This window comes from Balaenoptera physalus (assembly GCF_965194825.1).
Source record: "Balaenoptera physalus genome assembly, chromosome: 2".
In the NCBI taxonomy this organism is placed as follows: Eukaryota; Metazoa; Chordata; class Mammalia; order Artiodactyla; family Balaenopteridae; genus Balaenoptera; species Balaenoptera physalus.
Window position 1 is genome coordinate 162,607,286 of NC_138883.1, and position 288,358 is coordinate 162,895,643.

Genomic DNA, 288,358 nt, shown 5'->3' on the forward strand with positions numbered 1-288,358 from the left:
ATTTCACCCAACATAGAAAAGGAAACTTTGACCCTCATTACATTTAAAATGAGCTTTTCACTAAATCAGGAAGAAGGGTTTTTTTTTCCTTCTGAATGAATCATAATGGGAAGGCTGTAAAAGGTGTGAGTGTGAACATGGGAAAGAGGAAATAAGGATTCCATTCGTTATTCCGAATAGTTCAAATATTTAAAGCCATACTTTGTCACTCCAAGTTGGGGTTTCAACTGGACTGTTATTCATGTTTGTCTAATATTGTGTTCTTAAATTCAAGATGCTTTTGGTGCTGGCAGGGATTTTTAAAATCTAGTTCTCCATCTGGATGAGAATTTTAGATCCTAGCCCAAGGAGATGTGATTTGTTCAAGATCTCATAGCAGGAGGTCCATGATTTGAACTTATAACTTTGGTTCTTAGTCCAAAATTCATTTCATTCTACTCTCTTTTTTTTTCTGGGAATGACTCTAAAAATGGAGAGTTGAGTCGGCAATCAAGTCAATGGAAAGTCTGTTGTTCTTTCGCATCCATAAGATGTATGTAGATAAAGAGACCAGTGAGGTTGCCTGCAGTCTACAGAGTTTCTCCTCTTCCTCAGTTCAGGGAAATTTCTTTTAGATAAGCAAAGAAGATGTGTTAAGTGTCTTGCCTTCTGTATTTTGAAAAAGCAGGGAGAATAAGAATGCTGCTTGTATAATCAGATTGTGCAACATTTTGCAAAGTGCCATTCTGTAACGTCAAACTGAAATACTTTGCCTAATATATACTTATGAATAATAGCAAGATTTATGCTTAAAATGGAGTGCTTTGCTGTTTTTATAAGAGTAAGCCTCAACATTGACAGAGAAACATGGAAGACCATTAAGGGTGCTGCTTGGAGCAATTCTGGACCAAAAAGTCCTTCTTTGGCTGGCCACGAGGGCCCGAAATCTCAAATTTAGCTTCACCTTTTTCAGGAATGTTAAAAATTCCTATTAGTGCACAAATATCCCTGGAGGAGGTAATACTGAATGTTTTGCTGCATTTGCTATAAACACCTTAGTCAGTATGGGTCTAGATTTCCCCACGAGGGGAAATTTCTACCAAAGTGGAAGGCACCAAAGATAAGTTTTGCCTATTTAACAATTTTGCCTAGAGCTGAACCTGAGTATTACTATGAATAATAAGTGAAAATAACTTAAATTCCATTACTAATATGATTCTAGCCAATAGATTCTACACTAGGAGAGGATGCTATTATTATAAATCATTATTATTTTATGTTCAGAAAATGAATACACCGATGTTTCCAGCAAGGGAAAAATGCAAGCCAGCTTTCACTTTTCCTCCTGAGGAAAGTGATGCACTAGTATGCATTTAGAAAATGCTGAATGTCTTCTGAGTCTAACCAACTCCGTCCCTCCTAAAATGTCCATATGTGAATGAGGCACTTTGCAGATTTTTTTTAACTCAGCATTTACTGATCTTAAAAAGAATTGCTAGTGTAAAAATATACCTTACCTTTGAAAGAAACCTGTTATAAGAAAAGGTGTGAACAAAATGCATTATGTTTGTCTGACATATTGGAAGTGGCTTATTTCATTTAAAGGTATTTTTTTTCTCTTCCTTTTAAATTTTATTTTATTATTATTATTTTTTTGGTAAAGTTCAGGGTAGCAATGCAATTTAACAGGTAGGTGGTCAATAGCCTTCCTGGCAGGGACCGTTTTCTGTGACTTCTTTCTCAACATTTCCTTTCCTAAAAGGACCCAGCATTAACTAGTCAGATAATGGAAAAGAGAAGGGTTAGTCCTTAGCCATTTGTAGTATGGGAATTTTGTGGAACAAAGACCATAGTTTTTCTTCTTTTCTTCTTACTTTTTGGTGTCTAGTAGGTGGTAGGTCCTTAATATTTTCTAAACAAATAATTAATCTGATAATCGAGTTCTCAATAATCTAATATATGATAAATTCCCAAGGTTTTTTTTTTTTTATAAAGGTATATCTATTAAAACCAGGAAGGGCAAAATTAGTATTGTTTTGCTATTCAATACATTTTATAAAACAACACATCAATCTCCATTGGATATAGAAAACTTATGAGATATCTGTGAAATGGCATGATTAAGGTTTTTCTGTGATCCATTTGCCAAAATACACAAAACTTGAAAAACAGAAAATAATTGTCTCTAGGCTGGTGTACCATTGTTGGGGAGGAAAGCAGTGAGCTGCTTTGTCCTTTACTCAATAAATCAACTTTACCTGGTAAAATTAGGACAGAAATCATAACACAAAGCAACATTTTGTAAAGTATTTTCTATGTCCCAAATACTTAGATAGCATATCACTTTTTTTCTTCTAAGTAACACTAACCAATTTGTCTTTGTGTCATGTAGACCCTTCCCCAGTTGTGTATAATAGATGATTAATGTATGGTTTTATGTCTCAGTGATTCACATAGAAACTCTTGTAAACACTGGATGCAAAGATTTGATTTTTTTAAAAAATTTAATAGGGTCTAAGTGTGGGGGGGTAGATTCTCTAGATGGTCCTTTTGGGAGACATTTTTAGCAAAGACATAAGTGCACGGATTGCCTTAGAGCAGTGAGAATTAGACTAGACACTTGTCTCATCTTATGTGTCGAAGGCAAGATGTTAACAAGGGGATGTCAATTCTGCGAGTGTTTGTAAATCAACGGCCAAAGAGCCAAACTGGGGAGGGACCAACCTGGAGAGCTGTTGATTCTAGATGCAAGTAGCTAATAAAATCAACTAATTTTGTATGTGCTACTTGCACCTGAGGGCCAGCTTCTGTTCTCTTTATAAATCTTCATTATAATCTATCAGCTGTCAGAACATTTCATGACCCAAAAACATGAGTGGAGAAGGATAACATACTCTTTTTTTAAACTTTTTATTTTATATTGGAGTATAGTTGATTAACAGTGTTGGGTTAGTTTCAGGTGTACAGCAAAGTGATTCAGTTATACATCTACATGTATCTATTCTTTTTCAAATTCTTTTCCCATTTAGGTTGTTACATAATATTCAGCAGAGTTCCCTGTGTTATACGGTAGGTCCTTGTTGGTTATCCATTTTAAATATTTATTAACATTTGTCTATTATGTCAAAATAGATGGAGCCAAGAAGAGACAATGTCCTCCTTAAAAGAGATTACATTCTAAAGGGAACACGACTCCTGGTCTAGAGCGGGAAGGCACAAATTTCTTATCAGAGAAATAGTTATTCAGCTGACGTCAGCTGAGATGGTCAGAAACCGTCTGCCACTTGAAGCCAGTTTGTAGGAAATGGGCATGTTTGGTGTTCCACCAAAGCTCAGCCCAAGAGTAAGGAGAAGTAAACCATGGTAGCCTGAGGGCGACTTTGAAAACAAAGACCAGCTATTGACCCAGTTGAAATGTGGCCGCCCTTTTTCCCTAGAGAAGCTTCTCCGGGTCACAGATTAGGTGCTGTGGCTTTCCTTCCCTCTGCAGGCTCAGCTGTCCTTTGGAGGCACTGCTGGGCTGTCGCCTCCAGGGCTGGTCATCTGTCACTCTCCAGGATAACTCTATTTCAGAGGGGTTGTCGAGTGGCCAGGGAGGCAGCAGGGCTGCCTGCTGTGGCCCGATGTCTGGGCCTGACAAGACCCCTCCCTCCTGGCCAGGCATTGACCTGAAGTCCTGGGCTTACGGCCATGACCCAGAGCCAGAATGATCTGCATCTTGTTCTGTCCTATTTCATATTGAAGCTGTACTCCGCTAAGCAGGAGGAGATTGTGTGAGACGCAGGCAAAGAACAGAACGGGGTATCACGCAGGTCGAGTAGCACTTAATGTTGAAAAAGCAAAGGACAGAAATCTGTGCACCTTTTCTAGTCCAGTAATTTCCGATTGTTTTTGTTGTTTCTAATATTGTTTGGCTTCATGTGGCTCTTCAAGTCCCTCTTTTCTTCTGCAGGGGCTTTTTGAGACTTATATGTGTGTGTGTGTGCACACACACACACACAAATTTAAATTAATTTTGTCCAGAGAAATTAGAGATAATTACAAAATTAGAGTAGAGCCAGTGATGTTTTCATTTAGTTCATGCATCTTCAAGAAGTTTCTTTGTTGTCGTTTGATTGATTGATTTAAAGGAATATTTTCTACCGCAAAGTAAATATCAATAGATAGGTTTTTCTCTTTCAAGGGGATTTTAAGGCCAAATCCACTGTGATTGGTTTCCTTCAGTTCAAGTACTTGCATTCTATAAGGAATGAAATGTTAATCTGTGGGATCTCCCTAGTCTCCATGAGTTTTGTTGGCAATGAATTTTGTTGACAATCAGTGGGGGGCAGTGGGTCAAGTGAAGAGATGCCGGCAACCACTGTCAGTGGATTGGATGGACGTAAAGATTTGGGTTGAGAAATGCAAGTGCCGACATCAACTTCTCAATAAAAATACCATCCAGTGAAGTGAAGAAAATGGGATAGTTTTTCAGAGTGGAATCAAATTAAAAGGTCCGGGGGAAAGAGTGTCTGGCTTAAAAAGATAAAAAGGACATTTATTTTACCACAAATTTCATTCCATTTTTGAGCTCATGACAGGCTCTCCCCTTTATCAGAATGGACTTAACTGCAACATTACAGCAAAGCAAGCTGCATTTCCGTCACTGGTGTGGTAAAGATGGCCCAGATAATACACTGCAGACTAGCAGAGGGCTAAACACTCCGTAGCACAATTTAAATGGGTTGACTTCATTGCTCTTAATCAGATATCAGGAAACAGAAATAAACATAAAAATAAAATTTCTGGGAAAAAGTAATCTGCCAGTTAAACTCCAAGAGATGAAAAGGGTCATTATGGAAAGCCATCTTCATTCAGGCACATATCAGATTTCCCAAATGGTCCGTGGATTATCACTTCAGACTACTCTGAACGATATTTTAATCACCTGTTCTGACCCCCAGTCTTCTTCGTTTGCTTAAACTGCCTTCTGGAACTGGTTAAGCTATTACATGTTTACTTGTTCTGGTCCCCACTGGATCCTAGATACCATCTCCGAAAAGTGCTTCCCTTCTATATTTCATACATATCTTTCCCAGCTGGTCTCACATGCACTCAGCTAGCCAGTGCATCTTAAGGTGTCTTTAGGACACTTCTTGTGCATTCAAGAGGTGGGACAGGACTGTGCCCTTTAACTGTGTCTAACAACCTCCATGGTTGGTGAGGGGGGATGCATTGCTGAAGGGTAGAGGGGTGGGGAGAAAGTTCTAGAACCATCAGCAACAGCACTGGGATTCCAGGATGTGAGGGGAGGGGAGAAGGAGGTAGAGTGTGGAGAGAAAATGGATGGGTTAGTACATATTTAATTAGGCATTTTCTATTTTAAGCAACGGTCACTCCAGATAGATGTTGGCTAGTATGGAAGCCATGGAAATAGAGATAGGTCAGGTGCTCTCTTAAGACCTGCACAGTCTTCTATCATGATGTGTCTCTTTCCCTTTGTTCCATTCTACTGTGATACCTACTGACCATTCCCTGCACGTTCAGCCCGAATCCCCAAAACCAGTCTGGTTAACTCTTTACCGCTGACACTGCTGGCCAGAGCTATTTGTGACACAAAGCTGGGCGTTGGTGCTTGTGGGAGGTCTCTGCTTGTCCTGCCACTGGCCACCTCCAAAGAGCAGCCTGAGGGCTATGCTACTGGGCAGTCCCGGAGGGCAGGGCAGTTAGCTGCAGGTGAAGCATAGCTGTGACTGGCTCCGTTGACACCTAAACACTGTCCAGTTCAGTGTGGATATGCAACATTTTACACCAAACACAGAATGGAGAGGACACAGGTGTTATGCTACTTTTGTCAAAGGAGCAAGTGAAAATCTTGGAATGAAAGAAGTGAGGGATTCTCTTGAGGCATATTCTGGAAGAAGTAAAGATGGAGGGATGGAATGGTTGAGTCGCTTTCTAGATTATGCTGAGGAAGGTATTTGAGGTGTGTATTAGAGGTCAAGAAAAGAGAGGCACTTAGAGCAAGAAAGACTTGGAGATGAGGAAAGAAGGATGAACGATTTTTCAGCATCCTCTTTGGAGAATCCGATCAGCATTGAATTCTCTGCCATGAGTTCCTACAAGGGCAGGTGATTTCTTATAACAATCTTCCACAGAAATACTGGGGAGAGAATAGTTTCCCTTCTAAGTACTTTGAGGGAGTGGGCTGCATTCTATAAAGGAGGTTGGAAAAGGGTAAGGAGAAATATTCCTGGGTGGACCATTTTGACCATTTTCCTTTATATGGCAGACTGAGTCATTCCCACGGCCTTTCACCTGTGAGGCCCTTCTCTGGGTTGGGGCCTTGACTCACAGCAACTGCCCTGACTTGCGCTCAAATGATGAAAAAAAACTCTTTGACGAGGAAGAAGCGCGAGAGCTTTAAGCAACACATCATAAGTAACTAGAGGTATTATTGCACTCAGAGTCATTTTATTAATATAAAGCCTTATGATCTTAATATAAAAATGTAAGTTGAACTGGAAAAAAATGAATGAATCTGAATAACTATATGCCTTTTTTGCCTCTTAAGAATTTTCTGGGAATGATATTTTGGTGGAGAAAAGTAAAATATTTCATTAAAAATTTAGTCTGCACATGAAAACTGAATGTTGAGGACAAAATAGGATCTTTCATGGTGTGTGATTTGCAGGAAGACATTTAAGCTTCCTCAGACACAGGTGAGCTCTGCTGAGTACTCAATAGAGCCGTACCTGCAGGTGGATTCTTAATAGATGTTCCCTGGTGAGGAACTCTTGCTAAATGTGCAACTACATGCATTGGTTTTCCTTATATTAAAGGGGGGAGGGAGATAAATTAGGAGTTAAGGATAAGCATATAGATAACTAACAAGGACCATCTGTATAGTACAGGGAACTATACTCAATATCTTGTAATACTTATAATGGAAGAGAATGTAAAAAAAGAATATATATATTTATATATATGTATGTATAACCGAATTACTTTGCTGTACACCTGAGATTAACACATTGTAAATCAACTATATTTCAATAAAAATAAAATGCAGAACTGTAATGTTGGTAAAATTACTCCCTCCAAGCCAAATGATAAGTTGCTTAATACAGTCACATGTATTATCATTTTCTGGGCACCTTAAAGTGAAAGATGTACAGCCTGGATTGAACCACACATGTGTGGGATGGAATGTGGGATGGAATGTGGGCTGGAACTGGCGCACTTGAATCAATGTGCTTGCATCATTTTATTTTTCTATTTTGCATTTTAAAAATTCAGTACAACTGTTATGAGACCTATTTTTATCTTCTCTGAAGCCAATTACATTTTAAGCTGGACCAATTCAATAAAAATGAATTTGAAAAATATAATCAACACACAAAGAGGAAGCTAAATGTGCATTCAGTTCCCAAAATTACACATTTCCTTGCTCTGCAGAGAGAGGCTATTGGGTGGGATATTCTTGGCATTTGTTCATTTAAAGATAAGGATAACTCCCTCCACACCAGCCCTGCGAGCAGGATGCAATGAGACTTTCATCAAAGCCTGTGTGATTCTGCAAACACGTTCTTGGGAGTTATAGAAATTCTTACCCTCCTCACATCCTTTTGCATGCACCCTCCACGGATGAGTCTCCTCATTTGTCTTGGACGAATGATGTCTTTTTCTAATTAGGCAGATGCTTCCGTTTTAGAGCAGGACCAGAAGACAATATCTAATTGAGCTTTTTTTTTTTTTTCTTGGTTTTTGTTTTGGACAGTGCTAGAATTAGCCTTGGAATTTAGTCTCCTGATTGACTCGTGTCCTAATTAAAGCCCAATTTGATTGACTCTGCTTGTGCCTTTCTGTAGGGAGCACAGAACAGCTTCCCCCATTGACAGCATGTTGGATTTGGTGACGGCTCCTGATTCCCTGATCCATTCTGACGTTCACAAGCCCCCCACAGAAGCCCAGGCTGCTGCGGACTGTGTGTCTCTTCAGCTCCGACACTAACAGAGCAGCGTCTCACCTTACTTTTCAGTATTCCTTTTGCTGTAATATATATTCAAATACAATTACAAAACAGGATCTTATGAAGTAAATATAGTGATGTCCATAGTGTCCATCATCTTAATAGTTTACATAAGAGAGAAAAATCACTTCCGGAATCCAAGCAAGTCTACGTTGGTTTCCTCCCTTCTTTGCCTGTAGCTTTGAAGGCTTGGAAAGTCCTAAAAATTAAATTGGCTTCTTCTAATGCATACAGATGGCAATGCCTTGTGCTGGGTCCAGCTGTCATTTTCTTACTCGAAAGAGAGGAGGGGAAGGTACATATCATCAGAGCACCTGCAGCCCTGAACTTACAGCAGAAAGGTGAGCACTTGGCAGAGAGTAAGGACGTGTGTCTGACGTCATACTTCTCCGTAAAAGAAGATCTCCGTTTCTTTTCGGGGAAAAAACAGTCTTCAGTGTAACTCATCACCCGGGTTCTTCCAAAGAGACTTTCAATTTTAGTAAAACAAAAACAAAAACAACAACAGGTTTGTATCCCTGCTAGGCAGACCGTCATTTGAAAGCTTTCATATTTGCGTAAGGAAGGCACGATGTTTATAGAATCAGCTGGGTAGATTATCTCCCCAACATTTTCTATTAAATATAGGAAGTGTCCAGCCATCGTCTGGCCCAAGATAGACTCAACTTCTCTCCGGAGGGCCCATCGATTTCTCTTAGACTGTGTCATGTCCAGCCCGCCATTCTACCTCGAGTTTATTTCTTTCTACCTTTGGTAAGGTTCTTACCTAGTCTTCTTAGTGTTTGTTAAATGTTTATTAAATAAATGCATGGACTTTTACACATAGATAAAGCATGTCATCCACATCTTCATATAATTTGTATGCTGTCCTGTGTTATTGAACATGTGTTCAGGGAAGACATCTGTACCGGGTCTGGCTCCTTACTGTCAAGGTCTAATAAATTCATAGCTTCAAATATGGTCCCAGGTTGTGCATTTTTCACGAGATAATGCAAATGAGGTGAACAGAGAAATGATCACACTTCAGCTAACGGAGGGGAGAGCTGCTCACTTAGCAAGCACCTCCGCCAGCAGATTGCTGAACATTTTCCGAGTTTATTTTGCAGTGTGCGTAGGCCCACTTTGCTGGAGCAAGGCGGCTGAGATGCACTTTGCCAGAAATCTGGAGTAAGGCTTATGTTGGTGCCATAGAGGAAAACTTTCTTTTAGGGCATCATGTAAATCTGTTTTGGCTATTCTTCTTTTCTTTTTTTTAACATCTTTATTGGAGTATAATTGCTTTACAATGTTGTGTTAGTTTCTGCTGTATAACAAAGTGAATCAGCTATATGCATATGTATATCCCCATATCCCCTCCCTCTTGCGCCTCCCTCACACCCTCCTTATCCCACCCCTCTAGGTGGTCACAAAGCACCGAGCTGATCTCCCTGTGCTATGCGGCTGCTTCCCACTAGCTATCTATTTTACATTTGGTAGTGTATATATGTCCATGCCACTCTCTCACTTCGTCCCAGCTTACCCTTCCCCCTCCCCGTGTCCTCAAGTCCATTCTCTATGTCTGCATCTTTATTCCTGTCCTGCCCCTAGGTTCTTCAGAACCATTTTTTTTTTTTTTAGATTCCATATATATGTGTTAGCATACGGTATTTATTTTTCTCTTTCTGACTTACTTGGCTATTTTTCAAGCCTGCATTTAAGCCTGGGTCAATAACAGGAAACAAATCTGTTATTAATTACTATAATTTGAAAGGAAGTTACAGTTGACTTCCAGCAATCTGGCTTGGCCGCATGAAGACTTTTACCACTTAGATTTTTGGAACTTGCCTGAGCACAAACATTATCTGCTGACCACAGTGGGAAGGTTTTTGCAGAGATATACCAGCTCCATGTAGGTACTGCGTTCCAGGAAAGGGAGTGAAAAAGTATTTTTAACTTTTTGTCAATGAAGTCCTATTTTAGAGTGTTTAAGAAATGTCCCTCTGTAAAGGAGTTGGTCCTATGGTATAGTAACAATTCACCTGAGTATAAACTTGGATTTCCAAATATCAGTTTTACCTGAAATGACGTGTGCTTCTGTACATGAAGATAAATAACCGTTTGGTTACAGACACCAGAATTAAGCAATTTCAGGAAATGAATTACCATATTGACCGTGTATAGACCTGGGAGGACAGCTTGCCAAGATGGGGTCCTTGCCAAGTTCCTGTCTCGTGTATGTGATTTGGACTGCACCTATTCTTCTGATTTATGATCAATCTGCTTTGATAAAACAGATTGTTTGAGTTATATATTTTTTGAATGTTCATTTCTTCAACTTTTCCTTTAAATGTAGGTAACTTAAAAAAATCCAAGGGTCTCCTGGAAGGTGGAGTCGAAAGACACTCATCCTTGAGTGTGGACATAGACTCAGAGATAGAAAAAACAAACAAATAATGAGGCGTCAAGTGGGAGGTTCGACTAGATGGTCCCCAGCTTCCCTTCCTGCCCTGTGGTGCTTATCTCCCATATTCCAGAAGAAAAGGAAAACCCACCACACTCAGGCCTTGTCTTGCACATTCACGGGAGCCCAGCGTTCGGTGATGACTCCTGGGGCCGCCATCTGTCCATCATTGTGGGGGGTGAGGTTACCACACAGATGCTCCAATCTCTTTGTAAAGCTGTCCCAGTCTAAGTTGCCCAACAGGCAGGCATGAGCAGAAACCTCCCTAAGATAACATGATGTTCTCTTTGTAATCCTGCCCTACCCTGAACTATCTTGGCATTTTGTTCAAACCTCTCTTCCAGCATTCCTCACACCCGCCTTGGGTTAGAGTCATCTGTGTTTGTGTCTGCCTACCCCTCTCTCCACTAGCCTTTGCACTTTCCTAGGGCAGGAGGCAGGTCTCAGACATGCATTTATTCCTCACAGATGCTAGGGCAATTCACCTAGAGTAGGTACTCTATAAATGCCTAAGAGATTTTGGGTTTGCTAATATTTCCTTAGTTTTTCTTCACCTTTCTTAAAAATTGTTTGAAATATATTACATGGGTATCATAATTGAATTTTTGAAAAGACAGAATGTCAAGAACACCAGCAGATTTAATTTTGTTCAATATAAAACTATTCTCTGTTTCAACTGCACAGTAGGTCAGATGGCAGATGCTTATAGTCTCTGGCATGTGGTAGCTACTCAGGACATATTAGTTGAATATGCAAAAGAATTTGAATGTGCTCTATGCCAGGCATGGTGTGAGGTGCTGGAGATACACATGAAATGGTCCTTCCCTAAAGGAATTCAGAGTTTACGAGATGATGACAAGGACATCAACATCTGAGGTTTGTTTAGAGTTTTATCTTGCGTTTGTAAAGTGCTTTGAATAAAACTTACTTTCAATTACATGGCTTCATTTGATCTCACAATCTAGTGAGGTTATCAGCGCAGTAACTTATTTTTCTTGTTTGTCAGAATGATAGCTCTTTTCCCTCTTCCCCTTAAATACAGATGTTTTCCTATTATTTCCATGTATCTTTACTACAAAAAATACAAGAAAAAAAGGCAAGATCTATATCTATATATCCGTGTGTATGCACACACATACGTAAACACACACACATACACACATAAACACGCACACATACACACATTCTATATTTTACTTTCAGGCCTTTTTCCTGATGCCATCTTTGTTTTTTACATAAACATGGATTAATACCCACAGAGTTCCAGGCTTTGTCAGAGGTTTTGGTGAAATAAAGTCAAATACGAAGTTTCTGCTCTCAAACGTAGAGTCAAGTAAGGCAGTCAAAATTGAATCAATAATGACAATGGAGACCTGTAGAAAAGAAAACAACACATTTTATAGAAACAAAAGGAACGTGATGTGAGATTGGGTGAAAACTGGAGGGAAGCCAGCGTTGAAGGCCAAGAGGAGAGAGAATTTCAAGCATTGAGAGTATCAAGATCGACCCCTATCTCACACCATATACAAAAATTAACTCAAAATGGACCAAAGCCCTGATTGTAAGGATGGAGGATCATTGGAATTCCAGAAAGGGAAGAACTGTAGACCAGGTTAGTGGATGTATGTTATACCAGGACAATCATGCCATCAGGAAGGCTGAGTAGAACTAGGCTGGAGGGAAATGTTGTAAAACAGGTGCCAGAATGCTCTTTGAATGTGTGTGGGAGTATCTGAAAAATCAGCAGATAACAGTGACTAGGAAGGACAGAATGGCCTTGTTGTTTACCCCATCTGTGTATTTCATTTTCCTAATACTACAAAAGTTTCCCTTGTTATTATCTACTTTATATACAGTTATACTTTTATAACTGATGGTTATGTCTATGGTTATAACATAATTTATGAATCTCTTGCTACATTCAAGTTGTTTCCAATTTTTCAATATTAAAACTAATGCTATGGTAAACATAAGTTAGCCCCTTTTTAATTTCGTATACATTTGCAAGCAAAATCGAAGCCATTTTTGAATTCAAACAATGGTTTTGCTTTTTAATTTAACAACTGTTCAAATTTGGTCAAATCACTTTGTTGACTGTTTAAATTAATTTCATTCCCACCATTCAAGAAGTTGGCCATGCCCTGGTTATTGTTTCAGATTCCCAGCCCACTGAGAGAACATAGTAGATAGATAGGTAGAGCATCTCCAGTACTTCAGATGGGGCAGTTTGGTATTCTTCTGGTTTCCAAATTGAGAATAATGTTTTCTGACTTTCTTCTGACCAACGAATTTTCCAGATCTGATCTGTAAGGTAGTTTAAGCTGTAAATTAGAACTTCAGGCACAAATATGTCTGAGTGTGTGATAGTTATTTGGAACTATTTGGAGTGATTAATGATTATGTCTTGATGAGAAATATAAAGTAAATTTCTGTGTTAATTGTTGGAAAATCAGAAATGGTTCTGAATTCCTAAGAGAGGAATATGAGTCCAGAAATCCCAGTTAATCAGTGGAAACTTAGTCTTCAAGGGGGGAAGCAGAAAATGGTGAAAGAAAGAGAAATTTATATCAGCAGATAGACTGCTGAGATTACCAGGAAGAAATGTTCCACTGGAAGCTGGAGGAGAAGGTCCTTTTGTGGTTTCATATTGGGAGGGAAAAGGGGAAAAGGGGAGAGTGTCAGCAGAAGGTTAGCATGTTCTTGGAATAAAAACTGGATACAGTTAGAACAGCAAAGGACTGAACCTTTACTGAGAGCCTGCTGTATGCCAGGAATGTTAATAAATTACTCTATTTTATCCTTACAATGATTACATAATAGAGGTATTCTCATCAACTAGAATTAGGTTTGGCTGCTGATAAGAGAAAATTCGGAACAAGGCTGGCTTAACCAAACAGTGTTTCTTCTCTCAGTTAGAAGAGTGTGAATGAGTCAGTCCAGGGCAGATGTGGCAGCTCCATGGTATCACAAGGGACTTGGGCACCAGCTTTTCTTTTCCAACATTCTTAGAGAGTGGCTTCATTAAGATCCCAAGATGACTGCTAGAGCTCCAGCCATCACATCTGAGTTCCAAGCATCAGAAAGGAGGGAATGTGAAAGGGTTTTTCCTCAACTATTCCTGCTTTTAAGAAGTCTTCCCCGAACGTAAATTGGTCCAGCCACTATGGAAGACAGTATGGAGGTTCCTTAAAATATTAAAAGTAGAACTACCATATGATCCAACAATCTCACTTCTGGATATATATCTGAAGGAAATAAAATCATCTTCTCAAAGAGATATCTGGTGGTGGCGAGTGGGCAAAATGGGTGAAGGAAGTAAAAATGTGCAAAGTTCCAGTTATGAAATAAACCAATCTTGGGAATCTAATTTTCATCATGGCAACTATAGTTAATGATCCTATATTGCATATTTGCAAGTTGCTAAGAAAGTAAGTCTTATAAGTTCTCACCACAAGAAAAACATGCTATAACTATATATGGTGACAGATGTTAACTAGACTTACTGTGATGATCATTTCACAGTGTATATGAATATTGAATCACTATGTTGTATACCTGAAACTAATATAATATTGTATGTCAATTATACCTTAATAAAAGAAGAAAGAAAGAAAAAAGTGATCTCAGTACTCCCATGTTCATTGCAGCAGTATTCATAACATCCAAGACATGGAAACAGCTTGTGTACATCCATGGATGAATGGATAAAGAAAATGACATTTATATTATATTTTTATATTGCACATTATACAAATGCTATACACACACATGCAGAAATATTATTTAGCCATTAATAAAAAGGAAATCCTGCTATTTGCAACAACACGGATGGACCTTGAGGGCATTATGCTAAGTGAAATAAGTCAGACAGAGGATGACAAATACGGCATGATATCACTTATATGTGGAATCTAAACAAGAAAAATTCGTAGAAACAGAGAACAGATTGGTGGTTTCCACGGGTGGGGGAAATGGATGTTGGTCGAAAGTACTAACTTGAGTTAGAAGATGAATTTGTCCTGGAAAAACGGATACAGCATGTTGACTATAGTTAATAATATTGAATCTTATACTTGAAAGTTTCTAAGAGAGTAGATCTTAAATGTTCTCACCACACATACAAAAAAAGGTAAGTACATGAGGTTACGGGTGTGTTAACTAATCTTATTGAGGTGACCTTTTTGCAATATATATGTGTATCACATCAACACGTTGTACACCTTTAACTTACATAATGTTGTATGACAATTATATCTCAATAAAGCTAGGAAATAAAGAAGTTTTCTCAGGAGTCCCACAATTTTCCCCTACATCTTACGATTAAGTTCTAATACCTAAGACCACCTCTAGCCACATCTAGCTGCCAAGGGAGACTGACTTTGTCATAAGTTCACTCGGTATAGTATTTCCCCAAATGAAAAACAAGGTTCCAACGGTAAGGAGGAGGGGAGAACAAATATTGGATGGTTAACTAGCATTCTTGGATGCTTCCTTCTTTTATCTTCACTATGTCTTTGGAGAAAGCAGGGCTCAGGGCATTAGCCAAGGTCATGTGGCTGACAAGTGAAGGTGTCAGGATTAGAACACAGGCTTGTCTGGCTTCAAAGCCTCTTTTCATTACGTGGCACCGACTCTCAAAAGAAGAGTCTTCGCATAGAGTGGAAGGTATCAGATCCATGAACCAAAAAAGTCAGGGTTGTGCTTTGAGGCTGAGAGATGGTTACCTGGTCTTCATCTCCCTAAATGAATGACGTTAGACTCCGGTCTGCGTATCATTTTTCACCTTCACAATACTCTTGCTTTTTAGTCTTTGAGCCATTTCACACATGGAAATAATTACAATGGGTGCAAAGATTTATGTGCTAAGATGTTCACTGAAGCTTTATTTATAACAGTGGAAAATTAAAATCAACCAAAATACCCAACAAAGGAAATTGGTTAAATTACAGAATGCTGGGACATCCATATGGTAGAACACATTGCAACCATTAGAAATCATGTTCTTCAAAAATACTTAAGGACATGCATGATAGAGCCCATAAGTTATGGTAAAAAGATTAAAACTAGTAATAACTATGATTCCAGTTTTGTAATAAATGTGAATAGAGACATAGGAAGAAACCTGGACTAATAAGTATGTTCACAGTGGTTCTTTTGTAAATGATGGGAGTATTAATTATTTTACTTTTTATTTATGCTTTTCTGAATTTTCCAAATTTCTACCATGAATATGTATTACTTTTGTGGTCAGAAAAAGCTCACACGTGTCATTTGGAAATATGCTTCCTCCTTAGAAAAACAGTTTTGTTATTCTCAAGTTGACTGGCTTAGATGTTTAGCATCGTCAAGGTGCTAGCATGAAGAATGTTCCAGCAGATTGACCCCAATACATATTTATTGAGCGCCGGTGGTGTGGGAACTGCTGTTCTGGGAACTGTGAGAGAGGCAGGGTACAGGGTACAAGCTACAGAGATGCACAAGCCAGGCTCCCTGCCCCCAGATGGGTCTCTCTCTGAGGACTCTGCTTGAGAGGTGATGGTCATAGAGAAGGGCCTCAGGCCATTGTGAGGTGACAGCCGAGGCAGAAAGGCATGACCTGAGACTGTGTTTTAAGAATGCAGTAAACATGTCATCTCGTTATTAAATGCACAGTTCCCCTTTCTCCACGTCAGGCGTAGCACATAGAGACTGAAGTCAGCTTAGGCTGCTCGTCAGCAGAACTACCCACATGGTCTCCCCACAGGGGCCCAGGACCCTTGATGGAGAGAATCAACCAGTCAACCGTCCTAAGGAAGGCGCCATCTTCCTCAAAAACAACAGCAATATGACAAGAACAACAATAATCAATGAGCGAGGGAACCCACGGATGGGATGAGCATTCTGTGTGGTTTCTATGTAGTTAATAAGGCATCTTTATGCAACAAATGAGCTGGTCTGTGCTCCAGTCCTGGTCCCACGATTTATCAGGATTTTGGAAAAAAAAAAAAAAAAAAAATCCAATCTCTTCTTAGTTTGAATTGGTGAGAATGCTGAGCCTCGTTTGGGTATGAGAAGGCTCTGTTGGAATCCAGGCAGTATTTCTCCTGCTTTGTTTCTCACCAGATTTGCTTCTCCATGGGCCTCTCTCAATTTTGCCTTTGGCCCTGGAAGGCGAGCTTCAAGTGGCACGGTCCCCAAAACCAGCCGCAGGAGAAACTCATCCTCTGTCTGTGCCCCAGGTTCACCATAACGACCAAATCTCAACAAACTCACTCTCCAGGGGCTTTACTTCTCCCACTCTCTCATCACTCCCATGCCACCAGTGATGGCTGGGGAACGACCTCTTCTCTACCTGTGTGGTCCTATAGCTTTCTCGTTCTGAGTATTTTCCAGGTTTTTGCCCACGGCTGTGGTGTTTTTATGTTGTGCTTTGGTAATGGGAGGGGTTGGAAAGCTCATTCCTTTGGGTGGATGATTAAATTCCCAACTAGGTCAGAGTGGAAAGGGTTCTTTCTACCCAGGGGGAGCGGTGTTAGTCATCTCGTAGACCTCCGGCCTCCATCCTGCTTGGTTGTGCCGCTGGGGATCAAGGCCGCTGGTGACAAGGAGGTAGTGGGGTGAATGGATAACCTTATCACTTCCAATGTCAGAGGAATGACACACTGACCCTCATTTCCTTTTTAAGTATTTTTTAAAAATGTGATCTGGTTTCAGGAAACATCAAACCTGGTCCGCACACCTGTCTTTTAAAATTATTGTTGAAAACAATTTAGCCAACTCACTACTCTGTTCAATGCCTTTTTCCTCTAAAAATAGAGCTCTTTTAGAACCCTTTCCTTCCATTCTTTCTTTCAGGAAGTTAGACTGTATGTTTTCTTGGCTCGGAGTAGCTCTCCCTGAGTTCTCTTTCACAACAGATGAGCAGCTTCTAACTTGCCTTGAAGTGCAGGAAAAATCCAGGCACTCACAGGAGGCCAAGGGGCAGGGGGGCAAGATGGCGACCGTGTAGGTGCAAATGCCCAGCGTGCTTCTGCGAGGGTGTTCAGTGGATGGGCCTGGCTTAGTACAGCTGTGCATCTGCGATGCTTTGGAATCTGCCCCCCCGAGCTGCAGGGGAGGGCACCATCTTTACAGGATGCCCATTTGCAGCGGATATTGGCAAGCCACAGGGCATTCAAATGGGTGTTGTGGTTATCCTGAGATAGTTCTTCCATCGGTTACATGGGAAAATACCCTACAGGGCTGCCGTGATGGTCCACATAGTGACATTTAGGAGATGCTGCCGTCATGAAAGAGACGTGGATTCTTTGTTCAAGTCAAGGAAAAAGCAAAGTTTTTTGTTTTTTTTTTCAGCAAAACTCTGCTTTTAAACAGTACTAAATATTGCAAATTAAACATTCAGTGAAATAAATGTCTGACTGTTTCGTGATTGAAATATGCTATTTTCTTAGGCTAAAGGGAAACCTTGCTGTAGGTGGCCTTAGGAGTCCAAACAGCGGGGCAGACCCAGTTTGGGCTTTGGCATCTGTTACCCTCAATCTCTGTCTTTCTTCCATCTCTTAGGAGTTTTGGGATCTTGGATAAGCGAAAGAAGCCTCACATCTCCTTTTTTTCCTCGGTAAAGTGTGTTTTCCGCATCTCACCTTTTTTTTTCCCCCAGGGGCCAGGGCTGTGCTGTAACCAGGCAGTGTCTCTACTGAGGACGCAGCCCCGAGCATTCACACCACGGGCTACACTTCGGCTGGGCAAATAATCCTCCTGAAAATGACCTGTATCCTGATTATGGCTGGTAGTTGAGTGGGTCTTTCTTGGAACAGGTAAAAGGTAGTCTTGGTAGCTCAGGGATTAAAAATAAACAGCTCTCTCTATTTGATCATAATCAATTTGTGTTGTCCTCCCTCCTTGGGTAAAGGATAAAGAGCATTCAAGTTTCATGTAATGTGTTCTAAATTGGTGGGGAGGGAATGGGAGAGGGGGTCCTCAGGAGGGAATGTTCCCGGTGAATTCGGGTGGAAAAAAGCAGCGCATGGCAGCCCAGAGTCCCATGTGGCTCCAATCACAGCACGGTGGCTATTAGCTCTTTGTTTTTTTTTGTTTTTAAATTTATTTATTTATTTATTTGTATTTTTGGCTGTGTTGGGTCTTCGTTTCTGTGCGAGGGCTTTCTCTAGTTGTGGCGAGTGGGGGCCACTCTTCATCGCGGTGCGCGGGCCTCTCACTGTCGCGGCCTCTCTTGTTGCGGAGCACAGGTTCAGTAGTTGTGGCTCACGGGCTTAGTTGCTCCGCGGCATGTGGGATCTTCCCAGACCAGGTCTCGAACCCGTGTCCCCTGCATTGGCAGGCAGATTCTCAACCACTGCACCACCAGGGAAGCCCCCGCCCTTTGTTTTTTTTAAGCTGAGTTGCCTTTCTGTTTGTGTGGGGAGTTTGGCACAATGCTGTTCCAAAGCATTTGTTTGAGACATTTCAAACATAGCAATTTAATGAGTGGCAATAAAAATATCTTTATTCAAGCGATGTCTTTGGTTGTGCGTATAGTATTTCTATGCATTCATATTTTGGGGCTTTCTGGGCGTGAAACAATCTGAGCTCTGAGTGCAACTGCAGGAACATGCACCGTGGGGGAATCGCTAGGCAAGAGGACGGCCGCTGCTGTAACATTGCTGCAGATGGCTAAGGTGTTTGTGCAGAAAGCTTGCATCTTTGAGGCACCGCGGTGCCAGTCCAGACAACTCACCTGTAGGTTTCCTCATCAGGCAGCAGCAGAGGTGTATTTTTCCTCTAACACATCCATTCGATTTGTGTTATAGTTTGTACTGTGAATGGAATGCTTTGATATGAGATTAAAAAAAAAAAAACTCAATGTTAAGTGAAGGGCGATAGAGTGTGTTTGTTTAATTCTAAAAGAGTAGGTTGAATTTTGGGAAACTCTCATGTGTGGGCAAGGACCACACTGGAATTGTGCCATCACTAAAAAGACTAATATTTATTATTCCCACTTATGCAATCTTTACGCAGCCCTAGACATGTATCAAGTAGTTAGATGATGCCAGTGCCATAGATCACTGGATAAAATGGAGGGTAAATTACTGAATCCTTAGTTTTTAAGTGAGTCTAATGGTTTGGCACCAACCCGGGATGCATCAGGAAATCCACAGGGCATTTTTCTTGAGTAACCCTCCCACGATGGGAGGACACAGATGATTTGCTGGGTGGCCTGACTTCACAGAATGTGGAGAATTGAGAATCGTCTCTTATCTTGGAGTGGCCCCAGGGGACATGGGTGTAGGACTTGTCCCAGGCCTGGAGGTGAAGTGAATCCCTGACCTTAGCTGGGGGTCAATAGAGTCCCCATCCAAGGAATTTGGGACTGATACTGGGAAAACTAGTTATTTCGAGTAATCCTTGCCTACAACCAAGGTGATCTAGAGAAAAACAATGGTGAAATAGTTGGGCAGCATTTTCCAAGTTTGTGTCCCATGAAGCCTAAAAGAAGCCGAAGAGAAGAGAAAAGGAAAGGGGTATATATGTTCATGTAAATATGGGAAATGCTCTATACCAGGTTCTTTTTTTGACATTCAAAATGAACGTTAACATATAAAAACTTCTGAGAATCAAATGCAATCAAGAAATCAGTTTTCCTTTTCTCAAGATGGTGTTTCCAAACTTATTTGACCCTGAAATCCCTTATTTGTGTAACCACATATCAGAATCCTAAGGAATGTTCTTTAAAATGTACTGTACTTTGTATTTCCCTTAAAGCCAGGAGTAATAAAAATATTTGCTATCATCTCTAGAACTTTTTGGCTATGCAGTAAGTTGGAGAAGGAGTTTGGCAGAGAGAGGTGTAGCCATTGGAAAGGAGAAATTAAGTAATCATAACCTACAGAAACCCCAAGATAATCAATTGAAAAATAATTAGATGTAATGGTGAATACTATTATAAAGTAATGAGTCACAAAATCATTACCAAAGCCAGAAGCTTTCTTGTGTACCAAAGTGGCAATCAGATAAAAAATACATTTGGAAAAAAGATTCTAATTCATAACAGCAACAAGAAAACACAGCTCCTAAAAGCTGGCCTCACAAGAAGTATATGTGATTTACACGAAGGAGACAAGCAAATATTGCCGAGGGGGGTAAAAGAGGGTGCGAATAAACGGGAAGAGCAAACCATGTTCCTGGTGAGAGGATAAATATGGTACAAAACATCAACTGTCCACAAATCCACTCATAGACTGAACTCCATTTTAATCAAATCACAATGGGTTTTGGATTCTGAACTTATCTGGGCATATCCCATAAATTATGAGATCCAATTGATTTCCCCCCTAAATATTTCCCCTGTTTCTCCACATCACATCATCTCTCCTACCATCCAGGCAACTATCATTTTTTGGGTTGCCTCCTAAGTAGCCTCCCTTTTCAACCATTGCCCATGGCAGCCTCCATTCTTTATTTTTTCTTAAACAATAATAAGAAGGGGATATCTGATCTTGTAACTGCACTGCTTCCAATCCTTCCAGAGCTTCTTATTGTTGTACAAATACAAGCTCCGTCCTCCTGTGGTCCATAGGGTCCTGTATCGCACAGCTCCCACTGACCTTGCCCGCTGCATCTTGGCTCCCTTGCCTGACACATGCCGTGCTCCAGGCACGGTAGCTTTAGTCTACAAATGGCTAGTATGTTTGCACCCCAAAGCCTTTACTGTTCCTTCTGTTTGACTCTCTCTTTCTCTTCCTCTTACCCTGGTTATGTCTTCCTTGTCCTCTAAGAACCAGTTCAACATCATGTATCTCAAGGCAGACTTCAGTACATCCCCTCTTGTTGCATTGAATGGCCCCATACTTCATAGCACGCATGAACATTCTAATGAATAGTTTGTGTAATTAACTGTTTAATGGTTGCATATCCTGCTAGAATATAGGCCTCATGTCTGCAGACATTCTTGTATATTATTCATCTGTGTGTTCTTTTGCCTGTCACAATCCCTTGCATTAGCGGTTTTGTGGAAAACTGAATGGAAATAAGGAAGAAAAATACTGAAGAGTAGCAGAGGACCTGGGGTAACAGATAAATGAACACAATAAAGCCATAGTGATTAAAACAAGTATGGTTTTATCAGAACTAAAAGAAAGATCATTGAAACAGAATATAGTCGTCCCTAGGTATCCATGGGAGATTGGTTCCAGGACCCACGAGGATACCAAAATCTGCAGGATTACTAGATAAAGTAAAATCTATTTAACGTATGGTGCTAGAACAATTCACTAACTCTTTGGATTACAGATATAGAACTCTAGGTCCTGGATAACAGCATAAATCCCAAACAAGAGAGAAAATAACAATTCCTAAATGTGTTCAAAGGAACTCTTACTTGTAAGCTGTTAATAGGGTTAATATGAAAAACTAGTTCGATGGATGCATAAGTTTGGGAGGTGCCAAATTAAAATAAATTAAGCTGTTTTTTTTAATTGCAAAAACTCTAAAAATGAAGTTAATGTGCATTGTGAATTCACGAGCTGCATTAGAGTGCAGCGTTTGGCATAATTATGTAGAACTATTTTTATTTTCAAAGTATAATACCAATTTGGGAAATTTGGATTTAAAAACTAGAGGACAATTCCAAGAAACATTTTTATAATTTTGGTATTTGGAAGGCCTTTCTAGACATATTGAAGGTAGATCTCCAAAAGGAAAATTGTGTTATTAAAGGTTCTTTGGTTCTAAGCAACGGGAAACCTCTCCGATCAAGTGAGTAGAGTCGACGCTAATATTGTTTCCAAATATTCACACTCTCTCATTGGGTAAGGTTTATACTTTTCTGCCTCTGTAACATCTGGCTTGGTCATGGGACTTGCTCCGATCAATGAAAAGTAAGCAGAAGCGATGGATGTTATGCCAATTCTGGGCAGAAAATTTCAGAGAGGTTTAACTTGCTATTTCCCTTGGCCCTAGAGCCACGGAAGTATGTATTAGTATGAAAATTCCGCCAGTTCAGAGAGGAGCAGAACTTTCTTGGCAGCACAGAACTTGAGTGAGAGATGAACTTGGGTGAGGTTTGTCGGGTTCTTTGTTAAGTTGGCACAGCATTGCTTACAAGGACTGATTCATTAAGGAAAAAGGTAGTCATCGGATTAATATCAGGAGCTCCCAGAGTGGATGCTTGGAAATAGGCAGGCTTGGCAAATGGTAGTTATCCTAAGAGCTTTGGAGACAAGGAAATCAAAATGATAAGAATGATTTTGTAGCAGGAAAAAGGGCCCTTCAGCTGGAGTTGGAGGAACTCTAACCTTTTTCAGTTTCTTTGTCCCCCAGCGAAAATTTTAAATTTCAAAGAGAGCATGTGCTAAAGGCCTAATTTTTATCACGTATCCACCCTCTGGCTAAGGGAGGGGAGGCTTCTAATTGAGGTCCCTCTAGAGGATACCCAGTGGGAGTGGAGGAAGGAATTGCAGTGCTGTTAAGGACAGGACATAGATGATGGGAAGCCGACATGCAAATATTCACTACCTAAAACCCAACAGATTTCACCACTAAAATAACTCAGTATACCAAACACACCTTTTAATACAATTAAAGAAAAAAATGAACAAAAAATATTTGTAACATGTGAGAGCAAAAGGCTGATATCCCAAATATATACAAACACAAATGAAAAGTAAAAGAAGGTGACATCAATAGAAGAGGACCATCCCAGTGCAAAAGACATAAACAGAAGTTTCCAATATATGAACTCTAAAAAGCCAGAAAATATGCAAAAAAGTTCATCACCAGCATTCAACGAAATGCAAATTAAAACAGAGAGATTTTTCATCTGTCAAAATTTGCCAAATGGATACTACTCTTTTTTTTAAAGGAGGAGGAACTTTCCCCAGCCTAATATCAGATTACAGAGAAAACAGTATTTTTCTCATACTCTATGGTGAGTGTAAACTACTCAGTCTCTCTATAGAACCATTTGGCAGTATACATTCAAAGTGTTAATAATGAAATATTCTGTAATAACCTAAAAGGGAAAAGAATCTGAAAAAGAATATCTATCTATCTACCTGTCTATCTATCTACAACTGAATCACTTTGCTGTATACCTGAAACTAGCACAACATTGTAAATCAACTATACTCCAATATAAAATGATGATAATCAAAAATAAAGATAATTATAACCTTTTTAGATTAATAAAAAAAATAATACTTACAACATTTGACTAAATAATTCCACTCTGATGAATTTAACCTAAGGAAACAGCCTCAGATTTGGGAAATTTATTCATAGGAATGTTTATTTCAGCATCATTTATAATAAAGAAAAATGAGAAATAACATTAATGACCAATGATAGAGAATCTGTAAAATAAATTATGGTGTACCTGTATACTGTTGCAGCCAACAGAAATGATGTTTTAAAAAACTATTAATGACATGGAAGATCATTTATGTTATATTATTAATTATGTCAAAAAACCATGTTACAGAACAGGTACTATAAAATGCCAACTGGCTAGAAAAATATTTATTGGGAGGATATAATAAAATGTTAGTGAATTTATTTGGGACATGGTCTTGGGATGATGATATAAAATTTCTTCTTTGTGTTTTTCTTTTTCCTTGTGTTTTTCCATAGTTCTTAATGGTTCTATAATGAGTTGTAATGTTTGCCAACAAAGCCTAATTAATAAATGTTAACAAAATGTATCACTTTTAGCACATTTTAGGAAGCTATTGATTAACATAATAATTTGCACTTTATAGTTTATTAATACAAATAACACGTGCCAGAATTTTGCTTTAACATGCACTATCCAGTAACTAGAAACTGCAGTCTACAGAAATATTTGTTATCACTGGAAGATTTTAATGTGAAAATTAAATTTAACAAGTATATGTCAAGTGTTTTTATGTGCCTGATACCATGGTATAGGATGGTTTAAGATGTTCCCTTGAGAAACCTACAGCAGGTAGATAAGACCTGCCATGCAGAAGAGGGTCAACCTCAGATAGGAAAGAAGAGGCATACAACTTTCACTTGACATGGTATACTGATGTCCTTTAGGATGCCAACTCCCAATGTGGGATTGCATTTAAACTTCCATTGTTTGTATATATGGGTAGCCAAGTTCTCTATGTGAGGTTTATATGAAAGATCTATAGTTCTAGCAATTTTATTTTCAGGTACTCTCTTCCTTGGGAAAATTTTTTTTGCCCAATTTTCTAAAAAAAAGATACTGTTTTTAAAAATGATATGATATTTGTCTTGGGAAGTTGCCTTCTTCTTTGAAGAATGCATATAGGCTTGCCATTTATTTCTGGTAGTCCAAGAGACTTATTTCTCCATGGACTCATGTATATTTATTTTCTACCTCTGTTTTTATGGCCGTATGACAATGGATATTTCTCCAGAAATTTCCTGGTTTTGCCTGTTTTTAGGTCACTGCTTTGGTCATCATCAGTAATGCAGAAATACAAGCAAATGTGGCCCATATTCTCCAATTAGTTATAATATTATGTTTATTGACAGGTGCGCACACACAGGTATCACACTTATGTGAAATGAACAGTACAACATTCCAGTTGGTAAAGTGTTGAATGAATGACATATATGATAGGGGCTATTAGCATTCTGAGAAGATGGAGAGTAATCAAAAGGGACTCTAAAGACTATTGCTTCATAATGTAGAACAATAATTCAGATATGAAATATTATTACAGATTTGCTGTTATCCTGAGATAATAAGCTGTGTAATAAATCTAAATTTAAATGTCTATTCTGAAAAATCACTGTTCCATGGCTGGTTCCAGAAATGAGCTATATGGTCTAGGAGTAATTGGCTTCAGGCAATAGATGCATTCCTGAAAAGTCAGGTGAAACTGTGACTTGCTGAATTAAAATTATTTCCATAAAATCTGCAATTTGGAATAATAACTCCAGGGCTGTTCTAGTAACCACATGTGAATTTAAGAAAGAAGCCTATCTATTTTCATCATTAGAAAAGAATGAATATAAAGAACCACATGATTAAACTTGCCCATTTCTCCTTCATCTTCATTGCTGAGGATTATGGAGGAACCATCCTTGATCTTTAGCTAAAGCCAACTGTTCCCTTTGTCCACTAGATCTTATCCTCTCTCAAACTAGGGCGTTGTTCTAACAATTTTCCTCTCTCCTACATCATCATTCTCCCTTTCCAGTCGATTATTCCCATGAGCACACAAATATGTGATTATTTCTCTCATCTTAGAAAAAACAAAGCAGACAAAAAATCCTTCTCTAGAGACTACTTACCCTATTGCTACTACTCTGTTTCTCTCTTTATTTTTTTAATAAAAACAGAGTTTCCCATATACACTCTCTCTAATTTCTCTCCAGTCATTCTCTCTTGCATCCTCTCCATCAACTTTTGTGTCACCACTTCCCCAAACCTCCATCTTCAAGGTCATGGATGATCTCCATGTTGCTAATCCCAATGGTCAGTTCTTGGTCATCGTTTTACCTGACCTACAAGCAGCATTTGAGATATATATATATATACCATATCTTCTTTATCCATTCATCTGTCGATGGACATTTAGGTTGTTTCCCTGTCTTAGCTACTAGGAACAGTGCCGCTATAAACATTGGGGTGCATGTATCTTTTTGGATTAGTTTTCATCTTTTCCAGATATATGTCCAGGAGTATGATTGTTGGTAACTCTATTTTCAGTTTTTTTAAGGAACCTCCAAACTGTTTTCCATACTGGTGGCACCAATTTATACTCCGACCAACAGTGTAGGAGGGTTCCCTTTCCTCCATACCCTCTCCAGCATTTATTATTTGTAGACTTTTTTTTTTTTTTTTTAACATCTTTATTGAAGTATAATTGCCTTACAATGGTGTGTTAGCTTCTGCTTTATAACAAAGTGAATCAGTTATACATATACAATATGTTCCCATTTCTCTTCCCTCTTGCATCTCCCTCCCTCCCACCCTCCCCATCCCATCCCTCTAGGTGGTCACAAAGCACCGAGCTGATCTCCCTGTGCTATGCGGCTGCTTCCCACTAGTTATCTATTTTACATTTGGTAGTGTATATATGTCCATGACACTCTCTTACCCTGTCACATCTCACCCCACCCCCTCCCCATATCCTCAAGTTCATTCTCTATTATTTGTAGACTTTTTGATGGTGGCCATTCTGACCAGTGTGAGGTGATACCTCATTGTAGTTCTGATTTGCATTTCTCTAGTAATTAGCAATGTTGAGCACACTTTTTTTTTTTTTTTTAATAATGTGAGTTGTTTTGTTTTGTTTTTTTTAATTTTTATTTATTTATTTATTTATTTATTTTTGGCTGTGTTGGGTCTTCGTTTCTGTGCGAGGGCTTTCTCCATTTGCGGCAAGTGGGGGCCACTCTTCATCGCGGTGTGCGGGCCTCTCACTGTCACGGCCTCTCTTGTTGCGGAGCACAGGCTCCAGACGCGCAGGCTCAGTAGTTGTGGCTCACAGGCCTAGTTGCTCCGCGGCATGTGGGATCTTCCCAGACCAGGGCTCGAACCCGTGTCCCCTGCATCGGCAGGCAGATTCTCAACCACTGCGCCACCAAGGAAGCCCACTTTTTTTTTTTTTTTTTAACGTTGTCTCACTTGACTATATTCTCCACAAAGGCAGAGATTTTCGGCTGCTTGTTTCCATCATTAAGTCATTCATTCACTTATATATTTGTTTTAAATCACTGAATGAGTTGAACACTGGGATTCCAAAGATAAATAAGATATAATCTCTGCCTCCAAAAATTTTACAGTCTACTGGGAAAGATAAATAAACAGAGAAACATGATCTTAATTCCCACACACTATCCTTAGTATCAGATCTTTACCTCATATAAGATTTCTATAATAGAGGTTCATATTTCTGTGAATGAATTGACATGTTATTTTTGTGATTTGAATTTTTTTGTGAGGAATTCTTTTGTAAAGTGTAATCATCATCTAGTTCAATCATAGACTATTATAGCTGGATGAACCCTCAGATATGGACTCACACAGTTATGTTATAGGGCTGAAGAATTTGCTGGCTAGAAATAATATCTTAGGAGAAATAATGATACCCATTATTTATTGGGTGTTATTATCTACTAGATGCTGTGCTAAACGCTTCCCATGCATTATTGCATGTAATATTTACAACGACCTCATGAGTTGGTTACTATTATGGTCTCACTTTTATAGATGAAGAAAACTGAGGCTCAGGGAGCAACTTGGTGAAGGTCATACAGATATATGTGGTAGAGCTTCCATTCAAACCAGGGTCTGTCTCATTTATTAATCCCAGGCTCTTGTCCAATGAACGTGCTTAAGTAAGTGAACGATTGGCATCTGAAACCCTATTTCTGATTTCCAGTCCAATGGTTTTTCTACAAAAAATTACTATTTTTGTTTCCAAAGTGTTTTTTATGATGGTTTTATCTTTTTTTTTTTGTAATTGACATGTGCAGATATACTAAACCTTAAGCAAACAACTAGGCTAGTAGTTCAACGGCCATTGCTTCTCAATCCATTTTCCAATGATGTAGGAATAAGAGAGAAAATTGAGATGAATCACATCTTTATAACAATGTCAATAGGCTCTTTTGTTTATGTGCCATTAGACCAACATTCCGCAGGGGAGCCAGACATCTTCAACAGATCAACAGTACAAGGGCAACGAAGTAGCTCCATCACATCAATGTATATGGCACATGACTGTTTACACACAGACACACAGTTTGCTATAGTCAGAGAAAATGATCATAAAAGTCTTTCCTTTCCTTGCATCACTCAAAAAATCATTTACTCCTCCTAATGACAGAACAATCTGTGTATTTTTGCAATTGCAGTGAGTAGCTGTAAAAAGCACTGTGATAACATCAATAGAAGCACAGGATGGTAATGTAAAATTAGTGAGCGAGATGGCAATCTCCTTTATAGGCAAATCGTACTTTATAACACAGCACACGCTCTCACCTAGTCTGTTCTCAGGAACCAGAGACTATGGGTATTGTGGTGAAGTAAGTATCTAAGGAAGAGGGTTGTGAGTGATGGATACTGTACAGTGGTTGAGTACAGACATAAAGAACCATGCATACTATGTATGCATTGACTCTTTTTTAAAAAAAAATTAATTAATTAATTAATTTATGGCTGTGTTGGGTCTTCGTTTCTGTGCGAGGGCTCTCTCTAGTTGTGGCAAGCGGGAGCCACTCTTCATCACAGTGCGCGGGCCTCTCACTTTCGTGGCCTCTCTTGTTACGGAGCACGGGCTCCAGACACGCAGGCTCAGTAATTGTGGCTCACGGGCCCAGTTGCTCCGCGGCATGTGGGATCTTCCCAGACCAGGGCTCGAACCCGTGTCCCCTGCATTGGCAGGCAGATTCTCAACCACTGCGCCACCAGGGAAGCCCCCTGCATTTACTCTTTTTGAATTTATTTTTTGATTCTCTCATAATGGCCAACATCATGATGGAAACTTAACTGACTTGTATTTAGTAGAAATAAATAATGAAATAAAGTAAGTAAACAAATAGGCATGTGCCACCCCAAGTTTTTCTGCTTTCCAAGATGGTATAAGTTCAATGATTAGCAAGACTAGCAAAATGCATAGAGATCTAGCTTTGCTCACCCAGTAATTAACCAATTTCATCATTGAGGCTGAGACGCAGATTTCCCTGACTCTTGTCGAGGTCCAAATCTCTTAATAAATACTGAACTGGAGTTTGAACGAGAAGGGCTGTAGTGTGCTTTCAGACTCACTGTTCAGAGGGGTTGAATTGCAGAAAATCAAAAGAGATCAAGAGGAATGTTTAGAAAGTAAACGTTTGATAAACACTGTAAGAATTGTGTCGCCTCAAAATAATTGAGGAGGTATGATCTGATTGAGGTTTCAAACAAAGAAAACATGGCTCTGTAGGGTTTGTTTTAATTGCCACTTAATTTTCTTCTCTAAATTATGGTTTCTCTTAATATGCTTGTGGGCTGTGGAATAGAAACATGAGAGGAATTTCTGTGTTCCTGACAATGTTTTGTTTCTTGATCTAGATGTGAGATATACTGTTCATTTTATGAATTTGCAGTGAGTTGTACACCTATGCTAACTTCTCTGTTCTATATTATTTGTCATTAAAAAGCTAAAGAAATGGAAAAATAAAAATAAAAAATAAAAAAAAAATAGAGAAAACTGTAAGCAATGGGGAAGGAGTATGTTTCCTTTTCTTGTCTTATTAGCTAGGATTTCTAGTATGAATAAGAGTGGTGAGAGAGGACATCCTTATCTTGTTCCCAATTTTGGGGGTGGGGGGAGGAAGGGTTTAGTTTCTCACTATTAAGTATGATATTAGCTGAAAGGTTTCTTTTTTTTTTTTTAAACATCTTTATTGAAGTATAATTGCTTTACAATGGTGTGTTAGTTTCTGCTTTATAACAAAGTGAATCAGTTATACATATACATATGTTCCCATATCTCTTCCCTCTTGCATCTCCCTCCCTCCCACCCTCCCCATCCCACCCCTCTAGGTGGTCACAAAGCACCGAGCTGATCTCCCTGTGCTATGCGGCTGCTTCCCACTAGCTATCTATTTTACATTTGGTAGTGTATATATGTCCATGACACTCTCTAACCCTGTCACATCTCACCCCTCTCCCTCCCCATATCCTCAAGTGCATTCTCTAGTAGGTCTGTGTCTTTTTTCCCGTCTTGCCACTAGGTTCTTCATGGCCTTTTTTTTTTTTTCCTTAGATTTCATATATATGTGTTAGCATACTGTATTTGTTTTTCTCTTTCTGACTTACTTCACTCTGTATGATAGACTCTAACTCCATCCACCTCATTACAAATACCTCCATTTCATTTCTTTTTATGGCTGAGTAATATTCCATTGTATATATGTGCCACATCTTCTTTATCCATTCATCTGATGATGGACACTTAGGTTGTTTCCATGTCCTGGCTATTGTAAATAGAGCTGCAATGAACATTTTGGTAGATGACTCTTTTTTTTTTTTTTTTTTTTTTAACATCTTTATTGAAGTATAATTGCCTTACAATGGTGTGTTAGCTTCTGCTTTATAACAAAGTGAATCAGTTATACATATACAATATGTTCCCATTTCTCTTCCCTCTTGCATCTCCCTCCCTCCCACCCTCCCCATCCCACCCCTCTAGGTGGTCACAAAGCACCGAGCTGATCTCCCTGTGCTATGCGGCTGCTTCCCACTAGTTATCTATTTTACATTTGGTAGTGTATATATGTCCATGACACTCTCCTACCCTGTCACATCTCACCCCACCCCCTCCCCATATCCTCAAGTCCATTCTCTAGTAGGTCTGTGTCTTTATTCCCGTCTTGCCACTAGGTTCTTCGTGGCCTTTTTTTTTTTTTTTTCCCCTTAGATTCCGTATATATGTGTTAGCATACTGTATTTGTTTTTCTCTTTCTGACTTACTTCACTCTGTATGACAGACTCTAACTCCATCCACCTCATTACAAATACCTCCATTTCATTTCTTTTAATGGCTGAGTAATATTCCATTGTATATATGTGCCACATCTTCTTTATCCATTCATCTGTCGATGGACATTTAGGTTGCTTCCATGTCCTGGCTATTGTAAATAGAGCTGCAATGAACATTTTGGTACATGACTCTTTTTGACTTATGGTTTTCTCAGGGTATATGCCCAGTATTGGGATTGCTGGGTCGTATGGTAGTTCTATTTGTAGTTTTTTAAGGAACCTCCATACTGTTCTCCATAGTGGCTGTATCAATTTACATTCCCACCAACAGTGCAAGAGTGTTCCCTTTTCTCCACACCCTCTCCAGCATTTATTGTTTCTAGATTTTTTGATGATGGCCATTCTGACCGGCGTGAGATGATATCTCATTGTAGTTTTGATTTGCATTTCTCTAATGATTAATGATGTTGAGCATTCTTTCATGTGTCTGTAGGCCATCTGTATATCTTCTTTGGAGAAATGTCTATTTAGGTCTTCGGCCCATTTTTGGATTGGGTTGTTCGTTTTTTTGTTATTGAGCTGCATGAGCTGCTTGTAAATCTTGGAGATTAATCCTTTGTCAGTTGCTTCATTTGCAAATATTTTCTCCCATTCTGATGGTTGTCTTTTGGTCTTGTTTATGGTTTCCTTTGCTGTGCAAAAGCTTTTAAGTTTCATTAGGTCCCATTTGTTTATTTGTGTTCTTATTTCCATTTCTCTGGGAGCTGGGTCAAAAAGAATCTTGCTGTGATGTATGTCATAGAGTGTTCTGCCTATGTTTTCCTCTAAGAGTTTGATAGTGTCTGCCCTTACACTTAGGTCTTTAATCCATTTTGAGTTTATTTTTGTGCATGGTGTCAGGGAGTGTTCTAATTTCATACTTTTACATGTACCTGTCCAATTTTCCCAGCACCACTTATTGCAGAGGCTGTCTTTTCTCCACTGTATATGCTTGCCTCCTTTATCAAAGATAAGGTGACCATATGTGTGTGGGTTTATCTCTGGGCTTTCTATCCTGTTCCATTGATCTATATTTCTGTTTTTGTGCCAGTACCAAACTGTCTTGATTACTGAAGCTTTGTAATATAGTCTGAAGTCAGGGAGCCTGATTCCCCCAGCTCCATTTTCGTTCTCAAGATTGCTTTGGCTATTCGGGGTCTTTTGTGTTTCCATACAAATTGTGAAATTTTTTGTTCTAGTTCTGTGAAAAATGCCAGTGGTAGTTTGATAGGGATTGCATTGAATCTGTAGATTGCTTTGGGTAGTAGAGTCATTTTCACAATGTTGATTCTTCCAGTCCAGGAACATGGTATATCTCTCCATCTATTTGTATCATCTTTAATTTCTTTCATCAGTGTCTTATAATTTTCTGCATGCAGGTCTTTTGTCTCCTTAGGTAGGTTTATTCCTAGATATTTTATTCTTTTTGTTGCAATGGTAAGTGGGAGTGTTTTCTTAATTTCACTTTCAGATTTTTCGTCATTAGTGTATAGAAATGCAAGAGATTTCTGTGCATTAATTTTGTATCCTGCTACTTTACCAAATTCATTGATTAGCTCTAGGAGTTTTCTGGTAGCATCTTTAGGATTCTCTATGTATAGTATCATGTCATCTGCAAATAGTGACAGCTTTACTTCTTCTTTTCCGATTTGGATTCCTTTTATTTCTTTGTCTTCTCTGATTGCTGTGGCTAACACTTCCAAAACTATGTTGAATAATAGTGGTGAGAGTGGGCAACCTTGTCTTGTTCCTGATCTTAGTGGAAATGGTTTCAGTTTTTCACCATTGAGGACAATGTTGGCTGTGGGTTTGTCATATATGGCCTTTATTCTGTTGAGGAAAGTTCCCACTATGCCTACTTTCTGCAGGGCTTTTATCATAAATGGGTGTTGAATTTTGTCGAAAGCTTTCTCTGCATCTATTGAGATGATCATATGGTTTTTCTCCTTCAATTTGTTAATATGGTGTATCACATTGATTGATTTGCGTATATTGAAGAATCCTTGCATTCCTGGGATAAACCCCACTTGATCATGGTGTATAATCCTTTTAATGTGCTGTTGGATTCTGTTTGCTAGTATTTTGTTGAGGATTTTTGCATCTATGTTCATCAGTGATATTGGCCTGTAGTTTTCTTTCTTTGTGACATCTTTGTCTGGTTTTGGTATCAGGGTGATGGTGGCCTCGTAGAATGAGTTTGGGAGTGTTCCTCCCTCTGCAATATTTTGGAAGAGTTTGAGAAGGATAGGTGTTAGCTCTTCTCTAAATGTTTGATAGAATTCACCTGTGAAGCCATCTGGTCCTGGGCTCTTGTTTGTTGGAAGGTTTTTAATCACAGTTTCAATTTCAGTGCTTGTGATTGGTCTGTTCATATTTTCTATTTCTTCCTGGTTCAGTCTTGGCAGTTTGTGCATTTCTAAGAATCTGTCCATTTCTTCCATGTTGTCCATTTTATTGGCATATAGTTGCTTGTAGTAATCTCTCATGATCTTTTGTATTTCTGCAGTGTCAGTGGTTACTTCTCCTTTTTCATTTCTAATTCTATTGATTTGAGTCTTCTCCCTTTTTCTCTTGATGAGTCTGGCTAATGGTTTATCAATTTTGTTTATCTTCTCAAAGAACCAGCTTTTAGTTTCATTGATTTTTGCTATTGTTTCCTTCATTTCTTTTTCATTTATTTCTGATCTGATCTTTATGATTTCTTTCCTTCTGCTGGCTTTGGGGTTTTTTTGTTCTTCTTTCTCTAATTGCTTTAGGTGCAAGGGTAGGTTGTTTATTCGAGATGTTTCCTGTTTCTTGAGGTAGGCTTGTATTGCTATAAACTTCCCTCTTAGCACTGCTTTTGCTGCGTCCCATAGGTTTTGGGTCGTCGTGTCTCCATTGTCATTTGTTTCTAGGTATTTTTTGATTTCCCCTTTGATTTCTTCAGTGATCACTTCATTATTAAGCAGTGTATTGTGTAGCCTCCATGTGTTTGTATTTTTTACAGATCTTTTCCTGTAATTGATATCTAGTCTCATAGCGTTGTGGTCGGAAAAGATACTTGATACGATTTCAATTTTCTTAAATTTACCAAGGCTTGATTTGTGACCCAAGATATGATCTATCCTGGAGAATGTTCCATGAGCACTTGAGAAAAATGTGTATTCTGTTGTTTTTGGGTGGAATGTCCTATAAATATCAATTAAGTCCATCTTGTTTAATGTATCATTTAAAGCTTGTGTTTCCTTATTTATTTTCATTTTGGATGATCTGTCCATTGGTGAAAGTGGGGTGTTAAAGTCCCCTACTATGATTGTGTTGCTGTCGATTTCCCCTTTTATGGCTGTTAGTATTTGCCTTATGTATTGAGGTGCTCCTATGTTGGGTGCATAAATATTTACAATTGTTATACCTTCCTCTTGGATCGATCCCTTGATCATTATATAGTGTCCTTCTTTGTCTCTTGTAATAGTCTTTATTTTAAAGTCTATTTTGTCTGATATGAGAATTGCTACTCCAGCTTTCTTTTGATTTCCATTTGCATGGAATATCTTTTTCCATCCCCTCACTTTCAGTCTATATGTGTCTCTAGGTCTGAAGTGGGTCTCTTGTAGACAGCATATATATGGGTCTTGTTTTTGTATCCATTCAGCCAGCCTGTGTCTTTTGGTGGGAGCATTTAATCCATTTACATTCAAGGTAATTATCGATATGTATGTTCCTATTCCCATTTTCTTAAATGTTTTGGGTTTGTTATTGTAGGTGTTTTCCTTCTCTTGTGTTTCTTGCCTAGAGAAGTTCCCTTAGCATTTGTTGTAAAGCTGGTTTGGTGGTGCTGAACTCTCTCAGCTTTTGCTTGTCTGTAAAGGTTTTAATTTCTCCATCACATCTGAATGAGATCCTTGCTGGGTAGAGTAATCTTGGTTGTAGGTTTTTCTCCTTCATCACTTTAAGTATATCCTGCCACTCCCTTCTGGCTTGCAGAGTTTCTGCTGAAAGATCAGATGTTAACCTTATGGGGATTCCCTTGTGTGTTATTTGCTGTTTTTCCCTTGCTGCCTTTAATATGTTTTCCTTATATTTAATTTTTGACAGTTTGATTAATATGTGTCTTGGCGTGTTTCTCCTTGGGTTTATCCTGTATGGGACTCTCTGTGCTTCCAGGACTTGATTAACTATTTCCTTTCCCATATTAGGGAAGTTTTCAACTATAATCTCTTCAAATATTTTCTCAGTCCCTTTCTTTTTCTCTTCTTCTTCTGGGACCCCTATAATTCGAATGTTGGTGCGTTTAATGTTGTCCCAGAGGTCTCTGAGACTGTCCTCAGTTCTTTTCATTCTTTTTTCTTTATCCTGCTCTGCAGTAGTTATTTCCACCATTTTATCTTCCAGGTCACTTATCCTTTCTTCTGCCTCAGTTATTCTGCTATTGATCCCATCTAGAGTATTTTTAATTTCATTTATTGTGTTTTTCATCATTGCTTGGTTCCTCTTTAGTTCTTCTACGTCCTTGTTAAATGTTTCTTGCATTTTGTCTATTCTATTTCCAAGATTTTGGATCATCCTTACTATCATTATTCTGAATTCTTTTTCAGGTAGACTACCTATTTCCTCTTCATTTGTTAAATCTGGAGTGTTTTGACCCTGCTCCTTCATCTGCTGTGTGTTTTTCTGTCGTCTCATTTTGCTTATCTTACTGTGTTTGGGGTCTCCTTTTCACAGGCTGTAGGTTCGTAGTTCCTGTTGTTTTTGGTATCTGTCCCCAGTGGCTAAGGTTGGTTCAGTGGGTTGTGTAGGCTTCCTGGTGGAGGGAACTAGTGCCTGTGTTCTGGTGGATGAGGCTGGATCTTGTCTTTCTGGTGGGCACGTCCACGTCTGGTGGTGTGTTTTGGGGTGTCTGTGACCTTATTATGATTTTAGGCAGACTCTCTGCTAATGGATGGGGCTGTGTTCCTGTCTTGCTAGTTGTTTGGCATAGGATGTCCAGCACTGTAGCCTGCTGGTCGTTGAGTGAAGCTGGGTCTTGATTTTGAGATGGAGATCTCTGAGAGATTTTCTCCGTCTGGTATTACGTGGAGCTGGGAGGTCTCTTGTGGACCAGTGTCCTGAAGTTGACTTTCCCACCTCAGAGGCACAGCCCTGATGCCTGGCTGGAGCACCAAGAGCCTTTCATCCACACGGCTCAGAGTAAAAGGGAGAAAAAATAGAAAGAAAGAAAGAAAGACAGAAAGAGGATAAAATATAGTGAAGTAAAATAAAGCTATTATAAAGCAAAGCTATACAGACAAAATCTCACCCAGAAGCATATACATATACACTCACAAAAAAAGGAAAAGGGGAAAAATTAATATATCCTGCTCCCAAAGTCCACCTCCTGAATTTGGGATGATTCGTTGTCTATTCAGGTATTCAACAGATGCAGGCACATCAAGTTGTTTGTGGAGATTTAATCCGCTGCTTCTGAGGCTGCTGGGAGAGATTTCCCTTTCTCTTCTTTGTTCGCACAGCTCCTGGGGTTCAGCTTTGGATTTGGACCCGCCTCTGCGTGTAGGTCGCCTGAGGGCTGAGGGCGTCTGTTCATCGCTCAGACAGGACGGGGTTAAAGGAGCAGCTGCTTCGGGGGCTCTGGCTCACTCAGGCCGGGGGCGGGGGCAGGGAGCGGTACGGAGGAGGCGGGGCGAGCCTGCGGCGGAAGAGGCCGGCGTGACGTTGCAGCAGCCCGAGGCGCGCCGTGCGTGCTCCCGGGGAAGTTGTGCCCGGATCACGGGAGCCTGGCCGTGGCGGGCTGCACCGGCTCCCGGGAGGGGCGGTGTGGAGAGTGACCTGTGCTCACACACAGGCTTCTTGGTGGCGGCAGCAGCAGCCTTAGCGTCTCATGCCCGTCTCTGGGGTGTGCGCTGATTGCCGCGGGTCTCCCCCGTCTCTGGAGTTTGTTTAGGCGGTGCTCTGAATCCCCTCTCCTCGCGCACCAGGAAACAAAGAGGCAAGAAAAAGTCTCTTGCCTCTTCGGCAGCTGCAGACCTTTTCCCGGTCTCCCTCCCAGCCAGCTGTGGTGCGCTAACCCCTTCAGGCTGTGTTCACGCCGTCAACCCCAGTCCTCTCCCTGCAATCCGACCGAAGCCCGAGCCTCAGCTCCCAGCCCCCGCCCGCCCTGGCGGGTGAGCAGACAAGCCTCTCGGACTGGTGAGTGCTGGTTGGCGCCGAGCCTCTGTGCTGGAATCTCTCCGCTTTTCTCTCTGCGCCCCTGTTGCTGTGGGGTCCGTGCTGATTGCCGCCGCTCACGCCCATCTCTGGAGCTCGTTTAAGCGGCGCTGTTAATCCCCTCTCCTCACGCACCAGGAAACAAAGAGGGAAGAAAAAGTCTCTTGCCTCTTCGGCAGCTGCAGACTTTTTCCCGGTCTCCCTCCCAGCCAGCTGTGGTGCACTAACCCCTTCAGGCTGTGTTCACGCCGCCAACCCCAGTCCTCTCCCTGCGATCCTACCGAAGCCCGAGCCTCAGCTCCCAGCCCCGCCCGCCCCGGCGGGTGAGCAGACAAGCCTCTCGGGCTGGTGAGTGCTGGTCGGCACCGCTCCTCCCTGCGGGAATCTCTCCGCTTTGCCCTCTGCACCCCTGTGGCTGCGCTCTCCTCCGTGGCTCCGAAGCTTCCCCCTCTGCCACCCGCCGTCTCTGCCCGCGAAGGGGCTTCTTAGTGTGTGGAAACCTTTCCTCCTTCACGGCTCCCTCCCACTGGTGCAGGTGCCGTCCCTATTCTTTTGTCTCTGTTATTTCTTTTTACTTTTGCCCTACCCAGGTACGGGGGGAGTTTCTTGCCTTTTGGGAGGTCGGACGTTTTCTGCCAGCGTTCAGTGGGTGTTCTGTAGGAGCAGTTCCAAGTGTAGTTGTATTTCTACTGTATCTGTGGGAAGGAAGGTGATCTCCGCGTCTTACTCTTCCGCCATCTTCTTCTCCTCCTCTGCTGAAAGGTTTCTTACGTGTTCATTGTGAAGTTGAGGAATTTCCATTCTATTCCTAGAAGGCTGATAGTTTTGTTTTTAAATCAGGAATGGGTGTTGGATTTTGTCAAATGCTTGTTCTTCATCTATTGATATGATTCTATGACTTCTCTTTTAGCCTGTTGATGTGATGGATTACTTTAATTGATTTTTGAATGTTGATCTACCCTTGCATACCTGGAATAAACTCCAATTGGTCATGGAAAAAATATATATATATGCTTGTGGGCTGACAGAGAAAGATGTTGAAAACTGTGAATGTAGTCAACTAGCTTTAAAATGATTATTGTTTAAAAAATTTTTTTCTTCAATTTTTTTTATTGAAGTATAGTTGATTTATTATACAATGCTGTGTCAATCTCTGCTGTACAGCAATGACTCAGTTTTACACAGACATTCTTTTTTTATATTTTTTTCATTATGGTTTATCACAGGATATTGAATATAGTTCCCTGTGTTACACATTAGGACTTTGTTATTTATCCATTCTAAATGTAAGAGTTTGCATCTACCAACCCCAAACTCCCAGTCTATCCCTCTCCCTCCCCACACCCCCCCCCCGCCTTGGCAACCACAAGTCTGTTCTTTATGTCTATGAGTCTGTTTCTGTTTTGTTGATAGGTTCATTTGTGCCAGATTTTAGATTCCACATATAAGTGTTATCATATGGTATTTGTCTTTCTCTTTCTGACTTATTTCACTTAGTATGATAATCTCTAGTTGCATCCATGTTACTACAAAAAGCATTATTTTGTTCTTTTTTATGGCTGAGTACTATTCCATTGTATAGATGTTTCACATTTTCTTTATCCATTCATCTGTTGATGGACATTTAGGTTGTTTCCGTGTTGTTTAAAAATTTTTTATAGGCCAATTGTAGGAAATGGGAAAAACAATAGAAAATACAATAGAAAATTATGTGTGCAAACACAATAGAAAATTATTTTTAATGTTACTGCCCAGAGAAATGCAGTCTTGTTATTTTGGTATACAGTGAGCCCTCTGTATCTGCAAGTTCCGCATCCATGGATTCAACCAATGATGAACTGAAAATATTCCGGAAAAAAAAATCCAAAAATTTCCAAAAAGCAAAACTTGAATTTGCCACACACCAGCAACTATTTACATAGCATTTACATTATATTAGGTATTATAAGAATCTCTCTCTCTCTCGGCTTTCCTGGCAGAGTCTGGGGCTACTTCTTTGTGTCTTTCCATCACATGGAACATGCCTCTGTTAAGCTCCCTTCTCACGCTAAATGCTAGTTTACATGTCAGTTTCTCAGCCTAGGCTGAGAGTTCCTCGAGGGCCATGTCTTGTCCATCATTTTATATCTAAAACTTAACACAGTGCCTGGCAATTGTCAACTGCTTGAACAAGTAACTAGTATCATGCTGTAGACACTAGAAGTGTGCAGACTTTGCTGAGCAGCTGCGGGAGTGGTGTTACCCACATGGTTGTTCTAAAAACTCAGGTCATGTCATTGGTCTCTAAGTCCTTTGGGTTTTAAATGTATAGAAACATATTGGTAATTTGAACATACCAGCTCTGATGCCAAACAGATGGTTCTTTACTCACAGAGCACAAGCAGCATCTCAAAAAATCTCCTTTCAAACGGTTGCTATCACAATGGATAAACTTCCATGCTTTTGAGACAGGAAACTAGTAATTTCTCAGCTAGTAACGACCTCCCTTTATCAGTATGCTAGAGCAAAAAGAGGACATCTTTAAAGAGTGGTGTAAATCTTACATGAGCATTTATTAGAATTGATTGTAGAGATCTTGTATCATTTATATTGTATGCATTTTTGTATGTATTGTTTTACCTGGACTTCAGTCGGCATTTTAAACTTAGTGGTCATTTAATAATTTTGTTCCAGGGAAGTTTGCCTATTGCACCTAGCAATGATGGGATAGGAGTACCCACATGTAGCTACCCTAGTGGTGCTTGATAATTGTGGATTAATTTATTTGAGGAAAACCTTGCTTTCACACATACTACCTATGTACTATACTTAAGAAAACAAAAACTTGTGCACACACCATTGATAGTAACTAATATTAATTATAGCTTGGTTCACATCTCAACTCTATTTTATTTTTGTATAGACATCTTTTGAAGCCAAGTTGCTTGCCTCCCTCAAGGAATGTTGAGAGCAAAATTTATAGCTGTCTAAGAAAGAATAGCCTATTATTAGCAAGGGTGATGCTAAGGAAGATTCATTCATTCATTCATTCATTCATCTAGTTAGCTGATGAAAACTTTTCAAATGTCTACTGCATGTGAGACATATTTAACATGGTGATGTTTACAGAGAAGTATGTCAGAACTCCAGGGAGGGAACTAGTGGAAAAGCTGAGCTATGTGCAAAAATTACAACACAAATATGGTAATTATAATACTTTGAGCATGAGACACCATCACTTACTTGATATATAATCTTAGAAAATACATATATAAAAAGGAAGAGACTATGTATTTCTGACTGACTGAGGGAGAAGCTTAGACAATAAAGACACATTTGGTTGGATCTTTAAGAATGCATAGAATCCTTTTTTTTTTTTTATTTAATTTTTGGCTGCATTGGGTCTTTGTTGCTGCATGCAGACTTTCTCTAGTTGCAGTGAGCGGGGTCTACTCTTCATGGTGCACGGGCTTCTCATTGTGGTGGCTTCTCTTGTTGCAGAGCACGGGCTCTAGGCACATGGGCTTCAGTAGTTGTGGCACGTGGGCTCAGTAGTTGTGGCTCACGGGCTCAGCTGCTCCATGGCACGTAGGGTCTTCTTGGACCAGGGCTCAAACCCGTGTCCCCTACATTGGCAGGTGGGTTCTTAACCACTGCGCCACCAGGGAAGCCCAAGAATGCATAGAATCTTTATAACTGGACATAGCAGGAGGTCTTCAACCCAGAGAGATGGATGGTGGAAAGTTAGAGTGAGTGATATATCCTGGTAGTCAGGGACCATGAGAGAAATGTGAGTAGGTGGAACATTTGATGGAGCAGAGCAGCTGAAGAAATTTGGGAGGGCTTTAACCATGAGGCTTAATGTTGGACTCTCTTCAATGGGAAGTCATTATCTGAGCATGTCTGAGTAGGAAATTAACACAAACAAATCAATATTCTATGACGATTCACCTGGTACCATTGTATACATTGGGTAAGGATATCAGGAGACTGGAAGGCAGCGACAGATCCTAAGAATGAGATAAACAGTCTGGTGAGATGGTGGATGAAAATGAACCTGATGGAGAATGTGAAGCTCCCAAGTACAATGGAAGATGTTCTCTTTTTTCTAATGAGAAGGGAAATTGGGTCTGGTTAAATATGCAAGAAGTTTGGGGTAGTGAGGGAAAGACGTAGATTGAGGGCTTTTGTGGGGGAGTGGGAGTGAACTTGTGAAAATAGAACTGGGAGGAAGATACTATAAACCCAGAGGGAGTGGGGAGCCCAGCATCCTCTCTGAAGACAGAGCAGCTGAGTGGGGACCAAAGAGAGGCTGCAGGCCCACCTTCCCTCTTGCTTTCGTTTCTCATTCTTTCTCCTCCTCCCCTTTGCTCATTTTGTCAAACTCTCTCCTCTGAGTTTTTAACCGATGATGAAAAAATTGCTACAGGGATTCTGGCTCTAGAGTGATCCCAGATTCGGCTCAAAGGCATCAGCTCCAGCAGCTTAATTTTGCTGCTGTTTGGGACTGGGGGTAATGGGAATGGAGAGGAGGGGAGACCCAACAAAGCTGTGTAGAAGAATCACTAGAACTTGGTAACCAATTAGATGTGGAAGGAAAAGGAGAACCAGGGACAATGGTGACCCCATGATTTTGAGTCTGGGAGACAAGGAAAATTTCAAAAGGAGAAACTGGTGTGGGGGAAAAAGTAATAAATTATAGAATCTCATTGTTGATGGGACCTTGACTAAGTTCATTAAGTCCAACCTCACATCCAGTGTTCAGATCTTCTCTATATCAATGTGCAAAGGGAAAGTTCAACCTAGGATAGGCATCTCCAATAATAGGCAAGGTCTATCTCCTCAAAAAGCATCTACTAACTTTGGAGTTTCATTTTAGATTTCTTGAGTTTGTGGTCAAGAGAGGCTGTTCAGATTATTGGAAATGAAGGATTTTAAATCAGTAGAGAGACCGGAGTTGGAGATAAAGATCTGGAGCCAAGGAGATGAGGTGATTTTGTGACTAGTAGCAAGGAGAAACAGTTGATGGTAAGAGAAAGTGATGAGGAGAGAACCATGATTGGCCTTTGGAGGACAGGGCAACAGAAAAGGAATCGTAAGGCAGAAAGAGACCTAGGGAGGAAAAATTAATTATATATAATACAGTATCATGGAAGTTAAGGAAAGAGAGTTTCAAAAGAGGGCAAATAATGGCAAATACTGCAGAGAACAAGCAGAAGGACAGGATCAGGAAACTCTTTCCAGATTCTTCTGGATCAGGTATTCAGAATGTGACTTGGTTAACTTGTTAGAAGTCATTTCCTAGAATATCAGACATAATCATGTTTAAACTTCAGGAGAACATCATATTCCAAATCCAAATATAAATGGCTTATTCTTTTCAAATCGTTTGAAATTCCTGCCTGGACCAGGTTCAATCGTGTATTGTATAGCAATTGTACTGGATTGTGTATTTGTCTAGTGTATTGTATTGGAACCAATAGTATAGCGTCTTTCTTCTCAAAGATGAACATTTGAATATTGAACTCAGGGAACCCTGAGATAATACATTGTATCCAATAAGAACAATACAGAGGGTTTGAGTATCCTGTGTTATGTTTTTATTCGGATGCTTCCCCACATTATTTTATGCTATTTTAGTGGACTCCAAGGTGAAGTGGTCTGAGTTATGAATGTACTTTTGGGAGAGATGGTTCAAGTCTGTCACAGGTTGTCAGTGTGGGGCCGTAAATGATTTCATTTTAATCCATACTGGACGTTTCTCCATAGCATAGAATCACTGACCATGAAATTTGGCAGAAATGGCAATTGTGTTCACTGCAGGTCTAGCACTACGAGGGTACAGGATATTACAGGTCAGACATAAAATGTTTTATTGCTGTTCCCTGGGAAAGTTCTCTGGTACCTAAAGCTATTTTCTACAACCTGTAACCTAACCTATAAACCTGATAATCGTGGCTAAATCATTTATTTTGTTTTATGTAGATAAAGATGCTGTCGAACCACAGGCCTAATCTGACTAGGAGGTATAATTGGAGGGGTTCAGAAAAGGAAAAACGTTCACCTAAATGACCTTGTGATAAAGCCTTGAAATTCACACATTATTTACATTTTTGTGGGGTTGAGTTAAGGTATTGGCTCATGAAAAAGTTGATCTGATTAGTTATTTTTGGCAAGAAATGTTCCCCACCACGGTGGGATGTAGCATGGGGACATTTTGATGGAAAGAAAGTTTGGGAAAGACCTAGGGTTTGGGATGTCGTGTGGAAGGCATGCTGTGGACACCAAGGTGAGAATGTGAGGACCAGAGGGCAGTGAGGACACGGGGGTCCTGGAGAGACAGTGAACCCTAAAGAGAGGAGGGTGCCGGTGAGGTTAGGGAAGCACAAAGTGTGCTATTTCAATCAACATACTCATCCACTCTTGTTTTTCCTTTTAACATCTTTATTGGAGTATAATTGCTTTACAGTGTTGTGTTAGTTTCTGCTTTATAACAAAGTGTATCAGCTATACATATACATATGTTCCCATATCTCTTCCCTCTTGCGTCTCCCTCCCACCCTCCCTATCCCACCCCTCTAGGTGGTCACAAAGCACCGAGCTGATCTCCCTGTGCTATGCGGCTGCTTCCCACTAGCTATCTATTTTACATTTGCTAGTGTATATATGTCCATGCCACTCTCTCACTTTGTCACAGCTTACCCTTCCCCCTTCCCGTGTCCTCAAGTCCATTCTATACATCTGCGTCTTTATTCCTGTCCTGCCCCTAGGTTCGTCAGAACCGTTTTTTTTTGAGATTCCATATATATGTGTTAGCATATGGTATTTGTTTTTCTCTTTCTGACTTACTTCACTCTGTATGACAGACTCTAGGTCCATCCACCTCACTACAAATAACTCAATTTCGTTTCTTTTTATAGCTAAGTAATATTCCATTGTATATACGTGCTACATCTTCTTTATCCATTCACCTGTCACTGGACACTTAGGTTGCTTCCTTGTCCTGGCTACTGTAAATAGTGCTGACAAACACTCATCCACTCTTTAATTTTCCTCTTTCACTCAACTGAATAGGTTTGTCTCTAGTGTTAAGAAAGGTTGCTAAGAATAAGCTTTTCTGAACCTACGGAACACAATGGCGAGGGCAAGCTTTGGGAGAAGCCAGATCGGGATTCAAGTCCAATCTCCATCACTTTTAAGTTGTAAAATTTGGGAACGGTGCTCTGTTTGAGTTTCTTTCATCTGTTAAATTGACGTACCTTCTTTGGAATGTTGTTACAGGAGCTCAGTGCAATAGCAGGTATTAAATACAACCATCCCGTGTCATGCGAGATGCTGATTGATGCGCTTCTCTTCCTCTGGACCAGAGGTGAGGTGGGCTTCAGGTGCACGGGACCTGAGCTGAGACAGGGCCTGGGCTTGGTTTCATGGTCCACTGTTGCCACCTGGAAATTCTTAATCATTTTTGAAATAGGGGCTGGTGTTTCATCTGGGTTCGGATCCCACACATTACGTCTTGGTGCATTGTCCGGTCCCCCGTGCACGCATGTGCACTATTTTCTCCACTTTCTAAGGAGATGAACCATGACTAGACCAGCTGCCTGCTGTGGGGAAATGAAGGAGGAGGATGAGAAAGACTCAGGAAATCCTTTTTCTGGCGTGAAAGAATTTTTAAAAAAAGGAACGAACGAAGCATAATTTCTACTAAGGTTTACTTGGTCAGTGAAAGCACTGTGGTATGTCAGGATGAATATTTAAGGATATTTCTTCTCTCTCTTTTTTTTACATTACATATTTGGAGCCTTAAAATATACATATTCACATATCCTAAAACACAAACCAAATAATACAGCTGCCAAAGGATTTTGATATTTTAGGACACATTTGTTTCTCTTACATTTTGTTGATGTCTAAACACAGGCCTTCAAAGTGAAAATTCCCTCATCTAATTTAATTTATTCACATCTTTACATTGACTCCCTGAGCGGTTTTGAGATGGGTTGTGCTGAAGCTTTGTTTTCAACCTCTGAAAGCAAAGACAAAAACCCTGTAGAGTATTTCCACTGAGGAGACGAGACATGGGTGGTTTTCATAAACTTGGCCATTTATTGTGCTGAACCGGGGCCCAGCCTACCAGAAAACTGCTCCCTGACTGAATGAACAAATACTAGGAACCACTGTGCTTTTGCAGCCTGCAGCCCTAACACTAGCCCAGGATCTGGGAGTCAGATGGAAGGTGGTGTGGAGTGAACTGTCAAGAAGGACCCGAGTCAAAACTCAGACTCATTAACCACTGAACACAGCTGATGGGGCTCACAGTGGTGTTGACAGCAAACGTCCTATAAGATATAAGGAGATGCTTTGTCAGAGCCTCTCTTTGCTTTCTGTCTGGAGAAAATTTCAAAGGCCTTGGATAGGCAGAAAAAGCCATCAAGGTAAGGGTGAGCCCAGGAGCCTCTTCAGCTCGGCCGCTGTCCTGGCAGCTCTGTGACATTGCTTCCTGTCAAAGACCCAGAGGGGCTGGAATGGAAGAAGCAAGGAAAATGGTTTTTTTTCCCTGGCCCACCACCCCTGACCAAGGCTCATCACCTGTAAAATGGAGCTCTGTGTAATTTTCCTCTAGATTTCTGACCAGGCTAAGGATGGAAATGCCAACCTTACCATGTGAAAGCTTAGTCACTGGACACTCTCTCCTAACTTAAAGCAACATGACCAAAGACAGCACCACGGACCTCTTTCCCATGGTTCAAATTTTCTTGAGCATGGCATCATAAGCCAAGGAAGTTTGGATGAGCATCTAAAAGTTGAATTAAATGAGTGAGTGGACATGAAAGGACTTTGCAAAGTATAAAGTGCCATTTAATTGCCTGGTGTTATTATTATTAATTAAAATCAATTCAATTTCTATTTGAAGCTTGTGTCCTTTTCTGAGAAATATGCAAATTGTTCTTAGATATAGTACTTAATTGGAGGATAAGAGTAGTTTTTATCAGGGAAGGAAAACAAACTGGGACCTACTGAGAAAGAGGGAACCGAGATTACTGTGAAATACAGAAAAAAATGGTGATGGTTAAAGTCAGTTCTCTGAAACTAAAAAACCAAATGTTCATTCCTAATTTTAAAAAGGGAGGGAAAGTTTTGCATTGGAATCCTGACAAAACCAACAGGAGGCTATCAACTGGTTTGGGAAACAGAGAGAAAAGTTAGTACCGTGTTACTAGGCAACAGATTCCCAAGCTGAGTTCTCTTCCTTTCTTGAAGGACTGGTGCAATGTTTTAGTTCTGAAAATACTAACTATTTACTTCTTCATTGTGAATTAGAAGGGTTATTCTCAGAACAAGACTGGCAAAGCCAGAAAGAGACCAAATGCAGGCAATTAGAATATGATTAGGAAGGCAACATTGGGTACAGAATAAAGCATTTGCTGTGCAGGGTGAAATAATGGCTACTCTGACCAAAAAAAAGTTTTATATGACCAAGATGATTCCTAATTAGAGCTTCAAGTCTAAGGGAATTATAGTTGCCCAATAAAAATTTATTGCAAAAGGTAAAATGACTGACAGAAGACAAATGGCCGAGTGGCTGACAGCAAAGAAAGTGAAGAGTTGTTGTTTGGAGAAGGATCCGGATGTGTGTTCCAGGGTCAAGTCCCCCAGGGGGCTGTCCCTTGTAGGTCATCGCTTCACAAACACACAAGATTGGTCGCTGCCAATTCTCAGGTGTGGACTCTGACCCCGCAGTGAAGGGGCTCCGAGGGGACGGATAAGGCACAGCCTGACGGTTTGCTAACCGGGAGATGGAATCTGTGGTCTCAGAGATGAAAGCCCCTCCGAGTCTCCCTCACAACAGAGCCACTCCATCAGCTTTCCTAATATGGACTCAGACTTCAAGCTAGAGGGAGGGAAGGAAAACACTCTTGGCGCTTGAGAAAAAGGGGAGGATTTGATTAATGCACAGATAGGGAGTGAACCCTTTCTCAGGAAAAAGAATCTTTGATCAATGGTATGAAGAAGCATCTTTCAAAGCCCGCTCCGATTCCAGCCACTTGAGAAGGAACAAAAAGAAGCTGATTCAGAGCCCAGCTGTCGCTATTAAAACCAAAACCAAAACAAGAAAAGAGAGACTGCAAAATCTCATCTCAAATGGATTACCTGAGACACCCACGAATGATGTTTCTCATCAGAATTCCCCTCAAAATTGGAGGGGGAATGTTTGGGCCACTGTGTTGGAATACATACGGGTCTTCTGGGAGAGCTAAGGGGGATTTAGTTATTGGTCTTTTTCCTACAGAACAGGGCCTGTGTCTGTGTAGGTGGACACCTTCTGAAAAGAGCAAGTTGACCTATCAAGTAATAGGAAGGAGTCTAACTTCGATCAGTTGCCTACTGTGTGTGGGACCCCCTCACATGGGTTCTCTGGTTTAAACAATACTTTTCTTCAGAGCATTCATACTGTATGAAATTGCTGACAGAAAATACGGATCCTCTGTGCTTACATTAGCAACTGATAGGCAGATGCATGAGAGAGAGCGAGTAACCATTACATCTCCTGTGCTCCATGTGTGTTTCTCCAAATGGATCATGTTGAACTCAAATGTTAGTCTTTGATGTCAGCTTTTTCTAGAAACCTGCTTTGCTCCTTAATTATTTTCTTTCTTTTTAACATCTTTATTGGAGTATAATTGCTTTACCATGGTGTGTTAGTTTCTGCTTTATAACAACGTGAATCAGCTATACATATACATATATGCCCATATCTCTTCCCTCTTGCATCTCCCTCCCTCCCACCTTCCCTATCCCACCCCTCTAGGTGGTCAAGAAGCACCGAGTTGACCTCCCCATGAGATGCAGCAGCTTCCCACTAGCTACTTTACATTTGGTAGTGTATATATGTCAATGCTACTCTCACTTCGTCCCAGCTTACCCTTCCCGCTCCCCGTGTCTTCAAGTCCATTCTCTACGTCTGCGTCTTTATTCCTGTCCTGTCCCTAGGTTCATCAGAACCACTTTTTTTTTTTTTTTAGATTCCATATATATGTGTTAGCATACGGTATTTGTTTTGCTCTTTCTAACTTACTTCACTCGGTATGACAGATTCTAGGTCCATCCAACTCACTACAAATAACCCAATTTTGTTTCTTTTTATGGCTGAGTAATATTCCATTGTATATATGTGCCCCATCTTCTTTATCCATTCATTTGTCGATGGACACTTAGGTTGCTTCCATGTCCTGGCTATTGTAGATAGAGCTGCAGTGAGCATTGTGGTACATGACTCTTTTTGAATTATGGTTTTCTTAGGGTATAGGCCCAGTAATGGGATTGCTGGGTCATATGGTAATTCTATTTTTTAGTTTTTTAAGGAACCTCCATACTGTTCTCCATAGTGGCTGTATCAATTTACATTCCCACCAACAGTACAAGAAAGTTCCCTTTTCTTCACACCCTCTCCGGCATTTATTGTTTGTAGATGTTTTGATGATGGCCATTCTGACTGGTGTGAGGTGATACCTCATTGTAGTTTTGATTTGCATTTCTCTAATGATTAGTGATGCTGAGCATCCTTTCATGTGTTTGTTGGCAATCTGTATATCTTCTTTGGAGACATGTCTATTTAGATCTTCTATCCATTTTTGGATTGGGTTGCTTGTTTTTTTGATATTGAGCTTCATGGGCTGCTTGTATATTTGGGGGATTAATCCTTTGTCAGTTGCTTCATTTGTAAATATTTTCTCCCATTCTGAGGGTTGTCTTTTCGTCTTGTTTATAGTTTCCTTTGCTGTGCAAAAGCTTTTAAGTTTCATTAGGTCCCATTTGTTTATTTGTGTTTTTATTTCCATTTCTCTAGGAGGTGAGTCAAAAAGGATCTTGCTGTGATTTATGTCATAGAGTGTTCTGCCTATGTTTTCCTCTAAGAGTTTGATGGTGTCTGGCCTTACATTTAGGTCTTTAATCCATTTTGAGTTTATTTTTGTGTATGGTGTTAGGGAGTGTTCTAATTACAATCTTTTACATGTAGCTGTCCAGTTTTCCCAGCACCACTTATTGAAGACACTGTCTTTTCAACATTGCCTCCTTTGTCATAGATTAGTTGACCATATGGGCGTGGGGTTATCTCTGGGCTTTCTATCCTGTTCCATTGATCCCTATTTCTGTTTTAGTGCCAGTACCATACTGTCTTGATTACTGTAGCTTTGTAGTATAGTCTGAAGTCAGGGAGCCTGATTCCTCCAGCTCCATTTTTCTTTCTCAAAATTGCTTTGGCTATTCAGGGTCTTTTGTGTTTCCATACAAATTGTGAAATTTTTTGTTCTAATTCTGTGAAAAATGCCAGTGGTAGTTTGATAGGGATTGCACTGGATCTGTAGGTTACTTTGGGTAGTAGAGTCATTTTCACAATGTTGATTCTTCCAATCCAAGAACATGGCATATCTCTCCATCTGTTTGTATCATCTTTAATTTCTTTCATCAGTGTCTTATAGTTTTCTGCCTACAGGTCTTTTATCTCCTTAGGTAGGTTTATTCCTAGGTATTTTATTCTTTTTGTTGCAATGGTAAATGGCAGTGTTTCCTTAATTCCTTTTTCAGATTTTTCATCATTAGTGTATAGGAATGCAAGAGATTTCTGTGCATTAATTTTGTATCCTGCTACTTTACCAAATTCATTGATTAGCTCTAGTAGTTTTCTGGTAGCACCTTTAGGATTCTCTATGTATAGTGTCATGTCATCTGCAAACAGTGAAAATTTTACTTCTGTTCTGATTTGGATTCCTTTTATTTCTTTTTCTTCTCTGGTTGCTGTGGCTAAAACTTCCAAAACTAAGTTGAATAATAGTGGTGAGAGTGGGCAACCTTGTCTTTTTCCTGATCTTAGAGGAAATGTTTTCAGTTTTTCACCATTGAGAATGATGTTGGCTGTGGGTTTGTCATATATGGCCTTTATTATGTTGAGGAACCGACCTGGCGGGTGAGCAGACAAGCCTCTCGGGCTGGTGAGTGCTGGTCGGCACCAATCCTCTGTGCGGGCATCTCTCCGCTTTGCCCTCTGCACCCCTGTTGCTGCGCTCTCCTCTGTGGCTCTGAAGCTTCCCCCCCAACCATCCCCCATTTCCACAAGTGAAGGGGCTTCCTAGTGTGTGGAAACTTTTCCTCCTTCACAGCTCCCTCCCAGGGGTGCAGGTCCTGTCCCTATTCTTTTGTCTTTGTTTTTCTTTTTTGTTTTGCCCTTCCCAGGTACGTGGGGAGTTTCTTGCCTTTGGGGAAGTCTGAGGTCTTCTGCTAGCGTTCAGTAGGTGTTCTGTAGGAGTCATTCCACTTGTAGATGTATTTTTGATGTATCTGTGGGGAGGAAGGTGATCTCCACGTCTTCCTCCTCTGCCACCTTGAAGGTCCACATCCCTATTTTTTTCAGTTTAACAGCCAAGCGTGAATTTAAAGGTTTTGGATATTTGACTCTGTTGTTCCAATCATCTCTATGAAGTATTACACATACATGCAGATTTTTAAAAAAAAAGCTACTTGTGGTTTGTCTTCAGAAGATGTAAAAGCATAAATCCAGGAACGTAGATACCTTCTTTCTGTGGGCCTAGGTGGATCATCCCTGTCTACCTGCTAGAATGTTCCTGATTGCTACTTTTCTCTCACTCTTTTGTCTTTATTAAAGCTGGTTGATCTATTACTGCTACTTGCAAAATGTTTAACGAGTTTCAGAGTTCTCCCGCAAAACTGCACAATATTTGCAAAGTCTGCTCTGTGTGCCATTCAGAAGAAGGAACTGTTTCTGCCTTTTTACATACCTGTCCCGTGAAATAAATCTGAGTCGTAACCAGCAGAACTGTAACACTGGGGGGCTGGCTGTGATCAGGACTCTGCCATCCATAATTGTCTGTTGCCACTTGTCCTGCAAGGTGTTTGATCTGCGGGGTGTCTTAGGCTGAGCTCCAATACTTGGGGGGCTGTGGCTGCAGTGATGCTTCGATCCCAGCTGCCAGTCAAAGCAAGCTGTAGGGAGTGAGCACAGAAGGGCAAGGGCTGCGTGTAGCTGATGAGCGTCCTGTGAGCCCACCTCAGGGGCAGGCTCCTCAGCTGGTCCAAAAGAGCCCTGTGGTTCACAGACCTGCTTTGGCCAGATGTCAAGTCCAGGTTTTCCACAAGGTAGGATGGGCTGCTCTAGGGCTGCATTCTGTTGGCTTTGAGGTGTGATCCTGGGTCCGTGATGGTCAACACTTCCCCAAGGATCTCTGGTTGTCTTCATCTGGTTTTCCACTCTGCCTCCTGGGGCCTGGCCTGTCAGTGCACTGCTGAGAAGGCATAAATCAGGGCTGCTCTCTGGTCTTTATCTCCAATGAGGCTCTCCACTGCGGGAAGGGCCCCTGGTTGATAACCAAAGGTATCGATCGGGGCCTGCTGGAGTCTGGGCCTGATGCTTACGCTGAAATGGAGTTTGCCATTATGTGTGGAGCTAAATAGTTCATTTCCTGCTGCGAGACAGAAGGAAATCACTCAAAGAAGGCTTTGGGATGGACGATCCCAATAGCTGAGAAGCTGTGAAAGAAAAAAAAAAAAATTAAGTTTTTCAGAATTGATTGCAATATTTCGAAAGATATTCTTTATCTCTGCCCAAAAGCAAACTTTCCATTTGGATTTGTCAGAGTCAGCTTTTAGCAAGACCTATTTTTATGGTTCTTTTTGATTAATGGAAAGGAGCCGTTTTCTCTTCCTTCACTGTAATAAAAATCAAGCCGTCGGAGGGTGCCCTTCAAAATAGAAATCAAGAGATGATTTGAACAGAATATTAATACTGCTCTTTTAAACTCCTGTTTTCGTATTCTGGTTTAATATACTAAAGTTTCAGCCAATCTCTCCTCTAAAAGGCAATCTACATTTTGTGAAAATATGAGTGTTTCCGACAGAACTTGATCACAATCTTTCATACATTCTTTCCTATTTACAGATAGCAGCGAGAAGAAAGGCTGGGACTCATTCTTTTGTGCTTGAATAGGCCAGACAGAACATGTGATTAGATGAATTTGGGCATCTCAATCATTTTATTGTAGCTATTGTTATCGTTCAGAATTCATGGGGCATAATTTTTAATTCAAGAAGACGGAGTGGATTTCTTTCTTGGAAAAAAAATGATTTCTCAGTTTCCAGCAATAAGGCTCTTTAGAATCAGGCCATGAGCTAACTGACAACACAATGGAGTGTACTTTACTATGCATTGCTTTAATTTCACCCCAACCTAGAGCCCGTCTTAAAACTTTTGCCAATGATGATGTTTCCAGAAGCTCTGAGGCCCCCTCGGAATCTTCAGGAGGCATCAGGATTATTTTAATGGATCTGCCTTAAAATCTCTTTTATCTGAGCATCCTGAGTTTTTTCTGCCACCAAATCTGCATCAGCCTAGTTCACTGAAACAGTATCTCTCAACCTTTTCTCATTAGTATCCTCCTACACTACCCTGACAAGTTTTTTAAGACACTTTTTCCCCCAATCGCTCCTTTTCCCCATGAAATTTTAATGCCTCAAATATGCTGTATATCTGTTTATGTACTGTGGACCGCCATATGACCATAAACCATTGTAAAAGCTGAGATTCTTTTGCCTCCCAAGAATCAATTTCATCACCTTGGGCAATATCCCTGCCCCCACCCCCCCATACATGTACTGAAATATACACACAATACTACCAAGTCAATCTTACACTTTGTTTCCTTAAGGCACTATAAGTGAAGAAAACCTGTTGAAATGGTTGGCTACTGATTGAAATGTAGTGATTATACTTAATGTATATTTGCACTACAAGATGATGGGCGTTGAGTATACACCTCTTCCTGGTAATGCTGGCACTGCAGCTGCTAGGCCATTAGGGGCAGTGGGGACATGGCTGAAATCAAACTGGACATCTAAAAATTGGTCTTGGTCTACAGGGGTGTCATCAGAATTCAGCCCAATCCACTAAGGAAGCGAAAGTGCCAAGTGCCTATTCTTTTTTTTTTTTTTTTTTTTTTAAAGGGGAAGAGGAGGAAATGAGGAGTCTTTTTTTTTTTTTTTAATTGATTGATTGATTGATTGCTATGTTGGGTCTTCATTTCTGTGCGAGGGCTTTCTCTAGTTGTGGCAAGCGGGGGCCACTCTTCATCGCGGTGCACTGGCCTCTCACCATCGTGGCCTCTCCTGTTGCGGAGCACAGGCTCTAGACGCGCAGGCTCAGTAGTTGTGGCTCACGGGCCTAGTTGCTCCGCGGCATGTGGGATCCTCCCAGACCAGGGCTCGAACCCGTGTCCCCTGCATTAGCAGGCAGATTCTCAAACACTGCACCACCAGGGAAGCCCAGGACACTACACATTCTTTTGTGGGGTTTTCACAGTAGCGTGGCTTCAAAGTAGCAAAGATTATCTCCCTCCCAACTTCCTCCTAATCTTTTCAACCAGGATCAGCTTCCCTTTCTCCACTTCGGTTCTACTATGTTGAGTTTTGATTTCAAAGAGGGTAAAACAGAAGAATAGGAATGAGAGAGGAAAGGAGAGAAGAGAAATAGGAGGAGACATTGGGAAAGGCATTAGAAAGTGTCTGATAGGAGGGGGATGGATTACGGAAAAGTGTCTGGGAATTGTTCTAAAAACTTACAGACACTCACAGAATCTTCCCAGCAAGGCTTTGCTTACCAACATCCTCCTTTTACAATGGGGGATATAGATTAGGAAGAAGGTATTATACGTACAGGGAGGTTAAGTGACTTGCCCAAGGTTACCCAGCTAGTAACCTGCAGAGCCAGGATTTGAACCCAGACAAACGAGTCCTGAGGGCCATGTCATCATCATGTACACCAAGAACCTGCCCAGTTTCCCAAATGGCTCCTTTTCCCTAGCCCCATTCTCTCGGAATTCTCCAGTAGTTGGTGTTATTATCTGGAACAGTGTTTTTCTGATTGTCCTTAGCAGAGTGATGTTCAGTTTTTACTGTTTCAAAGAGTTCTCCAAGGATCTGATTTAAAATGCAGATTATCATTCTCCATGCCTGAAAGAAGAAGATCCAGAGGTTCTAAGTGGATCCCAGAAAACTGTCATTCTAATAAGCACTCCCAGTGACTGTCCTTCAGGTGACCTCTGTAACTTCTTTCCTTGGGCCCGTGGTCCCACTTCACTCAGGTCAACTCCTTGTTGTGCCTGGTGCATTCTTGGGCTTCTGCCTAAGATTTCCTTCAAGGAGAGGACTCCAGCTGTGACAAGCCGGAAAAACCACTTGTCTCACTGGTTATATACCTGGAGGTCACAGTGCTCTTTTGAGGACATTATGACAAATTATTTTTGATTAGTAAATTACCAACCTTAAGTACAGAAATTAAGTATAATGTATATATTTTATTGGTATTATCCTATTTGCATCCTGCCATACTGGGCTAATTATTAAAATCCATATAATACAATAATGTGTTAAAAGTGAGGAATTCATTCTAAAGAGAAAAATTGGTTAGAAAAACAAGATAAAAGTGGGATGCATTTCCATAAAATATATGCTGTGCAATCCAATATGCTTGCTAGATCTGAACAAATTGGCCAGTGAACTTTGCAGCAGCTAAAGCAAAGAAGGAAAGTTATCAGTGTTATTCTTTGTAATAAGCCACTTTCCCAGGAGAACAACCATTCCTACGATCAAGACCCCAGAGAAATCACTGCCCACTGTCAAATAGCAGCGTGTGAGGTTCTGGGTGGCATCTTCTCGGTAAACCCAATTGTGAAGTTCATCTCCCATTTCTACACTTCCCTTTGTGTAGTTTGATGGAATTGCAGCAAAGCCAATTCAGTAGACGTAATCTAGCCATGGGCCAAAATGAGGGAGTCAGGCACTCTGTTCTCCAATGATCAAGGATACATTTGAAAGCAGCTAGAACTTAGGGTAAGTTGCCAAATTATGGCCTGTGAGTCAAATGTGAATTTTTTTCTTTTTGTATTTATAAGTAGTTGAAAAAAAAGATTTTATGACATGAAAATTTTATAAAATTCCAATTTCAGTATCAGTAATTAAAACTTTATTGGAACACATAATATTCATTTATTCATGTATTTTTTATGCCTGCTTTTGTGCTACAACAGCAGTTACACAGTTGGGGCAGAGCATGTTGCTCACAAAGTCTGAAATATTTACTAGCTGGGCCTTCACTGGGAAAGCTTGCTCCTGCTTTAGATTATGCAGAAGGGGTTGGACTGCCTCTCCTTCAGTCTTGTTTTTCTTGCTCAGTTTTGCTCACTGCAGAGAGACAAGGAGTGAAAAGCTACAGTCCCTGGTGAGTAAGTAGAGGGTGTGTGTGCTCTTTTCCTCCTATTAAGGTAAGACAGGTACTTTTAAACAGTCAGTTGAACTGGGAGGCGAGACATCCCCCCTTCTCTGAAACTTGAAAAGCTGAATGGAGGTGTGTGATGTGTTCATAAGACACAACCACAATCATGAGCACACATGTACATGGGAAAAGAAACAAGCTGTTGTATCAGCAGGGTCCACTGTTACTGAGTCTCCCTGACTATTTGCTATTTGTTCATCCACGTTGTCATCGGCCAACATACTCTAGCAGCCATGTGGGGAGCTACCATCAGGGCTTTTAAAAAGATACATGTGAGGAAACCTACTTGACAATCATTAACTTCAACTTTTTCCTAGTAATTTTTTCTGTCTAACTTTATTGAATGCTACTTGTGGAATATTTTGGCCCAGCTTCTGGAGCGCTATTATTTTAAGGAAACAGTTTGAGAATGGCTAGTTTAAAACAGAAGTGGACTCTTAACTCCTTTATTGCAAGACTGGTGTCTGAAATTTTCCAGACAGAGAACCTCGAAGTGATGCCATTATCAACAAACGACTATATAATTATATCACGATAATGATTCTTATACAGTCTGGGTGCCTGGATATGTATGTTCTTACAAGTTCAAACCATGAACATCACTGACAAGCCTGTTTGGGGTTCTTTAGAGTAAGCATATGCCAGCCCCTTGGGCATGAGTCAGTGTGATAACAAAATTCTTAGGATGCCTTTTTTTAATATTGTAGATTAGAAAAGTTGGGTAGGGCATTTGCTCCCTAATCAGGTTTCAAGGGTGAGGAGAAGGCTGTCCTGGCTCCAGCTGTCAATCTGTGTCTAGAAATGTCACCAATGGTTTGTAGCCCGGAAGTGCTTGACTTGTGGACCCCTGGCGCTAATTGGATCCACTGATTTCTATAAAATCCCCACCTGCCATCAGCTCAGCAGTAGGTATGATACCGAAGCTCTAATGAACCCAGGGATAACTTTAAGGAGTCTGTCTGATTTCTTTTGATTTAATTGTTGGGCCAAAATTTTGGATTTTTAGGGAGGAAACTTCTTTGATTGTCTCTTCCAACCTTTCATTAGGATCCAAGCTGTTTCAGAAGGAGGTCAGGTTTTATCCTGGAAGACACCCCATTGTTGTGAAAGGTTCTTAGAACTTAAGGACTTGTCGATCAGGTGGGGCTTGGTTAGAACCTGCAAGGAAAATGAATCTGGAATTCTTGTTAACTAGGAACCTACTTGTTTCACAACAGCAGCAGAAAAATCCATGCCAGGAAGTGGGGAGCAGGTGACCTGGGGCTCTGGGTTGCTGCTGCCTGAGTTGTTTTGCTTTGGTAGTTATTTCCTTTGGTCCTTCCATATTAGAGCAGGATTCACTTGCAAACCTATTTTATCTCGCCCTGGGAGTTCCCTGTCTCTAAAAACAGAGACTGTCTTGTCATGGGGTACCGTCCTCTGGGAGAAACACGAATACATTTGGATGGGCTCCAGCCTCCCTGGCTGTTCTTTGATACCACAAATGAGGCTACCAGTGTCCTTTTCTTAGCAGGGTACTCGCAGTAGCTGTTTGTGATGAAGGGGACGTGGGCTGCTCTGACTACAGACTGTCACCACCTCCAGCTGGGCTGAAGCACTGTGGTCTTTGTCAGAATATTCTCCTTACGTCATCTACATCAGAAAAATATGCGCTTGCATTCTTACGTTTAGCTAGATGGATAGAATGTAAAATGCCTCCCTTCCCCAAACATACCCCATCAGCCACCTGAAAACCCCACAAGGACCCAAATGTTCTTTAGAAATTTGTGTTTATGGTTGAGAAGCAGCTTGCTTTTATGGTGATGGAGAACTTGGATGCCAGCAGGGAGAACACGCTTGTATTGTGCTATACTGTTTGCCCAAACTAGCAATTTAATATGCTGTCTCCATCAACCAAGGTCCAATCACTATCAACCAAATGATTGTTCTTGTTCGTGGAGCCCTCGGGCCCTTGCTGTGGCTCTCCTCCAGGCAAGGAAAGACTTGTTAAGTCATGCAGCCCGGTCATCTGATCCCAGTGGTGTGTCTTTCTGATGTCCGGACTTGCCTGGATTTGAATAATGCCAGCAAAGGGTCATCAGCATCTTCCCTTGGGAGATGATAATATATTCTCTTCTTGATTTGGGCATATTTTTTCATTTCGTGATTTTTTTCAATCATTCCTGAGAAGCTGGCTCTCTGCTTAGGGCTCCCTTTCTCTTCCTCTTCTGGTTGTTTTCTGAAATTTACCCGTCTAGGGGATGTGGGGTTTCTTAGACCTCTGCTTCGTAGTCATCTTTTTGCTAAACCCTGTCTGCTTTGGATTCCTTTGCTACGCCAGCTCTCCTCCCCTTCACTGTGAGGTTGCTGCATGACTGTATATTCCCTTCATTTTGTTTCAGCCCCTTCACTCTGTGTGCTGTTGATGGGTTGGTGCGAGAGAACGGGAGCGTGGGAAGAGAGATGTGTGGGGACCAGGGGTGCCCCTCGCTAAGGACCCATTGAGCCAATTGTTGGCTCAGGGCTGATTTGGAGTCAGAGATGCCAAAGTGGAGAAAAGACTGGAGATGCTGGTTTTCCAAGATCTGAGATGGAAACTGTGAAACTGAACAACAGGCTCTTACAATCCCACCACCTGACATTTTTTTGGATCAAATTGCTGGCCGGGATGTTCAGCAATTGAACTAGTTTCCTTCCAGGCCACTGTCTCTTATCTTTGTTCTCTGTTCTCCCTATGACTGTACTTCTTTCCTGTAACCACAGATGATGATATTAGGGGTGGAGGAGATCCTTGAGATCCTCCCGTGCAGCCCCCTTCAGTTAGATATGAAGACGTAAGCCTCACAGAGGCAATGACTTCTTCAAGGTCACACAGCAAGCTGGTGGAGGAGCCGGGACCAGCAGCCCAGATCCTGAATCCCAGGCCAAAGCTGTCTTCTCTAATGGATCACTGGTTCAACCTGTGGAATTCAGAAAAGTTAACTTCTGCTGAAGCAGCTGCCTCCGAGGGTGTTCAGAACGTAACAGTGTGCGTCCATTTGCCAGACAGAAATGGCAAGGAAAAGAACTCACAGCACTGAGAGCAGAAATGTCAGATAAACCTTCAATTATTCTTCTGTAGGAAAACTGAAATGAACATAGCACGTGATACCAAATTAAGTGATTTGACTTGGAAGCTACCGTCATTCACGTCTTCTGGGTTTTCTCCCCTTCAAAAAATAAGGTATTTTCTCTCTTTTTAAGCAATAAAGAGTGGTCTAGGCATTATTTAATCATCCAAACTTTCTTTACCTACAATTCTTGAACCAGGTGGTACATAATTGGATAATTATAATTTGGAATCTGGAATAAAGTCTTTTAAGTAGATCCTATGGTAGGCAGCAACATGTATGACTAATAATAAGGTGACATCCCCTGGTTGTAAATTCCTTTGCCTCTGATACTGTTTATAATTTGCCCTTGAGCTGTCCTGTGGTCTGTTACCCAGTCATCGTTTTTTTTTCCACTGGCACGTGCATGTGAGAATGGGCTGTTGAAAATGTGCTGTTCCCTATGTGGAGACGCCTCTCAACCATAAACGAGCTTTTCTAGGGTGTTAATTCTATAATTTCCTGATTCCTAACCCTAAAATGTTACCCATTAATGGCAGCATCTCAAAATAAAGGTGAGAAAAGATACTTATCTTCTATTTTGGTTCTGAATACTTGAAACTAAGAACCTAATCTATTTCTCATGTTATAAAATGTGAAAAAGAAAGAAAAAAATCAACTGAAAATTTCTCCGAAGATCTTTGTGGCTTAATACTCTAGCTTTGTTCCCTGTAATATAAAAATACTGTTTCTAAAGTGACTGAAAGTTGTCAATGTCTTCTGCCTAAGACATCAAAGAACTGTAAAGCAGATCGAATCAAGCATCCAGACAAGAGATGTTCTAGTTGTGAGGGCGGTGGTGGTGAAGAAATGTTGGGCTAACGTGGGGATTTCACCCGAGATGAGGAAGTTCTTTCTAGAGGCTTCGCAGGATTAGATGTCAGCAGGTATATGCGTCACTTTTGCCTTTCGTGTGTCTCAGTGCCTGAACAGCTCTATGTGTCCCTGTGTACACGAGATATTTACACCCTTCCTTTGGAAGCCATCTTTGGTTGGACTCATATCCTTGTCACTGAGCGTAGCCTCTGTAAGTACTTGTAGGTGTGTGTACAGTGCCCGTCGTCCCCCTCCAGGGCACACACCTTGTACATCCTCCTCAATGTAGTGGCACAGGGTTTTATTAAACAAAGATGTATAGCATGATAAATCTGTGAACTGGGTATAGAAACTAAGAACCTTGGCAAGTGGTCTCAGTCTTTTAAATTATTATCTATTTATTTATTTATTTATTTATTTGGCTGTGTTGGGTCTTCGTTTCTGTGCGAGGGCTTCCTCCAGCTGCGGCAAGCGGGGGCCACTCTTCATCACGGTGCGCAGGTCTCTCACCGTCGCGGCCCCTCCTGCTGCGGAGAACGGGCTCCAGACGCGCAGGCTCAGTAGTTGTGGCTCACGGGCCTAGTTGCTCCGCGGCATGTGGGATCTTCCCAGACCAGGGCTCGAACCTGTGTCCCCTGCATTAGCAGGCAGATTCTCAACCACTGCGCCACCAGGGAAGCCCCCGGTCTCAGTCTTTTAAAAGTCCGTCTCACTCAGGCTCTCTGTTCTTTGGGTGTTTTCCTTCCTATTTTGGGTCTTTCTGTTTTTACCAAGCATGGTCTTTCTGGTTTGCAGGTACCCGCGCTGGGAAGACAGCAGCTCAGCCCTTGCGAGGCTCCGCTTGAAAAGACACCCAGATTCCCAGGCCTCACAAGGTACATCTTACACTTTCTCACTCTTGTCGTCCCCGAGCAACTCTGATAACACTCCCACCTCACCCCTCTTCACCTGAAGCACCAAGACGCTACTTTCGTGCCTTGACCAATCCCATTTACTGAGAGCTAATCTGATTCCCAGCCTAGGTGACTCTGTGGACGGTGGTTTGAGGAATGCTTCCTCCCTCACAGTGGTGGAAACACCCTCACCTGGGAACTGCCCTGATGAGAAGCCCAGAGACTCAGGCAAGGCTCCACCCATGGGGGCCTACCAGCCGTCTCATGCCGCTGGGCCAGGCACACCTATTGGAAAGATAGACTCAGTGGAGTCCTTGAAATTAGCTTCCAGTGATTTTCTTTTTTCTTTTTCTTTTTTTCCAGTTTTGCTTATTTATCTTTTTAGGTTTTTTTTTTAATTTAATTTTTATTTTATATTAGAGTATAGTTGATTTGCAATGTTGTGTTGGTTTCAGGTGTACAGCAAAGTGATTCAGTTATACATATACATATATCCATTCTTTTCCAGATTTTTTTCCCATATAGTTTATTACATAAATTTCCCTGTGCTATACAGTAGGTCCTTGTTTATTATCTATTTTATGTATAGTAGTGTGTATATGTTAATTCCAAACTCCTAATTTATCCTTCCCCCCACCCTTCCCCTTTGATAACCATAAGTTTGTTTTTGAAGGCTGTGAGTCTGTTTTGTAAATAGGTTCATTTGTATCATTCTTTTCTTAGATTCCGCATGTAAGTGATATCATATGATGTTTGTCTTTGTCTGTCTGACTTGCTTCACTTAGTGTGATAAAGCCTCCAACGATTTTCATTCTCAGACTGAGAGGACAGACCCAAAACCTCCTCTTCCCCAAGGTATTAGGATCATATCCAAAATATGTGTACTCGGCACCACCCCATACGATCTGCTCCTCATCCTTCTGAATTTCCTTCTGGAAAGGTTCCATCAAAGAAGGATGTGCCAGCACAGTTGTGCACAAAGAATGCATCCAGGTGATGTCGCATGCGCTCTTGGGGACTGAGGCAGGAACAGACACTGACACGTGGCATTTAACTCTCGGGAAAGATAATGATGAATATTTCCATGTCCGTTTCTGGAGATAGTTCTTCATTGCTTCTTGTTACCTGTAGAATAAACTATAAACTCCTTTCCGAGAGTCATATGCGTCTCTTTATGACTTTCCTACTCCTAAAGCCTTGTTCTTTGACATTGCCCTCCCCCCATTCTATGTTACAGATGTATAGAACAATCAACATTTATTCATTCAACGAGTATCCACTAATGGCATACAATAAGGCAGGTCTGTGCTACAACTGGGGCAAAGCAGTGGACAAATGGGACCCATTGGTCCGTTCTCTCTAGAGCAGGCACATCCCTTCTGGATACTATGTTACCTGCTCACCCTTCTCTGACAGACTCACACACGTCCTAGTGATTTCTCTTATGATGCACCTGCTCCCAGAGATTTCTCTGACCGTGAATCTTAGGTTTCCTTCCTTTGCGCTACTCCACCATGGAAAGCATACCTCTGCCATAGCAACGGTCACTCTTATTTTAGCCAATTGTTTACCCCTGTGACCTGCTTTCTCTACCCCTTCCTTCCGTTCAACACTCCACTCATGTTCAAGTTTCTTTGCAATTTTAAAGCAGGATCTATATCTTATGCACATTTATTCCTTAGGGCCTTGTACAGCATCTGACATGTAAGTGATATCATATGATATATACTAAACATTCAATAAATATGTTGTAGAATCACTAAATGATTAACTGACTGAGGCTACTCTGATTTGGGGTTACCCAATGTACAGAGGCATAGATAGATATAACTGTAGGCATGAGAGAATTTTGTAAGACCATTTCTAACCCTCCACATCACAGATGAGGCATTTCTTAGTTGAATCACAGGAAGCAATACAAATACCAAATACCCAGTGTTTGGAGCTGCAGAAAATCTGTGAACAGAAATAATAATAACTGAAGTCGGAGGACATACTTCTGTTCAGCAGTTAGTCTAAGTGCTGGTCAGTAAACAGGTAGGAGTTTGTGTAATGATAGGTTATGTTGAAGTCTGTTCTACTTTGTTGAGCTCAAGCTTCAGAGTCAAGGACCATAAGACACTTACTCAACTGCGAGCTCAATGATGAATCATGAGTTACCTCATCTGCCATCTTGCAGCCTTGTTCAATGAACGACTCCAAGGTTGGGGGAGAAGAATCGTTCAAGGTTAGGGTAGAATGCCTGGGATGGATTTAAGTGGAGAGGGGAGGGATGGAAATGGTTTTTATTAGGTGAATGGAGGTGAGACTTGAGTCTGGTTTCCGGAGGAGCTATTCTGGTCAGAGCTGTGAGGCAGGAAGGAAAGGGAGGAGTTTGCTCCTCTAGAGGAAATTAATTTTTTTTTATCCTCTGATGTATCCTCTCTTTTCATTATCTCTTGCTTTTCCTTTTCTTTTCTCCTTGTGTTTCTCCCATAGAAATTGCTGTTTCTCTTTGGCCACAGTTCAGTTCTTTAAAATGCAGCCACCTGTGTGTGTTGAGGAGCATATGCTTTTCATCTTCTTATGAGTTGCACTTAGAGTTGGTTAAGTTCTACCATAGTGGAATCTGCCCAAGAAAATGTCCAACAACTTGTGGAATGTGATTTGATAAAGGCAATTCTTTTATTTTTTAATTGAAGTATAGTTGATGTATAATATGATATAAATTACAGGTGTACAATACAGTGATTCACAATTTTTAAAGGTTATACTCCATTTATAGTTATTATAAAATACTGGCTGTATTCCCTGTGTCGTACAATATATCCTTGTAGCTTATTTTAAACCTAATAGTTTGTACCTGTTAATCCCCTAACCCTATATTGCCCCTCCCCTCTTCCCTCGCCCCAGAGGTAACCACTAGTTTGTTCTCTATGTCTGTGAGTCTGTTTCTTTTTTGTTATATTCACTAGTTTCTTGTATTCTTTAGATTCTACATATAAGTGATATCATACAGTATTTGTCTTTCTTTGTCTGAATTATTTCACTTAGCATAATGCCCTCCAAGTCCATCCATGTTGCTGCAAATGGCAAAATTTTGTTCTTCTTTATGGCTGAGTAGTATTCCATTGTATATATGTACCACATCTTCTTTATCCATTCATCTGTTGATGGACACTTAGGTTGCTTCCATATCTTGGCAACTGTAAATAATGCTGCTATGAACTCTGGGGTGCATGTATCTTTTTGAATAAGTGGTTTTTTTTTTTTCAGATATATACCCAGGAGTGGAATTGCTGGGTCATTAGGTAGTTCTACTTTTAGTTTTTTGAGAAAGCTCCATATGGTTTTCTACAGTGGCTGCACCAATTTACATTCCCAACAGCGTATGAGGATTCCCTTTTCTCTCCATCCTTGCCAATGTTTTTTATTTGTGTTCTTTTTGATGATATCCATTCTGATAGGTGTGAGGTGATAACTCATAGCTGTTTTGTTTTTCATTTCCCCGAGGATTAGCGATGTTGAGCATCTTTCATGAGTGATGAGGGCAATTCTTAAGCTAAGAATTGAGTTTTCTCACTGACAATTCATGACCAGGCCAATTGGGTGTTTGAAGTATGTCCTCCACCTGGTGACTTGCTTCTCTAACTGGTGGCTACTGTCCTCATCAGGCCTTTTAGCCCATCAGCCTATAATTGTTAAAACTGGACAAAAAAGGAAAATAAGATACCAGTTTTTTTTATGTCTAATTAAAACAAAAAACTCCCTTAATGCGTTAAGGTCTTGAACAAGGACCGTTAAAAGAAAATACCTTTCTGATATTTATAAATGCAAAACAGTGACTTTAAGTTTAGATTTTATATCTTCAAGCAAAATTTACAAAGAAGTACTCACCATAGCCTAGACGTTCTTTCTCTGGGTCACAGAGCTTTGTAGGGCTGCTCAGGGGGTGACTATACCCTTACTCTGTTTTATCGTGTGCACTTGTTTATAGCCTATATTCTTCCACAGACTTACAGGTAATGCAAATGAGGTCCTTTTGATAGATAAATGTTTACTTTTCATTACCTAGAAATTTGACAAATAAAATATTTTTAGTCTAGTATTTTTATTCCGGTAAAGTGTTTTGTCCCAGTAAACATGCTCTTTCATTCATGTACAATTTTAAATGGTTTCTTTTCTCATTTTCCTGATTCTCCTTCCTTTATTGGTCAGACCAACCTATTTATTAATAAAAGATTAATAAATGCCAGGCAACCCCTGGCTCTGAGCTTCCTAGAGGAAGAGGAGGGACGGCAAGGAACTGTTCAGGAAAGCTGTCATGATTTTTTTCTCAGCATGCGAAGCTAATGTGCCCAGCAAGGAAAGCACTGTAACTCCTTTGTTTCTATATTTCCAACTTTGTGTTAATAATCATCCATTTTATCAGAAACTTCTCATTTCTTTGAAATATGCAATTTTAACAGGATTTGGTACATTCTTAAGTATCTCTACTCCATCTCCTAGCAAGTATTTTTTCCTGCAGCCATGTCAAAATTTATAATAGAGTTTGATAAAATTTTAAACAGTTGATGGATTTTTAATTTTTAATATTTGAATAGCTTATATATTCCATAGTAAAATATTCAAAGCATGAAAAGGATATATATGAAAAGTAAACCTTTCCCCATTCCCTGCCTTAAGTTTCCTATTTCCAGTTCTCTTTTCCAGAAACAACCAAGATTACTCATTTCTTATGTATCCTTTCAAACATACATATATATATGCAGAGTATTTATACTTGCCCTTCCCCCTTTGGAAGAATAAGAGTATATTACACACTGTTCTGCATTTTGTGTTCCTCACATATCTGCATATCTCAGAAAATGTTCCAGATTGGTGTTTACAGAAGTACTGTCTCATTATATTTATAGCTGTACTTTATTCCAGTGTATGGAAATACCATAAGTTATCCAACGAATTTCCTATTGATGAACATCTAAGCTGTTTCCAATATTTTGCTCTTACCCTCCACTCTGCAGTGACTATTCTTGTACATGTGTCTTTGTGCACACATGTGAAACTATTTGTAGGATAGACTATTAGATTCAGATTGCTTGGTCGAAGGGAATAGAAGCACATTTCAATTTTGATAGGTGTTGCCAAATTGCCCTTCAAAGATGTTTCCCCAATTTATACTCACAATAACGTGGCTTGAGAATATGGGTTTCTCTTTAAACTGTGCACCATCTATAAAGAGAGGTAACCTGTTCAGTATTTGCCATTCCATCTTGCAATCAGCAACTAAATGAACCTACCAGACACTACATGTAATTAAGAGCCCATTACAGTTACTACTGAAATTAGTCAGTGTGATGCTCTGTATCACCTTCTGCAGCTGATTAAATGCATGGTTAACATCCGTGCCTCAACTTGCAATCCTGCAAGTGTTTAGTGGCTGCACCCAGAGCATTTGACAGCAGTGCTCATTGACGGGAGAGAGAATGTTCTGTGTGTTTTAGAAAAGTAAAGGTCAATGTCTTCAGCCAGATGCTCTTTAGTTAGACAAGTATTTAAACTGTGATCTTATATCTCAAAATTCAGCACAATATTAACCATGATGGGAAGTTCAGCAAGTGTTTGCTCTCCCCGCTGAAAAATGTCTGTACGTTTGACGGTGGCTCATAATAAGATCGTTCACAGTCAACCTGAAATGATTCTGTCTGCTTTTCACATCAATAAAAATAAAAATGGTTTCAACCTCTGATTTTAGAATTAGGGATGTTAGTTTTATTATTATTATTGGTGGAATAAATATTTTATTTTATTTTATTTTGAATTTTATTTTATTTATTTATTTATTATACAACAGTTTCTTACAAGTTATCTATTTTAGACATATTAGTGTATATATGTCAATCCCAATCTCCCAATTCATCCCACCACCACCCCGCCCCTGCTTTCCCCCCTTTGTGTCCATACGTTTGTTCTCTACATCTGTGTCTCTATTTCTGCCTTGCAAACTGGTTCATCTGTACAATTTTTCTAGATTCCACATATATGCGTTAATATACGATATTTGTTTTTCTCTTTCTGACTTACTTCACTCTGTATGACAGTCTCTAGGTCCATCCAAGTCTCTACAAATGACCCAGTTTCATTCCTTTTTATGGCTGAGTAATATTCCATTGTGTATATGTACCACATCTTCTTTATCCATTCGTCTGTCGATGGGCATTTAGGTTGCTTCCGTGACCTGGCTATTGTAAATAGTGCTGCAGTGAATATTGGGGTGCATGTGTCTTTTTGAATTATGGTTTTCTCTGGGTATATGCCCAGTAGTGGGATTGCTGGATCATATGGTAATTCTATTTTTAGTTTTTTAAGGAACCTCCATCCTGTTCTCCATAGTGGCTGTATCAATTTGCATTCGCACCAACAGTGCAAGAGAGTTCTCTTTTCTCCACACCCTCTCCAGCATTTGTTGTTTGTAGATTTTCTGATGATGCCCATTCTAACTGGTGTGAGGTGATACCTCATTGTAGTTTTGATTTGCATTTCTCTAATAATTAGTGATGTTGAGCAGCTTTTCATGTGCCCCTTGGCCATCTGTATGTCTTCTTTGGAGAAATGTCTATTTAGGTCTTCTGCCCATTTTTGGATTGGGTTGTTTGTTTTTTTAATATTGAGCTGCATGAGCTCTTTATATATTTTGGAGATTAATCCTTTGTCCGTTGATTCATTTGCAAATATTTTCTCCCATTCTGAGGGTTGTCTTTTCGTCTTGTTTATAGTTTCCTTTGCTTTGCAAAAGCTTTTAAGTTTCAGTAAGTCCTATTTGTTTATTTTTGTTTTAATTTCCATTACTCTAGGAGGTGGGTCAAAAAAGATCTTGCTGTGATTTATGTCAAAGAGTGTTCTTCCAATATTTTCCTCTACGAGTTTTATAGTGTCTGGTCTTACATTTAGGTGTTTAATCCATTTTGAGTTTATTTTTGTGTGTGGTGTTAGGGAGTGTTCTAATTTCATTCTTTTACATGCAGCCATCCAGTTTTCTCAGCACCACTTATTGAACAGACTCTATTTTCTCCATTGTATATCCTTGCCACCTTTGTCATAGATTAGTTGACCATAGGTGTGTTGGTTTATCCCTGGGCTTTCTATCCTGTTCCATTGATCTATATTTCTGTTTTTGTGTCATTACCATATTGTCTTGATTACTGTAGCTTTGTAGTATAGTCTGAAGTCAGGGAGCCTGATTCCTCCAGCTCTGTTTTTTTCCCTCAAGATTGCTTAGGCTATTCAGGGTCTTTTGTGTCTCCATACAGATTTTAAGATTTTTTTGTTCTACTTCTGTAAAAAATGCCATTGGTAGTTTGATAAGGATTGCATTGAATCTGTAGATTGCTTTCGGTAGTATAGTCATTTTCACAATATCGATTCTTCCAATCCAAGAACATGGTATATCTCTCCATGTTTGTGTCATCTTTGATTTCTGTCATCAGTGTCATAGTTTTCTGAGTACAGGTCTTTTACCTCCTTAGGTAGGTTTATTCCTAGGTACTTTATCTTTTTGTTGCAATGGTGAATAGGATTGTTTCCTTAATTTCTCTTTCTGATCTTTCATTGTTAGTGTATAGGAATGCAAGAGATTTCTGTGCATTAATTTTGTATCCTACAACTTTACCAAATTCAATATTTACCTCTAGTAGTTTTCTGGTGGCATCTTTAAGATTCTCTGTGTATAGTATCCTGTCATCTGCAAGCAGTGACAACTTTACTTCTTCTTTTCTGATCTGGATTCCTTTTATCTCTTTTTCTTCTCTGATTGCCATGGCTAGGACTTCCAAAACTATGTTGAATAATAGTGGTGAGAGTGGACATCCTTTTCTTTTTCCTGATCTTAGAGGAAATGCTTTCAGTTTTTCACCATTGAGAATGATGTTGGCTGTGAGTTTGTCATATATGGCCTTTATTATGTTGAGGTAGGTTCCCTCTATGCCCACTTTCTGGAGAGTTTTTATCATAAATTGGTGTTGAATTTCATCAAAAGCTTTTTCTGCATCTATTGAGAGGATCATATGGTTTTTATCCTTCAGTTTGCTAATATGGTGTATCACATTGATCGATTTGCGTATATTGAAGAATCCTTGTGTCCCTGGGATAAATCCCACTTGATCATGGTGTATGATCCTTTTAATGTGTTGTTGGATTCTGTTTGCTAGTATTTTGTTGAGGAGTTTTGCATCTATATTCATCAGTGATATTGGTCTGTAATTTTCTTTTTTTGTAGTATCTCTGTCTGGTTTTGATATCAGGGTGATGATAGCCTCGTAGAATGAGTTTGGAGTGTTCCTTCCTCTGCAATTTTTTGGAAGAGTTTGAGAAGGATGGGTGTTAGCTCTTCTCTAAATGTTTGATAGAATTCACCTGTGAAGCCATCTGGTCCTGGACTTTTGTTTGTCGGGATATTTTAAATCACAGTTTCAGTTTCATTACTTGTGATTGGTCTGTTCATATTTTCTGTTTCTTCCTGGTTCAGTCTTGGAAGGTTATACCTTTCTAAGAATTTGTCCATTTCTTCCAGGTTGTCCATTTTATTGGCATAGAATTGCTTGTAGTAGTCTCTTAGGATGCTTTGTATTTCTGTGGTGTCTGTTGTAACTTCTCCTTTTTCATTTCTAATTTTATTGATTTGAGTCCTTTCCCTCTTTTTCTTGATGAGTGTGGCTAATGGTTTATCAATTTTGTTTATCTTCTCAAAGAACCAGCTTTTAGTTTTATTGATCTTTGCTATTGTTTTCTTTGTTTCTATTTCATTTATTTCTGCTCTCATCTTTATGATTTCTTTCCTTCTACTAACTTCGGGTTTTGTTTGTTCTTCTTTCTCTAGTTGCTTTAGGTGTAAGCTTAGATTGTTTATTTGAGAGTTTTCTTCTTTCTTGAGGTAGGATTGTACTGCTATTGCTATAAACTTCCCTCTTAGAACTGCTTTTGCTGCATCCCATCGGTTTTGGATTGTCGTGTGTTCATTGTCCCTTGTCTCTAGGTATTTTTTGATTTCCTCTTTGATTTCTTCAGTGATCTTTTGGTTATTTAGTAATGTATTGTTCAGCCTCCATGTGTTTGTGTTTTTTCCATTTTTTCCCCTGTAATTGATTTCTAATCTCACAGCATTGTGGTCGGAAAAGATGCTTGATATGATTTCAGTTTTCTTAAATTTACTGAAGTTTGATTTATGACCTAAGGTGTGATCTATCCTGGAGAATGTTCCCTGTGCACTTGAGAAGAAAGTGTAATCTACTGTTTTCAGATGGAATGTCCTATAAATATCATTTAAATCTCTCTGGTCTATAGTGTCACTTCAAGCTTGTGCTTCCTTACTAATTTTCTGCCTGGATGGTCTGTCCATTGGTGTAAATGAGGTGTTAAAGTTCCCCACTATCATTGTGTTACTGTTGATTTCCTCTTTTACAGCTGTTAGCTTTTGTCTTGTGTATTGAGGTGATCCTATGTTGGGTGCATATATATTTATAATTGTTATATCTTCTTCTTGGATTGATCCCTTGATCATTATGTAGTGTCCTTCCTTGTCTCTTGTAACATTCTTTATTTTAAAGTCTATTTTATCTGATACGAGTATTGCTACGCCAGCTTTCTTTTGATTTCCATTGGCATGGAATATCATTTTCCATCCCCTCACTTTCAGTCTGTATGTGTCCCTAGGTCTCAAGTGAGTCTCTTGTAGACAGCATATATATGGGTCTTGCTTTTGTATCCATTCAGCCAGTCTATGTCTTTTGGTTGGAGCATTTAATCCATTCACATTTAAGGTAATTATCGATAAGTATGTTCCTATTACAATTTTCTTAATTGTTTTGGGTTTGTTTTTGTAGGTCCTTTTCTTTCCTTGTGTTTCCTACTTAGAGAATTTCCTTTAGCATTTGTTGTAGAGCTGGTTTGGTGGTGCTGAACTCTCTTAGCTTTTGCTTGTCTGGAAAGCTTTTGATTTCTCCATCAAATCTGAATGAGATCCTTGCCAGGTAGAGTAATCTTGGTTGTACGTTCTTCCCTTTCATCACTTTAAATATATCATGCCACTCCCTTTTGGCTTGGAGAGTTTCTGCTGAGAAATCAACTGTTAACCTTATGTGAGTTCCCTTGTATGTTATTTGTCATTTTTCCCTTGTTGCTTTTAATAGTTTTTCTTTGTCTTTAATTTTTGTCAATTTGATTACCATGTGTCTTGGCATGTTTCTCCTTGGGTTTATCCTGCTTGGGACTCTCTGCACTTCCTGGACTTGGGCGGCTATTTCCTTTCCCATGTTAGGGAAGTTTTCAACTATAATCTCTTCAGATATTTTCTTGGGTCCTTTCTCTCTCTCTTCTCCTTCTGGGACCCCTATAATGTGAATGCTGGTGCATTTTATGTTGTCCCAGAGGTCTCTTAGGCCGTCTTCATTTCTTTTCATTCTTTTTTCTTTATTCTGTTCCACAGCAGTGAATTCCACCATTCTGTTTGCCAGGTCACTTATCCATTCTTCTGCCTCAGTTATTCTGCTATTGATTCCTTCTAGTGTATTTTTCATTTCAGTAATTGTATTGTTTATCTCTGTTTGTTTGTTCTTTAATTCTTCTAGGTCTTTGTTAAACATTTCTTGCATCTTCTCGATCTTTGCCTCCATTCTTTTTCCGAGGTCCTGGGTCATTTTCACTATCATTATTCTGAATACTTTTCCTGGGAGGTTGCCTATCTCTGCTTCATTTAGTTGTTTTTCTGGGGTTTTATCTTGTTCCTTCATCTGGTACATAGCCCTCTGCCTTTTCATTTTGTCTTTCTGTGAATGTGGTTTTCATTCCACAGGCTGCAAGATTGTAGTTCTTCTTGCTTCTCTGGAATAAATATTTTATAATGAATTTCTTATAAGTAATTATTTTGTCATATTTGGAAATTCTCAGTTGACACCATGAGGCTCCTTTTTTCTCTGTGATGTGTTACAGCCAAACCCACCACCTTGTCTGAAACCTGAGTTGAATCCTCATACCTTGCGTTTTCAATTTGGTTCAATGCTCTGACCTCTCTGGACATCAGTCTGCCCTCTACATTTGGCGTCAGTGTTTTCTTGATAGGATGTAACAGCCTATAACAGCCTGATGGTGAAAATCATGAATTTTCACTCATGTAAAAATATAATGACTTACAAGGAATTCATTATGAAATATCTATTCCATTAATACAAATCTTTAACATTACTGATTCTAAAACAGAAGTTGAAGCCATTTTTATTTTTTATTGATGTGTTAAAAGTAATCAGTAGTGGTCAGTGAAACTTCTGTATTTCTAAGTGTTAAGTAAATGTCTCTCACAAAGGAGAGTAGTAACAATCCATAAAATACTACAGAAAGGCATGATCACAATTCTTGTCTTCTATTTCTATTCTTTATAATCTACTTTCTTTCTTGCTATTTCTTCTCCTAGCCTTACCTTTTAATGAGTCACTCCTCACTCCATAAACACTGTGCTCATCCAGATCAAGTTGGACATATTCCAAATTAAACTTATCTCACCCCAAACCAGCTCTTCCTCCAGAGTTCCCTATGTCAGTGAGTTAGTGTTACCATGCATCCATGCCACATATTAACACTTTCTCCTCCTCCCTCTGCCCTTCCTGCACAGCCCATCCGTCACCAAATAGTGTTGATTCTACCTAGTAAATGCCTCTCAAATCTACTTTTCTCCATCTTTAGTCTTACCTGGACATAGCTTCCTAAATGACATCCCCACATTGACCCTTGTTAATTCCAGGTCACTTTTCTCCATAAAGAACGCAAGGGTAACATTTCTATTGTAAGCCAAGGCAAATTAACATGGGCCAGATTTACCCTTTCACCTGAAAAGCTAAAGGACTAGGAAGAATGTATGAAACAAAATTTCTCAAGACGTTGGACTTCAGGCCACCAGGCAATAAAAGACAGAGACACTGAGACAAGGAAACAAGCCAGGTGAGTCCCATGACTGACCCAGCATATGATGTGGAGAAAGGGAAGCCACATGGAGCCTAGTCATCTCTCTGAGTTAAGGAGAGTGGAGCTGGAAGGGCAGGGAGATTGATGTTGCGGTTAGAGTTCATAGGGCAGAGTGACAGAGAGGAGAGAGCTGCAAAGAGAGAGAACTCTGGAAATCTGCTGGGTTGCCTCCTCAGGTATTCTACTGAAAAGTGACCAGTGCATGTCTGTGAGGAAACTATCCAGGGCTGAGGAAGAACTAGTCGGAAGGATTAGAATGGAAAGTTCCCAGGGCTCAATTAGGGCCAACAATAATGCCCATTCCCAGAAGAGTGGAAAACCTCATAATTTATGGTTCGTTGAGTAAAGTAGTCAGTAGTCAAAGTAGTGAGAAAAATTTTCCATAGACGTAATGCTCCACTGGTCCTGCCTTACCATGCTTAAAAACAAGACCCAGGAGGATCAAAATGTTTCCAAGTAATTTGACCATGGTGGGGGGGGGGCGGGAAATGCAAGAAAGTTTACAGGAATATGGAAATATTCAACAGCCAATAAGATAAGAATAACAATGTCTGGCATTCAACCAAAAATTACCAGGTATACTAAAAAAAAAAAAAAAAAGCATGGAAGTACAACACATATTGAGGCTAAAAATCAAAGCTGACTCAGATTTGATACAGATGATAGAATTAGTAGACAAGGATATTAAAATAGTTATTATAACTCTATTTAATATGGTCAAAATCTAAAAAAAAGTTTGAATGTATTAAGTAGAGACAGAGAAAATATTAAAAAAAGAACCAAATCAAACTTCTAGAGGTGTCTGAGATGAAAAATACCCAGGATGTGGTTAACAACAGATTAGACACTGCATAATAAAAGATTAGTGAGCTTAAAAACATAGCAGTAGAAAGTATCCAAAATGAAACAAAGAGAAAACAGAGTGAAAAAAAGGAGAGCATTAGTGAGCTCTAGTACAACTTTAAGAGGTCTAATACTGCGTAATTGGGGTAGGACAGAAACATTATTTGAAGAAATAATGACCAAAATATTTCCAAATTTGATAAGTATAATCAGACAGATCCAAGAAGCTTTAAAAACAAGAAACATGAAGAAAACTATGCTAAGTACATCATATCAAATCATTTAAAACCAGTGACAAAGAGAATATATTAAAAACAGCCAGAGAAAAGGGACACATTAAATGCAGAACGAAGAAAAGTCATTTTCTTCCCAGAAACTGATGTAAGTGAGAAGATAATGAGAACTTTAAAGTTCTCAAAGGCAAAATATGTCAACTTAGAGTGTTCACCAGTGAAAACATCATCTTTGAAAGATAAAGGTACATAAAGACTTATTCAGACAGACAAAGCTAAAAGTAATTTGTTAGTAACATACCTACACTACAAGAAATGTTAAAGGAAATCCTTTAAGAAGAGAAAAATGATTCCAGATGGAGATTTGTGTCTACTCAGAGGAATGAGGAGGCCAGGAAATGATAACTTTGTAGTTAATATAAAGAGTTTTTTCTTATTATTTAAACCTCTTGAAAAGAGGATCAACTGCTTAAAGCAATAGCAATGTATTGTGGAGTATGTATGATATGTAGAAAAAAAAAGGATGATAGTAATAGAATGAAGGCTGGGAGGGAAAAATGAATGTATACTGCTGCAAGGTCCTGGTCCTATATGTGAAGTGATATAATATCATATGAGGGTAGATTCTGTTAAGGTAAAGATGTATACTATACTGTAAACCCTAAAACAATTACTAAAATAATGCCATGGAAAGTTATAGCTAATAAGTAAACACAAGAGGTAAATGAAACTGTTAAAAAAAAATACTTAATCCAGGGACTTATGATCTAGGCAAAATGGTGTAGACTCATTTCTCCCTGTTAAGTACAACTATAAACTCTGGCAATAATACAAGAAGCAACCAATGGAGAGCTCTGAATGGTGGAAAGAGGAAGGTAACTGATTAGGGGCCTCAGGGCTAGAGGAAAAACCACATCAGGGTGTCTTTTGATCCCCTTGCCTGACAGAGGAAGGTGACTCACTGACCCCCAGCACCAACAGAAGGTAGCTTCAGATAGGCTCACTTGTGCCTTGGGTTGCAACAACAGGAAGCTCAGTAGCACCAATAAGGGGACTGAATAAGAGCTCTGTAATGATAAGTGACCAGGGGAAGTGCTCTCCTTCCTCACTGGGTGGCACTGGCAAGGGGGATCTCACTGCAAAAAGCAACTGGCCAGGGAAGTGCTCTAATTCCACTCAAGGCCTGAGATTCCCATCCTCCACCCAAAGCCACAGAGTGGCTGGGTGATGCTAAAAAAAGGGACCCATCACAATCAGAAACTGGTCCAGGATGTCTCTTTGTCCTCCTGGATAGAGAATCCCTTTCCCCACCTAAAGGCGCTAGATACCTTGGCTTGGGGAAACTATATCCCATAACCCCAAGCAGTACCATCAGAGACTAGTGGGACACCCAGTGGTACCAAAGAAAACAAGCAGACAAAATAATAACACATGGCTCTGAAAAATAAGTTGTCATTGGAACCATAACCCACAAAATTAGGCCAGGACCTGTATGCTAAACCCAAATGTGGTGCCTGCCTACTATCATAAAAGATCTAAATAGAACCCAGAGTCTGATAACATAAAAACCAAAATGTCCAGGATATAATAAAAAAAATTACCTGTGCACCAAGAGCCAGAATTTTAAAGCAGTGATCATAAAAATGCTTCACCAAGGTATTACAAGCTCTCTTGAAACAAGTGAAAAAAATTGAAAAATCTCAGCAAAGAAATTAAAGTGATTTAAAAAGAACCAAATGGAAATTATAGAACTAAATAATGCAATAAGAGAAACAAAAAACTAGGTGGATGAGCTCAATAGTAGAGTGGGTATGATAGAGAAAACAATCAGCGAAGTTGAGGACAGAGCAATAGAATTTATCTTCTCTGAACAACAGAGGGAAAATAGCCAGGAAAAAAAAAAAAAAAGAACCACAGAGACCTGAGGGACAATAACAGGAGATCTAACATTTGTATCAGTGGAGTCCCAGAAGGAGAAGAAAAAGAGAGTGGGACTGAGAGAGTATTCAAGTAAATACTGGCTGAAACACTGGGCAAAAGACCTAAGCCTACAGATTCAAGACACTGAGCAAACTCCAAGTAGGATGAACTCAACAGAAGTCCACATAGAGACATATCATAACTAAATTCCTGAAAATTAAGGCAAAGAAAAAATATTGAAAACAGCCAGAGAGAAACATGTTACCTAGCCACCAATTTGAATAACAGTGGATTTCTATTCTGAAACCAGGGACCCCAGAGAGAAGTGGCACAGCATTTTTCAAGTGTTGAAAGAAGAAAACTGTCAACCACAAATACTATGTCTGTTGAAACTATCCTTCAAGAATGAATGGTAAATAAAGGCACTCAGATGAAGAAAAATGGAACGAATTTGTCACTAGTAGACCTATCCTTAAAGAATGACTAAAGGAAAGAAATTCTTCAAACAGAAAGGAAATGACAAAAGAAGGAATTTTGGAGCATCAGGAAGTAAGAACAATGGGAGGAGCAGAAATAGATGTATATGCAATAGACCACCCATCTCTTCATGACTTTTATAAATCAAATCTGATGACTAAAAAATTGTAACACCATCTGATACTAAATTATATTTAAAAGTGGGGAAGTTCAAGGGACTTAAATGGAAGTGAGATTTCTAAACTTGAAGTGGTAATACATTAACATAAATAGATGAGCATAAGATAGGTATGTCTTATATGTACGATACATATGTCGTTTTTTTTTCTTTTTTTAAACATTCTTATTGGAGTATAATTGTTTTACAATGGTGTGTTAGTTTCTGCTTTATAACAAAGTGAATCAGTTATACATATACATATATCCCCATATCTCTTCCCTCTTGTGTCTCCCTCCCTCCCACCCTCCCTATCCCACCCTTCTAGCTGGTCACAAAGCACCTGTGCTATGTGACTGCTTCCCACTAGCTATCTATTTTACATTTGGTAGTGTATATATGTCCATGCCACTCTCTCACTTTGTCCCAGCTTACCATTCCCTCTCCCCGGGTCCTCAAGTCCATTCTCTGGTAGGTCTGCATCTTTATTCCCATCTTGCCCCTAGGTTCTTCATGATCATTTTTTTTTTTTAGATTCCATATATATGTGTTAGCATGTATTTGTTTTTCTCTTTCTGACTTACTTCACTCTGTATGACAGACTCTAGGTCCATCCACCTCACTACAAATAACTCAATTTTGTTTCTTTTTATGGCTGAGTAATATTCCATTGTACATATATATAGACATTATTGTACATATGTATATATGCTCAGCACAACTAATAGGAAAACTATATATAAATCTCTCAAAAACACTATAAACAAATCAAGATGGGATCCTAAAGTTAATTTGGGTAAGAATCCAAAAGAACCTTCCATGATATAGCTGCTGTATAAAATCATCTGCCCAATTCAGATGATCAGAGAATTTTACGGCTGGAAGATCATTTAGTTCACTGTTTCTCAATCATTAACATGTATTTTAATCACTTGGTGATCTTATTATAGTGCAAATTCTGATTGATTAGGTTTGGGTTGGGACCCAAAACACTGCATGCCAAACAAGCTGCTGATCCAAGGACCACACTTGAATAGCAAGGATTTCTTTCAGTCCCTTTCTCTAGCAGATGAAGGATGGAGAGCCCTTCTCCTGGCTTTTTAGAGCATTGCAGTGACTTTGGAGGACCTAGCACAATTGGACCTGAGCTTTATTAATAGCAGTTTCTCAAAGTCTTATCATGGAGCTCTCTGAGCTGGCCCTGCATGCTGCCCTTCCTGTGTCATGGTTTCCAATATTCCATCAATTCTGTGGCTGTATTAAAAAAGCCCTTTAATTAATTTCTTCCTTATTTTATTTTATCTTATTTTATTTTTGCTTTAGTTATCCAGAGTCAGTGTCTGTTGTATGTGATCAAGAGAAGAACCTTCACCGATACAGTACAGGCTGTGTGTTGGACTGGCAGTGCAAAGAAACATAGCACATACATTTTCACAAGAACATACGTTCTTCTTCCCCTGGGATCTAACAATTGAGATATTTTCTTAAAAGTTTACACAGCTCCCTGGTGACTCTGAAATATTCCTCTACAGCATGACTGTTCCCCTCGTCTTCTAGGCTCCTATCCATCATCTTAACTGACCTCTCCATTTGAATATCTAATAAACATTTCAAACTTAATATGTCCAAAACAAAACCCAAATTACTGCAGCAAATGGCACCAGCTTTTGTGTAGTTGCTCAGATGAAAGCCTGGAAATCACCCCTGATTTCTTTTTTCCTTTCCCAAATCCAATCAATTAATAGTTTCTGTCAGTTCTACCTTAAAAATATAGCCAGAATCCAACCACTTAACATCTGAACTGCTTCATTCTGCTCTACACCACCACTCTCTCTCCCATGGAAAACTGCAATGGCCTCCTAACTGCACTTCCTGCTTCTACTCTAGCTTTGCCACACGGCAACCAGAGTTATTCTTTTAAAATGTAAACCAGATCATGTTTCTTTCATGCTCAAAACCTGTCAGTAGCTTCTCATCACACTGAGAATAAAATCCTAATGCCTTACCATGATCTACAAGGCCTTATGTGATCTGACCCTTGACTGAACCTCTTACTTCAGTTTCCTCCCGTCTTCTCCTTGTATACCCTGCTCCAGTCATCCTGGCCCCTTGTTATCTCTCCAATGAGAGGTTATGTCTCAGAGGGCAAGGATTTTTTTCTGTTTTACTCACGGTTGTATTTCCAGTGCCTAGAATAATGCCTGCCATAGAGTAGATGTCAATGAATAGCTCTTAAATAAATAAGCAAATTTTAAAAATACTGAATCCAAAAGAAAGCAGAGAAAAGGAAAAAAGAGAGAGAAATAGACAGGACAAATACAAATAAATAGTGAAAATATAGATATAATTCAACCACTTAACAAGAAATAGATGGGACAAATAAAAATAAACAGGGAGATGTTGGATATAGCCCAACCATTTCTATAATTACATTAAATCACAAGGGCCTAACTCTCCAATTAAAAGGCAGAAATTGTCAGATGGGAAAAAAAAAAAGCAAGAATCACTATATGCTGCCTGCAAGAAATGCAGTTTAACTATAAAGGCATAATTAGGTTACAAGTAAAAGTATGGGAAAAGATATATCATGTTAATACTAATCGTAAGAAAACTTCAGTGGCTATATTAATATCAGGCAAGACAGTTTTCTGAATAAAGGATACTAGCAGTGATAAAGAAGGTCATTTCATAATGATAACCAGGTCAATCCATTCTAGAACACAACCATTGTAAGTGTTAATGCATCTAATAACAGAACTTCAAAATATAGGAAGCAAAACGAATAGATGGGCAAGGATAAGTAGACAAATCTTGAAGAATGTCCATAAACAAACCGCACATACATGGTCAATGAAGTTTCATTGCAAAGGCAGTTCAGTGGGAAAAAAAGAAAGATAACTTTTCCAACTAATTTTACTAGAACAATTGGATAACCATACTTACAAAACAACATCAGTTCATACCTTGCACCATAGACAAAAATTCACTCTAATTGGATCATAGATCTAAATATAAAACATAAAACTTTATTATAAAACTGTAGAAGTATACTTCTATCTTCATAGGAGAATATTTTTGTGATGTTTGATTAGGCAAAGACTTCTTACATATAAAGTCAGAAGCACAATCCCTAAAAGAAAGAAATTTGGTAAATTAGATTTCATCAATTTAAGGACTGTGTTCTCTGAAAACACTGTAAGGAAAGTGAAAAGACAGCCACTGATGGTGAGAAAATATTTGCAAATCACATATCAGCTAAGGAACTTGAATTCAGAATATATTAAGAAGTTTCAAGACTCAGTAATAAGAAGATGAACAGCCAAAACCAAAATGAGCAAAGTATTTGAGTAGACATTTCATCAAAGAAGATATATGGATGGCAGGTAAACTCATGGAAGTATACTGAACATAGGCAAATGCAAATTAAAACCACAGTTACATGTCGATACACACCGATTAGAATGTGTAAAATTAGAAAGACTGATGATACCAGTGTTGGCAGGGGTGTGGAGCAACTGGAACTCTCATATTCTGCTGATGGGAATATACATGCACACAACCCCTGTGGAGACAATGTGTCCGTTTCTTAAGAAGTTAAAGATACACTTACTATATGATCCAGCCACTCTGTTCCTAGAAATGAAAATATATGTCCAAAGATTTATACACAAATGTTCCTAGCAGCTTTATTTGTAATAATCCCAAACTGTAAACAACTGCGATGTCCATCAACAGGTTAATGGATAAACAAACTCTGATATTTCCATACAATCGAATACTGCTCAACAATAAGAAAGGATAGCTTATCAATATTCACAAGAATATGGATGAATCTCAAAATAATTATACTGAGTGAAAGAAGTCAGACCAAAACTCAATTCATACTATATATTTTTATATATAAAATTTTTATATAAAATTCTAAAAAATACAAACTAATCTGTAATGAATGAAGCAGATCAGTGGTTCCCTGTGGATTGGAATGGGGTTTGAGGAGAGAAGTGACAGGAAGAAGGGATTACAGAGAAGCATGAGGAGTGCGGGTGATGGATATGGTCATTATCCTGATTGCGGTGATGATGGGTATATACATCAATCAAAACTTATGTTTAATTATGTGCAGTTTATTATTTGTTATTTATAGCTCAATATGTTTTTCCAAAAAGGAAATAGAAGCTGACCTATTTGAATGTCTCATATGCTGCCATTTGACCTACGAAATACTAACATTTTTTAAAGGCTGTGTCTCTTTGACTATAATACAATTATGCATTCTTGAAGGTATCAGTGGATCAAATTCATAATCTTATAAAATATACACCAAAGAGAACTTAGGATTTCAGCACTAATATTTTTTAGGTGAAGAAACTAGCTTGGATGGGGTAAATTGATGTGCCCTGAATCATACAACAATGCAATGTGTCTAAACCAGCTGACAGAAATGAGTTTTGGTTTCCTGCCCCCTATAAAGCAAAGGCACAGTGACATTTTAACAAATGGTCAAAATGTCATGTTCATGTGATCTCAAACCTGACTTCCTGATGGTGAAATCTACTGGTTGAAAAATTTAAGCAATCTTTTGAATCGTTGTTGAGTATAGCACAAAATAAGCAAGAGTTTCATCTGACCATAAATCTCAAAATATTTTGCTATATTCTGTAGACCGTATCGATGGCTTTAAATGGAATGCATTTAATATATTTAGTATTTGCTCCTGTGCAAATTAGAAAAAGCCATACTTTCCCCGGGATAACTTTGCTTTCTACTCGCAGCAAATTGCCACAATATGCTGTTTTTGGTTTGTTTAAGATCAAAAGAGTTTAATTCCATTTGCTGGAGAATGGTCATAATAAATACACAAATCTATGATTTTTTCAATGTGAGTGGCACCCTATAGAGTTTGGCAACAGTGGAGGCCCTAGATGTACATTTATCGGAAAAGGGAATGTACCACTAGGTTATTAGAAGTCTAACTGCTATAATTTCAACCAAAGCATTTAAATATTATTAACGCTGAAATTTTAATCTTCCTCAACTGGTAAGCAGAAGTGTATTCTCATACCTGTGTATATAAGTAATTTTTAAATTAATTTTATTCACATTGAAGTTTTGGGGACTTTTGGGAATTAGAGACAAGAATTTTCTCCCTCTTTAGGAAGAAGTGCTTTAAACCCTGTCATTTATGCGTTGAATATATGTAAATAAACAAGATCAATTATATTTTAGAAGATACTTTTTTGCAGTAATACTCTCTCTAGTTTAAGATGACTAAGGATGACGTCATCGTGGCTCAGCACCGTGTTTTAGTTACGATTGCACTCAAGAGGATTTGATTTGCTTCCCAGCTCTACAGTTGGGCCAAGAAAAGTAATTACAGTGATTAATAATAATATTTGATTTTCTAGTCCCCAAGCCCACTCCTCAGAGCTGGTATTATCTGGAGGCAGAGAAACAAATTGCAGGAGGGAAATGAGAAGAATGTCCTACCATTTGAATTTGTAAGCATTACATGGTCCCAAAGCTGCCATTGCAAACCCTGCCTGTGTCACCCATGAATTTTTACATGAGATTTTCAGCACCTTGTTTTCCTGGTCACCCCAGAACTCAGGGCAGAGCAGAGGTAGTGTTTTTACTCTTTAGGGACAAATTTTAATGAATACCCCTTAAGGAGAACCTCCTCGTGTTGGTTAAGTGCTGTTAAGGAATTTGTAAGTGGTCATGGAGAGTACAGATTTAAGCGAGTCAGGGCCTCTGCTTGGAAACCCCCAAATGAAACAAAACAAAAATAACGCATCTTTTGTCCTCAAAAGGATCTCACGTTCTCATGTTCTCATCTCTGGCAGGATTTTGATGGCCAATGCAAGGAGAGTTCTAAAATACCCAAGATTTAATATAAACAAGTAAGTGAAGAGAGAGAGAGAGAGAGAGAGAGAGAAGGCTGCTTAGGGCAGGGCTGAGTTTCAAGACTCCAGTAGCCTTCAGCTCTGCTACTACCAGGAGGAGTTGCTATGGGAACCATTGCAAAAGATTAAATATATCAAGATACATGATTGTGAGAAATGGGTGGGGAAGGGAATTATATTAATGTTGAAACGATGGTTCTTCTATTTGTGGGGTTTTCACATTATTTTTTTCTAAATCATACAAAAACTCCTTCCCAAACACAGAACTCATTAACAAATAAGTTTGCTGTATGCGAAACACAGAGAAAATAAAATGTTCATATTTCACAGTAAAAATTAAAGGGTTATGATTTTTTTTGTAGTGCTTGCTTGTTTTCTGACCCCAGTATCACTTTTGGAGTAGACTCTGCCATCTCCCCTTAACTGGTAAAATAACCTCATAGGCTTGTTGGCAGAGGGTTCTGGAGCAGGTCAGCATGAGGTTCCTCACTTTTCCTCTCATCCTTGCATGTAGCACATACACCATATTTATTTTGTCTCTAACTGTAGAAAAAAAAATTTTAACCTCTGTTGCTCATTGCAATGCTCCTTAGAAAAAAATTTCCAGGGAAGTCAAAGCTAGAAGGATAAGTCTCTTAAGAAAGTTTTTTGAAATAGTGTAAATACTGTGATTTGAATTAGGATTCACCAAGTTCAGAATTTTTCAAAAGAAGCTTTCTCCTCCTCCTCTTCCTTCTCCTCCTCCATTTTATTGTTATTATTATTACTATGACTTTTTCTCCATCTAGGAGAAGTCAGTTGTTGAATCTCACCTTGCAAGTAGGGAAGCTGGATCAGAAAGTTTCACTAATTGACTCCTGGGGTCCTTGTCACCCACAGGCAGAACTGAAACTCTGCATTGCCAGGCCATTGTTTTGTCTGTTACCATGTTGCCCCTTTGCCCTCTTGGAAGAATTTGTTTATTTTAGGAAGTAAGATTTAAATTAGGAAAGTCCGTTGTTCCTTCATTTTCAATCAACTTGTTCAGATGAGGTAGGTTCCTAAAAAATTACAGGGAAACATTTCCCTCTTTTGCAATTATTATGGGTCACGGTTCCAAGTAAATCCCTGTAAGGCACATATTGTACTTTTTTGGTTTACTTTGCCTCTTCCCACCCTTTATTATTGCTGTCACAGTTGGCTGAGGAAGAGCCGTGTGTCTGATAAAATGACGCTCTCCAAAGATTTATTCTCTACAAACTTTCTGTTCTACAGAAATAGTGTAACAACAAGATATTTATTTTGAAAAACTGTAATATCTACCACATATAGATGTATCTACGTTGAAGTGTTTAAAATTAAGAAGTAGACTAAGTAACGTGTCCATGCTTTTTACAATATGGCCTCAAGTTATTTCAAAAGTAATACATTTTTCACTTGGAAAATAATGAACAATCAGAAGGAAGAAGAGGCACCTAAGCCAGGAGGGAGCAGTGGAATCCGTCCCTTCCTTGAGCGGCCCCTCAAGGTTGGGTCTTCAGAATACATTTGACCGCTCCTTCTTTTGCCTGGTGCAGCTCTTTGGCTGTTTTAGAAATATGTTCAGGGTGGCGAGGGACATCGAAGGCTGGGGATAAAAGGTTGGAGATGGTCCCTTAGTGGGATCAAGGGGTAGTATCTTGGGAGAATTTGTATGGAAATCATGCACAAAGATATTTTTGTTGGAATAAAAATGGATCACCAAGTTTTCTTCTATTAATCGATAAATAACACTAAACAACAACAATACCAACAAGCCTGGCACGGAGGTTGCTACTAGTTGCCATTTGCTTCTCAGACAGAAGCATGATGACCACCTTCTATTCATGTGTATAAAGGCCATTCATATGTACAGACTGCATGGCTCATGAGCTAAAGGCGCTGTAAACAAACGCCTCCATCCCACCTACAAATTTTGGGAGGTGGCTGAAAGCAAGGTTGGATAACTGACATTCCCTTTATCTAATAGTGAAGGGTCTTTGAGGACGGTGGCCAGTGACATGGTCCTCTCCAAATCAAGCATCCCCAGCTCTTCTCCACCACCCTTTCCTGAGCACTTTTGGTGTTTTCAGCACTACAAACAAGCCCACACTTATTTCAGGATGATGAGAGTTGGGTAATTAAATTAATCTTCCCACCACCCTTTGCCAGAGGGCCTTGACGAGAGCATATTAAGTGTACACTCCTTGTTCCTTTCATAGATTTGCTCCAAGTGATCTCACTGGGGAAGGAAATCAAATGCAAAGTCATATTTTAATGCATTTAAGACTCAAGGTTTACATTCAACACGCTTCTGTTTCATTTGTGGGTATTTTCCTCCTCAAGTGCTGTCAATTGCCACTTGGTTTGATTCTTTTCAAATGCAGCATGGCAGTAATGCTGACCATATCAATTTCATATTCTCTTTTATCTAACTCGAGGATATCAGAGCCTGCTTCATCTTAATGAGGTCTAGTTCTATTCCTATTACCAGGCGATTTTCCTCTGATAAATCACAGTGTCCTGTGGTATCACTGCACCCGTAATAGCAGGCAGGTGAAGAGCGAACCTCCATGTTTCTTGCCCATCTGAGCTCTTGCTCTTTGGCAGAGCTGCCTGCTTTCAAATCTTGAGCAAATTCCTGTCCTGTGGATTTCCCTGTGTCATGCCTCGGCTCGCCCCTCACAGATGCTCTGATTCGTGGTGGGAAACAAGGTCTCCTTAAGAGGCTACGACATGTGGCTTGCTTGAAAGGTTTCTGCTCCCTGGGAAGGGCCACATATGAAAGCTCTTCTCTTTGGTCTTTAAGAAGTGCCAAAGCAGGCCCAAATGACTATTTTGCCCCGAAAGGATTGTGTTAAATTAATTAAAAATAATAAAAAAGTTCTGACTTTTCTGCCTAATGCAGCCAAGAGAAAATTCTGAGATGAACATTCATGCATTCATTTATTCACTCAATATTAACTGAACTCCAACCTTGGGCAAGACATTGCTCTAACTGATCTGTGGGATACATAGCTGACAGGCCTTGAACGCTGGGTGGGATTAGGGTTTCATTTCGGTTGGGATCAGAGAGGTATTTCCACTGGAGGAAACAGTGTGAGCATTGACAAAGAGATGGAAAGGGCAGAATTTGTATGGGATAAGGATGTTTGGAAAGGCAGGTTGAGATCCAAACATGATACAGCTTATTCTGGTAAGTAAAAGAAGACCATACTTCTAAAGTCAGAAGTGTGCCTTAGAAATCTGTGACTTAATTCGATCCAAACTATTCCAACTCTTCTCAAAGTGTCAAGACTGAAGGAGCTTAGAGTTCAGTAATTCCAGGGGAGAGGCAGTGATGACTTGACCTAGAGCAGGAGTGGAGAGAAGACGGAGAATGTTGAGATCAGGGGTTGAGGTTTCAGGAAGACCGTGAGGACGACTGCATTTTTAAAGCTCCTCAAGTGAAATGCAGGAGGAGGATTATGTGACATTGTTCAACATTTTATGAAGGCTTGTTTTCAAGATAATAATATCTAGGGATGATTGCCTTAAGTATATGCAATCCATCCATTTTTCTAAATAGACCACATTGTCTTGGATTAAACCAGATGAGGGGACAGAGGATTCTCTGGAATGCTCTGGAATTCTCTGGACCTCCTCTTGGCATTCTCTGATTGAGCTCTCTTCTGGGGTTGAGCCATTGGCATGTATTCAGGGATGTATAGAACTGAAGTCTTTTATAAGCCATGATTATATCGTGTAGGACAGCTGTTGAGAATACAGAGAATTCTCTCTAAACTGACCCAGGTAAAACTTTTCATGCGGGTCTTAGTGCCAGGCCCAATTATACTTCTCTTGAGCAATTGCTTTCTCTTCTAATAGTTTCAAAAGAGTGTTTCCTTCTTTGGGTTGGCTGCTAGAAAATGAAGATCCCAATATTCAGCAGACTTCTAGTGAAGTGTACTTATAGCAATTATTGTTTCTTCTTTCCTCATATTTTTGGCTTGCTTTTAAAAGTATTGTATGTACTTATGTAAGTCACAGTAAATCATTTTAGGAGTAAGAAGTGACATAAATAATAACTAAAATGTGAGTTACAGAAAACACTTAATCTTTCAAATATATTCTAGGCTAAGACTTGAACTTTCTCCATTTTTTTCCCCAAGGGTTGAGGCTCTGAGTCATAGTATCATTCATTTACTGGAATCGACAGTAGAAAAACAATATTGGATGAAAATTCTAGACTTGTGGAGGGCCAGACATGTTCCCAATTCATATTGTCTTTTGGCGTTGTCTTATGTGACCAGTTTCCAAATAGTTATTTAAAGAAAGTTCTCAACCATAAATATGAATTAGGAAAGAAAGGATTTGGCAACTTTGGGACTCAGGAATTCCAAGCAAAAATGAGGATAGAACATTAAATTCTTCTATTTCTAATGCAGAATTTCTGGTATCAAGAGCTATAAAACAAGACAAATTGAAAAAAATGCTTCTCTTTTCTCATATACACAAAGAGACATATACTATAGATAGGAGAATATTTCCACCTTATATATATTTAAACTAATTTTCTTCTTTCAGGCCAATTTGGTCAAAATTTTGCCTACACAATTTCTCCTGGAAAATATAGGCATTAATCTCAGAGTCAGATACATCTGTAAATAGTTGAAAATCAAACAGTTCATGCCATTTACACTGCCAAAGTGACACCCCATTTAAATTTTTCAAAAATGTTTTCCAGATTTGCAAATCCTCTTTGATGTTTTAGATTTAATGAACAAGTTGCTGAAATGGTTTTACAGTGGAAGTGAGGCTTTTGAACTAATAGCTAAAGTGGCTGTCTCACTCAGATCACCTGGGGACACAATTTCTAGATGGCCAAATGGAATATAACTGTCTGGGAGTCACTTTTTCAGTTAAATGTAGTGTGTGTATTACCGTAATTTCCTGTGGAGAGCACCTGAGCCCGTCCCCACCAAGTCAAGTTCAACACCAAACACCCAATGTGTTGAGCAATATCAGCCCTTTCCAGAGCTCATATGATTCTCGGTTCTCTGGGCAGGTGTTCAGATGTCTCCAAGGACTTTAAATAGGCCTGGATACAAACCATTGCTGGTGAAGAAGGGGAGGGAAAAAACTCCTCATCTAATATGTAGGGATTTCTTGAGTTGTCTTGAAACTGAGAACACGAAGAAGTAGAATCACAGAATAACGAGGCTTTCCATTAGTTTAGAGAAGGGCTCGAAAAGCTGTGTATATATTTGAACCAAACTTTCCCCTGTGGCAGAGATGACTCTGTGGGATGGAAACAACCACTGAGCCCTCTCCTTGGTTCCTGGGAGCTTGGGTCCCACTGGACACCGTGGTGCATCTCAGCGGTGAGCAAGTTAACGTCATCCTCTGCTAAGAGGCCTAACAGAATATGCTGTTGCACTGCCCGTTTAAGGCACGTGGACACCAGGTTTTCCATCATAGTCCTGCATAGTAACCAAGCTCTCTTGCAGAAATTGTCTGTCAACAGTGCCAGGAGCACTGACACCACCACTGGGGAGGTTGTTAGACATGCAGATGTACTGGCCTCATTCCAGACCTGCCAAATCAGAATCTCTGGGGCTTGAGGCCCTGCTCCGCCCCCACCACCCAAGGCCTGATGACAGGTGATTCTGTGTGCATGTTGAGCCTTTCGCTCCCTGGGCTCTTTATGCCTCTGGTGTGGGCCTCTGCCAGTGCCTTGCTCTCAGCCGTCCTCAGCATGGTACCCTCATTCACAGCCTATCCCTGGAGATGCCCTTCAGCTGTTTCCTCCCAGCTGGTGTATTTCCCTCACCCCAGCCAAGCTCCACCAACAATGCAATGCATCCTCCATTGTTTCTTCCTAACCCTGCGGCCACTTTATGCGTACCTTCTCCTTATTGTGGGGAGAGAAGAACCCTTGACTATTCCTGGAAGTGGAGAATAAAATCCCCCTTCCAAAAAAGGAAACTTTTTTCTTTTCATTTCTTTCTCTCCATGCACTCCAGTGGCTTTTTCCCACTTATTGTGTTCTTAGTCATAAAGCTTGAATAACTCATCTTCCCAGAGCTGGAGGTGGGGCCTTATCCAGTTTGAAAACTGCATAAAGCAATCAAATAATCTTCCACATTCAACGTGACTGTGCTAGTGACTCACTGGACAGAGGCCAGGGGCATCCTTCCCCTGGTACCCAGAGCTCTCCCCAGGCCAGGGCTGATGTGCATCTGTTTATAGTGCGACTGGCCTCCTGCTCCTGGTGGCATGAGTGTATGGATATGGGTGCCCGAAAGTAAACCGTAGGGTAACAAAATGGAGGAAGAAATAGAAAAACCAGAAATATCATTGTTGGTAAGACACCCTGAAGTTCATGGCGAGGCTAGTGGTTGAGTCTTCAAAGACAGACTTTGGGGTTTGGGTAGGACGTGGTTGGCTGCACATTGGGAAGTGAAGGCTGTTTCCTGGTCCTTTCATTAGAACCTCAAGTTCGTCGTGGTTACATAGAATGCTTCCAAACATTTTTTTTAAAAAATTATTTATTTATTTATTTATTTTTATTTATGGCTGTGTTGGGTCTTCGTTTCTGTGTGAGGGCTTTCTCTAGTTGCGGCGAGCGGGGGCCACTCTTCATCGCGGTGCGCGGGCCTCTCACTATCGCGGCCTCTCTTGTTGCGGAGCACAGGCTCCAAACGCGCAGGCTCAGTAGTTGTGGCTCACGGGCCCAGCTGCTCCGCGGCATGTGGGATCTTCCCGGACCAGGGCTCGAACCCGTGTCCCCTGCATTGGCAGGCAGACTCTCAACCACTGCGCCACCAGGGAAGCCCCCAAACATTTTTTTTTTTTGAGGATCTTAAAGAATTTACCTTCCCCAAAAGAAAGTTTGGACAAAGGTCAGAGGGTTAACTGCATTGCCCCTTTTGAATATACAAATTAAAGAATCCATTTCCCCTGAGCTGGCTTTAATTATTCATCATACGGAAGACTTGGGATCCTAACTCGGCAATCAGGATATTACGTCGTCTTTCTATCAGACTGTTTTGAGTCTTAACAGACTGATTCAGTTAATTGCTCCTTCCCACGTATTGCTGTCTTTTGGAGGCATCATTCTACCTCTTTTGAACTTCACTTCCTGTTCACCTCTCTACCTTCACAATCGCACACAGATACTCTTTTTTTTCCCCCCTTTCCCCTTTGTCTTGAACTCTTTTGGTTTAAATATCTTAACAAACCCTTGAAGAAACACTTGTATTGCATAAGGATGTCACCTGTGTGCTGTGTGTCCTAGAAAAAAACGTGTTGTTCATTGCAGCCCCAGTGCTAACTTTCTCTGACCATAATTAGTTCATCCACCAAGTACAATTAAAACTGTGATCTTGGTGGCATCACAGAGCAGCTTAGTAGCCGATCTTACTTCCCTTTCCTTGCAAGCTTTTAAACATGCTCAGCCCTATTTGTCTCTTTCAGTACAATCTTCCCATCCAGCCTGAAGACAAGAAAGTAACTTGGGTATAACTCCCAACCAATAGGCTTTGTCCTGATACCTCTCTCTGAAAGCCTGAGATCTTAAAACCAGTACCACTGATGATGTGCTACTTATATTCGTGACCAGAGTATGATAAAGAGAAAGGCTTATTGTTTTAGGGTTGTTGTCTTAATCCGTTTGGGCGGTTATAACAAAATACCATAGACTGGGTAGTTTATAAACAGCAGACATTTATTTCTCACAGTTCTGGAGACTGGGAAGTCCAAGATCAAGGTGCTGGCAGATTCAGTGTCTGGTGAGAGCCCACTTCCTAGTTCATAGATGGCTGCCTTTTCCTGGTGTCCTCGTATTGTGAAAGGGGTGAAGGGGCTCACTGAGGCCACTTTTATAAGGGCACTAATCCCACTCATGAGGGCCCACCCTCATGACATCATCACCTCCCAGAGGCCCCACCTCCTAACACCATCACACTGGGGGCTAGGCTTTAACACATGCATTTTGGAGGGACACAAATATTCTGCCCATAGCAGTCAAGTATTACTATGTGAATTTTAGAGAATTAATGGGTGTTCTAATTGGTACTCTTTTGGTAAAAACATGTCTAAGTATTTGGGGAAACAATGAACAAAACGAAGGAGATGACAAAGGAAGGAAAACATGCTTGTAACTAACTCCTAAAGCTTCTTGATGGTGAAGTGAAGGAGGCCCAAGCCATGCACCTGACCATGGTCATGCCAAGGCTGACCTTCCTGGTCCTTCTTCCTGCCTTTTCGGTGTCTCTGACACCATCCACACCCCACTCAAGCATGGCCTCCCTGTGCCCTAAGCCTCCTTCTGCTGCCCTGCTGTCCACATGCTTTAGATACTCAGTTAGTCATCAAGGGGTAGGGTCCCTGTGACTACCTGTCACTCTCCTGTCTCAAATGTTTGCATTTTAACAGGGGTGGGTACTCCCATCTGTAAGCTTCATGAAGGCACGGAGCTTGGATCTATAATGGGTGCCAGTAAGTATGTGATGACTGATGACTACAGCTGTGAGTGGCTTATCTTCAGGCCACCTGGAGAGTTGGTGTAATGTTGGGCTGCAGATGGGCAGAACAAGGATCCTTGGGATGTATTTTAGCTCTTACTTGGAATGGAGAAGCTGATTCTGTGTGTCTATGAGTGGTAAGCTGCCCTCAGGGTGAGCCATCCTGGGGAAGGGGAGTCAGCTTTGGGAATCAGGTGAAGCTCAGAGCATGTGCAGGGACAAGAGTCAGGGGAGTCTCCTAAAATTCATGCTTGGCTTCCTCCTTTATGCCCTTCCATATTTTGTCATTCTATTAAGTGATGGGTTGGAAATAGGGATCCAGACTGGGGTGGGGGTGAGGGGTCTCAGGGCTGGCGATATATTTCTTCGACAAAGATGAGCCACAGACTGGGCCATTCTCAAATCTCATTGGCCTGCAATTCACAGCTCTATTCTGCTGTGTCTCCTTCACAGCTTTACCAGCTGCAGGTAGGCCTTGGAGAGCAAGGACCAAGAGAGTCCTGGGTCTGGAAAATCTACTGCTCTGCTGTAGACAGGAAAGAGCAACAACCAGGGCTTTAAGAAGCAAAGCAAGTTTCCCCAGCCCCTGGACCACAGGAAGGTCTTTATCAGCAGCTGTCACATGACCTTCTTTGTATTGAATGGATGCTCCTCTCTTTGCTCCTGGCTTCTGTATCTGATTGGGTGGAGATTGCCTTGAGCTTTGTGTATGATATACTGAATTTCCACACTGCAGGCTTTCCATGTGTGTTTTTATTAGACACTAAAGGACCAATATACATATTACATTATTTATGGGAATTTTAGAGTACCATGAGGATTATTATAATTATAAACTACCTCTTTACACAGACCTCCAAAGACTAAACCTGTTGAAAAGACGAAGTTGGTTTTTTCTAACTCATTTCAGTTCAGCCCTTACTGTATCTGGGACATCTTTGTTATGTTCTTTCTTTGGTATATAATGAAAAATGTTGTCTCTGGTCCTTTTATGTGTGGAGGAATAAATTGTGTTGCACAATTACAGTATAAATTTTTTATTGTGACCAATTTTTTAATATAGACAGTTAAATTGCTGTTGTACGAACTTCACATCTGAAAGTGACCCTCAGCCATGGTTTGAATATTGGTTCAGAGCAAAGCTGTCCAATAGAAATTTCTGTGAAAGTGGAAATGTTCTTTGTTGTCCAATATGGTGGCCACTAGCCACATATGGCTACTAAGCCCTTGAACTACAGCTAAAGTGATGGAGACTCTGAATTTTTAATTTCATTTAATTTTAACTAATTTAAACATCCACTTGTGACTACAGGTTACAATAATGGATAGTGCAGCCTCAGAGTTGAACAATGACATGTGGCCATCTAGATGGAGTGATTTCTGAGGTATCGCGAAGGGCTCTTTCTCCAAAATCACTGTCCCACCCATCAGCTCATAATGCTTGAAATAGCTTACACAACAACAAAGCTGTTATGGACTGAACATTTGTGTCCTCCCCAAATTCATATGTTGAAATTCTAACCCCTAAGGTGATGGTATTAGGAGGTGGAGCCTTCGGAAGGTAATTAGGTCATGAGGGTGAAGCCCTCGTGAATGGGATTAGTACCCTTATAAGAAAAGACAAAAGAGATGCTTCCTCTCTCTCTCTGCCATGTGAGGACACACAAGAAGACAGCCATCTGCAGACAGGAAGAGGGCCCTCACCAGAACCCAACCATGCTGGCACCCAGATGGTGGACTTCCCAGCCTCCAGAACTGTGAGAAATCAGTATTTGTTGTTTAAGCAGCTCAGTCTTTGGCAGTTTGTTACAACAGCCTGAGCTAAGACAAAAGTCCTAAAAGCAAGTATCAGTGGAACTTAAATTCCTGCTAAGGTTGGGGACGTGGTGGCTATAAAGTAGGGGAGGACCTGGCTTTCCATACATCATGCAAGGAAATCAGCCTCCTGGTTTTAGAGTGACTGTCGCTTGTTAGGGATGCATCACTGTGTTCTGACCCCAAGAGAAACATGTGGCATTTCTTGTCCAACCACCGACCTCAGACCCTTTCCTGAGAGACGGGAGGGAGGTGTGAGCCAGAGGATGGTGTTTCTGAGACAGCCAGTGAGGGAGACAGGAAGCGGCATCGTGAAGGAGAGAAAAGAGCCAGGCCAAGAGAAACGAAATAATTCACACTTTTGCCCTGTCCCTTCCCTGGGCTGAGAAGAGTAGATAGTGGGAGGGTTGCAAATAGCCAAGGGGGCCCAGAGCAAAGGTCCCTTGGCCCGGCCATTTCCAACAGTGGCAACAAGTGGGGAGCTTTGTAGTTTCCCCCTTGATATATTTTTTGAGGGAAGGAGTTGTCTTTAATTTATTTTTGAATCCCTCACTAGACTAGCTCTCCATGAATGTCTGAAGACTCAGAGGAAGGGTGTCTGAGCTGGGCTTTTCCCCTTTTGCTAACTCCCCTCTCATAACTGGAATAGATCCTGCCTCTACTCCTCTCTGCTCTCAGGGAAACCACCTGATAGGCCAGAAAGGCAGAATTGTTAGGGCCTCGGTCTCCTCCTCTTCTGAGAGTTTGTGGCAGTGGGAGAAGGACAGCGGCTGAGAGGGATTTTTAAATGTCTTAGCTGCCAACTTGTCTGAGAACCACACAAAAGGATGTGAAAGTTGAAAGGTGCCTGGGCTTTTACAAATGATTTATGAATTCCATTAGCTGGAACTCATTTTACCTTATCTTTCGCAGCTGGCTCAAGAAAAGGTGAAGACTCAGACATTTCTGGACTCCACTGACAAGTTGGATGTCCATCTCTTTGTCTGTCTATTGATTGATTGATTGAATGATTGATTGATAACAGTTAAACTTTGCATATGGTGGCTTCCCTATACAACTCCCATCTCCCAGCTCTCGCCCTCCTTTCTACCTCTATCCCCCCACCATCACTCCTGTGGCAAAATTATTTTCTTTCAAAATGAAAGACCATGATTCTTCCAATCATTAATCTGCTTAGTCCTGCAGCCAAGGGAACTTTAGTGCAAGTCATTTCAGATGAGCTATTCACCGTGGAGGTTTAGAAAGAACTGACCATTGATGAAAAGAGGACTCAGATTTAAGAATTGACATCTTAATAATACAGTTTATTGGTAGAGTAGAGAAAGTTTTATTGACCAAGCTCAAAAATCTCTAACAGGAAGACCATCGTATTTTCCATCTACACTGGTGTTATGACTTAGTTCTAAAACCATCCTCAGCTCTTTCAAGTGAGGATGCTGTAGAAATACAAATTGTTAATATTATTACAGTTCCGCATTTCTTCTCTGCTCTGGACAGTTTTTTGGACACGTACACACACTTATCTTTCACTAACACCCAACCTCTCAAGAAATGAGAAAAAAATCAACTGTTTGAAGAAATAACCATTGTCTATAACTTCACTGCTATAACATCCTGCTAGTTTCAGGAGGGAAAAAAATACCCAAACAAATCTATTTACAGCAGTTGATGACCTGAAGCATTGTTCTCAATGGGAGATTCAAAAGATTGGACATCCCATGTCATGAGCCACTTCTGGCAGCAGGGTGCCTGGGTTCTCAGATTCAGAAATACCACTGTTTTCAGAAGAATGCCATAGGTCCATTTTGATTACATAATTTATTGAACAGAGCAGTACTCTTGGTGCTTTAAAAAATATTCTTGGATTTTGTGAGTGGTTGTTATAGTTCGTTAGTGCAAGTTATGCTCTATTATATAATTACATCATGTTATGCCTATTTTATTAAGTAATTTCTAGATGGCAGGAATAGCTTCAGTTTAACTAAGCATTTTCAGAGCCCCTGCTTCCTCAGGTCTTTTATGCTCTCCAGCCTTTATTTGTATCTGAATTTCATTGATTCCATCTTTGCTGTAAGTGGGGCTAATGAATATATATTCGTATTTTTCTTCCTTTCTCCCTCTCATTCATTTAAGTAACTGGTACGTAGGAAGTGAGCAGCACCCTGCCGTTGACCCTGGGGTCCAGCATTATGCAGACTCTCCCCCAGCCCCCCTCCCACCATCACCATTTCTGGTTCTTGGCTATTTTCTCTCCTGCAGGCCTGTGTCTTCAAGGCTGGACTTGGATATCTGGTTGTCCCCTCAAATGAAACATCTAGGACAGGTTCCCTGGGTCCATCTTTGGTGACATAGCCATCCTGGTCACTTGGGCTGGGAACCTCAGAGTAACTGTGCAGTTCTTTTCTCAGCCCCCAGGTTCAACTCATATCCAAGTCTTTGGCACATCCTCTGTCCCTGTCTTCCAGACCCACTGTCCCCGCTGACTCAGACCTTCACTTCCCTTGAGCTTTACTGCGCCAGCCTCCCAGCTGCCGTCTGCTTTGCCCTTCCTACCTCCATCCCACCTGTGTGGTCGGATTCATCTTCCTAAGGATCCTGCTCTGATTATGACAATCTCCTGCTCAGAAACCGTCAGGGGTTCCCCTTTGTCTGCAGAATAGCCTACCCACTTCAGCATGGAAGTCAGACCAACCAACGTGAGACCCTCCAGCTGCCTTCCCAGCTTCTCTCCTCCCCCTCCCCCTGCGGCCCCCTCGCCTTTGCTGCTACTGTTTCTTCTTCTCATACCCCTGCATGACGCATCCTTATTCTGCCTTTTCTTCAAAATCTTGCTCAAGTGTTGCCTTCTTCATATAGCTCTTTCCAACTTTCCTATAACCCATAATATGGAAAAAGTTGAATCTATTTGAATTGAAACATTACTATTTGCTAGAGACCTAATGACACTGTATTGTTCTCGAACCAGTGTGCCGTAGCTCTGTCTAAAACACAAACTCACTTTACATTTACCTCCAACATCCCCTGGCAGGCAGATTTTGAGCAGGACAGGTGTTATTCCTTGGTTTGCCCCACTGGGCCACAGAGATGACATTCGCTTTGCTGTGATTACCCACTACATTATGGCAAAGCGCTTCGCCGCCATCACGAAGTAGCGATGAGGCCACCGTTGCCTGGCTCGCTGCCGGGAGCCTCACGTGTAGAGCAGACCTTGGGGCTGGGCAGGATGGGGGAACAGAGCTAGCCAGAGGAGGCAGAATCAGGAGGAAGTTGTGCCTGCAAGACTTTATGCAGAAGTTAAAAGGGAGAGCCAGACAAGGACCACGCAAGTCAGATGCCACAGGGAAGATGTCTTCTGGGCATATGAGCTTTGTGGCTACGTTAACCGAAACAAGTCACCCTCTTAACGGGATGACTCAGATCTTCCCTTATTGTTCCATGCAGGGGCTTAGAGACCACGTCTAGAAAAAGGAGACTCTCAGCCCTTTAACAAGGAATATAATTGCAGTGCGCGTGTTGCTATCTATCAGTTAACGATGAGTAATGAGATAAAATACATCTCGAAGTGACTCTGACTCCACTGCCCTGAAAGATGCCCTGGTAATCAGCACAAGTGATCATCTCCCGTAAGTGATCTGCATGAGGAACCGTACAGAGTGACTTGGCCACCTAGTCATTTATAAAGATCAAGAAAAAAACCCTAGAATTATGGATTTAATCTTAGCAACAATAGGTAAAAATAAAATGGTTAATGTCTTCTTTTGTTTGTGAATAGTAACTTGAACTAAGTAAATTGACCAAAGAAAGTCACGGATGCTGTGCTTGTGAAAAGGTCACCAGGATTTCCTTATGGATTGTTTATTTCTATGAAACTATTCTTTCCATTTCTCTCAGCCCTCCTTAAATGAAATACTTGAGTAACTCCTACATATGTTAAGATAGTGTTTTTCAGCTGTTTGCCAAGTGGCAACATTCTCTTCTTTGGCCTCTTAGCATCCCATGAGCAACGCATTTTGCTGCAGACATTTCTTGCTACCTTTAGATGTTGGCTCTAAAGGAAACTTTATTAAAAAATGGAAGCTTTTTGGTGAGGAAACTAAGTGGTCCACTTTTATGAGTGTAACTGGACTGAGTTCTCTTTAAAAAAAACACAAAGGACTAAGCTTTGGGGCACTTCAAACCTCATCAACTGCATTTGATCCCAGATATTATCTAGGCTTATCTTGAATAGGAAAATGCCAAAGGCTCGAGTGCTGAGACTCTGAGAGCATTTTCACTCATCAGGAGGCTGATGAAGCTTATTATTTGCTGTCCAAAAAGCGTCAGGTGCTTACTGACCTGGACCAAACTTGAAAACATTAAAAAGAGAAAAGGAATGTTCTCCTAATTGAAAGCCCCAAGGAAACCACAAAGTAGAGATGGTCCACAAAGTATAGATGGTCACTTCTTGGTGCAGATTGGGGAGTTGAGTTTTTCTGCCGAGAGTCTGCAGCTTGGGAAGGCTCATTTCCCATCACCTACTGAGACCGGTGACATCCAACACCACGTTTACAGAAGCTCAGCCATGTTTTCACACCTGGTTAAGTGTCCATATTTCCTTGCATCCAAACAAGAAGAGTTTTATACATACCTTTTCACTCAAGTGTTTGAACTCTCAGGAGAACCATCCAACAGCCTCGTTCTAGAGTTGCTCAGCCCTGAAGGTCAAGTTTATTCAATACCCACAAAGGATCCCAGTGCTTGCCAAGAAAAACAGCCCAGCAGCTGCATCCTTGCATGTGCGGTGCAAGCTTTAAGACATTATCTTAAAGTCATTGCTTTGGGGAAGGTAAAGAACCTTCAGCCATACTGGTATTTTTGAGGGCTAGTTAGTGAAATACCTCCCCCCATATTATCACTTTTTTCTTCCATTTTGTTCCATTGGCTATGGTTCTCCCAACTGATTAAACTGTCCAAACTTTCCTTTACATAAATTACTTCAATTTTCCTACAAAAATCACAAAGATCCCATATTTACCAGAAAAAAAATGTCGATGAAAGAATTATTTGAAAGTCACTTCTGGGATAAACTATGCCGTTATTTATTTATTTATTTATTTACTTATTTATTTATTTATTTATTTTTGGCTATGTTGGGTCTTCGTTGCGGCAAGTGTGGGCTTCTCTTGTTGCAGAGCATGGGCTCTAGGCACACAGGCTTCAGTAGTTGTGGCATGTGGGCTTCAGTAGTTGTGGCTCGCAGGCTCTAGAGCGCAGGCTCAGTAGTTGTGGCGCACAGGCTTAGTTGCTCCGAGGCATGTGGGATCTTCCGGTACTAGGGCTCGAGCCCTGCATTGGCAGGTGGATTCTTAACCACTGTACCACCAGGGAAGCCCCTATGCTGTTATTTTTACTACTTTATTCACAATTGGATATTAATGATGAAAACTCTAATTAACTCAGTGTTGTGATTGGGCAAACGAGGCTGCTTTATTTTAAAAAGAGAAGGGGCTAAATCCTGAATGGTCTGAGGCTGGTATAAATTCCCCTTGTTCAGTCTTTTCAGGGAGTAAGTTTTGGGGAGGCAACAGTGCGGGGGACATTTAAAGACCATGCACATCTTCAGTGTTTCTATGAAGCATCTGATGAATCAAAATGTATTTTCTTTCTTTTATTCTGAAGGGCGAGTTTTCTTATCTCTTCTGTGAATTCAGTATTTTTCAACCCAAGTAAAGGTCAGAGATGACATATGAAATTTTAGCAGCCAAGATAAACAATCTTCTATTAAACCAAAATATTTTGTGGCACTGGCGAGCCTCCTCAACTCACTGGGAGGTTTGCTGAGGGACAGTGGGAATGGAAAGTTAAATCAACCAGGGATTTCTAACTTGAGATTTTGCCAGTGTTTCTTTGTATTAAACTGCTACAATTCAGGAGTGTTTGGCCCACAGTATCTTCAGTTAAATTATTCCATTATTGAACCTTACTCACATACTTGCATAATTCACTGTGTATCTTATCCTAGGTTGGTCTTGCAGTCTGGTCTCTTGGTAGAAAGAAAGTTGCCAAACAATTACCCTTTTGCTCATGTCACCTGAAGGTGCTGTACTTTTGCTGTCGTGCCTTTGATATTTCTTCATGTTTTTTCTCTGTCCTTTCACTCCAGAGCTGAAAGCTCCTGCATAAAACCAGAAGTTTCAGTGCATGACAGACTTTTTTAGGGCACTGACATCTTTGCAGTATATACATAAATAAATAAGCTGAAGAATCCCAAAGGCAAGGGGAAGCCTTCAAAAGAGCAGAGATCTCATTTGCAACCAGAATTCCAATTCTCTCTGCAGGAAGATTATGCAGTACTTAGGGAGAAAGATGGAAAGACACAGGAATGGAAATCGACGCTTTCTTCAGAAATCTGAGTCCCTGTATTCAAAGGTAGATGGGGAGATTGCCAATAATTCATATTCCAGGCAAAGGAAGGATTTTGGCTTGTCCCAACGAACAGCTCCAGGTTAAGAAGGGGAGCAGCCGTCCCGATTTTTCTCCATCTGTGTTATCCTGGACAGAGGTGAGGTCTCCGCGGACCTCGCTGCACCCTTCCTGCTGTGCTTCCTCTATAAGCCCAGGTCAGAGAGCGCCCTGGGCTCTCACCCCTCTGATTTGGATGTGCCCAGTTTTCCTTCACTGCTTGTGTGTGGAATTGTTGGAAACATTCTGAGAAGCCATTGTTTGATCCTATTTCCTTTATTATGTTCCCCTCCACACGGAGCCTTTTCTCTGAGGAGCTCAGGACCACATGCCACAATTAAAGGACTTAATTTGAAGTTCAGTTATGCCTTGCTGGGTCAGTGCTCTGTGAGCCGAATTATCGAGATCCCGCTGATGACCTGACAAGGAGAAAGCCAACCAGGGCAATTGGAACCAGGAAGAGGTGAAGGAAATGTAGAAACACTAAGATGGGTTTGTGAGAGAAGGACTTGCCAGGAGCCGAAGTGTTCACAGGGAGGTCACAGTGTAGTCAGGGGTCTATTAAAAAGTGACTGGAGGAAGGGAACCCAGAAAGTTTGGGGAAAGCCGCTGAAAAGGTGCAATTTAGTTGAGAGGGAGGAGAAAGAATTTTCTACCCCTGAGCTGTTCAGAGCCAGGCTGAGGTACACAAAATATTCCAGGTTCTGACTTTTCATGCATAGCCCTTCTCTTTTTAAATTACTTTATATTCACGGTGGCCAGAGGACATGAGCAATGGTTATTATAATAGTAATATGAACTAATAACTTTATTATGTATTAATAATGATAACAATAGTAAAATACTTAACATTATTCAACATCGAGGTGTACTGAACACGCGTGGGTGGCTGTATTCCCTCCAAAGTGCTTCAAAGCTGACAGTAAATAATTTTAAGAGGTTTAAGATCAAAGGACAGGGACTTCCCTGGCGGTCCAGTGGTTAAGACTTCACCTTCCAATGCAGGGGGTGCGGGTTTGATCCCTGGTCAGGGAGCTAAGATCCCACATACCTCGCAGCCAAAAAACTAAAACATAAAACAGAAGCAGTATTGTAACAAATTCAATAAAGACTTTAAAAATGGTCCACATCAAAAAAAACTTTAAAAAAACCAAAACTCAATTATTTAAAAAAAAAAAGATCAAAGGACAAAGAGACTGAGAGATGGCACAGAGGAGACGAGAAGTATCAGTGACATTTCAGAAGGATGGAAAGCAGGGGGGAAAGGAAAAGAGACTTATCTGAAATCTCTGTGCCTCCAGAGAGAAATGGCAATAAGGAGTCCTTTTATTATCTCATAGGATCTGGGACTGGCTCAAGAATTGGCAGAAAAGGTACTTCAGTAAGCTGGAAATTCTGTTTATGGAGTAGTTGGAACCCCATCTCCTCTCTCTCTCATTCTTCCTGACCTGAGCAGGAGGCAGGCAGAGTCTCTATAGAAACTGGAGCAGAGACTCTAGTTCCATGCTCACAAGGCAGCTGGTGGCGGGTACGTTGCAGAAGTGAGAGCTGGGAGATTCCATGACTATGTCTTACTGAGAGACGCACCTCCCTACCCCCAGCTCCCTCCTCTGCCGAGGTCCCCAGCACCCTCGCAGTAACTAGAGACTGGAGGATTTCTCTCTAGAGAAATTGAAGGTTCCAGGAAAAACAGACTTGTTGATGTTGATAGTTTGGATCATCCTTTAAAATTGCTGGTCCTTGTTCTGCCCTCAAATGCAAAGCTCATAAGCCTGATGGAGGCACCCTGAGCTTATAATTAGCTCTCTAGTTCCTCTTTCTTAAATGAGTGACGGCTAAGAACCACCAGTTCCTTAGGAGAGACTCCCACATAAAGGGTAAAACAAACCAAAAGAAAGAAAAAAATATGAAATAAACAGCAATGTGAGGAAGAAAAGAAAACTAAAACAAAACAAAACAATGCCCCAATAATTATTATCTTCAGATCGAGAAGGAAGATATTGCATTTATGAAATAAGAACAGTATACAATGGGAAAACTAGGAAGAACTTTTAGAAATTAAACAATAGTAAAAATAAAATAAAATATTTAATAGAAAGGCAAAAAGTTGAAAATTGTTCAAAAAGTGGAAGAATGAAGATTACTTTTATCCTTATAAAAGGAGAAAAAGGTAAGAAAAGTAGAAGCTTGATCCAGTAAGTAAAATATCTAATTGATAAGAATTCCAGAAAGAGAAACAGAGAAGAAAGAAGGGAGAAAATTATCAAAGATATGATTCAAGAAAAAATTTTAAAACTGAAGGACATGAGGATCTACACTAAGATTAAAAAAAAAAGATCAGACAAAACAAAGCACCCAAGACTCATTATGAAATTCTAGAGCAATAGGAATAAAGAGAAAACCTCAGAAGCTTCTACAGATTAGAAAAAACACAAAACCAAACCAAACACACACACACACACACACACACACACACACACACACACACACAAAGATTGAATTTTAGAATTGCACCAGACTTCTTAGTAACAGCAGTGGAAGCTGGAAAAACAGTATTAACAATGCCTTTAAAATTGTAAAGGAAATGTTTTCCAACCTGAAATTCTTGAGCAAGTCAGATTAGCAAATGAAAGTGAGGATTTTTAAAGACATATTAAAGTCTCAAATAGTGACCTTCCCTGTGTCTTTTCTATAGAAGCCACTAGAAGAGTGTTCTAGGAAGACAAAGAGTAAAGAGAAAGATAGACGATCAGGAAACTGTGCATCAGATGCAAAAGAGAGGAAAAAGAAGTTCCCGGGTTGACGATGAAGAGAAGGCACAAAACTGCAGCCGTGCAGAGTGAAACCAGAACAGATTAGAGCAGGAGAGAGAAGGCTCCAGGGACGTGAATCAAAAAAGGGTTAGAATTTATGACGCATGGGGCCGTGTTAGGAGACGCCATCTCTATCAAAGAACGATTGAGTGATGGGGCATAGAAAACCAATCAAACAAACCAAACTGAGGCAACTATGAACTGAAAAAGAAATTATACGAAAAAAGGAAATGTCACAGTTCACTGTGTGATTCAGCTGGAAACCATAATTGCACAGAGTAACAGAGTTATTATATAATGTTATGGGAGGATGGTGGGGAACGGAGACTGTGTGTGTGTGTGTGTGTGTGTGTGTGTGTGTATTTATTGGTATAAAGAGTTAAATCCTCCCCTGTTTTAATAGGGAACTGATACACCAGGTGTGAATTTAATCATAGTATTTAGAAAAATGGAAGCAAGTATCAAAATCAGCTAAAAACTGAAGTTCTTGCCACTGGGCAGTAGGACCCAGTGACAAGAGGTGTGGGGAAGGGAATAACTAATTATTCATGATAAACTTTGTAGTACATTTTTTGTTTAAATTATGCACAAATATTGATTTCATAAAAACAGGCCATCTAGCACTCTGCTTTGCATTAGGCATTCTTTTTCATAACTGTACGTGAATCACTACGTTATCTCCTTCCAGGCCGTATTTACGCAATGGTTAGGTAGCTTGAAATTGTATTCTTTAGCATATCAATGTTTCATAAAAGCATGATTCCAGTGAGCCCAGTAAAAATGCTTAATGGCAAAAGTTGAAGAATTTCAGAAGAGAAATGACGGGATATGGTTTTAAAGGGGATAGAAATAAAACAAGTCAAAAGTATGCCTTACTGAAAATAGGGGATGGAGCTGGGGCCCTGAGCCAGGTCTCAAGATCCAAAATGAAGTGCTCGTCCGTGTCACAGAGTCACCCATCTGGGTCACCTGCCAAGCAGAGCACTAGAAATAAGCAGTTCTGTGATTTTGTCATTCTTACTGTTGGGTGAATCTCAGAAAATAATGGCTTCTTTGAAGTCAGGACCATGAAATTGCCATAGAAATCATTCTATGCCTCTCTGGATGATTTTGAATAATTATGAATAAAATAAGCCTAAAGCAGTGTTAACGCAGAATGTGTCAAGTGCAGAGTCAGAATTAATACCTCATTTATTTATTTATATCAGCAGATACATTATTTGGGGGGGGGGTTGATCATTGTGCAGAGTCAGAATTAATACTTTGCTTACTTATTTACATCAGCAGATCTTTTGGGGCGTGGTCATTAGTGAAGTTGAATTTTTTTATTTCAGTCGCATGTACTTAATCTGCTTTTTGAGCCAAAAAAGGAAGATGATTACCTTGATGTTGCAGAATGTTTGCTGTAAGGACAGCATGAAGGGGCAGCTCACAGAAATCTGTCCTTTCTTTGATTTCATAAGAAAACTTACCAAGATCCCACAGCACTGAAATGTTGGAGGCGAGGCAATTGCCACTCGCCTGCCCCTCTGGCCTCCCTAGCGCCCTGGGTTATCTCTTTCGAACCAGCCCTGATTTTGATATTGAATTTTTTAAGCTTACTGCCTAAGTAATTACCGTATCAACTTTTTAACCCCTTGTCCCTGAGCAGGTCTAGACTTTCCCCTCACGTTCAGTGTCTTCCATTCTGCATTCTCAGCAGGATGAGAATTTACACAGCAAGGATCGTGTTGTCGAAATCAGATTATAAAACTTTATATACTGTCAGTGCCTTGGACTCTATAAAAATCAGTTTTCATGCCCTGCTTGGGTATGACACCAGACTAGGAAAAGCTGAACTCTGGGTCCTGAGGAATCCTCTTGCCTTCTCGACCACAAACTCAACGTCCACTGGAATCTTAGAAGTACCCTAAGCGGTCTGGTTGTGATACCTGCCAACATTTGCCTCAAGCAAGCCCTTAACTTCTTTCATAGTTCACTTTTAAAATTATGCAGTCTCTTGTCTGTCGATGAGACTAAAGAGTGTCAGCTGCTGGCTTTTGAGTCGTTTCTCTGGTGGTGTCTTAATATTTCTGTGTTCTCACCTCCTTCCCCTGGAGACATCATCTCGCATGACTAGAGCTATTAGTTCCACCCAAGACTGTAGTCTAAGGCAGACCAGACAGGTGATGGATGCAGAAGATAGATGTTTCTGAATCCACAGTCACAAGCTTTAGACTATGTCAAACACCCAAGGAAAGGGTTATTATTCTGTCTCACTTATACATTCAGCATTTGGGTTCAGGTGGCGTGTGAGACACAGAAGAGCTATCTGTCCACGGAAAACAGAATATTCTGGCTTCCCTCTCCCCCCGGTATCTCTCTGTTTCTGTTTATTGCTCTATTTTTCTTTCCCTCTCCTGGGAAGAATAGCTCAAAACTGGGATGGCTCTATTTGTGAAAGGTTTTCTCTTTTTTTAGAAAGTTCAGTTATGAGCTCATCTTTTAGATTTGTGTTTTAAATTGCTTTCCTTTTAATCTGGATCTTGGCTTCATTCAACATATTAAACCACAGCATTAGAATGGTAACTCAATTCATTTTTAAGGATTTTATTTTTCTTTCCCAAGCAAGAATCTAATGCAAAGACACTTCTACATACTCTGCAAAATCATTTGTTGTGTTAAATCTTCCTTTCACCAAAATTAATTTCTGGATCTTGATAATGACTTTTATTAGATAGTTTCAACCTCTGAATATTCTTTCCAACATATTGACAGAGCTTTAAGAGAAACAATTTCTGAGTAGGGGAGATGGAGATTTCTGCATTTTCTTTTGATTTGGGGTTCAAATCATTTGTCTGGGTCAGACTCAGAGTAGAAAACAAAGTTTTGGGTCAGTTATTCTCTGGTAACTCCTCTTCATCTTTGCCCCCCAGCTTTCCCCACAGCAATGTATGAAGGCTTATTAAAGTCGAGAACATCGAAACAGCTATGGGCAGCCGTGTGGACAAGGCAGTGGCCTGCTGGAAAATGTCTGCAGTTATGTTAAGCTGAGATTCTCCACACTGGGTGATGCTTTCAGCAACAGTGCTGTTTACAGACCCACTGGATGAAGGAGGGATGCCCTAATCCTCCCCAGAACAGTTTATTTTCTATGTGGTTACTGATAACGATAAAAATCTCTATTGTCCAGGGGTTATTTTCCTCTCATCTCTCATTTCCTCTGCTTAGGGAAACCTCCCTTCTTATTAGCACAAGTATATTTACTTAAACAGAGGCTGGGGGAAGAATGTGTGGATTTAAAAGATCCACCTCTTGACCTGTTACCACTAAATGTTTTCATTAAATCTTCCCACTGACGTCTGCTCCTGATTTCAGTTTTGCCAGTTAAGCTGCATTGATGCACCTGCGGGGACAGGTAAGGCCGGCTCTCACTTGAAGATAAAGACTCGACCCGACCTCTGTGATAGATCCGTTCCTCCTTGCTGTGTCCACTCAGATGCTTATGACAGACATCACTACTCTCTAATGAAGCCAGGGAGGAGATTCGCACCCTGAGAACCTGGTCATGTGACCAGGAGGACAGCATGTGTACCATCCTATGGCGGGTTTTAGAGCCAATCACCAGCGTCAGAGGGAGAGACTCAAACCAACCATGATATGTATTTACAAGTGAGATCAGCTAAAAGGAGCATCTTAAGTAGCCTTAAGTAGAGAAAGAAGTCACACTGGGCAGCCTAGAGAGGTTTGGTGGAAGTGATGAAGGGCTGCATCCTTTCTCCTTGGGCGAAGCTGTGTACATTTCTGTTTGTGCACATGGGAAAGGGGAGGTGGACCAGTCGATCCTAAACCGCATGGATGTTTCCACCTCATCTCTTTTCCCCAGTGGTGAATTTTGTGGGGTGTAGACGGAAGGGAAGAGCTGGGGGATAAACAGTGCAACAAAGGCAGAGGAACTGGTTCCTGGTTGCTTAGAGCCCCTGATAGGGGCGTGGATCTGGTATGGCTCCTGACACCTCTCAGCTTTATTCCCGCAGTCCCCAGACCCCCGCCCCCCTCTCCTGTGCTCCCATTCATCCAAATGTATTGTCCCGGGGTGAAGTCCACCCCCCTAGACAGTATACACAAAACCCTTCCTGATCTGGCCGTTTCCATTCTCCAGTTTGATCAGCCAGGTAAGCCCGAGTTGCTCCCTGAGTGCCAAGCACGTCCATCCGGTTCTCAGCTCTCCCTCCAACGTGCTCATCTCACCTCCAGCCTCCTAGATGTTCTTCACTGTTCTTCTCCTCTCGGAACCCAGGGTCACACTACTGTTTCCATTTTTCCTGGGGAAAACTTGAACAGACAATCCTCTCTTAAAGATGCTGATTCCAAAGATCCAGAGAGAGAGAGAGAGAGAGATCCAGGCATGCATAGTGTCAGAGGCTCCCCTGGAAATTCTGAGAGCTTGGGAACCATATGTGAACATCACTTCTCTGGGAATCTTCCCTGATCTGCCCCTCCCAACTGAACTACTGTGTCTTTGATTGCGTATCTCTCCGATAAATGTCCACTTCATGAGGGCAGGGACTCTGGCTTAGAAGTGGTTCAAAAAATAACCATTGAACTGAATTGAAATTGGAGAGTGTTTCCATTATTCCTCTTCTGCTCTTGCTAAAACAAAAGCAAACTTCTTTTTGGCTAGCTTTTGCTGGTTTTTAGAAAAACAGGACTTAAAAAAAAGACGACAGTAGGAAAATTACAAATCTGGAATAACAAAATTCTTACAAAGGCTGGTGATATTGGTCCCTGGTTGGTGTTTAAATGTGAATGATGCCAGGATCACACTTAAACTTTTTTTTTTTTAAAGATTGAATCCAGTGAAATCCTTGCTTCTCATTTTTTCAGTCTTTCGTACCATGATGTGGAAGATGTCGTTTTCTCAGGAAGAAGACTCACATGCTTGGTTTGCTTCCATCTCTTCCAATGTATCTCTTCTCTCTCTCACTCTCTCTCTCTCACACACACACACACACACGTGTGCACATGCACGTGTGCAATTTTCTGATAGATAGTGCCAGGATCGAGACACCCAAGCTGAACGTTGTGGGTTCCTCAAATTTGCAAAATCCCATCATCTTCCTTTGCTTCCTCACTGCCCCGTTTTCAGCACACCCTTGCTTCTAGAAGTCTCCTGAGGTAAATGTATTTCATGGATGCTGAGAGGAGCCATGCCTGATCCTGACTCTTGATTCTCTGCAGGTCTAGAAGACCCGATTTTATGCTATTAGCTGTTATTTTTGTTGATGCGCATGCTATTATCTGATTTAAACATCGAAGGGATTATTTTGTTTTGTTTGTGTCCCAGAGGCTTAAAAAAAAAAAGAGCGAAGAAAAACGCCAGCACCATTTTGAAAAGGAAGGCATCCAGTAATTAAATATACTTTCCCAGAGAGCTGAAGAACAGATGTTCTGTCTCTTCCTGCAGAGGGAGGGTGTGGACCCTGAGAGGGTTGTACCCAGAGCATGTTTCATAATCTTAAAAAGTCAAGGGGTTTGAGGAAAGTCCCTAAGCATGGGAGGTCTGGTTGGGGTAAATTCCTACTTGTGCAGCAACACAAAAGGGAATTTACCACAGTTTTTGGCAATCATATATTTCTTGAATTTTTTTTTTCACTGAACTCTCAAGATGAGAAAGATTTTTATCACCGCAAATTAATAGAGTTTTTGAAATTGAGAAATAAAAGGAACCTTTTAGACTTGGCTAAGACAGTTTTACTGAGTAAATTGTTACAGCGATTTCCTTAACAGCCTACTCCGCAGAAGGAAAGTATGGCCATGTGAGAAGTGGAGCCAACTTTGGAGGAAAAATCATTAACGAAATAGATTGAAATGAAGGAAAATTCTTTTTATTCTATTTTCTGTAAAAATGATTCTGAAACCGGTAAGACGATTAGAGTCACCTGAGGAACCTTTTCAAACACCCTCCTACCTGATCACCTCTCTCCCACCAGCCTCCCCTCAGCTTCTCCCAAAGTACATGTAATTTATTTTTTACTTTTAATTTAATTTTTTTTACATGTTGCTCCATTTATTTGGCATATGGAGTATATAATTATCATCATTACAAGTAATGATAAGATGAATAGCTAAACCAGGGTGCATATTTCAAACTATTTTGTTGGGACAAACTCCATAAAATGGAATTATATGGTCAAAGAAAAAGAACCTTTCAAAGTTCTTGATATATTGCCAAACTGGAGTCCAAAATAGTGTGCATTGATTTATACTGCCTATATCTTTGTCAATAATCCTTGAAAAATTTGAGAAGGAAGAGAATATTTCACTGTTGTCTTATTTTTTTATTTCTTTGATTAGAGAACAAAAGAAAACATTTTTTGGTCAGTTATATGAAAGGACATGTAATTTAGAAAGACTCTCAGGTTAATTCCAAAATGCTCTCTCCACCCCACCTAGCACCCTTGTCCTCAATTTTAGAACCAGCGCTACAAAATATAAATTACTGACGAAAGTACAGCTTCTTAAGGCTCTTTTAGACGGAGGATGACTTGATTTTTCTGATAGCCTATCCTATGGCCACTCTCTGAAATGGCTCCATGGCCCTGGTCCTTCCTGTTCAGACAGATCAGCCTCTGAAGATGAAACAACCACTCCTGATTTCCTCAGACGCTTGCTTCAAAGTGGAGTCTCAGCTGCTCATTTTGTGTGTTGTGTCCATGATTAACTTCCTTCTGTATCATTTATAATGTTACTCTTTTCTGATCTCTCTTTCACTGAACATGAAATAGCTGTGTATCTGAAATCTTCTGGGACTGAAATAAATCTGCAATTTACACAATTTTTAGAGTTGGAAGGAGCACGAGAGATTGTCTCCCATAATTTTGCAGAGGTTCATTTTATAGTATTCTAGTCAGTCACTGCTTGTCTATTTGCAAAAATTAGGCCTGCGTTACTTCATGTGGAAGTGTGCTTTATTTTGGGAGAGTGCGGTATTGAACCAAATGAAATGCCCTTCTCTTAAGGTCTTCTCGTGCTATGAATCGCAGAGAGAGATGGTATGTCCTCCTTCAGTAACTGCTTCTCCTGAGCCCAAATCAAGCTGTCAGTCGGCTTAGGAGTGGAATACACTCCCATTTGGTAATCACGGACTTCACGCCCTCTGCTGAATCTGATTTTTCCGCAGACTCACAATTCTCCTGGTAATTGAGCAGTCCTCTTAGTGACGTTCACGTGACCCTCCTACGGCAGTCAGGGCGGGGAAGGGAAACAGGACTGTACTTCTGACCACGACAACCACATGACAGTTGGACATTTGGGATCATATAGAAAAAATATCTGTTCATGGAATTTGTCCACTACCATCTGGTAGTTTGGGCATTACTAGGAAGTAGTTTTAGTTTTTTTGTGTAGAGAAAAGCCATTTGAATCTGGGCTTCTGGGGTCATTTCTCACGTTTCTTCTTCAGAAATTTGTGCACTTGATAAATATATTTTCACTGCTAAGACTAAACTTGTTCATATTTTCACTGCTAGGACTAAACTTGTTCACTTTTCTATTAAAAGTTTGGACCTATCTCCATTCCCAAATCCTAGTCTTCTTAGAAACACTAGGATGGTTCCCGTTCCTTACTAATGTCTATCACCTAAATACTTGCTTTGTATTCTGTTTATCCTCTTCCCTGACACTTAATAAAGATTTCAGAAACTCTCTACTGCAGTTTCTTCCAAAATTCCATGTGTTTGAGATTGATGAGCTTCTTGATGAAAAGATGCCACGTGGAGACTCCTTTGTCTGTGTCCCGGGAGACACTGTGTAGCCTGAATTCAAGACCAAGATGGAAGGACTGGTTGATTCTTAAAGTAGTTCCCATGTGCACCACGTGACTAATCTAATCAATGCTTTGGGGTTTGAATTTCTTCCCCCAAAAGAGATGTTGAAGTTCTAACCCCAGTACCTGTGAATGGAACCTTATTTGGAACTAGATACATTTATAGATGTAATCACATTAAGATGAGGTTATCCTGGTCATATTGGATGATGGGATGGGCTCTAATCCAATGACTGGTGTCCTCATACAAAGAAAAGAAGAGACACACAGACATCCACAGGGGAGAAGGCCACGTGAAGATGGAGAAGAGATTGGAGTGATGCAGGTAGAAGCCAGGGAGCACTGAGGATGCTGGCACCGCCAGGAAGAGTCTAGGAAAGATTCTTTTCTAGAGCCTTCAGAGGGGGCACGGTCCTGTTGACAACTTGATTTCAGCCGTCTAGGCTCCAGAGTGTGAGAGAATAAGTTTCTGTTGTTTTAAATCACTGAGTTTTGGTACTTTGTTTTACGGCAGTCCTAGCACAGCTCTCAAAAAGGGCTTTCGGTTTCCTTGGATTACAGAGGAAGAGACTAGGAACTCCTGTTTGCAGACCTCCTGGTGTTAGAGGCAGAGCCTGGAAGGAAGAGTCCAAACACCCAGGCCTGTGGCTCTGAGCAGTTGTGTACCTGTGACCCTCAGGCTTTTTCACTCACTCACTCCCTCACCTAGCAGGTGTCTGTTGAGTACATCTGAGTCCTGGGATTGAGTCCTGGACCTTAATGAGCTTTCATTCTAGTAGGAAAGACAGACAATAGATGGAAAAATGGGTTCAAAAGCAAATAATGATGTCAGTGCATTAGTGTTCAGGATCAGGGAGAAAAGAGTGTCCCTCATTCCCGTCATAATTCCTGAAATCTTTGGCATCTCCAGAGTGCTACTGAACCGAACTTGGGTCCACTTGCTCACAAAGCCAATCTACTGACACCCAGTTTTGGCGAAGAAAAGTGTAGCGTTTATTGCAGGACCCAGCAAAGAGAACAAGCAGCCTGTGTGCAAAAGACCCGAACTGCCCCATGGCTCTCAGGGAAGGGTTTTTAAAGGCAACGTTTGGGGTTGCAGTTCGTGGACTTTCTTCTGATAGGTTGGCGGTGAGGTGACAGGGTGATGTTTCAGGAATCTTAATCATCAACCTTCTGGTTCCAACCAGTCTGGGGTCTCCTCTGTGCTTGTGGTCAGCAGGTAGTCACCATTCTTCACCTGGGAGTGGGAGGAGATATTAGTTCTTGCAGAACAACTCAAAGATACATGTCAGATTCTTATGTATATCCCTTGAGGAGAAACTAGGACTCTGTTTTTATCACTGAGCTATTGTTTAAGTTATCATTACTTTTCTTGCTTGACTGCTTTTCCTTTGTTTCTGCTCCCCCACTTCCTTAATTAGTAACTGCTTGAGTCTGCTCTTTGGAGCTCAGGGAAAGGCCTAGGAGACTAGAGCCTTTTTCTACAAATAAGAAACAGGGGACATGGAGGGGCTTTAGTACCCGGGAGAGCCCTGCGGGGTCCTGCTCGCTTTTAAGAGGAAGAGTATATTTTGTGCGCTATCGAGATGGCTTGTGGCTGGGGACCCCTAGATGGCTTCAGGATGAAGGTTGTTTGTGAGAGGGACCAAGGCATGATTAGAGGGCTGACACCTTCAGCCCCAACGCCCAACTGGGGAGGGGAGAGGGCTGGTGAGGAGTTAATCACCAGTGGGCAACCATTTAATGGATTGTGCCTGCATAGTAAAGCCCCCATGCAACCCCTACAGGCTGATGAACACATTGAGGTGGTAGGAGGGCAACGTGCCTGGAGAAGGCAGAAGGCCCCACCCTCCCCCCAATAACTTGGCCTGACGGTCCCCTAAGTAGTGAGAAGCCTGAGCCAGGAGAATTCTCCTTCTCAGGCCTGACCTGCTTCTTCCTGGGAGAAGAGCTCGTGAAGGGACCTCGGCCGTCCCCTTACTGCTGTCCTGGACCCTGGCTCTGTCCTGACTCCTATCCTGGAAGCGGAGAGTCTGGGATACTCAAAAGTGGCATCATTCAAAAGCCCTCGACGTTCGATATTCAGCGAGTGTCTGCTCTGTGCCGGGCGTGATGCTCACTGCCAAGGATGCAGCAATGAAATCAGACGTGGTCCCTCCCTGCAGGAATGCACTGTCAGATAAGGGTGTCAGATGGGCCCCCTGCAGCGTGAACAGCACACACGAGCCGGATGCAGGGGCTACTGGGGAAGCATAAAGAAGGGCCACCTAACCCAGAGAGGCCTCACTTTTTCTAAACAGAAATGTCTTCAGGACAACGGGGCATAATCGAACCCGCATTACAGATTGTCTCAGCAGAGAGGACTTTGACATGAGAAGAAAAGCTCGGTGATGGAGGCTGGAAAGATAGCCTAGTTACCCAGGGTGTACTCAGGTGTCTCTTGCTGCCTTTGTTTTGGAAATGAGCAAAAGATTTCCATCAATCTTTTGAACTTCTAGGTTTAATCTCAATCTGATTTGCTTTTGCTGTACCAACGATTCTACTGCTCTGTAATCATTTGCAGGTAGAATGGTGAAAAATGGAATTTATTCCCCCATTATCATGTAAATCCCATATTTGAATATTTCAGCATCACTGTATTTTTTTCCACTTACGTTTCTTTTCTTTTAGGCCTGTGGGAGAGAGTAGGTTCTGATATTATCAACTGAATTTTTTTTTTTTTTAACTTCAGGCTAATGAATCTAAAGTTTGCAGAAAGCTGCATTTGGAGATTCGGTCCTTATTATTTGTGTGCGGATGGAAGGTGAGAATCCCAGGGCGGCAGCTGAGGGTGCTGACCGGGCAGTCCCAGCAGAGGGGCTCGTGGAAGAGACCAAGGCAGCAACACACGTGCTCAGAGACGGCCACTTCCCCGAGTTAGTTTGTGTTTCAAATTGCCTTATTATGGGTGGAGAGATGGCTGAGCCAAGGAAGATTGGGAGCTGGAGGACGAATAACTGCTGTTCTCGACAGAAATAGTTCCTGGAAGTGGGGGCCGATGAATAGTTAGGTGGAGAAATGGATGACTAAGTGTGTATTTCCCAAAATGGGTCGGCGGCCTTATGTCTTTATTAATGTCTGATGGGCTAGTTATCTTGTTTGAATTTATGAGACAGTGAGTTCAGGTAAGAAAGGGGTAAAGACCAAGAGCTCGTTTCAAAAGCAAAAGGCTTGGACTCTTAAAGTGACCTTTTGTCTTTGCAGAAACGCGCAGCCCAGATCTGATGTCAAGAGCTTTGGGAGCTTTTATGAAGCACTTGGCAGATATGGAAACCAGCAGGCGTCTGTGCTGGCCTTAGCAGGACGGGCTTCCATCGGTGTTCAGGGAAAGCACACAGAGAAAGTGCTGATCTCTAGGACTCTGCTCGAAGACAGGCCGTGTAAACACAAGAGTTTCTCAGAAGTCTGGGGGATTTTCAAGGTTAGTATCTCAGCCATAGAGGCGAGGTTAAGCTAGGGTGAAAAACGTCCTTTAAATCTCAGTAGTGTGAAAAAATAGGGTATATTTTCTGTCCATGCACTCGTCTGTTTCCTGCCTTGTGCCGTCTCTAGGACCCAGTCTGATAGAACAATGCCAGCTAAAAGAGTAGCCAGTCCAGGTGGCAACTTGAGGAAAAAGGATGCGAGTCACGCACTGGCTTTTCAAGCTCCCCCTTGAAGGGAGACGTATCACCCCATTCCCTTTCCTGCTAGAGCTGATCACAGGCCCACGCCTGGCTAGGAGGGTGAGGAATTGCAATCCTACTCTGTGCTCAGAAGAAAATCCAGGAAGATATGTTGGACAGCCCTGAGGATGTTGATGGCTATAAACAATGCACGCGGGCCAACTCCGGACAGCCTGTACAACTCCAGAGAACACTTCCTAACTTCCAGTGAGTGTGTGTGCGCTTGTGTGTGCGTACAAAAGTGAAGAACTGAGAGCGGCTGTAAGCAACCCTACGGAAAGACGCACGATACCCTCCCTACCCCCAGCCCCCCTAGTAAATCTCTTATGCATCCAGGTGCTTCACTACAGTAGAAGTGCTTAATTTATGTTCTAAGAACCCCTGTCTGCTGGGCTAGAAGGAAGCTGGGACAGCTTCTGGGTATGGCTGGAGAGCATCTCTGCCCCAGAGAGAAGGAGGGAGGAATCGAATTGTCTCAAGGAGGAGGTGGGAAGCCAGACCTCCACTCAGGTCACTTTTCAGGTAGGGAAGCAATTCCCACCCTCTGGGTTTCTAATCTTGTGTAATGATTTTATCTGGCACAGAAGGAATTGGGGGAAATCAACATCTTTTCTTTCCTCTTCACCCAGAGGGTAATCCTTAAGAAGAGAGTGATTGTTTTTGATACATCTTCTCAGCTCTAACCCATCTTTTGCATGATTAGTGCTTTATGGAGATGGCAAGCTGTTCTGGAATCCGGGTCGACACATCAGCTGCTGCCTCTTGTGCAGCCGGGAAGACGTGGACAGTTTGCGCATCCTCAGGTTCATGTTAATTACAGCTTCGCACTGCCCTGTCTGCTTTCTCGTGTTACTCACATGGGTTTTTGCGAATCATGCTGTTTACAAATCAGGCTAAATCCAAATGCCACACTTACATCTGAATGTCCAGATCCAAGTCCATTCTTAATTGCTGGGTGCAATGAGAGGGGTAATCAGTGGACAGAGGTGGTAGGTCTCCTGAGACGGAAGAGCCATACAATTCAATTTCCTGTAAAATAACTTCCAGAGCTATGTACACTTCCCTTTGCAAACCGAAGTTTCTGGAAGCCAAATGTCTGAGACGTACTAACTGTAAGTTTGCCACTGTTCATAGCCATTTCCTCAAATTTAAGATTTCACTTCCAGGATGTCAACGTAAGCAACTTATTTTGTGTAAAATCTGAGATTCATGACGTGGGTGTATGAACATGGGGAAAAATAAAGAAACCACCTAAAACTAAAAAAGTATTTTGAAACATGAGGCTGACAGACTCTTTTTAATCTGTCAGTCAGATGGTGTTATGTCCAGAGAGCAAAGCTCTATTGTGCTTCATTTTACCCACACAATTCCTCTGTTAAAAATGGAATAGATTTGTGAAGTCTACTTATATCAAATTTTAATGATTATTCATTAAACATGTTTGAATGAGATTAATGTCAATTTCAAACATACATGAATCAACTCCACCTGATTCCTCCACTAATTAGAAAACTGTTTCAGAGTTCCTGGCGCTAACCTAAGTTGTTCAGACTGATGAAAACTTCAAGACAATTTTATATGGTTACGTTCACAAATTTGTCAGCAAATTTGTAACTTTTTCCTTGATAGTGGACATGCTGAGCTGGGTAGAAGGCACTGCTGTAAGGAGGCCTTTAGTGCTGTGATGGTGAGGTTGGGTGTGCTTGGTGAGGAATGTGCTGTGGTCCTAGGATGAGGTCTCAGTCTTGGTGAGCCTACGACTCTGGACGTTGAACTTCACACATGCTTCTTGGCTCCACCCTCTGTCCCTTAGATGGGATAGGATGGCGGGCTGGAGTTGGGTATTTCCACTCCCCCTGGTCAGTGAGGTCTGATGAAACCCCAGCAGATGAGGTTCAGGTTAACTACTCTCTCCTGAGGGCAGCCCTGCTTAATAGAACGGAGTGTCAGGGGTATTTCACGATGTTTCCTCTTCCCTCCCTGGCTGAAGCACTCAGGGACTTTTCTATGATCTTCACTATGAGAACCAGGTAGAGCTCTAGGAGGCAAAACTCATCAAAGTGTGGGAGCGCCCTCCCCTCCCACCCTCTGCGCCCCCCACGCCCCCCCATGTCCCCCCGCCCCCCCCCATGACTGGGTCTCCCTGGAGGATTTTTTTAAAAATTTTATTTATTTATTTATGGCTGCGTTGGGTCTTCGTTGCTGCACGCAGGCTTTCTCCAGTTGCGGAGAGCGGGGGCTACTGTTCGTTGTGGTGCGCGGGCTTCTTATTGCGGTGGCTTCTCTTGTTGCGGAGCACGGGCTCTAGGCGCGCAGGTTTCAGGAGTTGTGGCACGCGGGCTCAGTAGTTGTGGTGCATGGGCTTAGTTGCTCCACAGCGTGTGGGATCTTCCCGGACCAGGGCTCGAACCCGTGTCCCCTGCATTGGCAGGCGGATTCTTAACCACTGCGCCACCAGGGAAGTCCCCTCCCTGGAGTTTTTAACTCTCAGACTTGTCCACACTGAGGCTCCAGCAATTCAGTTCAAGTCCAGTCCATTACTGTTGAGGTTTTCCTGCCCGGCACTGGTTCCCAAGAGGGTTGTGGCTTGTGGGTTTCTCTCCAGTAAGTCGTGATTTTCTGTATTTGCCTCTCAGTATCTCTAACTTGGAAGGCAGCAGTTTGTCCTGTGACCTCACTTCTCTGTTGGCTCTAAGAAGAGTTGTTGATTTTCAGTTTGTTGACCTTTTACTTGTTGTTAGGATGGGGTGGCATCTTCCAAGCTCTTTACACGTTGGACTGGAAACCATAAGTTTGTCAACAAATTTGGAATCACGTTTCCATGCCTGTCCTACATGGTGAACCAGTGTTAAAATCCACATCTATAAATGATCACAGCTCTTGCTGACTTTTCCTCTATGAGGCAGACCCCTAGTACTTAGCACTCTCCCCTGTGCAAAACGGTTGTCGAGTCAACATTTGTTGACAGACCAGCTGGCAGATCTGAAAGGATGACTTCCCAACAATCAGAAGAGATTCTAGGCATCAGAGCAGATGATGTCAGGAATAGCCATCCAGCAACTTGTGACTCTAGGAGGGAAGGAAAAACAGAGAGTGGGCAAAAGAGAGAGAACAAAGGACAAAACGAAAAAACGAAGAAAAGGAGATGCAAGATTGGAAAGAACCTAATATCATGGTGCACAGCAAGGTTCCCGTCTCCACAGCCTGCCCGGCCTCACCGTGGACTTAGCACCCGGGTCCCCAGGCTCTAAACCCCCAACCGGCACATCGGCATCCTCCACATCCCCTGTTCTATCCTCATTCATCGACTTCCTGCAACTAAGATAGATTTTGACATCGGCATTGCTAACAATGCCATGGAGTTCATCACCTAAGCGGGGTCACCTTTGAGAGCGTAAGGGGTGTTCTTAGTAATTACTACGGAACATCTGGTGCCACTTCCCAAGAATCCTGGGAGTTGGGGTGACCCTGCTAACAGCCCATTCTGCCTACAGTTAATCTCCCTTTTCCAGCTTGAAATATAGGTATACTTATTGATATTCCAATAGGACTGATAGATGTGTGTATCACATACTATCAGAAAACTTGGACGGTTAAATCTTTAATTTTTTACTTCCAGTACCTGAGAACTTATATACATACTACACACACATCTTTCTTAACACCCCAGCATTGGAAACACTCTCTCCCTTCTCTACTCTCTTTCTTTTTTCCTCCCACTTTGTTCTAGAGTTATATGTGTACCCATCTTTCTTCCCCACTAGATATTATACTGTTTGAGGGCAAACCCCACATTTCTTTAAAAAAATTCTTTAAATCTATTAGAAGTACTAATGAGAATGGATTTTGATAAACATGAAAAGCAAAAAGACACATCTAAGGAAATCATGATTTGGTAATAAGAAATCTTATTTACATTGAACTTAAGGGGCGGGCGGGGGGAAGGCGTTTTGAAGTGCTTTCTTTTCTGACGAACATTTGAAAGCCAATTTTTGTTAAATGAGTTTACATCTAAATTTTCGTTCTGTTGACAGTTAACTCAAGGGTCTTTTATCTATGCTTAATGTCACTAGCTATATCCTGCCATCGATCTAAGGGGAAAACTCCCTATTGCAATCAATGGGGAGTTCTATGTAAAAATCAATGGCAGGATATGGCCTGTAAGAATGGTGGTTACTATAAGCTTTCGGCTGGGAGGCCTCCGTCAATGGTACTGCAGGGTAACCCTTTTGATCCTGTTAAAAACAGCAATGAAAAATCCTGCTATTCTTTAGACGGGTGAGAAAATAGTAGGAAGGAAATGGCACATGTTTGTACTTGGTGATCTGCATGTTCCCACAGTTTAACAGCAGCTTGGCATTGTCTTTTCAAGATTCTCAAAGAAAAATCCATAGAAAAAGTCAAATGCTTGAACAAAGTCTGTATTCCTTGGATGGGAAACAAGTGCATATTACCACACCTAATAGCACACGTCAGCCCATGTGACAGGAACCAAGAGCCCCTTCCTCATTCGTACAGCAGCCCCTGGCTCACACATCTTACCCTCTGCTTCAAAGGCAAGGCTGGCTCATCAAAGGTGAGAGAAGGAGGAGTCAAAGCTGCCAGGATGCTCACGCTCAACGTTAAAGACCTTGTGTTTTCCAGGCAGGAAAAGAGTCTGAAAGCTAAATTCTAGAATCGTTTGAGAAAAACTCTGGACCACACAGAGTGAAAGATGGCAGATTTGCCATTGCTTTTTGGTTATTTTGCTAAAAATGCATACCTGAATGCATTTGGAATCTCTCTGTATAGAGCATGGTAATCAGTCCCTGCCTGCTTCCCCAACAGAGGAGCAGCCCACATCGTGCTCTTGGAGGACTTTGGAGATAAGATGTGAGGGTGGTTGGCCACAGTTGCCCACTGTCCTGTCACTCCCCTCATGCGGAGGGGGACAGTCCACATACCCATCGTATCGTCAGCATACCCGTCATACAGTCAGTGTACCCGTCATACAGTCAGCGTACCCGTCATACAGTCAGCGTACCCATCATACAGTCAGCGTACCCGTCATACAGTCAGCGTACCCGTCATACAGTCAGTGTACCCGTCATACAGTCAGCGTACCCGTCATACAGTCAGCGTACCCATCATACAGTCAGCGTACCCGTCATACAGTCAGCGTACCCGTCATACAGTCAGTGTACCCGTCATACAGTCAGCGTACCCGTCATACAGTCAGCGTACCCATCATACAGTCAGCGTACCCGTCATACAGTCAGCATACCCGTCATACAGTCAGTGTACCCGTCATACAGTCAGCGTACCCATCATATCGTCAGCCCTGCATATGCCGGGAAGAGCTGGCCCTGATGGTACCAGGCTTATGAGCTCTGGGAGGTGAGTTCCCCCCGTCCTTGCGCACTTGGATGTGATTCTCCAGGAGGCTGGAAAGGTACCCTCTGCCCCTTATGTATTATGAACAATGCTCTCAATTCCCTTTTTACACAATATGTAATTATGTCCTGTTGGACATAAGGGAAAAGGGAACTTCCTCCTCTCTCTATGTAAGATGTCCCCTCCTGCATGTAAGGCCTACAATCGAGGCCAGTACTGTGTGTACCCCATCAGCTGGGGCAACCAGGGGGCCTCCAGTAGCCTGGCTGCAAGGTCCAGTCCTCACCTGCTCCTGCGGACAAGGTCCCCCAGCCACACAAATCTCCTTATCACAGGATTGTGCAAGTTCCTGCTTGTCCTCAAATAGCCGGTGTCAGTTCCCTGTCAGCCTGAGAACTATTCAAACAAGTCAGTCACATCCTCATGCAGGAGCCAGTGGTCACCTCACCCCCTTGATACTACCGAGCCTACACCCCCTGGTGTTCCTGTCTGACATGTGGAGCTGTCCCCTGTGCTGTGAGCATGTGGAACTAATCACCTGCTGTCAATCTCACCTGCCCAACATCAGGTGTCATGGGTTTTGTCATCCCCACATCCCTAGGGTGGGAATCCCTCCCTCACCAATGGAGTGAGGAGGAGACGATCAAAGCAATTTCTTAAAGGTAGGTTGAATTTAGAAGTGGTCCCCTACACCCTTGGACATAATTATCTTAATTAAAATGTAAACATGAACATTTCAAAAGAAATAGCCAATATCACTATGAGTTATGTTTGAAAAGGAGACATTATTTCGAGGATCTAAAAGGGCAAAGGGATGTGGTTTAGTCTACAGGGCCTGTGAGGGAAAATGTTAGAAAGGCATTGGGATTAAAAAGATTACAAAATGAAAGCACCGTAAGGATATGAGGTGAAAAGTTCCAAAAGGAGAGCAGGATTGAAGGAGAGAATTTAGAGTAACCAGGTTCACAGGATGGGGAAGACAGGGGTTCCAGAATGCTGCCTGAAAGGAGGGATTTTTGTCAGCAGCTGGAAAGTCTCCAGGACATAGGGGAAATAAAGGCAAATGGCATCAGGAGGCAACTGTCTTAGTTATTTTAAACCTGAAGTTCTCTTACTGAACACATGAAACCGTGTCAATTTCTCTCACCCATATACAGTTTGTCTCCCTCCCTCAATTCATATCTTTGAGTTGAGTAATATTTCAATGGTCAGGGAGGGGTTGGGTGAAAACAGGGCAAATATTGGCCATTTATACTTCTTACGTGAAAACAGACACTAAGAACCCAAAACTTAGACAGCAGTGGACAGAAAGTAAGAAGGACCAAATCTCCACCACTTCATTTTATTTTTTTCTCCTAATTCCACCTGACTCATCCATTTTGCAACAATCTAAATACTTGCTGTGTCCCACACACCATAGTTGGCACTGAGATTAAAAATAAACAAGGTTACCGTTTCCCCAACAGGCCCATCACCTGACATATAAGCAAGAAAACCAGGCTGGGTTATCACTTGTGAAATAAGGACCAGGAAGAAGCACCTGAGGCAGCCTTTGGAAGAAAGGTTCCAGGGCAGAGTTCTCAGAGAAGCAGGATCAATTTTCCTTGAAGGAAAATTTTGCCTGTAAACAAGACTTAACCTGATATAGAAGTGCCATATTAAACAGCCATTGAAGAGATAGAAGTAGCAGGACATAGTGACCATGGGGACAAGACAGTGAAAGAAAAGGAGGAATCTAGGATAATTCAGATGGAAAACTTTAGCAAATAGCCTCAAGGATGTGAAAAAGCATGGCATGTCTTGGGAATGGTAAGTAGTTTTGGGGTTTCTGGAACTTACCTTTTGGTGAGAAAGAAGACTTGAGTCAAATGATGAAAAAGCCTTGAATGAAAGTAGTCAGCCTTGAAATACTTGAAGCCTTGGAAGTAGGCAGGAGTCAAATGATATAAGGCCTTGGATGGTCATCTAAAAGCAACGGCGGGTGGGGGGGTCACATGACCTGATTTCCATTGCTCACGTTATTACTCCTTTGGAGACGAAGAGGCAGTTTCGAGAGGTATTCAAGGGAAATCTCTTGAAAGAGTCTAATTTAGCCAAACATTGTAGTTGATTCAATGGGAGGCTGGGAAAGCAAGGATGTTGAAGGACTGGTTTCTGGCTGGGGTAACTGCATGCAGTGCTGTTAAGGCGGCCAGCACCCCGAGGAGGCAAGGGAGGGTGCTAGCCCAAAGCTCGGTTCAGGGACCCAGGAGGAGAGTGTGCATTGTGACAAATACATCTGCAGGATATAAGACGTCTAGGGATTTGTGTCTGGTGGCCTCTCTCCTCTGTCATTGACAGGGCTGAGCCAAGAGCTAAGAGTGAGAGGGCAGATGGGGATGTAGACGCTCTGAGTGTAGGGGCCCTGGTCCCCCAGGTTTTGCTAAGAGCACACAGAATGGAGAGGGGAAGAGAGGGATGTTTGGACCAACTCAGCTTGACCAGGTAGGGGGCTGGGGAGGAGCCACACGGACTTTTTCAGGAAGGCGGTCCCTCACCGCGGCCCTAAGTCACCTGTTCATACCTCATTGGATTGCAGTGGATGTTTTTCTCATCTTTTCTCTACTGGATGGTATGATCCCTGAAGGTGGGCACAGTAATCTTCCATCTCTCTATCCTCCTGCCCAGCATTAGTAGATCCTTAAAGTTTTCCTGAATGATTGACTAGTTTGATACGGAGGAATCTAGAGAGACAACTGCAAGATTAGGAGGTGGTTTAGCACTGAAGAACTTCTAAGTGATTATTAAAAAGCCTGGGTTTGGTGATGACTGTGAGCTTCTGAAGACTTGTGGAGGTTAAATTCAAGTACCTGTGAGGCTTATATCTGTTGTCATCTGCTCAGCGTTTCCCGAGGGCTGGGCTGGCGTGGGATGGATGGCACCGTCTTGACGCAAGCAAGTTTTATTTATTGAACACATCACACGATGTTATACACTCACCATATCAAAGCATAGGGCTATGCTGCATGTTTTAGCCTCTGTGGGGAGAAGTACAGTGTAGGGTACTGTCCTTGTTCTCAATTAACTGACAATCTCTCTGGGAAACAAAACGCGGCCTGTGCTGTGCATGAAAGGGAAGTTTGCGTTCAGGTCACCGAGAGTCAGCATGGCGCTTGTCAGATTCTCCTCCTGATTCTTTTGGGTACTGACTGGATTGACCTCTTTCAAGTGTGGCCATACCCCCAGGTCTGTGTGCCAGGAAGTTGAACAGCAAGCCCATAATTTTAGTGTTTTTGTTTTATTCACAAGACGAATAAGGAAAATGATAACATTTGACAACGAGCTTTATTTCACTAATACTCTTCGTCCTGGGGGTAGGAAGTCATGCGACGAGAGAATAAGAATGAAAGATTGGATAAGAGTGTGGAGACAGGGTGGACGGCGCAGATTCTGGGCAGGGCCTTGGGGGCCCAGCAGACAGGACTGTGTTCTCCTACGTGTGGTCTGAGGTCTCTGGGCCCCGGTTCCTCCCACTGCAAGGCAAGCACGCTAACTAACGCCTTCCTCCCGGGCTTATAGTGAAGCCCAAGGAGGCCATCCTGTGTCTGGCATGTAGTGAGACGTGTTCTCTGAAGGCAGCTACACACACGTGAGCCTGGACGGAGCCTAAGGGACTCTTGGTGAAGCAGCCATGTGTGCAAATCCACACTCCACCCCGGGGACTGTTTCTATCCACTGGCCTGAGAAAATGCATTCTTTGCAAAGCGCTGCTTAGACTATAGGCTGGAATTGAATGCTTGTATAATTTATAAATAACCCCCTTCCTTATTTTTAATTTATTATTAATAAAATGTAATGATGAGAATGAAGATCTAACGATGTAAAGTACTGAACGCAAACTAGGGGCAGGCCCTCGTTCAGCAACATTTTCTTCTGTGTATTGAAAGTGAAATATAACTGGCGGCTAGAAACGGCACAGGGGATGGTAGCTGTCACTCTTGCGGTTGCTATTTATTATTTGGTGATTTCCTTTCATGGCTGTATCATACGATTGGTGTGAAGAAATGAAGCCTTCATCCTGACGTGGCATAAAGTATGTTCTTTCTTTGTTTTTCTTTTGGCTGTGCCGCACGGCTTGCAGGATCTTAGTTCCCCAACCGGGGATTGAACCCTGGGCCCTGGCAGTGAAAGCACTGAGTCCCAACAACTGGACCGCCAGGGAATTCCCTAGTGTGTTCTTTCTTTTCTCACTTAAGGGCCTACTGAATTTTTGTTCTCATCACATTTGATCAGAGTTGTATGGGAATAACCTTAGTTTCAGGAAGCTTGCCTTTGAAACTGTGTTGGTGTCAGACATAAAGAATAATGCAGATGGGTTTGTGGATTAATTTTAGAGTAATGAAGAGCGTTCTCATCTGGTTAAAATGATCGTGTTCATGCTGGCATTTTAAGATACATTTGCGGATTCGATTTTATGCCTAATATGTTTTTTATTATTTTCATTTACTACCGAAATTAATGGTGTTATGCTTACATAGGCCCGGAACTTCTCTTCAGACACTGTTTTTGTCAGGCTTGTGTTGGAAGGTTTTTAGAGCAAATTATAACCTAAGGCTGTCTTTGTGATGTTGCCATCTTGAACCCTCGGGGGAGGTAGGTAGGGCATACGTAAGTACATAAATACATGCTGTCAAACATCCAAATAAAAATGTGAAATATTCAATTTAAAAAAATGAGTATTTTATCCATACAGTGCCAAAACACCCAGATTTTTGGCTGTCTTTGAATACGGGTGGGCGTGGAGAGTCAAAGAGACAGAGCCTGAGCTGGCTTGGTCTCTCTCTCTTTTATCTGGATTTGGAAAATAATCCAGAGCTGTGTCCTGCAAGCAAGCATCAGCCCTGAATATGGAGGTAACTGCACCCTGCTAGTTCTTCCACCCCGTGATTTTTCCCTGCTCCAGGGCTCCCAGGAATTCCTCTCTCTGGGAGGCATGCCTCCAAAAATCATGAGGGCTTCCTGGAAGCACAGACATTCTTACTTGTCTCTTGTGGCTAGTTTGGTGGTAGGCTAAGCCACTGGTGACTTTTTTCTCACAGTGGATATAGGCAAATGTCACTTGCATTTCACAGTAAAATATTTAAACATGCACAGACATATTCAGGATCTCTGATTTCTCTAAGAAAGGGAACAGTTTGGGTAACAGTTATGAAATCAAAAGATGTTTTAAAATGTTCAGCGGGTTATAGTAATAATAGCTACCATCTAGTGAGGGCTTTCTGGGGCTTGCTTTTTATGTGCATTATTTTTTCATAGGGTTTTTCCTGTGAGATAATGACTGGTAAGTAGCCCCAGTTTACGATGATAAAACTAAGGCTCAGAGAGGTTAAATAATTTGTCCAAGATCACACAGCTAAAGGATGGTAGAGCCAAGCGTCTGTCAGACTGCAAGCCTGCTTTTATTATTGTGTTCTGATAGAACCTCAACATGTTTGTATATATGACCTCTAGTCAGACTAGAGGTTAACCTATATGTGGTAGTTTACGGAGTGTTCCTGTTGTAACCCATGATCCATTTTGCTTTAAAAAAAAAAAAAAAAGGAATGTCCCTTTCCCTTCCATAAGGGATCCAATATGTTCCCTGAAGGAGTACATCCACCTGCCTGAGAGTCACCTGCCTGTCAGCCCAGGGAAGATTTTGTCAACCTTTGTTTTCTTCAGATAATGTTACCAAAAATCATTTCTCTGTAATATAAAAAGCTATTTTATAGCTTTTTGCAATTACACATAATTCCCCATCCCACGTAGAATTCTGATAGACCGCTCCTGAACTCAGAGACCTCCTCCCCTGCCTACTACTCACAGTTCGTACTACTTGAGACACGTTGGGTTAAAACTGATGTGTGAAGTATATCATTGAAACTGTGAGATAAAAGGTAATATAAAAGTCTCTTCTCCCTCCCATGAGTATTGCATAGAGAAGATCTTGATTGTGAACTCTAAAAGCCAGCCAGCTCAATTTCACAGTGACAAAGGGAGTGAAGATCAGTGAGTTGGCATCTAGCATCCCTGCTAGGAAAGCAAAACACGTATTCTTTTTATGGCAAGTCCAAGGCTACATGGAGGCATCTATACCATGTCATTTGTGGGACAACTGAAAAGTTGCTTGGGACAGAGTCTCCACATAACTCTAGAGGGCACCACTCAATTTATGTTGTGCAGTGTGCAACATATACAACTGTACACCACAGTCCTGCTTGCGCCAATATTAAGTTCAGCTCAGTTCTCTGAGAGGATCTGAGCTTCTGTTCTTCATGTTGAAGATATTGTGTGAGATAATAGAAAATATATGTTTTGGTTTTTGCCCCTGATTCCTGGGACAGAGCTTTAAAAACCCTTGTAATTTCCTAAGTGATAAGAGCACCAGGAGCATCTTTTGTTCTAACATTTGGTCTTTGGCCGCAGTTCCTGACACTGAGCTCCTAAATCCCTCGGGATTTCCTGGGTGATAGGAGAGTCCTTTGTTCCAAGGAGGCCATTCTGGGTGGACTCCTGAAAGGCGGCTGGTCACCAGAAAGACAAAACCATGATTAGAGGCTTGGAATTTTCGCCCCACCCCCATTCCCCAGAGTGGAGAGAAGCTGGAGAGGGAGAGCATATTGATTTCCCATGTGACGAGGGCTCCATAAAATTCCAGTGGTATGGGGGTCCAGGAGCTTCCAGGTTGATGAACACATCCACGTACCAGGAGGGTGACACACCCCAACTCCATAGGGACAAGAGTGCCTGTGCTCGGGACCCTCCCAGGCCTGCCCTGTGTATCACCTCTTCTGGCTGTTCTTCTGTATTACTCTATCCTTTAATAAACTGTAAATGTAAGTTGTATTCCCTGAGTTCTGTGAGCTACCCTGGCAAATTAATAGAACCCGAGGAGGGGGTTGTGGGAATCTCTGACTTGTAGCCAAGTCAGACAGAAGTTGCAGGTGACCTGGAGACCTGTTCCTTGCAACTGGCATCCTAGGTGGGACCGAGCCCTTAACCTGTGGGATTTGGTACTACCTCCAGGTAGATAGTGTCACAATCGAGTGAAATTGTAGGACACCCAGCTGGTGTCTCAGAGTTGCCTGACGCAGGGCAAACTCCGCCACACATGGTGTCAGGAGTGTTGTGAGTGTGGAGGCGTGAGAATCAAGGAAAGACACAGGGGTGAAGATGGGGGGTCTCTCAGTACAGTATGAATGTGCTCTTTTGGAGGAATAACCTAGTTGTCTACTCTTAACTGTTATCCTAGAGAAAGTTCCCGAGTAACAGAAGTTGGGAACAAGTCAATTTTGCTTTCGAAGGAGGTCAACTCAAGCTAAGAAGTGCAGACCAAAATCTGGCTCTATGTTGAAAGATCTTGAGGGGACAGGGGTGGCCCGGATCAAGGAGCTGGGAGACCTTAAAGGAGGGAAGAGGACACGTTTTCCATCGCTGGGATCTCCTTTTACAATGTGGCCTGGGTCCCTCCAAGCATCCACGTCCAGCTTGCTCCTCTGTACTCTTTCCAAAGCACTGGACCTCATTAGGGTTCTTTTGATGGAATGTTGCTACAGCTAGAAGTTTCATAAGCTGAAAACGCAAAAACTCTTGGGCTTCAGAAGTCTATGAAGTGGAAATTATTAAAATCCTTCTGGGGTACCTACCATGTGACAGGCCTGGGAGATACAACTAAAACTGGCAGAGACTTGACGTCAGTGAGAGGCGGCCGGCACACACTGAGATGTTTATATATTTCATGTGTTGGATCTCCATAAATGTAAGAGGTAGTGTGCACGTGATCTGGATGTCAGAACACTTCAATGTTAAAATAAAGGGATGAAAGATCAAGCTTTTCAAAGTATAAATGAAATTATTATCAAAAGCAATTAAAAGTGATTGAAAGAGTCTTACCAAAGACAGACAGATATAAAGGACACAGTAGCTGGTATGTAAGCCAAAGAAACAGCAGGAGTCCAGCGTGCCGACTGGTGAGAACAGAAACCACCCGCCCCCATGCAACCTGCGGTCCACATGAACTTGAGCCGAATGTTCCATGATATTCATTAGCATAACTTTACTACTCCAAGACACTCTTTCCCAGGAAAATAACTTAATTATTCACTATAGGAACAATTTATGGGACCCACCAGCTCTTCTATAGAAAACATCGTTTTCATACCAAGTTTGGATTCTTTGCCTAAAATTTCTGCCCTCGTCTTTCCCAACCATCCTAAAGTATTGTGTTACAGCATGATCTTCAGTCAATCCTAATCAAGCATCCCCCTCCTCTGCCTCCTCATAGAAAGACCTACCTTAAACCTGAAGCGATCTGGAATATACCACTCTTTACAAAGAGATATTTTTTTTCTTGAACTCTCCTTATCTGTCCAAAAAGCAGAGCCTCCCCAAATAATTCAACCATCATAAATCCCCTCCCTAGGAGTTTTGCAACCAGAGAGTCACTCATGTCACTGAACATGAGAAATCAGAAATTGGCACGGCTAGGACTTCCCTGGTGGTCCAGTGATTAAGACGTCGCTTTCCAATACAGGGGGTGCAGTTTCAATCCCTGGTCAGGGAGCTAAGATCCCACATGGCTCACGGCCAAAAAAACAAAACATAAAAGAGAAACAATTTTGTAACAAATTCAATAAAGACTTAAAAAAAAATAGTCCACATCAAAAAAATCTTTAAAAAAAAAAAAAAGAAAGAAATTGGCACTGGTATAAGAAATCACCTAAACAGATAGGTACCCTTTTTCCTGCTCATCTTCCTTTATTAAGATGGTATATAAGGCCCCCAATTCTAACCATCTTTTGAGTCACAATTTTCTGTGAACTCCCACAAATTTAGGTGAATAAAAAGCCGCCTTTTCTCTTGCTAATATATCATTTGTCAGTTTAATTTGCAGAGCTTCAATACTGAAACTAAGAGTATAGAAGAAAAGTGTTTCCCCTCCAACAAACCAAATTAAAAAACGTCAACAATATGCAATCTTGTCCTTCCCATTTCAAGATGCTATAAAAGCCCTGTGGAGCTCCCCCGCACAGCAATAATCTCAGCTTCGCCTTGTCTACATGGAGTTGGTGATATTTGGAGAGCAAGCCCTTGACTCTGCAATTCAAAAAGTGGTGAGAAACTTCTTATATAACCGAAAGGCTTCCACCTAGCCGTAATATTACTATTCCACTGGAAATCACAGAAAAAGTATTCCTTTTTTTCAAGGAAGCAAGTCTTAAAAATATTTGAAACAGATTTGTCCCAGAAATGAAAATTTGTGTATGGGCAGAAAGGGATAGAATTTTTCATTAGATCCCACAGAGAGATGGAGTGCTGTGCTTTGATTTGCAAGACTCTAAATGTCCTATAGGATGTTAATTCTGCCATTAAACAATTAGTTTGAAGACTTAGTATAGCTCATCCCTCACAAACTTGGAGCCCAACGTACTGATTTCATAAAATACTCATGGCTCTAGCAGAGTTCATTAAATAATGTGCCATAGCTCACCTGGTCACTTCATTGGCTCCTGAGATGCTAATACAGTGGCAGATAACAGAGCCCATGTATAGTGAGGGGGCCATGCCCCATCCTCTTCCAAGGGGCTCGGGGGGTTTTTAGGAAAAGGTAAAGAGCAAGCCTTAGGAATAGATGTGCATCTTGGTTTCCTGGAAACTAGTCACAAGGCAGTATAATCTTCTTCAATTCTGTGACAATAACTCGTAGAACATTTTCTGCTTTTTAGATTGAGTTAAAATGATAGCCCAGATTCAGTCCTTCCCTGTAATAGTAAGACTGTTATTTCAAAGTGCAGCCAAGATGGTTAGACTAGTTCCAGAGCCATTGATTGCTGTTTCCATTAAAGGAATAGTACAATTCAAATAATTATTATTTTTCCATTAAAATGAAAATCGCTTACCCAGAAGAAAACAGAGACTGATTTTTCAACTCTGAAGCCTATTACAAGGGGTTGGTACAAAACACGTAAAGAACTTGGTTGTTGACTGTCTTAAACTGAGCAGAAACATATAGAGTAGGTAACAAAATTGGTCAGAAGACTTTAATTCATAAGAAAAATATAAGGAATGACTATTATGCTTTGGAATGGCATGATTACAGTATCATTTGGAAGAGGCAAGCCAACTCCACTAGGTATGCTAAAATCATTTTACCAAAATGATTTAAAAATCTTCCATGTATTTTAAATGGCATAAGTTCTATTAACTTCATTCACAGATATAATAAAGGCAATACAAACAATGTTAAGAGCTGTTATGTGGCAAGAAATGATATAATACAGATAAGGAAAATGAAATTATGGTCTTGTAAGATTTGATCTCAGGTACCTCAGGGAATTGGCACTCGGACTGGTTATCAGACCTAAGAAAGGATGAAATTGCTCTTAAGGGGTTGTACTGCATGGAAACCAAAATGACATCAAGCTTCAATAATTCAATTCTAGGGAAGGCTGAGGAGGATGGGTTTGTTTCCAATAGAGCACAAGAGAGTTCTGGCTGCTGTCTTAATTGCTGTTTTAAAATAATGAAGAGAACTAAAACTTTTCTAACAGCCTCTTCCTACTTGTCCAAAAAGCAAAGTCGAGCGTAAGTATTTGACAGTTGACACAAGGATGCTTTGTTTGGGAAAACATCAGAAGGTAGGCTATTAAGAGCTGGAATAATACCAAGGGGCTTCAAAGAAAGAAAGAGAAGGCATGAGAAATAAATAGGCAGAACTGAACTGAGAAGTGATAGCGCCAAGGTGTGCCAGACACAATGGTCCTTTTCTTCTCCCGGGACATTTGAGATTCTAATGAGGGGAACAAATCCATCCAGCTCACAGCGCGGCTCAGTCAGGAATGTGACTTCCAGGGAGAACGTGCAATGGCATGAAATCCTTTGCAGAGAAATCTCACGGGCAGCCCTTCGACTCCTGCTGAAATTCCCAGGATCCACAGGAAGGTCTGCTGCTGAGCAGGGAAACCCCAGCTCCTGTGTGCAAGGTTACCTTTAAGGCTCCCACACAACTATTCCAGTAGACTGAAGGGAAGAAAGAGTCTTGACGGTGTGTTTCCCAAAGCCTTAGGCATTGTCTCCCCCATTAAAGACTGCGAACTGATTCAATTTTAGATTGAATTTGACTAAACTGTTTAAATGTCAAGCAGATAGAGCTCCACGGTGTCCTTGGAAACACAGTATCTTCTGAGCGGAGGCTCTACCCTCTGTCTGGGATTAAAGGGGGTGGGGCGAGGGGGCCGTGGGGAGCCCGTTCTGATCAACAGCTATTTCTTGGGCTCAGGCTATGTATTTGGTTCTGTGGCACAGACCACGATAGAGGCATGATGCCTATTTTCAAGAAGTTTGACACCAGGTAGAATTAGCATTACTTTACTGTTCTAGGGAGTGTCTTGCTGGGCAAATGGTTGGAATGTTCATTTCAGAAACTTACCAGCAAGATCCATCACCCCTTCAATGGAAAGTATCAACAGACAGTCGATGCCCTAAAATTCTTTGAATCCTTGGTTTGAAAACCCTCACCTCATTCTTTTCGTTAATCCTGGACTGTTGTACTGTGATCCTAACTTGATTCGAATCATGGCTCAGCTTTGAAAAACTCACCTTTAAACCAAACTTCAAATCCTCAGTAAGATTCAACCTTGCCCTTTTCCTCCCAAGATGCTTCCAGAACTGTTTGGAGGTGGTGCTCTCCCTCACGGCAGTAAGTGGTAAACTCAGCTTTGTCTCATCAAGATGTGTTGGCAACAGGGGTATACCCACAAGTAAATGGTAGGTAGGTGGTAGAACCAGAATTCCACACCAGTGTTATCTGACTCGAACACCCACTCTCTAACAGCTACATATAGTGCTTCTCCTGAGTGGGGTTGGTACTCAGATTTCTCTGGGATAGAATTTGAACAAAAAGAAAACTTTGTGACCGAAAAGCAAACACAAAACCCCTAGAGTCAAACCAACACCTGAAAGTTATTCCACCCAGGCAATTTTCTGTTGCGTTAGACACAAGTCTGTGTGATTATATAACAGAAAATTGACTCTGCAAAATAACTGTAATTGTACCATCTGACAAGTAAACTACACGAGAGAATAGCAAATTCCTTTTAAATGAATACCTTGTAAAGGAATAGAGGGAAGAACTACATCCATGTAGGCCCCATTTCTATTTTTTTGGCTGACAAATACCCTTTGTCAATATTTTCTGACCAGCTATTCATTTTAAAAGGCGTCGCTGTTCTCTTTGTTTGTATCCTGTTTGCTGTCTGGTACGATTACAGAGTAAATTAAGTTGGGTACCACAATATGCATTGTGCTCTTCACGCCAGTAGAAGCTGTAGTTGTTAAGACATTTCTATTGTAACCCCAAGTTTCACTCCATTGAAACTTTCCAAAACATTACCCTTTGGGGTTAAATTTTTCCTTGCTTCTTTTGAGGCCAATTTTTTTTTTCTTTCTTTTTGGAACATAGAAAAGGATTGCCTGCAGCTGCTTCTGAGTTATTGGTGAATTAAATCAAAATGGCTATTTCTATTGTAAAATACTTTGTTTTATAATCTCTGCAAAACACAACAAAGAAAGTTATCCCAACAGAAATCCTCGTAACACTTTGAGTTATGTAAAAGGCAAATTTATTACTATTTGCTGATTAGACTGATTTCCAGGTAAAAAACCAAAACAACCCTACCTTATGAAGATAAGAAAGCAAATTACTAATTCAGTAAGTTCAAACACTTAGCTTATGTTAAAAAGGCACCATTCTTCACTTATTGACAAATATTAACTAAGTGCCTACTTTGTGCTAAATGCATTTAATCTCTCCAATAACCCCTCTGGACAAAATACTGTTTTGCAGATGAAAATACAGAAGCATAAAGTGATGCAAATTAGAAAAACTAGATAAAATGAATACTTTTAATAAATTAATGGAAACTAATTAATGTTATTCATTCAACGAACATTTATTGAGCACCTACTCTGTGCCATTGGGACTACAAAGGTGAGGAAGACAGACATGGTTCCTGGCCTCATAGACCTTGTTTGTTTGTTTGTTTTAATTAATTAATTAATTAATTTATTTATTTTTATTTATGGCTGTGTTGGGTCTTCGTTTCTGTGCGAGGGCTTTTCTCTCTAGTTGCGGCAAGTGGGGGCCACTCTTCATCGCGGTGCGCGGGCCTCTCACTATCGCGGCCTCTCTTGTTGCGGAGCACAGGCTCCAGACGCGCAGGCTCAGCAGTTGTGGCTCACGGGCCTAGTTGCTCCGCGGCATGTGGGATCTTCCCAGACCAGGGCTCGAACCCATGTCCCCTGCATTGGCAGGCAGACTCTCAACCACCGTGCCACCAGGGAAGCCCCTGTGTAATGTTTGTAACTCTTGGGGCTGTTAAGAGGATTCCATAAAGCAAAGGATATTAAACAAAAAGAAAGCATTTCATCTGTAGGGGGCTAAGTACCTCTAAACTGAAAAATGTATCATGTATCTCGAATGGGACACCTTCGAGTGTGTAGAGATAGATAATCTAGTTTTGTCATTTTCAAACTCTACTTCTAGATGTCCATACAGGCCCTTCTCAAAGTCCCACGGGAATGGGAGAGGAGCAGACAGATGAAAGGAAAGCAGGGACAAGATAGAAGAAGGCTCTGTACTCCATTTTAATAAGAACAATCCTATGATCTTTTTACATATTAGTTTCTAATATTATTGGAAGAAAGGACGCTACTTCAAAAAAAGAAAGAGGATGCCATTTCAAAATCATTTTTCTGGTCTAAATACCTCCCAAGAAAACCCTTATATCTACTATACCATTTCCTTCTGTTTTAGGTTGAATACAAAAATGGGAATAATTAGATTAGTGAATGGTCAAGATAAGAATTTCAGATGTGATCATAATTAATGCAAATTGTCCTCCTACAGATCTTACTCAAGAATTCATTTCAATATTGAAGAAGCCAAGAGGACCATACAGTTCAAGAGCCGAAGGTTTACTCACGTCATTCACAAGGAATTTCAAATTAGAGATGGATCTGTAAGATAAAACTTCATTTAGGGAAGGCCTGGGAAGAAAGAAACTCCCTACTACAAAGGACGGCCTCCCACACGTTCGAATCATTGCACCCAGGATAATCATCTGTCTTGTTCAAAAGCATCAAAGGAAATGAACCAGATCACCTTTCTTCATTTTCCAGAGAAAATCATCCACCATGTGAATCGAAGCCATTCTGGATCAGAAGCCCCTCTGCTGTCAGATAAAGAGATGTTATCAAATCCATGTATAGAATATCCAAGACCAAGGGGCAATTTATCAAGATTAGGAAAGTTCTTTAATCCTTTAAATCCAGATGCTTAGAAGAATCCACACTGTTCAAGAGATGCAGGCCCTTCTGGCAACAGGGAAATTAGTACTTCCTGCAGCACTTTTTGCAGCTCTGGAAATAACACTAACCCTTTATCAACTTCATCCATGCTTATTGTTATCTAGTCCAAGCTCATACCTCTCACCACACAACAGGCCAATAAACTGAGAGACGAGGTGTTAGGGCAAGGCATTGCAACTTTATTCGGAAAGCTGGCAGACAGAGAAGATGGTGAACTAATGTCCCAAAGAACCATCTTGCCTGAGTTAGAATGCAGGCTTCTTTTATACTGAAAGGGGAGAGGGTGTGGCTGGTTGTCGTGAACTTCTTGATGCTGGAATCCTTCATTCTTGCAGCTGTCAACATAGGTCTGGTCACATGTTCCTGTAAACCTCTAACAAGACGAAGGATATTCTCTACTCTGCAACTTTTTATCTCCATATGAACGGAAAAGTATTAAACCTTTAAAGGTCAGAGCCTTGGGTATGGGCTCTCCTGCATATTTCAGGGTATAGGGAACATTCTTTTACAAAAGGTGCAGAGCCAGCATGACTAAGCACAAGCAACAGAGCACAGGGTTAGAGCTAAAGGAATAGCTCCAATATGGAGTCAGGTTTGTTCTTCTCTGTTACATTATGACTAGTGGAGACCCATTGTGCTAGTTCCGGGTAACCGTGCTCTATGTCAGACCTGGACCAACCAAGAAGATCAGGAGTAAGAGATAAGAACACCTGGGAGGACTAGGTCTTCCTCATTGATTGTGTTCACGATGCTGAATACTTAGTAGAAAATAAATATTTATGGATGAATCAATGACCGCACAGGAATATTACAGACCCAGCAAGTACCATACACAAAATGAAGGCTGCGGTGGGGAAGTGAGATAGAATAGACAGGGGAACAGAGGCTCATCCAGTGCCCTGAAAGCAAGAAACTAGAAAATGAGACAAAACTCATCTCCCATGGGCAGTCTCTCCTACACTATACTGTGTGGGGAAAAGCCTTAACAGGCTTCCCTGGTCGTAGCCAATCCAGGCCAGAGGAATCAGAGACTGTCGTCATGCAGCAATTCCCTGCATTACCAAATTGATCCCAAACATGAAATAAATCCCCTGTTTGGGGCCACTTGAGTAACCTAAACTCTCACCCTAATCTAGTGATGATTTATAAAGTTGTTTTTATCTAGGATGTAATCTAGGTCATGTATGGTTTAAGAGACTATACTTGGATTAGGTAAAGCAATATAAAACAGCTTGAGCAACACTTGGAAGAAATCTGGCCTTGGAGTCAAACACATGCGTAGGCTCTCATCTGTGTGACGGGAATAGCGGTTGACTAGGAGAACCCCTGTATAAAACAATGTCTCCCCCATCTCCTTTCACATATTCTGAAAGTTCATCACTAAGCAGCATGATGAAGAGGCATGAGCATTGGATTTGGCATCTGACCTATAGATGTGCCACTTATGAGAGGTGTAACCTCGGACAAATTCCTTACCTCTCGAAACCTTCATTTGGAACATTTGAGAATAATTCCTATTCAGTAGGGTTATCATGAGGTTTAAGCAAGGGAGTGTGTGAAGACCCTGACCCATAGCAGCTACTCCACACGTACTGTTATTGTTGTTATTAATTCACTGCCTTGAGCTGTGATGACAATTTTGTACACAAAGGCTACAATAAACCAGTGTAGCCACAATGGGAAAAAGCATGGAGGTTCCTCAAAAAGTTAAAAATAGAGCCACCATATGATCCAGCAATCCCACTTCTGGGTATTTATCGGAAGAAAATGAAAACACTAATTTGAAAAGATACATTCACCGTGTTTGTTGCAGCATTGTTTGTAACAGCCTAGACACAGAAACAACCTAAGTGTCCATCAATGGATGAATGGATAAAGAAAATGTGGTGTATAAATACAATGAGGTATTATTCAGCCCTGAAAAAAGAATGAAATCTTTCCACTTGCAATGACACGGATGGACCACAAGGGCATTATGCTGAGTGAGATAAGCCAGACCAAGAAAGACAAATACTATGTGATCTCACTTACATGTGGAATTTAAAACAAAAACAAAAACCAGCCTCACAGATACAGAGAGCAGACTGGTGGTTGCCAGAGGAAATGGAGGGTAAGGAGGGGGCAAAATGGGTGAAGGGGGTCGAAAGGTACAAACTTCCAGTTATAAAATAAATAAGTTATGGGGATGTAACATACAGCATGGTGACCACAGTTAACAACACTGTATTGCGTATTTGAAAGTTGCTAAAAGAGTAGATCTTAAAAGTTCCCCAGGGCTCCCCTGGTGGCGCAGTGGTTGAGAATCTGCCTGCCAATGCAGGGGACACAGGTTCGAGCCCTGGTCTGGGAAGATCCCACATGCCACGGAGCAACTAGGCCCGTGAGCCACACCTACTGAGCTTGCGCGTCTGGAGCCTGTGCTCCGCAACAAGAGAGGCCGCGATAGTGAGAGGCCCGCGCACCGCGATGAAGAGTGGCCCCCACTTGCCGCAACTAGAGAGAAAAGCCCTCGCACAGAAACGAAGACCCAACACAGCCATAAATAAATAAATAAATAGATAAATAAAATTAAAAAAAAAAATACGTCACATTTAAAAAAAAAAAAAGTTCCCCAAAAATCGTAACTACGTATGGTGATGAATATTAACTAGACTTTTCGTGGTGATCATTTTGCAATGTATATAGATATCGAATCATTATGTTATGCACATGAAACAAATATAATGTTACATGTCAATTATACCTCAGTTTAATAAACAAGTAATAAACAAGGAAACAAACAAAAAAAGAAGGTTGGAGAGAGGTCAGGGCTTGAACATTTGTTAGCACCTTGGCCAGGATTAGTTGTTAGTAACTGGAAAGAGGATGCATCACGGCACCAGGAGTGGGACAAGGAGCCAAAAACAAGGCATTGCTGTTTGCGGTTTATGGGTTTCCTCTGTCATTTTCTTCTACTTTGCGGGAGCGAGCCCCTTCTTCGCCAGGCAAATTTGCTTCCTTCTAGGCGGCAAGGAATTGCACAGCTTACATGAGAAGCAATTGCCTACGGCTCTCAAGCTGCCCTTCCTTCTGCTTGGTGTTTTCCTGTGAAAATGTGGCCACCAGGGTTCGTGCACATCTCAGGGGCTGCAGTTCTAGTTCATGGGAACCTTTTAAACATGAGTGGACCCCCGAGACCTGAGTGAACTTCCAGTTTAGCGTTTATAAAACCTAATAGAAATTCTTACAAGTCTCCTAGTTTTTCTAGGGGAATTAGAGTACACAAAAGCTTTTAAAGCCTTTGTTAATAAAATGGAATAAATAAAAATAGAGTTGTCATATGTTTCCATTGTACTAATCACAGGAAAAGCCTGTTTTGCTCCTTATTCCTCTAATGTCAATATCTTATCAAGACTTCCTCTTCTGTAAGATTGGGATGTTGTCTCTGTAAACCACCTCAGGAATCCTGCCAGCTCTTTAAGGCTGTAAACATGTTCTGAGAGCACGTTTCCCAACTGTGTTAGTCTGTAGAAATCCTAGTTGATAGGACTCCTGAAAATGCTGGTCAGAAAGCTTCCAGAGTTTTCATATGATGGTAGATGCCAACTCAAATGCCATCCCAGATGCCAACTCAGGATTCTTCTATGAATAATTAAATACAGAATGAGTCAAGTGGGATTTTAGGTACACCCAAATGATGGGCAGTGTTCTTTTGATAAAGTAAACTGGAAGTTTTCGTGTGGTTTTTTAATAACATTAATTTTAGTTTACAAATAAAGAGCAATTAAAAAAAAAAAAAGGAGTCAAGTGCTACAAAGAGTGATTTTGCTTACATGTTCTACATCAGAAAAAAATTCTGTAATGAAGTAAATATTAATTTTCATGCATGGACTCTGTCCAAAGAATTTTGATTCTGTTTGGAGAAATGTTTGAAGTATGATCTGATCATTATACTTAAGGAGAAACCAAAATCTTATCTCAGTGTCCTAAATGTAATTTATAGCCTTATCTTATGTAAATATAATGTAAAATAGGGTAGTTTTTTTTTAGCATCTTTATTGGAGTATAATTGCTTTACAATAGTGTACTAGTTTCTGCTTTATAACGAAGTGAATCAGCTATACATATACATACATCCCCATATCTCCTCCCTTTTGCGTCTCCCTCCCACCCTCCCTTTCCCACCCCTCTAGGTGGTCACAAAGCACCGAGCTGATCTCCCTGTGCTATGTGGCTGCTTCCCACTAGCTATCTATTTTACATTTGGTAGTGTATATATGTCCATGCCACTCTCTCACTTCGTCCCAGCTTACCCTTCCCCCTCCCTGTGTCCTCAAGTCCATTCCCTATGTCTGCATCTTTATTCCTGTCCTGCTCCTAGGTTCTTCAAAACCATTTTTTTTTTTTTTTAGATTCTATATATATGTGTTAGCATACAGTATTTGTTTTTCTCTTTCTGAATTACTTCACTCTGTATGACAGACTCTAGGTCCATCCACCTCACTACCAATAACTCAGTTTTGTTTCTTTTTATGGCTGAGTAATATTCCATTGCATATATGTGCCATATCTTCTTTATCCATTCACCTGTCGATGGACACTTAGGTTGCTTCCATGTCCTGGCTATTATAAATAGAGCTGCAGTGAACATTGTGGTACATGACTCTTTTTGAATTACGGTTTTCTCAGGGTATATGCCCGTAGTGGGATTGCTGGGTCATATGGTAGTTCTATTTTTAGTTTTTTAAGGAACCTCCATACTGTTCTCCATAGTGGCTGTATCAATCTACATTCCCACCAACAGTGCAAGAGGGTTCCCTTTTCCCCACACCCTCTCCAGCATTTATTTAAAATAGGGTAATCTTAAAGTGAAAATGTTTTGAATAGCTATTAGAGAATGGAAGTGGAGGGACTGTAGCTAAGTAATATCCAGAAAAACCTTATCTTTTCTGAATTTTCGAATTTACAAAAGTAAATGACACAAAATTCCATAAGAATGATATACAAAGAAAATAGACAGCTTACCCTTTGGTTGAACTTTGTTGGAAATGAAGATTATTTTAATAAGGCAAATCTCTGAAAAATTTTCAGTTGCTAGTTTGATATTTGCATGTGCACTTTTATTATGCCTTGTGTGCCACGCAAGAATATGAATACATTTATGAGTATCTTCATTTTAATGGCTTTTATATCTGTTTATATTTTCATCTGAAAATTACTAAGAATGATTGTGATTAATTGAGACTGGAAGTAAAAATGACCACGTGGTTATCTATATTCTGTTTCATCATTGTATTGTATAAATATTCATTATTTCATTATAGGCATACCAAGAGTAATGATGTATCATTTCATCATGTGGCTTTTTAAAATTTATATTTGTTTGATTTCAGATATGATCTTTTCTACAGGGCTATTCTTTGAGCAGGTGTTCATTTAAGTGGGCTTCATTGTTTTTTGGGAGGTTTTTTTTGCATAAAATTAAACTGCCAAAGCAACAGACTCTAAAAATGTTTGGCCTCAACATCCTATTTTAATTATACCTTTTAAATAGGTTTAAATGCAGTTAACCAAAACAAATCTTTCGAGAATAAACATTAAGCCAAACTCCAAAAGTCCCCACACCAATTGCTACTGGAAATTAAAATCCTCCCAAAGCACAAATAAGATATATGTATGTGAACAAAGAAACAACATTTCCCACTATTTATGGAGGGAAAAATGATTTCTTTTAAAAGTAATGCTTATTGTCTCCTTATCTGGAGAGCTTCCTGATTTGATATTTTCCTAAACTTATTTTAAAAGGACTTTGAAAAGGATTCTTTGTTTTAGTCTTTGAATGAAAATTACATATCCACAGAGTCTAACTACAGTGTATCTTAACCATGATACAATGATGTCTTTATGCCATTTATAATAAAATAAGAAGTTCAGAATGTTTGATGAATCCTTGTGGGCTTTCATAATCCGTTTTCTCGCCTGTATGTGCTCCCAGAGTCTGCAAATCCTTTAATCCATTCATCAGACTTGCCTATAAATGGTGAAAGTTGGGTCTCAGTGAGGTCTGACTATTCTAGAAGGTAACTGAGTATTTGCCTCTTGGCCTGAAAAACAAACTTGTTTTTTGCAGTGGGTGACCTGTACCTCCTTCATCTCAGGCTAGAATGCCTGCTAGGAATTTGCTTGATCTGTTTTGAGAAATGATCTGACTTAAGAGCTGATCTCTATCTCAAACTGGTAAGAGAACCAAAGGGTTTATCACTTATGAAAATTGATAAAAATTGATTTCACATTATGGAAATTCTCCTGAATCTTTATGATGAACATGAAGAGCAAGCAGGCAGCTGGTAGTCATTTGGAACCTGATGCCAGGCCCTGCCAGGATACTCCGAAGGAGTGATCTACAATCAATTGGTAGAGAAATGAAGGAATTAGAACCAGGCTCCTGATAAAGCACAATGTCACCAAAGTTGCAAAACTAAGTACATCTCATCTGTGCTGAGAAATTACCAGGATACACTGGATATGTATTTAGTCTAGGAATCTGTAGTTCACATGAAGAAAGAATATGGAAGGGGCTATTATTAGCCTTTAGGAAGGAAGTTTCAGGACTATCGCGGTGGTTGCCGCTTATTTTGATTCTCATTGTTTTTAGGCAGGTGTCTGGCCCCTTCTTGCCAGGCAGCCTGGCATTTTGTCTTATTCTTTTTAATTGGGAAACACATTTTAACATCTGCAAGTCATTTGTAACCAAGCGATCAGCATCAGGTTTCCACATATCTTCTGCCATTCTTTAACCCATGACAAATACATTGATTTACCGTGACAAACTTCCAAAAAGTTTCTCCCTTTGGCAGTGATTTACAACAAGTTCTACTAACAAAATGCATTCTTGTTGCTCTCAGCTTGAGAGGGGGGAGAAAAAGTTCTCCATTTGGCTGTCCCATAGAGTATGGCTCAAGTAGGGACCCAAAGAGTTATTTTAACAGGAATAAGCAGTAATGATTTGCCTAATAAGAGAAATCACTTTTCAATGGTCTTCAGTTTATGGTTTATTATGTTGTTACTTATATTTTTCACTACTTTGTAAAAAAACACAAAACTTTGGTTTTTTTCATTCTAATAACTTATACAATTTCTCTTTAGTGTGTGTCTAACCAACTTTCTGGTTTTGGACGGAAAATAAACAAATCAAGTCAGGTAAAATGGTAGAAACAAGATGCCTCTTTCAAAACAGCCCATTGGGAAGAGCAAACATGGAGGCTGAAGGTCTCATCACGCAGGGCAATTTTCTGTGAAGCATCTCTCTTCACACAACCTGTATCCAAGTGTGTCATGCTTTTCAATGTAGTTCTAGAGTTAAAGGTCACAGCAGATGAGAAAAAAAAAAATAAATGGAAAATACACACTACTATATATAAAATAGATAACTAATAAAGGCCTACTGTATAGCACAGGGAACCCTATTCAATACTCTGTAATGACCTATACCGGAAAAGAATATAAAAAAGAGTGGATATATGTATATGTATAACTGATTCACTTTGCTGTACACCTGAAACTAACACAATATTGTAAATCAAAAAAAATTTTTTGATTATACTCAAAAAAAATTTTTTTTAATAAATTAAAAAAAAAAAGGTAACAGAGAAGGAAAACACTGACAAGTAAATAATTATAGCTGAAGCCGAGCCAAAAAGACAGGAACTGTGAAGTTGTTTGCAAGGGAGTAAACCAAGAAGGTTCAAGTATTGGAGGTGATATGTCTTTTTATACGGGGTCTTGAAAAGGTCAAGCATTAAGCGATGAGAAAAACAAAAAGGGGGATAAAGAAAACATTTAAATCCAAGATGAAGTTTGGGCAAAGTAAATCAATGGCTAATGTCCGGAATAATGAGAAGGACTCATTAAACTCTGAATGCGAGGAGGGAGGGGACCCGGTGCTGGGGTGGGATGGCAAGGCATCCAAGCTGAGACACGGGAACCAGGTGGTCCAAGCCTAGAGGCAACAGGAAGCTGGGGATCTACATGTGGGTTTAGATGGGAATGTAAACCCAGAGGCCCAAGTTCTTAGTCATATTAGCACCTCTGATATGCCCCCAAAGACTTTATTTTTTGCTAAATGATTTCATCCATTGCTTGCAGGACCTCTAAAGTGGATTAATGTTCTTACCTTCCTCCATCTTGCTTTCCCATTTGGCTTTAAATAAAGAGAAAGGCAGGACAGTAAAAAGGGGGTTCCAAGTCCAGATCATGAATATCCTTTGAAGCCTCCCATGAAAAAGAACATATTTAGGACAACTAGCCTGCTTAATCTCTCGAATGTTTGACTACACTATAACTGAATTTGCCATGTGTTGAAAGGATGTGATTAATATCTCACCTCAATTTCCTGGTTATCCTAACTACAAATAAACAGAGTCACACTGCTGATATTAACTTTAGAGATCTTTCTTGGAGGACGGTAAGTATACGACTTCCAAGTGCCCTGAACTAAACTGGAGCTTTGCAAATACTTAAGATGAGAAATTGTCATTTTTAATTGCTCCAAGCATATGATGGCAAAAACTAATCATGTGCATGTAAAGCCCAAAAGTCATGAGTTAAATTATAAAAAGATTTTCTCCCTCTCTGTCTCACTATATCAATATCTTTATTTACATATATATAATTAAACCAAACTTTTTTTTTCCAGTTGATTGGACCATGCCAATAGTATTATAAAAAATTCCAGCCAAGAAATAGTCAGTCACAGCATTTTTGTTAATAATTCCAAATGTTCTTGCTCAAGGGAGGGAAGAATGCTTTCCAGCCATAAATCTTTCTACTGTACAGTGAAGCTGAAATTGTTCCTTTTGTCATGATAGTACCAAATGCAAGGAGGAGTCTGATTTCATCCATCTTGACAAAATAAAGGTGCTATTTCTACTTCTTTTCTATTTTTTTCAGTTGGTCAGAGCTATCTATAGGGGTGTGAAAAAAATCATATAGAGGTGCCATGATTTCTAATGGTCTCACCTACTATTGAAAAATGTGTGGACTCCCCCCAAGCTCTTAGAACCGAATGAACAGGGGCTCTTTGGATATGTCACTGACATTTTTTGCTTCTCTGTGGTTTCTAAAAGAGAGGAAGTGTGAAGATTAGAGAAGATTTGTAAACTATATATTACAGGAATCCATTTGGAGTCTCCTATCGAAATGATAGAACTAATGCAACATTTTTCTATGGGTCAGATTTTTATAACGTTAAACATTATACATCAAGAATTATTCTGACCATCTCTGATTTCTCAGTTCATTTCCAGTTTCTCTGTTTAGGTACAAGGAAAGATAGCAGATGGTATTCACGTGTAGTGTGTGAAAATTTCTGCAACCAAACCAGTCAAGAATCACCTTCTGTCCATTCCATCAAAAGGTCATTAACCAAATTTCATTCTTACCTGAGCCAGGATTTGCTTATCTTTGCTTATGATTCTGGCCAAACTGAAACCTGGATTGTGCTACCCAGGCTCATCAGAGGTCAAAGTTAAATTCCAATTCTTGCCCACTGGTTGTTGATTGAATAATTAGGCACAAATTCACCCCTGCCAAGATGCCGGGGACTAAGAGAAGAAGAGAGCATAGGAGGAAAAGTAGAAGAGGAAATGATTATGAAACTTCCTTTCAACTTTAAGTCATTGACACCTGGTTCTGGAAGAAATATTGAGGAAATGATGTGAACGTTCCTTTGTAGTAAGGGGTAGTGATAGGTTTCATCAGTGCTGCCCAGGGGTGGGGAGACCAGATGCCTGGGGATGGCTTTCTACCTTCTCCTCCCCTGACCAATTCTTCTCATCTCAAAACTCAGCAGGACCTCAGACTTGTGTGCTCTTATAGCACTTTGTATCACTTTAAGGTTTCAATTCTTATCACATGTAAACAGTTGAGTATGAGAGGGCCTGTCTGCCCTATAAAACTGTAAGCTCACTGGGTAGGGAGCATGCTTTGTTCAAAGCTGGGTTTCCTGCAGTGAAAAGCACAGAACTCAGCACATGCTAAATGCAAAAAAAAAAAAAAAGGAGAAAAAGGAAAAAAATTCCCCATTCAGTAAGAATGGGGGAAACAGAGATTTAAGTTGAAAAAATGTTTTCAAATAATCTTAAGAATAATAATAATCAATGAGAACATCTTTTTACCAAGATCTCTAAATTTAGTACAAGAAGCAGGCACCAAAATCACAGCACCTCTTTCCGTGTTTCTTTAAAGCCGGTTAGTTATGAGTATTTTCTTTGCAACATTACGCATTTCCTCCCTCTTCACACATGGATTCTTTAAAAAAGCTTTTTATTTTGACATAATTTGTAACTTAATGAAAAGTTGCAAATATGGTCCAAAGACCTTCTATACACCCTTTACCAAGAGTATCACTTATTGCTCACATTTTACCCCATTTGCTTTGTCATTTATGACCCTCGCCCTGTTCCATCTCTCAGGAGGGATCTTCTGAGAGTGAAGGACAGACACGTCACAGCGAGTCCTAAATATGTCAGCATATGTTTTCTAAGAACGAGTAAAGTCTCTTACATGTGCCCCTCCTTGTACACAACACAGTTATCAAAACTAGGAAATATAGCATTGGTGTAATCATACTATTGGATCCACCGTCCATATACAAATTATATCAATTGACCTGATAATGTCTACCTTTTTCTCTGTCCTGGATCCAACTCAGAGTAGTGAATTCCACTTAGCTGTCATGTCTCTTTAGTCTCCTTTTTCTGGAACCATCCCTCACTCTGTCTTTGTTTTCATGACCTTGCCATTTTCGAAGAGTACAGGCCAGTTATTTTGTAAACCACCTCTCAGTGTATGTTTATGTCATGTTTCCTTATGAATAGGTTCAAGTTATGAATTTTTGGTGGTAATACTACAAAAGTGAAGTTATCTCCTTCTTAGTGCATCATATGAAGAGACACGTGGTGTCCATGGTCCCATGCCTGGTGATGTTAACTTGGGTTACTTGGTCATGGTGATGGCTGCCAGGTTTCTCCTGTAGCTTCTTAGAGGTCTTAATCACATAATGTAAAATATAAAGTTGTAGCTGAGGGAATCAACAATTATGAAGGATAGCTGGAAAGATAAGTGAGTCACATTATCCTTGTAGATGCTCTAAAGTTGACACCCTAAGACATCCCTGAGAAAGCCACGTACCTGGGCCAAAATAGGCTGGGTGTGTATAGAATTGCTTCACCTGACCCCGTTTGGTTTTGTGTCACTGGGCTCTATACTATAATAAAGAATTAGTCTGGTCTTTATCCTGGGTTCCTGACACCCTTGGAATTTCTCAAGAGATAGGAGTGTCTTTGTTATTCATGACTCCCTTGGTTCCCTGAGTTCATGCTAATGAGATGGTTGAGGGTGAGGACTGGTCACAAAAAGACCAACCATGTGATGAGAGAGAGTTGGGGTTTTGGGGTAGCCTGACCTCCAGGGAGGGAAGTAGGGATAGAGATTGAGTTACATGCCTATGTAATGAAACCTTAATAAAAACTCTGGACCCTACTGAGCTTCCTGGTTGGTGATACATCAATGTACCAGGAGGGTGATACACCCAGTTCCACAAGGAAAGGGCACGGAAACTCTGTGTTCAAGATCCTGTCAGATCTTTCCCCGTGAGTGTCTTCATTTAGCTGGTCCTGATACGTGTGCTTTATAATAAAACGATAGAGCTTTTCTGACTTCTGAGTGCTATTCTAGTGAACTATCAAACCTAACAGGTCATGGAAACGCCCTGGATCTGGAGCCAGTTGGACAAAAGTGCAGGTGGCTTGGGGATACTGCTGCAGGCTGGCACCTGAAGTGAGGGCAGTCATCTGTGCACTGTGCCTTTACTTGTGGGTCTGTGCTAACTCCTGGTGGTTGTTGCCAGAAATGAATCACAATATAGCAGTTGGTGTTAGAAGAGGCTCTTATAGAGGGACATTACATAAGTTTATAATGATACTTGAATTTGACAACAAAGTTTCAGTTAGGAATGTACACATATGTGTATATAAAATGAATTATGCACATACAAGTAAATATGGATGACAATTTTAATCCACCAATGAAAGTTTAAATAAAAAACCAAAGTTGAAACTTTACATGAAAGATATAAAATTATTACATAATGGTTCCATTTCTCTTTAATTCTTTAGTACAAATACTGGTCCAAGGTTACAATAAAAAATTCTGATCTTCCATGTTTACTTTTTAATGAACTTCCAAACATTTACTTAAATAAAATGTACAGTTGGTATTGCTATTTTATTTGAGAAAAATGTTAAGTGTTTGGTAGGAATTGTTCTAAGGAGTTTGATGTGTAAGTTTATTCAACCATGGTTTTCTTCAGCCAGACTGTACTCACGCATGCTAGGTAATAATGTGAGTCCTAGCATCTGAGAAAGCTTCTCTGTGGAGGAATGAAGTGAGCCCTTCCACACAGGATTTTCTTCTTTTAGGTAAATATATGAGTATTTACAAATTGTTCAAAGATTTCTAGGGAAGGAAAGAACTCAAGAGGTCCAAAGTTTGTTGCCATATCTTAGGTAAGGATTATACTCAGATCATCTCAGGAAGATCTCCGCTTACCGTTAAAATAAAAAGTGTAGTGCAATCTAGAATTACTCACCGTCCCTCTGTTGCTCAGCTCTTGTGGCTGACCAAGTAAATAAGAACTGGATTCCTTCTTCAGACTTCTCTCTGGCCAAAGGCAGCAACAGGCAGGGACACAGCAGGACTCAGCCTTGACTACTCACTGTTCAGGGGAGAGATTCTCTTGAACACACCTTTCTATGAGGAGGTATTTGCTGAGACCATCCAGGGGGTTCTAGAGCTGAGGCAATGTGGGGCAGTATCTGATTTTATAATCTGAGTTCCACCTCTCCTCATGAGCATATTGGGCTTTGCCTGCTGACCTGGATATTCTTGGTGGACCAGTCAAGTAATGAACTGAACATCCTTGACCTGATATTTGTGAAAACTGAGTGGTGGTCTGGAATAGAGGGAGATTCTTCTAGCTATTTTGTGGGGGAAGGAAAAGAGAAAGTATTGAATACCTACTCTGTGCCAGGAATAGTCATCTCATTTAATTCTTAACCCAAACTTGTGAAGTAGGTTTCTTCAATTCCTTCATTCATCCCTTTATGAAAGTGTTTAGTGAGTACCTACTACATGCTGGCATTGTGCAAAGTGCTGAAACTCAAGTGTTCCTTGTCTTCTCAGACCTTTTAATTTTGTGTATTTCATAATTCTTATGACTTGAATCAAATTTTAATTAACTTGGTGATTAGAATATTTTTGTAATAATATATAGGAAGATTATTAATAAAATATGAAGCAAGTAGGGTGGAAGGAAGAAGAGCAAATGATCTGTTTCCCCTACATTTCTACATGATAAAGGAAGGGAATGTGAAAAAAAGAACAAAAGCCAACTTCTCTGATTGATTGATTGCTTGATTTTTATTTATTTATGTTTTGGCTGTGTTGGGTCTTCGTTGCTGCACGCGGGCTTTCTCTAGTTGCGGTGAGCGGGGGCTACTCTTCGTTGCGGTGAACGGCTTCTCATTGTGGTGGCTTCTCTTCTTGCGGAGCACGGGCTCTAGGCACGTGGGCTTCAGTAGTTGTGGCGCACGGGCTTACTTGCTCTGTGGCATGTAGGATCTTCCCCGACCAGGGCTCGAACCCGTGTCCCCTGCATTGGCAGGCGGATTCTTAACCACTGTGCCACCAGGGAAGCCCTGGTTTATTTGTTTTATTTTAAAAATTGTACTCAATTTTTGAAATGAAATAGATTTCACATATATAGGAACTTCTCTGATTTTTTTAACTGCTCACAGTGGGCCCTGCAGTCACCTCTGTTACCTGATAATACTTGGCTTCTGAGATTTTCCCTTACTCATACGCCAAGGAACTTTATTTCAGGATCAGCCTATCTGTTTCACAGGACTGATCTCCTTCCAGACTTCAGATGGGGAATGTCAGCCCGCCTGTCAACATCCCTAACGTTTAAATTCCTGGGATACCAGAGATACTCAGAGAAAACAGTCAGGAGTTGGCTGTGTGCACACATTACTCTCCCAAACGCCATTGGGAAGAGTCGAGGAGACGTCTTCTCAACCATTTTTTAATAGCAAAATAGGCCAATAAAAAGATTCTACAAACCAGGAATCATTTCCTTGCTAAAGAGTTTAGTGGGCATATATAAAACAGAAAGAAGTAAGGTTGATAATTTATTTGATAATTTCTTATTGATAATTTTGATAATTTATCAAAAATTGATCAAATATTGATAGAAATATTCATTTGACTGTTTTTCAATCCAAAAGCTTAAGGAAGACATCCCTGTGGTCACAGATGGCAGGGACTGACCAGGCATTCTGGGCTTCTTCATCAAAAGGACACCAAACTAACTCCTAGGACAAAGGCCACATTGGCCCAAGTTGGGGTGTTTTGAGATGGCCTAAGTGTGACACTCTCCGAAGAGGCATCTCTGCAGAAGTGTGTCCTTCAGCCCAGCTGACAAGGCAGCCAGTACATGAGCATGAGTTTCATGTCAAATGATCCTATCATTATGTTTGAACGTATGAACTTGCCCTGTGATTTCGCATGCCTGAGCGCCCCACAGCTGACTCAGAAGAAATTCTTGAGGTTGTTTGCTATGTCAGGAGGAATCATCCCCATTCTGGCCAGCAAGCAGGGACCAATGCTTTGATCTGATTACAGAACTTACTGTAATTGGTAGAGTGCTAAAATTAAGCCTGGCAACAGCCTACAGGGGCAGAAGGAGTTGTCCCATGGACCAAGGGCCTTCCCAGAGACACACACACACAGGCAGGAAACCAGTGAGGCTGAACTTGGGCAAAGATGCCATTTCAGAACAGATATGAAAAATGTGCAGTGTGAGCTTGTGAAGGATGGGTGGGGGGATGGTGGTGATCTGAGCATGCGATATTACGAAAAGGCTCGGAGGGGAGGGAACTGTTTTCCCAGGAGACGGAGATCTGAAGAGATTGCTGAAGAGACACTGTATTTGTCACAGCGAGAATAATCAGTATGTTGGCATTTGGACTCCAGTGACAGGGATGAAAATGAGATTCTGTGAAAGATGTATCAGAGTCAATAGGCAGGGCTTGGCTGTGGCAGGAGGGATGAAACAACCAAATGGAGACAAGCTGCTGCAGAAAGTGAGGTGGACATAATTGTCTCAAGCCGAGGGTGCGCCGTGTGGGGGAGAAGGGGAGCTCAGCAGAAAGCGGGCTGAGCTCTGAGCAGCTTGCGGGGCCTCCCGGTGAGAACGCTGGGGGACAGTAGGATGATTACTGCCCAGAGGGAGCCAGTGACTTTGGGGTGTGTATGGCCATTGGAGCCCGCACCGGGCTCGAGTTTTGTTTTATACCTTTACATAGCTCAGTGTGACCTCCTTACTCTGTACAGCTATTCCATGTGACTCAGATGAACCACGGGTGAGAGGGTTTGTACTTGGTGCCATATTTCAGCAGAGCTCTGTTAACTAAAAACAGAGCGTGAGCCAGCCGTGGCTTACCCGAGGCCAGCCCGTGTGTGACTCCTGGGTTCCTATTTATCAACAGGCTGTGACTCGGTGCATCTCAAACAGTTCAGATCCGTTCTTATTGGCGTGTCAGCCCAAGAATGCCCATCTCACATAGGGCCATTGGCAAGTGCTGAATCATGATAATACCAATCATTCTTCCGCCCCCAAGGCAAGTACACAGAAGAACTCCAAAAGCGTCAAGTCATTGCCCACACAAGGCTCTAACCAGGTAGGAGCGGGCAGGAACTAGTTCCCTCTGTTCTCTGGAGGGGTGAAGACACAGGTTCAGTGAATCGTCGGGAATCAGACAAGAATGACATCTTCCCTCCATCTCACCTATCACAAAAACTGGATTTTCTCAGCCCTGATCTTATTTTCTGTATGAATAATGTGCCCTGAAATCTGTATTCTGAGACCACTGCTCAATCCAATCTCAGGGAGCTTCTAACAGGCAATAAATGGGAATAGAACCTCTTTCAGGGGCAGAAAGATCACTTCTTAGCAGAAAATAAATCCTTAATGGGAAACATAGCCTGCGGCTGCTGGGGGTCTGAGGAATACAAGGTCTCTGGGGGATGCTTGAATTAGTTCACACACATGTGTACACACACACACACACACACACACACACACGTCTTTCTCCAAAAATGTTAAAAAGTTCATACAGAGCTATAAGAGCTGACGGTCATGTGGAGAGCCCTGGGATCTGATTTCATGAGCTACCTTCAAGATCATTTGAGAGTCAATTAATAAAAAACCCTGCCATACGACAGGGCACATCCTTGGAGCAAGGAGAGAAAAATGGAAAGCTCATCACCAGACAGACACGTGAATGTGGAATTTGAGAGAGAAAAAATGGCCAAGTGCCAGTACTTAAAAGAACAAATGATGCCTTTTAGGCCACGGAAGCCTGGGGCAAAGCTGATGGTTTAGGGAAAGGTCACCTTGCCAGTAATGGCTGTGGTCAAAACTGGGTTCAGTTTAGCAAAAGACAACATCATTATCCCCAAACCTCTTTTGAAAATAGTACTAACTGATTATAAAGGAAGATGGTATTTTTATTATTTTAAATTAGTCTTGAGATACTGTTCAGGCCTCTCTCTTCGAATAGCTTCCTTTCAGCTTTCCCAGCTCCTGCCCTATCTGCAATTCTATGTGAACAACGGGTGCTGAGACCTGTATTAAGTGACTCCATGCCTGGCTCATCTCAGAAGGCCTGTCATAGACATTTGGGGCAAAACTACTTCTTTGAGGTGTCAGTAGCTCATTTTTCTAGGAAAATAGATCCATAGTTTAAAAGAACCCATCTCCTAATACAGCTCTCTGGGGAGAAGACCTCTTGTTGATTATTGCAAAAATATGCCAGAGATAACAGAAGTCCTGCCTGTATTTAGTTCCCAGAGAGAAACCTTAAAGCTATTCATAAGTTTTTGTGTGTTTTTGGTCCTTTTTGTTGTTTTTTTAGGCTATTTATGACCAACAGGGATTCCATCACCGATAAGCTCACCATGTAAGAGCTCTTTGCTATAAAATGCCAAACAGGTGGAAGAAAAGTGAAAACTTAGATCTTCTAGGAGTTTTCCACACCTTTACTTGGCATATAATAGCACAGATGTGGTCCGTTTGCATTATCTTCTGATTTTATACTCCTGTCCCTGCCCCCCACTGGAATAGATGCTCTCCTGTGGAAAGGCAGGGCTGTAAGACCCCCGAGAGATGACTTGGTCCAGATGTGTCATGAGTGACTCAGATCTCAAGAGGGTAAGGACACACCTGCCTGGGTTTAAGACAACTCAGTCTTCCTGTACCTGGGTGTCTCCGTCCATAAAACGGGGATAATATTAGTACCTGCCTCCTGTGACTGTTGTTGGGAGAGTTCAACAGGCTTTTTAACAAGTGCACAGATGTGTGGGACCTAGTTCGCTGCTATCACCATCATCACTTTACCTACAATTAGTGTCTCACTTAACTACCGATTTATATTTAGGCATCTCTTTCGGTAATTTTCTGGAGCTCTGGAGTACCATTTTGGCCTACGGCTCCCTTTATTTTCCTTGGGAGTCTGTGTTGTGCAGAACGTGAGTGCTGCTGTGGAAATAAAATAGAAGTTCAAAGCCTAAAAAGAGCCGCTTGTTTGTTTAATATGTAGCATCAACTATTGACAAATAGTCAAATTTCCCCTGCCTGGGTCAAACTTTGCTCTTCAGTATAATGAATGAGGGTTTCTCTGATAAACCAAGGCTAAGTCAGAACGTGGGTATTTGCATAAACACACTTGGCCCAACTCATATGTGAAGATGTCTTCTAAGTGCTGGAAGAGCATCTGAATAAACTTTCTAGAGCAAGTGGACCACAGCCACCTCGAGTGCCTCGGCATCCTCCTGTCTCAGTCCGCACACAGGCGCTGCGGGGACCACAGTTCTTTCTTTCTTGGCCAAGAAACAGCTATAAAGAGAGTGGATTATAAAGGCCTAAGTCTTTTTTTTTTTTTAATATCTTTATTGGAGTATAATTGCTTTACAATGTGGTGTTAGTTTCTGCTGTATAACAAAGTGAATCACCTATACGTATACCTATATCCCCATAACCCCTCCCTCTTGCGTTCCCTCCCACCCTCCCTATCCCACCCCTCTAGGTGGTCACAAAGCACCAAGCTGATCTCCCTGTGCTATGCAGCTGCTTCCCACTAGCTAGCTATTTTACATTTGGTAGTGTATCTATGTCCATGCCATTCTCTCACTTCGTCCCAGCTTACTCTTCCCCCTCCCCGTGTCCTCAAGTCCATTCTCTACGTCTGCATCTTTATTCCTGTCCTGCCCCTAGGTTCTTCAGAACCATTTTTTTTTAGATTCCATATATATGTGTTAGCATACGGTATTTGTTTTTCTCTTTCTGACTTACTTCACTCTGTATGACAGACTCTAGGTCCATCCAGCTCCCTACAAATAACTCAATTTTGTGTCTTTTTATGGCTGAGTAATATTTCATTGTATATAGGTGCCACATCTTCTTTATCCATTCATCTGTCACTGGACACTTAGGTTGATCCATGTCCTGGCTATTGTAAATAGAGCTGCAATAAACATTGTGGTACATGACTCTTTTTGAATTATGGTTTTCTCAGGGTATATGCCCAGTAGTGGGATTGCAGGGTCGTATGGTAGTTCTACTTTTACGTTTTTAAGGAACCTCCATACTGTTCTCCATAGTGGCTGTATCAATTTACATTCCCACCAACAGTGCAAGAGGGTTCCCTTTTCTCCACACCCTCTCCAGCGTTTATTGTTTGTAGATTTTTTGGTGATGGCCATTCTGACTGGTGTGAGGTGATACCTCATTGTAGTTTTGATTTGCATTTCTCTAATGATTAGTGACATTGGGCATCCTTTGATGTGTTTGTTGGCAATCTGTATATCTTCTTTGGAGAAATGTCGATTTAGGTCTTCTGCCCATTTTTGGATTGGGTTGTTTGATTTTTGATATTGAGCAGCATGAGCTGCTTGTAAATTTTAGAGATTAATCCTCTGTCAGTTGTTTCATTTGCGAATATTTTCTCCCATTCTGAGGGTTGTCTTTTCGTCTTGTTTATGGTTTCCTTTGTTGTGCTAAAGTTTTTAAGTTTCATTAAGTCCCATTTGTTTATTTTTGTTTTTATTTCCATTTTTCTAGGAGGTGGGTCAAAAAAGGATCTTGCTGTGATTTATGTCATAGAGTGTTCTGCCTAGGTTTTCCTCTAAGAGTTTATAGCGTCTGGCCTTACATTTAGGTCTTTAATTCATTTTGAGTTTATTTTTATGTATGGTGTTAGGGAGTGTTCTAATTTCATTCTTTTACATGTAGCTGTCCAGTTGTCCCAGCACCACTTATTGAAGGGGCTATCTTTTCTCCATTGTATATTCTTCCCTCCTTTATAAAAAATATGGTGACCATATGTGTGTGGATTTATCTCTGGGCTTTCTATCATGTTCCACTGATCTATATTTCTGTTTTTGTGCCAGTACCATACTGTCTTGATTACTGTAGCTTTGTAGTATAGTTTGAAGTCAGGGAGCCTGATTCCTCCAGCTCCGTTTTTCTTTCTCAAGATTGCTTTGGCTATTCGGGGTCTTTTGTGTTTCCATACAGATTGTGAAATTCTTTGTTCTAGTTCTGACAAAAATGCCCTTGGTAGTTTGATAGGGATTACACTGAATCTGTAGGTTGCTTTGGGTAGTAGAGTCATTTTCACAATGTTGATTCTTCCAATCTAAGAACATGGTATATCTCTCCATTTGTTTGTATCCTCTTTAATTTCTTTCGTCAGTGTCTTATAGTTTTCTGCATACAGGTCTTTTGTCTCCCTAGGTAGGTTTATTCCTAGGTATTTTATTCTTTTTGTTTCAGTGGTAAATGGGAGTGTTTACTTAATTTCTATTTCAGATTTTTCATCATTAATGTATAGGAATGCAAGAGATTTCTGTGCATTAATTTTGTATCCTGCTACTTTACCAAATTCATTGATTAGCTCTCGTAGGTTTCTGGTAGCATCTTTAGGATTTCTATGTATAGTACCATGTCATCTGCAAACAGTGACAGCTTTACTTCTTCTTTTCCTATTTGGATTCCTTTTAGTTCTTTTTCTTCTGTGATTGCTGTGGCTAAAACTACCAAAACTATGTTGAATAATAGTGGTGAGAGTGGACAACCTTGTCTTGTTCCTGATCTTAGAGGAAGTGGTTTCGGTTTTTCACCATTGAGAACAATGTTAGCCGTGGGTTTGTCATATATGGCCTTTATTATGTTGAGGTAAGTTCCCTCTATGCCTACTTTCTGGAGGGTTTTTATCATAAATGGGTGTTGAATTTTGTCAAAAGCTTTTTCTGCAGCTATTGAGATGATCATATGGTTTTTCTCATTCAATTTGTTAATATGGTGTATCACATTGATTGATTTGCATATATTGAAGAATCCTTGCATTCCTGGGATAAACCCCAATTGATCATGATGTATGATCCTTTTAATGCACTGTTGGATTCTGTTTGCTCGTATTTTGTTGAGGATTTTTGCATCTATGTTCATCAGTGATATTGGCCTGTAGTTTTATTTCTTTCTTTGTGACATCTTTGTCTGGTTTTGGTAACAGAGTGATGGTGGCCTCATAGAATGAGTTTGGGAGTGTTCCTCCCTCTACAATTTTTTGGAAGAGTTTGAGAAGGATAGGTGTTAGCTCTTCTCTAAATGTTTGATAGAATTCTCCTGTGAATCCATCTGGTCCTGGGCTTTAGTTTGTTGGAAGATTTTTAATCACAGTTTCAATTTCAGTGCTTGTGATTGGTCTGTTTATATTTTCTATTTCTTCCTGGTTCAGACTTGGAAGGTTGTGTTTTTCTAGGAATTTGTCCATTTCTTCCAGGTTGTCCATTTTATTGGCATATCGTTGCTTGTAGTAATCTCTCATGATCCTTTTTATTACTGTAGTGTCAGTCGTTATTTCTCTTTTTTCATTTCTAATTCTGTTGATTTGAGTCTTCTCCATTTTTTTCTTGATGAGTCTGGCTAGTGGTTTATCAATTTTGTTTAATTCTTAAAGAACCAGCTTTTAGTTTTATTGATCTTTGCTATTGTTTCCTTCATTACTTTTTCATTTTTTTCTGATCTGCTCTTATGATTTCTTTCCTTCTGCTAACTTTGGGTTTTTTTTTGTTCTTCTTTCTCTAATTGCTTTAGGTGTAAGGTTAGGTTGTTTATTTGAGATGTTTCTGGTTTCTTGAGGTAGGATTGTATTGCTATAAACTTCCCTCTTAGAACTGCTTTTGCTGCATTCCATAGGTTTTGGTTTGTCGTGTTTTCATTGTCATTTGTTTCTAGGTATTTTTTGATTTCCTCTTTGATTTCTTCAGTGATCTCTTGGTTATTTAGTAGTGTATTGTTTAGCCTCCATGTTTTTGTATTTTTTACAGATTGTTTTCCTGTAATTGATATTTAGTCTCATAGCTTGGTGGTCAGAAAAGATGCTTGATAAGATTTCAATTTTCTTAAATTTACCAAGGCTTGATATGTGACCCAAGATATGATCTATTCTGGAGAATGTTCCATGAGCACTTGAGAAGAAAATGTATTCTGTAGTTTTTGGATGGAATGTCCTGTAAATATCCATTAAGTCCATCTTGTGTAATGTATCATTTAAAGCTTGTGTTTCCTTATTTGTTTTCATTTTGGCTGATCTGTTCATTGGTGAAAGTGGGGTGTTAAAGTCCCCTACTATGATTGTGTTACTGTCAATTTCCAAAGTCCCCTACTATGATTGTGTTACTGTCAATTTCCAAAGTCCCCTACTATGATTGTGTTACTGTCAATTTCCCCTTTTATGGCTCTTAGCATTTGCCTTATGTATTGAGGTGCTCCTATGCTGGGTGCATAAATATTTACAATTGTTATATCTTCTTCTTGGATTGATCCCTTGATCATTATGTAATGCACTTCTTTGTCTCTTGTAATAGTCTTTATTTTAAAGTCTATTTTGTCTGATATGAGAATTGTTACTCCAGCTTTCTTTTGATTTCCATTTGCATGGAATACCTTTTTCCATTCCCTCACTGGCAGTCTGCATGTGTCCCTAGGTCTGCAGTGGGTTTCTTGTAGACAGCATATATACTGGTCTTGTTTTTGTATCCGTTCAGCCAGTCTACCTTTTGGTTGGAGCATTTAATCCATTTACATTTAAGTAGTTATTGATATGCATGTTCCTATTACCATTTTCTAAGTGTTTTGGGTTTGTTATTGTAGGTCTTTTCCTTCACTTGTGTTTCCTGCCTAGAGAAGTTCCTTTAGCACTTGTTGTAAAGCTGGTTTGTTGTTGCTGAATTCTCTTAGCTTTTGCTTGTCTGTAAAGTTTTAATTTCTCCATCAAATCTGAATGAGATCCTTGCTGGGTAGAGTAATCCTCGTTGTAGGTTTTTCCCTTTCATCACTTTAAATATGTCCTGCCACTCCCTTCTGGCTTGCAGAGTTTCTGCTGAAAGATCAGCTGTTAACCTTATTGAGATTCCCTTGTATGTTATTTGTTGTTTTTCCCTTGTTGCTTTTAATATTTTTTCCTTGTTTTTAATTTTTGATACTTTGATTAGTATGTGTCTTGGCATGTTTCTCCTTGGATTTATCCTGTATGGGCCTCTGTGCTTCCTGGACTTGATTGACTATTTCCTTTCACATATTAGGGAATTTTTCAACTATAATCTCTTCAAATATTTTCTCAGTCCCGTTCTTTTTCTCTTCTTCTTCTGGGACCCCTATAATTTGAATATTGGTGCATTTAATGTTGTCCCAGAGGTCTCTGAGACTGTCCTCAATTCTTTTCATTCTTTTTTGATTTTTCTGCTCTGTGGTAATTATTTCCAGTATTTTATCTTTCAGGTCACTTATCTGTTCTTCTGCTTCAGTTATTCTGCTATTGATTCCTTCTAGAGAATTTTAAATTTCATTTAGTGTGTTGTTCATCATTGTTTGTTCGCTCTTTAGTTCTTCTAGGTCCTTGTTAAACGTTTCTTGTATTTTCTCCATTCTATTTCCAAGATTTTGGATCATGTTTACTATCATTACTCTGAATTTGTTTTCAGGTAGACTGCCTATTTCCTCTTCATTTGTTTGGTCTGGTGGGTTTTTACCTTGTTCCTTCATCTGCTGTGTGTTTCTCTGTCTTCTCATTTTGCTTAACTTACTGTCTGTGGGGTCTCCTTTTTGCAGTTTGCACGTTCGTAGTTCCCATTGTTTTTGGTGTCTGCCCCCAGTGGGTAAGGTTGGTTCAGTGGGTTGTGTAGGCTTCCTGGTGGATGGGACTGGTGCCTGTGTTCTGGTGGATGAGGCTGGATCTTGTCTTTCTGGTGGGCCGGACCATATCCGGTGGTGTGTTTTGGGATGTCTGTGACCTTATTATGGTTTTAGGCAGCCTCTCTGCTAATGGGTGGGGTTGTGTTCCTGTCTTGCTAGTTGTTTGGCATAGGGTGTCCAGCACTGTAGCTTGCTGGTCGTTGAGTAGAGCTAGGTCTTAGCATTGAGATGGAGGTCTCTGGGAGAGCTTTTGCTGTTTGATATTTTGTGGAGCCGGGAGGTCTCTGGTGGACCAATGTCCTGATCTTGGCTATCCGATCTCAGAGGCACAGGCCTGACACCCGGCCGGAGCACCAAGACCCTGTCAGTCACACGGCTGCTAGTGTTGGAGGGTCTCCTGCAGAGGTGGGGGGTGGCTGTGGCTTATCGCAGGGACAAGGACACTGGCAGCAGAGCTTCTGGGAAGTACTCCTTGGCATGAGTCCTCCCGGAGTCTAAGGCCAAGTCTTGAAAGCCAACACTGTCCAGTCAGAGTGCTGGGCGCTGGAGCGTCCTCAGAGGCAGCTCCAGGAGAGGCTGGGAAGCAGGGGGTTTGCTGTGGCCTCTCCAGATGCCCTGAAACAACTTCTGCTCTCCTTCAACTTCTGCTCTGCTTCTCCTTCTAGCACATCCTTCTGTGTTGCTCAGTGTCCTCGTCCGATGGCCCCTCGGGAAGTGCCCAGGCTCTGCATCTGCTCTCATCTCATTTTCCATCTAAACAGACATGCTTTCTTGCCTGTCTTCTTATGACTTTGCGCTTGGCTACAAATAACCTGATAAACTCAGTCTAGTTGCCATGAACTGTGCACGCACGTGTGTGTGTGTGTGTCCATGTGCATGTGGGGGTCTGTGTACATGTATGTGTGTGTGTATGCATAGAAGCATAAGTGCAGGTGTTGCAAAAGATGTTAGTGGTTGAGCTTGTTAAACTCCCAGATTCGATTTAAATTTTAGCAAACGTCAATGATGACCTAATCCCAGAAAGAGAGTCCTGGGCACAGAGTCAGGACCAGTAGGGAACGTTTCCCAAGGAATTTGTTTCCTCTGTCTCTCAGGTCCTGCAACATCGATATGAGTGGCCTGAATATTATGTTGGCTTTGAAAATAATATTAGAGAGAAAATGATGCGTAGGCCAAATACAAAGGTCCTGATTGACCTAAGCTTCATGACTAGTGATTTAAAAAATTAAAATGCTTATTGTTGGAAGAGGACTTCAAGATGTAGGGGAGATACATAGTGGCAGAGTTTTGAAAGCTTTCGATCTTGCTTTGTGCATTAACATTACTGGAGAACATCCTAGCGGCCACAGTGGCTGAGCTGTCTTGCACCTCTTACCCCCGGGGCATCTGGCCGAGCCCGAGCCGAGTAGCTTGAAAAGGTACTTGGCCTCCTGCCAACTCCTCCATCTCTGGTTAAGAACCGACTCACCTCGACCAAGTGGTGTTGAGTCCTAGTTCTGCCTCTCACCAGCTCTCTTAGTTTCCTAAATCTGAAAAACAGTGACAATACTACCTAATTCGCAGTGTCGTTGAGATGAGTTGACAACACAGGTACATGGCTAGGTGTGTTGCAGGCTTACCTACAATGTTAGTTTCATTTCCCACGTAGTCAGTTTCCTCATGGTAGAAATGGGGCTCTGACTTACTCAAGATTTATTCCAGATCAGCGCAGATATTTCTATGTACCAGTACAATAGAAATTGACAGAATTTTACCAATGATGGCTGATTGACAAAGTTAATCCTCAACAAAGTCCGTTTATCATCCCTGCTTTTTCTGGAAAAGCAGAGGCCAGGATTCGTGGTATTAGGGTAGATGTGAGCTTTCAGGCCGTCAAGTTGTAACAAATTATGTCCAACACAAGTATGGTAATTTTGTGACAATTTTTACTCTGCAGGAAGTTGAGATGAGATGACCGAATATATAATTTTCGTGTTTCAACTTTTCTGCACCACCTTATTATCTTTAAATAGAAAATAACGTACAAACAAAATGGTTAGGTACTCTTTTTTTATTCTCATTCTTTTTCTGTGAGGTCTCTTCAAAACCTCTTGGTCTTCAAGCTGTCTACAAAATATTAAGGGCCAAAGTTTCAATTGGCCTTCTTTCCCTTGCCTCCTGTTATTTACGGGTGCTGATTCTAAATGCTAAAATTCCAATTTACTAGTGTAATTACCCAATTTATATGCATAAAGGGGGGTGCCACTCACAAAAATTTATGCAGCCCGAAGTACTGCAGGTAAGGCCAGTTCAAATGTGATTCTCACTTAACATATTCAGGCCTGACCGGGAACTCCACTGGCTAGATTATTTTAGTTACCACATTTCTTAATTTTATATCAGTGCCATGATGGGGTCCTGTTCTGAGTGCCCACGAGGGATTCGGATTGGATCTTGTAGGTGGCGGGGAACTTTGGTGGGTTCTTCAGGAGGGTGATATAATGGAACTGGAATTTTTGCGAAATGAATTTGTTCACCTCTGCAGGGTGATTGGCAGATCCTGAGGTCTGGAGACACAAGAGGAGGCCATCACCAGTGAAACTATGTGGGCTGGAAACCATGGCCTGGGGATCTGGAAGGGAAATGCATCTGGCAGGTAGTGGGTGGATAAAGAATGTTAGTGATGGCTTAATATTCATGCTGACTGAGATGACTCTAATAGTCCCAAGTTGCCCAAGAAAATAATACAGGCTTTTGACTGGAAGGGGAGGTGATTTAGGAATTCCTGCTAGGAAATAAATAGTAAGCTTGGTAACAGCATGGTCTTTGGTGGCAGGGACCACATCTCTATTCCTGTGTTCCCTGTATTTTATATAGTGTTATGACCTGAGTGCATAGATGCTCAATAAAAACTCTGATGGATAATTGACTGAATAACCTGTGAACATCTGAATTATATAATCACAAGGCAAAGCAGGTCCAGGATGGCTGGTTCAGGGTTTTGGCCATTGAAGGTTTACACAACTGACAATTTTCACTGTATAAGATGGCCAGTTAATAGAAGACGTGCTTAAACAGCCTGTTCCAGAAATCTGGTAGACTTCTATTTCTCCGGCTTCCTTGATCTGCTGTCTGTATGTGGCTGGGTTGCAGGCTTCCCCTCACTCTGCTGTTAGGCAAACAGTGAGAGAAAGTAGAACTCAGGGTCTCTAAACCTGGGTTGGTATGGTTGTGTTAGGAGACAGGAGGGAACCTATGTCACCTGGGAGCCCCATGGATTGAACGTTCTAAAGTCACACTCATGAAGTCCCCTGAACGCCGTTCTGCAGCTGGACTGTGCTGGCTGGTGCCCAGTGATGACAGGAACCCTGGCTGCTCATCAGATGACAACCAAGTGGACGCCATAAGCCCTGAAGTTATGCAACACTCATATCTGCCCTGAGTTCACATCTATTAAAAGCTGCTTGATACTAGAGTAAGTTCTATCTTTGGACCTGGCAAGCTTTTTTTGAGATCTTAAAATGACTTGCCATTTAGGAAGGCAAGAGTCCAGAGACGGAGGCTTGAAATGACCACGGATTTGGATTTGCTTTTCCAGTGTCCTGCAAAGAGGAAATCTCCCTTTTTCTTCCCTCCCTTTTCTCTCATCTCTTTTTCTTGTTGGTTCACCACCCTGTGGGCCTGGTGCTCATTTATTCAACAATCTGTATAAATTTAACATCAAATGATTAATGATTTCCCTGCCAAATTTAAGGAGACAATTGCACTCAAACCCCTCTGATATCAGTGGCATATTTAAAAGTCTAATTTAATAGGAACATACTTGGCTTTTTGATTCCTTTTGATTTGCCTTATCTTTTTTCATCAACTTAGGAGATTTTTCAGCTACAGTCTTTTCAGATTCTTCCTGACTCTCAGTGTATGTAGGCACCCTGGGCACCTTTATTTATTTATCTTTTTTGAAGATTTTTTTTTTAATTGAAGTAAAGTTGATTTACAATATTACGTTGCTTATATATTTTTTATATAGTAGTGTGTACCTGTTAATCCCAAACTCCTAGTTTATCCCGCCCCCCCCCCTTTCCCCTTTGGTAACCTTAAGTGTGTTTTCTATGTCTGTGAGCCTATTTCTGTTTTGTAAATAAGTTCATTCGTACCATTTTTTTTTCAGATTCCACATATAAGTGATATCATATGATATCTGTCTTTCTCTCCCTGACTTACTTCACTTAGTATGATAATCTCTAGGTCCATCCATGTTGCTGTAAATGGCATCATTTCCTTCTTTATTATGGCTGAGTCCCTGGGCTCATTTAGAAGGGAACATGGTAGTGAGAGGTCAGAATGTGCCCTTTCTGCTCTGGCAAGACAAAGATGTTCGCATGACTGGCGCTGCTAAAAGCAGGCTCCTGTACTGGCCTGTTTATCTTCACGGGTCACGTTTGAGGAATTCTTTCTATCCCAAGTCTCCTGATAGGGAAAGTGAATTCCAAACCCGAGGCCAATACTTTGAAAGGTTATGGGAAAAATAAATACTTCAGTGTCTGCAAATAATCCTTTCTTGCTACAAGAAAAATATATCTATTAATAAAATAAAAATTGTTGTGCAAATACTTCTTCAAAGAGAGGCAATAAAAATGACAAGGCGCTTTACACGAAGGCCTCCAGCCCGTGGTAAATGTCCTGAGTTGCTATAAATGCTTTATTAACCCCAGAGTAAAGCGCTTGTCGGACATGAGATCATCAGTCGTGGGCTCAGGGAAGCAGGGTTTGAGTAGAGGGGTTCCCAGCTCGTAGAAAAGCCGAGCCAGAGATGGGCCTTCTCAGTGCATTTGCCTGACTCCTAACTCCTCTGCTTCTAGAAGGTCTGAGTGAGAAGAGAATGGAAAGAAATGACTGGAGGGTCTAGGTCGCACCTGGTACATAAACAAAATTCAGGGTCGTCAGTACCTCTGGCATCTTTTTAGGCTCTAACAGCCAGAAAGCTTATTTTAAAATCTATAACTGGGAAAATATGAGATGTTAAATATCTACTCTTCATTATTTTTCTTTTTCTTTTACCCTTCTCCCTCCTTCAGGTAGAGGGATATTTGAAACTGCTAAATATTTCAAAGGTAGTATTAAGGGATTAATAAGCTGGAATTTTAAATTCCACAGGTCTGGAAGTATCTTTAGATACTTCTAAGCCTTTAGAAAGGCTTCGGCTAGTTTGAGATACTTGGGGTTTGCACTTTTTAAAATAATACAATTAGGAGTTAAGTAAATGTCTTCAGGAGATGTGGAATGATAAAACAAATAAAAACAAATCTTCATCTGTAAAACTAAAATTTTTAAAATACATATCTATTTTCTAACTGTAATATATGTGGATTGTAGAAGTGGAAAATAAGAAGAATATAAAGAAGAACCTTTTAATAGAACTATTCGTAATCCTACCACCTTTAATTATTTTGGGAGTCTGGCAGAGAAATACACATTCACATACACAAAGAAACTACACTAGCATCATATTAAATATACAATTACATGTCCACTTCTTTCCATGTAACATTTTTTATCTTGAGCATTTACCATAACATTAGCTGTATATCAGAAATGCGGTTTTTGAAGACCGAACAGATTATTATCTTATAGATATCCCAAAATTAATATTACTTCACTGTATGCCATTTAGTTTCCAATTTTTAGTTATTATAAAGGTTTACCTCAATGAACAATTGTGTATGTGCTTGTGTGTAGATAGCTGGATAAATAGATCATTTTCTTAGAATAATGTCTAGAGAAGAATTACTAGGTCAAACATTATGAGCATTTTTGCAATCCAAGTTTGGATCCCAGGTCAGTTTTTCAAAGTCATCCATGCCAGGAGTTGCTGATTTGAGGCCAGTTTCCTTTGGCAAGGGTTGGACCATCATAATGGGCAATTCCAATTTATGATGGGTATCGTCCCATTTGGCAGACTCAAGCCTCTGTCAGCTCGGCAGCAGTGGGTTCCATCCAGGCCTGATTTTACCTCCACCTGCCCAGAGTTCATTTTGGACCCTGGAGGAAGGCCTGTCCATCCACAATGAGTTCATCATGGGCAGAGGAAACAATGTTGGCCATTGAGATGCTGGCTGGAGATATAAACTTTGTGCAGATGCTGCATCTCTCCTTCAGTTCACCAGCTGCCCCTGGAGAGCCAAGTGAACTGCTTACCCCTCAAACGCCCTTCCTATCCATATGAGGGAGAAGGATAACGAATGTCTACTAGATGAAGCAATTTATCTTTAGAAAAATAAGAACTAACGTGGGAAGAGCATCTGTGGAAGATGCTGTATTCTATTTTTGGCAAAATGTGAGCATCTATGGATAAATTGCTTTGTCTACAGCACATTCAGATTTTACCACCTGTGAATTTAATTGAGTCGGTACCTAAGTACTGATTTAGGTAATATGCTCATTTATAAAGTTGGTGCCTGTGATTTATCCTTATAACAAAGAGGAGTTGGTTTTCTTTGGATTTTCAAAGTTAAAAACATGGTTATCTTACTTTAGGCTAGTTTAAAGTTTAAAGGAGGGCAGTGACCCAGGGTCATCGGTCACTTTGTGCAAACATCTGTTTTCCTCTGCGTCACAAAGAAACATAGTCTCCCTGTTTTCAATTATTACACTATTCTTGGGGCTTCAGGGAGTCCCCGTTCTAGCCACTGCTGGTTCCCCAGGCTGCCCTCAAACAGCAGCGCTGAAATGGCAGCCAAGGTGGAAGCCAGGTTTATCAGGCAACAGGGACAATGAAAAGGACGTGTTTGGGAGTGAAGCAGTTGGCAACGTCCATGTAAAGAACATTCAGGTGTTTAATAGCTACGATTGCACTCGGAACCCCCATGGGAGGCATCCACACCGTGCAGACATCGCTGTTTTGCCTCAACAAGTCAGTCTCTCTGTGGTTTGGGCTGGAAGGTGACGGGTTTCTGGATGTGTGCTCTGTGAAGGGAGACATGGCCGGTGTCTCCTTCATCTCCAGCCTCAGAGCCCAGCACTTGGCTGAGCCCACACTGCGGCTAGGAATCCATGGGAAAGGGCCTTAACATACAGATATTTCCTATAGCATTTAGATTTGTACTAGGGAAAAAAAACTGGGAAGAGGTGCCTCTGCTGATCCCGTGGCTAATTTTGTTCCCTCTAGTGAGGATGTGTATTAAAATTAAAGCAAAAACATTTTATAAAAAATATTTGCATTCCAGGTAAACTTCCTGTAGAACATCACATAGAACTCTCTTACTCATTGTCATTGAATCAAGGAGTTGCTGTGGACCTTGAGAGATCTTCTCTCTGATCCGATGCCTTTCAGTAAGTGAATGACCAAGTCACCCAGAACAGACCAGGCTCATACTTTGTTCCTAAAGAGCCCCATGATGATAAGTATTGGCAAGTATGGGAGGAAATGTGTTCTCGCTAGACACTGCTGCCTATAAGTTGGTACTTTCAGCATTGTCTGTAATTGAAAAAATTAAAAACAGCTTAAATATTGACAGTAAAGGAATAAACTCTTTAGATCCTTTTCATGGAATACTTTGTAAAAGGTGAATCAATATATACTGACATGGAAAGATAAGCAAGATGAATATTTTTGAAATGAAAAATATAGAATAATATGTATAATAGGATAGTATCTGTCATATATAAATAGAATGCTCCCCACTAGATACATGTACTGGGTGTGGGCGTGTGTGTGAACGTAAGTAAAAGATCTGGAAAAGTACAGAGAAAATTAACTATTGTGTTGCACACATTTTGAAACAGAAATTAGGTGTGGTGGGGAAGAGCGTGGTCTAGGGGAACCTCAGCTTTATTTGTAATGTTTAAATTTTGGATAACTAGTGTTTATTTATTACTTGTATAGTTCATTTATTTATTGCTTTTAATTTACTTTTGATATTACACTATTACTTCATTATAGGGTTTACATATTACATATTTATTATTGTATATATTTTTTAATAAGGTAGAAGAAAATCTCTTGAGGGCAAGGTAGACAGCAAGCGCTCACTACGTACGTGTTGTCATAGAGATCGCCAAATGCGGTACATCGTTTCAGCGTGTCGCATCCTGGATCGCAGACCTTCTTGCTTTGTCAAGCTGAAATCTTTCCCATTTTAGCTTGAACTGTTGCATATTTTTCCGGGGTTGCCCTCCTGTTGGGCATTTTGAAAATTCAGAGAACGCGATCAGCATTTCCTGCCTGTGGCCAGCCCTCCGACAGGCCTGCCTTCAACTTAAGCCAGCTTCGCCTTCTCCCTGGAGGGGAGAGAGTTCTCAGCTCTGCTCGCACAGCTACTGGATGGCGGCTGTGTTCGCCGGCCGTGCTCACTTGAATGTGAACGCAGGCGCCTGCGCAGTGTTAGCCTCGGGACTCCTGGTCTCTCCACATCTTATCAGTGGCACACAGGAATGGTCCCTGTTGGCTGAGAGGAAAAATTAAGATTTATTTTTCTTTTTGAAGGTGATTGACCCCGGGAAAGAGTGCCCAGCACAGAACGTGAGCTGTCAAACTATCCTGGGGACAATTAGTTCTCTGCGGCTCGTCGCATATCAGTACATATGTGCAAATTTAGAGATTTAACAATTCAAGCCAAACATACTTATCTATCCACAGTGGGGAAAAATGTTCACAGTAGATTATGTGAACTGTCGATCCAAATTCTTTTTAACACATGAAAACAGCTGTCTTACTTTTCTCACAAGTCAGCAGCCTGTAGATTTCTATTACCTGAGTCAAATTTAACACAATTTTTTTTTTAAGTGATGAGCTTTATGATGAGAGACAGAGAATTCCATCTTTGGTTGGTGGCAAGAGGGTGAGGGCAGCAGGATGAATCTATGGGAAACAGTACAACTATTCACAGAGAAGGTGAGGTGCCTCAGTCTTTAATTTCACTCTTTGGCCCTGTTGGGTTCCTCACATCAAATAACGATGCTAGTCTCACCCCCATCCCCGCCAATTGAACCCCAGGGTGATGTTAAAAAGATAGCCAGCACAGACAAGTTCTAGAAGCTTTCCCTTCTTTGACAATTTCCAAATATTTAAAAAATGTCTTTCTTAGGTGGTTTCCATCCACACAAATTGATGAAAAGCATATGCTTTACAGAATACAGCACCAGAGGATGACGGAGGAGACAGGAGTCCTGACCTTCAGGATGGACTTCCAGCCCATCGTCCCCTCTGCCAGCAGCAGCTCCTGTGTCCCCATGGGAGCGCCACCCCCCGAGTGCCTGGCTAGGTGTGGTTTCCTCTCTCCTCTGGTGAGAGCAGGGCCACCCACAGACTGGGGGGTCTGCCCTTGTTCCTTCTCTTTCAGGTTCTGACAGAGGGATTCCTGGATGGAATCGTCTCCCTCTCTCCTGTGCCTTCCTACATCCCAAGGGAGTCTTGAGAAGGCACACACCCACCTCTTCCCAAGTCAGGGTCATCTGAACACTGAAGAACTCCTTCTGCCCATGAGTTTTTCAGGGCCCTAGAGTTACTTACAAGTCAAATTCCTCCCCCTCGCAGTTGGAAATATCCCTGTTATTTTGTCCGTGTCTTTTAAGATACCACGTGATAAACATGTAGCCAGCTGTAGATTTGACGTGGCAGAAACAGGCTCTTAGGTCCAAACCCTGGACCTTGGTTCTGTGTGGGATGTCCTGTCCACAGAGCAGGGAAACAGGAGGGATTTGTGGACTCTCCTCCCCTCCCTGTGCTGGGCCACTGCTCTGGCCACACCTCCTCTGTCTGAGCTGTTGCAGTGGCCTCTGTCTAGGTTTCCAGGCTTCTCCTCTCTTGCTATGTCTCCCATGTCTTTCCCTGGTTCCCTTGTATTGCCTGCTGAATAATATTAAAATTATTTTTAATAAAACCTCATTTTAGTATACAGAGGCCCTTTACTACAATATGCTTGCTGCCTATCGTAGGCTAATTGTGTGCCCCAGTGAGATTCAAGTCCTATTTCTGATACCTGTGAATGTGACCTTATTTGGAAATAGGGTTTTTGCAGATGTAAATGGTTGAGGTGATGTCATCCTGGAGAGTAGGGTGGGTCCCAAATTCAACATGACTAGTGGCCTCTTAGGAAGAGAAAAAGAGAGACAGGGGCATTCACCCAGAGGGAGCAAAGCCATATGACTACAGAGACATGTGATGCAGCTACAAGCCAAAGGATGCCAGAGATTACGAGGTGCCGCCAGGAGCTAAGAGACGAGCACGGAACTGGCTCTTCCTCAGAGCCTCCAGAACGAACCCATCCTGCCGACACCTTGATTTGGACTTCCGACTTCCAGAACCACGAAACAATAAATTTCTGTTGTTTTAAGTCACCCAGTCTGCAGTAATTTGTTAGAGCAGCCCTAGGAAGCTAATGCATCACCTCACCTCCCTCCCCATCCTGAACCCAGCAAAGCAAACACTCCACTGCTCTCTGCACACACCAGCCTCTCCTCAGATACCTGTGTCTCACCAGGAGCTATTTTATCTTCAGGTCTGGCCCTGGAGACCACAGAGAAGGTAAGCTCAGAAAAAAAGGCAGTCAGATTCTGTCAGACCATAACGACCTCTGACTATGAGATGTCTACTTCCCAGGTGGAGAAACTTACCTGGTCAGATAACAGATTTATAATACAAATACAATTCAATTTGAAGCAAATTATAAAATAGACCAGGGCAAATTAACTAGCATGACATCTGTATAGTCCTTCCCCATAGAATTTGAATGTTTGTGGTCACTACTGAATGCAGGGGAATCAGAGGGTATGGGTGTAATAAGACTGGGAGCCCCAGAGGAAAGGTGTCCTCAGAGGAAGCCTGTCTCTGGTCAGGTTACCTAGGAGTGGAATCACTGACGCCCAGGCAGGAGGAAGCCCTCACAATAGGTAACTGCTCCCAGCTCTACCATGTGCACTGGACCACGTCCATGGTCAAACATGGCTTCAACCTTTGTGGTCAGACTCTTCTAGCTGCAAGGGGGCTACAGGAAATTTGAATACATTTCCATTTCTTTTAGTTTCTTTCTTTTGCTCTCTTTGTCCATAGATACTTTCCCTGACTTCAGTTCAAGGAAATGCTGTAAAGTTTAAGTCTTTCCCCCCTGCCACGTTTGTAGTGCAAGTGGCACTGTGGATGTAACACAGAACAAACCTGACTCCATACTGGATCTCTTCCTTTAGCTCTAACCTTTGGGCTCTGCAGCCTGTGCTTAGTCACGTGGGCTCTGCTCCTTTTGTGAAAGAATGTTGCCTATAGCCTGAAATATACAGGAAAGCCCATTCTCAAGACTCTGACCTTTAAAGGTATAACACTTTTCCATTCATATAGAGATAAAAAGTTGCAGAACAGAGAATAACAATTGTCTTGTTGGAGGTTTACAGAAACGCTGTGAGCAGACCTACCTGGAAAGCTGCAGGAACAAGGATTCCACACCAAGAAGTTTGCAGCAACCAGCTACACCCCCTCCCCTTTTAGTCTAAAAGAAGCCTGAATCCTAACTCAGGTAAGATGGTTCTATGGGACACTAGTCCGCTATCTTCTCTGCTGGCTTTCTGAATAAAGTCACTATTCTTTGTGACTCTCAGCTTACTGGCCTATTGTGTGGTGAGAAGTATGAGCTTGGACTTAGTAACAAGGAGTCATCCATAGACATACATAGATAGAAAGAGTTAGTACACAATTGAATGAATGAATGAGTGGATGGAAGTCTTCACTAAATTAATATGCTGAAGCTTCTCAACCTGATGTCTTTCACAGGGTGAAAGAGTAGGAGGAGAAGATGCCTGGGTGGGTGGTGCTTCCCCGGAGGCAGGCATGCCCTCTGGGATCTGGGGAGGACACCATCTCTCCCTTACAGGAAGAACAGCTGGTACTTCTTCCACTGCTTGGTTAAGAAGAAATTCTTTTCAGAAATCATGAAGGGTTTTGTCTTTATTAAGTTACGGATTTTTTTACGTTTGCATATTTCTGTTGTTTTCTTTTTTTTTAACTCTAGGCTGTATCCATGGGATTTGTGGAACTAATTGGAAACAAAATTTCTGTTTCAATCCAGTCAGCCTTTTCCCACATGCTTGCTTCTTCAGAGGGACTAGAACCTTCTCCAACTTGTGGACAGTACAAATTGCAGCTTCACTTCAGAATCAGAACGAAACATGGGTTCCAGTTGGCTCTGTCAGCCCCAGGCAAAACTGGGTACACTGCCTTCGCACGCACCCTTTTATGATTGCCTCTTAGCTATTTCTGAGCTATGTGGAAACAACTGCCTGCACGTGTACACACAGGCACGCACACACACACACACAGAGGCATGCCCAAATACCCATGCTTGTTTTCTGTAGGGAAAATCATTTATTCCACTTCATGGAATGAGGAGTCTGCCGGCACCACTGGCTCAGTCTGGAAGTGAATGAGCTGAACCCCGTTTCAGCGCAAGGCAGTAGCCAAGGCTGCACAACTGAGCAGCCCAAGTATTTACTGTTGCGTTTGTTGTTGATTTGGAAAACAAACAAATGTGTATTGACGTAAAGCAATATAAAAATTCGATTCAGGCATACTGACTTTTTCACACTTAGGCATCAGAGAGTAGCTGAGAAATGAGAGATTCAACCAGTGATGGATGTGTGCCAGCCCCTGGTTGTAAAGCACATTTGAAGGCTTCTCGTCTCAAGTGTCTATCACTGTTTTTAGCACAAAACGAGCGCTCTGGTTGGTGCTTTGAATGTCTTAAGGGGAGTGGATGAGCACAAATTCTTGTGTTTCAGTACATTTTTTCCTCCTCAACCCCTTTGCTCTATCAGGATACACACAGAGGGATCTCTACAAGAAATCCATCCCCACCACCTCTGTGCTTCACCAGACACCCAGCAGAGACAAGTGAACTACCTCCCCTGACCCAGGACAGCCCATAACTCAGGATAAATTGGAAATGGTGGGAAGTCTGAGAAGCCACCGTTTGGTGCCGATTTCCCAAATACAGATGCGGCTGCTTTTTGATAGATGAACTAGCCTGCGGATTCCCAATCTTTGGGTAACTGCCAACACTTTATCACCGGGGTTCTGCTATCCTCAACTCTCCTTGTCTTCTAAAAGCTTCTTATACTTTAGACCCATGAGCTAGAATGTCCGGAGAATTAAAATTATTGTTATCTCTTGAGATAGTTTATAAAAATGTGAGTTTTCTGTTATATTCACTGTAATCCTCCCATCCTGGGGCCACATCAGGGTGGCCAAGAGCTGCCATCCCATGAAAGTGGGTATCGTTTGATACAGGTGCTTCTTTGTATGTATAGGAAACAGTATGGTCCCCAAATCACAGGCAACTGTTATTTCATGCACTGAGTAAACGGAGTAATTATAGGTTCTGAAGAGACAGGGATTGTGGATTGAAGCCGCCTCAGTTTGGGCTTTCTTTTTGTGGAAGTGTTTTAATTATATCTTTAATGGACTAGAATTCACAATAAACTGAAAAGGCAACACATTGATATTCTTTCTGGGGGTGTATTGGCTGACTGTATTTGTTTTGTAAAATGATACAAGGAAATGGTGAAAAGGCTATAACTACTTCGGAGGAGATGCTTATCTCCCTCTGAAACTGGCAGATTTCTAACATCAGGGTGAACCTTGATGTGTAGCATTTTAGGTTGTTTATGGGGAGGGGCATAGCACCCTTTTTCAGTTTTCAGGGTCTGAGAGATGGATTTCTCATGTTGGTCTTCTAACAAATATTGATTGTAGTCATCTTGCGTAGCTTCAGTAAGTCTAAGCTATAAAATAAAACAAGAAGGTTTGTACTGTTGGCATTTTCATAATGGGAAGTAGTTGAAAAGCATTATCTTTTACCCAGACTTGAACTTTTAAAAATAAATTTAGAAGTTTTTTAAAAGTTTAGAAGGATATCATATTCCTTGAAAGGTTATAAACATGTTCCTTATTTCTTGAGCCATATAGAATGCGTGATTAAATGAACTGAGAAAACATATAACAGTGCCTACAAAATTATTTTTATTGCGTTTGATGCATTAAAAAAGAAAGGATATTTTAAAATGGAGGCTGATGATGACTTCCTTCTGGAGTCTCCTATGAGTGTGTTTATCCAATGCCGATCAACCAAGCAAATCTATGACTCAGTCATGTTAGTGGGGGAAAAAGTGGGTCAAAGCAATTACTTGGCCTTATATAGCTAAAAGGATTGGTTAAATGACCGAATTTTTTCACTGGCCAGTAGGTTTGGCATGATGTCTTGTATCTATTGTCCACATTAGTTTTGGAGGCGGAGTAGACCCAAGACTGAAAAGACTATCTGATTAGCTCCTTTGCTTTCTATACATTTAGTATTATTTTCCTGCTTTTCTCTTTGTTGAGGACAATGTGATTCTCCCAGGCTTAGCAGGAGCAGCTTACCTCCTGACACTCTCCCATAGCTTCATCCATGACAAGAGAACAGAGAAAAAAGTGAAAAAATTCCTCTTTATAGATTCATGGATTCTCTTTTTACTTGCTAGAATCATCTAACACCTACTAGACTATCTCACTGAAGATTGAGTATTGGTTTATATAAAAGTGAAATTCAAGGGAGTATTATTATTCTGTTCAATTCTTTTTTTTTTTTTAAATAAATTTATTTATTTTTTGTTTATTTATTTTTGGCTGCGTTGGATCTTCATTGCGGCGCATGGGCTTTCTCTAGTTGCAGGGAGTGGGGGCTACTCTTTGTTGCGGTGCGCGGGCTTCTCATGGCAGTGGCTTCTCTTGTTGCAGAGCATGGGCTCTAGGCACGCAGGCTCAGTAGTTGTGGCTCGCGGGCTCTAGAGTGCAGGCTCAGTAGTTGTGGCGCAGGGGCTTAGTTGCTCTGCGGCATGTGGGATCTTCCCGGACCAGGGCTCGAACCCGTGTCCCCCGCATTGGCAGGTGGATTCTTAACCACTGTGCCACCAGGGAAGCCCTCTGTTCAATTCTTAACACTGAGACATGGCACCCAGTTTGGTGACAATGTCCTGAGAGTCCTGATGTGACTCTCCTAGGCATCTAGTTGCATTATGAGGGGAACTCTCCTGGGGAAAGTCTCAGCCTAAGTAAGGTATGTATTGAGACACGTGGAAGAACATTATTAAGGGCACTCTAACATCTGTCTCTCTAGTATCATTCACCCAAAATCGCAAAGGCTCAAACAGCAGTCCTAGGAAGAGAAAGCTATAATAAAAACCTCAACGACACAGAAAAGAGCTGTTTTCCTAAGAGCCCCGTAACAAACGCTAGGGGCAGCAGCCTCGTGGCCAGCCTGAGAGCACAGCGCCAGTGTAGACAGAGGGCACACTCTCCCTTTAAGCTTGTTGCTGGGATGTGAAACAGCTCCAGCAAAGGGCCTTCGCCCCAGCACTGTAGCAGCACAGGTATTTCTGGGCAGGTGCATTTTCATGAGCATTTCAGGCTCTGGTGCCATCTCAGAAGTACCACGGTGGCACTGGAGCCTTTAGACACTGGTGGAAGGATCAGCCCACTGGCATCAACTATGGCAACTTGTGTGTCTGTAGCAACTGGAAGCATCTCAGCAAGGAGCCAGATTAAAGGACAATGGCAGGCACCGCACAGTACCTGAGAGGGCTCAGTCACCCAGGGAATAACCTGCAGAGTCCGCTGGGAGGGCGCACGAGGCCTGGAGGAGCACGCCAGGCTGCATTTGTGTGGCCAGAGGAGCGTGAGATGAGAAGTTCCGCTTTGTCACAAGGACAGTGACCTTACTGCTGTTCTTAGGCTGGGGGCGGCGGTGTCACCAAACGTGCACCGTGTTTCAAAGGTTCAGACTAAGTTGCTCGGAAAGGCTATGGATTTCTTGTATCCCAATCTGTTGGCAAGAATCGCTTTTTGAAAATCCTAAGAGAAACTCTTTCAGTGCAGAGTTGCTGTCAAAACCGTGTTATCTCATCAACCGGGGTGTCAATTAAAATGGGCTTGAAGAAGCATGTTTGTAGCTCCCCATCATGTATGATCTCTTGGAATTTCAGGCAGCAATCCTCCACATATAGTGCATGCAGCGTTTCTGTCATAATGTGAGAATGGGAATCATATGCTCTGCCTTCCTGAGGGGGAGAAAGATATTCTCTAATGTTTTCCAGAAATGACACTGTTTTTCATTATCTGGTGCATTTCATGTCTGTCGTTCAGCTCAGTACCTTGGATTCGCATCACGGTGGTTGTTTCCAGGGGCTGCACTGGGGTACCAGCGTTTTCCTCTGCTACAAGTTTGGCAAGTACGTATCCATTTCTCTTGAGAAAACAAGACTAAATTCTTCTACCTGTCTCTCCACCTTACCTTCCGCCACCTCATTTATGCTATGACAAGTGTGTTAGCTCCATATTGAAAACATATCCCCAGAAATACAAAATTGACATCGAAATAATGGACGTGGTTAAGGTACCACGAGCATTTTCTTTGCCGTAGTTTACTATTTAGACATCAACTTAGTTCTTGAAGGGATTTTGCAAAAATATAATCTCACTGTACGTTTCAAGACAGAAGGGGGCCATATGGTCTATCCAAACGCATCCACCTGTCTGTCCAATGTTTATACCATGGAATTCTTTTCTTCCTTTTCCAGCTCTTTGAATACACCCACAGTGCGTGTTTCACTGTTGCCTTTGGTAGACTGTTCTGCACAATAATTATTCTCTGCATAAGGAAGGTGGGAACCTTTTTTTTTTCTTCCTAAAAGCTGAAGGGGAAAAGGCTGACCATGACGCACTTGAATCTTATACTAGCAGGTGGGCAGTTAATTGGGAAATGAAAGCAACCTAACCCTAATTTGCAGGCGTTTTCAGATTTCATGAGTAATTGCCACGGAAAAGGTAACTTGGGGGCAGGCTCAGTGGAACTGAACAACAGACATTTCTAAATATGGCTGTGGCATTTGTGACATATGTTCTTTGCCTAGAGGTGTAAGCAAAAGAGAAGGGTTGTTCCTAGCGGTAAACTTTGAATCAAAAGATGTAGGACATTTTTCAAAGGAAAGTAAAAGCAAAGGGGGCTGCAGGTCTTCAGTGGAGTCAGACGTTCTCTCTGAGAGCTGCGTGCTGTATTGCAGTGTTGGGTTGATGCAGGTGCTGTTGCCTGAGGCTGCCTTTCTCTCCCCAAAGCCAAGAGAAAGCCTGTGCCTGCAATCTTGAGGGGAGAGTAGGCATTTTACCCTCTAGCAGCTTATGCAAGACCTATGACCATGGCTTGCACCTAACAGGCACTCAACAAACAGAAGGTTTGGTGGAAATATGGAAGGTGTGGGCTTCCAAGGCCATCTTGAAGGGAGTGTCCAGACTGAGACTTTTGAAGGACCTAATGTTCTAACTCAGCACTGGCGGCCACGATGAATGGCAAAGAATGTGTTCATTTTTGAATTTCTTCTCCTGTACATCTCTGTCCTCTTTACTGTTCACTCTTCCACCCCAATTTGTTTTTTCTTTTTTTAAGTATCGTTTATTTATAATGTTGTATTAATTTCAGGTGTACAGCAAAGTGATTCAGTTATATGTATATATATGCATATATATATTCTTTTTCAAATTATTTTCCCTTATAGATTATTACAAAATATTGAGTATAGTTCCCTGTGCTATACAGTAGGTCCTTGTTGTTTATCTATCTTATATATAGTAGTGTATGTATGTTAATCCCAAACTCCTAATTTATTCCTCCCCTTCACCTTTCCCCTTTGGTAACCGTAAGTTTGTTTTCTATGTCTATGGCTCTATTTCTGTTTTATAAATAAGTTCATTTGTATCAGTTTTTTTCAGATTCCTCATATAAGCGATATCATATGATATCTGTCTTTCTCAATCTGACTTACTTCTCTCAGTATGATAATCTCTAGGCCCATCCATGTTGCTGCAAATGGCAGTATTTCATTCTTTTTGATGGCTGAGTAATATTCCATTGTATATATGTACCTCATCTTTATCCATTCATCTGTCGATGGACACTTAGGTTGCTTCCATGTCTCGGCTACCGTAAGCAGTGCTGCTATGAACATTGCTGTGGTGCATGTATCTTTTCAAATTAGAGTTTTCTCTGGATATATGCCCAGGATTGGGATTGCTGGATCATATGGGAGCTCTATGGAGAACAGTATGGAGGCTCCTTCCACTGCAATTTGAATCCTGGATATTTAAGTGCTCTCACCCAAAATGAAACTGCATCATTAATTCATGTTCCTGAGGTAAACCAGGAACCAGGAAGAGTTTTACTGGATTCTTGGCCAAAGGCTGCCTCCTGTGCAAGAGAGCCTACAAAATTAGCCTAAGGATCTGGGATTATGGCCACAGGACAGCTTTGGGGCCCACATTGTCAGATGGCCCAGAGGCATATTTTATAATCACAGACATGTCCCTGGGGGTGGAGAGATGGAGTCTGTAACTGACTGGGTCCTAAAAACAACTGTTGTGTTTGGCTGACGATACAGCCTCGAATTCTGCCATATGGTGTCAGAGGCTCCTGACCAAGTCATAGCCGAGAGGGGACACAGCAGCCTCAAGGAAAGACTCTCTCTCATGAGGTAGGGAGGGGGTCACTAAGACTCACAGAATGTGTGTAGACTGAGGAAATTATCTTTAATGGGAGCATTTAAGGCATATGGGGAAGCATTTGGAAGAATCACAATTTGACTGCTGGCTCCCCAAGCCCCTAAGAAAAAAAATTCAGAAAAGGTCTCTTTACCATTTGTGAATTATGAAATAAACACATCTCCAGGGGCGTACATGGGTGTGTGTACATATTAATACTCCAGGGGTGTGGGCAATATTGACCCCGATGATTTTCCAAGTATTTGCAGCTCCTCCCCGACTGATTCATCTGAAATCAGTGCCCTGTAAATCCTTCAAGGCTGCCAGATTCCTTTCGAAAGGAAGTGTTTCTTCCCATTACCTTTCAAATCAGCTCTCCCGGGTTTAGCCAAGTGCTGTATTTCAGCATGTAAAGGAGAGCAAGAGGAAGTTTGCCTCTCGAAAGGGGGAGAGAGGAGGCCAGGAGAGTAACTGCAGCCACATTAGAGAGGAAATGTGCCTGATGACTTCGCTGGGGCTTTTGTATCCTCGCCATTTACCAACAATTTACTAAATGCCTTTGCTAAACTGCATCTTCTGCTCCCATTGTTCTACGGAACTGAAACAAGCCAGCATAGCATTGTCATCTATGTCAATAACGGTCACAAAATGGCTTTTTCTCCTTCTGCAGCAGACTACCTGCAACACATAAAAGAGTGCAGTGATGCACCCGAGCAAATTACCCTCCCAAGCTCATTTAAATAACATTTCCCCCTCATATATGCAAAATTCAGATGAATATTTACAACCTCCAGGAATAGGTACCACAGGAAGAAAAAAAAAAAAAGAACGACACACGACCAACCCACCCCAACCCTGCAAGTGTAATCATTCTCAAAATGCTCCCCAAACAAATTGTTCTGGCTGCTGTTGCCCAGCAACAATCCCACGGAGGTGTTCAGCCCAGGCACATGTAAAGCAGGGCGGGTCCTCTCTGCTCAGAGTGTGAACAGTCAGAATAGCAGCAGAGACGGAAAGCAAGATGCGAGGAGGGTCAAAGTCAGGGTCAGAAGTGCAGGTGGCCATGACCCTAAAATCAGTCTGAAGCACCATTTGTGACATTTTTCTGTGTTCCACACTTGATGTTCGTCTTGCAATGAACCACCTAATCAGACTTCGGGGACCTTGGGACCTTGGGGTTTCCGGAGTGTCAGGTCAATTTCTACCCATTGGTGTACTGCCCCCTATGAGGCAGACCATTATCCTGGCTTTGGAGAATCTCAAAGCTGTAAAGCTCTGAGTAGAGAGAGGATAAAGTGGCTGGGAGGCCCTGACAAAGCTCATCCAGGGCTTCGGCTTGACCCAGTGCCACCCGCCTGTGCAATGGCAACTCCTTTAGAGAAAGCCCACCCTGTGTGAGGGGCGTTTTCCCCAAGGCATACTTCCAAAGGTACAGGAATATGTTTTTATTCCTCTTTCTAATAGATGTACATGTACAGAAGAAAAAGAGAAAAAGGAAGGACTCGTGTAAAATAATCTATCACCATATGGCACTAATCAGTCATCTTAGGAGAGTTATGGAAGTATGTAAGAGTGGGCTACAGTGGACTCAGGCCAAAGCTGGCCTTGATCTAAGGCCTGGGGTGAACTTTCATTGTATTTCTAGATATTTTTTAGGTGGTATGGTAGATCTAAGCAGCAGATGACTTAATTTATAATTGAGATTTTACTTATTTATTGGTTATTAATTTCTGATATGATTAAGGAGTTTTATTAAACAAAATTTACAACTATTTTGGGAAGCAGTTAATTCATAATTGTTTACTCTATGACCGAGCTAAGCAAAATAGTGACAATACATCTGAAAACTACCACATAAAATTTCCCCAAGTACCTCTTTGATTAGGAAGCCTCTCCTGCTCAAAGCTCTTTAGTGAGTCTCCATTCCTCAGGATAATATTTCAACCCCTACTTTAGCAAGTTTCCAGCATTGCCTGGACTTATCTTGCTAAGCCTGATCTCCCACTCCTCCCCTTGGTGAAACCTGGGTTTCACTCACCCAAAGGTGCGGCCTGACAGAGCAGAGACAGCAGAGAAAGGGGTCCAGCATCTGTGTTCTGGTCTTGGCTCCCTGCTAATTAGTTGTGTGATTAACAAGTGCCTTAACTTCCCCTGGTCTTGGTTTTCTTACAAGAGCCCTGCAGGCATGAGGCCGTGTGATTCCAAGCCCCCACACACCCAGACCCCGACTCCACCAGAGCGTCTTACACTGTTGTCTACACTCTCACTGTAGATCCTTCCGTTTCTGTCTTTCCCAATATTGCTCCCTCCTTGTTTACTTTCATCAAATGCTTTTCTCCGTCTGTTTTTCACAGAATGCTTCCTCTATTCCACCCTGGAATATTGAAGGTACTTGTTCTCAGCAAGCCCCTCCTTCAGTTTCCTGAATGAGCTCAACTCTGACCACAACTTCCTTTAATGCCCCCATGCTGACATCTGCCACCTCCATCTCCAGCCCAGAAGGCCCCCTGAGTTCCAGTTACACGTTTCCAGCTCCACCAGACTCTCCACCGGGGAGTCTCAGGCACCCACCCCTCCCAGCATTTCCAAACCTGAACTCATCATCTTCCTCCTCAAACCAGTTTCTCCTTGACTTTGCACATAACATTGAAATTTGAAGACCTCGTTCTTTCCTTCCCTAAGTCTTTTCCAATCATCCTAACCTCAAGAGTCAGGTCCTTTTTCAGAAAGAACTTATTATACCTTGTTTCTTTCATAATTAACTTGCCCCATATTCTTATTTCTTACTCCCCAAGTAAGTTATTAGGAGCACTTTGTAAAATTTTTAAATTTTATATTGGAGTAGAGTTGATTAACGATGTTGTGTTAGTTTCAGGTGTACAGCGAAGTGATTCAGTTACACATATGTGCACTGCTTTTGTATTTTTCACAATTATTTGCCAAACGCTGGTCTTCAGAAAGCATTTTTCTCTGTATTGATTATTACTAATGATCCTGTCTTATTAATGCCAGATTTGTCTTTTCTTTCTAGTGCTATTCTTATCCCACCAGAGAGAGGTAAGAGCTGTTAGCCCTCCGTTCTTTTATGTTCATGATAAGGAATGGAGCTGGCGTAATTTCTTTTTTTCACTGCAAGTCTGCTTCCCTTATTGATTTTTTCATATTTAAAGAAATAAAGCAAGATGTCATAATGACATTATAGCAAATGCTGTCATGACAAGCATTTATAGTAAAGAAATCCTGGTCTTGTTTATGCTTCCACAGCATGTCCGTTTTAATTAATCTTGCAAGAGGAACTCAGACAAATTTTGGCTCTCAAAACTACAATATGAAAACATAGGCTCCAAATGCCTTGGAATGGTTTGGGAAAGCTGATGGGGGAGATATGTTATTAAGATGACCTGGTGGCTTAAGAGCTATTATAGTTCATGATTCTGCTTCAGATGCCTGATATTTTCTGCAGAGGCTCAAGCAAAGATTAGTGCTACATTTCTGTGGTCAGTGGAAAAGCCTGGTGTGAAACTTGAAACTAGGAATAAATGAATCTTTTTAAAGACTAAGATTTGGGTTGGGATAAATATCCTACAGTACACTGGAAATTTCATAGAACTTACCTAATCTGCTCCCAGGAGACTTTTAGAGCTTCCTGCCAGGTTGCAAATACCAAGAGGATGGACTTTCTGGGGATATTTCTGTGCTTCACTTATGACTCTGACAAAAAGAAAAAGTAAAATGTTGTACAAATGAAAAGTTGTTTAGCAAATTCCTTTGGGCCAGGACAGAGTCTGGACTGGAGTTTAGGGTATACTGTTTATTTAGCACTTAAATTTATAGAACAAAATCTTAGTCCTCAATGAAAATTATATAACCTACTGGAATGAAAATAGTTACTCATCATTTTAAGAATTAACCATTTCTCTAAATGCTTTTAACATGGTGAGAAATATTCTATATCAGCCTTAACTTTTAATTGAAGAAGATCCAATTGGTCAAATATATTCAGCCATCACTCTCAAAATTACCTTTTGGTCTCCAACTCCTCAGGCTAAGTTTACTGGAAGAATTCAAAGGACATATCGGAAGACACTGAATAGAAGATGTGATAGGAACAGATTTAACAAAGGAACCACACTACCTTCTGATTTCTTGGGCTTTTGATATGCATGAACTTAGTTCAGGAAAATTGGGCCTTGGAACAAAATATGTCTAACTTTGCTTCCATTAGGTTGAACAAGTAAAATTAATAAAAGCCTCATACGCTTCTCTGGGCTGACAGCACTGGAGAACTGAACCCAAAAGCTGCAGCAGCGGATGATGATCTGAGAAAACCAGATTTGTGATGGTCTGTGCAGTCACAGTTTCTGTTCCAGTGAATGCCACTTCCTTGAGCTGACACTGAAATGGGCTGTACCCCGCCCCCTACCCCTCCAGGGCCAATGAGGTGCTTGGTCTGCATCTTCCAAAATAAAACTCAAATCAAGTCCTTTTCCCCAATTTTGCCAGTGTGTGGCTACAGGTGACCTCTCCTGCCTAGGGAGGTGTTGGGTGTGACCATGACCGCCTCATCCAGTCCTCAGGCAGGTCCAGTCACCAGGAGGACCTGGAGATTCAGGGCTGTGGCGTGGAAGGTCTTGGCCAAGCACCAGGCAGCCCCATGTTCCAGCTGGGGTTCAGCTGTTCTTGACAGCCGCCAGGGCCATTCATCCCTCGAAGTCCCTCAGATTCAAAGTTCTATTCAAGACGTTCCTCATTAAATGTCTTTTCATATAGCAAAACCAGCAATGCTATGATACGCCAAGCCACAGCATGAAGTTACTGTGATCTGCACCTGTAAAATGGAATGTCACTTCATAAAGCCCCAGACCAAAGAAAAAAAAAAGATACCCTTAAATTTCACCTAAGTATCTGACCAGCCTCCTCCATCACAGTTACCTTCTCTTGACTGTTGGCATGGATCCCACTGTTTCCCTGGCAACAGAGCTTTTCTCCTCACTCTCAATTTCCCAATTTGACTCCATGCTATGTTTTCCATGTCACTTACTCCACTCCTTCACTTTGGGTTGCTTTGTTTCACTCTATTGTACTACAAAAGTGTTTCTTCCTATATCCAACTTCGCATATTTGCTTTCTTTCCAGTTTCAGCCCACTTAGTTCTGGCTACACTGATTCTTAGAGCCATCCATCTGCACTTCCAAAGAATTTAAATTTCTTTCTGTTTCACATAATAGAAACCACCTCTTGAGCGGCTCAACCAAGAGAAGGAATTAAGTGGAAGGATAGTGGAATATATCACAGAATTCCAGGAAGAACTGAACAAATACAACTTCAGAAGGGAAGAAAGAAGGGCAGCTCTGGTGACTTCAGGGACAAGACAACATAAACTTCCTTTCTTGAGTATCACCCCCAACATTATTCAGCTGCAAAGACTCCTACCCAGGAGACTCTTGATTGAAAATTCTGACTTCCCACAGAGAAGAACCTGATTGACCCAGTTTAGCTTTGGTTGCCCAATGGCCCAGTCCTGCGTGAAGGACTTAGAGCCAAGAGGACGGGCGTTTTGTAGAGACTCATCTGCTTTCTCTGGAGAAAGGTCTGGACATCAGAGTCATTTCCCCAAGAAAGAGGAATCCTTGTGAGCTAAGAAGACGTCCCAAGCATAATAAGTTCTTTGAGTAGCTAGATCTCAGTCACACGTTTCTGGTATCTGCTTTGTGTAGTATACATTTTAAAAAATATGTTTCTTCCCTGGGCTAGACTGTTAAGCTCTTCCATGTGGAAATGGGCTGTATCCTTTCTCTTGTCCCACTTAACTGGTGAGCTTCCAATAAAGGCCTGACTGACCAAGTCAGCTAACACGATGCCAACTATCGAAGGGTAGGTTTCACTTGGCTGATGTTCCTCTCCTAATACGTAATAAACACCCGCCATATACCAAGATACTTTCAAGCCATTGAGTATTTAAAGATAAATTAGATATGACCCCTGTCACTAAGACATAATCTAGTAGGTTGTGTGTATGATTAATATTTAGGAAGGAAATGAATTAAAAATAAACAAATCATTATCAGACCCATTTGGAGGGTTCTCAGAAGCTGGGCACTTTCTGCTTGGGTTGTCGTATGGATTCCACTTTAGGCATTCAGTGAATTGCCATAAAGGACAGGATTCCGATCGACTGTCTCCCCCAGCTTGCACCCTTACGATAGTGTTTCTGTTATCACCCACCATATCTGCCATTGGAAGTAAAAAATATATACCCCCAATTTTTTTTCTCTAACTATCCAAGATATCATCGGAAGACTACATATATTTCTCCACTTTGTTATCTGCAATGACCAGCAGCCAAAGGGGCGCGGCCAGGTGGGCTTCTATTACTCCCTGGACAGCCCAGCTCGACTCCCGAGGGTGTATGGCCACAGGTAGTCAAACTCTGAGTATCCCAATCAAAAGGTTAAAACTGCAGAACAATCTCCCTGTAGCTTGTGGCACAGCTTTGCATGTTCTATAGAGGCTTACTGTTACTGAACTCAGGTCTGGCTGCTCGCCGATCGAAAATCAATACCAAGAGAGGCAAGTGTTGGTAGAAAGGAAGATTACTTTTAATCAGAATGTTGGCAATCTGGGGAGAAGGTGGACTCATGACCCCCAAAAACCAACTCCCAAGATTCTGCTCAGCCATGAAAGTTTTTAAAGGGAAAAAAGGAAGTACTCTCAGTTAATCATTGAGATAGGGGGTCAGACTGCATGCAAGCTTGTCGACTTCTTGTGATCTTTCTTTAGATGCCATCTTGTTCACACAGTTTGTTCGTGAGAAGGCTGAAGGGGAAGCTAGGGAAGACATCTGGTCCTCTGTTAAATACTTATTCTTCATTTCTACTTCTTTGATCTATGGAAAGAACCAACAGGTTAGGTAAGGTATTGTGCGATCAAAGATTTGAATGGTGTGCCAGGGCCGGAGAAGAGTAGAGCATGAGGGCGCCTGGTTCCATCGACAGATGAATGGATAAAGAAGATGTGGCACATATATACAATGGAATATTACTCAGCCATAAAAAGAAACGAAATTGAGTTATTTGTAGTGAGGTGGATGGACCTAGAGTCTGTCATACAGAGTGAAGTAAGTCAGAAAGAGAAAAACAAATACTGTATTCTAACGCATATATATGGAATCTAAGGGGGAAAAAATGGTACTGATGAACCTAGTTGCAGGGCAGGAATAAAGATGTAGACATAGAGAATGGACTTGAGGACACGGAGTGGGAGGGGGAAGCTGTCGTGAAGTGAGAGTAGCATCGACATATTTACACTACCGAATGAAAAATAACTAGTGGGAAGCAGCATAGCACAGGGAGATCAGCTCCGTGCTTTGTGATGACCTAGAGGGGTGGGATAGGGAGGGTGGGAGGGAGGCTCAAGAGGGAGGGGATATGGGGATATATGTATGCATACGGCTGATTCACCCCGGTGTACAACAGAAACTAACACAGTATTGTGAGGCAATTATACTCCAATAAAGATCACTTTTTTAAAAAGTTAGTTACAATGTAGCTTTGCTCAACTGACAAGAAAAGGGGTTTCCTGCTGAGGGCGGTTTCCTGCAAAAAGCTGCTTCCATTACTGTATATTTTGTTTCAACATACAGATAAAGATGCTAATGTAATGAACTGCCACAGGTTAATCAGTTGATGGCTCCTCTAGTGGTTTTTTTTTTCTTTAAACAAGTGGATGAATGAACAGATTTGGCCTTGGGATGCCATTCAGCTCAAAGTTGGTGGCAATCGCAAATGGGTTTAATAAATGAAAGAGATATTTTGGCAGAGCCCATTGAGGCAAATAAAGATTAAGGTCATCATCAGCATCATAGAGTATATTAGATCCTCTACTTTAATTGCTTCTTATGAATGGAAGGTATACAGGAATTGGAATTTTAATTTGTACATCTAAGTTGTGCTACTGAAGGAGAAAGTCTTTGTGACCTTATGGATTTGAGAAAAAAACTTAATAGGGTATAGTTGTAACTGGCATAAAAGTTATGTTCCATGGCTGACATTGCTGCTGTTTGATGCTTGCTGTCAAATGAAAAGCAAGACATGAATCCCTGATTGATTTTTCTGTGCATGCATTTGCAACAAATAAGGCTGAATCTGGCTGGAGTCGTGTGGTGTTCAGAAACAGCAGAAACAATCAGTTTCTGTTCTGTCTCCCATTTTGAGTTCTAGGGCTAGTGGTAGCTTTAACAGTTTTTACATCTCTTGCTTGATAATCAGACAGAATGCACGTTCTGTAGACATACTGTCATATTCTATGTCAAGCCCTGGGGGCTTCCAGCATGAATTAAGAAAGCCCTAGAATGGTATTGGCATTCATTTTCAGAAAAGCAAGGAGAAGACATAAAGAGCATGGCTGGGGTGCAGGCTGGGGTAACTGCTTCACTTCTGCCCTGTTATCATTTCCACGGCGCTATGTTTGCTGCCACGCCCTCGAATGTGTTCTTTGATGATGGAGCCTCCTCTTCATCTGACTCTGGGTGTTCATGACTTATTCTGCCCTCAGCTCATCATTCCTCCTGAACCACAGCTGTGGTGCAGTTACGTCTCTGCCTTTGCTCACATAATTCTCAGACCATCTTGGCTACCCAAAGATAAACAGCTTGATTTGAGTTATCAAGCAATCTAATCTTCTCTGCTTGCATCTCCAATTCCCAAAAATGAGTTCATTCCTCACAGTATATAAATAGATATTTGATATATATCTGACATATGCCTGAAAAATCTGATATATATACACAGCATATGAGAAGCCACATAGTACAATGAAAAAAAAAAGCATTAGACAAAAAGATTTAAAAAGCCAAAAGACAAAGGACTTTGCTTCTAACTAATTATGTGACCTTGAGTAAATAAATAATGTATCCTCTTTGAACCTCTCATTTCTCATTATTGAAATTCACTAACAAGGTATTATAAAAATCAAATGAGATGATCTATAAAAAGTGTTTGAAAACTATTAAGACCTGTATAAATGGGAGGTAATATTTTAGTAACTACTTTAATCTGAGCACATTGATGGTCACTAGGAAAGATCAAGAAATGAAAGGCACAGTACCTGCTTTTGTGGGATTTACAACCTAGCCAGGAAGATCACATATATACAGGTATAAGATAATTAGTCAAGCAAGTCATTATAAACTGATGCATACAATGCAGACAGATGGCATACCACCTGATAATAGTTCAAAACAACTGAAATCCTCTACACATTAAATGACTATACAAGCATCATGTTTTATTAACAATAAGCATGACCATCATCTTTACCACTTCCCCGTCATGCAGATTATTTTAGGGATTGTCTCTGTCCTTCTTTACATCCTAGTTTAGGTTCAAGATAAGTCGACATTTATATCTGTCATTTATTTAGTGCCTTTCTATGTCTTGTTTACCAATATATCCCAACGCCTAAAACAATGTCTCAATGAACATCGTTGAATGAATGGATGACCCAGTTAATCAATCCAGGAGAAAAGAAGCAGCTTTCCATTTGGGTCCACACGCTTATTTTGTAATTCTGGAGAAAAAAATTAAACCAGTGGAAGAAAGATTGACATGTGCGCACATGCGTGTGTGCGCACACACACACACACAAACACACACACTACCTTGATCATATGGAGACGTATCAGAATTGAAGAGGGCAAGTGTGGGGCTGGTAGGCAGACTGATAAAGCCACCCAGATAACTCTGTCCATCTCTCCCATCCATTGAGAACCACTGTCTCACATACTTACGGCTCCGTCTTTCTAACATGGGGTTCCAACAAAATGGGAATCTTTCTTGAACAGTCTCCTGCGTTCAATTTTTCCTAATTCCTTTCAGCTGCCTAGAACCTCATGCTATTAAAACACTTGCTTAATGTCAGTGTGTGAATTTACATCTGATTGGATAATCAATTCTTTTAACCTGCATATCGTTCTGAGCATAGTTGGAGGTATGTAAAGCAAGCTCTTAACCCATTGATGTTTACCTATTGCTAGTAATGATCAGTTCAAATGGAGCTATTTTCCGTGAAGATAAACTACTCTAATCAGTTTCAATGTAATAGTCAACCCCTCAGGCCAGAGCATATGGTTGTCATCGTGCAGCTGTGCTGATAGAATAGCTTGGCCCTTCGGAATGTTTGTTCCATTTCTATGTAATTGCTGGCCACCCATTATCTGTAATGGATAATCATTTTTCTTCTTTCCTTCTTAATTTCTAAGGAACAAAACCTGCCCTCCCTTTCGTATTGTAAACAGTTTGAGAAAAAGCAAAAGGTAAAGACTAAGAATACTTCATTGTCTCATGTCTACCCCAGTGCTGAGCTCCCGCCCTGGACTGTTTTCAAATGTTTCTGCAAAAAAAGGCATTTTCCTAAACCAAGATGTTATACATAGAACCCAAACAAATCATAGTCTTCAAGGATAAGGCATTGCAAGATGGCTCACACCCCAAAATAAGAACAGATATGGTTGGAAATTACAACGATCTTATTTTAAATGGAAATACCAGCAGATGTCACAAGAAACATATAGAACTAGGCACAGACAACTAAAGAGCTTTTCTGGGGTGTGGAGTAGTACGGAAGGAGCGTCCACCTTGGACTGTGTGGGGAACAGTGGACCAGGGGTTCGGCAAGGAGTTTGCTGAGTCTGGATTGTGTCCTAATGAAACGGTATTAACCATCTTGACTCGGTAATTTAAACATTTCTTGTCAGGCACTTTCAGGATACTATCCATAAAATTATATTTATTTCACAATAGGTTGATCCCAGACATGTTTTCAAATGTGCTTGCCATTGAATTTACACATTGTTATATGTTCCTTCTTTGAATCTCAGAGTGAAACAAAATAGATAGGCAGCAAAAATGGGACGGGGAGACGGTGTCCACGGGCATTTCCCACTCCTGAGGTCTCCCAACCCTGTGCTGGCTTGTTAATTTCTCGCTATAGTCTGTCAAAAGAACGGAGATGTTATTTGACAGCCCACATATTTTTCTAAAGCCATATTTCTATACATTTCCCTGATTTCCAAAAATATGACTAACGTTATTCCGGTAGAGGTATTTTTCTCCCTGAAAATGGCAGTAACATAGTAAATGTTCTCTTGCCCACGTGCTACATGGAATCATGCTATCACGAGATATAAAGAAGGCAATAGTCATCTTTCCTTAAGTGATACTTATCCTTCCCAAATAGCTCACTGGGGGCCGTGACAGGAATAAAATGCTTTCTATCTACACAAGTATTGTTTCTAAGGATGAAAGAGCCCTGAAACCCGGACTGGCATTCAAGTTGGAGGTACTGCGAATATGTGGAAAAATATAGGACGTTACACGCTGATACCACCAGTAAGAGTTCTGAAAGGCATGCTTGTAATGAAAGAGTTCCATTTGGAATAGCCCAGATTGTGGACTAAAATGGTCTCCATGTGGCAGAGGATATTTGTGAATGAAGTGCCTTTCAATGAGGAGAAATCAATTTTAACAGCTCATTTATTGACAAAACCAAGTCTAATCTCAGCAGTCAGAGTGCTTTCTTGGAACAAGGACTAGAGGATTCCTCTGTCTCACCTGAACAAATGAGAGAAAAAGCTTCTCATAAAAAATGTTTATGACCCCTCTCCTCCTGGAGCTGGGATGAGCTAATACTTGATCATGAGTTAACACGGGATTTGGGTGACTAGAGTGCCTACTAACATTTCCCACGCCTGCTGGATTCTGTGGAGTCAAGATTATTCAAATATGCCTAAAAATGAATCCTTGAATGGCCAAATCATAGATTCATCTAATGTCTTAATTCCACTAACCTTCTTTAACTCTACCCTTTGCTTTGGCTATGCTGGTTCATTTACCATCCCAACGCTGTGCCTGGCATTCCTCAGCCTCTAAGTCTGAACTTACACACAGCCAGGGTGATGGCAGACCCAGAGGTGTGTGGTGCACAACAGATGCAGTGGCGCTGTACAGGTCCCTCTTCCCTGGGACCAGGTACCTACAGGTCCCTCTTCCCTGGGACCGGGTACCTAATCCCCATCCTTCTCAGTTGAAGTCCTGCTCATCCTCCTGGCTTCAGCTTTATTTATTTGTTTGTTTGTTTATTTATTTTTATTGAGGTATAGTTATTTACAATATTTTGTTAGTTTCTGGTGTACAGCAAAGTGATTCAGTTTTATATATATATGTATATGTATATATATTCTTTTTCATATTCTTTTCCATTATAGATTATTACAAGAGATTGAGTATGGTTCCCTGTGCTATACAGTAGGACCTTGTTGCTTATCTATTTTATATATAGTATTTTGTATCTGCTAATCCCAAACTCTTAATTTATCCCTCCCCCTTTTCCCCTTTGGTAACCATAAGTTTGTTTTCTATGTCAGTGAGTCTGTTTCTGTTTTGCAAATAAGTTCATTTGTATCATTTTTCTAGATTCCACGTATAAGTGATATCATATATTTGTCTTTCACTGTCTGACTTAATGCACTTAATATGATAATCTCTAGGTCCATCCATGGTACTGCAAATGGCAGCATTTCATTCTTTTTTATGGCTGAGTAATATTCCATTGTATGTATGAACCACATCTTCTTTATCCATTCATCTGTTGATGGACATTTAGGTTGTTTCCATGTCTTGGGGCTATTGTAAATAGTGCTGCTGTGAACATTGGTGTGTATGTATCTTTTCAACTTAGAATTTTCTCTGGGTATATGCCTAGGAGTGGGATTGCAGGATCACTGGCTTCAGCTTTTCTGTAAAGTCCCTCCTAACAAATCTAGCTGTACCTCCTCTCTTGTGTCTGATTACCTCCGTCACAACTGGGGCACAGACCAAGTTCTGTTAGTTGTTAACAGGTGTCTGTTGAGAGTCACAAACTGATTGGAAGCACCAAGGCAGAGTCAGAATACCCCTTTCACTTCCCACTACTCCACATGCTTTCTTCACCTTAGTTACTGATACCAAGCCAAAAATGTTGACCTCATTCTTGCTCTTTCTCTATTTATGTGCTGTCTATATCCAGAGAGTAAATCCAGTCAACTCTGTGATCAAAATCCATTTTAGTCCTACTGTTTTACACCATCTCATTGGCTATCTCCTTAGACCAAGCCACCATCCTCTCTCACCTGGGTAGCTGCCATAGCACCCCAGATGGATTCCTGCTTTTACTCTTTTCCCTTGATAATCCACCTTTCACATAGCCTATATCTTCTCCTTCCACCCCTGCATAGTCTATATGTGACATTTCTTAGCTTCCTAGAATCTGAATCCCCCTGCCTACTTGGACGAGAACACATCACTGTGTGAATCTTAGTGAGACACAAGACCATACCTCTTCCAGTGAGTTACTCTGAGCCCTGCTAGTGTTACCCAACACAAGTCCATGTGTTCAGTGCACAGTGAGGCCAAACAAACCAAAACGTCAGAGTTTGGAGCAGAGAAAGGTTTATTTCAGGGCTGTGCAAGGAGATGGGTAGCTCACGCCCAGAAAACCCTGAACGCCTCCAAGGGTTTCAGCAAAGCAGTTTTAAAGGCAAAGTTGAGGGAAGGACGTGGTTAGCTGTTGCAAACTTCTTAATGTCAGAATCCTTTCTTTTTGCAGCTGCCCATGTAGGTCAGGTCATGATGTTCCTGTAAACCTCAAATGAGACAAATGTTATTCTCTGTTCTGCAACTTTTTATCTCTATGTGAATGGACTCTTAAAGGTCAAAGCCTTGAGAATGGGCTATCCTGTATATTTCTGGGTATAGGCAACATTCTTTTACAAAAGGTGCACAGCCAGCATGGCTAAGCACAGGAAAAGGAGCAGATCTAATATGGAGTCAGATTTGTTCTTCCTGATTGCAGTAGTGGCTTACTTGCTTCCTCATTAGATGACTCAATGCATGTTCAACAGTGGACTATATTAAATGAGGTTGAGATGGGATGTACTTTGGTAAAATTAAAAATAAGAAATTCAAATTCCTCAGCATTAGAAATGCTGGAGTGAATTTACTCTTGTAAGTTGTCCTATTGTTTCACCCTCAAGAGTGCCTAGAAGACATTATTCATGAGGACTTTGGTAAAAAGGTACCATCATCTCTGAAAAACTTGTTAGTGCCTGTTTTCTATGAGCCCTACAGTTAACATACCTCTTTCCATGTGGTTAGAAGAATCCTGGGGTGACAGACATTAGGCAACAATGAGTAAGAGCTAGAGGCAAACTGAGAAAGGTGAGCATGACTGGCTTCAGGTTCCTCCTGGTGAGCAGAATGTGTTGACCAACAGGATATCCCAGGGATCGTAGTGAATCAATGATGGATCCTAACAGTGAGAGAGAGAGGCGTTCCTTTAAGGTCCCACTTTATATTAAAACCCTATTTATATTAAGTAGACAACAAAATTCTAGGATGCATGAAGAAAGGTCTGAATTGAGGCACACTGAGAAAGTGAAAACCCCTCATTCTGTTCCCAGAGCTGTGCTAGTGCTGGAGCCCTTGAAGTGAAGGGAAAGGACAGAATCCTTGAAGAATGTGCAATAAAATCCCAAGTAGGGCCATGAAACATCCTCCTAGGTTTTCTCAGAAAAGCAAGGGGCTGTTAATCAGGGTAACTATATATGAGACAAAGGAGATACCCAACCATTCCAGGGGTCATTAGACCTTGGATTGAGCTAATATTAATTTCTGGTACCCCAAATAATGCTGCTGTCTAACAAGCAAAGTGAGGAATTGCAGGGGGTCAGTAATTCAGTCAACAAAGATGTATTGAACACCTAGTATGTGATAAGCGCTATTCTAAATGCAGGAAATACGGGGAATTCCCTGGTGGTCCAGTTGTTAGGACTCCATGCTTCCACCTCAAGGGGCACGGGTTTGATCCCTGGTCGGAGAACTAAGATGCCACAAGCCACGTGGCATAGCCAAATAAATAAATAAATGCAGGAAATGCAGTGGTGAGCAAAATAGAGTCCTTAAGAAGCTTATATTATAATGGAAGAAAGAGGTAATAAATAAATAAGTTAATTTCAGGAACTGATAGATACTCTGAAAAGGATAAGAGGGAAGATACTAAAGAGTGATTTGGGGCATTGCTAAGGAGTACTGTTTGAATTGTATCCTGAATTATGAGGAAGACATAGTCATGGAATAGAGTTCCAAACAAAGGAAACAGATGATCAAGGGTCCTGAGATGGAAAAGTACATCATTGTCTACAGGGAGAAAAATACGGCTAGTGTAGGTCACAGTACATAGAAGATGAAGCAGATTAGGAAGAGTTGGTAGGAGAGGATTAGCAGGATCCGGAAGAAACTCGTAGGCTACGACCAGGAGTTCGGATGTTATTGCACAGTCCATATTTGAAAGCCATTGAAGGATTCGAAGTGGAAAAATGTTTGAGAATTTAAGGCATGGGAGTGACATGTTTTGATATCTATTTGGAAAAACTACCCCCTCGATTCTGGTGTGTACTGTAGGTAGCCAAGGGTGGGAGAGTGAAAATTATTTAGGATCCTGTTACCTTAGTCAAAGAAGAGATGATAGTGGTACTGTATAGACAAGTGTTGTTGTAGCCACAGCTATTGAGTAATACAATCAGATTTGAGGTATATTTTGTAAGTAGATCTTACAGATGGATTAAATGTGGACATGGGAGTGGGATAAAAAATAACATTAAAGATTTTTATTCTGGGAAACTAGGTAGATGGTGGAAGCCTTGTGTGGGAAAGAGCAGGCTTGCCTGGTGGGGAGCAGAAATCAACTGTTCTCTATTATTAGTTTAAGATGCTTATTAGCATCCAAATGGATATATGTAGTGGGAAAAGATAGGAGCCCAGGGGAGAAGTTCAGGCATATAGGTATATATGCGTGTATTCGTGCATAGAAAAGAGAGATGAGTGCCAATCAGAGCCCTGGACCACTGCCCTCGGTGATTAGAGATCTGAGGGAGAGGGAGAAGTCCTCAACGGAGGATAAAAAGCCATAGGTCAGGTGATAAATGGAGTTTTGATCCACGTCTGCCTCATCAGGACTCAGTGGGACCCTAAACCTACCCCTTGTGTTTACCCTGGTCCAACCACATCAAGTTAACAGGTAACATTGACAACTGACAAAAGCCATGCACACTGGCTCCCTGATCTGTGAAGGGAGGACCAAGTCAATATCCTCGGATGTCCTCTCTTCACCAACATAGTATTACAAGAGCAATCCTACATCTTTAAAGACTTGAAAAGTGCAGAGGTATGGTGATTTTTATTACATCCTCATTTCATGTTCCACTGTGGCTTGTTGATGGGTCTTGGAGAATCATAGTATATTATTGTTACATCAATCGAATGAAGGGTGACTCCAATTTCAATTGCTGTTTCAGATGTGTTTTCTTTACTGAAGTAAATGATTGCATTTCTGCAACCTGGAATATGGTATTAAGTTAAAGAATATTTCTTCTCGGTCTCGTTAAACAAAGAATACCAGAATTTGTTTGCTTTTATCTGGTAGAGTTTATAATACATTGTCACAATTTTGCCTCAGATTACTCTGACTCTGGGCCACATATGGTCCAGAAACAAATTGATCTTTTCTCCAGCCCACACAGCATCGTGCTGGTCCATTACATTTATAGTGTTTTGCTGCTGATACCTAGAAAACTGAAAGGGTAGTTCTAGATGCCTCAGTAAGACACATGCTAACCAGAGGATCTGAGATAAATCCCTTGAAAAATCAGGCACAACCGCATTGGTGACATTATGGGGACTGCTAACGTCTAGGTGCTCCAGACAAAACTGTGCCTTGGGCTTCATATCACTAAGAGGGGCACCTCTTTGGGTTTTGGAGGTAATATAAACAACATTTGCATGTCCTGTTCTAATCCATTTACAAGGTGAATTGAAAGACTTGGGTGCAAACTAGAGCAAAATGTTGATCTGGTCAACGCAAGCTGGGAATGAGCTGTTTAACTATTCAATCCTCACGGCCCAGCAGAATTCTGGCGCTTTAAGCGTCTTGGAAAATAGAAATACCACATGAAACACTGGCAACGCCTAATGGGATATCACCAGAATTTTGGAGCAAAACCATGCCTTCTTTAGAAAATATTCTCCTTTTGAAAGAAAGCTTTCTTATACTGGGCTTTGGTATCACAAACTTCAAGCCACCATGTGATTCATGGTGCCGGTGATGGATTAAGGATTATCTGATTCCCCTTGCCATAAACTCAGACATCCCCAGAGAGCCTTCATCACATGGAAGCAATGTCTATGAGGCAGGGATCAAGCAGGTTGTGAGAGCACAAGTCAATTACATAAGCACGTGGCTCACATTCCCAGGGTAACTACTCCCCCCTCTCTGCCACACCCTCTTGAAGCTGCCCTATAACCTCCTAGGAGGTCCCCATGAAAAGATGGCTACAGAGGAATCATTTTTAAGCCTGGTTTCCAGATGGCTCTGCTAAGTGTGAGTGTGCTAGTCCCACTGGAAAGGGACCGCTGTGTTATTACAGCTGCATTTATCACAGGTGGTCCTCAGGGGAGTGGAGAAAGGACATTTTTTTCCAGCACAAATAACTGAATAGAATATCTGAGAGCCACGCTGTCAGAAAGGAGAGAGAACGTGAGATCAGAAATCTATATCAGCTTATGCTCAGGGCTTGGTTCATGGTAGGTCTATAGTCAGCTACACAGAAGGAAAAATGTTGGAGGACTTGTGAGACAATGAGCTTTCGAGGGCAGCGTGCAGGTGGACCCACTGGAATGGGTCCAGAATGAGATATTTGTGTCTCATACTAATGCTCACCAAGAGGATTCCACGACAGAAATACGTCTCGGTTGTTAGATTTTTGAGAGGAGTATCCTTGTGGGTATTAGTTAACCTCATTGCCCAAATATTTCAGGCTCTTCCATGGGTGACCATGGTGGCAGGGGTGAGACAGAGCATAGCTTCAACAACTTGGACATTTTGTCGGTAAAGTTTATCTGATACTGCCATCCCTAAGAGTCTCATTAGCATCAGTAAGCATTCCTGAAACCCGGATATATTATATCCCTGGGCTGGGGGGTGTGGGCAGCCAGTAGTAATCCAGTGGCAGGCTTTCCATCTTGGAGAGGAAAGTGTCATCATGATCAAACGCACAATGTTACTTCTGATCCAGGGACTCACTTACAGACAAAAAAAAAAAAAGCCTGGTGTTCCTTAGAGTTCCTAACATGTACCCCTATTACCTGCAAGCACCTGGGTTTGTAGGATGAAATGTCATCTCCTTGGAGAGGCTTTTCCTGACCACGCAAGTAACTATCCTGTTACTCTGTTTTATCTTCCTTCCCCTATGCATTTCTATCCAGTTTAAAAAATCAGTTTCCCCATTAGAATGTAAACTAGATGAAATCGAACCAATTCACTCATTCATCGCTATATCAGTAGCACCTAGAAGAGTCCTAGGAACAAAGTAAATGTTTAATAAATATTTGTTTAATGAGTAAGTAAATAAATTATTAATTAGAATGCATAGTTAGGACCCAAGACATATTTGATTAACCATTAGAAACTTAAGGCCCAAATTACTTAACAAACTAGTAAGGACACAATTTCCCTTTTTGATCAGCTGATTTGGTTCCTGGTCAGGAAACTTAGAATTCTAGAAATTTTAATACCTGGGAAGAAATTTAAGAATAAATCAAATCTGCATTCATTCTCTGAGAGCCTGTTACCTGCAGACCATTATGCTAGATCGTAGGGAATATATTGATGGATGTAACATGACTCTGTACGCAAGGAATTTAAAATTGAGAAAACACGTAGAAAATAATAAATGACAGACAGAAATAAGACACTCAAGGAACTCTGTGTGTGTGTGTGTGTGTGTGTGTGCGCGTGCACACGCACACAAAGAGGAAATAGCTGTTTATTCAGCTGAGCTGGGGAAATCGGACAGGTTTTGTGGAAGAGCTAACCTACAAGCTAGCACTTGAAAACAGAGCGGGATTTCAGCAGGCAGGCAAATCTGGAGGAAAAGGTATGGGCCTGGAGAACAGGGGATCTAGAAAGTGCAGAGGGTTTGTTGGAGGTTTTGGGCGGATCCTTCCAGATGCTGGATGCCACACTCAGGTGGTTGACTTCATTGTGTAACAGTGGGAAGAGAACAGCAAAGGTTCGTGAGGAAGGGCATAGCACCTCCTGATTTGTGTTTTTGGCTACACATGGAGGGATAGATTAGTGAGGGAAGAGACTGGAGGTAAGGAAACCAATCAGGAGATTAATCTGGTGGACCAGGGTTGAAGTGAAGCCAGGGGACTGGAAACAGGCCCGTGGCAGAGGGGATAAAGTGAAGGGGATGAAGTGAAGGGGGTGGATGCAGAGATATTAAGAGAGGTTTTGTAGCAGGATTTGACCAGGTGTTATATGTTGATGGGTTGAGAGGAAGCATCGCCTAAAATAACTTCTGTAGTTTCAGTCTAGGTGATTTGGAGGATGGAGGTGATGTCAAGTGATGGGAATACAGAATAAATCAGGGATCTGGTGGAAGAGAAACTCAATTCGGCTCTGTTGAGTTTGAAGATCAGTGCCGTTACCTATCTTCACATGCCAAGCTTGCATTTGAAAATTTGGGACGAAAGCTCAGGATGGAAGTCCAGTATGGTGATGCAGTTTTGAAGTGATATTTAAATATTGCCAAGAAGTTAAAGAGAGAAGAATGTCAGCACTTAACAACAAACAGGAAATGAGAAGGTAGATAAAGAATATGATAGGTTTGCCCCAAACAACATGGCAAAGTAGAACTATGTATCATTGAGGTTCCCAGTCCTGTTTTCCATCTTTTTCCCATCGTTCTTCCTCCTTTTTCCTATTCATGCTTCAATTATAGCTGTCTTATCTTTCCTATGGGGAGGAAAGAAACTCAAAATACCAACTTGAACTTACAACTTTGATTAATGTAGTTTCCTACTCAAAAACCATTCATGGCTCATGGCTGTTCATACACCAACATCCTGACTCTTTCTGTAGCATTCAGGGTTTCCCCTGATGTGGCCACCCTCTTGCCTTTTACCCCAGGACAGTCAGATACCCGTAAGCTCCAGGCTGATTTTCCTACTTCGGGGTCTTTTCTCCAGCTGCTCCCTGAGCCTGGCATTTCCTTCCTTTCCTTATCCAACCATTGGGGGCCACACACATGTCAAGGTTTTGAAACCTGCCCAGCTTTTTCCCACTCAAAATTCTCTCACCTGATGGACTCTTATTGAATCCTCTCTGCACTTTGGTCTCTGTGTTCTTTGCGGTTTACATGCCTTTGTCCCTCGGTAGCCTGTAGCTATAGAAGACTGAAACTTATTCCCTTTGTGCTTTATACTGGCTTTTTTTGAGACTCTGAACACAGCAGTGATTAGATGGATGTTTTGAAATGACAGAGGAGAGAAAAATAATTGCAGCAAAGCCCACTCTGGCTCTGTGTGTTCCCTTTCTTAGTCTGACTGATTTGATAAAATTATAGGAGACATCACTGAACTTTCATAAACAGGTGTAAAGGTCTCTGGTATTGCCTCATTCTCTTGGCTGATTACTTTCCGAAAAAGAAAGAAAAAAACCCACAAAACGTATGAGGTCTGGAACTGGAGGGGACTTCATTATTTTTAATGTCTCAGTAAAAGATCTTTTTTTTCCTCTCTCTACATTTACCAGACTAATCCCAATAATGTCTTTTAAACAATTAATTCTAGTTTCAAAAGCATACTACTCTGCAGTTTGTCCAGAATTAAGTGACCATTAGAAGCCATTAGCTTAGAAATGAGTGCCCTAATTACTTCTGAAAGTTAGCAATAAAAGACGAAAAAGAAGTCCAGATTTCAGACGCATCAGCATGCTTGCAGTACTGGATGCTTTTTGTGTACCTTTCTGTCTTCCCACCATGCAAAGTGTTGGGCAGAGGAAAGCACTGGAGTGTTCTGACACCTGCCGATTTAATTTTGTATTAGGCAAACGTTTCTTCACCTTGTCCCAATTCTAGAGAATAAAATGTATGGAAAGATATTAAGATGTGGACCGTTTACTCAGGACGAACTTTCAGGAACACCAGGAAGTTTGATGGCATAGATGGGTACAGATGAGGCCTGTCCAATTGTGCAGCCACGGATTTTGTTACAACTTAAAAGGAGTGTCCTAGGCACAATAGTTCTCTGCGGTAAGCATGTTGGTTTCAGCAGCAATGTCATGTCAATGTGCTCTCTGGGTTCAGAGTTCATAGCTGTTTGTGGAAGGCTGGTGGATATTCTGTTCCTAAGTCTAGGTATAGTAGAGGTCCTAAGTTTCTAGCACATTCTCTCTTCGAGGCGGGGGTAGTTTTTGCCGCGAAGCCTGCTCAGGGGAGCTGTTCCGGGCTGCACTTGCATGGCTGATGGGACAGGTTTCTCCCAGGGGAATAGTTCCATGCATCCTACGTGTGACCCGTTAGCACACGGCGGATGGGAGTGTTGGTAGCACTCACAGCCTTAATGTCTACTTTACAGACAATTACTTCCAGCTTCCACGTCCTGCCCATGGAACCGCAGGCGTTCTCAAAGAAGGTCCTTGCACCGTGGGGCTGGAAGCTCCTTGGATTTACCGTTTCCCCCTTCCCCTCCGCTGGAGTGTAAGATCTTCATTGCTGTAACACTTAGGGGACCAGTATAGGATTATGAATGCTTTAGGGGGGCAGGGGAGCTCTTGGGTTCATTTAAACTGCTTTGCAAAGACTTTGAGGGTTAGGAACAGAAAGAAACAAATCGGTGATTTTTTTCCTTAGCTTTTGCTCCGAAAGACAGCAGCCAACAGTCAGGCTAACCTGACTTTTCCACGACTCCTTGCTGATAAGGGGCCCTTTGAGGGTATCCTTGAATGAACTCACAGGCCAGTCTGCTCTGGGTTTTTTGGCCCCTCTCACTGAATGGACAGTAGGAAGTTGAAACGGGGAGGTAGTCTAGCCTGGGGACCCTGGCTGTGCCCCTTCCTTGCTGTGGGATGTTAGACACCTTCCTTACCTGTAAAACCCATCAGAGTCTCAGTGTAGAAATTACATGAGATAATGTGGCTGGAGTATTTGGCATAGTGCTGAGCACGTAAGTCAACGAATGTCAGCCATTAACAAACTAACAACAGAGGGAATTTGTGGTCCAGCTACCCGGAGTTTCACAAAGGAGAGACGTCCATGCAAAGCAGGGAGCACAGAGAAACAGCATTGCTGTCTCCATATCACTGTTTTGTCAGGAGTCCAGACTTGCATCAAATGAAAGCATATTAACTTCAGCGCATCACTCTGGTCAGATGCTAGGCACCGTACCTGTCGGCCTGATGAAAGCTTTGATGTGGTTTATCCAGGTTGCATAGGCGCCCTACCTTTAATCATGCGAAGCCAATGACAGATAGTAACTCACAAGGCTCCCTTTCATCTCAAAGTATTCTTCTAGCATGATTTTAGAAGTAAATACCTAGGCATATTATTTTTGCCTTTTTACCAAATTAAAAGCAGGTGAAAGGATGCTATTTTGTTGCCTCTGCCATGAGAAGATGAGTTGCCCAGAGGGGAAAAAAAAATATGCATTCTTCTTCAAACTTTATGTATTTCTCTGAACCCCAGTATTTTATGAAAGAGCTCAAGGCTAGGAAACCTGAAAGTTGTGGAAACTTTAGACATCGCACCCTGGAAACTTGTTCCCACTCCTTCAAGAAAGGTCATCAAATGCAAGAAGGTTATGAATTCATCATGCATTAATCATTTAGCCCCACCAGGGGCTTTTCTGTTCCTTGCCTTATCTGTCACTGAAAAAAAAATTCACAAGATCTACATTATTCCATTTATTTTATGGTTATAAATAATCAAATACAATTTGCGACTCTGTGGTTTGTAACGCATTCAGATGCACTGAGAACATGATGGAAAAGAACAGGCTTGGTTTGTGCTGGAGGTCTGACTTCCCCGGGGAGTTGCCCCTCATTGAGGAGGAGAGCTCAGTTATGTTGGAGGGACCTCGCCGGAGACCCAGGGGAAAGAAGGTCTCCTCTCCTGAGGCACGTCCCAGGCAGCACCCTTGGGTGATGCGCTGCAGAGCTGCAGGATGGGAGAAGGATCACAATTTCAAACATGGAAATCTTTTGAGTCATCTTGGCTAGAGGTTTCTTTAAATCTCCAAATCCTTCCATGCAAAAAAGAAAGAGAGGGTGAGAACTCGAAACTGAAGATTGTTGCTGTGAATTGGTAGTGACAACAATATGGTCACGGTCTGTTTTTCACAGTTCGGTTCACACTTATTTCAGGGCTGGGGGAAAACGTGTTCTTGAAATAAATCAGAAACTCATTCAGAGATTGCGAGCTGGAGATCTTAATGGAGATGTTTTTTCTTTCAAAATTGTGAGCTTTATTCAGGGTCCAGCCTCCCTGCCTGCCTGCTTGCCCGAGATCCTCCCGCAAACTAGAGGCGGATGCTTATTCTCTCTGGCTTTTCCCAGGAACAACTTCCAAACATCTTCCCACCTGCCCTGTTGGCTGGAGCAGCGGGTTCTGATTAAGTCATTGCACACTCCGGCTGTCTCTTCTGGCGACAGAGCCATGGCTGGGGAGATTTCCGAGCCTATGACAGCCTATTCCTGAGTCCCCATCCCTGGCACCGGGCTGCTCTGCTTCTGGCACTCAGCCCCTGCTGTGAGTTCACGGGCTTTGTTCAGACGGCATTCACATGAGCAAGTGAGCGACCCAAGGAAACCGCCTCCCTGGTTAAAGCATTAGTAAAGTTTAAGGGTCCCTACACCTGACCTCTATCAGGGTGTAGGGACAGCACTAAATCCTTGCTATGACAGGTACTGACTACCCTGGTCAGATGAACAAGGTCAAGATTAGAGCGGGTCTTCTGACTCTGCTGACCTTGCTCCAGGGGAGAAGAGAGTCTTGGACCCTGGCTCCTCTACTCCGCTACAACCCTTGAATTGGCTGGTCCTCTTGGTACTTTGTGCTTTGATTAGACACCACGGGTGTCCTGTCCCAGGACATGTGGGACCAGTAGAGTCCGCCTCAAACCTCTCTCGGTCAGTATCTGCGGGATTGAGCATTACCTGTACTGGGGAGGTGAGGCCCCATGAGGCCACCGTCAGAAATTGCTCCTCTCAGCTTTTTCTCATCCTTTTCCCCAATCTGGGCCCTGAAATCTAGCACCGTGAGCATCTAACCCAAAAAGTAATGTAAATACGACATTTAAATATTCTTGCCTGCAATCTTGTGAAGCCGATCTCCATTTCACCTCCCTCCCCTGACGTTTGTCCCCTGAGGTCTGGGATGCTCACGGATGCAGCCAAACAGCCCCCACTCCGCACCTATCCATCCAGCTCCGCTGGCTGGGAACGCGATTGAAGGCGCGCTGAGGTTCCAGCCTGTCATGTTTCAGATCTACCGAGTCCCAGGAGTGATGGGTTCTACGCCCTCCCTCAGCCTCTGCCGCTAACCCTCGCCTGCAGAGGACTCCAGGCGGCCATGAAGTGTGGCTTGGGGCAGATGTCACCCTGCCCTGTTCTCAGGTGCTTCTGTCCAAATCAATAAAACAACGACATTAGCAAAAAAAAAACCTCTCCTTTCATTTAAAAGCACAGCACCCTCCTGCATAATGATTTATGCTGATGGATACTGACGGGTCACCAGTCCTGTTGTTCTAGAAACAGCCAAAATAGAAGCCCCAGGGGCTTGGCTAGGACTCCCTGTTACAGACAATGCCCACAGCACAGGGCAGAGATCGCCAGACTCCTTCAAAAGACTCAGCCAGCCCGCTCCTGTCTCTGGGTGTCTGTTATGAACTGAATTGGGCTCCCCTCAAATTCTTATTTGAAGCCCTAACCCCTAGTGTGACTGTCTTGGGAGATGGGTCCTTTGAGAGATAATTAAGGCTCCATGAGATCGTAAGGGCGGGGCGCAGGTCTGATAGCACTGGTGTCCTCATAAGGAGAGGAGGAGACGCCAGAGGTCTCTGTCCTCGTTCCCACACAGAGGGAAGCCATGTGGAAAGCGGGGCAGGCATCCTAAGCCAGGAGGAGAGGCCCCAGCAGACACCAGCCCTGACAGAAACTTGGCCTTGGACACCCAGCCTGCAGAACTGTGAGAAGGTAAGTTTGTGTTGTTTAAGCCCCTACCCTGTGGTATCTTGAGAGATACCCTCAAGCCTAGCTGTCTGTGTGGTGATCGGTGGGGAGGGCAGGTCTGAGCCCCTGGCAGGTGTGTGCCCTCACTTACACCAGGTTTGTGGCAAGAGAACTAGAGAAACAATAACCCTGTGCTGCTGTCCTGTGACTCGTCCCTCTCAGGTGGCTTCCATGCACCACGTTTCATTCGGTTCTCATAATACCTTTATGACCCTTTGCCGGTGTCCGGGCGTTTTATTGCCTTTTTACAGCTGGTGAAACTGAGGTATTAAACAGGCAACGTAATTCATGTAATTTGTCTGAGATCGCCCCGAGGGTTGGTGTTCCGGGCCCACTGCAGCCTGATGCAGTATTCTTTTCACTATGCAGAGCATCTCCAAGTGGATGAGGCTGAGGGACTTGTGCTGGGCTGGTGAAAATGTCAGTTCTTTCGTGGTTTTCAGCATCTGTATGACGGCCAAGGGGCCCAGTTCCCAGGTGTGGAGTAGCTGGAGAGCAGCTATGAGGGAGCCCAGCAGGGTCCTTTTATGAGACGGAGGACAAGATGGAAACTGCAGGAATTGGCAACCATGATGCCAAAAGACAAGCCTGGGGCAACCCAGTGGAGGCTGGACTGGGGAGCATGGGCGGGCGAAGCGTCAGGCGCGAGCTGGTCCCTGCCATGTGTCCTCCCGGCTGTCGGCTGCTCTGGAAGCTTCTACGCTGTGTGTCCCTGCTATGACGGCTGAGCTTTCGTTCTATGAGTCACCATCAGAAGGATGGGGGCAGCACCCTTTGAGACCTGATGGTCTTACCTACAGACTCCCGGGGTGACCCCTCCGCATGTGTCCCCGGGGGCGTAGGACCACTGGACCTCTCTGCTCAGCCCCCCTAAATCCCCTGCAGGTAGGATGCTTCCTGCCCACACGTCCCTGACAGAAGCCGGACACCCCTGGGTGCACCTCATTTTCTAAACAGCTTTTACGTAGGTGGCCGGAGTTGCAAGGAATTATGCTCCAGGTTCACCGGGGCTCTTCTCCAACTTGAGAAGGAAACTGCTCAGATGGGCTTTATTTTCCCTCTGATAATCCGGCTTTTTCAGGGCTTGCTTCCTTCCTGCTAAAGCAGTGGTTGAAATCAGAGACTCGGGAATCCAACTGCCTGGGATTGAATCCAGCTCTGAAACTGGCTTATGTGAGCTTGAGCAAGTTACTTAATCTCCCTACTCCAGAATTCTCCTCATCTGTAAAATAAGGGTAAAAGTAGCACTTAGGGTTTATGTAATGATTACATAGCCTGATATGTAAAGTGCTTAGAACAGGGCCTGGTATATGGAAAGTGCTATGTAAGTGTTAGCTACCATTATTATCATATCGGTATTATTTATCCACTAGTTACTGCTGAGATGAATCTTGCTTGATTCGTGTAGAACTTGTTCTTATATAATTAATTTTTCTAGATATTAGTCAATGACATGCATTGGGATTATTTTCAAGTTTATGCTCTTACACTTGGTCCTTCCAATTTTAATTTTGTTACCTTCCTTCTTAGTTACCCATTAATTTATAAAATTTTTAAAATTACTCCCTTTATATTCTTTCCTCCTATATTATTTTCCAAATACCAAGTTGATGGGATTTATTCCAGTGACAACCCTGTTATCTCTGGTCCTCTTCGGAACTCCTGCTACATTTCATACCCATCACATGTCCATTGTCACCCAGCTATGTTGATGTTCTCAGGGCCAAGGTTTTTATATCTTATACCTTTTCTGAGTCCTGCCCAGTGTTTTGCATGCATTAGATACTCAGAAATTAAGTGGGGATTAATTTGTTCCCATCCTATTCCTATTTGCCCATTACATTCCCAGGTCTAAAATGTTTCTCTCTCACAATTGTGAAGTCTATTGTACTGATACTTAATATATTTCATATACACCTGATGAAACTAAAACTCACCCAACAAGAGATATGTGCATCATGTTACTTTACTTCTTGAGGTTGGTAGCTACTTCAGCTAAGCCCCTCTCTCCTTTTAAGCTGGCCACCAGCATTCCCATCTCTCAACTAGAAAACAAACTTCCTGAGAGCCAGAATCCTGTGGGGCTTGTGTGCTGATGGGTCTCTGGTACTAAGAATAACAGAGCAGGGCTTCCCTGGTGGCGCAGTGGTTGAGAGTCTGCCTGCCAATGCAGGGGACATGGGTTCGAGCCCTGGTCCGGGAAGATCCCACATGCCGCGGAGCAGCTGGGCCCGTGAGCCACAATTACTGAGCCTGCGCGTCTGGAGCCTGTGCTCCGCAACAAGAGAGGCCGCGATAGTGAGAGGCCCACGCACCGTGATGAAGAGTGGCCCCCGCTCGCCACAACTGGAGAAAGCCCTCGCACAGAAACGAAGACCCAACACAGCCAAAAATAAATTAAAAAAAAAAAAAAAAAAAAGCTTTAAAAGGCATTGCTCTTTCATAGTGAATAAAAAAAAAAAAAAAAGAATAACAGAGCAGCTCTCAGCTGCTTAGCTATCAGCTGCTGCCCTTGCTTCCTTGCTGACACAGCCCTAATTTTGACTGCTTCAGAAAAGGCTAGCCCTCAACCTGGCCCAGAGGATGTGCTGTAATCATTTTAAGTCAATCCTAGGTTTTCCTATTCTTGTTGCTAGTGGTTGGTTTAGGAATGGGCATGTTCTATGCTTTTGTGACTCTTGTCCTTGCCCCTAGAAAAGGGCAATGTGATGCCTGGATTTGTGGCAGCCATCTTGGCATCATGAGGGGAGTCAACTCAAGACAACAAGCTAAGATCCATTGATGGCAGAGTGGGAAGAAGAAAGATTCTGGGGACTTAACAACACTGTTGAGCTACTACTGATTAACCAACCTTGGAACCAACCTATCTGCCAACTTCTTATGAGAGATAATGCATGTCTGTGGTTGTTCAAGCCACTTTTAATTGGGTCTTCATCTTCCACAACTGAAAGCATCCTGATCCAGGAGACATACCATAAATATTTGTTAACTTACTGACTGATGAAACCTTCCTTAAGTCATGTCATATTGGTGAACTAAAGCTCTAAATGTTGACCAGTAGTGACAGCAAATTCTGGTAGGAAAAAAAAAAAAAAACATTATTAAAGCACTCAGGTAAATGGAATGTTTTTTATGTTGTTTTAAGTCTTGACTTTGGTGGTGAGGTTGATGGGTGAGGAAATTCTGAACCCTGGAAAAATCACATTAAGAGAAAATTTTGAAAAACTTTTTATTGTCACTCTTTAGTTGAATTATAGATTTAAATTGGCCAGTGCTCAAAATACTGCACTTAACTAAGGTGGCCCCAAAAGGTGAGCTTTTGCTCTGGCTGGTGCTGAGGCAGAATGTGGACTTGAGCGCCAGTCTGTGGCGGAGGGCTGCTGAGACCCCTGCTCACTTCCAGAGCTGCCACTCGTGGAACTATGTGACAGGTACCATTAATGGGGATGTATTCCATCAGGTGCCTTTGGGACCATTTGAAGCCCAGAGAAGCAGCCCATTTTTATTCTCTTTCCATATTCTCAGGTGTTCCTTACCTGCCTGCATAACCTGCCTGAGTTTGGAGGACCACAGCACTGTCCCAAGAAGGAAAGCAGGACCTGATATAAGGCAGAGCGATTGCTTCAATCTGTTCTGGTCAACAGAAGGACCTCTGGTGATCGGTCAGTTGGATGCTCTACTTCCTCACCTGGAGTACTGCAGGGACCTCACGTCTACCAGACTTTCTAGTTTTGCCTTCTTCCGGCCTATGCCCTACGCGGGTACCCAGAGCTGATGGCGTCACTTCTCTGCTTACATTCCTTTAGTGGCACCTCATCCTCTACAGATACGTGCGAGCTCCTTGGTCTGTCATGTGAGGCCCGGCTCCCTCTGGACTCTGCCCTCCTCTCCAGCCTCTTCTCTCCCTCTCATCTCCCATAGAAAAAAACCTACCCACATCAAACTCCCTGTAGCTTCTAAAGCATGGCGCATTCCTGGTACCTCCTCAGCGCCCTTCCCCACACTCTCTGGACTCCCTCTCCACCTTGCCCTCCCTGCGCACTTCACCTCCCTTTTTGAGACACGTCTCTGATGTACCCCGGGAAGCCTTCCCACATCCCCTGGTGCAGCGTTAGAGTCGCCCTTTCCTCTGCTCTTCCTCCTCCTCAGCACCACATCACACCCATCACCCGGTCATTGGCTGCTTTCTCGCCCCCTCCCACCGCCGCACTACCTTCTGAGCACCTCGTGGTCAGGACTTGGTCCTGCCCATCTTTGTCACCCGTGTCCAGGGCTTAGCACACACTAAGTGCATACCAGTCACTTTTTGGTTCGAATTGAAGTAAATCAAAGTGAAACAAAAGAGTAGGAAGAAACACCTGCAGCAATTTCTGAGGCGAACAGGTTTGTTGTAGGTATCTTCTCTTTGTCAGGATCCTGGGAACTGAGAAAATGAACCAGACATTAACTCCTTTGCCGGTGAGTGCCTAGGAGTAGATACGGAACAGAGAGAGAATTGGGGAGGTTGAGGCAGCAGGTACAGAGAAGCACCACTGAAGGACCCCAAAATAATCCCCCGCACTGTCACTCTCTCATCTTTTGTCCTCATTCAGACTCTTAAAATATTTACTCAAGTTTACAGTTACTTATTAAAGCTTAGATAGGTTAATTCTTTTCATTTCATACTCTCTTTATTTCAGAATTTAGAGACAGACCTATGGGGCCATGAAATTGCACAATCTCCTAAGGATTCTAAGTCCTTGACTCATTGTGAGACCAGAACATTCCAACTTCTTTTACGTAGGGTTTCCTCCATCCCCATCTGGGAAATTATCATCTGCTTCTGCTAGCTCTCCCCAGCTTCCTTTGTGAATGAAAGGGCAAAGTTTTGACTCAATAATTTTAGCAATATCTAACTCCCCTGTTGATGAATAAATCATTTTCTGCTTTCTTTTGGGGAATTCCCTCTCTCCTTTGGTCACCTATCATTCAGTACACGTCCTGGCCTTTCAGGAACTTTCTCAGGAATGTAATTCGGGTTTATCATAGACAGAGAGATGTACCTGGAGTCCAGAAAGGTGGTCCCCCAAGGATCCTGTGGATCAAATCCTTCCCCAGTATTTTTTCCAGTGGATTGACAGGATCTTTCTCACTCCTCCATTGCCACTGTAAGAGGAAAACTGGTCACTCCTTTGTGGGGAAGGGGAAACACCCAGTTACTGAGAAATTCGAATGAGATTTATTTGTTTGCATTCCTCTCTTCACGGCAACCGATTATGTTCACTTCTGCAGTTTTTGTAAGCTGGATAAATTGAGGTAGCTTACAGCAACTTTGTTTTCCAAATCCATAGGTTCTGAGAAAATTATACATTCCCTTTTGCTGGGTTACCACGGCTGAACTCAGAAAGTATAATCAGAAAGATTATATTTTATATAGAAATATTTGTATTAGAGCGTAATAGAAGAATGTACAGCTAATAGAAGAGGTGACAGGTAATTATTTTTTGCTTGAGCTGCATGGGATGGAGTTTATCTCGGAGAGGACTGGGGACATATACAGCTGCCTGGTGTGGATACAATTGAAAAGGTCTGTGGAATGTCCAGTAACTCTGTGCCCTTGGCATCTTTAGGAAAGCTACACCCACACACTTCAGTTTCTTTAACGTTTTACAAAAGAGTTTTACCAGTTTCCTTTGTTGACTTGGTTTCCAGATAGTAGGGGAAAAAAATAAAAGAAAGAAATGGGAATGATGAACAGTTGTCATGTGCTTTAGCTCTCAGGCATGAAATTGGGGCTCAAGCCAGAGGAGTGAGTTTTCTTTGGGTCCAGGCCAGCAAAATGAAACCCCAAGAACTCGGTCTTTGGATATGTCATTACCTAACAAGCCAAAGGAAATGGATGACATGATGCTGACTAAAAGAGATGAATTCTGGTCTATAATTTATGTGAACATCAACTAACAGTTAAAAATACTGATTAGTATCAGTATCAAATTGTCCAATCTCAGTATCAAATGAGAACAGAGACGCAATGCACACAGACCCTGCGCAGTAATAAGGAGTTTGGTCTAGATACCCCGGCGATGATCATTAATTTTGCTATGTTTTGATTTAGTGTTTGCGTTAATGTATTCTAGTATGTCTAAGGATATGAAAGTAACACCTGGTGTGCTCTGTGCAAATGCTTCTCCGCTTCAGGAAGAAAGCCAAAGGGGACACACAGCTGAGCCCGAAGCATCGGTATCAACAGGCTCCAGGGAATCAACTCCTCAGATTTCTAAGAATAAAACAAAGTTAGAGAAAATATACAAATATAGGAGCCTTCCTTGTTTGCAAGACAGACCTTTATGGAAATATTATGCTCAGAAGTTTGTTTTGGGGCAGTCTGTAAACCAAACTCGGTTTTCATGGCATAGCTTCATAGCTTTGTTTGCGTGCAAATACGTGTGCGTGCACACACACACACACACACTCACACACACACACGCACACACACAATTCACAACTAGAGGCAATAAGGCCAATTAAAAAAATGCTCATGTCCAGGGATTTAATTTTGCTGATTTAGCAAGACTGTTAAAAGGTGGCTATTCGTTCTAGATTATTCCTGCCAGTGCCGGGCACACTGTTGACTTCATACTCCTTGAGGCAATTACTTCAGTGCTCAGCGCCTCTGAGATCAGCGTTCCTTTCTCTTGTGTAATTGAGAGCTGGCAACTCACATGTTTAGCTTATTATATAAAGTCTCCAAGAAGAACAGACAAGGCAAGAAGCAACTCTTGCCTCGGAAGACCTAGAAGCACAGATTTCTAGAGAAAAGCTGCTAGATTACTGGAAATGTATGATATTTCCTAAATCTGTGCAAATCTAATAAAGGAAGATAAACTGACTTTTTGGATTTTCTTGTACAAAAATATCCAAAATCCATTTCATCCTTTTATTCCATTTTTACTTAAAAAAAAACTTAGCAGCTGAGTTTCATTCAAGTCTAGCTTGCCCCTGCCACCCCTGTTCAAATCCATCGCCAAGGAGAGGAGAACTAATTACACTGTCCCATGTTCATGGCTATGTTCATCTTACACCCTTATTGGCAATCCTGTTGGACATTTCTAAGGTGTAATATGAGTAAGAGAGAGCTCACCATTTTTCCCCCTGAGGTCTAGAGGGGCAAATGGTTCCTATCTGCCACGATCCCAGGGCTAGGAGGTCCCACTAGCAACCTCTGCCTTCACCTGGAAGGGAAAGGTGAGAATAGGCAATCCATGAATTCAATATACACTGAAAAGACATTTTTGGCTCAACCAGAGTGCTGAGTATTCAGCCGGAGTTCTCAGGTGTGGTAGGAAAATGCAGTGGGCTGTTGAGCTTACATTCTGGCTGATTAATACACTGCTAAATGCTCTTTGGAGCTCTGCCAGGAGAAATATAAACAGCAAAAGAACTTAACTCTATAAGTATCTGTCTTTTTGCCAAATCGTATGAGGAAAATGTGTTTAAGAAAAAAAAAAAGAGAGGAGGATGTATTTTTATTACATGTATGCTCATAAGACCCCAGCTCTGTAAAACCCATTAAAAACAACATGAAGTATTTAAAATCAGCAGCAATCACCTTGGTTGGTTACTGATTTAGAAGATTAAAAACAGTCTGAATGGAAGATAAAGGTACATTAATAAACACGGATTCCAAATTCTTGGTGATTACTTGCCGGTCTATTCAGAGAGGGGGCTCAACATCTCAAGGAAAATCGTCAGCATGTAAGTGAGGAGGAGGCTTTGATACTTGACAATGACCCTGGGAAGTGGAGAGGGTTGTTTAACAGTCACTTGCAGAGCCCTAAGAACCGTCAGTATTGGTTTTAAGGTCTCTGGCATGCACTGGTACAGGGGCAGGGCAAGTTTTCAAGCTAAAGATGCCTCACCGTGAGGGCGTTTCCAGTGGTAGGGGAAATGTTCCGTTTATTCCACACCTGTTTGGGATTGTAACTCAGCTCCTGGAACCCAAGAAAGTTCTCACACCAACGTGGAGTAAAATCACCATCATCACCAATCCCCAGGGCCAGTGTTTACTCTGTACCACACTCCATTCTGAGTGTTTACAAACACCTTTAATCTTCCCAACAATCTCAGCTAGACACTCTCATTATCCCCACTGGGTAAAGGAGGAAACTGAGGCTAGGAGAGGTCTAGTAGCTTGTGGAAGAAGTTCTCACAGCCAGTCCATGGTGGAGATAAGACATGGACCCAGCTGGTCAGCTTTCAAAACCAGAACCAGCATCCTGAGAGTGGGGCTGGGCAGGCACCTAGCGCTGTTGTAACATATCGAGGTCTTGTCCTTTGGGGAGCTCCAGTTGACGGGATCTCCTGTTGTTTGTCCTCTCCCCAAATGAATAATCTTGGAGGGGAAAAAAATCTCAAGCCAATAGAACCTTTTAAATCTATGTTGTCAGTGAAATAAGATGGTGGCTGCATAATAAATATAAATAAAAATGGAAAGTGGAAAAACAGAAGATGGCGAGCTGTGGTCAGCGCTAAGGGCTAGATGCCCTAGTATATCCGTGTTTATGTGTGTAAAACTCACCCGGGTCTCGGCATCAGCAGATGTCCAAATGTTCCACTGGGGGATGTGACTGGAGGGTAGATAAAGGTGAAGGAATCACAAAGGCAGGAATGGAACCAACAAAGGCTGCACTTTCATCCATTTTTATGCCCCAAAGCCCCTGCAGGGTAAGGCCCCTTCCTCAGTGAGTGGCTCGTGGCCACAGTGACTCTCCTTGTGGTGCATGGTGGTGGGAAAGTCCATTTGATGAAAATCCACAGGCATATACGCCTCTTGCCCCTGAAGGACCCCTGGACGTTTAAGGGTTACGAACCAGGTTAACTCTTCTAACACTCCTAGGCCACTGCACCTCAGGCAGGCCTGTCCTGCCCCAAGGGGAGAAGATCACGGAAGCTTCCATGAGGCTGAGCTGAAGAGCACAGACTTGGGCACTCCCGGAGTGCGTTCCTCTACCCGCCTCCATGCTGCTCTTACCTTCCAGATGCCATTCGGACATTTGCAAACCAATTTTATGAGAAAGCCTTAGACTTTCCTTTGTGCTTTAGTTTCTTTTAATTTGTCTTTCTAAGTAGGTCGATTTCCAAATACAAATTGTCAGGCAAAGAAAAATTGCTTTCCAAAGCGAGGCCCTCCGTCTCTGGGGCAGCAAGGCGTCCTAACAGCCCCTCTAGGCTCCCATAAAACCTCCCGGTTGTCGTGCTCCAGTGACTCAGGTGTTCCCTCCAGATGCTGCCCTGTCCCCATGACAACCCCTTGCACTCCTGCTTTGAGTCCTGCAGCTTCACACCTGGACATGTCTTTAATAGCTGCTTCAGACTGATGCCTCTTCTGGACCGTTTGTGGGCTCTCGGGCACAGCTTTCTCCTGGAGGCTGTCTCTGGCTCAGCCTCGATGCCTACCCACTGACACCCAGGCCCCGAGACACCAACCCAGCAGGTGCTGCTCTGGGAGGGAAGTTGGAAAAAAAAAAGCACATCAAGGTCAGTTTTCATTTTCTTTACATGAGCTAAGACGCCAGCATTTATCAACAGGAAGAAGCTTCTGGAAATCATCTTGGAATCATTGATAAAAGCCCAGGGTATTGTTAGAAAGCTTTGTCTTGGCTTTTAGTGGCCTCTGCCCTTCACTCACTAGCTCACTGGGCACCTTCTCTGGAATCACCCTTGCACATCTCATGCCCCTAGATGCTTGCACTTTCCCTTCTGCGCATATCAGTGGTATCGGAGAACAATCTAGCCATCCTTCAGTGGTCCTCCCCAAACCTCAATCCAATGTTAACATTCAACCCAAAGGTAAGAAGTTTTCTGGAACTGAGAGGTCAGTAAAAATATTCTGTTATATCAACTGATAACCTTTAAAATTTTGGTTTCAAATAAGTTCAGCCAAATCTATCCAAAATATGCTAGAGGGTGGGGACCCATTCTGGGGGTAGTTCCTGTAAGGAAGTGAGACCCAGGTATTCTGTGTGGTTATGATTTGGGTTGCACAGGGGCGGAGCAAGTGAGCAAGAGATAAGCTGCTTCTCCTAAGGTAGGTGATGTCAGTGGCCTTGTTTACACATGGTGAAGTCTCAGACATTTTTAACTATCAAGTCTAGGAAGGTGTCCTGTGATCCAGTGAAAGCCTGCTTCAGGGACTCCAGAACGCGGTGTAAACCCCACTGCAAAGACTCACGTTGATGGAAAGAGCTACAGGGATGGAGGCTAAATCTGGACCAAGGACAGTTGGGCATTACCTCATTTAGTTCCCGCACCAGCCCGATGTTTGCCAGCTCCATTCGCAGAGGAGGGAACTGAGGAGGGTCCACTAGGTGAGGTGACCTGGTTGAGCTCTTTTCTCTTGCTTCAAAGCCCCAGCGCTCCCACTGCCTCCCACTCAGGTTGGAAATCCACTCAGACGCCTTTTCTCACTTTGCATGTTAGAGGATTGGCAATTCTCATCTGAGACCAAAGAAAACGCTATCACAAGGCCTCCTTGACCATGTGCCTTGGGTGGGAAACGCAGAACCTAGCGCTGGGCCCTTAGGAAGTAGAGTGGTTGGTTGTTTCCATTTCCATCTTTAAGTGTTTCAGCTGCTCAGCACCTGCCCACCCTGCCTAGCCCAAGGAAGTCCCCCATTGCCTGCACTTTGAGTGGGAGATGGTGCCCTCTACAGAAAGCAGAGATAAGGTGGCAGACCATCCCTTTCCCTGTCCCCGAAGGCCAAGCTTTAAGTGCATGTGTGGCCTTGGTCTGGTTGGTTAGAATTCCCTGCCAGGGATGCTGAAATAATGCTAGTGTCACATGACAAATGTGGATGGGAACTTTCGCAGTAGAGAGAGGGTGGCCAGGGGCAGCAGCAGCTTCCTATACAGACTGTTTCTGCCGAGAGGCACTTCCGGTGCTTCCTGGGTCGTGGATTTCCCGAGCTGCCCTAGTTCCCATCCTCCAAGTCTCTCCTTCAGCAACCCTCTGCCCCGGGAGCCTCCAGACACTTCCATTGAATCCCCTCCTGGCTTTTTTTTCTTAAGAGCCTCTTTTCCTGTTGCAGAACCAAGAGGCAGCCTACTTTTCCGTGCCGGTGCTGTCTTCCAGCTCACCAGAGACAAGAGACAGCCCAGAAGGAAATCTCACTCCTTGACTCCTGGGGTTTGGGCCCCCAGGTGGCAGAGTTCGGGTTTAACTCCTGGGTTTTGAAGTACAATATTGCTTTGTAGATGCCACCTGGCCTTTTAAACTTGATTTTGTCCAAATAAGAAAATTATATCAAAAGGGAAAATGTTTGCTTTTGACATTCTCAAGTGACAAAATGAAACTTCAAATTTCAAAAAGTCCCCCCATATAGAATTTGAATAAAAAGTCAAAGTACATATGACAAGCCTTTGGTGAACCCAATCCCCCTTATTTTGCCTGAATTTCAATATTCTGGCATTGCCTTAAGTCCCTTTTTACACTCAGATAGCAAGTTTAAGAAATGACTCTTCTTAATTCTTTGTAAGTTAACTCACATCAAGAAAATGTGATTTGATGGGTTATTTTTCTATCGAATATCCAGCTCTCTCCTCATGGTTTGAAAGAGCCTGTCACAATTCCCAAGTGTGAATGCTAAACCAGCCATGAAGAGAGGCACTGCCTAGGGCTACAGCAAGCTAAACTAATGAGAGCCAAGATCAGGCTAAGAAGGAAACATACACACACACAGCACATAGGCACATACACACATATGGGTATACATGCCTTCACGCACATATGTGCAAATATAATAGATGTATCTGAAAAATTCTTTTAATTCCCGTGCTTTTTTTTTTTTTTTTTTGAAGAGTTTTAATGGAACTCTAAATCGGAAGCAAGTTGGTACAACTTCTGCATTAAGCAAATGAAATGTCTTCAAATGTTTAAAAACCTCTGATGGAAGTCTGGCTCCTTCAATTTTAAGGAGTAGCTGTCTTCTTCTAGAAGTCACCAGACTGGAAATGAAGAAGCTGAGTCCCTGACCAGGTTCTGTGAAACATCTTATCTCCGATGACTTGGTAGAACTGGGCTTGTTTCCTTACAAGGGAAATGAAGGGTTGGAGTCTATAATGAACTTTCTAGCTCTAAAAATTTTGTGTCTGTAATTAATAAAAATACACTAAATGTGAATTCTCCTGATGTTGCTGTTCGTGTCCCTGCCTGTTCTTTCTTGGATGTCAGAGGGGCCGTGCACGCTCATGAGACGTTTCCTGCATCCCTGCAGCTGTGGCTCGGGGCACGGGGCTGTGGGTAGGGATTTGGGGTGGTGGATGATGCCATTGGGGTCTGAGCCAGGGAGCCCAGAGTCCCTGCCTCCCACGCCATTGAAGTATTTCTGCCGTGAGGTCGCTCACTCACCCCTTAAAACGTTAACATTCCATACATCGACGTGGAAAATTGCGAACGCTAAGACCCGAAACAAAGCGCATCATTCAGGATATCAACAAGGAACAGATGGCTCACTTGAATTAGGAAATTTCAAAGGCTGGTTCACAAAGGGACTCTTTATGAAAATGTAGGGAAGCACAAAGGAATATTGCAGTAACCTGGGGTTAATAGCAGCAGAGAAGCCACCATGACTAAGGCTGGGGAGACGACGGGAGGGAGTGATGTCTGGAATTCTTAAGCCACTAATAGCGGAGACCTTCCGGAGAGGGGCAGGGACGTTGGTTTGAGCAATGCAAATAGGCCATCGCAATATCTCAGAAATGGGGCTGAGGGCAGTAAATAACCTGAGCTCCTCTCCTCCCTCCCTGCCTTCCGCCAAGTCTGGAGTCGGGGAGTCCATTGACGGAATCCACATCCATCAGCCTTCTGGGGCAGGAAGGAGGGTGGAGAAGACAGAGTGTGGGTCTGGAGGATCAAAGAGAAGGCATCCGTCACACAAAGAAAACAAATAAACACACCCTAGGGACAAAAATGGCCTCCGACTCTTTCAGGAGGTAACTGAAATCACCTTAAATCACTAGCTGCATAAAAGCAATCACATATTTGTTTAGCCTTTTCTCATAGGCACTTGGGAAGCAGTCCCTGAGAACCGGGAGGAAAAAAGGTTACCCTGTGAGCATCAAACGATGACATTGACATCTAAAGGATGAGCATGGAGACGAGTAAAAAGGGACCAGATGACTTCCTGGTCCGCAGGACGAGGAAATAACCAGTGAGCATGTGTGCATCTATGAAGCAACATGCTTGTCAGCAATCCGTGTGGGTGGGTCTTGGAGGCAAGATTTCGGTGATGCTTATTTCAACACCGAATGGGAGAGAGTGCTCAGGCCAGAGGAAGGGACCAGTCTGACCCCGGCTTGGATTCTCAGCCTGTTGCAGACAGGGACACATGTGGAGTCACCGCCTGTGCCCAGGAAGCCCCTTTGTCTGGAGTGCACCACGGCATGGCTGTGGTCAGTTCCCTCTCCCCCCGACGGGATGGGTCTGCCTCTTGTGCTGCCCATCAGATTTCAAGTCTGTGAAGCTGAGGTCCAGCACGTGGACCTGGACCCTCCTGAGGCTCTGGGGGAGCCCAGCTGCCATTGCCCTTGAACCTTTGGGAGCGTCCACCTGCTTCCTGTCTAATGCCATTTCCATGAGTGCCCTCTCCTCCGCTCTTCACGACAGCCCTCTGAGCATGAGTGTATTGTCCTTTTTCAATGGAGACAAACCAAAGTTCCTAGAAGGGAAGCAGATAGACGAAGGTTACATAACCAGTGGGCTGCAGAGTAAAAATTTAATGTCACTAGTTGCGATGGCTTAAGTGAATTAAGAAATGAGTATGTACTAGGCATTTTTCTAAGTGTTTTATAGCATGAACTCATCTATTTCTTAACTCTGTGAATGAGATTATTATCATCCTGGCTTAGCATGGGAGGAAAATGCAGCCAGGGGATTAAGTAGCTGGCCCAAGGTCACCCAGCTACTCAGGTGAGTCTTCAACTCCAGGCGGTCTGAGTCCAGAGGTCAGCTCTTAACCACAAGTGCAGAGCCCGAGGGGCCAGCCGGAGGGAGGGAAGACGGGTAGGGGGCAAGTCAGTCCGGGCCAAGGCAACTGTTAAGGGTTTAATGAGCTCAGATGTTAATTGCAGATCTTAACTAATCGTTTACTTTCTAACTCTGAGTTAAATACTGCTTCCTTGTCTTTCAGATTATCTGAGGATCTAAGTCCAGCCCTTGTTACCCACTGGAATGAACAACAAGGAGGTTCAAAAGGTTAAGTTACTAAAAACAAAAACCTTGGTGTTTTGCTTTGTTTGGTTTGGGGATCCCGAATGTCTATTTCCAGTATTTATGGAACCAGGAAGTGCTAATGTAACAGGAATGTGACAGGCAGAGTCATTTGATACCAAAGAAATCAGGAAGTGCTGGAAACTGTTGAAAAAAGGTGGTTATTGCAACATTTCGACTTGACTTTTTCCCCAGTTCAAATAAAGTGTTGGTTTGTCAGAGGTTTTTGCCAAGGATGCGTTTAACTTTTACCTGGGTTGTGGCTTGGCCAGATGGCAGAGGCTTCTAGCTCGTGTTGAGGTCATGGACAGTGTTTCACTGTCCTTCTTTCTGAAGCAACTCCACAAAAGGGCACTATTTTGTTTTTTCATTTCAGAGCTAAGAACTACACGAGTGAGGCTGTAACGTATTGCAGAATAGAATACGTCCTAGACAGCATCCTCACGTGTTACCATCGAACACGGCTGGCCACTGGCCACATATGACAATTTAAATTTAAACTGATTAAAATTAATACAACAAGAATTCAGTTCAGTGGTTGCACTAGCTCAGTAGCTCCTGTGGCTGGTGTTGACTAGTGCCTGCTGCATGGGACCAGGCGGTGCAGGATGTTTCCCTCGTCACAGAAGGCGCTGCTGGAGAGCCACGCAGAGCCTGATCTCAACTGGGAAAAAGAGGCAAAACATTAAAGGGGGGATGAGAGGGGGCTTCCCTGGAAGGGACCCCTTTCCTGGACTCATGACTGGAATGGCAATATGTCAGGGAGCCAGGTGGCTCAGGTAGACTCCAGATGTCGTACTTGGGAAGGCAGAATATGTCTATCCCATGCTCTGGCTCTGCTTCTCTCCTCTTGTTCTCTGCAATATGACTGATACTAGAGCCTTTATCAACTGCACAACAGGAGCCAAGGAAAGGCCTCTGGGCCACGGCTGATGTGAACTTGCAGTGGTGATGGCGACGGTGGTGGTGGTGATGGTAGTAGAAGAGACTCCCAAGGAAAGCTGAAACTTGGGCGAAGGGCAGGGAGGACCCTCAGCCTTTCCCCTTGCCTGGAAATTCCCTTCACGAGTGGAACCAGGAGATTCTGGATTTCATTCCTTTATTGGGATGTGTGCTCTCTTCGTAAGAAGCCACATCGCCAGCATCTCTGAAGCTCTCTGCCTCTATTAGGTCAAAATGCACTCAGGGTAATTCCTATAGAGCAATGATTCTCTCAACTTTGTCCATACATTAGAATCATCTGGCATCTTTTGAAGCCCCCGGTGCTTAGACTGCACCAGACTACTGGGTACAAGTCTCTGGGGTGGATGCCAGGCATCACTCCCCGGGTGAGTGTAGCGTGCAGCTGAGGTTGAGAAGTCGAGCTTGCTCTGGGGAATCCCTTTTATTCACAGAACGGAGTGACTTAAACACATATGCCACAGCCTTTTCTCCTTCCCTCAGTTTGACAATAATAGGAAGGCCTTTAATTAACATTAAGAAGATCTGTCTTCTCTTAGGTACCACCTAGGAAATTGTGGTTGTAGCTTCACTTAAACATGACCTCTTCTTTTTTGCTGGAGTTGCCATATGTTACGGCATATAGTGTTTTATCTCCTATATCTATATAAAGTAGAAAATAGGATACAAAAATCCTAGGGCTATTTACTTTGTGAGTCCTAGATTTTATGTCTTGCTTCAACATTTTTATTTCCAGATAAACAGGAATCTTGATAAATATTATCAATGTAGAATAAAGAACTTATTTATCTTTGTGTAAAAAAAAAAAAAAAAAAAGAAGATCTGTCTTGACAGCAGTGCGGTGAAGTAGAAAGAACTCTGAATCAAGAGCCAGGATATCAGAGTTTAGTCCAAGCTCTTCCCCAAAGAGTGATGATCTGATGCACCAAGCCTCACCTGCGGGTGCTGTAACCTGAAGGTATCGGACTCGAAGGGTTCTAATCCCCCTCACGTTGCGCACTTTGTGCCAAAGATGGTACTAAGTGCTCTGTTCTGTGAGTGTGGAGATGATGGCCCTTTGATGATACAGCTGTGGACCCAGTAAGCACTTGGGGATAAGGAAACCTTTTCTCCTTTGATGTTCCCAGGTGTCTGGAGCAATGCTTCCATGTGTGTTGTAGGCACTTACTAGTGCTGGATGGATGACCATTCACTTTATTCTTCCCCAAGGTATTGATGAGTCCATTTTACACAGGGAATGAGCAGTCTTGTCATAAGGCAGTTAGATACAGGGCTTCTCCAGGACAGCCAGATAGCTGCCTCTCTGCCACCCCTGTCCCACCTGACTGGAAGAGTCTGAGTGGCCATGTGACATACAGGACAGTGCTTGGGAATAGGACCTAGGATGCTGCACATGGGTTGATCTTGGCCACGATGTACACTGGGGCTCCCAATATGCTGCCTTCCCTCATCAGACCAGCGCAAGGACTAGGTATAGCTGAGCCTCCAGTTAAAAGCAGCAGAACCTGCAGCTCTTCAGGAATGACCCAGGAGACTGAGACGCTCATCTCTATCTGCTGCATGACCTTGGGTGCAAAACAATGTCTTTGTACATCAGTATTCTTAGCTTTAAAATAAGCTGCTGGGGCCATGTGATTCTAAGATCCTTTCCAAATCCAGAACCATCTGAAAGAACGTTTTCTTTGGAAAGCAATTCTTGTTATTACTCATTGCCCTCTTCTTTTCAAGGTGCTTGACAATAGATTTTGTGATTATTTCCTCTGTCTTTTTCCCTAACTTCCTATGTAGAGAAGTTAGAAGTCCAGGCTTTTTCAGGGTCATTTCTTTCTCCCTTTAGAAGAAGAATCTGAATTGTTCCATTCCTGCTTCGGTCAAATTGTTTACCCTTCAAAAAAATCATTAAAATGATAGCTGATGATCCTGAAATTACTCTGGGTGTGTTCTTAAGTGTTTGTAGTTCAAGTTCTCAGGGCCTGGAATGGATTTTAACTGTTTCTCTTATTTTGCTTCATTTTCCTTTCTTCTATTCCCAGGTTTCCCTGTGTATAGACTGAAATAGAATAGCCTGACTTTCTGGACATTTGCCAACGATTTTTCCCATACTTTCATCCAGAGGCTCTCAATGCGTGGTCCCCTGACCAGCAGCATCAGTGTTACCTGGGCACTTGTTAGAAATGCAAATTATCAGGTAGTCCTGACCACAGAATAATCAGTCCATGTTTTAACCAGCCTTGAGGCGATTCTGATGTGTGCTAAATTTGAGAATTTGAGAACTACTGCTAATAAAAGACAACATTTTCTCTTACCCTTCTCATTCTTCATGTACTTCTCTATTTCCTTACATAATACATTAAAAGACTCTGAGATTGTTTCTCTAAATCTTTTGAAGATGGAGTTTTACTTTCTGCATTGACTTTTCTTATTCTGGCCCTAAAAGACCTATTAATTTCTCTTCTTCTTTATTGAATGGCTTAGTTTCCTCTTTATCCGGCTTTTGCAAAGAATAAGTTTATCGCCTGGCATGAATTAAATGAAATGCAAACAAATTGGTGGTTGACGAATAGTTTTATAAACGTCTAGAGCCTTGCTACTCCAAGCTCGTTGATTCTACAAAATCTCTGTCTTCACCCCAGCTCCACTGAATCAGATTCTGTATCCTAACAAGATATCCAGGTGATTTGTCTACAAATAAAAGTTTGTGATGCACTGCTCTAGAAGACTGTCTCAGACCTTAAATGTTATTTCAGAAGTTGGAGTAAAGGCACTTGAAAATTTTAGCCAAGCAGTCAAATCTTATCTCCAAGGTAATACAGTTGGCCCTCCATATCTGTGGGTTCCAAATCTGGATAGTCAACCAACTACAGATAGAAAATATTCAAAAGTTTCTAGAAAATTCCAAAAAGCAAAAGTTGAATTTGCCATGTGCCAGCAACTATTTACATAGCACTTACATTGGATTAGGTATTATAAGTCATCTCGAGATGATTTGAAGTATACTGTAGTATGCACATTTGTTATATGGAAATACTATGCCATTATATATAAGGCACTTGAGCATCCCTGGATTTTGGTATCCATGAGGGTCCTGGAACCAATCTCCCACGAATACTGAGGGATGACTCTATATCATTATATTTGGTAGCATGAGCTTTATGATGATGACAATGAAGGAAAAGTATACTTAATCTGAAATAAGTGGATTACACCCATAGTAATCAATAAAAAAGGTTTTCACTTTTCTATATAGGATTGTACTAACCTGGGGAAAAAATCACAGAGAAGAACATGTAGGTGTAGGTAAGGGAAAGATAATTAGAAAGAATGTGCTGGGGTTATGATATAAAAGACCACTCAGCCAAGGAAATGGCATAGATAAAGTCACTGTAAAGAGTTTACAAAGTGGTTCTAGAGGCAGATCTGGCTCCAGGGAGGTGCAATGTCTTGATCATATTAGTCCTGCTGCGTATTTGCTGAGCAGATCCTAAATGTTGGGCACACCGTTCATTGCCAAGCCCTTCACCAGCATTATCTCACATAACGCCCACAGCAACCACTGAGATAGTACTGTTACTATCCCTATTATATAAGGGAGGAACCTGAAGATTGGAGGTTATAACTAAATATGGGTTTTCATTCCAGATAATTTCAATTGCTCTTACTGCTTTAATGTGGGTAACATTGGTGATAGTAGCAGGTAAAATCTCAAGTCTCAATGACTTATAAAAAATTCATTCTTACTTATGTTAAGTTCAAAAAAGGTGTTCCTGATTAATGGGAGGCTCTTTTTCAAACACAGCCTCAGTAACCCAGCTTCCTTCATTCTTTTATCTCTGCTGTATTCCACATTTGGCTTCCAGGACCCTCCGGCATCTGCATCACACCAGTGGAAGAAGAAAGAGCGTGGGGATTGGGTGAGGGGGACCTTTTAATGGGTCGGACTAGAATGGCATGAATTGCTTCCATTCACATTCCATTGGCTTGAACTTCAAGGGAGGCTGGGAAGCGTGGTCAGTCCCAGAAAGAAGCTACCTGCCTGAGTTCAGGCAAGGAAATTATCCTTGACAACTTCCATGTCTCCATTTGTAAAGGAGAATAATTATACTTGCATCATCAGGTGGTTGTTAGAATTAAATTACCTAACCATTGCAGTTATTACCGCAACATGGGGCTCATAAAGCCTTGCTTTTCCTAGCTGATAATTTCCTGGTCCAGAAGATACAGTCTACTTCAGACTTGTCCTGCTCTTACTGAGGATGAAGATATGACAGAGACATTGGAATTAAGTGAAAGTCTCATCCAGGAGTCCAGAGGAGCAAGGAAATTAAATATTCAGCAGTTAGACATAAACACTGGACTTTAGGAAAGCAGATTTCAAAGACTTCAAAGGAAATATGTTATAGCCTCCTGGTTACAGACTATAAACGTGAATGTGGTTCATCAGGAGGGAAGGATGTAAGAGAAAAGCAAACTCTGACAACACAACCACACATGACTACACTGAGGAAGAAAAAGAGATGCAGAGACGAGAGGGAACTTTGCTGCTTTTTACAGTGTTCTCTGATAAAAGGGCATGTACAAAATATGGGATACACTCCATAAAATTATCAAGGAGCATCATGTGCCAGGAAAAGCTGAAACCGAAGGCAGCAGAAACAACTTTTCCTTCTGTTTAGAGGAGAGGCAGAAAGGAACCAGGCCCTGACTGGAGCAGATGGTGTGAAGTTCACAGCTGTCAGAGGGAACAGAGTCTCCCAGCCCCACTTTGCTTCCTTGTTCTCCTTCAAGAACCAAACAGGATAGAAATCTAGTTGGTCAAGGAGATCATCTAACCTTTAAAATGGGTCCAGACCCCTAGGCTTAGGTGGATTTTACCCCAGGGCTTATGAGAATTTATAGATTGAGAGTCCGGATGCTGGAGCTGATCAAACACCCTGATTTTCAACAAGCAGAGAAAAGGAGGTAACGGCAACCCCAGTTTGGTAAGCTTAATAGAGACCCACAGCAACTCCAGAAATAGATGATTTACATGAGGACTTGCGAGTACTTTGAGAACAAGCAGAATGTCTGAGAAGCAGCATGGTTTCGCCACATCAAACCCAGCTCGCTCCCCCTTGGAGGGGGCAACGTGACACAGTCTTAATGTAAATTGGTTTCAGCAAAGAATTTAACAAAGTTAGTGCAGTGCTTGGCACAGAATAGGTGCTCAATTAATCTTTGTTGAATTAATGCATGAACAAGATCCTTAGGAAGAAGATAAATAAACAGTGATTTAGATCATGATGTTAGGTGGAATTGTGCAGTTTGAACAATGGATCTATATTTACATAGAGGAAGGCCTTTATCAGGGTTTTAATCTTAGCTCTGTGTGGGCCTGGACTTGGCCTTGGAATGGGCACAAATGAAGACGTAGAAGATAAATATGTCAAATCTAGGAAGGATGTGCCCAATTTAAGGAAGTGGTAGCTGCACAGTTCCCTGAAGAGGTTATCTCAGCTGCAGTATTGAAAGCTGCAAACCACATGAAGAGGACCATTAGCAAACTAGAAAGTGTCCAAGCAGACAGCGGCAAGAATGAGAACATGGAAATCAGGCCATAAAAGAAATACAAGGGACGAGAGTTGCTTAGTCTGGATGGAGTAGATTGGAGGTAAGGAGTGACATACGTTACTCTCCATATGTTCTAAAGTCAGTGGAGGGCAGGTCCATGATGGCCACATCAGCTATTGTAGGGATTCCAGTCTTATTTTAATACGCAGAGAACTTATAAAAGAATGAAGAGTCACACCCCAAAGTAGTGATCTCTCTCTGCTCTGAATGTCCATCTTTCAGCGATGTTTAATAGATCATCCCAGCTGTGGGATGAGAAGGGGAACTAAATAACCCTAAAACTTCTCAAACCCAAAGCCAAGATGGTCCTAGATCCCCCTCTGACTCTTCGTTTTCCTTCCTGATGAGAAGCTGAGGTGCTCGGGGTGCAGCAGCCAGTTGCACGGGGAAGCCAGGGCTGCTGGCTCGCTGCTCTGCCTGCCTTGGCTGCCGGGCTGGGAGGAGATGCACACGTGTGTCACTTCCATAATGCATGCTGCCTCCAAGGAAGAGACACCTCTGACATCTGGCCGAGGAAGATCCCTGATGTCAACTGTCAAAGCACCCAATATTCTGGGTTTGCGAGTGAGGGGAGGTGGGGCATGAGATTTCACTGCTGCAATAAGAGAGCAGACAACGTGTTCAAAACTAAACCAACCTGGAGTAAGTCACTTAAGTCTATATGATACTAAGAGTTCTCCTGGGAAAGCCAATGTAATTATCACTGAGGTGATAGTTACAATGAATGGCACATTATTAGCGTAGTGGTAAATATTGTAACCTTTGTGTTTGGTTTGGATACCCCGGGGGCTGTCCTACTTTTCTATTTATTTCCTCTTTAACCACAATAAATAATCTTCTTAATTCATCACTCCCTCCTATTGCTAAAGTTTCTTTTTGGGGGGGGGGATAAAAATCAGAAAATTTGGGAATTGGGGAGCTCTGAACGAATGCTTCTGAAACAAAATGTCAATATAGATTTCATAGATTTCTCAAACAGAACCCAAACATTGAGCCTGAAGCTGATGCAAATAGGTAGTGATGTGAGATTCTTACTTGTACCGTGTATCAGGGTCTATCTCAGCACACCATTAAAAGGCAGCAGTGAAAAATTTCAGGATCACTGCACTGCACTCTACATGTAATTAAAAGCATTTTGACTCTACTTCTTTGCAGGTTTTTCTTTTATACTTTTAACTCCAATATTTACCTCAAGCCATTGACCATAACATGAGATCCTAGAGGGTAGGGATACATTTTTAGTCATTCTTCTGTCCCCTACATGGCCTGGTGCAGTACCTGGCTCATAGGCACTTAATAATTATTTGCTGAATAAATGGACAAATGAGTGAATAAATGACATTTTATTCAAACAAGTTGAACTATAAATGATCTCCAAAAGAATCAGAGAAACTCAGTGGTTAAATGACTAGTAAAGATTTTTGGTTCTTCAATCCCCTCTACACCATCTCTACCAAGCACTTTTTATTTTGAGATACTCGCTGCCACTCTCAGCACTTAGCTCCAGCTTTGGACAGAATGAACGACTTTAGATGACTTTGTGTAAAATTCTTCTTTATATTGATTCAGTGTGGCTCCCTGGAGTTTCCACTCAGAATGTTCATGGCCCCATGCTTGGGGCTGTACACAAGGATTCTCATCCTCTGCAACTTTACTTGCCTCCATAAAATCAAAGACTGTTATTATGAAACCCATATACTATCGTTTTCCAAGTAAATAATCCAGGTTCTCCATCCATGACAGATCTTTCACAAGTACCCTCTAGATCACGTTGCATGCTTCAGTTGGTCTTGAAGAGAAATGGCCAGAATGAACTCCCAGATTCCAGAGAGCAGAGGAGGACCTTCCAATACTCCTTCTAATTCCTTATTCTGGCTGCTTTCTTCCTTTTAGTGTGGCCTTAGACCACTTTCTTACTCAAGGCAACCTCTTTGGGATCTTGGTTTATGTGAAGCTTACTCTCAACGTCGAAACGTTTTATCATGTTGCTGGTTAATTAAGTCACGTCTTCTTCATACCATATTGTTCAGGTTATTTATTTTTGAACACAGATGGAATATTTCACATTTATCTCTGCTTTATTTCATCTTGTGAGATTTGGTTTATCGTATCATTCTGACAAGAACTTATTGAGCTGGTTCCATAATCCCACCTTTTTCTATCCTTCTAAACTTTGTGTGAGCTACAGAGCAAATAAAGCCACCTTCTATGTCTTCATCTAAGTCTACCTTCCAGGACATGACAATGGCTTTTGAGTCTCTTTCCCCTTTCAAATCATTTGGCTGGAATATATGAAGCCATCTTTATTTTTATTCTGTACTCACATTCCTTGCCTGCTGTTATTTCATATGTCCCAGTTATCTGTAGATGTAGTGACCTGAAACAATCAGCATTTTATTGATGCTGGCTGATGATGGCTCAGGAATTTGGACAGGGCACAGCAAGGTGGCTTGTCTCCGCTCTGTGATGTTTGGGGTCTCAGCTGGGAAGATGTGAATGGCTGCCAGTGACTCAAAAAGCTGGGAGCTGAAACCATCTGGAAGCTTCCTCACTCACACGCCAGGCACATGGGCTCAGCTGTGGCCGTCCCCTGAGCACTGACATGCGGCATCTCCACGTGGCTCTGGCTTCTCACAGCATGGGGCTGGGTCCAAGAAGAAGCATCCGGAGAGAGAATGTTCCTAGAGAACCAGAGAGGAAGCTGCCTAGTCTTCTCTGACCCAGCCTCACAAGTCGCAAAACATCTTTTACTTTACAGGTTGCCCAGATTCAAGGGAAGAGCCCCCCACCCCACCCACCTATCAGTGGAATAATGTCAAAGAAGTTGAGGTCATTCTTTTAAAAACATATCTGACTGGCATCTGATTGACAACTTTCCAAATCTATCAAGTCTTATAAAATGAGAGTACATTTTTGTTAAGGCTTTCTTCAGAGAGGGAAAGCGAGGATGAACACAGAAATTGGCTACACATTTGTAACGCTCAACCCATATGGAGCTTCTGTTTGTTTTAGCATGTCGGCTTTGGAGGCATGTCTAAAGATCAGTGGAACACTGAAAAGCATTGGATTTGGTGGGTTGAGTATATTATAATGGCACATGATAGTCAAGGCCCTAATGAATCATGCATATAATTTCTGCACTTCATCAATGGCTTCTTCATAAATAGTCTGACTCTTGACCCTGAACATGGCCGCTGGTGCCGAGTTGCTGTTGAAGCCAGAGCTCCAGCTCATGGAGCATTGCAGGAGGGGGTGTCCTGCTCCGACCCAGGAGAGCTGAGGGCTCACGGCACTCGGCCTTCTCTGAAGCTCTCACAACCCTCAGGATTAAATTCCGTGGGAAGGAAACCATCAAATCAATGGGTGTCTTCTTCCGCTTCACAGATAGCTCAGGGTAAGTCAACCAGGAAAGGAAAATACAGGGGAAAAAGATGAAGAATGAAGGGGAAGGTTTCATATGATTCTTACAGGAAACCAGTAGCATTGGTAAAGTGACATGTTAAAGGCATCGAAAAATTTTTTAAACTAAATTTTAACCTAAATAGTCTAAGCCAGATTTCATGTGTTTTATCATCACATGAAACTACTGTTCAGAAACCTTGTTCTCAGGGGAGTCTGAACGTCGGCCACAGTGGGACAGTTTGGAAGACAAGCTCCAAGAGGCCATGGGATCTGCCTGTTGGGACAGCGAAAAGACAGCGTCATCTTCTACTGACCTCTTTTTGAGATCAAATGAGGATCATGGTGGATTGTGGGTTGGCCAGCTCAACTGGCCAAACCTCAGAAATGTGCCTGATTAAATTTCTGGATGTAAAAATCATTGTCATTTTCCTCCCGGAGTTTGTTATGTTTCAGTCCTCAGTGCTACCTAGTAACTTCTAGACAAACATTCCCCTTGGAGCATACGTTTGAGGGGGAAGGCGTATGTTCCTTGGGAGTTTTGTGATGACAACGTCATTTAGGATTCCAAGCGCTCCCTTTAAGAGAGTCAAGCTTTAGCAGACCATTTTAATTAAAGTTCTCTAGACAGGAGGCAGAGAAACAAGAATGGCTGGAATGAATATAACCTGCAAGGAGCAGTGGAAAAAAAAAAAGCCCATGTGGAGAAGTAGAGTTCTACTACACGTTTTCCGGAAAGCAAATCAATATGTAGTCCACAAACAAAGCACGGGCTGGGCAAAGATAAAGTTAAAAATATCACATCCAGAGGCTGGAGGCATAGGTTTATTTGAAAAATACATCTTTATTGCCTTACAAATTCACTTTAAACAAGAGGTTTGGTTTGTTTTCCACTGAAGGACATGCTGATTATTGTCCTGCGGTTTTCAATTAATAAGTTCACAGTTAACAGTTTTTAAGTACACTGAATCATGTAAATTTCTGTATCTCAGAGGCTAATTTATTTGTTTATTTTGGTGTAGCAGGCACCACATGAATCTGGCTTTGAAATCAATTCCAAGTAAAGCAGATGATTTTTGCAGGGCAGACGATATGTAATGAAGACCCTCAAACCTCACACCCTGAGCCACTGCATCTAGAGTGGGATTCACGCTGCCACCGTAGCTGAAAGGGGGAAGAACCCTGTGTTCATAACCCCACTGATAGAGCCAGAGGACTGAGACCTGTTTCTAGGTGACTGCCTGTGATTCACTGCTATCTTTTATTTATGATTACACAATTTTTTCTTTGAGAGCTCTTAATGTATTCACAGACACACAAACACAAGGATCATTAAGTTACAAGCTGGGTTTATTTACCATTTGCAGCTAGCTCAGATGGTATTGCTCTACTGAACAGGATTTGAATTTTAAGATTATACACCAGCATTTCCAGGTCTCCTGTACCCTGTTCCATACCCAGGTATTCTCAGGGAATCTTACTCTGACTTTAGGAAGCTGATTCTCCATAGAATGCATTAGGATTAAGGAGGGATCCTTTTTAAAGATCAGATGTTGAAAAAGTTTCTCAGAGAAGTAATAGGAAATGACTTAGGGGGTGGTGATGCAGATAAAGAGAGGGAAGGGTTATGAAGAGGGAAAGCAAATGGAGAGAAGACACAGAAAGGAATTTTAGAAAGTTCTGACACTCTTCTTTCAAAAAAAAAACAAAAACAAAAACTCATAACGATGATCTGTTCCTTTGCAATGAATCAGCGTGTGAGCATTTCAATCAGTAAAATGCACAGACCTTGAAGTAAAACTGACACAAAATCATTGAGAGATACAATTGAGTAAAATGTCCCCAGCTAATTTGAAAATTTCAATACACTCTCTAAATTGCTGGCAACCAAAAGAAACCTCACAGCCATGCAAACTGGAATTTTCTTTTCCTGTGAGTTTATGTGGCTGGTGTAATTGCATGTCTGAATGTATATGCTGGCCTTGAACATGTTGATCTTGGAGACTTTTCTTATGTAACTTATTAATGTTAACATTTTCTCCCAATGCAATATGAGCTACCATAAGCGTCTGAGTCCTAAAGCAGCTTGATTCCTTCATATTTAGTGTTCCATGAACATGATGAGGAGAGCCCATTTTTGTCCTTCCCCAGAGCTGTCATTTAAAGCAACCCTCACCTTACACATGTTTACCCCATCTGTCCCCCTTCAAGTCTGCCTTTGTTCTGCAGCAGAAAAAAAAGTGGGCAAAATGGAGATGAAAAACACAGAAACCACCATAGATTGAAAAATATTTGAATCATGCCCTTAAAAGTGGTTTAATTTGGGATTCTTGGAAAAATAAAATTCAGATGTAAATAAGCTAAGCACAAGTGGATCTTGTTTCAAGACAGGGACTAGTTTTTCCAAAAAGCTGGACACTCTCCATGTTGCTCCCAACCCTCGGGTCCACGATGCAGTAGAGTTAATGCCTCTTAGAAAATGAGGCCTGGGGAGTCGGTCGTTCTTCTTACTGCAGGTCACAGGGCTCCAGCACACAAAGTTCGCCATCATGGTTTGGACAGTAGGGCACACCATTCTGATTTCTAAGTAGAGGTTGTATAATCTGCACGAGGACGTCATATTTCTTCAATTAAAATACACCAGAACCAACGTGAAACCAGTCACAGCACTCTTTAGTTACTTCTACCCCAAGTTCCAGCTGTCTGGTAGAAAAAAGACTGAATAGAACGATTTGGTTCAATAGACCAATACTGGCAAGGAATTTGGAGGGTAAAAGGAATGCCTTTCAGAGTCTTTGAATTTAGTGCTCAAGGAATGGAAATTCACTGAGAGTGTGGGCTATGGCTGCTCTTGATCCACTCTGCACAGGTGAATTGCTGACGCACGAATCGCGACACAACAGCCTCTTTGTGTTGACCTGCGAGGGAAGGCACTTAGCTCACGCTCACGTCGATTTGCTCTGCGCGTCCCGTCTTGAGAATCCCTACAACAGTGTCCACTGTGGAAGTGGGGGCTGATTACGTCACCTGCCAATTCGTCCTTTTACACAGGTTACCTGTTCATGTTCCATAAGCCAAGACCCAGCTGCCTATGGGCAAAGTGTCGGTGGCTCAATCCACCCGGGTGACATTAAACTCACAATCCAGAATTGCCAACTCTGTGTGTTAAGAGATTCACAGATCCGTTCTAAGCAAATATTCGTGATGTGAAATTTCAAATTCTCTTGTCATGTTATTTAATTAACGACGACCATCTAGAGGAGATTCTGAGTCGAGATTTGGAGTAGTTTCCTGTGGTATAGTTTTCAGTGCCATCATTTGCTATTTGGTGAGTGGCTAGATCATTACTGAACCCGTTAAGGGGGGTAAGCACTTCCCAAGAACTCAGTAGTGATGTCCATGTAGGGCAGAAGACGGGGCACATATGAGTACTCAAGGTTACTTTTTTTAAAGTCTTTATTGAATTTGTTACAATATTGCTTCTGATTAATGTTTTGGTTTTTGGCCGTGAAGCCTGTGGGATCTTAGCTCCACAACCAGGGATCGAACCCACACCCCCTGAATTGGAAGGCAAAGTCTTAACCACTGCACCGCCAGGGAAGTCCCCGCAAGGTTATTTTTAATTCAAAACAATCTAGGGGAATAATTGGCTCTTTGGGTAACTTTAGAGTAAAAAACTGATTTCTGGTACATACTGGGCGAGATTAACGGGAATAAATGAGTTTGGTATTTTTGCATGGACAAAAAGGACTTTCAGAATCTTGTGGGCTTCAGGATGCAGGATTACGTGTTCTTTGGCAGTTGAGAAGATGAAGACTGCGCCAGACACTCTGAGAGATAAAGAATCCAAGATACAACCGATAGGTAGGTTTAAGAAGGCTAGAAAAAGTAGGAATCAGACAGGCCTACTCTTAGATAATAACATGGGCTGCCAGGTTCATGACCGGGTCTAGCCTGGATGGTCTCGAAATAGCTCTCCCTTCTGAGAGTCTAGGATTACAAAATGGTAAACAAAATGGGGATTAAAAAAATACCTAATAAAAATATTATACAAAAGCGCTGTGAGGATTAAATTTGAAGAGTGTAAAGTATGGCACAGTGTCTGGCACATAGCAAGTGTGAACTGTTGCTATTGTTGGATTATTACTAATAGGATAAAGCCACTCCATTAATGTAGTATATATATTATATATGTTATAAATATATATTATGTTTGTTATGTATTATATATAATACATATTATAATATAAATATCATTGTTAATGATATATCATTAATTTATTTGACATATGTTATATATTATATACTATATAGTACAAAATACATAATATAATATATAATTATATTATTATTACAATAGTTTTTTACAAGGAGAAAGAATAGGTTTGGGGGTCCTAGGAGCATTTCGGACTAAGTGATGCTCTTTAAAAATTGTCACAAGAACGACTTCCTCATTCCCCCTGCTGCTTTCCACCACAGTGAGATTTTGCTCTTAGGCGTCTCGAGCGCCTTAGAGAGGAGAATGCGCCAAACGAGGCTTTTGGACACATCGTCTGAGAGCCTCAGGGAACCTGACTCATACGGTCTATGGCAAGATGCCTGGTCCGCGCGCATTTCCAGGTTGTTTGGAGGTTCTGGTGTGGGAAAGGAGTCAGCTCTCCTTCCCACTGTATTTAAAACTCTTTCCTTCACCCAGCTGTGCCTAAAGTGATTGCCCCTGGAATACCAACCGAAGACATCAGCTGGCTGCATCCGCCTCTCCTAGGGTTTCTTTTCTCCACCACAAGGGGTAGAGAAAAGCCTATAGGGACTTCCCTGGTGGTGCAGTGGTTAAGAATCCGCCTGCCAATGCAGGGGACACGGGTTCGAGCCCTGGCCCGGGAAGATCCCACATGCCGTGGAGCAACTAAACCCCTGCGCCACAACCACTGAGCCTGAGCTCTAGAACCCATGAGCCACATCTACTGAGCCCGTACGCCTGGAGCCTGTGCTCCACAATAAGAGAAGCCACCACAATGAGAAGCCCACGCACCACGACGAAGAGTAGCCCCCGCTCGCCGCAACTAGAGAAAGCCCACGGGCAGCAACGAAGACCCAACGCAACCATAAATAAATAAATAAATACATACATACATACATACATACATACATACATACATAAATAAAATGCCTATAGGTGGGCCCTATAGCAACACTCAGTATCTAAACTGAGTAGGGAAACATCCTCCCCCAACTAAAGATGACATTCCTGAATGGCAGGTAATGCTTCTCTAGTGCTGAGAAAAAAGGGACCCCAGTGTATATGCTTTACTGTATCAATCAACCAAAGCTTGTTCAAAGTCCATGACATGAAGTTACAGAAGAATCTAGGGTGCTGAGAATGGAGGTGGCATTGAGCTGGATAGTAGGAGGGGGATGTGTTATAGGGGAATACAAATAACTAATAGCCATAATTCCTGCCCCCAATAAAATTTCAATCTAGGTGTCCTCTGTATCTTCAGTGCTTCCTGAAAACCCTAAACCATTGTTTTATCCTAATTAATCCTGCAGAGTTAGTGCTAAATCGGCATCTTCTTTTGAACATACTTGAAATTTAAAGTCCCCATGTTCAAATCTATATGCACCTCATGCTGTAATTATTTACTTCCCTAAAAAGAGATCACCTGTCTTTGCCTCATGAGGCTAAAAAACTGAAAAATCTTTAATTCCTCTTCCTCTCCCCCCCACTAAGGTCAGACAGCTGCCAAGTCAGGTAGAGTTTACTTTCATTAGCTCTTGTCTATTTCCAGTTCCATTATCCTAGTTCAAGTACTTATACTTTTATTCCAAACTGTTCTCCCCATCTTCCTCTTTGATGTGATCCCGTCCTACCTACCTCCAAGTGCTAGATTAATCTTTCTAAGGAATTGATCTAAATATGCTCAGAAAGGAGAAATCACCCTACTATGAGTGGACAGTCAGTCTACTGGTATAAAAATCATGCTTTTATAAATTTGGCTATTAGAGATCAAGATCAAGGCTTTGTCATCCTTGGATGAATGCATGTAGCTGAGTTTCCAAACCTTCAATGTTTGACATATGTGGTGACCCCACTGAGGTACAATACTCATTGGAGCCTCAGTCTGGGACACCAGTATATATATATATACACACATATAAATATATAGGCACATATATATAGGCACATATATATATATATATATACATTGATATATATATAGATATGAATATATATTGATATGGCAGAGTATGTAGTACATAGTGGCTGCTTTAATAATAATTATCCTTACAGATATTATTGTGACCATTGCGATTCCCTTACTGTGTGTATCTTAATCCCAAAATTATAATATTCATTGGGCTTCTCCCCAAATATTTTTCTTCCCACATCGGTTTGAAATGTCAATTTCTTTTTTCGCCTACGATCCAAAAACAAGTAGAATTGATGCAAAGGTCTCATTCAAAGTAGAGGAGAAGGGAACTGTCAGTCGCTGACCTTGGATTCACCTTTGGCATTTTCTTTTCGCTGGAGCAAATAAAGGGAAATACTGAGCCCCTTTCCTGCAGGACATGTTTAGACTTGCTCCTCTATCACCTCTTTCTTCCTACTAATAATCACCCTTTTCCCCTCTAGAGAAATAGTTCTCTCTAAGTGGTTGAAAATGCATTAGAAAAAAAAAAAAAATCCAGCTCTCTTCTCTTTTTTTTTTTTTTTTTTTCAGCTCTCTTCTCTTGAGCAAAGGGCACCAGCCCCGCTGAAAACCCAGGTCAGTACAAAAGCAACAGGAGAGCATCCCGTTCCCCCAGGGAACATCCCCTCTGAAACCGTTTTGCATTCAGGTGAGAGCTTCTGATGAGCTCCAGTAGGTGTACCCAATAGGCTGGAGGGAGAGGAGAAGCAGAAGAGAGGATGTTAAATCACACAGGAGCAGCTTTCTGCAGAAGCTTCTAGGCTAGCAGTGAATGGAGATCTTGAGCCCAAGACTCTAGACACTGATCTCTCTGGGCTGGAGGACCCCTGGGGCTGGGAGATGTGCCCAAGCAGTGAGAGATGCGCCTTCAGCCAGGAAGGACCTTCAACAGAGTCTGCATCCTCTTCTGGGTAATTAGGATGTGTCCTTGATTGGCTTCCTTTCAGTCCACTGATGTCAGCACCGCCTTGTCTTCTGTCCAAACTCTGTTCCCGTCCTCCCATCCCACTGAGTCACTATAATTTAAGAGCATGTAGGGGTGGAGAGAGGGTTGAGCCAGGAAGCAGGAGGCCAGCATTCTGTCTTACGCTCCACCACTGACCTTCTATAGGACCGTGGACGTCAAACCGTCCTTGTCTCTTCATCTGCTGCAACAGAGGTCATAGCAAGTAACTCCCCCAGCCAGGAGGGTCTCTGTGAAAACCAGATGAGATCATGCAAGCAAAGGTGTAGGGTAGTATGCAAAGAGGAGGCATTTTTATGATGTTCTTTCACTGAAACTGTTTCCTTTGCTCTCAGATGGGACTAATAATACAAGCACACTTCCAGGGGTGTGCTTCAACTAATAAACACATGATTCACCCCTTAATGAATAGAATAGGAAATGTGTACGGCAATCAGCTCCACACAAGCACAGCTGCTCGTTTAGTGGCCACTGTGTAGAAAACAACAGCTGGAATCTAGACACTGCAGGCCTCTTTAATAAATATCTTCTTAATTGTCTGAGCAATTGAAAACCTTAGGCAGAGGAAGAAGCCTGTGGACCAGTGTTCAAGGGGGAGGGAATGGTCAGGCAGCTGGGTTTCTGAAGGCACATCTCTATTCAGCATCTTGTTCTCACGGCCAAATTATAAGACACCCAGACCTCATGCTAAGAAGTGTGAGAGCTGACACAGGAAGTAGGAGTGGGACCCTAACTTCATCACGCCCAGGCCAGCCGCCAATAGGAAGAGAGACTGAGAAACTGAAAATCGCAATGAAACAATACTGTTATGAGTATCCAAAATGTGAAATACTTAGAGACAAATTTAACAAAATATGCTTAATACCTGTGGAAATAGTATATGACACACCTGAGAGGAAATAAACAAAATGTAAACAAATGGAGAGATATAACATGTTTGTGAATTGGAAGATTTACTATTGCTAAAAAATGACAGTTCTCCCTGTACTGATCAGTAGAACCAATGCTATCACAATACAAATCCCAGTAAACAAGCTGCTTCTAATATTTATATTATAAAAACAAAGTGCTTATAAAAACCAAAGCAGTTTTGAAAAAAAAAAAAAGAGAAGAACCAGGATAAAGCTGAAGAACATACACTACCAGATTTCAAACATTACTGTAAAGCTACAGTAATCAGGACAGTGGGGTGCTGGCACAAAAATAAACATGTATATCAATGGAAAAAAATAGAGTCCAGAAATACTCCTACTCTTATATGGTTAACTGATTTTGAAAGAGGTGCCAAGGTAATTTAATGTGGAAAGGAGTCTGTTTTAAAAATTTATGTATGTATGTATTTGTGCATTTAGGTAAGTATGTATGTATTTATTTATCAGCTTTATTGAGGTAATATTCACAAATACAGTTGTATATATTTAAAGTGTACAACGTGATGATTTGACATAGTATACTTTGTGAAATGATTGACACAATCAAGTTAATTAACGCATCTATCACCTCACTTTGTTACTATTTGTGTGATGAGAATAATTAAGGTTTACTCACTTAACAAATTTCAACTATACACTACAGTATTACTAACTAAATCACCATGCTATAGATTCGATCCTCAGAGCTTATTCATCTTATAACTGCAGGCTTGTACCCTTTGACTGTCACCTCCCCATCTCCTCTACCCTCCCAGCTCCCAGTAACCACCATTCCACTCTATTTCTACGAGTTTGACTTTTTCTTTTTAGATTCCGTATATAAGTGACACCATACAGAATATGTCTTTGTCTGGCTAACTTCACTTAGCATAATGTCCTCTAGATTCATCTATGTTGTTGCAAACGAGAGGATTTCCTGCTTTCTCGTGGCTAAATCATAATTGATACCATATCTTCTTTATCCATTTATCCATTGTTAAATGGTTGTTCTTAACGGAAACTTAGGTTGTTCCCATATCTTGGCTTTGTAAACAATGCCACAATAAATATGTGGGTGCACTATCTCTTTGAGATACTGATTTTGTTTCCTTCAGATATATACCCAGAAGTGAGATTGCTGGATCATATGGTATTTCTATTTTTAACCTTTTGAGGAAGTGCCATACTGTTTTTCATAATGGCTATACCAATTTACTTTCTACCAACATGTACAATGGTTTCCTTTTCTCCACATCCTCACAAACACTTGTTATCTCTTGTCTTTTTGATAAAAGCCATCCTAATAGGTATGAGGTCATATCTCATTATGGTTTTGATTTGCATTTGCATGATGATTATTGATGTTGAGCATCTTTTCACATACCTGGATATTTGTATGCCTTCTTGGAAAAAATTCTATTCAGGACCTTTACCCATTTTTTAAAATCAGTTTATTTGTTTTTTTGATATTGAGTTGTATGAGTTCTTTACATATTTTGGATATTAACCCTTTATCAGATATGTGATTTGCAAATATTTTCTCTCATTCTGTAGGTTGCCTTTTCGTTTTGTTGATTGTTTTCTTTGTTGTGCAGTTTTTAGTTAATATAGTTCCTCTTGTTTATTTTTGCTTTGTTTCTTGTACTTTTGATGTAATATCCAAAAAATCATTGCCAAGACCAATGTCAAGGAAGTTTTTTTCCAATGTTTTCTTCTAGGAGGTTTATGGTTTTAGGTCGTGCATTTAAGTCTGTAATCCATTTTGACTTGATGTTTGTGGATCGTTGAGATGAGAAAACAACTACTTTGAGTTGCTGCCTTGGCATTTACAGTATGACGACCCTGCTCACACCAGAGTCTGGTTATTTAGATAAGGACCCAAGCTTAGAATTCCTGCCTCAAGCTCCTGCTTTGCTTTTCCTGGGGCACCTTTTAAAATAACCACTTAGAGTTGAGCCTGCAAAAAGTCAGTGACCTCCTCCCCAGCCACCTTATAACTAATAGGCGCTTGCTACCCTGCTCTCTATTTCCTGTTCACTTGTGACCTAGGATGGGACTGCATTTCCCCAGCTCATTGTGTCCTTCTCCCTCTGCTTCCTTTGGGTGAGTGCCTTAAATGAAAACAACCCGGAGGTTTTCACTTCCCCAGAGTAGGAATTCAGATGTTAAGTGAGTTACCTGTCAATTCATGTGGGTAGCTTGTGCCTCCTCATTCAGCAGGTCATGATCTGCATATTCTTAATTTAATACATCAACTACGAGCTCCCCAATGCAGTGGTATAAAATAAGGGTTCAGTTTCATTCTTTTGCATGTGACTAACAGTTTTCCAAGAAGCATGTATTGAAGAGACTAGCCTTTCCCAATGTATGTTCTTGGCACCCTTGTCAAAGATCAGTTGACTGTATATGCCTGGGTTTATGCCTGGTCTTTATTCTTTTCCACTGGTCTGTGAGTCTGTTTTTATGCCAATACAATACTGCTTTGATTATTATAGCTTTCTAATATAGTTTGAAATCAGAAGGTATGATGCCTCCAGCTTTGTTTTCCTTTCTTAAAATTGTTTTGGCTATTCAGGGTCTTTAGTGATACCATAAGACTTTTAGGATTTTTTTCTATTTCTGTGAAACATGCCAGTGGGATTTTGATAGAGATTGTATTGACTTTATAGATCATTTTGGGTAGTATAGACATTTTAGCAATATAAATTCTACCAATCCATGAACATGGAATACCTTTCCATTTATTTGTGTCTTCCTCAATTACTTTTATCAGTGTTTTGTAGTTTTTGATATACAGATCTTTCACCTTCTCGGTTAAATTTATTCCTAAGTATTTTATTGTTTTTGATGCAAGTAATCTACAGCCACAGAATGCATATTAGTTGTTGCCTGCAGCTGGGAGTAGGGGGGCAAGTTGGAATTGACAGCAAAAGAACAGCAGGGACCTTTTGGAGATTTGGAAATATTCTCTATCTTAACTGGGGTGTTGGGTACATGAATGTGTACATTTGTCCAAACTTATCAAACCCACTTTAAATGGGTACGTTTTATTATATGTCCATTTTATTGTAAAGCAACCTCAATAATGTTGCTTTATTTTTTTTAAAATCCCTCTGCTGGATTTAACTTACAAGCATTTTATATTTCACTTCATACTATTACCCTGTGATTTAGGTAGGTTTATAGCAAAGAGTCAGGGAGCAGCCTCCTACCTACCAGAGAAACTTTCAGTTAATATCCCATTAGTCGCCAGCATTCACGGAACAAAGCATTCCTATATGCACCAGACATGGCTGCAGAGGTTTTTTGCATATATTCTGGGCCTGACTGAAGGAATCTCTCCTTCTTGGATTCATGTCAGACTCCTTTTGTTTAGGACTCTGTGGACATTAAAAATGGCTTCATTTTCTTTAAATAAAAGCTTATTGGCCTGAGGTCAATTTCTCTAAGGTCAAGTGAACCAATATTTACTAAGTCCCTGTGTCCAGTGTTCTGGGTTCTCTGCAGCCCTGAGAGCTGGGAGCCATCATCCCTGAACATATGGAGATGATCCTCCATGGGGGAGACCCAGTTCTAAACCAACAGCAACCAGAAAAATATACTTAGGAATATAAGCTAAAAATCAGAATATGCAATATATTCTGAGGGTTTTAGGAATTCAGAGAACTGGAAAAGCATCCTCAGTTGGGTAGCCAGGTGAATTTTTTGAAGGAGATGAAATTTAAGTAAGTTTGGAGCAACCTCCATCCTGTTAAACCTTCTTCCTAGGACCATTAGTCTATCCCACGGGTCATTTCAGGCTCTTTCCTCCAGAACCCACAGGAAGAATGGGGTCATTTCATAACAAAGCTGGTGGTGTGAGGGTACACCTGAGAGAGTTTAGTGAAGAAATATGCAAAATGGGCATATCTCTGTCTCACAGCTGCGAGATTTTGCAGGGATCCATAGAACTGAACTTCCTACTTTGGAGTTTGTTTTTGTCATCTTACTTTCCTCTTGCTTGCTCTGCAGCTCAGTATGCCACGGGAATATCAAGGTCCTGGGAGTTACAAAAGCAAGCTCTCAAGAAGCAAGCTGATCTGGTAGAAAGAAAAGGAGTCATGTATACCAGGAAAGATGGCAAGATCTATAAGTAGGCATCATTTGTAAAGAATATGCTAGAAACACAGAGAGCTCTGTCATCTTCTACCCTTCAGTTTCATTAGGCTTTTGTCTCTAACAGTTAAGGTGAAACAGCTCTAAAAGTGAAACTGGGCAAATATACTCTGCCCATCAATATCTACTTCATAGGAGTATCAAAGCTCCCAAAAGCTATTACTTCTCTTCCCACTAATTATTATTACATCTGATATTGGTTGCACCATCTTGAAAGAGGTATTTATAGCTAAGATGGTATATCTTCCATTAATTTATTATGGGCATAAACACACCTCATCTTCACTCAGTTGTGGAATGTCTAGAGTAATTGAAAATAATTACTGTTGTTCTTGGCAAGATTCCCCTTGGACAATAAGATAATTCCAAATTTCCAAAGAATATAGACTCTCTATTACATCTTCCAAATAACCTACTCTAGCATTCTTAAGAAGCCCCAAATTCTCATTAGTAAATTAAAGAGATGTATATAGGACCTGAAATTAATTCTAAATATACTGCATAGAAGAGAATAACATGTTAGTCTTCTCCTAAATTCATCAGAACAGCTAGCTTTGATGGTGACAAAGGGCCTGAGAGAAAAGGTGAGGGGTGCTAACTCTAAACCTGTGTCTTTACATCAGCATTACCCACCCACAGGCCAGATTACCAGGAGCCAGAACATTTGAGCCTCATGTACCATAATTCAGTTTGAGAAAATTATCTAACGCCTTTAATCCGTGGTGATGGTGATAGTGGTGGTATTTGTTGCTCTTCTGCTTCTCCTACTCCTCCTTCTCCTGTTCTTTTTCCTCTTCTTCTCTTCCTCCTTCTTCTTCTTTTTGTTTCTCTTCGTTATTTCTTATTTTTCTATATTTTTACTCTTTGGCTCTGATTCTGTCTAGCACCACTTTTATCCCTTGAGATTATTCATTTCCCTGGGTTTCTTCCTTTTAACTTTGTAAAGGACAGGATTATATTCCCTTTGGACTCTCCCTACCTTGAACATTTGGGACATGAATTTTATGCTATTATAGCTCTGGTTTCAAGCACCAAAGCTTAGGGTCAGTTACTTTTCTGGCCTCTTTCTAGGTTGGAGGGTAAGGAGCTGAAAACACAAGAGAGATAAATTTAGAAGTTTTAGAAGGCACTGGAGAGACCAAGGCAGAAATATCCACGTGGAAGCCAGAACACCAGGCACAAGAGAAGGTGGGAGACAGACTCAATCTGGGATGCCATGTGGATTAGTTTGCTGATTAGGGACCTGGGCTTTATCACTCAGGAAAGAAAGAGTTGGTGCTTTGTCTTTCAAATTTCCCTAATGGTGCAACAAGTGGCCTTCAGGAGTGAAAATATAAGCAGAAGGACATACAGCAAATGAAACTATAAAAACAAAAATGCTATGCAAAGAGAAAGGTATTTCTTAGATGTAGGAGATTAGCATAATTAACCCTACTCTCTGTTTCCTCATCTGTGAGTTGCACGTCATAATAACTACACAAGCTACTTTATGGGGCAACAGAGATAATCTCATGAAAGAAAAGATATATATGTGTTTCATAATATATTTGAAAAAGGCTTTAATTTTCAAGTTGGAAAAAAGCATAGACTGCAGACTTCCTCTTCTCACATCAAATCCATCATATCCACGGAAATGAATGCATATGTATTGTCTTACTTGGAAAGAAGAGAGGACAGGAACTATGAGAAATCTTACAAGAATGCAAATGGAAAACTGCAGAGGCAACATCAGCCAAGGAGTGAGGCTGGAGGCCAGGACAAGCCTAGGAGGAAGCTGCAACACACAGATGGGAGAAACACTAAACAATCTTTCTGCCTGGAGGTGGTGGGAACTGGAGGCTAATGAGACTGAGAACAGCCAGGAGGGTGATTCATTGTGATACCTCAGAGGGAGGGGCCAGGTGGGTTTATCCCTGCACTTTGCTCTCCCTACTCTACAAGCAACAGTAGTAGATGCATCTGACTCATAAAAGAGGAGTGACTCTCAGATCTTAAGAAAGAGAGAACTGGCAGAGCCTGAGCTGGCTTTCAACTCCCAGAAAGTACAAGGTTGCCCCATATGGAGGATTAAATGCTGAGATGCCCTGTGCTACAGCAGCCCCCAAAACCACTCCCCAAATTACCCTGGAAGGTCAAGTCAAGCAGCAGTACAATAGAGTCAGCCAGCAAACTAGCCTAGAAACTCAATTACAGAAACAGGTGCTCAAGTGAGAATCCTCCAATATTTGATGAAAGCCAATGTGATGAAAGAGAAGCAATACCGTCAACAAATGGAAGAATCTACACAAAGACTATAGAATCAATGGAATAATTAGAAGAGGACTTAAAAAAAAAGGCTAGTATCAGATTTCCCACCAACTAGATTAAAACAAACATGGAGCAATTTCCTGTACAGAAAAGAAATGATTATGAATCTGTGTGGCAAACACTGCTAGTTTTCTACATAGTATTTATTTTATTTTCACCTCTTGCTAACTAACATAAGTCTACTATTACTTAGAACAGTAATGTACCAGCTTAAAAATACTCATTTCCCCAAACTCCCTTGGGACTAGGATTGGCCACGTGACACAGAAATAGAAGCAAAAAGTTATTTGGTCTGTGGTCCCTGGAAATCTGTTATTTCCTTAATAAAAAAGACAGACAAAGCTGCCTGTACATGTTGTCCTTATCCTATTCCTTCTTCCTGCCTGGAACATAGACTTAATGAATATAGATATGTGAACCATTTGTGACACTGAGAACTAAAACCACATGGTGAGGGATGCAGACTTGTAAAGTAGAAGGAGCTTTTGATGACTTCTCTGAGCAACTGCAACAGCCTAAGACTTCCAATCTCCCACTACTTACTACATTAAAAAAAAAAAAATCTCTGTTTTGGCAAGCCTCCCAAACCAACCTCATCGATCAAATTGCTATTCATGCAGCCAGATGCAATTCCTAACTTATAAAAGCTAGTCTTCTATACCTAGCTAAACTATCATTCAAAGGTAGAATACAATAAACATATTTTCAGGGAAAAAATGCAAGAAGCAATGGAGAAAGCAGTTGTTTTACTTGCATAATGTTAAAAATGTTATAATAATACAAAATGATATTAAGTGCAAGGTGATTCATAGTTTTAGTTATCAAAATTGGTCACTAAACCATTAAATGATTTTTCAATTATATATACCATGAAAGTGAAATTTTATCATTAAAAATCACATGATTTCATATAGTCATATATTGGTTCAAAATATTTAATACATTCTATCTTTCCAAGAAATAAGTTAAGTTAAGGAGAGATAGAGATAGAGAGAAATAGAGATAGAGGGAGAGAGAGAGAGAGAGAGAGAGAGAAGGAAACTCTAGATCTGCTAAACCCTGAGCTACTCCCCAAACTCTGCCTACTTACTCATCAAAGACCCTAGAGATATTTGAGAGACTCCAAGAAAATTTAACATTCATTCATTCATTCATTCATTCTTGATAGCAAACTTGGAACACAAAATATGACCTAACAGCCAGATCATTCCTTGGAGATGATAATAAAGATGATGAGGAGAATAAACAAGAGGAAGAGAAGACAGAGGATAGGAATTATGACCAGAGTGGCTACAATATGCTTATACACGCCAGGCCCCGTGCTCTGTGCTTTACATGTATTTTCTTCTTTACCTGTTTGGAGCCTCTCTGTGCTCTGCAGGTGAGGATTTGGATCATTCATGGATCAATGAAAGTGGCAGGGGAATTCAGCAACTCAGCAACAGGGTTAAGAAGGAGTGAGAAACTCTGCAATGATTCCTTTGTTGGGAAAAGTTGAAAGACATGGAGACCCCCAGCTGCTGGGGTCATGCATTTGAGCCCTTTACTCCTCTGCTTCCCAGTTGCTTTTATGATGTATGATAAATGGGTCTCTTTAAAACTCTGCCTCATGTAGATCTTTAACATCTAGATTCTGTTTACTTTGGCTGACCGGGGAAGAAGAACAAGGACGAAAAAGTACAACAGAAGGAAGATGGGTAAAATTGACTTCCAACATCTGGTTAGAGGAATATTTCTCTCTGGACTTGTTCCCCAAAAAAGTACCTGCCAAATTAACTTGCTGTATATTTCCTTCTCATATAGAACACAGATGGAAAAAGGCATGAAATACAGCAGAGGGGAAGGCAGAGAGCAGAGTAAAGGGGCAAGAAAACATTTGTTCACTCTCCTTTGCTGTTTCTATAGCATGATGCTGCCTTGCTGTTCCTCCTGGAAGATTATTTAAAATTTATGAGAGTTTTGCTTCCCTTTCTTCCCCTGCGTTGTCACCACCCACCTTTGGGTGCGGTGTGGGGATGTACCTGTGCCATGATCTCTAACTCGACTTCTAGGTTGCCAGTCATCAGCATTGCAATTTCACATCTGGAGGTTAAGGAACACCTTGACTGATAGGTAAGTAAACCTGTACATTACTCAGAAGAGGCTTGCAACATGGTTATACACTCTGCTTTTCCTAGTGTAAAATTTAAGTTGGATTTAGTGATTTCATAGTCTGAATAATTTTTTTCCTAAGGTTTTCAAGTCTACTCCATATTAACCTAACTCTTTCTCTGCTCCACTGTTTAAGTTGGTCTTATCTCCTGGTTGCCACCATTTTTACATCCTTCCCTAGCTAGGATCCTATTTCCTTGCCTTCCTGGCATTAAGCCTGACTTTCTAGCTGCCTGTCCAGTCCGGATGGCATGACTTTTGAGCCCTAATTGAGGATCTGAATTTGAGATGCCCCTCTCTGTCCACAGAGAACTCCCCCTAGACTTTCATTCTTCCTTTACTCCTATAAAATTAACATGGTGGTCATAGGGGAAACACTGGGTTTTTAGGACATCTAGGTTTGAAACATGCTCTGCCATGCACTAGCTGTATGAGTTTTGAAAAGTCACTTCACCAATCTGGGCAAATCACTTTTCTGATAAAAGATGGATTTGGCCCGGCTGGATGGTATTGAAGATACCATCCTAGAATAAGCGTGACTAGTCTTTAACTTGCCTTAGTCAAGTAGTTTCCATATAAAAAGGTTATGCGATTAACATTGTTACAGAAATGATGCATCTTCAAACCTATTTTGGTTGGAGCGGGGTGTGTGTAAATAGATCTATAAACATACAGATAAATTAGAAGTCTTTCTTGAAAAAACACAGTGCAGTTTTTTTATAATTTGGCATGTTGTTAAAGCTACAGAAAAATAAGGGGAAGTTATGCCTTCTCTTCTCCACATTGAACAGTTCAGTCCAGAAGAGACCTTGTATAACCTGGCCTCTGACATGGGCATTATTCTTCTCCCCAGTACCCACTGCACCTTGGATTCTGTTCCATCTTTTTGTTCTCTGGTCTACCCACAACAGATGTTTTGTTGATGTTTTTATGTTAAAAGTAGAAAGAATGGGACCTTTGTGAGCCTCGGTGGTGACAACAGTGTCGGCCAACTGATGGTTTGCCCGAGAGCCACTTAGGCGAGTACCAGGGTCCCCTCTGATGGATGGACTCACTGTGCGAGCACACATTCCATGTCTGATGCTCAGATCCAGGTCCCTCTGGGGTCACAAGCAGTCATTCTGCCCGGGAGAACTTCGCCCTGGTGGAGGGATCCCTGCCAGCCTGCCTCAGGGGGGAGTCTTGCTTATCACAGAGCTTTATTGGTCTGCTAACTAGTGTTGACACCGTGTTATTTTTCAGGAGGTGGTGTTTTTATCCTGGACAGCATCTTTGTGGCAGTGGGCATTGCAGCCGCGGCAATAGCACAAATGTAATGGAAGTGCCAGCAGGCTCTTCAAGCCTAATGAGGGTGGATACTTGAGGATGGGAGACTTGGGGGAGTGGGTGGTCATTCCCCACCCCCTCACCTCCCGCATTTCCCTTTCCATTATGTCTTAGAGCTTTGTTTCCGACAAGTTGCCTGTGGCAGTGGGTTGGGAAGATGACTCTGAAGGGGCTTCAGCCCACACGGTCACAAGTGTGACAAATTATCCTGACAAGGCTGCCACTCCAATATTAGCAGCTCATTAGAAGGGATGGGTGACATTCATCTCAGCTTTGATCAATTTTCTGCTGGCATTTCAGGGCTTTCAAAGAGTCCCATCTCCCCCACTCCTTCCCACTCCCATCACTAATTTCTCCTAATTTTTTGTTGTTGGAGCCGCGCTTGGCAGGACTTCCCAAGGGTTCAGAGAATCTGGCAACAGATCGAGCAAGTCTTACGAGAGTTTATGCCCCGTGTTAGGAGGGAGAAAGGGAATGCGAGCCATTTGTACTTGAAGAAATAGAGAAACAAAAAGCTCGGATGATATAATCTTGAAGGTTCTATCCAACTCTCACACTCCATGGGAAGAATCCGAAGAGAGGATGGGGGAGGAGAAGGCTTTGCTCATCTATTTCCGCTACCTGGGGAATCAGGGAACTGGAAAAACCCACAGAGAATGGCCAGTGCAACCACCGGGATGGGGGGGTCACAGATGAGACAAGGACTGGTCCTCCTGATTTCCAGCCCAGCGCCCCTCCCACTTGACTGGTCATCACAAGCGAGAAAATCATCAAAAGCGAATTTATCAGTTAGGGCTCTCCAGAGGAAACCAATAGGAGATGCGTGTGTGTGTGCGTGTGTCTGAGAGAGAGATTTACTTTAAGGAATTTGCTCATGTGACTGTGGGGAGTGACAAGCTAACAGGCTGGAAACTAGCTAGGAGTTGATGCTGCTGGCTTGGGGCAGAAGTTTTTTCTCCAGGAAACCTCAGAATCTGCTCCTAGAGCCTCCACCTGATTGGATGTGGCCCACCCACATTATTGAGGGTAATCACCTTCACTTATTCAACTAATTGTAGATGTGAATCACATCCACAAAGTATCTTCACAGCAACATTTAAGCTATTGTTTGATTAAATACCTCGGTACTAGAACTTAGCCAAGTTGACACGTAAAATTCACCATCACAGCAAAGAAATGAGCCATCACCCATGCATACTACCTTGTATAATAATAATACCTTGTATGATAATAACAAACACGTACATGGGGCTTACCATGTGCCAGAAACAGTCCTTAGATCTTAAAATAAACAGTTGATCCTCAGCATTTGTGGATTCTGTATATGTAGATTCATTTACACACTAAAATTTATTTGTAATCCCCAAATCAATCCATGTGGTCACTTCATGGTCATTTGTGGACACGGATGAGAAATCGTTGTCACCACACGTGCACGTTTCCATCTGGGGTCGAGCAGAGCAACGTTCTGCCTGCTTGTTTCAGCTCTGACTATAAACAGTCATCCTTCCTGCTGGCTATTTTTGCATTTTTGTGCTTTTTGGTGGTGGTTATGCTGTTTAAAGTGGCCCCCAGGCAAGTGCTAAAGTGCTGTCCAGTGTCCTAAGCACAATAAGGCTGAGATGCGTTTTACGAAGAAAATACGTGTGTCAGATAAGCTTCATTCAGGCATGAGTTATACATTGCTGTTGGCTGTGAATGTGAGTTCAGTGTTAATGAGTCAACAATGTATATTAAATAAAGTGCCTTTATGTAAAGAAACACACATACCTGGGCATATATCTAGAAGAGAGGAAAACGCTAATTTGAAAAGTTACATGCACACCAATGTTCATAGCAGCACTATTTACAATAGCCAAGACATGGAAGCAACCTAAATGTCCATCGACAGCAGAATGGATAAAGAAGATGTGGTATATATACAATGGAATACTGCTCAGCCATAAAAAGGAATGAAATATTGCCATTTGCAGCAACATGGATGGATATAGAGATTATCATATTAAGTGAAGTAAGTCAGACAAAGGCAAATATCATATGACATCACTTACATGTGAAATCTTAAAAAGTGATACAAATGAACTTATTTACAAATCAGAACTAGACTTACAGACAATAGAAAACAAACTGGTGGTTACCAAAGGGAAGGGGGGTGGGATAAATTAGGAGTTTGGGATTAACAGATACATACTACTATAAATAAAATAGATAAACAACAAGGACCTGCTGTATAGCTTAAGGAACTATATTCAATATCTTGTAATAAACTTTAATGGGAACGAATTTGAAAAAGAATATATATGTGTATATATATATATTTAACTGAATCACCTTGCTGTATACCTGAAACTAACACAACATTGTAAATCAACTATACTTCAATAAAAAAGAAAAGTCTTATTAAAAAAAAAAACATACACAAAGTAGGGTTATGCATTGGTCCATTGACCAAAATGTTGGGACCAGAGGCTCACAGAAAGTTAAGCCCGTGTTTCTCCTAGGAGCCAGGGTTCAGCATTCACTAATTCAAAGTTCTTGGCAACTTTATAGAACATAAATACCGCACATAACTGCAGATAACGCAATTCAACCGTATGTTAATGTGTTTAATCCTAGAACAACCCTATAACTCCCATTTTAGAGGTGAGAACCCTGAGGCACAGAGATGTTAAACAGGTGCTGGAGCTGTGATTCAATCTGGACGGTTCAGGGTCCAGTGTCCGTGCTCCCAACCACTGATCTGTCAGGGCTGTGCTAATATTACAGTTCCGTTGATGCCTTTTCTATTTGCTGGCCCCTTTACATGTCTGTCTTATCCCACTTCCCTGAATTTTAATGTTCTGTGGGCCTTCTTTTATGTTTTCTTTTTCTTTTGGTATTATATAATGAACTTAAAAATGGCAGTATGCCGAATAATGGAAGAAAGATCAAACTGAAAGAAATATAGAAAATTGTTATTGCCCCTCTGGAATGTTCTGAAAGTTCGGAGCCTCGATGACAAGCCGGTACAGAGAAAGACGACAGAGGGAGACAGACTCTGACTGATTTGGGGATGTTAAGTCAGAAGCAAGCGAAGACAGGTTAAAATTGGTTTGTGTAGATTCCCACAAGGCATTTTTAATTGTGTGTCACTTACAATGTAATGTTTAATCTCTTCCTCTCTTCATTAGTTGTCTTTCTGGAAAATGTAAACTGGGCAAAACACAGCAAGTTGGCCTGCTTTCCGAAGACTTTTATTTACCTGTGCAGTGAGGCACCATGCAGAGTGCATGCCTTTGAGAATTTTGTTTTGTTTCAGGAACTAGACTAAAAGCAATACTTTTAATGCAATGGTGGAGGTCTCAGACAGGGGAATCTTGTGGACAAAAATATAGAGGCAGGAAAGTGCCTGACTTATTACAGGAAAGGCAAGTAATCCGTTGTGATTAGGACAGGAAGGTGTGAAGGTCAAGGCCATCACTCTGCATGATTCCAAAAGGCATCATTTCATTGTCTCCCAGGTGAATAGAATCTTCTGGGGTGGTCCAGTGCATCACCTGAGAGGCTGGACAGGGAGGGCCTGGGTAAGCTTGGGAAGGCAGACCCCTTTTTCCTCTTTCTCTTGTTACGTAGGGGAAGATTTGAAGGGAGAAATGGCATCAGATTTTCCTATTTTTAAAAGGACAAAAAGCTTTGTTTTTTCCTGGATCAGCAAAACTGTCAACTACAGATAATGTGTTTGTAACTAATTCCCATGGTACCTGCTGGAACTGTTACTATCGGTGGTAAAGTGAAAATGCCTAGTTATAGAGTCTCCACGGATGATCAGTGCTCTGACTTAAGGTCAGGAACTAGGTCAGAAACGTAGCCTTTCCAAGTATTTAAGCCTTTTCAGAATGAAATGCATGGGCCCTCGGAATATGCGTAGGCTCTCTGAAAGCTGGATGGGCTTTGAGAGAAATTCCAGTCTCCTTTACAGATGAGGCCAGATATCTTTGCAAATTCAACCTTAGGCAGCGGCAGAATAAGAGCTGGAGCTCAGGTCCCTGGCTTTAATGTGGTGAGCTTTCCTCTCCACTGACCTACCACTAAAATAAACAACGATAATAAACTTTCACGCTCTTTTAGCCGGGATTGAGGTGCCAGGCCAATCTTTTCCTCAACAGTTTTTCTCTTCTGTTTTCCATTGCCTCAACTTCATCTCAGGTTTGTACTGGAACTGAGTCCAAACAGGATAACATACTATGAGAAGCTTTGTTGGGACTGCTGCAGCCTGGCCAGAGACAGGAAATAGTAGAAACCATGAGAGAGCCCTGTTCTGACGAGAATTCCAGCAGAGCCCGGTTCCATTCAAGCAAGTTCCAAAACAAAAGAAAAATCCTTACATGGTCCGCCAACATTTTGAGGGTACTTATCCAACACAAACAGAAATTTACATCTTTAGAGAGTCCCCAAGTCTGGAGCCTGTCCATTGCCTGAGGTCTCCTGGCAGCCCCTCCCTCTGGATCAGAAGAGGGTTCATGATGGGAAGTCGGTGGTGTGGACCTTTGGTGAGGTTGCTGCTTGTCAAGAGCCTCTTGGATAACTCCAGCAGTGAGTGCTTTCCTGAGGCTGGGACAGAGGAAACTATTGAGTTTCATTTTTTCTTGTGCCAACGTTAATTGATATGATGCTGTCATTCTCTCACCCTGTAAAAGAAAATCGCTATAAGTGCATGGCTTCATCTCTGCTCAAAGGAGACGTAATAAAAGCCCTAACTCCCCCAAAACAGAGGTGAGGGCTGTTAATCACTCTGTCAGTGCAGAAAGATTCCTTTCTGCTGCACAGTTGTTCACTGACCTAAGACAAATTGGAAGAAGAGGCCCAACCCTTGTCTATGCTCCAGAGGCCATCTTGTTTTGCAGATGGTGGAATAAATAAAATATTTCCTGGAGAGTGAACACGTGCGGTAAGGAGCAGAATGTGAGGGTATGCTGCAGGAAGCTGAGCTAGCCAGATGTGAGCACTGACCTCTGCTCGCTGGAATCTGATTGACACTGGGGTTGGATTTCTCCAGCTGTTTGGAAGAGCTACATGGGAAGTCAACTCTTTCCCAAGACTGAAGGGGCCACCTGCAAAATATCCCCTTCATTGCCATTGGGATTTCCATTGTGTGTATTTCTGGGATCTTGGATCCCTATTTTTCGAGGTACAGAAATGTTATAAAAGGGATTACAGATTCGTCAGCAACCAGATCTCTTAAAAGAGAGCTCTGTTTATTTCCACCATGATATGTGCTCAGGGTGTCAGCAGAACCCTACAAATCCATGTTTGATATGTGGTTTCAGGATATTTTGAACCGTGGATGGCACATACCAAAGCCAACAAGCCAGCAAAGCACACACACATGTGTATGTGTGTGTTTATGAAAGTAGATGCGTGTTGTGAACAAGTTACTGACAATGGAAACCATCTATAAAACTGCCCACTGGAGCCAATGGAACACTCACTAATTAGAATCATTTCTGGAAACTATTGTTTCAGGAAAGTGGTAGTTCCAGGAAGCCTTGTAGATTTTATTTATTTATGTATTTATTTATGTAGATTTTTATAACTGCAGCCTTGGCTAAAATTAGCATCACGAAGCAAGGAGAGCAAAATTGCATGTTTTAAATGTGCCTTAAAACTGAGCAGTCGTCATAATAAAACACCAGATACCCCAGGACTCAAAGCCAGCAACTCTGGTAAAAACCACAGAAATTTGGATCTCATATATGGATTAGTTTGCTGAAATTTACCTTTGCATGAGCAACAAAATAAAGGGTTTGGGAGTAAACTGCAAATGCAAATTAAATGGCAGGCTAAGGTGTAAAGAGAACAAACTGGTTTCCAACAGACCCTTAAGCATTTCAGAAGTAGCTATTTACATACAAGCAATTAATGCCTGAATTACAAATCATTCTTATCAGTTCATTAAAACAAGCTCCCTGAGGACCTCTACTAGACTTAAAAAAAATCGAGATGTATAAACTGCATACATTTTATAGGAACACATTCCACGGTTCACCCTCTGCTGATTCAGATTGTCCTTTTTGACAATCTGAGTGAGAAAGGTTTCTGCTTGCTCTTGGACCGAGAACAGCTCTTAGTGATAAAGCTGACATTGATCTCTGATGTCTTGGGAATGTAGAAATCACCTCAGAGTGTAAGAGCAGGTCACACTTGCATGTGACAGAAGAGCCATTTACATCATGTGATTTAAGGGGCCCATCTTGTCCTCCAAATAGGTCCCTACTCGAGTCTCCAGCATTTAATGTTTCCATGATTGAATTCATTTGGATGAAGGCAAATAGCTTTTCCAAGGTGCCCCTTTTTACATGAACGTATCTTCTGAGTGGAAGATAGTCCATGAGCCTAGATGGGTTCACAGATACCAGGGCAGCCAGGGCTCAGAGCAGGGGCTCAGAACAGAGCGTGGCTGTGGAGGCGAGGTCTGAACTTCGGGGCCTCCATTCTCAGATGTAAATCTCAAGAGCGTAATGGTATCAGGTGGGCGGGGAAGATGAAGAAAAGAAGTGCTGAGAACAAACTTGTAACTGTGCTGAGGGCCAGCCTTGGTTACAACATGCTGGTTTAGCTTCATTGTCTCCAGGAAGTTGGCTCTGGGGACCATTTCTAAATTCCCAGCCTTTGCTCTTTCAAGGCTGAAGCACCAGGCTCTGGCTTGTGCCAATCGCTCCCATAGGGCTTCTTCTGGTTCCTAGCAAGCCCTTTAAAATCCTGAGAGCTTGCCTTGAAACATCTGTATGCTCTCTGGAGGGAAACTTTATCACCCCTGATCAAGTATGGCTCTCACTTCTGCATAAATCTCCCGACTTCTGTGAGAAAGCTCTCCAAAATTAAAATTCAAGCCCAAGCAAAGTAGTTCTGGGATATTGTGAAGTAACAGTCAGCAGCCCTAGCATTTCACATGCTGAGAAGTCAAATACATAAAAAGTCCATGCATTTATATGACCTACTGAACATTTACACATTGTCCAAAGACTTTCTTTTAAATGTTATTTTAGCCTGAGAGGATGTATCTACTAAAAACCATATGAAAATACATCTAAGTGGATGTTTTAAAACATAGTTGCCTATTGACCAGTTATTTTTTTCCCACTTAAAAGTTAGAACTTCTTTTAAAGGAAATCCTATTTTTCCTTGGAGAAGGTAAGTGAAATCTTGTTTTTCTTCCATCACAGGTGTTATTGTTCGATTCTGGAAGCGGGCTCTGTCCCACCGGCAGCTCTGTGTCAGGCCAGTGACAAGTAACTCACTGCCTCCTTTCCTAACTGGACCATTTCTATGAATAACTGATCCCTACAAATTGTTCACTATTTATATAACAACCACTCTTGTTTCCATTTCCTTTTCCATAAAAACAGAGCTGTTGAATTTTATTCCTGGGAGGTTTCTACTAGGTGCTTGAAGATCTGCAATTGTTGTGAGGGTCATGTCAAATATGTGGGTCCAGGAAGGTAACCGTTATTTGAAAACTCTGGTGTATCGAGGCAGATTTTTCTATGCATAAAACCCCTGTGCTCCCCACACATCCTGGAGAGAAATGGTGAAAGGGATTTTGAGACTGCTACTCGGGTCCTCAGGACACTCAATTAAGATTCTTCAGAAAGAGAAAGACAAATACCATATAATATCACTTATATGTGGAATCTAAAATATGGCACAAATGAACCTATCTATGAAACAGAAACAAAATCATGGTCATAAAGAACAGACTGATGGTTGCCAAGGGGGAGGGGGTTGGGGGAGGGAAGGAGTGGGAAGTTGGGGTTAGTAGATGTAAACTTTTACGTACCGGATGGATAAACAACAAGGTCCTACTGTATAGCACAGAGAACTATATTCAGTATCCTATGATAAACCATAATGGAAAAGAATATTAAAAAAAGAATGCATATATATGTATAACTGAATCACTTTGCTGTACAGCAGTAATTAACACAACATTGTAAGTCAACTATACTTCAAAGAAAAAAGTACTCTTGAGACTCTTGAACATATACACAATAATATGTATAAAATGGATAACTAATGAGAACCTGCTGTATAAAAAAATAAATACAATAAAATTCAGAAATCAAAAAAAAAAAAAAGACTCAAACAAAGAGAGAAGCACAGAAGGGTCCAACTGGATGAGAGTGAGGGAAGAGAATCATTGGCCCTAGAAAGCCAAGAACTTGTCCTGCATAGAGAGATTGGAAGTGCGTACACCCCTATTTAGTACATTAGCAGGTGACGAGAGGGGACGCTTTCGGTGGTGATTCAGTATGATGCCAGACTCAGCAGAAACACCTGCCAGGTGAATGGGTTTACAGTGGCAACCACCCAGGAGAACAAAGCAGCCTGGGCCCTTGGGTCCCCTCAGTAGAGGGAGGTAGAATTCAGTAATGAAGCAGGGTGTGGCCCCAGCACCAAACACCACTGGGATTGTCGTCACCCAAGCCCCGGAGGATCCCCAGGCGGACAGAGTCTGGGAAACCAGGAGTTAGGTTTTATACAACATCATCTAAATCCAAACATAAATAGAACACGTTCGACTTAAGCTACACGTTATGGCAGATCTCACCACCTGTTCCTCTTGATCCCCTAAATCAGGCAAACCCAGAGGGGCAGCAGGAAACAAAACTCTGAGGTCCCTAAGCGGAACTCTGCTTTTCACTGCCTTCTCGAAACTTTAAAGTCGGCTTCATAGTTTATCACTTAACCCACCCACCGCTCTCAGGACTAAGAAACTGCTAATCTGATTTGATTCCTTATGGAAAGGTGCTGACATCGGAAGGTCAAGTGCAGATCAACTCGTTGGTGTAAAATATGCCTTTACAAACCTGTGGAGCTTTATATCTCAAATGGCTTCTGTCTTTGGCCTCATGAGCCAAAGGAGTGTGGACACTGAAATTCAGTCTGAATGGCGATGGTCCCCCAGCTCACAGCACCCCCTCCCCACACATCACCTGCTGCCCCTGGCGCTCCCTGTGGACAGTATCTGACTCTTAAATGCTGAGCAGATCTTAAAGAAGACCAGTCATTGGATCAACTGCCCCATCGACTTTAGGAATGAAATTGAACATTAAGATCAAGAACTTTATTTTTCCAAATTTGCTGAATTTTTCAACCCACCCCACAACGCCCACCGAAAAGAGAGAAAAAATGGTGAAAACAGAACGAAAAACAAATGCACTAATTTTACCCATAGATTCATTGAAGAGTTGTTAAAGCCGATGTATGTATTTTGAAATGAACATCATTTTTAGCCAAAATCATCTTCAAATGTTTCTTAGCACGATGCTCTTCCTTGTCCTCCTCCATCTTTTTCCTAGAAGTTACTGGTCTTAATTTTTAGGTGATGTCACTTTGCTTAAAAGAAGGTTTTGTGCCGGAAATGATCCTACGTTTGGTTGGAAGAATGTCTTCATCTGATTCTGGAAAAAGTCTAAAGACAATCATTATGAAAACATCTTGACTTAAAGACATTTCTGCAAGATTCCTCAGAAATTTTGCAAGTTGGTGATTAAATCAGATTGATCACAAATTCTCAAGTTACTTGATCCTTGAATCAAGTGTGGCAAGAGAAACAGCACGGTTGTGAGTTCAACACCGTCAACACCTAGAGAAGGAAGTGAGAACTATACGGCTGTCAGCATCTAACCAGGAACCATATTGGCCACGTGTGATGCTGTACAGTAATGTTTAAAGCCAGTGTCTTCAGCCGACACGCCTTGGCCTTTGTTGTCAGCTGACCACATGTAAATAGCAGACAAAAGAGCAAGACCCCAGCCTGGCTCCCATCCTGTGAGGTGCTGAGGACATGCTAACCTGAGAGAAAAATCACTGGGCTGGGGCATAAAATAGTGTATTTATCTGTCAGTGTGGTCGTGTTTTTATTGAGGAAATAGATTATCCAGAGAAATGTGTACTGTTTATAGTCTGTCAGATGGAGGGGTTGTTTCTAGGTCACATAACTTCTTTACTGTCAGATACTCGGCCCCAGCCATCTCCCCAAGAAGATGGCCAGGGTCCCGAAGCCTGGGCTCAACTTAATCATTCATCCATCAGCCATTAACTGAGACCAATGGTGTGCCAGGATGTATTAAAGTCTGATTATACAAGCAGAAAACCAAACAAAGTCCTTCATCATGCTCTGGCTGAGGATATAGACACAGAAAGGGAGAATTATTCATTTGAGCCATATGAAATTGGTTCAAAGCCAATTTTTATGTGCAAAAAGATCGCTATTGACCATTTCATATGGTGTAAACTTTCAGATACCATTTGTTACACTCAGTGACAGAAATATGCATGGTTTTTGCTGTTGTTATTTGCTTGCCTTTAGCATAAGAAAGGGCACTTCGGCTGGGGAGTGTGGATCGGAGATGGGGCAGAAGTGGCTGGGTAGGCTTGCTGGGGGAGCCCTGGTCACAAAAGATGAACGTGTGGACTATGCAAGCAAGGAGAACCATCTGGAACAGATCGCCTTTAAAACATTATCCTGAAGAGGCCCTTAGTTGTTTAAATCAGGGAAGTTGCTCCAAATGAGAAGAATGTTAAAACTGAAGGGCTATGACCTAGGGAGCCGACACAGAAGCCAGCAAGTGTCTGAATAACCCCAATTTCTTTACAGTTACTGGCCTGGAGCATCCCAGAACCTCTATCTGCCTGCCTCTTACCTCAGTCCCTGGGGCAGTGTCCCTGACCAGCAATCCCTCTAATACGTGGTACCCTGATATTAGACCTTGAGCATCTTATTGATTCACGGTCATCTCATCTGTCGAGCCCTCCTGCTTCCCAAGGGTGATGTCATCCAGCCATGGATTTTGACTCTTGCTTTGGAAAATGGTTCTTAAGCTCAGTGTCTGGATTCTAAGCCCCGCTCTGCTGGTTTAAAGTTAGTGACTCCAGGCCCATAAGCACTGACCTTGGCTGGGTTTATGATTGGTCTCACCCTTGGAAAATCTTTTGGTTTTCGTTTCCTGACTTTCCAAATGTCTACTCCTCATCCAGCTGGCTCCTGCCACATATGATGGGGCCATATTCTCTGCTTCTGCTTTTTATTCTGAGTGAGCAGTCTCAAGTCTTGGAAAAAAGGTGTTTTGAAGTTCTAAAACAAGAGCACAGGGGACTGAAGCGTACTGAGCATATTGAGTTAGACTCCAATAAACCTTTGCAGCAACTCACGGTTCTCCGAAAGTTCATTGAAAGTGTGTTACCACTTCCCCGTCCGGGAAGATATGAATGGTACGGGCTGCCAATGGTTTCACTTTACGCTCTGTGGCTTACCACACAGACAGTGTTATGGGGAGGAGAACGAGCTTGCAGCCTAATAATTCATTAGAACTGGAAAGCGTGTGCCTCATGAAGATAAAACGTTGTATACAGACGCATGCTTCTGGACCTGCATTGCTGCTGAATGATGAGACCAGAATTATGACAGTTCAGAGGAACTGCATCCCTCAGGGATAACTACGGCAACTCCCCGTGTTCCAGAAGGTCAGACCTATTGAGCTTAAAGCCTCTTACTGCTACATCTAATTCTATGATCCTGTGACTTGCAAAAGTTTTTTTTTTTTTCCAAAACATCAAATAGGACCTTTCTTTACCTAACAGCGCTAAGGTCATAAGACAAATGGGTGCTATTACTATATGTTCTCTGAAGCGTGGGCAGCATTTCTGGGGACATTTTTAACTCATGTACGCCCCCAAGCTTTTCATCATTTCAGGAAAGTCCTGTGACCCATCGACAAGAGCAGCAGAGTATGTGTGCAGAAGGTGAGCCCTGGATGTTGACACACTTTGGGACACGGTTGGCGACGTCATTTGAGGCCACTCTACTTGTGTTTTTTCCTGCTATCAAGGCCTCATCCGTTTCTGGATGGGCAAACACATTCTGATGCCTCATTCGTACCTTTTTAGTAAAGTCTACCAGGAACTTGTTTTCTGTGACGACAAGATGCATCCCAAATTACTCTAAAGATGATATTGATTTTCCTGCAAATAATAAGTCCAGCCGCAGGAGAACCATAAAACTTCAAGTTGTTGCTTCAGTGAGTGTTACCGTGTAATGTCAGTAGCTTTGGTTTTTATTTAATTTTGTGATTAAAGTTTTTATTGATTTCCCTGCAGGGTAGAATATATCAATACCTTTGGTGTCAAAGGAGCATTCAGGAACAAGAAAACATAAAAGGACTCAACTACAGAAAACTGGGGCTTTATTTTAAAATTTAAGAAACTGACACTAGGAATCCCCAAGGTATGTCTTTGGAACTAATTTTGGATGAGGCCACTCAGCCTGGTGCAGGGAGCTAATCCCTTGGGTTCACAGGCCCGTGAAGTTTAGTTGAGAAATGCTTAGCTGGTGGTTATTACAGCTAATACTCTTTTGCCAGAAGCTGAGGCACCAGCAAATACATCACAGCCCATGTTACCATAAATCATGCGGCTCCTTCCTCTTCACCAGAAAAGGAATGGCCTGATGGGGCCCCATGTATGGAGGCCCTGCACGCAGCTCTGTACGTGTAAGAAAGATGGTCCTTCGCAGAGGTGTTGCATCCTTGAGAAGCACAGACTGCATCTCTGACTCAGGATGGACCCCACAGTGATTCTACAGCATCTACAAAACTATACAGGAAACGTGTGGTTTCCTTTAGAGTTAGAAAGGGCCACACAACTCTCCAAGCCACCCAGTTTCCTGCACTATCTTCTCTTTCCCTTCAGGCTTGGGGGCCAGACAGGGTGCCTTCCCTTTTGTGGGACAGGCGTGGGGGACATTCTCTTAAGACCAAACTACTTCCTATTACACAGATCAACTGGTTATGTATCCGTAACACTCACAAGTAAGATTCGTGTTTCACCATTGACATTTTACCCCATCTTCCCGTCCCAGCGGCTCTGATGTCCCTAGCCTTATTCCACCAACTAGCAGACTAGGAGTTGGAGGGATGCTGAAGTTGTGTTTCATGACCTACAGTTTGCAAAGTGGAGAGCTAAAAACTACACCTAGTTCTCTTGGCTACTGACCCGTTCTACCACCCGGAGATTACATGAATCAACTCACCTTCTTAACTATTGGCACTGGCAGATTGGTTTGACAGTTTTTTCTGTCTGTGTTGACTGGTCATTCTGGTGTAGAAGAACCATGGGGGCCAGGTCTACCCTGCACACTGGTCCACACGCAGCTTCTGTCTTTCCAGTAACTGGGGGTGCAGTTCCTTGGAGCAGAGTCTTCTAGCAGAGACTCAGGGCATCCTTTGGAGCTGGAGAAATGAACACAGGGACAAAGAGAGCAGCCTGACAGATTTCGCAAGCTCACCAAATAGTCATTTGTCTGCAGCTAGAAAGACAGAGGAGTCTTCCCTCCTTTTCTTTCCTCCTTAAAAGCACACTCCCTTTTGTTTGAAATTCCAACCAGTTTCTAAAAGAATAAGGCAGAATGATCTCTGTAGCACACAATCCTGAGACTATAATTGAGTGCACTGCATCCGGGGAGAGAGCCAGGAAATAGAGTGAGATGACTATTCATCAATAAAAACAATATTAGAAAGAAGGCCCTGTCCTCTGGCCTCACGACAGTTCCTCGCCTATCCTGCTTCAACCTGCTTCAAGAAAACCTCAATGTAAGTCAAAGAATAAGGAGGAAATTCACGTTTGATTCTCGCTGCTAGAAATCCAGTCCATACTGAGGTTCTCATTGGATCTGTTGGTTTGAACATTCCTGTTCCCAGGGAAACGTCCATGGTGAGCAGAGCAGCCCTGAGTAGCTTCAGGGCTTTGCCTCCAAGATCAAGCCCTGCTCAGGTTCAAGGTCAGAGCCACCCTCACGGGGAGGCACTGCCTTGTGGTCTAAAGTCACAGGAAAGAGGCCCAAAACAAGCCAAATTGAGAAGTGGGGTGACTGAAAATATTTGCCCACTCTGTGGGGTTGAAGTTCCCATATGAAGGACTCCTTTGGATTAAGCTGTTGTTGATACTACAGTAAAGTGTTAAGTGCTAGGGATATTGCCTGAGGTTACTATTGCCCATCAACTCTGAATGCTTGTTTAATTAACGGATCACATTATTTATTTCCCCAGAAAGGCTCCAAGGAATTGACACTTAAGGCAGGTAAAGAAGAAATGGTCTGGAACCTCTGCTTATAGTCCGGGGTCCTCCGCTACTTAAGATCAGGGGATGGTGGGAGGGGAGGTGACAAAAGGATCAAGGAAAGGGGTCCAAGGTCCAAGGGAAACAGTCATAATTCGGCTCCAGCGAATCCTCCATTGGGTAAATGTGGATTTCCCTAACTGGGTCAAGCTGGCCCTGTTACTCGTAGCAGTTGTGAAAGTCAGCAGTGCAGGAACCCTTGGGCTTTTCTCAACATACCCTAAGAATAGGCCAAAGAAAAGGGCAGAGGGTGGTGTTTCTGGGACAACTGCCAAGACAAAGACACTTTCAGATTTCTGGGGACAAGAGGCCATGTGAAAGGAATTTTCCCTTTTACACACACACACATACACACTCACACTCACACACACAGTCACATACACTGAAATGCAGCGGAGGGTGGTGTGGCTGGCAGAAATTTGATTAATTAGCTAAGCAGCATCAGCTTTAAATTAAAACAATTTCAAATGTAGCAGGAGAAAACATGGATGGGACACAATCTTAAAATGAGCCCAGGAATTAGAGGCAGAGCCATTTGGAAAAGTGAATCCAGACCATCTGGAGATGAGGATGGGGCGTCAGTGGAGCTGCAAGGTCTGGGTTGCTGAGTCTCCTCCTGGGGAAGGGGGCACAAGGCTGGGGTGGAGTGAGGGCAGAAGGGGACACAGCCACGGGTCAGGGGGCAGCGCCAGTGGCCTCCTACCCAGGGCTCGGCTCTGGTGACAGCGCTGTGGGCTGGGAGAAGAGCAGAGCAGCCCGTGGGCTCCCCGAGGACAATGAGGAGAAACAGACCCCGGGGCTGCTGGCTGCTCCGCCTGCCTCTGGCCCGCAGATCGGATGCCAAGGCTCCCCGGACAGGAAATGAGCGAGACTCCACCGAGAATGGTTCAGGGATTCGAGAGGAAACCGTGGACCCTGGCAACAATAAGAAAAAGGGAGGGCGGGGGTAGAGGAAAGAGTTTGTTTGCTTAATGTTGATCTACTAAAGGTCAGGGAGAAATGTTTGCAGAGTCCTCAGGCTGTACACAACGAACTTCAGAGGACGCGGGATCCAGTTCCCTGTGCACGGCCCAGGGGAGCTGGGGGTGCTCAAAGCGCCACTGGGGTCCTGGTGGCTCCAGCGTGCCCCTGGCCCTCCTCTCTGCCCCGGGCAGCCTCTCCCAAGTATGACAGAATGCTCAGCATCGCTTTGTAATTCAGGCACACTTTATGACTTCTTAGCTCAGGCTGGCCAGCAAGAACTTGAGTCCCACATTTTCCCAAGGCCCGTGAATGATGCCCTGGGCCAGTTACCTCTGTGTCTTCACCTGCAAATTGGACACAACTCGTTTACAGAACATCTAAATCACTTAGCACCTTACCCGACACTTAATAACTGCTCTCAATCAGTGTAGCCATTCTATTTCATTACCAGTATTACTATTTCTTTTGTTGTTTTAATTTTTTTATTTCTTTTTATTGGGGTATAATTAATTGCTTTACAATGTGTTAGTTTCTGCTGTCCAATGAAGTGATTCTGCTATATGTATACATATATCACCTATTTCTTGGACCTCCTTCCCTATTTATTCCGGCCATTTCCATTTTTCATTGTTATAAATAACACTGCAATAAATGTCTTCATATGTAAACTCTTGTATGGCTCTCTGAGTATTTCTCTAGTGTAAATTTCTAAAAACGGTAAATGGAGTCAAAGGGTAGAAAATTTTTAGAGGTGTTTGATAACATTGGTCAGATTATTTCCCATCCTGATTGTACCCACATCTCTCCCCACTGTCCTGGAATGGGAACACAGGTAGAACAGCCTTGACGATTCCAGGCCGTGCCATTTAAATTCATTCCATCAGCACTTATTTACCGTGTGCTAGGTACGGTTCTGGGCCCTTGAGATAACAGCCACAAACAACAACAAACAGAATTTCCTGTCTTCAAGGCACTCAGATCCTGTAGGAAGATGGACAAAAATAAATAAATACAGTCACAGTATGTCGTTGTGTAGCCATAAGTCCTACAAAGAAAGTAAAGCAGGCTAGTGGGCTGATGCTATTTTGGACGGATCTGTCTACCTAGTTTAGACAGGAGATGACACCTGAGTCCAGAACAGAATGAAACGAAGCCTTGTGAAGATCCAAGGAAACAGCAATCCAGCAAGCAGAAGAGCAGGTACAAGGGCCCTGAGGTTGGCACTGCCCCACCATTTTGAGAGCTGGCAAGGAGGCTGGTGTGAGCAGGGCAGTGAGAGGGGGAGGGGTGAGCGCATGCTTGGAGCCACAGCCGGTGGGCAGCAGGTGATGGAAGATTGTTCCTAGTGGGAGGGAGCCCAGAAGGTTCTGAACAGGGGAGAGACTCCACTTGCCTCAGGCTTGGCACTCAGGCTGCATCTCAGATGAGACTACAGGGGCCCCAGTTAAGGGACCACCTACTCGTTGCTAATTTGATAGATTAGAAAAATATTTCTCCTTTTAATTTGCATTACTTGTGAGGCTGCCTTCTCCGTGTTCTTTTTGGGCATCTACATTTAGTTTTCTTCAATTTCACACTCTTGTAGGACCACCCCTGCTGGGCCATCCAGGACCTTTCAGCTCCCCGCTTTGAGAGGAACTTAAAAGGCAGCACCTAGAAATCTCCATCCAGTTTCGAGTCTGTGTACGTCTCCATCTTGGAGGCATTTGGGAGAGTTTTGTGGTTCTGTTTCTGGCTTCTCTCACTGTTCTAACAGCCTACATTTTAAAATATGTCCTTTATTAAGCTGTGATTGTGCAAATTGGGGGATGGTATGGGTTTGGATGTATTAAGCCGAAAAATCACTCTGGATAAATATTACATCGGGATTTACTCTTTTATTATGCTTTTAATCATTCTGTGAATCCTTTTCCAAGAACTGCTGGCATCTCAGGAATGGAGAATCATTCAGCATCATGCTCTTTAAATGCAAAAAACTACTAGGTAAACAGAATCTTTAAAATAACTAAACCTAGGTGTGCATTTGTTATGCGACATCACACAATCAATCGTTCCATTGGCACACCTTACTAATGGCCTCTTTACGCAAACGTTATCGTCTTTGTGCTATTTTCTACTTCTGCTGTTTCCAGTACATTTATTTCAGTGAGGATAGCTGAAAACCTCTAAAGGAATTGGAGAGGCTGGCCCTTTTCCTCATGCTTCAGGATATGCATTTACTTGAAGAACTTGCTTAAATGACCAGCTGAAACCAGGAAGGGGCACCTCCAAGCTTAAAGTGTGCATTTCATACGTTGACAAAAATGCCAAGCATGTGCAATCCATTTCAGAACTTCAAATTCTTACAGAGATAGTTAATGAAAGGCACCGAACTGGGGCTTAAATTGAATGTGGTCTTGGGAAGAGCTTACCTTCAGGTCCACGTATAGATTTAGTCAGGTTGTCAGGGGTCAGGATGCTCTATCGGCCCATCCCCAGTGTGAGGGCTGAAGAACTTTCGTTTGTCTTCTGTTTCCTCTGTGAGGATGAGCTTAAGGAAGACTGAGTAGAGACGTCCCTCTGGGATTCCTCACCTTCGGCCCCTTTTCATCCTGTTTGGAGTTCACTGGATGCGGCCTCATAAAATCTTGTATATTACGGACCTTCTGCCTTGGTGCATCTTGCTTCAATATCTTTACTAAAGTCCGACACAGAAAAGGGCATTGAGCACGGTGCTTGTGCAGCTATAATGTGTTCTTTCTGCACAATGTACTTGAAGACATGGCTACTAGGACCGTGTGGTGTGACAAGAGAGCCACTGGACCTGATAGCGCTGAGGCTGAGCCTCCAGAAGAAATCCAAGCCCCTAGAAAGTCAACCCATTATCATGACACACAGGAGCTGATTGCTTGAGTGTAGAGGTTCTAACGGTTTTTTCTTTCTTTTTTTTTTCCATGCCTAACACCATTTACCTGAGCAGCAAATTCCCATTAATAACATCTCTCACTTCTGAAAGGTGGGATGACGAAGAAGTTAAGATCCAGGGTCCTGCCAGCCAGGAGACAAAGATGCAGAGGACTGTTCAGACCCTCACACCCTAATCGACCGAGTATTGTCCTATAAGCAGCATTTCCACAAAGGGCTAAAGAGATTAGATAGATAGATAGACAGATAGATGATAGATGATAGGTAGATAGGATGTCCTCATATATTTATATACAGTTACACATATTCTATAATAATGTAAAGCACATATACTTTTAGTTAATTTTATAAATACTAGCTGCAATTCCTTCTATATCATAAATATGCTAAATCATAAAATGTGAATAAATCTGAATGTTGATAATACAGAATTATTCATATTTCATTTATGATTTAACATATTTATAGTATAGAAGGAATTATAGCTAACAGTTTTATTTGGAAAAATTAATTAAAATGTATTGATTGCACCTGTTTCTTTGTCATAGTTGTCTTTACTTATCGGGTTGTTTAGATAAAGCATCTACCTTTGTCAGAGAATGAAAACCATCTAATTTTTCCAATAAAAGGTGAAGCTTCTCACGTTCCAAAATTCTTGTATCATGCCAATGGTCTCCATTAATCAAATCTTTAATAGAGGTACAATCTCTTATTCAAGCATTAAGTTGATTTTGGACGTGGAGTAGTAAACAGAGATTTTATTCCTGAATTCAGTAAGAAGGTTTTCTTACTGAGCCTTGGTGGACTTTCATTTCTAGTGAGACACTTATGCTTGGAATAATGGTTTTGAGTAAGCATGGAAGGAGTTTATGGGGATGCCCCCTGCTGATAATGAATGCTGTAACTTTTTTTAGTTTCAGAAATGCACAGACAACATCAATCTAAACCAGGACTTGGCACTCCATGTCCCCAGGCCAAATTTGGCCCACCGCTTGTTTTTGTAAATAAAGTTTTATCGGAACACAGCCTCACCCTTCAGTTACATAAATAGGGCCCTCAAAGGCTAAAAATATTTACTAGCAGGTCCTTTAGGAAAAACATTTGCTGACACCTGGTCTAAACTACACTGGGTAAAATAAGACCAAGGTTAACCAAGGAAAAAAAAAGGTAAATAAATCACATTTATTTTGGGACTTGGAATGGAAATGGAGTTAAAAAACTTGTAGTCTCCACCACATTCAGACCTCTGCCCATCAATTGTGGGACAGCTGCTCCCCTTTTAAAAATCACACTCAGCGCACCTGCCTGGCCTAGCCTCACATGCACTGCTTCACCTCCCTTAGGACACCTTGAAGCCATCTGTGCAGCCCGGCAAGTGTGCAGGGCCCGCTGCACCCCAGAGTAGGTAGGATGTGTCACCAGGAACCAAGAACAAGGAGCCCTGTGGGTTCTCTGCTGGAGGTGGAACCACAGGGTCTCCTTATCTCTAGGTCCCAAATCTAAATTGCCTCTAGCAGGGCATCTCCCGTGTTTCCTGAAAACTGCAGCCTAAAGTACTGTTCCATTTGCAAAATTGGAAGAATGGAAGTTTAGCCGGTGGAACATGGAGTTCAGTGTGCCATGCTCTCCTGTGGGAACCATTTCTAGATTAAAATTGACCTTGATGGGCAAGGAGGGAAGCCTGGCATTGTGACAAGGAGGGGAGTTGAGATATTGGGACAAGAGCTCCATCACGAGTTGGCTGTGTGGTTCTGAGTAGGACACGTTGAACTTCCGTTTGCTCACCTATCACTATTTCTCACCTGGAATAGTAATGCCAAACTTATCCACCTCACTCAAATCGTTGCCAGGATAAAATGAGATGGTAAGTACAAATTTTTGTGTAATGACTGGTATTTAGTCCCTGGATCAACCATATTTGATTTGAGGAACCATACTGAAAAGACTTATTTGATATTAGTTTGGGATAATTCAAGATACTGGATATGCTGAGACCTCCAGGGACCACCTACATGGGACAGGAATAAATGGGGATAGACAGTGCCAGGGGCTGGGAAGTTAGCCCGGATACGGTCTGGAGCCCCTAGGGAAGCTAGACAGTCTCACGCTCAGTGAACACAGGCCCTTCCCAGTGGGTCAGGGTCATGGAGGGAGCAGAACCAGTCCCCTCCTAGGCGACCCCAGTCGGCAGTGGGCGTTATGGAGCTGAGAACTCCACCTTCAGAGACAGGGTGAGGCTCAGTATCAGACCAAAGTGAAGCAAAGAATTCTAACTGAGGCTTCGAACTCCAGGCAATGGAAGAGGATGGATCCACATGGCGGAAAGCAGCGGAAAGAGGGAAAGTGTAGTTAATGAGTCACGTGGTGCCTGGGACTGTAGGGCAGCAAAACCACTTCCAGAGCCCATCCCCTGGCGAGCGGAGATGGCTGACGTGTTCCTGCTTTGACTAGAGGGCCCACAGCTGTCTTGCTTGAGAGGCCCAAGCTGAAATCTCCTCACCCAAGTACGGTTCCCTCTCTGGCTAACCTTCGTATGGAATACTTCAACATTTTCAGTCTTTTTTGAGTAAAGGTAACTCTTCTGGGAGAGAGCGCAGTAAACTATTAACAGCCATTCTTGCTTTAATGTGAATTTTCTTCACTGGGTTCATTCCTACCATGGCTATAGCCGTAAGGTTATGAAATAAAGAATAGGGAGCTTATAAAACGCACATGGCAAACCACCTATTTGCATCTTGTGACTTGTCCTCGTGGGAAAGGCTGCCAGGAACCAGTGTGTGGGTTTTGTCCCACACAAGTAGACAGGTAACGGCTACCTACCGGTGGCCGTAATACACAAAAGGGGGTGATTCCCAGAGGGGCAGCTAATTGCAATTGCTCTGCCTGGAAGTGACATCTTTTTCTAAGCCTCCCAACAAGATTGATAATATCAGGGAAGCAAAAGGGCCACAGCCCCTATTGAATGGCTCAGGCCAGCTGCTTTCCAGACTGCAAGGTCAGAAAACGCAGAGGAATTTCGGTTCCTACAGGGTTCCTCTGCAGACAGCCAGGAGGGGAGAGGAGATACTTTCTCTTTTGCTGCCTGGGTTTCGTGAGGAAAGGACACTAAGGCTATTAGAGGTGAGATCAGTCAGAAGCGGCCAGCCACTTTCAAAGATAGTCTTGTTTTTCCTGAAAGTTCCCAAGTGATAATAACGTCTCTCAGGATTGAGACCTTGAGAATGAATTTGCAGCTCCCCAGTGATGGATAAAACACCATCAGAAAGTGTGACAGTGCCCTGCACGTCCAGCTCCATCAGAGGGAAATGGATCACACTCACACAGAGGAAAAATCACAAAGCAGGCATCCCAGCACGTACTGCAGTCATAACCCAGGAACACCATCCAGCCACCGAATTTCTGTGATCTACAAACAGTACACCGCGCTAATTTTCTGCTGAAGACAGCGTGCCTGTACTAGACTGGCTTTATTAACTTAATTGGAAAAAATGATTTTGCAATTTGCATGGAGCTTAAGAGTGTAATTAATACAATTCATAAAAGGCCAATAGACATTAACCCCACAGGGGACTGGGAAGTAGTTTGCTTTGGAGAGAGTTCTTAGGTCTGCAATTCCAAGGACCAACATTGCCCTGCCTTCTTGGTGGGCCACTCTGATCTTTCTCATCTGTTAAACTACATTTGCCTCTCCCAGCCATCCTGCTGTCCAGGGGTAGATGCTTTTGTTTGGATGAAAATAAAAGAATGATATAAGATTAGTGTTCAGGGGTGGAGTCAGGAAGAAGTGATGTCTCTGTGTATGCACTTATCATCCAGTTTTCTTGTTGTGTGTCCATGTCTTAAGAGATTAGTTGAGTGCTAAAGGCCTAGGTTTTCCTTGCCCACAGAGAACCTGGCCTTTAAACAGTGTAGGTCCAACCAGGGACTACCTGGAATTTGGGGAGGGGGAAGGAGCAGTTAGATGGAGACTTTGGGCTTTGAGAATGAAAAGAGAGAGATGTGATGGTTGTCTGTAGATGAGAAGAGGGGAGGTTTGTGGGGGGACCTTTTTGTTGAGAAGTCTCACCTTGGTGACAGGCAAACATGAATCTGTCTCTCTCTCTCTTTATTTTAATATATTGACTTTAACCATGTTCTGTCAAAAATCTCTTTCTTGTCCCTTAAATTTGGGGCACATACCATATTTTCCAAATACTTTCAGATATCAAAAGCCCATTCAGTTGCTCATCAGTAACCATTAGGGAAATGTGAATCAAAACTCCAATGTGATACCACTTCACACCTGTTGTTAAAGAAAAAAATTCTTCTGATACTTGTTAAAATGGTAAGGAAGACTTTATTCAGGTCTTTGGTGATAAGTGTCAAGACTACTGCAACAAGGGAGAGAGCTGGCTCGATTTTGAATACAAAAAAGACAGCTGGGGACTTGCAGCCATCAAGTAGAGTGAGGGGGTCAGTGGATGGAATGTTACTAAGAGGAGACATCAGGGGAGGGGATTCTTGCTAAACTGACTTAACAGAGTTCCTGCTGAAGGCAGGTCAAGGGCATAGACATCAAAGGTGAGGGATGAGGAACTTGATCAGGTATCAAGTGTGGGGGCATTCTTGCTAAACTGAAGTAGGGTTTTTGCTACAACTGGACTAGGTACACCAGGGTGAAGATAGGACCCAAGGAAGAGGTCTAGTCAAGAAGAGAGTTCAGAGGAGGCTGACTGAAATTAGGTCAAGGAGAGAGTCTTGTTTCCATTGGGCTATTATCCAAAAAATGGAAAATAAGTGTTGGAGAAGAGGGGGATTAATTGAAACGCTGGTGCATTTAGGGATATAAAATGGTGCAACCACTGTGTAAAACAGTTTGATTTTTCCTCAAAATATTAAACACAGAATTACCATGGGATTCAGAAATTCTACTCCTAGCTGAATTCCCAAAATAATTGAAAGCAGGGACTCAAACTCACACTTGCACGCCAATATTTATAACAACATTACTCACCAAAAGGTGGAAATAACCCGAATACCCATGAAAAGATGAATGGATAAAAAAAATATAGTATATACATACAGTTTATTCAGCCTTAAAAAGGAATGAGATGCTGATACATGCTCCAACATAGATGAACCTTGAAAACATTATGCTAACTGAAATAAGCCAGACACAAAAGGACAAATATCGTATGACCTCACTTACATGAAGTACTAGAATAGGCAAATTCATAGAGACAGAAAGTAGAATAAAGGTTACCAGAGCCTGTGGGGGAAGAGGGAATAGGGAGTAATTGTTTAATGGGTACTGAGTTTCAGTTTGGGATGATGAAAAAGTTCTGGTAATGGTTGCACAACAATGTGAATGTATTTGCCACTGAACCGTATACTTTTAAATGGTTAAAATGACAAATTTTATGTTATGTATAGTTTACTACAATTTTAAAAATATAGTAAAAAAAAAAAAAAAAAAACCTATCCAGCTTAATATGCCAACCTCAAACTCAACTTAGATCTCAGCACCTCCCCTTCCCGTGGTGTAGGTTTGGTGGGAGGCCGGGGGGATGTGGAGTGAGGAGGTGCCTTGTCTGCTCTCTCCTCCCTCCTCCCACTCCAGCACCCAGTCTGCCCGGAGATATGCACCCATCTCTCCCCTCTTCCCTGTCAAAGGTGGGAGGTGGTAAGTCAGGAAGTGATAGTAGGATAGAGTAACATCTTTTATCATTGCTGGCACAGTGGTGGTGGAAAATGTCTCTGGATCCTCTCTGGTTCGTCAGCTTCCACTTCTGCTGGAATGGAGGTCTCCATTGTAGGTGGTATGCATGGCATCTCTTTCTTTCAGGATGCTGCCTGATTCAAATCAATTTTTGCTCAAATAAAGTCTTCAATATTTCAATATGCAGTTTATCTGTTAACACTATTCACCTGTGTATCCAAATGCCCGAGGACCCATGTCAGGCTCTCTCAGGAAATTTCTCATCCAATTCCTCTCCACGGTCCAGGCAGCAGCAGAATGGGTCTCAGGTTTACCAGCTCAGCAAGCATCCAGAAAGGAAAGAAGATGCTTGTCCCTCCTCCTTGCAGGCAATCCCAGTCTTTAATAAATATGGTTGGATTTTTTAAGCTCTGGAGCACTTAGTGTCTCTTGACACTTATGCGTGGGTTTTGCTCTCCAATTCCTGTGCAAATGAAAAAAAAAATTCCACTCAGAAGCCAAATTTGTGGAGACTCTATTGGATTGCAGCTCTCAAAGGTGTTCTGTGTGAGGACCAGGGAGAACTGCCCATTAACTGCCCTGAAAATGTCCATCAGTAGAGAGGACCAAAACATCTCCTGTAGTCTAAGAATCTTGGAGAAATTCCTCCTTGTTATGTATGGCTGTTTTCATTCAAAACTCACAACAAGTGGGTATTACATCGTTTCATAGATGAGGAAACTGAGACTTAAAGAAATGTACTCAAGATCACACAGATGAATTATTGATGGACCTGAGATGCAAATCAAGTCCTTGAGTGACTTCAGAGACTGCATGCTTAACAATTATGTTCGTGTGATCTTATGTGACTAAAACCTACAGGGTCTACAGGATACAACTGAAGGTATCTGTGTACTCTAGAACAAGGACATAGGGAAGTCCTGACTCTGTGTCCCAAATCAGGGGCACACCCTCCTCTGGTCCCTAAAAGTGTGAGGGACACTTTTAATGATGTCACAGACTCAGGATCCCTGTAACTGGTGATCCTCAATAATAAAGAGACAAGATACTGGTTGCTTAGCTGAGGTGTGAAAAGAAGGAAGCAAGCCTTGGAATAAACACTTGAATTTAAGACTGATATTATTTTTGCCCAAAGAGTCCCTAAGGAGACTGAAAAGAGTTTGGATTTTGTCTGCTGGTGAGGACATTGAGGGGTGAGGTGATGGACCTGGAAAATTTTGAGAGAGGGAGGACAGATCAGAGGCCCTGGGTGAGGCCAGCAATGGCAAGCACAGCAGTAAGTCTATGGGACCCCCTCCTACCAAAGCCCAGGGCTACGAGGCCACCACTGGCCCCAGTGGGGAAGCAAAGGAACCACTCCGGCCTGTGGTCCTCAGGGGTCTGTGCTGTCAGACCTGTGCTCTTTTGCATAATGGTCCTTAGGAGTGTTGCTGACTCCCCTGGGGAGGTTCTGCGGAGAAGCAGCAAGTTGGGCTAGGTCAAGTCCACCCTGTTAAGTATGAAGACGCTTCCCTGCTCTGACTGGTTTTTCAGGAGGGATCATCTGCTGGGTCAGAATTTTCCTGCACTGGTGAGGGAATTCCCTCTAGCCTCCAGCCTGGGAAGAATCTGTTGGGAGAGCAGATACTTGGAGTGTTGACCATGAAGGTGGACCATGCAGAGAATCTGTTTTGGGGGGCTGCGAAAATTAAATATTTAGTGAACTTGGCTGTCTGAAGAGATCTGAACTGCTCTTTTCAATTGTGGATCAGAGGTAAACAAGCTTGATAAGTCTATAAGATGGGAACTAATTAAACAAGGGAAAAATAAGAAGTGCAATGATGGGGTCCCTTAGAGTAATGCTGATGTGTTAGGTTGAAAATGCTTGGCACCCATGTATCCATATCAAATCCCTGGAACAAGTGAGTGTTACCTTATTTGGAAAAGAAGGTCTTTTGCAGATGTGATTGCCTTAAGGCTCTTGTGATAAGGAGATAATCTTGGATTCTCTAGGTGGGCCCTAAATGCCATCACAAATATCCTTATAAGTAAGAAGGTGATGTGAAGATGGAACATGGGGATGTAGCCATGAGCCAAGGAGCACCGCTGGACACCAGATACTGAAGGAAGCAAGGGCCAGGTCCTCCCCTTAGAGTCTCTGGAGGGAGCGCCATCCACCAACACTGAGTTTGGACTTCTGGCCTTCAGAAATGAAAGGGAATACATTCCAATTGTCTGAGGCCACCCAGTTTGTGGTCAATTTTACAGTAGCCGCAGGAGACTAACCTGGCAGGGCAAGAGGACGGTGCAGGGCTGACACCTGGCCAAATCTGAGTGGGTGAGGGTCAGGGAAAGCTTCTGAGAGAAGTGAAGCTCATGCTGGAATTTCAGGATAAACTTTGAGTATATTCAGGAGAAGGGGACGGAAAAGAAATCTTCTCCGCCAATGAAAGAATACGTGTGAAATCCTGGAGCCAGGAGGGAGCATGCTGTAGTCTCCAAGGTAAGGAGAGGGTGGCCAAAGATGGGGTTGACAGGCAGATGGGTCACATGAAAGGGAATGAAGACTTTAAGGGCAACGGGGAGACATTGAAGGATCGTAACCGGACGGCGTCCTGATCAGGTACAAGTGACCTGAAGACCTCTCTGGAAGCCTGAGTTAGAGTAGCTGAAAGAGAGAAAAGTATGACTGGGCAAGGTGACTAGGCAGGAGAGCTGGCAGGATTGGCATGGGGAAGGGTTAGGGAAGGGAAAGAGTGGAGATTGATGTCATGTTTCCTGGGTTGAGAACTGGCTTGGTGATAATCCTAACTGAGCTAAAGAACAAAGGAGGAGAATAAGGTTCCCAGTGGGAGGGGCATTTGGGAGCAAAACTCTTGGCCCAGGGAAGGCTTATCTCAGTGGTGGGCAGTGGAGGCAAAATCTTTCACAACCCTTGCAATCTCCCCCTTTGGCCCTGCCACAGTTCCAGCAATTTCTGTATTATTTCTTATTAGGGATTACAACACCAACATTCATGTTAAAATATAAACACTACTTTGGAAGGAGACCTGATTTGCCATGACCAGCCTTAAATAAGTTAGTTTGAACGAGATTATCAGCTTGGCCCTCTGGCAAAAGGAACCCTTGGCAATGGAAGGAAGGCAGGTATTATCTCCTAAAGGAGAATCAGAGTTCAGCACTGGCTCTTACTGATGAAGGCAGGTGGGAACACATTAGGAGGCTAAGGGGATATCAGGAAGGCATGATTGGGGAAAGCCTGACAAGCATGAGCTTGAAGGAAAACATCCCCTAAATAGTGAATGCTTTCTTCCTCTCCTGCTCAGCCTGTGGAAGAGGACAGGGTCCTGAACTGGGTGTTATTGGTGCAGAGATTTGAAAAATAGCCACACTCAAAGTTTAAAGTGTCCTCTGGCAAAATTGCCCTAACTTATGATGAGAGGGAAGACAAGAAGCAATGCATGGAGAGTGGGCTTTACCTATGAAGGGCATGAGAATATGCCACCCCCGAATCTGCCACTTTGGCATAAGGATTGTTTTGACCTGAAGGCAATTAAGAAGCAGCAAACTCAGAAAGAGCTCTCTGCCCTCCGCCATCTGCCTAAAAGTTGGGACATAAATATCTCTTTGAGAAGATCTCCTCCCTTCCCTCCCATACCAGGAGGAAGAGAAACATCCAGTATCACAAGAAACAACAAGTCAGCACTGAGATGGGTTTACACAAAAGAACCTTACTAACAGAATCCTTATCTTCCTTTAGTTTCCCATATATTTACTTTCCCACAATTTACTGCTCCTAGAAGCCAATCCCCTTTTCCTTTCCCTTGTCACTCCTCCACAAATTTATTGCCCTTTGTGAAAATGATGTATAAGCCCCAAGGTCTAACTCCTTCTCTGGGACTTCACTTCTTTTTTATGAAGGTTTCCATGAATGTAACATTAAAATATTAACATCAAATAAGATTTTTATGCCTTTTCTCCTGTGAATCTATCTTTTGTAAGTTTAATTTGCAGGCCCCAGGCACTAAATATAAGAGGATAGAGGAAAAGAGGTTTTTTTTCCTCCCCTACACTTATAAGATCTACACATTGTTGTTTGGTGCTAAAGGGCTTTTCAACAGGGGAAATACCCCATTTTCTTAATGTTTCTACATACTGTTTTTTTAAGCCTTTTCTTTTTTATTTCAAATTTAATAATTTGCTATGAGTTGAAAGAAAAATAAAAGCAACTCTTAAGACTCGAATAGTTTATTATTAGTACTATGATTTATCACAGGAATATAAAGTGTCTGGAGCCTGAAGGAAACAGAAACTTCAACCTGATTTTATTTTTGTAGCTGGGTTGGTAATAATTAGCCGCACAACTAAATCATGATTGTTTAGTCATCTTTTCTCTAACATTTTTCTAGAACCTTCTAGAACTTTCCTAGAACAAATCCATGTGTTCAAGTGCTCCTGGTGCTTCTGGTTCCATGACTCACATGCTCACAAGCTCACCTCTGATTTTAGCCACCTCAGGGTGGACAGGCAGTAAGGCTTTCACTCACTTCCCGCCAGCAGCCTTAGCCTCAAGCATAGGCTTCCTTCTTCCTTTCTGTCCCCTGGGCTCCTCCAACCCCTGCTGGGGGTCACACTGCCTGGTATACACAAACAGCCTGGGGTTCACATCCTTCTGGCACCATCCTCAACTAAAGGTTAGTGGGCAGTGACAGATATATGCTCCTGCCCCCGTCCTTTGGGTGGACAATTCTGGGAGAGGAGTTCCCAAGGATTTGCCCTCATCCCATCACCTACAGAGGTGACCTCAACAACATACTTTTGGATGAAAAATATTGCCCACCATATCAGTAAACAAAGGCTGTTGTGGCCATCAGCCTCTGCAGCCACCCACGACTGTGCACCCTGAGGGGATTCAGGATGGAGAAAAGCAGGATACCTGCCCTAGATAGCTAAGGTGCCTATCAAAGGAATGATTTCAATGAGCCCAGACTCTTGCATCTTCCCATACATAGAAAAGTGCTAAATGTATTAACTTGAGATTTCCGTTTTTTTTGTTTTTTGTTTTAAATTAACAGTTATCTTTTGATGTTCGACTACTTGGGTTTTGTTTCAAAACTCCTATATATCCTGGGTCCTACCTTACCTCTTCGGAGCAGCTCCTCAGAGGGAATCTGAGAGGCACCTCCCTAGCTTGAGTCCTCAGAACATCCACCCGAATAAAACATAATTCCCAACTTTTAGGTTGTGCTTTTTTTTTTTCAGTCGACACTCTCTAATTCTGTAGCTTTCCTCCTGCTCCCTGACAACCTCCCAAATAAACTACCTGGACAAAATCCTTGTCTCAGGCTCTGCTCTGAGGAGAGCCAAGCTGAATCACTCTGTGAAAAGTGTACAAGACTCATATTCAGCAAACCTAGGGTCTAGCTGCTCTGTCACCATCACAGGCAAGTCACTTAATCCCATGGAGCTCTTGTTTCCATGATTGTAAAATGAAGATATCAGACTAATCTCTTTGGTTCTCATTCCTTCACAAATTCAGTTATTCACTTGTTTTTCATTCACACTGTCATGTCTTCTTTCATTCACTCATTTTTATTCTTCCTTCATTTACCCATCTACTCTTTCTGTCATTCATTCATTCACTCATTTTTATTAGTAAATTCATCCATCCTTTTCTAAGTTCATTTCCTTCTATTCTTCTTATATATTTTCTTTATTTATTTACTCATTCATCCATTGATTTTAAAGTGTCAGTAATTCCTTTATCCATCTATTCATTTTTCATCTGTCCATTAATTTTTTTATCCATTCATCCATTTACTGCTTTATGCATTGACTCTTTAGGCTTTAACTTTGTCTTACAGTTTCTTTTACTCTTCCTACCCTTCTTTCTTTTCTCCCTTCTTTATTTCTTTCTTCTTTCTTTCTTCAACTGCTGGTTACTGAGAATCTACTAGAGAACCGGCCAGTAATCTATCATTATTTGAAATAACTCTGCTTAGCACGTAATTGCTTCTGTGATACATTACAAGAGATATGTGAGAGTATAAACGGGGTGGTTCCCACACACTATAAATGGGGAAAATAAATGTTCCAAATTCAGGTAGCATCGTGTCTTTCTAATAGAGATCCACTCTGTTTAATCATTTTTTTGTTATTTATGAAGGCCATAAGAAGGCTCATTTTAGCCAATGAGGAAAGGAAATTATTTCTGGAACACATTCTGTGAACTTCAGAGTTTTCTCATATTTTCTATACCCCAGAATTCATTTACTAACTACATGTATATTAAATGCAATTGGTAAGAAATTCAGACATGGAAAGTTTGGAAAAATAATAATATGAACAGATCAACTAGAGCATTTGACCATTTAACTGATTTTACTTTTTCTTATTTTCATATTTTAAATATTTTTTATATGGTTCCTAAGCCATATAAAGTCATTCAGTAGCTTTATGGGAGATTATACTCATATCATCTAAATGTTTATAAATTCAAAAACCAGATGAGTACCTAACAGAAAATGCAAAATAGAATGTAATTGGACATATGCTTTCTCCCAGGAGAAAGTCTCATTATCAGAAGTACCTATTTACTAACCTTCATGCAAAAAGTATAAATCCCTCAATATTTTTATGGGCATATATTTACAATTAAATATATATTGATATATATAATAAGGCATTGAAAATAAATTTCTTCAAAGCTGAGCATTATAATCAACAGGTTCACATCATAAAGATTATTCAAGTTATTGAACTGGTAAATTAGCAATTGAAGATTTGAAATACTCATGAGCCAGCATACAACCTCCATGTTGCATTACACGCCCACAGACATGATCCTCAAACTTTGAAGAATCAGGTACTATGTATGTGTGTGTGTGTGTGTGTGTGTGTGTCTGTGTGTGTGTGATTTTCTAAGCTTTTAAAATTAAATTGTAAAAATCTTATTTACTGTCAGTATTTTGTAATATAGCCACATATAGAAAATTATGAAAAACAGAAAATGTATATCTTACCCAAAGATTATAAAATCAATCATCACACAGTTCAGCAAAAGTCCATTCCCCAACACCCGGGAAGCCCTCTGGTTCTCTTTCCCCATCACATGTCCCTTCTTTTTCAAGACTAATTTCTGTGGTATTTAGCACCTTGCATTTCTTTATGATGTTTGCTTGTTTTTAAATTGGATATACATTTGACATAAATAGAATCATGCAATATTTATTATTTTCTGCCTGGCTCTTACAATCAACATTACATTTGTGAGTTTACCTGGGTTTTATGTGTACTTGGACATTGTTCATTTTAATTCGGCCATGATATTCCATTGAATGAACTTTCCACAATTTATTTACTATTCTTCTGGCCATAGACGTTTAAGCTCCTTCCAGTATCTGATTATTATCAAGAATGTTCCTGTGAATGTTCCTGTGTATGAATTCTGGAGAACAAATACACATGTTTCTCTAGCAGATTCTAGGTTAGAATTGTTTGGTCATAGGGGATATCACCAACTTTAATAAAAAGTATCAAACTGTTTCCCAAAGCAGCTTGACACTCCCAACTGTAGTCTATGAAAGTTCGCCTTTGCTTCACATTCTTGCCAACATTTGCTATTATCAATCTTTTTAATTTTGTCAGTTTCTTTTTAGTTTCATGGTGGTTTTAATTTGCATTTTCCTGGTGACTGAAGAGATGGAGGGCCTTCTATGATTTTATTCACCATTTGGGTATCTTCTTCTATGAAGGACTCTTCAAATTTCTTGGCTACTTTCCTACTGGGCTTTTTGTCTCTTTGATTTTATTTGCATTTTCAAAAAAATATATCCTGAATATATAACATATATTTTTCTGTGTATATGTGCTGCTTTTACAATATTATCAAAAATTATCCCCCAAATTATTTAAGACACGGGAATATATGTAACCAAAAATGTACGGTACCTCCATGTAGAAAATCATAACATATAATTGAGAAAAATTAGAGAAAGTCTAAATGAATAGACAGAGAGTACTCATGTATTAGAAGATTAATATTGCAAAGACTTAAATTCTTCCCCAAATTGTTCTATAGTGTAATACAATTCCAGTTAAAATATCAATAGTTTTTTTTCTCTTTTTCTATGGAATTTGGTGAACTTATTATAACATTTATGTGGAAAAGCAAAGGCAAACAGTTATAGCCAAGATATTCCTGAAGAAGAAGATGATGATGAAGGAGGAGGAGGGGGAAGAGAAAAAGGAGGACTTGCTCTACCAGATATCAAGGCACCTTGGAAACCAAAGCACAGGGCAACATGGTATTGGTGCAAGGATAAGAATACAGATTAGTGGAACGGAGGAGAAAATCCAGAGACAGACCCATATACAGACAGAGACTTGCTGTATAGCAGAGGTAACCCTTCAGAGTAGTGGAGAAAGGACAGTCTTGTTAATTGAAAAGCTCTGGGACAAACAAATATCTGTAGTGGAAAAAAATCAGTTCCAAATGGAGTCTAGACCAAAGTGTAAAAGCCAAAAGAGTAGAGCTTTTAGAAGTTATCTTGGGAGGTTTTATGGAAGGATATTTTCATGATTTTAAGGTATGAAAATATTTTTTGAACAAGACAGAAAAAGCACTAACTTGAAAGAAAAAGATTAATAAATTACTCATCAAAGGGCACCTTTAAGAGTGTGACAAGCACAAAATAGGTATTTTGATTGTAAATCTTTCTGAAAACCATGACACTTTTTCCTGTGTGGTTTTTTTTTTTTTAAGTAAATGCCCTGAATAAAATATTTTAACCCTTTACGAAAGTGGGACTCACTGGTAATTCATATACTTCTGAGATGCAGAAAAGTACCCCTAAGTATTTTCTGGAAGTGCTTTCCTCCTTGGAATATTCTAGAAGCTGCAAGTCATACCTCAATTAATATTTCCTTCCTTTCTTGGATTTATTTCTTTCATCCTTTCTTTCAGAGCAGAATGGTAGAGGACTTTCAAGTCCTTTGGCAGCTGTGAACCTCCTTAGAGAGGCACTGACATGCACACAGCCTTTGGATTTCAACAAAGAACCTGCTAGATTTTTTTTTTTTTTTGCTTTCTCTTCTCATCAAGGTTGCAAGGTGGGTTAGTCAGAAGAGGGGAAATTTACTGACTATTCCTTTGATGATGTAGTTTTTATGAAAGCTAATACACCTGATAGCTCATCAGACACCTACAGCCCTGTGTTCACAAATGGGTGATTGGACGAGACGCCTCCACCATAGTTTTGATTTTATAAAACCGCACTGCAGAGCCACTATCTTTTCTTTCTGCACATCTGCACATGATAAATTATTTCTATTCCCTTTAATCCATTTTTTATTATTCTTCAAAAATATCTCATGCTTTTTGTCCCTGGTGTTGTTGGAAATAAATCTCTGCCAAGACCAACTCCATTGTCAGGAGGCCAGCATCTTTCAGGATGGCCATTTCCTCGAGTTAATGAATTAGTAAATTAGCAAGTGGTGAGTTGAAATTAGATAATTGTCTTAACTTAAAAAATCTCTGTATTCATGAAGCCCATTAACTGAAAAAAATATTTATTGTCACTGACATCTTCACACACTGGGTGTTTCTGGGCTTTTGTGCTGATGTCTTAAAGGGAAATGGGGGAGGGGTTTGAGTGTCTAGTTTTCTGCTTATACCAGCTATGAGTGTATCAGCAGCTGTCCCATTTAGGGGCTTCAGATAACCTTCCACCTGCAGCTAATATATTCTTATTTCATCTCCACACTGGTGTTTATTATAGCATAGACGGGGCTAATTCCCTGCTTTCCTATAGCCAGATTTTTACTCCTCAGTACCCTGAGGAATGAAATGGATACTTGTCATTTTTGCCCATTATGGAGAGAAAGTTCTCAAATTGCATTGCAAATAAATAATAATAGTGAATGCTGATACAAAACTTCTCCAGATGCTCTCCAAGCCTTAATGAATTAAACCTCACAAACATCCTGTCACCTTGGAAATGCACTGGTAATTACTGGAAAGTTGAGGATCATTTGGATGAAAGATAAACCATGGGGTACAATTTCAAAATGGTCAGAGGAGGGGAAATATTCAGCTTTGGGATCTAAGAGATTGAATGGCAACCGTCTGGGAGAACTGGGTGCTTCTCTGAGGATACCATTCTCTCCAGAAAATGGATCTGTCCTTCTGTCTAGAACAACATTCTCTTGAAACCACGAGGTAGTTGTCCTCAAACTGCAGTGAACGAATAAACCTCCTGGAAAACGTTGTATACATCCAGATTCTGGAGCTCCACCTCTAGAGATGCTATTTGGAGAGTCGAGGTTTGAGCCTAGGATGTTGCACTTTTTTTTTTTTTTTTTTGAAACCGACACCCAGGTAAGTCTAATACAAATGACCCTGAGATGTTCCTGAAACTAAGCAAATGTGATTGTCACTTGGAAATTTTGAGTATCTCTGGTCTTCCGCCTTTGTGAAAAAGAGCCAGAGCCTTCATCCTCTGGTAGGTCTGAGGTTGATCAAAATGTTCCCTCCGGTCACCTAAGCAAGCGATCTGTTGGAAGAGCTGTCCAGTACTTTGGAAAAGGTCTGCCATCAGTAGCAATATCAGTGTAGATGGAACGAGATTAGGTGACTGTTTGTCTTCGGTTCACCAAGAGTGAAGTTTTAGACTGCAGACCTGATCAGAGGTCAGCTGGTCGGGTGGATTGCCATAGGCCTGGTGTGTTCTGAGATGTGTCCCCGATCCACTCTCGGAGCTGATAGTCTGGCTGATGACACAGAAGGTGCATGTCTGAAAAAGACAAAAGGGGCATTTAAAAAAATGGAGATGCAAGAGAGTGCATGTCCCATGAAATCTGGAGACATGGGTCTGAAGCACTCTTTCTGCCCCTTCCTTAGCAGAGACTCATGTAGGAAGCAAAGTAAAACAAAACAGCCAATCAAATCTGAGTCACTTTTCATGGCACTCCTGTGAATGCTTATTTATGGGCTAGACCCAGACTAAATGTGTCAAGTATATTTGGATATGAAAACACCCAAAGTGATGCTAAGTGCATTGTATCATTAAATGTGTGTATCTGTGTGTATGTGTGTACATGTGTGGTTATGTGTATGTGTGTGTATTGTGTGTATATGTATGTGTATATACGTGCGTATGTGTGTATTGTATGTGTGTATGTGTGTATATGTCTGCATGTGTGTACTGTATGTGTGTTTATGCATTTGTGTGTATGTGCACGTGTATGTGTCTATATGTGGGTATATGTGTGTGTATGTGTGTATTGTATGTATGTGTGTGTCTGTGTATATGTGTGTATCTATGTGTGTCCTGGGAATGAGGTTTCAAGTGCTCTTTCTGTGTATGATACATAAATAAACTTTACTTGACTCATGTTTGATCCAAGATTTTTTTTCTGCAAATTGGAATTGGATTATGTAATCTGCTTGTTTTGCCAGTTTTGGTAGCATTATTAGTCTTAAAATGATACCAGTGAGCATAAAAATAGACTAGTGAATATGTATATATATATATATATATATATATACATTCTCTCTCACAGGAATTATGAGATTTACATTGTTCTATTTATTCTTCTGTGTGCATTTATTGATATTCTTTACTTCAACATTCAAAAAGTATCCTCTGTATGGCTTGTTGCAGGATAATCATCCCCTAATTTAAAAAAAAATCCATGTTGGTTTGGTAAATTACCATAAACTCTCTTTTGCAGAATAATATTATTAGGTCAACTATTTTGAAATTACAGGCTTTTTACTTTTAGCAATTTCTTGACATGTTCCCATGTATTCAGTCAATAAACTGTAGAATCTTTTTAAACAGCAATCTCAAGTGTTACCTCTCAGGTCCTCCATATTTCTTTCTCAATCTGTATTAGTTTTTAAAAACTCCTCAAGAAAGTTAGGCTTGAATTACGTCACAGGTAAAGGAATCTCTAGCTCTTGTAGCAGAGAAACCTCCGTGGACAAGGAAGCACCCCAGCACTACCACCTGGTGGGTCTTCCCATCTCACACTTCCCCAGTCCTCCTCCTCCCACTCTGGACCCGTGTACCTGGCCTTGGCTGAACATGTGCTGACCGTTTCCCAAGCACGCCAGGCTGTGCCTTCGCCCATCTACGCCATGGTTCCCACCACTCCCTTCACCCACGATGGCTTTCTCCTTTCTCACTCCACGTGGCTGCTTGCCATTCAGATTAAGTGCAAGACCCCTGAGCTCGCCGAAGCATTTCTTGAAACTGTCCTGGTCTCTCTTCTTGTCATCCCCTCAGTGATAAACTCCTTCAAGGGAATGAATCCATCTCACTCATCTTTGTACCACCAGCACCAAGAACTGTCTGGTGTTTGATAGATGAGGGACATACACCTGACGGATGCAGGAACCAATGAGTCACAGGTGAGGTGCAGGTGAGGAAGCCAAAGCCATGCGTATGGCTTTGGTCTTCTACAGACTGAAAGGTCTAGCACCATGAAACCCAAGCACCTCATGATAGTTCTATGAAGAGTGGCTATGTACTAAGTTACCAAGCTCTACCTTCAGATACACCGTGAACTGTGTTAACTGAATTTTACAGTAGACCCATATTAACGGTGGGTGAATTAAGGTGAGAAGACGAGAATATCCAATTCCTACTCACCTTTGTCACACACAGTGACACATAGTGTTTCCTTGAGTTTTTCTAGATTTTGGATTTCTGTACTTTTGAGTCTTGCACATTGTAAATGGTTAATGGATATTTGTCGTAGGACAAATGAATGAGTGGGTGGATGGATGGATGGATGCATGATGAGGGCTCTGATGTTGTCATCATGCGTCCCTGGAGGAAATCAATTCTATTTTCCAAACATGGGCACTTGTATCATAGTAACAACATTGGAATTAAGTTTAGATTCCTCCATTACTTGTATCTTTCCTAGGACCCACTGACTGCATCTTCAGGCTTCTTAATAGATGGGTTGTTTATATAAGGCCTTCTTCTATTGGCTCACCCCAGATGTATCTTCATGTTTACAATCTGCATTCCTCCTGGGAATAAGGCAGTGGTGGAACCTACCTTTTTTTCTTTTCACTTTGAATGTTCTTAGAGGCAGAAAGCAGAGATGTGAGTTTAATAGCACATTATTTATTCCTGCCTCTCAGGGGCAGGAAGATGGTGACGTGCTTGTGAATGTAGTATAATGTGGATTAGGGTATGAGAAGCTTTTTATCATGGATAGTCTTGTTACAGATGTTGCCAGCACCTGTTGAGGATGAGCTGCCTTCAAGAAACGTCTCCCCAGCTCACCCGTTTGGGGTTTCTCTTTGCATTACTATTCTAAACTCTTGTCTCCCAAGAGCTTCTCCTTCAGAGCTAAGCTTTGCTCTTTGTTGAAACTTGGCAAACAAAACCTCAGCTTGGGAACACTTTCTTCCCTCTGTCTCCCCATCTCCTCCACCCCCTGTTTATTAATGTCTTCCCAGAACTGCCCAACTGCATTTAATTGGGTAAACGTTTTGCAAAACAAACAAACGAAAATACATAGCAATGAAATCTTGATCCCCCTCCTTTATTTTAAGCTTTTTCTAATTAAAGAAATGTTTTGATTACTCCCCCCCCCACCAACCCCTCAAAAGGAAAAGAAAGTTTAAAATTAGTGGTGACATCCAAATATTCTGGAACAAATTCTTATTTTTGAGTTCAGAGTTGAAAGATGGTCAAATCTTACCCTAGTATCATGCAAAAGCCTTCTGTAAGTCTTTTTTTTTTTTTTCCAGATTGAAGTTGTTAAGCAGCTTCCAAGAATGCTCACGCCCTGCAACCACTGGATCCCTCCTTGGTCTTTTTTTTTTTTTTTTTTAATTTTATTCCAGTATAGTTGATTACAATGTTGTGTTAGTTTCTGCTGTACAGCAAAGTGAATCAGTTATACGTATACATATATCCACTCTTTTTTAGATTATTTTCCCATATAGGTCATTACAGAGTATTGAGTAGAGTTCCCTGTGCTATAGCGTAGGTCCGTATAAGTTATCTATTTTATATATAGTAGTGTGTATATATCAGTCCCAGTCTCCCAATTTATCCCTCCCCCCGGCCTTCCCCATGGTAACCATAGGTGTTTCTACATCTGTGACTCTTTTTCTGTTTTGTAAATATGTTCATTTGTACGATTATTTTTAGATTCCACGTATGAACGATATCATATGAAAGAAGAACAAACAAAACCCAAAGTCAGTAGAAGGAGGCGAGAATAAGTGCGGCCGCCTCCTTGGTCGTATGATACTTGCCGTCTCTCATTCTCCTCCCCACCCTCTAGCCCTTTGGACCACAGATTGTGATGCTTAAGGAAATGGGCTCCCTTGGGAAATTTCCCAAACTTCTATGCCTCAGTCTTCTCATCGATGAATGGGGGGTACAATACTTCCCTGCCTCCGAGTGTTGTTATAAAGATGAAGTGGGTGAAAACAAGCCAAACCCTCAGCACAGTGCCTGGGGGCACAGTAAACAAACCCTAAATGCTGCTTGGTGTGTCCTTATGACTGAGAACGCTCTTCTCCCCTTTTCAACCTGTCCCCTGATTCTTGGTGTTCCCCAGAGTCTTATCTGTAGCCACTTTTCTGTTCGCTATTTTATTTTATTTTATATCATTTCATATTTTTGGCCGGGCCGCCCAGCTTGCGGGATCTTAGTTCCCCGACCAGGGATTGAACCCGGGCCCTCAGCAGTAAAAGTGCAAAGTCTTAACCACTGGACCACCAGGGAATTCCCCTCTGTTCACTATTTTAAAATATCACTGGGATGATGTGAACTATTATGATACGTGTTAACATGCATTGTGCCCTCCCTATGTAGATGGCGCTATACTTCGTGTCATCAAATTCATAGACCCTCCTGTAGGCTCTGTGTTGGGCAACTCACCTCCCTGAGCCACAATTTCCTTCTCTGTAACGTGGGGATAATATTAGTACCTACCCGAGAAAGGATTTTTGCATGAATTTGATGACCTAATACCAAAAAGCCCTTATCCGACGGGTACTAGGATTATCCCCCAGTTGTATAAGAAGCAATGACGCACAGGAAGGTAAAGTCACTTCCCACGGTCACAGAATGGGACAACAAGGGCATGCGAATCCAGCCAGGCTGACTCCAGGCTCACGTTGGCAGCAAGGAATAACTTGGATAGCGTCTAGTTCCCAGAGGCAGGAAAAAACTCAAGAAGTGGTAAATAGATGAGCTTCTGAAACCAGCCCCATGATGTCCTCAAATGCTAATAAAAACATCTTCCTGGCCCTAATTGATGAGTGCCCAGGCAGCATCTAGAAATGTCTGCTCTGTCCACATGGGCAGGAAGTCAAACTGGGCAGCCCTTGACAGACAGCAAGACTGTTCCATCATTTTCTAACCCAGCAACATGAGAAGAAAAAGCAAATAGGCTAGATATTCTTCAGGCATGTATCTCCCCTTTGGGCATCGGGTTCACACTGACTTCAAAGGAAGCAACTGCTGAACCGGAGTGAAGGGAAACCGGACCCAGAAGAATTGGGCTAGAAGAGCATAAATAATGACAAGGAGCGGAGTCTGGGAAATTGGCTTGAATAATCTGTTGTGCTTTTCAGCAATACACATGATTAAGTTTTCCCTATAAAGTGAGATTTTCTTTTATCTCACAAGTGTCTCCTTAAACAATGTTTTTAATTAGGACCCTTGTTTTCTTTTATTTATTAGGGAAGCTTCACACTTAGCCTGAAATTTGAATGTTCTTAGAAATAAACAGTTTCCATAAAAGTAAAATTTCTTCATAAGATCATTATTATTACGTTGTATGGGAAATAGAATAGCCCCTCTGGGAATTGCATGCTGTCAAGAGTCTATTTCAGTAACACGTGATGCTCTCCAGTCAGATCGGCCCTGTCTCCATTTGCTGCTACTTCCCAGGAAACCAGAGGAGACCATCAAATCCTGCTGATGATTAAAATCAAAGGCATTTTCTTGCATGCACAGATAAATTATCTTTTTTAAAATGGAGCCCTTTTTGAACATTAGAATCCCCTGGTGCTTGTTGGTTGAACCCGGTGGTGAAAATTGGCCATCATGGCAGAGGGAGAGAGATCACTGCCAAACAAAAACGCTCCCACTCTTTAAAATGGGATTTCAGCTTTTCTTTTTCTTTTTGCTTTCATTTGAGGATTTGGGAGAATGAGGAGAGAATCTGTCAAGATGAGATTCCACCGCACAGAATTTCAAATCTCGGTGGTGTTGGGTAGAATTTCTTTGTTCACAGTTGTCCAAAAAAGTCCCTGACTCTCTGCAAAGGCCATCCTGGGCCTCGGGCTGACCCCCTCCCCACCTCCCTCAATGACTCATGTGTAATATAACATCCGAGTGTGAATGTAAGCATTTTCACATGAAAAGGATTGATTTTTGCCACTGACATGGGATTCTAATGATTGGAAACAATATATTGATTTTTTTTTTTTTCTTAATTAAAGCCATCTTCCCACTCATAATGGAAGGTCTTGCCCTTTGTGAAATTTATATCCATAGTCCTTGGGTGATGTCTGCAATTACAAGTCCCAATGGCTAGCACCACATTTGGGAAGGAGGGAGGACTAATAGGAGGGAAATTATTCTCACTCCCTTCTCCTTAACGGGCTTTTAGTGTTGGTCAAAGGTGGCTGATGGAAGGCTGGATGGATGTTGAGTGTCTCGGCCCCAAGGCACAGCCCTAGAGGGACAAATTCCCCAGGGCATCAGGGCTGCTCCTAATTCTTGTGCTCAGAATTCCTTTTATCCTTGTCCTGCTTCTCGAGGCATCTGCAAGATGCCAATAAAGACACTCCATTTTGAGAAAATGGTTTAAATTTAGTCCCGTTTGGTCAAAGCGCCCTTTCTCATCACAGATATCATTCAAGCGCTGTCACTGGGATCTGGTACCCAGGTCGCGAAGACCAGAGTCTAGCTCCGCCCAGAATGGCTCAAAACAAACCCTGAAATAAGGAACTGGAGTAGATTAACTTGGGGCCGTATTACCCTCCACTGCTCTCAGCTCCCGCCTCCCTCCTTCTCACCTCATACACGCATGGTGGTCACAGCTGTTGGAGACCTCCCAGGACATCAGAGGGGATCTGAGTTAAGTCCTCTGTTTTATACCTGAGTACACCGGGGCCAGGGTGTTTAAGCCACGTGCCCGGGCTTGTTTCCGCAGAGCCCGGCCAATGGGAGTTCTCTTATGCTCAGTCCAGGGCCCTCTTTCTGATACCACATTCCTTCAAGCCCCAAATACCACAGAAGCTTTTCCCCAAGTTCTCTTGGTGACTTACACTGTGGTCCACGGTGGTCTTTCGTGTGGCTCCTCGTGTTGGCCACTGCTCCTTCCCTCATCCCTGGCTCAGCACCCCCTCCCCCTCCCCCTCCCTGCCCTCCCCCCAACTGCAGGTTCACCCTACCCCCACCACTTCCTCAGCATCCTGGCTGGTCTTTCTCCCCTCCCCCATGGGCCCCCTTGCTCCTTTCTCTTTCCTTCTACATTTCTCTACACCTAGCTGTAGATAACGTAGATGGAAAGGGCATACGAGACCCGGGTGCTAACCCTGGCTGCCACATTCTAACTTTATTACCGTTTGAGTATGAGATTTCTCACCAGCAAGGGGGAAATCATATCCACTTGTCTCTTGGGTTGTTGTGAAGATCAGCTCAAATAATATTTATGAAAATATATGTAAACTAAGAAACTAAGAAATACCCCCAAACATAGCCTGGCCAACGAATGTGAGAACCTAAGGCAAGCATGATAGATAATAGTTGTGAGTGGATTAGGATTTATCCCTTTTGACTGATATGTTTGCCCGGGCAGCATCTTTTGAAGGCAAAGTGACTGCTCAGTGGGTGACCCTAATGGGGTGATGGCAGGCACCAGTGCAGGACTTGAGGAGATCATTTTCCATGCAATAACTCCAAGGTCTAGAAAGTTCCATCTTGAGCACTTTTATTCCACCATGCTTAAGGCAGGCATTGCCCTAAGAGAAACAAAAAGGGAGAAAGCCATTACCTTGAAGATTCACATTCCAGTAGAGGGGAGTGCTTTCCTAAAGTAAAAATGTGACCACTGCAAAGGACAGACGTAGACCATAGTCAGCCATGTGACCCACCAGGTGTGGGACCAAGTACCCTCTTCATCTCCAGACTTAGCAATTACAGGTGACTGAAAATATCATCACTCTAACTGATGTGTTGCCTCGAATACAGATCCCTCACTAGCCTCGAATGTGGCCAGCATATGCAGAGGCTCTTACGATATCAGAAAATGCGTCTGAGAGTTAAATCACTTGTCAGGTTTTTATTCTTTGGTGCAGCTGGGTTTGCTATTTTATTTCTTTACTTCGTTAGATAATGAGAAATGAGTTGAGAAAGCAATGAGTCTTTTGGCTCAGAAACCAAGATAAGGGTAAGGGATTAAAAGGTATAAACTACTATGTTTAAAATAAATAAGCTTCAAGGAGATACTGTACAATACAAGGAATATAGACATATTTTATAGTAACTATAAATAAAGTATAAGTTTAAAATATTGTGCATCATTGTGTTGTACACTTATAACATAAAATATTGTACATCAACCATACCTCAATAAAGAATTTTTTTAAAACATTAAAACAAGAAAACAAGGATGGTTCATGTTGCTGAAGCCCTCTTGTGTAAAGCAAGCTCCAAGTCTCTGTATGAAGGAAGGGGGAGAGAAAGCAGTACGCCAGGTAGCAGGCTGCCTTTCTGGCAACCTCAGGCCAACTCTGGAGGCTTCCTGGAAATGAGCTTTGCTGTTCCTCCCTCAGGGGGCATCAGGCAGATAGTGGAGTCATTGGGGGTCTTTGAAGATTCGATTTATTTGTGGGAGTGGCAAGCACGCCCTCAAGGACCCCTGGAGAGGCAGAAGGTCAAGTTGCCTCCTGGCGCATAGGCTGTGAGTGCTGTGGGCCACCGTTCATACCCTCCCCTGTACCTTCACTCCGTGTTCACTGTACAAATCCCTTACCAAACCCCATTCCAGTTCCTCTTTGCAACATGCCACAACTCCACAGTTTCTTCCTCTTTACTATTCCTGTGTCTCTGCGTGTCTTGCTGACTGAGACATGTATTTTTCTGCTGACAAAAATGTTTGCCTAATTTTACTTATTCGATAATTTCTTTTTCTACTAACAAAGCATAAGAAACGAAGGATTGCAGACAGCACCCTTTGCAAGGCCAAGTTTCTCTTCATGTTACTTAACCCAATAGGATTTCCCTACTTTGGGAAATTTTTCTTCAGATCCGTACTGAGACAGGCTGGGACCTGGGACCCTTTACTGCAGTGCTGCAATGCTTGCACCTGGACAAATGTCTCCTTGAGCAACAAAATACAAAGAAACTATAAGGGACTAAAAATAACTGCGTGCATGTGCAGTGGGGCAAATTCTGGACAGAAAGATACAAAAAGACCAAAAAACCCAACTGCCACTTCTGAAGAGCCCACAGCAAAAACAGGGTGTCGGGAGCAAAAGCAGGGTACAGTACATGCCCCCTGCACTCAGCACCACCAAAGCGCTGGGCAAACCACCTAAGCCCCCCACTCTGGCCTGACCCCTGGACGAACTCCTACCCTCATCCCATATAAGGAACCAGCTCGCCCCCCACTCGGGGAGTGAGCAAGGGAAATTGTTACTTGTTCTGGCTCCCCGCTGTTGCAGCAGGGGCCCCAATAAAGCCTTGCCTGAATTTCTTGTCTGGCCTCTAGTCAATTTCTATTGAGTAGGGAAGGCCAAGAACCTTGGTCTGCATCAATATCACCCACCCCTTCTGCATTTACTGCACCGCACACGTCTTGACGCATTTCTTACCTCCTTCTGAGAAAGCTCCCTTCTCTGCTGTCACCGTGTTCCTTCCCCATCTCAGCAGTTGCCCCAGCATGTATGTCCAGTTCACGTTCTGACCCAGTGCTGTACTGTGTGTGGCTTAACTCGCATGATCTAGCTGCTCTCCTGAAATGCTAAGAGATCGTCTCTGGACCTTCAGACACAGTGCAGTTTGAGGAATCTGCTCACAATGGCCAACAGGTGAAATGTGTGTTTCCTATATTCCCTAAGGGCTGCAGGTAATCTTGGGAGCAGGGGTTGCCCAGGTAAAATGGTGACCACTGCCAACTTGGCAGGGACTAAAAATGGGGGAGAAATTGTTATCCCTCCATCTTCCCTGATCATGTAGAAGATTCACCAAAGCCATTGTAAGTGAGACCCATGACCAAGAGACCAGCAATTGTTTTAAATGCAATTTTGTACCAAGAGTTACACTACTTTAAAATGTAGTGAATTTGGATTAGCTTTAAAAGGAGAATCTCCAGATTATTCTGGGTTTCAAACTGATAGGCAAATCCCCACAAGTGGAAACTTGAAGTTCCCTTGAACCATTGCCAGATGTGACACAAGCTAGAGAGTGGTGATGACCTCACGGAAAGCCGAGACAAACGTTTCTTACAAATGTTAGAAAGACAACTCACATTGCCACTGTCTTTCGACACACTGTGATGCCTTATGTAGCCCCGGGGTCCCACTGATCTAGACATGGTTTTCCATATACCCAAATTTCGCTGCAATCATGATAGACAAAAGTGGGAAAACTGGACACTCACCCCAGAATTGAGAGTAACATTTTTACTTGATCACCATTATGAAAATTGTAGATAACGAGAAATTTGGATTTGGATCCTATATCCACACGAAAAAATGTGTCCATGCAAAGAAGGAATTGCATATAGTTTTTCTACGTGTTAAAACTGAAGTGTGATTTGAGGACCACAGGAGTCCAGGGGTGGGAGAAGGTTGTTAACCATGGGAGGGGAGACTGATTCTGTACCTTCTGATGCTGGTGACCTCCACAGAAAGTTAGTCACTTCTGGAGAGCACTAAAGGCCATCTGTTAGTGTCTGCTGTATTCCTGTTAAAGGCTGGTGGGGACGAAGTGAACTTTTGATGTTTAATTCAAGCCCCTAGCAGCGCATAGTCTCTGCTTATCTGCAAATGGTATATGCTAGTGATTTAAAAGAGCTGCACAGGTGAGTGACTTCACACATAGGAGCGACAGATGTCCCGGGTTAAAGGAAAGCAACTTGGAGCAAAGCACTTTGGAAGGAGTCCTTTTGATCAGGTTTTCAAATTACTGAGGTCACCTCTTGGTTAAATTCTGACTCTCTTCCTTATAGAAATCTGAGTTTTGAATTGAAGTAGTGCTTCCAGGAATCAGGCTTTGATAACCTGTGATTGTGGGAAAAAAAACTTGTTTCTGTGTGAATGAGCTAGAAGAGGTGAACAAAAAGCCGTCGTTTATGGAGGGAGGTGGCTCTATTCTGGGGGAGTGTTTTCTGAGGCTTTCAGAACAAGTGGCAACACATCACGTAATTTCTGCCAGGGGGCTCTTTCCTCAGGCAGAACCTAGTTTGAGGAGGAGATTTCAGAGAACAATACACTGACATCTCAAAGAACTGGATTCTAAACCTTGCATTAGATATTAGGATCTCAGTTTCCTAATCTGAAAAGGGACAAACTTGGACTAGATCATTCCAGTGAAAATGGGCATATTTTTCTCTCAGTGATGAGAGTGAAGGAGACATGATTTGGAACTTCCGAGATCTTTCTAAACTCACAAATCCGCAGCGCTGCCATCAAAAACATGCTAAGTAGCGAAGAGCCATTTGCTTAGAAATAGTGAAGGAGGATAGCTGCTGTGCCATTTTTTTGGCTAAGAGACAAGCCTTGAAAGGGAATGATATTTATGAAAAGGAACAACATAATGGGATCTCAGGTTTTATTTCTGCATTGAATATGTTTGTATTATAGCCATTAAAATTAGGTTTCTCCCCAAAGGTGGTTTCCTACAGAAGGCATCTACTCTGAGAGGTGGATAGCATTGAATAACAATGAAGTGATGACATTTTGGCAGTGGTTTCTCTTCAGCTTCTGGTAGGCTAATCTTCAAGTGAGAGCCTCTCCCATCTGCTGTGCTGAGTAGCAGGAACACAGACAAGAAATTAGGAAAAACCTCCCAAGTTAAGCAAAACTATTCTGGGCTCACCTACTCTCTACATCACTAGAGAAAGTGCCGACAGGTTCTCAGAAAGAGGCAGAATGACTGCATCCTCACATGCCTATGCCATCTCAATAGGTATCTCTTCTGCAAAAACATTCCAAGTATCTTAGAAAGCAATGGACTTGGAAATTCTATTTCCTCATTCTTCATTTCGGTGTAATCAGCGCATCCAGACAGGTAAAAATGACACCTGTCTGGAGAACTGCATTGCTAACACAACCAGCGAAGCCCAGGTTACTTACTGGTGCTCACAGCTTAGAAGTAGGCGCATTCCTGCCCAGCAGAGCTGTAATCTAAACTGATAAGACAGAACACTGGAGATATGTAAGAAAATCATCTTCAAGGTCCTTCTAGAAAGCTTCCACATAAGCCGGGATTAATGAATTAAATGGGAAATGAATTAGCAATATGGTTCTTCTCTCTTGCCTTTGAGCTGGTACCACAGTCGTATTCCAGGCTCACCTCTATTAATTTTGCAATTCTTTTCTGCACTCGGAATTTCTGTTTTCCAAATTTTTGACCATTTATCTGAGTGCCTAGTCTTTACTTCCAGGCTGGACTACAAATGTCTTGAGGAAAATTGCTCTCTTCCCCTCCTCTCAATCCTTCAAGCTCGGAGACGGTGCTCTCATGCACACTCAATACACAGTTAATGACTACTCGTCAGCAAAG

At 41.7% G+C, this 288,358-nt stretch overlaps 1 protein-coding gene across 17 annotated transcripts; it reads left to right on the forward strand.

Moving 5' to 3' along the window:
* Positions 1–36,617: 36,617 nt before the first annotated feature.
* LOC309655013 (uncharacterized protein) lies at positions 36,618–221,358 on the forward strand. Of its 17 annotated transcripts, none has more exons than XM_082449902.1 (7): positions 36,621–37,080; positions 60,157–60,236; positions 111,887–112,070; positions 112,399–112,615; positions 113,563–113,662; positions 165,084–167,459; positions 199,509–221,358. In XM_082449902.1, exons 3-6 carry the CDS (start codon positions 111,952–111,954, stop codon positions 165,101–165,103), a joined length of 456 nt encoding a protein of 151 aa, XP_082306028.1. In that variant the 5' UTR covers positions 36,621–37,080; positions 60,157–60,236; positions 111,887–111,951; the 3' UTR covers positions 165,104–167,459; positions 199,509–221,358. The 17 variants fall into 17 exon arrangements, 11 of the variants coding, with proteins under 11 accessions (XP_082306028.1, XP_082306029.1, XP_082306026.1 ...); XM_082449903.1 differs by lacking the exon at positions 36,621–37,080 and adding an exon at positions 37,146–37,446 and having other exon boundaries at positions 90,733–112,070; XM_082449900.1 differs by lacking the exon at positions 36,621–37,080 and adding an exon at positions 43,562–50,069.
* Positions 221,359–288,358: the final 67,000 nt, after the last annotated feature.

What these genes read in the sequence shown, in the direction of transcription:
- LOC309655013 (XM_082449902.1), top strand. Translation starts at nt 111,952, where the DNA reads ATGGAAGGTGAGAATCCCAGGGCGGCAGCTGAGGGTGCTGACCGGGCA. An exon ending in AGAGACGGCCACTTCCCCGA is followed by an intron (nt 112,071 to 112,398) that starts GTTAGTTTGTGT and finishes TTGTCTTTGCAG; the next exon opens with AAACGCGCAGCCCAGATCTG. An exon ending in AAGTCTGGGGGATTTTCAAG is followed by an intron (nt 112,616 to 113,562) that starts GTTAGTATCTCA and finishes TTGCATGATTAG; the next exon opens with TGCTTTATGGAGATGGCAAG.